Source organism: Capra hircus, chromosome 21, assembly GCF_001704415.2.
Source record: "Capra hircus breed San Clemente chromosome 21, ASM170441v1, whole genome shotgun sequence".
NCBI classification, from domain to species: Eukaryota; Metazoa; Chordata; class Mammalia; order Artiodactyla; family Bovidae; genus Capra; species Capra hircus.
This window is the reverse complement of record NC_030828.1, coordinates 26,874,597-27,162,954: the sequence shown is the minus strand read 5'-3', so window position 1 is coordinate 27,162,954 and position 288,358 is coordinate 26,874,597. Positions and strand designations below refer to the sequence as shown.

The 288,358-nt window shown below is 43.9% G+C and overlaps 5 protein-coding genes, 2 long non-coding RNA genes and 1 other non-coding gene across 9 annotated transcripts; 4 read left to right on the top strand and 4 right to left on the bottom strand.

Moving 5' to 3' along the window:
• LOC108638531 lies at positions 35,357-37,563 on the bottom strand. The gene is made up of 2 exons (XR_001919932.1): positions 37,247-37,563; positions 35,357-35,929 (listed from the first exon to the last, which is right to left on the bottom strand). It is a non-coding gene; the product is annotated as an uncharacterized LOC108638531 (long non-coding RNA).
• On the top strand, positions 45,341-109,115 carry TRPM1 (transient receptor potential cation channel subfamily M member 1). The gene is made up of 25 exons (XM_018065916.1): positions 45,341-45,438; positions 46,651-46,846; positions 49,923-50,136; positions 51,277-51,401; positions 52,049-52,220; positions 55,157-55,331; positions 56,190-56,313; positions 57,457-57,529; positions 58,410-58,510; positions 63,106-63,279; positions 63,448-63,582; positions 64,430-64,480; positions 68,288-68,428; positions 69,495-69,524; positions 73,944-74,236; positions 76,055-76,283; positions 81,675-81,797; positions 82,217-82,348; positions 85,122-85,250; positions 88,668-88,919; positions 90,402-90,576; positions 92,951-93,095; positions 96,352-96,554; positions 97,487-97,619; positions 107,540-109,115. Exons 1-25 carry the CDS (start codon positions 45,341-45,343, stop codon positions 108,795-108,797), a joined length of 4,881 nt encoding a protein of 1,626 aa, XP_017921405.1. The 3' UTR covers positions 108,798-109,115.
• On the top strand, positions 52,842-52,951 carry MIR211 (microRNA 211). The gene has a single exon (NR_129648.1). It is a non-coding gene; the product is annotated as a microRNA 211 (primary transcript).
• Positions 117,432-160,943, top strand: MTMR10 (myotubularin related protein 10). Its single transcript, XM_018065997.1, has 16 exons — positions 117,432-117,701; positions 118,239-118,299; positions 134,992-135,128; positions 137,518-137,590; positions 138,046-138,188; positions 143,864-143,954; positions 149,791-149,950; positions 150,396-150,483; positions 150,564-150,652; positions 151,054-151,184; positions 152,247-152,316; positions 152,920-152,990; positions 154,488-154,657; positions 155,732-155,902; positions 157,013-157,195; positions 157,951-160,943. Exons 1-16 carry the CDS (start codon positions 117,642-117,644, stop codon positions 158,545-158,547), a joined length of 2,295 nt encoding a protein of 764 aa, XP_017921486.1. The 5' UTR covers positions 117,432-117,641; the 3' UTR covers positions 158,548-160,943.
• On the bottom strand, positions 162,129-183,843 carry FAN1 (FANCD2/FANCI-associated nuclease 1). Of its 2 annotated transcripts, XM_018065995.1 has the most exons (14): positions 183,697-183,843; positions 181,676-183,225; positions 179,273-179,413; positions 178,675-178,876; positions 175,576-175,809; positions 173,777-173,908; positions 171,104-171,212; positions 170,039-170,158; positions 168,092-168,256; positions 167,500-167,647; positions 166,486-166,589; positions 165,538-165,732; positions 164,795-164,923; positions 162,129-162,376 (listed from the first exon to the last, which is right to left on the bottom strand). In XM_018065995.1, the coding sequence occupies exons 2-14, from the start codon at positions 182,925-182,927 to the stop codon at positions 162,239-162,241; spliced, it is 3,069 nt and encodes a 1,022-aa protein (XP_017921484.1). In that variant the 5' UTR covers positions 182,928-183,225; positions 183,697-183,843; the 3' UTR covers positions 162,129-162,238. The 2 variants fall into 2 exon arrangements, with proteins under 2 accessions (XP_017921484.1, XP_017921485.1); XM_018065996.1 differs by lacking the exon at positions 173,777-173,908.
• MPHOSPH10 (M-phase phosphoprotein 10) lies at positions 187,076-199,501 on the bottom strand. Its single transcript, XM_005695078.3, has 11 exons — positions 198,995-199,501; positions 196,005-196,701; positions 195,284-195,438; positions 194,648-194,819; positions 192,226-192,367; positions 191,374-191,441; positions 190,410-190,547; positions 189,564-189,674; positions 188,957-189,064; positions 187,704-187,934; positions 187,076-187,321 (listed from the first exon to the last, which is right to left on the bottom strand). The coding sequence occupies exons 1-11, from the start codon at positions 199,111-199,113 to the stop codon at positions 187,172-187,174; spliced, it is 2,091 nt and encodes a 696-aa protein (XP_005695135.2). The 5' UTR covers positions 199,114-199,501; the 3' UTR covers positions 187,076-187,171.
• Positions 199,679-206,797, top strand: MCEE (methylmalonyl-CoA epimerase). Its single transcript, XM_005695172.3, has 3 exons — positions 199,679-199,806; positions 203,768-204,102; positions 206,368-206,797. Exons 1-3 carry the CDS (start codon positions 199,755-199,757, stop codon positions 206,518-206,520), a joined length of 540 nt encoding a protein of 179 aa, XP_005695229.2. The 5' UTR covers positions 199,679-199,754; the 3' UTR covers positions 206,521-206,797.
• LOC108638535 lies at positions 218,503-225,436 on the bottom strand. Its single transcript, XR_001919936.1, has 2 exons — positions 225,321-225,436; positions 218,503-220,324 (listed from the first exon to the last, which is right to left on the bottom strand). It is a non-coding gene; the product is annotated as an uncharacterized LOC108638535 (long non-coding RNA).

Here is a 288,358-nt window from a genome sequence, read left to right as displayed (position 1 = left end):
AATTTTGAGCATTACTTTGCTAGTGTGTGAGATGAGTGCAATAGTGCGGTAGTTTAAACATTCTTTCAAAGAGCACAGTGAAAATGGCCACCAAAGTGTGAAAATTGCAAAAATATCATTGCACATGTAATTAAAGAGAATTGCACAATTATGTTGATTGACAGGGTGAAGATGTCAGAACAATCTGGATAAGTGAAGAAAGCTGGCTTCACCTGGGAGCTCTTAATCCTGTCCAGGCAGCTCTACAAACAAGAAGCTTGCATAAGCGGCAAACATTCCCCGAAGGATTCACACACAGATGGACACAGTGGGTGCCTCGAGGGAGGGGTCCTTTCCAATTTAAATCCTTCCTTGATGTTTGATGGTTTATCATGTTTATGAGTTGTTCTTACTTTAAAAACACACACACATTTATTGTAAACATTTAGAAGCATGCGTGCATGTGTGCTAAGTCACCTCAGTTGTGTCCAACTCTTTGGGACTCATGGACTGTAGCCCACCAGGCTCCTCTGTCCAAGGGATTCTCCAGGAAAGAAAACTGAAGTGGGATGCCATGCCCTCTTCCGGGGTATCTTCCCAATCCAGGGATCGAACGGGAGTCTCCTGCACTGCAAGCAGATTCTTTACTGCTGAGCCACCAGGGAAGCCCGTGTAGAAGTATAAGTTCAGTTCAGTTCAGTTGCTCAGTCGTGTCCGACTGTTTGCGACCCCATGAATCGCAGCACGCCAGGCCTCCCTGTCCATCACCAACTCCCAGATTTACCCAAACTCGTGTTCATCGAGTTGGTGACTCCATCCAGTCATCTCATCCTCTGTTGTCCCCTTCCCCTCCTGCCCCCAATCCCTCCCAGCATCAGGGTCTTTTCCAATGAGTCAGCTCTTCACATAAGGTGGCCAAAGCATATCAAGATACAAAAGAGAAAGTTCTACCAGCAACTCCACCTCCCAGAAATAAGTCCAATGATCATCTTTGAATTTGTCAGTTAAGGAATTCATACAGACCTTGAACTCTGGATGTCTCTCCAGGCTGCTCAGCCTTTTCCCACAACCCTAAATTCGGCCATAGCAGATTTTTCTAGTTCCTGGATGATCATTTGACAGGTTGGGCCACCCCTCCCCTGCCCCACCCCGCCCCCCTCCCCTGGCTTGTAACTGAGGCCATCCAGGGGCCTCATCTGTTAGTTCTGCACCAATGGTCCCTTGGGCAGCATCTTCTTCCCAACAGAAAGATACATCACAGTAACCCCATGGGCCCAACAGAGGACAAGGACCCCAACGCAGAGTTCTGTCTGCAGCTTCACCTCTGCTGCTCCCAGGGGTCCCTCCAGACCCCTTGACTGGTCCTTTCCTGTCTTGTTCATAAACGTCAGCCCTGTCCACACTATACTGTCATTGGCTTTGGGGACACTTTTAAATTCACCTTGTTCTTCCCCTCTGCTTTCTACTCATTACCAGCAAATGGCAAATGTGCAATCCTTTGCAGATTTCAGATGCCCAACAAACAGATGTTGAAAACAGCAGAGTGAAGGAGGCTGTGTTTATGGGTGATTGTGGTCCCCACTCGTCACACTAAAAACCCCATCGCAGCAGCCAGAACTCAGGCCCTACATGGTGGAGCATTCTGCCATTTACAAGGGACTGGGAACTGAGGGGGCTTTTCCTGCTGTGGGAAATAAACATTCCCAAAGGCTCACAGCTGCCAGGTCTCCTGTCAAGAAGCAGCCAGGCTTTGGCAGAGGGCAGGATCACCTGTCTTTCCTGTGACACATGGGCAGGAGGATGGCCAGATGGGCCACAGGGAGGACAAAAGTCACCCCACTGTCCTGGGCTGCACTCTCAATACAGGTGATCATCTGGGCTTCTGTTTAGGGTCTCAGCTTTGCCTGGCCCTGCACTCTTGCCTTTAATCCTGATTTAGGATGCACCCCAATGCAGGATGCTTAAGCCTGGTGAATGGGGCAGGATTAATAACATTTGGGCTTAGAGGGAAGTTAATTCTCTCCACTCTTTGGGGTCTGGAGATCTCGGAAAGCACAGGTATCTCCAGGCACATGTAAGGACACGGGCTCTCCCAGGCTCTGTGTTAGCAGCAGGTTTCCCGGCCATTCTCAGGCTGCTCCCACCTGGAAAGAACTGTCTTGCTAAACTCGCAGCCTTGACCATCCTTTGGGCGCTGCCATGAGAAGACATTTTCCTTCATTGGCCCCAAGCCAGCGAAGACTTTCTGAGTCCTGACAAGCCAAGGAATACACTGCTGGCTTAAAAAATATTCAAAACCTAAAAGTTGGGACTTATGTTTCATTCAGCAGGAAGTTTTAAGACTTCAAACCCGGAAGGCAGCATTTCAAGTAACCCTGAGAGAACTGCTCTGAGAATCTTACTCAGACCTTTGTGTCCATGTGGACAAATGTGCCTTGAGGGTAGATGGCCAAGAAGCAGATTTTGAATATTCATAGAAGCAGTCATTGGCTTTCTGTACCAAACAAATTTCTTTGCCTATGTAAATTTTTTCCCCTCCAAAAATCTTTGAAAAAGAAAATAAATAGCACCTGAAATCTCAAGAATCTGAGATAATGAGTATTATCATTTTTTACCCATACACACAGACACACATGTTTACATTAGTGGCGTCTCTTCAGCATTCATTATTATAAAAAACTTAGGTATCCTTTAAGTGTTTCCTTCCGACTTTCTCTTTTCCAATTCCCCACCTCCCTAATCTTTTTTAATCTAATATGGACCTCTGGTTAAACATGCTGAATTGAAAGTTGCATTAACCTCTGTTCCCTCCCCAAACTCAGCTAAAATGACAGTAAATGGATGACAAAGGCATTATCCCTAAATGACAAAGAGCTCAGCAGAATATTGGACAGCCCTTGAGAAATGCCCGGGACATTTGGGAAGCAGGGAAACAGCTGGGTTGACTGCTGACCTTGATTCAGCAGGGCTGGGGAAGCTGAAACCTAGCTGCCTTCAGTTGGAAGCACACAGGCTGATTTGCCCCCAATGACCCTGGGAATGTCAGTATTGGGGGGCATCTGAGATCCTTTGGGAAAATATGAAATCAGCAGCAGTTGCAAGTCAGCCTAAGAAGCAACTGCATCTCCAGGTTGTCTCCTTCACCCCTCAAGTGACTTCCCGTCCCTCTCCTAATAGTAAAACAGGAGGGAAGGGGGACAGGGTACAACCTTTAAAACAATGACATAGCCCAAGGACACAACATAAACTGATTAGAAACAAACATCACCAACTCAGTGGATATGAGTTTGAGCAAACTCCAGGAGAGAGTGAAGGATAGGGAAACCTGGTGTGCTATAGTCCATGGGGTCGCAAAGAGTTGGACGTGTCCTAAGAGACTGAACAAGAACAAGGTCAAAGATGGCAAATGGGTCAACTCTACTAGACCTTAAGCCTCAGTATATGCTCACTGTAACACGTTAGCTAAATGATACATGCACAGATGCTGTGGCATTCCCAAGGCCAACCATTAAGGTAAAAAAATGGGCAGTGGACCAATTTCTGGAAATCCCCACCCCTTCCTCCAAATAGCTGGAATAGTCCTCCCATTCATTAGCCTGTGAAATTAACCACTCCTATAAAAACTGACAACCCAGTACCCAAGGGCTGTTCTCCTCTTCAGAGATGGCCCACACTCTTTCTGTGGAGTGTGTTTCTCTCTAAATAAATGCACTTCTTACCTACCACTGCGTCTCTCATTGAATTCTGCAGAGACATCAAGGACCTGAGTTCCATTATGTCTTGAGGCCAGGTGTGTGATCTCAGTTAAGAGACCAATTTGGGTTGCATGGTTTCAGCAGGAGGTGAAGTTGCTGTCTGGAGAGGTTGAAACCATGAGCCCCATAGATGTGGGAACCCCAGGCACAGTCCAGGGTACAAGATCCATTCTGGACCCAGGACACAGGGGATGTGAAGTACTCCAGACCTCTCCTCGCATGGCTCAGGGAAGCTTAGGGGTCAAGCTCATCCACCCAAGTCAGAGGCTAAAGGGCTTCTCTTTGCAAGATTTACTTTATAGGAAAGATACACAGACGCTGGTGTTACCAGAATCATACCCCAGCCCCTCCCTTGAATTGAAACTAATTACTCTTAGCTAAGAGTCAGAATGAAGCTGCAAAAAAACCCCCCAGATGAAAATAAAAGCTGGTTGGAACCAACTAGGTCCAAGATGGCAACTTGCAGTAGATCTTGAACCTCATCATAGGCTCACTGTGACACATTCCCTAAAGGACACACCCACCAGCCCAAGGCAGTTGACAGTTGCCATAACAACAACCAGAAAAGCCCATACAAAGGTTATTTTAATGATGGTATGCATATTGTACCATGATTTACTTATTTCTCCTTTGAATGACACTGATTTTGTTTCCAGTTTTTTTGCTACTACCAAAAATGCTGTAGTTAACATCTTTAAATATATATATATATACATTTATATACACATGAAAGTGAAAGCGAAGTAGCTCAGTCATGTCCAACTCTTTGCGACCCCGTGGACTGTAGCCCACCAGGCTCCTCGCTCCATGGGATTCTCCAGGCAAGAATACTGGGGTGGGTTGCCATTTCCTTCCCCAAGGGATCTTCCTGACTCAGGGATTGAACCCGGGTCTCCTGCATTGCAGGCAGATGCTTTAACCTCTGAGCCACCAGGGAAGCCCCTTATATACACATATATGTGTATTTAATATGCATACAGATATATATATATATATATACTATGTATACATATGTGTGTATATATATATATATATATATATATATATATATATATATATAAGAAAGTGTCATTTGCTCAGTTGTGTCTGACTCTTTGCAACCCCATGGACTATAGCCCTCCAGGCTCCTCTGTCCATGGAGTTCTCCAGGCAAGAATACTGGAGTGGGTTGCCAAGCCCTCCCGACACAGGGATTGAACAAGGGTCTCCTGCATTGCAGGCAGATTCTTTACTGTCTGAGCCACCAGGGAAGCCCATACATATACATGTAGAAAAGATACACAGATGCTGGTGTTACCAGAATCACACCCTTGCCCCTCCCTTGAATGGAAACTGATTATTCTTAGCTAAGAGTCAGAATGAAGCTGCAAAAAAAAGAGATATATATATGTGTATATATATATGTATATCTTTACATTACATAGAGCTTCAATTTCTGTGAGATAGAGCCTATAGAGGAGTTACTAGTCAACAAGTAAGTGTACTTTTAAAATAATATATTAAATGTATTTTATTTATTTATTTGAATAGTATAGCTAGTTTGACTTCCAAAAAGTACTGCAGCAATGAATGAGAATATACATTTCATCAAGATCTCCTTTCACGTTCTTCAGTAAAATTCTATCGTTTCCTCACGTTGAACTTACAGACTTGTTGCTAGGTTTATTGATGAGTGTTTTGTTATTTCTTTAGCAATTTGATGGGGATTTTTTTTCTCACTGTGGCTTCCTACTTGGTGCTAGTGGCAAAGAACCCACCTGCCAATGCTGGAGACATAAGGGATGTGGGTTCGATCCTTGGGTTGGGAAGATCCCCTGGAGAAATAAATGGCAATCTACTCCAGTATTCTTGCCTGGAGAATCCCATGGACAGAGGAGTCTGGTGGGCTGCAGTCCATAGGGTTGAAAAGAGTTGGACATGACTGAGCGACTTAGCACGCATGCACGAGGCGGAACTCTTGGGCAATACAGGGATGTGGCACCCAATGCTTCTGCAAGACTAGGGAGAATTAGGACTGAAAATGCTACTGGGGGACTTCCCTGGTAGGTCCAGTGGTTAAGACTCTGTGCTTCCAATGCAGGGGGTCTGGATTTTATCCGTGGTCAGAGAACTAAGATCCCACATGATGCAAGGCACAGCTGAAGGGAAAAAAAAGGGCTAGGGCTTAGCAACACCAAGTCCTGGATTGTCTCTCCAAAACCATTTCACCCACAGGCTTCTCTGTGTCACCCAGGGCAACTCCATCCTTCCAATAGCTGTGGTCCTGAGCCTGCTGCGCACTGACTTTTCTCTACCCCTTCCCCGCCCTGTCATCCCCAGGCCTGGTCCTTCACACAGCCCCTCAGTTCTGCTGTCACTGTATCTTCAGGGTCAGACCACCACTCACCACCCTGCTCCTGCCTTCTCAATGACTGGGCTCCCCTTCTGCCCTGGCCCATCCAGCTAGCCCTCCCAGGGACCACAGGGGTCCTTTTCAACTGCAAATCAGGCCACATGGCTCAGCGAACTCTATGGCTCCTTAGGACAGCTTGCAGGGCCTCCATGATCCCCACTGCACATTGACCCCACTTCCAGCAACCTGTGCTTTCTGGCTCTTCCTCTTTCCAGACATCCCCCCACATACACCTCCTTCCCCCCTCCACCCCCTCTTCCCGACTGCTCCCTTGGCCTGGAGCCTTCTCCCACATTCCTGTACGGCTTAGACCATCCCTTTCCTGGGAGCTTTGTCCACACTGAGAGAGTGGGGAGTGTGTTGAAGAGATGGCAGAGTTGGGCCTCTCCAAGCTCCTAAGCCCCCTAAGAGGAAGAGGTCCTGTCTCCGAGGTCAAGCAACCTCCTGGGGCAAGAAGGAGTGTGTGACCCCCCAGGAGTCTGACTCAACACACTAGCCTGTTCCTCATTCTCTCTACCCATCCCCTTTTTTCCTGCAGCCCCCCTCCTTATCTCCCTTCTATCCTCTGGTATTTGGGGTGGTCCTGCTCCAGGATTCCTTCTCAAGGGGAATCCAGAGAAGGGTTAGGATGAGTGAATCTCAGATTTCAGCAGTGATTGCAGCAGCTCACAGTTCACTAAAAGTTAACAAGGTTAGGGCTTCCCTGGTGGCTCAGATGGTAAAGAATCCGCCCGTAATGCAGGAGACACGGTTTGATCCATGGGTCAGGAAGATCCCCTGGAGAAGGGAATGACTACCTGTTTCAGTAGTCTTGCCTGGAGAATCCAATGGACAGAGGAGCCCGGCAGGCTATAGTCCATGGGGTAGCAAAGAATGGGACATGACTGAGTGACTAAGACACACATGTTGAGGTTAATAGGAAAAGGAAATGCCAAAGCAGAGAGTCCAGCTTAGAGTGCTATGCAGGCTCCAGCAGCTACCATTTATTTATTGAGCTAAAGCCTGTCTGTCCTTAAAAAATTCACCTATGACCTTGGGAATACGTCACTGTCCTCTGAGGTGCAGTCTCTGGGTTCAAGAGGACAGACTGTCCACGTCTGCAGGGAGTGATGACACCTGTGCCCACAGAGGCGAGAGCCGGGTGGGTAATGATGCTGACACAGAGCACCCCATGGGGGACACCCACCACATGCCCACCTGGAGCCCTAGGCCAGAACCTACAGCCCCACCTCCCTTAAGAAACTGAGCCCTTTTGTGTGGGGCCAGACCGGCACCCCTGAAATAGCCATGACAGAGAGGGACTCACAGAACACTGTGAGCCCCAACCCAGACTAGATAGACCATCAACAAGGATGTCTGTAACAGGCCATGACAGCAGGTTAACAGTGGAGAGAGAGTGTGCCTTAGGCTGGGGGAAGGAGCTGTGACCCAAGGGGCCAGGCCTTGGTGCTGGTCTTACTTCCAGACTGGGGAATCTGGGTGCCGCCCTTGGTGGGGGTGGCCCACCCTGTAGCTGTGGGCTGTCTGCCCCCATCTGCGCCTTTCCGCTCTGCACGCTCAAATCCCTCCCGTGTGACCACCCTTTGCAGCCACCACTTTCTCAAAGTGGATTTAATTTCAATCGCCATTTGCTAAATCTGCCCCCTCTAAACCTTGAGGGGATGGAGGGATTAAGCCTGATTACAGATGTTATAGAAGCACCCCGGAGCCCCAAGGCGGGAGTCTGGAAAGAGGGCAGCTGGAACCTGCACCTGCTCTTCCTGGGCTGATCAGGCTCTGGACCCCTTTGACCAGCCCTTCGGAGGCCCCCACAGGGACTGTGTCTCCACCCATCCCAGGACACGAAAAGCAGGCTCATGGGCTCCGTGAGGAAGATGAGCAGCTCCTTCAAGAGGGGTTCACTCAAGAGCTCCACGTCAGGGTCACAGAAGGTGAGTGGGCAGGCAGAGGGCCTGCGGGGAAGGGGATGCTGGTCTCCCGCTGCCCTCTTTCAGAGTGCCTGGGTGGTGGAGGTGGGCGTCCGAGACTAGAGCTCCTGTGTCAGGACTGCTCCTCACCCTTCATGCCAGTATATCTAACGCCCACCCCTCCCAGCTGCCCCCACCATGCACATATCCCCTACAGCTCTCGAGAAGGCTACTAGGGGTGTGAGCCGTGCAGATAGTGTGAGTCTCACATTCCATTCCTCCACTGTAATGTCACCCCCTTAGCTCTCCGGATCTTGCCTCAAAGTTCACCTTTGTTCCTCATCACATGTCTGCAGGACAACTGTGAGGACTTTGGGGAACCCTCAGTGAAGATCAGAGATGCCTCAGAGGGTCCCGGGAGGGCCAGGGGGCTCCTGGGACTCAAAGCAGACTGATGGAAAGAGGTTGTAATGCCCCTGCCCCTGGGCCCCGTACAGCGCCTTGCAAAGAGGTGTGCTGACTTGAACCCTACCTGTGCTTTTCCCAGGTGACTGGACTTGGGGGTCTGAGCACCTAGGGCCTTAAATGATTCTCTGAACTCAGGGGACCTGGACAGGCCAGCACTTAACCCTTACCATTCAGAGGGTGGTGAGATCCAGCCAGGAACCCAGCCTGGGCCACTCTGGGGGCCTCTGGACATCTCAACCCAGAGGCTCAGGGAGGGGGAATCTCTGTTTTCCCTGGGGATGCCCACTGAGGGAAGGGAGTAGGGGAGGCAGCAGAGGTGCCACAGTGCACAAACAGGGGCCTGCCCTGTGTGGGCGGCGAGGACACCCCTCTCCCACAAGCCCTCGCTAGCACCCACATGCAGGCGGACTCCAGGGCCTGGGACTTGAGCCAGGAAAGGCCTTTCCCCTGGGCTGGAAGCAGAGGGGTCATCTTGGGGCTCCCCAGGCTTCAGGCTCCCAGCTGCAAACTGGGTGGGCAGGTATGGACCAGTTTCTCACATCCCATGAGCCTGAAGATTCAGATGGAACAAATGAAAGTCTTTTTCTTCTAAATAAAGAGTTAAAATTCACCTGTCTCAGAAATAGAAAAGATCCATCCTTTGGGGGCTCTGTGGGGGCATCTCTCTGCTTTTATGCGTGTATGAGTCAGTGTTCTTTGCGGGGACAGTACGCACCCATGTCTTGTGCAAAATCAACATCCAAAAACCCACCACAGCATTTGGCAGGAATGAGACCCATGTGCAGCCTGGGACCACGTGATCCCTTCTTCCCAAACCAAGCGTCCACTCTGTTCTCACTGATAAACTCTGAAAAGGAACAGGCTCTTGTTGTTTTTGAACATGATATTTCCTCTTGACCTGTGCCTGACACTGGAGAGGGAATGGGAGCAGGGGAAGTCCCAAATGGTGCCAGATGGGGTCTGGACTCAGGGAACTGGGCAAGAGGGGAGGAGGGGGAAGTGCTCATCTTTTGTTCAAGATTGAAAAACACCTCACTAATATAGACATACTCACAACCTTCGCTGTAGGCGACATGCCATCGGTGACAATTCCAAGAACAAAGGTCTCAGCCCCACTTCTCATTTCTGAGCAGACAGTGCCAAACTCATAGAAAAGCTGCATAAAGTAAAAAGTCTTAATGTCATCGTTTGCCCTATTTACAGCCCTCAGCCCTGGAACTGAGAAGTGCTCTTGCTGATAGAAGAATGAACGACAATACCTCTGGCTTTAAGGAAGCCACTCTTTAAAGCGGTGCTAGGAAACACCCCCCAAATCACACAGGCAGATAGTGGACTGTGCCCATTCTATTTTTTTACATACTTGGCCCTCCTTTGACATCACTAGCTCAAGGCCAGGTCCCTATTTCCTAACCCAAACCCACATTCTTCTGCCTGGTGTTCACTGAAACACACCAGGTGTCCCAAAGGGAAAAAGACTAACACAAGGTATAGCACGCACAACCTCCCTGGGGTCCTCTCATCCGAACCGTACATTGCCAAAGGCAAATTTGGCCTTTAGTCCTTGTCTGGCCAGCTCTTCTCACCTCTAAGGCTCTTCCTATGGTCTTAGACGGACAGGGATGGCCGGCATGCAGTCCTGGGCGATGAACCAAACTCAGTGGACTTTGGGGCCCCTGGAGCTCCATCCTCAGCTGCCTGGCAGAACGGTCTGTCTTCCAGAAAAAGCCTCGAGTGTTCACAAGGGAGATAGAAAATATGTCTGTGTGCGACTCCTTGTCTGTACTTTCGTCTCCGTCTAAATTTTATTTAGCTAAAAGATGCAGAGGACATTTAGAGTCCACAGCCAAGGTCTTAAACACAACTAAATAATAGTCTGGCCCAGTGATTATATCTTAGAGTCAACCTTGAAAAACTGTAGTCCATGTACTCAAGAGAAGCTACACAATGCTTGTGTCAGCGTTGCGTGCTACAGAAAATCAAAAAGAATCAAGCAGTCCCTCTAGGAGGGTAAGGATCAGCTTCTGTTTATTCACACAATGGAATACTCTACAGCACTTGAATAACCAAGCCAGTTATCTCAGCATGGATGCACTGAATAAAAAAGCAAACCCTGAAAGCGCACTCTTTATTGAAATTCTAGAACACAGGAAAATTCCACATAAATACACATATTTCTTTAGTGTGGAGGTGGTTAGCTGTATCTGTAGTGTGCTCTCCAGCCCCCTCCTTCCCTCTTTTTAAAGATAATAAAAAAATACGACCCATATATGGAAATTCGAAACACCTGTAACAGCAGGACTGTGGGTCTGTGCTTATCTGTTGTATTAGCTGTGTCTCTGATATTGAAATCAGAGGCATGTTTTAATGATTTTTTAAAAAATGTGCTGATACTTTGCTTTTTAATGTCACAACTGCTACTGCTGCTGCTGCTAAGTCGCTTCAGTCGTGTCTGACTCTGTGAGACCCCATAGGCGGCAGCCCATCAGGCTTCCCCATCCATGGGATTTTCCAGGCAAGAGTACTGGAGTGGGGTGCCATTGCCTTCTCCGAATGTCACAACATAGGATTTTATTTCATTAATTCGTTCAAATGTTCACTGAAGCTTAGTCCATGCCAGACACTGTGAGAGGCCTTGTGAATAGACAAAGACTTAGATTTTGTGAAGCTGATATTTCAGTGGAAGAGATGAAGTATAACAGAATGTGGAAGGAAGAAAACAGGGGTAGGATAGAGAAAGATAGGATTGGGTAGGTGGCCATCCAATTTACAGATAGTGTCTAAATAGCTGGCATTTATACTCATGCCTTCGGTTTCAGAAGGATTCAGCTATTCAAAGAGCTGAGAGAACATTCCAGGCAAAAGGGAACCAAAAAATGTGCTAATACCTTTAAAGTAAGCCACAGAGGCAGTGAGGGTAAACTGTCACTGCCTCACAGGGTGTCCTGACCTGGGGTTGCCCAGTTGTGCGAATGGAGGATGAATTGTGAGTGAGGGCAAAGCACATTACAAAGCGGGCTGAGAAAAGACTCCTGTAAAGCCGCCCCCAGGATTGTCTGAGCCTCCTTCTCGAGGTCAGCATGCAGGCTGGGGTCACCGCCGCCAGTCTCACCTCCTGCAGTCCCACTGCCCCTCCTCTTGCAGCAGCGGTGGCAGGCCTTTGGCACTATGACCAGATTCAGGGCCCCACGGGGTTCTGCCTCCCCTGCTTCTCAGAGGGCATTGCTAGAACCTTGGGTGTCATGCATACCCACATAGCCTGCATTTGGAATCCACTTACAGAATTCCAAGTGTGTGTGTCTTCAGTTGCTCAGTTGTGTTAGACTCTTTGCAACCCCATGGACTGTAGCCCACCAGGCTCCTCTGTCCATGGGATTCTCCAGGCAAGAATACTGGAGTGGGTTGCCATTGGTTGCCATTTCCTCCTCCAGCAGAATTCCATATGTAAATCCAAACCATCCCCGTCCCCAAGCAGGAGGGGCCCAGCTCCCTACTCTGTCACGAAGGCCATAGAGGTAACAGACTCCCACCATGACCTGTCTTTCCACGGTTGCCCCAACATCTGCGGGACAAAACCTGAAATCTGACTGTTGTGAATAGCCAATTGTTGTTACATCTTCAACCCATTATAGACTGATACTTTCATAGAATGCAATACAAATGAATTATTAAAAGATGAAATTTTTAAAAGAGATACAAAATTCAAGCCTTAAGGTTTTAAAAAATTATTAACTGGAACAGACATCCATTGATTCCTTCAAATTGCTGCACTGGCGTGGCCCTCATGGCAGCCCTTACAGTCTACAGCCCCATGCTCAGGGCACACTATGAATACAAGGGGCCAGGAGACTACACGACTCCTTTGCTCCCTGCCACTACCCCAGGGAGCAGGGGCTGTGGTCCCCTTTGAGGCTGAGGAAGATTCTCAGAGCAGAGCTGAGCCAGGGGAGACTAAATCTGGGCCCTGTCTTTCCCCAGGCACTGTGGTGCCTGATTCTCTAGCATCTGAACTGGGCAGGAGAGCTCCCTTTTGTGTGAATATGGAGCTTTGGGGATCCCCAGGCCCAGGAACAGGCCCCAGACTCCATGTTCAAACCTGAGCAGAGTTCCCCAGGCAGCCACCCATGGGAGAAGGGCCTGGGTGATGTGGAAAGAGCCCTTGAGTTTGGGAGAAGGTGCCACAGGGCCCCCCAGCCTGTGGACAGTCCAGTCACCCTTCACCTATGTGACAACAGGTGTTCCCAGGGACAGTGGGTCCAGGCCCTCTCTGGGGTCTGTGGGGTCACCCACTTGCCTGCAGGTCCTAGTTTCTGGTTCACTTGAACTGCTCACACCTTCTGTAGCCCTCACGTTTAGCCCAGGGGCAGAAAGGTCAAGGCCTGCTTCTTCCACTCTGAGAGGCCAGGGTGGGGGAGTTGTTATTCAGTCGCTAAGTAGTGTCTGACTTGACAACACCATGGACTGCAGCATGCCAGGCTTCCCAGAGTTTGCCCAAATTCATGTCCATTGAGTCGGTGATGCCATCCAACCCTGGGGGCGGGAGAGAGCAGGGAATGGACTCGGAGTCACTTGCTCAAAGGATATTGCCCCCTCTTCCCCCTGCCTCTCTTCCTCCCCACATTATCGGAGAAAGGGCCCCGGAAAGAAGCTGCCAGGGTGACAGGAGCCAAAGGGAGTGGGTTGGGCTGCAGGGTCTGTGTTTGAGGAAGTTGGAGGGGGAGTACGGGAGGGGCGAGCAGATCTAACATTGCCCAATAACTCACAGGCCCCCAGGGCTGATGTTGGGTCCAGGCTGGGCTGAGGGGCACCCCTGGGCTGAGACCTGGCCAGAGCCCACCACGACTGCTGTGTTGTCCAACCAGCCTGCTGCCCTTGCTTTGGGCAAATACTCAGGGGGAGGTATGACCCTGGCAGGCCAACCCCCACCCCAGTGTAAAGGGGATGCCAAACAAAAGACTCTTGGAAGGCATTCCAAGGAAGGCACCCCTGTACAATTCCAGGAGTTTGGCTGGGCCAGAGAGGAAACATTTGGTTGCTTTGTTGAGTTGGCCTGAGAACGAAGGAAAGCCATCACAAGGTTGAGTCAAAATCTCTGATGGGTTGGGAAGGGCTGTAGGCAACCAAGATGTCTTGTTGCTTCAGGACCCCCAAGAGGACCCTGTGAAGCCTAACATCAAGAACAGCCTGGAGACAGGAGCCCCCAAACCAGAGGGACCAAGGAGTCCCTTGTTAGAGATTCACAGTGCACACCACCATATTAAAGGTTCTGATAAGTCTTGCATGAAAGAAACTTCTGTTTAACTCAGAGCACCCCACCAAAACCCTTTTCATGTCACCATTTTTGGAGCAGTTCAAGGGGAAGGCTGGGGATGCAAAGGCAGCCCTGTGACCTCTGACCTCACCTTACCCTTTGGCCTGTGCTTCACTGCACACAGCAGATCAAGCCACAAACCAAGCCCTTCATCAGAACCCCCATCCCTAGAAGGCAGCTCAGGTGACCCCCACCTCCTGGAACCAAGGCCCCTCTCCCCTGGCCCCTTTCAAAATATCCTCCCCAAGAGATTTTCAGCTGCTAAGAAAAGTCATACTTTTCCCCACATCAGCCCCTCTGTGTCTTGGGACACATTTCCTCTTTTGAATGCAAGTAAGTGTCTGGAAAAGGTGCACGTGACCCTGAGCAGTAGGTATCACATGGTATAACCGTGGGCCTCGCTGGCAGGCTTGACTTTCAGCTCTAGAGAAGCCTAGAATGCTAGAAAAGAGCCTGGAGCTGGGAAGGCCTCAGTGCAAATCCTAGTTCTGCTGTGTGGCCACAGAGAAGCCACTTAACCTCTCTGGGCCTTGGTTTCCTCATCAGTAAGATGAGCTGGTTTTGCATGGGACTTTTCTAGAAAATTTCTTACTTTCTATGTGTTTTATGCCATTAACAACAACAACAACAACAATTTGTAACATGTCACAGGTTTAATTTTTGGAACACTGGCTGAAAGGCAAACAAAACCCCATTATGATCAGCTAGGAAGTTGCTGGTGCAAGTATGTCATGATTCTTTGTTCTCTGCAAACCCACTGTGGTGTTTTAGTAAAGCCAGGTGCATGCCATCCTTCCCTAGCAAGCACATCTTAGCCCTGCTGCATGCTGCCGGGACCTCTTGGAGCTCAGGAACCAGTGATGGCAAATCAGAAAACAACACTGCCAACAGGGTCACCTGGATAAGGTGCCAGCTAATGAAAGCATGACAGCAGCAGGAGGGGCAGAGCCTCAGGGCAGGGGCTCCAATTCTATGTTGGCCCCAGGGAAGGAGGCACTGAGCAAGGCCTGAAGGACAGGTGGCTCAGACGGTAAAGAATCTGCCTGCAATGCAGGAAATCTGAGTTCTATCCCTGGGAAGAAACAGCAACCTACTCCAGTATTCTTGCCTGAGAAATCCTATGGACAGAGGAACCTGGTGGGCTACAGTCCATGGGGTCGCAAAGAGTCGGAAACGACTGAGTGACCAAGCGCACATACATGCACATAACTTTACTGCAGTCAGCTTTGACTTGTTATGAAGGTTTTTGATTCAACAGTAAAAGAAAGATGGTCCAGAAGACTGAGAGTTGGGATTTGGGCAGGGGGGAAGCGGAGGGGGATTGAGTTGCCTCTCACCGGATTAGACTGGATTTCACATTCTTCCATGGGATTGGAAGAACCCCTGGCTTGAACAATGCAGTGCTTCAGTGTCTTCTAATTTTACATGATGCTGTGACATGTATTTCATACTGTCAAGTATGACAGTATGTTCCCCTGGCAGGCTAGGAGAACACATAGGGAAACAGAGCCAGTGTCACAGTCACTGGGGCTGCCTGCTCCCCTGAACATCCTAGAGTCTGTCAGCACCCACAAGCCCCCTGCTGCCCATCCTCCCTCACCCCACATCCGGAGGAAGCAGTGTAAGCCCCCGTTCCCTCCCATCCTCTGGAGATAATTGGCAGGTGGTTGGTACCCCACTGGCTTCTACACATTCAGACTGGAAAGTACACACACACGGAGGGGTTAGTAGATGGCATCATCTTTGTGTGTGTGTGTCTGCTCAGTCGTGTCCAACTCTTTGCTACCCTTTGGACTATAGCCTGTCAGGTTCCCCTGTGCTTGGGATTTTTCAGGGAAGAATACTGGAGTGGGTTGCCATTTCCTTCTCCAGGGGATCTTCCCAACCCAGGAATCAAACCCGGGTCTGCTGCATTGCAGGCAGATTCTTTACCATCTGAGCCACCAGGGAAGCCATTTTTACTCAAACAGAATTCCGTAGTTCTCATCACTCAGACCTTTAGTGGCCCATGTACTCTTTCAGCAGCATCCCTGTAAGCCAGCTGATCTAGAGCTAAGTCTATCAAGCATTTCTGGGTATTTCATCCATACATGTGTACCCGTAATGGGGTCTTTCATTTTTCTCCCCTCTTCTTCCCTGTCTACTTGCTATGTGCGTGTAACACAGCATCATGATCACTGTGCTCCAATGAACAGACAGTAGAGTCTGTGGACACAGAACGAATACATGTATCTTGGGGTTTTGTCAGTGTCTGCTTCTAAAGATGGGATCAAAAAGAACATGTTTCTTTGTCTTTGGGGACGTAGGTGATTTAAAACTCTTGACATCAGCCCAAATAATTTGAGGAAACGTAGGTCCAGAAAAGGTGACCTAGGACTGGACTTGGCTGGGCTTCCCTTGCCCCCTAAGACCCAGCCCCACCCCATCCCCCTCAGCTCTCCAGCCACACATAGTGCTCCTCTCCTCCGGCCCACTGGTCCCGCCACCTGAGGGCTTGGCATTGGCTGTCCACTCCCCTGGGCTGCCCTTCCCAGAAGCCTTACTCATTCATTCCCTCAGACACCCCATCTGTGGCAGCCACGCCTTTAATTTTCCCTCTTTACATGATGAATCTGCTGGTTTATTCACATTCAGTCTGACTAGAGTGACTGCTCCAGAGAGCAGGGCTCCATCCACCTAGGTGTCCTAGCTCCGCAAAACTGCAGCCTGTGTGGTGAGGGGGTCTCCCTGGGCCTGTGGTGGAAGACGAGCCCTTCATGGGGTCTGACTTTACACTGTACTCCTTGGTATTCTTTTCTTTCAGTGCCTTTTTAAAAAAGTTTTCTTTTTTAAAAAATGTGGGCCATTTAAAAAAGTCTTTATTGAATTTGTTACAGTGTTGCTTCTGTTTAATGCTTTGGTTTTTTGGCTGCAAGTCATGTGAGATCTTAGCTCCCCGAGGAGGGATTGAGCCTGCACTCCCAAACTGGAAGGTGAAGTCTTAACTTCTAGACCAGAAAAGTACCCTCCTTGCCTCTTTTTGTAGCCAGATTTCCACCATCAGCCTTTCCAGTCCCTCTGTGGTTAAAAAGACTCTGGGACCAAAAAGGAGCAAAATGTATCCACACTTGAATCCCCTTGGCCACTGGGAGGAACCTGAGGAGCCAGAGATCTCTCCTGGAAAGCTATGCTACAACCAGTCACGCCTCCTTCCCCAGGGTCTCCTATCCCCTCAGGCCCATGGAAGAATATGTGCCTTTTAATACCGCTGGTCGTGGTTAATAGCAAAGGGGGCAGAGGCTGTAGATTTGGGAGTGCTCATTTGCTGCCCAGTGGCCATTCTAATACTGTGTGAAGCCTCATTGGCCATGGGAGGAAGGGTGAGTGCGAAGGAGGCCAGGCAGCTGTGGGTGGTGGGGATCATGGACCCACCTGGGGGGCTGCAGGATCCCAGCAATCCCGAGATGGGGGCGAGGGTACAGTTCAAGGGTAATCCAAGTAATGGCCTGGGAAGCAGGATGGCAGCTGGAGGGCTAATGCTCCTTAGTATCTGCTTTCGTGTGATTAATGGCTGTGGATAAACCCTTGAGCCCAGGAAAGCGGGTGCCACAGCTAAGCCTGGCCGCGAGCATCACTTTGGGTTATGCTGGGAGCAGGGAGTATTCCATCCATTTACATTTTAGCACAACTGTTTGAGGACAGCGGCCAAGTCATCATCTGAGAAATACTAAAAGCTGACTAATAACAGAGGTGGGGCTCTGAACTCATGGAGAGAGCAGAAAGAAGGCCAGGAGGGAGCCTGGTGCTAGGGCCCCAAGTACCCTCTCACTGCCTCCTGCCTGGGCTCACAGGTCTTCTGCCCCACCTGGACGGCTCCTGGCCGCACCAGTGGTAACACCAGGAGCATTCTGCCTCTGAATCATCTACGTGTCTTTCCTCTACATGTGATCCATTTGCACTTCACCAGTACCCTGTAAACAGCAGGATCGGTGCACACAAATCAGGTGCCAGGCAGGGCATTAGGCAGGTCCCCGCGGTCTCAGGTATGCCCAGCATTAACCCTTCAGCTGCTGGGTCATAGAGAAGAGTCCAGGGTCCCAGGGGAGGCACTCGGGTGCCTGGGCAGCTCTGGACAATGGCTATTCCCTAACATGTATAGAGGCATCCTGATGTTTTCCCATCTGAAAGTGCATTCCTGCTGAAGCCCAGCCCTGCCTGTGACTACCTGCCTGTGCAGGAGGCAGGTGCTTGGTTCCTAAAACCACAGGTGAAAACACTCAAGCTCAGAGGGCTCTGGACTTTGGCACCATCCAGTGTTCCCATCAGACCAGGCACTGACTGCATTTGGCATGTCCTTTCCTTTCTGCCAAATTGGCCCGCTGGAACCAAGGCTTGTTGCCCCAAGGCAGCTCTCACTCATCCTCCAATGTTGGTTAACCTCTGGGCCAGGAGAGGCGCCCCACCCAGAAGTTAACTGTTCCCGCCCACCTGTCCTCACAGGAGGAGCCGCTGTTTCTCTCCCGAGAACAGTGAGTTGCCTGTCTTTGCCCAGGGGTGCCTGGCTGCTGCCCTCTCTGAGCACACCCTCCCTCTTCCCCCATCCTGGTCCCCAGGGGAGGGAGGTGAGTGTTGTTCTCGCACCCATTCACTCCCCACAGGCAGTCAGTTTCTATGCCAACGTCTGAACTGCCCCCAGAGCGACCACAGAGAGCTGACAAACTCCCGGCCTCTTCTGAGCAAGTGCTAAAGCTGTACTTCACGATTGTTCTGTTTTTTTTTTTTTTTAGGGGGAGGAAGATGTTCAAGATTTTTGGGGGGTATAGTTGATTTACAACGTTGTGTTCAGTGTACAGCAAAGTGAATCAGTTATACATACACATATACCCACTTTTTTTTAAAAAAGGCTCTTTCCCCATATAGGTCATTATAGAGTATTGAGAAGAGTTCCTAGTGCTGTACAGCAGGTTCTTGTTTGCTATTTATTTTATACATTGTAGTGTGCATATGTCAGTTCTAATCTCTCAATTTATCCCTCCCTCCATCCCCTGTAGGATTGTTCTTTATACCCATGTCTTTTACCCTACCTTTTTACCCATGTCCCTCCATTCCTTTTTGTAAGACCCTGCTAATCCATGGTATGAGGCTGGACCGCTGAAAATCTGCCATTTGTATGGGTCAAAACCAGCCAACTAGCGGCAATTTCATGTTGCTTCAGGGAGTTGGCAATTTAGAGCCGCACAGATCTCCGACTGTGGTCAGATGGGCTGTAGAGGCGGCCAGGAGAGGGCAGCAGAGAGCTGAGCCGGCGCAGCTCTGGTCCACATGCGCGGCTGGGGCTGGTGCACGACGCCAGCCGCCTCTGGCCTCTTCTTGAGCCCTAATCCTGTCCCAAGTGGGGTTTCCGGAGGGGGCAGCTGCCTTCCATATCCATCTCTGCGGTGGCTCCAAGGCTCTGGAAGCAGGGAACCACTGGCTCCGGCAGCCAGCTTTTGGTTTTATTTATTTTCTCTGTTGATTCTGTTTTTCATTTCATTGGTTTCCTTTCAAATTTTTATTATTTCTTTCCTTGCCCTTGTATTAGGCTTAATTTGTTCTTTCACCGGTTTCCAAAGGTGGAAGCTTAGACTATTCATTCTTTATATTTCTTCTTTTTAATTATAAATGCATCAAGGCTATATATTTCCACCTCGGCACTGCTTTTGCTGCATCCCACAGATTTTGCCTTGTTTTGTCGTTGAGTCGTGTTTGAGTCTTTGTGACCCCTTGAACTGCAACATGCCAGGCTTCCTGGTCCTTCACCAAGTCCCAGAGTTTGCTCAAACTCATGTCCATTGAGTCGGTGATGCCATCCAACCATCTCATCCTCTGTGGCCCACTTCTACTCCAGCAGTATACAGTTACCTCTAATCTAGGTCCCCTTGAATAACATGCCAGTTCAGCCCATCTTCTGGGCGCCCACAGAAGCACAAACACCAGGCCTGTGGGATGACTGGAGAAAATGCAAATCACAGGGACCCTACTATGACCACGCAGAATGGATCACAGCTGCCTCTGCCCTGTTTCACATTCCCAAGGGGAAACAGACCAGTGGCCTGGACTCAGGCCATTACTGCAGAACCCACTCTAGACACAGTTCTCCCTTTGTGTGTTCAAGTGTTCTCCTTATCTTGTATTTGTAACTTTAAAAAAGACATTTATTTATTTTTATTTGGCTGCACTGGGTCTTAGTTTCAGCATGAAGGATCTTTAGTTGCTGTATGTGGGAACTTAGTTCCTGACCAGGGATTGAACCCAAAGCCCCTGCAGTGGAACGTTAAGTCCTAGCCACTGGACCGCTGGGGAATTCCCCCCACTGAAAGTTTCCTTTGACATCTCCAAAATCACTGAGTCTCCAGTGTCTAGTCTGCCAGTGAGCCCATCAAAGGCATTGTTCATTGCTATTATAGTGTGTTTGATTTGATTTCCTTTTTATTCTTTTTTAGAGCTTTCATCTCTTTGCAAGTATTTCCCCTCTATTTTTGCTTGTCATCTTTTTTCACATTAGACCCTTTAGTGTAAAATCGTAATTATTTAAAATTCTTGGTCTGATGATTCCAAAATCTCTGCTGAATCTGAGTCTGGTTCTGTTGTTTCTTTTGTCTCTTCAGATTGTTTTTCCTTGTCTTTCAGCACTCCGTGTAATTGTTGAAAGCGAGACATGTTATATTGGATAATGAGAACTGAGGTTCATATGACTTTAGCTGGAGGCTTTATATTTATTTGGCTAGCAGTTACACTGTGTTTGCTCTTTACTGTGGTTGTAGATGTCTGAGGCTTTACATTCATCCAGTGTATTTTTTACTTTCGTCTATTTTTTTTTTTTTGGTCTTTGAGTTCCTTTGAGAGTCCTTAGCATCTGAGCCTTGTGATCCACCCAGCTATAGCCCTTCTATTCCACAGGAGCTCTGTTGTGGTGGGTGGGAAGATATGAGGGCCAGTGGGTGTACAAAAGCATTCTGTTACCCTAAGATCAGGTCTCAGTCTTAGTGTGCCTGTGCCCTGGGCTCCAACCTTCACAAATGCATCTCAGCTTTCTTCTCCCACTTACACAAGACAAGAAGACTGGAGGAGGTTAAAATTATAAATTTTATGTTATATATATATAGTTTAGGGCAGGTAGAGAAGAGGGCAATAGAGGATGAGATGGTTGGATGACATCACCAACTCAATGTGCATGAGTCTGGGCAAACTCTGGGAGATAGTGAAGGACAGGGAAGCCTGACATGCTGCAGTACATGGGGTTGCAGAGTCGGCCATGACTTAGCAACTGAACAACAAATAAAAGGATTTTATGTGTATTCTTTAAAAACAACAGACATTAATTGGATGCCATCAACTCTGTATCTGGGGACTGGTGTCTTCACTTGGTTTGGGTGTTTTTGGCAACACAGATGAGGGGGAGAAGGGGAAACACCCCAGGCCTCCTGCAGCTCCCCAGAGGGGCAGAGATGGGGACCCAGAGGCAGGTGAGGGTAGCCCCCAGTGGAGCAGAGGCAATGGAACCAGGCAGGGGCCTCAGAAGAGCTTTGGCGCAAGGCTGCCAGGTGTGGATAGAGACCCCAAGAGCACAACCAGAGTAGGGCCCTGGGGAGGGAACTCCAGGAGGGGCTGCAGCAGTGCGGGCGCAGCAGAGAAATAGGAGCCCAGAGCACAGCCATGGGCGTAGAGCTGGTAGCCCCTGTGGGGGCCCGCAGGGCATTCAACACTCAGGAGAACTTCTGTCAGGCCCACGGGGACTCCTGCGCTATGATGATGTCCCAGGCCGAGGAGTCATGTCTGGCAGGGAGCACTGGCCTGTGCACAGTCGCTCCTATCCCAGGTGGGATGGAAGGTGCTAGGGAGCCAAGAAGGACACAGAGTCCCCAGGCTGGACCACCCAGGAAGGAGTTTGTCCTGCTGGAGAAGTTGGCCCTTTGCGGAGCTTGGGACAGAAAGTGGGGCCTGTGCTCCACAAATGTGCTGGATAAAATGTCAAGGGCAAGAAAGAGAAGGAGGGAAGGAGGGCAAGATTTAGAGCCCTGCAAAGAGAGGGCAGAGTTGCCTGGTCTAATGGGGTGGGAGCAGGACCACAGAGGCAGGGTTGCACAGAATGCTGAGCGTGACAACTGGCCACAGGACAGTCACCAGACCACCCTCTGCCCCTGACTCTCCAGGTCCTGTCTGGCAGGGGATTCAGGGGGCAGACCCTGGAGTCTGAGAGAGCAGGAGTCTGCCTCCATTTCCAGCTGGTTTAGCTGGGACACTTTCATCAGGTACCATTCTTGTCACCCAGCTGAAGGTGGGTGACAGTGGGAGTGATTCAGACAGAATGCACACTGGGAGATGATCCCATCTCACCAAAGCCAAGGAGGTTTCTATAGGGATCCTTAGCATCCCATCTCCAGACCTTCGGATGGACCTGGGCAGGGGGCAGTTTGCCTCAGAACAATCATCAGCCCCTCAGATGGTTAAGCTCCTGGTACTTGGGGAGGGGGCTTCCCAAACCCTTCCTTGTGACTTTGGATCTGAGATACACTTGGAGGTACTTCAGAAGAAAAAGGGGGATTAAGGGCCAATGAGTTTGGAGAACACTGGGTTATGTAAAATTAAAGACGTTTATTGGTTGTAGGACTTCTCAGAGCCTTTCCACATCCTAACATGTGAATCTCTAAAAGGAAAATACAATCTGCAAAATGGTCTCAGTTAGTTCATATGGGACCATTTTTTGAGAATGTCCAGTCTCGGAGGAGCCCAGTTTAGAAGTTTAGGGAATGTTGTTCCTGGGCAGACTTGATTCTCTAAGGAACAGCATCACTGAATTAGGAACTCCTCACAGCAGAGATATTCCTCTTCATCTCAGGGGCTTAAAAAAAAGTTTAATTGGTACCTTGGGAGGAGGGAACTGGGTGTGATGGGGAGAGAAATCTCAGCTAGCAAATTTTCCCAGCACTAGGGGGAATTCCGGACTCATTGCTAACAATCTCATAGCCAGTGTTGTTTGTTGTTTGCTTTTTTTCTGAATCAACTGGGAGAGAAATGGTAACCTGAGAAAAATAGAGTGATTCAGTCCTGAGAAGAAGGAAATCCCGTGATTTCCCCCCTCTCAACCCCGCCCCCCAGCCCCTGGACCTGGAGGGCATTGCCCTAAGTGAAATAATTGAAATAAGTCAGATAAAGAAAGACTGAGTCACATGCCTGCGTATTGGGAAGAAAATAGACCTTAAGTGGTATTACCACGAAAAAAAAAAAAAAAAGAGAGAAGAGGGTGGAGATGGTAGCTAATACTATTGTGGTAATCATTTTGCAATTTATAAATGTATCAGATCAACACTTACACGATGTTCTGTGTTAATTATTTCAATAAAGTTGGAAAAAATAAACATAACATGAGACCTTGGAACAGAGAAAGGAATTAGATAAAAGAACCTAAGTTTAGTTTTTTAAGGGAACTCCATACTGTTCTCTAATGTTCAGTTCAGTCGCTCAGTCGTGTCCGACTCTTTGCAACCCCATGAACCACAGCACGCCAGGCCTCCCTGTCCATCACCAACTCCCAGAGTCTACCTAAACCCATGTCCATCGAGTCGGTGATGCCATCATCCCTTCATTCTTTCTGGAGTTATTTCTCCACTGATCTCCAATAGCATATTGGGCACCTACTGACCTGGGGAGTTCCTCTTTCAGTGTCCTCATCTTTTTGCCTTTTCATACTGTTCATGGGGTTCTCAAGGCAAGAATACTGAAGTGGTTTGCCATTCCCTTCTCCAGTGGACCACATTCTGTCAGACCTCTCCACCATGATCCAGCCGTCTTGGGTGACCCCACACGGCCTGGCTGTATCAATTTACATTCACACCCCTAGTGTAGGAGGGTTCCCTTTTTTCCACACCCTCTCCAGCATTCATTGTTTGTAGATTTTTTGATAATGACCATTCTGACTGGTGTGAGGTAATACCTCATTGTGGTTTTGATTTGCATCTCTCTAATATTAAGTTATATTGAGCATCTTTTCATGTGCCTCTTGGCCATCTGTATGTCTTCTTTAGAGATATGTCTATTTAGGTCTTCTGCCCATTTTTTGATTGGCTTGTTTGGTATTTTTGCACAGGGGACTCAGCTTGGTACTCTGTGATGACTAGAGGAGTGGGAAGAGGGGGTGGGGTGAGAGGGAGAATCAATAGGGAGGGGATATATGTATACATAAGGCTGATTCACGCTGTTGTACAGCAGAAACTAACACAACATTGTAAAGAAATTATATTCCAATGAAAATAAATTAAAATTAAAAAACTAAGGAAATCTGAATAAAACATAATCTTTAGTTAGTGATAATATGTCGATATTGGCTCATTAACCGTAACAATATACCACAGTATATGGGGCTTTCCCAGGTGGCACAATTTTAAAGAATCCACCTGCCAATGCAGGAGACACAGCTTTGATCACTGGGTTGGGAAGAACCCCTGGAGAAGGAAATGGCAACCCATTTCAGTATTTTTGCCTGGAAAATCTCATGGATAGAGGAACATGGTGGGCTGCAGTTCATGGGGTCACACAGAGTTGGACATAACTGAGTGACTGTTCACACACACACGCACCATAGTATATGTTGTTGTTGTTCAGCCATTAAGTCGTATATATGCTACCAGAATAACGTATTGGAGAAGGAAATGGCAACCCACTCCAGTGTTCTTGCCTGGAGAATCCCAGGGACAGGGGAGCCTGGTGGGCTGCCGTCTACGGGGTCGCACAGAGTCGGACACGACTGAAGTGTCTTAGCAGCAGCATTCTCCCCCAGTCCCCCTCTCATCCAGGGTATGCTGCTGCTGCTGCTAAGTCACTTCAGTCGTGTCCAGGGTATACTGTCTTCTCAATTTTTCTATAAATCTAAAACTGTTTTTAAAATTAAAGTCTACTTAAAATTTTTTTTAAATTTTAAATGGCAACCCACTCTAGTACTCTTGCCTGGAGAATCCCATGGACAGAGGAACTTGGTAGGCTATAGTCCGCAGGGTCACAAAGAGTCGGACACAACTGAGTGACTTCACTTTCACTTTAAAAATTTTTTAAAAAGTAAAATGCCAGAATCTTTCTTGCTGTTTCTAGAACCGAACCTTACAGACCATAAGCTCTGTGCTCTCACACTGGCCACCTTCCTCCAGAGCACCCTGCCTGGGCCTGTTTTTCAGATACTTTTTGGGAGATTTTCATCAAATGATTAAAAATCAAAGAGTCACTGTTAATGGAAACATGATTCAAGTGACATTGAGTACTTGATTCCAAGAATGTTTTGTTTGAAGCCTTACTGAGATTTGCAGGATATGCCTAAATTTTTATTTTGGTGTATTTTTTTTCTTCATTGATTACTGCAACTAAAACTGGTGAAACCCAAATTTTAGTAGCTGTGAAGCATTGCTCAGAAGAGATGAGGCTGGTAGGAGATACGCTGATGAAGACCATTATGAGCACTCCCTTTCCAACGAGGTGTGAGGTAGAAACAACCGAGGTGCCAGGTGGCCAGGGGAAGCCCCGTGTGTAGAATGTGTCTGTGTTCCAAGGCACCTTTCAGGGCCCAGCAGTGAGGAGGCACAGCTGGCTTCCTGAGGCTGAAGTTCCTCCTTTTATCTCCCAGCGAGTCTGTGCTGTTGCAGTCAGCTACTATAAACAAAGCCAGACAGAGGCAAAACAACTTCTTGCATGGTTCCTGCCCAAACGTCTCCTCTGAAACACAGACATCTCAAAGGAAGACAAGGTCATAGTGACTTCCACATAATTGGACCCACATTTTGGGAGATGTGCCACTGTTCCAGAGTGAAGGCTGAAGAAGCATTAACCACCAGTGCTCAGAATTTGTAAGAAGGGCCCTCCTCAGTCCCATGAGAGAGCAGAAGATGACATCGTGGAATTAGATGTCTGGCGGTTCCACCACCAAGACGCGGTGGGTCCTCTTACAGGTGGTTGATTAGTTTGCAGATTAACTAGATGTCAGGAATTTGATGAGAAGAAAAGCCACCTCAGAAAAATGTTCTCTCCTGGGGACTCCCAGAAGCTCCAGCCATGAGCAGGCCAGCCCCCAGAAGGACAACGCACACACTCTCCTGTGCCCAGACTGGCCACCCCAGTTCCTGGAATTTATGGATAGTGACTGCAGCCATGAAATTAGAAGACACTTGCTCCTTGGAAGGAAAGCTATGACAAACCTAGACAGCATATTAAAAAGCAGAGACGTCACTGCCAACAAGGTCCGTATAGTCAAAGCAGTCACGTACAGATGTGAGAATTGGTCCATAAAGAAGGCTGAGTGCAAAGAATTGATGCTTTTGAGAGTGTGCTAAGAAAAGGGAACCCTCTTACACTGTTGGTGGGAATGTAAACTAGTACAGCCACTATGAAGAACAGTGTGGAGATTCCTTAAAAGACTGGAAATAGAACTGCCATACGACCCAGCAATCCCACTGCTGGGCATACACACTGAGAAAACCAGAATTGAAAGAGATATGTGTACCCCAATGTTCATTGCAGCACTGTTTGCAATAGCTAGGACATGGAAGAAACTTAGATGTCCATCAGCAGACGAATGGATAAGAAAGCTGTGGAACATATACACAATGGAATATTACTCAGCTATTAAAAAGAATGCATTTGAATCAGTTCTAATGAGGTGGATGAAACTGGAGCCTATTATACAGAGTGAAGTAAGTCAGAAAGAAAAACACCAATACAGTATATTAATGTATATATATGGAATTTAGAAAGATGGTAACAATGATCCTATACACGAGATAGCAAAATAGACACAGATGTAAAGAGCAGACTTTTGGATTCTGTGGAAGAAGGCAAGGGTGGGATGATTTGAGAGAATAACACTGAAACGTGTATATTACCATATGTAAAATAGATCATCATTTCAGGTTCGATGAATGAGACAGGGTGCTCAGGGCTGGTGTACTGGGATGACCCTGATGGATGGGATAGGGAGGGAGATGGGAGGGGGGTTCAGAATGGGGAACACGTGTACACCCATGGTTGATTCATGTCAATGTATGACAAAAACAACTACAGTATTGTAATTAGCCTCCAATTAAAATTTTTAAAAAAATTGATGCTTTCAAATTGTGGTGCTGGAGAAGACTCTTGAGGGCCCGTTGGGCTGCAAGGAGATCAAACTAGTCAATCCTAAAGGATATCAACCCTGAATAGTCATTGGAAGGACTGATGATGAAGTTGAAGCTCCAATACTTTGGCTACCTGATGCGAAGAGCTGACTCATTGGAAAATATTGAAGGCAAAAGGAGAAGGGGGCGGATGAGGATGAGATGGATTGATAACATCACCAACTCAATGGGCATGAATTTGAGCAAACTCCAGGAGATAGTGAAGGACAGGTAAGCCTGGCGTGCTGCAGTTCATGGGGTTGAAAAGAGTTGGACAGAACTTAGCAACTGAACAACAACAACAACCACACCAGTGTGAGGCTCCTACAAAGCTCTGAGGCAGTTGGTCATTTCCACAATAAAATCACCAGCTTTCTTTTTACTGCAGAGATTATCCTGGAAACTAAAATATAGTCAATGTTTGGTTGTGTTTTCGTTTTTTGCCCATGTGCTTGTGATTCCAGGACATATCATCTGCCACCATTGCAACATAACCCATTGAGAAGCCAAAATAAATTAAGAGAAGAGAAAAAGGAAAAATGAAGAGAAAGCGCCCAGGATTAGATAGGAAGCTGTTGTCCATTTGGACTCTCTTGGCCTGTGTCCTCCACTGAAGAATGACCAGAGCTCTGTCTTCACCAGTCTAGAGCCATGGGGAGAGGGGGAGGGAATGTGAAAAGGCTGCTGCCAATATTCAACTACTGATCGGAGAAGCACCCTTTGGAGAATGACCTATGCATTTTGGTCCATGTGGCCCGTGAGATTCACCAGAAAGACCCTCTGCTTTTCAGATGGAGAGGGGTGAGCTTCCCATGCCTGTGTCCCAGATATTTGAGGATCTTCTTTCCCCAAAGTAGAAAAACCTTCCTTGTTCTTCTGTCAGTCGGTGGAGGATTTCCAGAGCTATGGAGTCAGAGTTTATGGTCATCAAAGGTTTTGATGGACCTGTCAGTCTCTGCCTGATCAAGTTTTCCATTTATTTTTATGACTATCCTTGATCTCAGTATCAAAGGCCTTCAAGTCCACTCTGACCTTCCTCATGTATACAGGCATTGTTTGATGACATGTGAATTTTAATTTGCAAAGCCAATATATTTGTTTGATAAATCTACCATTTCAGCTTTGTTTCAAAGATTCTGCCAAGGGTCATAGGCCATAAGTCAACACTACTTGGTTTTAAAATGTATTTAAATAATTCAGAAATATTGAAAGTGGATGCTCACTCCTGCAGCCATTTCCGGGAGCAGCATAATCTGTCGAGCAGGTACAAGTCCTGAATCAAATGAGACTTTCAGAAGAAGGCCTTTGGGACAGAGCTCTAGGTCAGGATTCACAAATGGCCAGTGCTGGCCCAAGCACTTGGCACTCCCCAGGGCTTTTTCATCCCTCCCTGGACACCTGTACTAATAATGAAAGACCTCAAGTCAATCTAATCTTCAGCCTTGTTGCTGCTGCTGCTGCTGCTGCTAAGTCGCTTCAGTCGTATCCGACTCTGTGCGACCCCATAGATGGCAGCCCACCAGGCTCCTCTGTCCCTGGGATTTTCCAGGCAAGAACACTGGAGTGGGTTGCCGTTTCCTTCTCCAAATCTTCAGCCTTGGAACACTAAAAACAAAACAAAACAAAACAAAAAAAACAAAAAAAAAACGAGCGAGAGTTGGACTGTGAAGAAGGCTGAGGGCCGAAGAATTGATGCGTTTGAACTGTGGTGTTGGAGAAGATTCTTGAGGATCCCTTGGACTGCAAGGAGATCCAACCAGTCCATTCTGAAGGAGATCAACCCTGGGATTTCTTTGGAAGGAATGATGCTAAAGCTGAAGCTCCAGTACTTTGGACACCTAATGCGAAGAGTTGACTCATTGGAAAAGACTCTGAGGCTGGGAGGGATTGGGGGCAGGAGGAGAAGGGGAAGACAGAGGATGAGATGGCTGGATGGCATCACAGACTCGATGGACGTGAGTCTGAGTGAACTCTGGGAGATGCTGATGGACAGGGAGGGCTGGCGTGCTGCAGTTCATGGGGTCGCAAAGAGTCAGACACGACTGAGTGACTGAACTGAACTGAACTGAAACCTGAATCAAGCAGAGGGAAGGAAATAAGACTAGAGTAGAAAGAAATATAATAGAGAATAGGAGAACAATAGAAGAAATCAATGAAACCAAAAGCTGTTTTCTTGGAAAGATAAACACCATTGATAAGTTAGTTAACGAACCAAGAAAAAAAAAAAAGAAGACTCAAGTTAGTAAAATCAAGAGTGAAAGACAGGATACCACCACTGATCTTCTGGAAAAAAAAAGGATAATTTTAAGGGAAAATCATAAGCAACTACATGCCAGTGTACTTGTAGTGTATAACAACTAAAAACCCAGATGTAATGAACAAACTCCTGAAAAGATTCAAATTATTGAGACTGTCTCAAGAAGAAACAAAAAAGTCTGAGTAGATCTATGAAAAGCAAAGAGCTTGAACTATTAACTTTAAAACTTCCCACAAAGAAAACCCCAGGCTCAGATGTTTTCACTTGTAAATTCAATCAAACTTGTAAAGAAGAATTAATACTAACCTTTCACCAACTCTTATAGAAAATAGAAGGTGAAACATTTCCCAGGTCATTCTGTGAAGCCAGGATTATCCTGATTAAAAAACAAGCAAACCAACAATAAAACTGGACAAGAGCATTGCAAGAAGTGAAAACTATACTTATTAAGACATCATTTCTTAATAAGATGGACAAAAAAATCCAAAAGTTTAATACATTCTATAGACACAGCTGCGGGGAAACAATTCTCATAAAATATTGGTGGAAATGCAAGATGGTGCAACCTCTATTGCGGAGAAGGCAATGGCAACCCACTCCAGTGTTCTTGCCTGGAGAATCCCAGGGACAGCGGAGCCTGGTGGGCTGCCATCTATGGGGTCGCACAGATGGAAGGAAAACTTTGCAATGTTAGCAAAATTATGTGTGCATTTACCCTTAATTCCAATAATCTCACTTCTAGGAAACTAGCCTAGAGATGACTGGCAAAATACAAAAGGACACGCGGCAAGGCTTTTTGCTGCTCAGTGATTTGTAAAGACCAAAACTCACCCAAGTGTCTGTCTGGTTGAATGAATTTTCATGCATTCACTCAAGGATTCAGGATACACAGCTACAAAACAGAAATGAGACACGCCTAAGTAACGCCTCCCCAAAGTGGAGAAGGTAAGTACAAAAAGCAAGGTGGGAAAAAGTGTATAAAGTCCTCTATCAGTTCCATGAAAAAAATGCATGTGTCTATATAGACACAGAATTAATATTATATACCAATACCCAAAAGGAGAAAGATTAAAAAATATTTTAAACCTTACACTTTAAAGTAAATAAACTTTAGGAGGAAATAGATATAGTAGCCAGACACTTCTGAAAAAACCTTCTTTGCAGTTTTGAGTTTGCAATAATGTAATCATTTTCAGTTCAGTTCAGTACTCAGTCCTGTCTGACTCTTTGTGACCCCATGAATTGCAGCACACCAGGCCTCCCTGTCCGTCACCAGCTCCTGGAGTTTACCCAAACTCATGTCCATCGAGTCAGCGATGCCATCCAGCCATCTCATTCTCTGTCGTCCCCTTCTCCTCCTGCCCCCAATCCTATCTTATGTAATTATATTAAATTGAGAAGCCAATTTCTAAAAACCTAGGGGAAAATTCCTTATGTGAATCCAACTATGTATCATTTTTGCCAAGTAGCCACACAAGGCAGAATCATTTTTAAGTGATGTGAAAACCCTAAGTCTCTTCAGTTGGGTCCAACTGTTTGTGACCCCATAGACTACAGCCAGCCAGGTTCCTCTGTCCATGAGATTCTCTAGGCAAAATACTGTGTGGAGTGGGTTGCCAGGGCGTCCTCCAAGGGATCTTCTTGACCCAGGATAGATCTGATGTCTCTTCCGTCTCCCACATTGGCAGGTGAGTTCTTTAGCGCTTGAGCCACCTGGGAAGTCCTTGATGGGATATACCTCAGACCAAAAAGAAAAATAAAACAACATTTTAAACTGCTTTCGGCAATTTATGAGTCACAGTAATACTGTTGCTCTGAAACTTTACCCAAGTTTAAGCAAAAGAGAAACTGTGTCAATGACCTGAATATAAGAGAGCATAAAGAAAAAGAGACATAAATATAAAATCAAGGACTTTAAAGAAAATCACTGTTTCTAAATGTGAATGGGAAATCATCAGTACAAACTCATGATGAATTTTCTTTTATGTATATTATATAAATTAATATATGTGATAAAAATCACATTTATTTTTATTAATATAACCTGTTAGCATATCATGTTCCTTTCTGGTCCTTTTTTCTCTAAGTATATTTTTACAGTTGGAATCAAACTGTACATAAAATTTACTCATATTTTCCTCCTAGGATTAATTATATTGAAAATTAAAATACTAAAATAGAATATGTTAAAATATTAATAATATTTTAAAAATAATGTTTTATTCAACTGCAAACATCCAAAATATCATTTTAACATGCAATCAGTAAAAAATATGATCACCAGTCTTGGCCATTTCATGTGTTTTATGCATAGATTTCATCTCAGATTCAACGGGACATGTTTCATGTTCTCAGTCAGCAGGCAGATGGGGCTGGAGCCACCATGTTGCACGTGGCAGTCCCAGGGGACTGGGCTCAGCATGCTGGCCCTGGGGAGGATGGGGCATTGGCTTGCAGAGGTCTGGGTATCCCATTCTCTCCATCTTATCTGACCCTGAGAAGGGCCTAAATGACCAATGACAGTCATGTCCACCGACTGGAGAGCCACTTACTGGCTGGCTGGGATGGGGTTGGTCCTTGGCACTGACCACCAGGCTTCGTGTTCTGCAGCCATGGTGGGGCTGGCCATAGAGGCAGCTGCAGGGAAGGCGGGAGGCCTCCCTCGTTGCTCCAGTCTAATTCCTGATGCCCCAGAAGCACCCAGCACCCATAATTTTCCCTCAAGTCATGCAGTCAGACCTACAGCCACCTGCAGCCTCCCCTCTGCCCAGAAAGACTCCTGCTAAAACCTGTGAGCCCATCAGGGATGTGGTCTACAGGGCATATAACCCTGCGGCCAGGCCAGAGCTGCTTCAGGGTAGGCACTGCCGACTCACTCCAGGCTGTGTGCATGGGCAAAGCTTGGCAGGAGTCACACTTTACCCGACCCCAGCACCCTTGCTGGGACAAAGATGTCAAAGATGTCTCTGCCCTCTAGTGGGCAGAGACCTGAGACAAGCTGCTGAAAGCAAAGGATAGACCTCTCCTCCCCAGGCCCCCTGCACAATCCTGCATCCACCTCCAAACTTCAGAGGCTCCCCAAGCCTCTGGGCATCCCCCAGGTGTAGGTACGTCCTCCTGCAGCTGGCGGTGGGGGCTGGTCCCAGCTTGGCCTGCAGTCCCGGGAGCTCTACAGGGTGGACCTGACAGCCTGGGCCAGTTAGGGTCCTGCCCGCCTCTCACAACGTCTGGGCAAACAGCCTCTTGACTCACATGATCCTAAACTCCCCCAATGCCCCTGGGGTCCAGTCTGCCTGCATCTCTGTTGGTTCCTCTGGATGACAGAGGGAACCCAGGCTGAGGAGAATTGCACCCTCCTCTGCTGGGGAGGCATTCCTTGAGTGGAAGGCCATGGGTGGGAGAATTTCAGGACTCAGGTTTCTTCTTTCCTCATTCATGTCCATTGAATTGGCGATGTTATTTAACCATCTCATCCTTTCCTGCCCCCTTCTCCTTTTGCCCTCAATCTTTCCCCCATCAGGGTCTTTTCCAGTGAGTCAGCTCTTCCCATCAGGTGGCCAAAGTATTGGAGCTTCAGCATCAGTCCTTCCAGTGAATATTCAGGGTTGATTTCCTTTAAGACTGACCTGTTTGATCTCCTTGATCACTGGACTAATCATTACAGCAAACCTCAGAAGCTCTCATCAGGGTAGTTGTGGGGTGACTGTGGACATAGGTCACTCGGGCTGTGGTTGGAGTGGGGACCCGGGGCTCAGGGGCACCAAGACAAGGCTGACAGTCACATGGTACTCACATCCACCTCGACCTCTGGCCCAGCCTCAGATGATATGAAAGGATTAGGGTAATTAGGGCACTGCCTTCAAGCTAAGAGGCTGCTGAAAGAGCCAGTTATGTCCAATTGTCTCAATTATTCAAACAGTGCTGACATTTTTAGCTGGGAAGGGCTGCTGGGGGAAGGGTCACTTCAAAGGGAAAGTTCTCACTCCCCTCCTCCAGCCTCCCCAGACCCCAAGGCTGCTTTTGTGGCATGGACATTGAACAGCCTGGTGGGCTGGGCTTTGGCTTCCTTTTTGGGCCTGGAAGCGAGGTCACAAGCCTCATGGGGATCATGAGAGCTCAGTATGGGGGCTCACGTGCTCCTCATGTGGACACCTCCTCTTAAAGGGTGGGCCCTCCTCGGCCAGCCTCCTGCCTGGCCAGAGGAGGAGGCGGAAAGAGGCCAGCTGCACCCTCTTGGCCCTGTGCTGGGGCAGGTAAGCTCAGGTGTGGGGGAGTGTTGGAGGTAGGACTCAGCTTCCTGGGGCCTCCAGCTCCTCTCCTGTGGAGCCTGGCTGGACAAGGTCATGTGGGAAGGGCCAGTGAATCCATGTTTCCTGAAGGGACAAGCCTATGGAACCGGCCACCACCAGGCTTCATTGTCTAAATGCAGATGCTGGGGTTCTGCTGAGAAGCGCCAGCTCCAGGGCTTGGCCTCCTGGCCTTCACTCCCTAGCATCTTACCTTGGTCCCCTGCTTCCTGCAGAAGGTGCATCTGTGAGTCTTCCTCTTGGCTGGGATGTCCCTGTAAGCCTTTATCAGCTGACTTTTTAGCTGTTAGTTAAAACCTCGGTGGAAAGACTGATTGGCTGTGAAGGAAGATGGAGATTCCTTTTCACTGCTAGGGGGCGGGGGGTGGGAAACGGTAGCTGGCTTCTAGAAGGCAGTTCACCTGCCAGTGCAGGAGATCCAGGAGATGTGGGTTTGATCCCTGGAGAAGGGCATGCCCCCTGGAACAGGTCATGGCAACCCACTCCAGTGTTCTTGCCTGGGAAATCCCATGGACAGAGGAGACTGGCAGGCTACAGTCCATGGGGTCACAAAGAGTTGGACACAACTTGGCATGCACATATGCCCAAGTCCAACAACTGAACAATTAAGGATATGTCCTAAGGAAATAATCCTGATGGATTAATGTAAATATAAGCCAACATTTATAGAGCACTGTTTACTACAGTAAAACACAGGGGACAATCCAAATCCTGAAATAGAGGACTGGACACATAATCGTGGTCTATCTACAAGGTGAAATGTAGTCTTTTTTTTTTTCGATATGGACCATTTTTAAAATCTTTACTTAATTTGTTACAATACTGCTTCTGTTGTATGTTTTGGGTTTTGGGCCTTGAGCCATCAAGGATTTTAGCTCCCTGACCAGGGATAAAACTCTCCTCTCTAGCACAGGAAAGTGAAGTCTTAACCACTGGACCACCAGGGAAGTCTTTGTAGTGTATTAACTTTTTAAACAACAGAGAAGAATGAATAACGACAAAGCAGGATAATCATAGTTTTCATTACACACGAGTGCACACACACACACATCTTATCTATTCATAGGAAAGAGCCAAGGAATACGTTGAAATGCTAGCCATTATTTTAAATGCAGTTAGTTTGTGTGATGTTTATTTATTCCTTTGTACATTTCTTTTTCTTTTACTTTAACAATATTCAATAAGAAATACATTTTCCTTTTGTTACCAGAAAAATTGTAAACTTTAGCAAATATTAGCAAAAATAGTGGGAATGTGGGGAATGTTGAAAATATTCACAGGATTTGTTCTCGGTTGACCAGAGGTAGGAGACGGGAATAAAAGAAGGGAGAGAGGTCGGGAGGAAAAAGACAAGACAGATTTGCTGAGCCTAAAGTAAGTATTTATGGAAGAAATAAGAGGGACAATCGGCCTCTCTGGGAGAGGACCTTATTAATACAGGTCTGATTTTGGGAAAGGGTTGTCTTTGGGAATGTTCACCAAATTACATTTTGCAAACTATTGAGCAACATTAAAAAAATATATATATATATATAATTTGATTTGTTTATTTATGGCTGTGATAGCTCTTCATTGCTGTGCATCACTCTAGCTGTGGCCAGTGGGGGCTGCTCTCTAGTTGTGGTGCTCAGGCTTCTCTTATTGCAGAGCATGGACTCTAGGGCACAGAGACTTCAGTAACTGTGGCTTCCGGGCTCTAGAGCACAGGCTTCGTTGCTCCATAGCATGCGGGATCTTTCCGAATCAGGGATCGAATCCACGTCTTCTGTGTTGCAGGAGGATTCTTTACCACTGAACCCCCAGGGAAGCCCTTCAAGCAGCAGTTTTGATTCATGGCATTTGCAGTGATATTTGTCCCATAAAGTGATCATTCCCTGTCTTGTATTTTAGGCCCCAGAAAATGTAACTGGAAATGTCAACCAGTGCCGAGGGTATTTGCTGTCATGGTTTATGTTTTATTAGTTATTTTTCAGCAGAAGTCAGGGCTTGTGTTGGGTTTGGCTCCTTCGAAACTTCATTTATTTGTTTTGCGAAGTTGATAAGTACAAGGCACAGAAAGATGTGCAGGCATTTAAGTGGTTGGTCTTCATTCCGAACTAAGTGAAAACAAAGCAGACTTTCTATTAACTTACAGTCCTCTTGACTTGGAGCACTAGGTATTCTTAGAAAATTCTCTCTTGCTTTGTTTGAAAATGTTTTAAAGATGTTCTACAATTTTGTGTGTGCGTGTTAAAGTTCTAGATCTAAATAGAAGCCCTCATCCAGAGGACTAATGAGACCCAGTCCCTGACCTAGAGATTAATGGCATTCAGTATTTAAACACCTCCATTAAAAAGACAGTCACCAGGGATGCATTAATATGCAGAGAGATCTGTCCCTAGACATCAATGTACATTGTAGAGTAGCTGTAACCAAACAAAAATAAGTCATGTTAAAAAAGTTAGTGAAATATAAAAATGTATTTAATTCAATATATCCCCAATATGATCATTGCAAAATGTGGTCAACATAAAAAGTGTATTAGTTTTTTAATGCGTTCACACCTATTAGCTCAGTTGTGTCTGACTGTTGCGTCCACAGACACAAGGCTCCTCTGTCCATGGGATTCTCTAGGCAAGAATACTGAAGTGGGTTGCCATTCCCTTCTCTAGGGGATTTTCTCAGGAATCAAACCCACTTCTCCTGCATCTCCTGCATTGGCAAGCAGATTCTTTACCACTGAGCCACCTGGGAAAAATCCTCCCAAACACTTTTTCTTTTCTTTCTTTCTTTCTTTTCTGGGGTGGGAGGAGTGGGGTGACAGTACTTCAAAGCACATAGGATCTTAGCTCCCCAAACAGAGATCAGATCCACATCCCTTCATTGGAAGGTGAAGTTTTAATCACTGGACCTTCAAGGAAGTCCCCACTTTTCTTCCTAAGGTCCAGTGTTAGACATGGCAAATGATAACTTGCTGTTTTACATGTAAATTCACAGCATATCCCAACTCAGACCACCCAGATTTAAGATGCTCCATAAGCTACCTATGGCTGCCATGGTGAACACGACATTTACACCTCAAGGGTGGTTCTTGCACAGCTAGATCGTGCCAGAAAAATCTTATTACAACTTTTTTTTTTTTTAATTCAAAATAGAGATAGTTCTGTTCTCTATCCTCCTTACAGGGAGGACCTCAAAAGCATCTGCCCATTTTGGAGAAAATTTTTTGAATCTGCCAGAGAAGACAGATGTGAGATGAGGGACAGAGCCATGCAGGGGAGTCAGCCCGGCCACCTGGCCATGAGACTGGCCAAGCTTGTGGCTTCACCATGTCACTGCGTCTTATGTCTCGATGCCCCCTAACTTCCCAGTTGTTGTTCAGTCACTCAGTCGTGTCAAACTGTCTGCGACCCCATAAACTGCAGCACGCCAGGCTTCTCTGTCCACCACTATCTCTCAGAGTTTGTTCAAACTCATGTCCATTGAGTCAGTGATGCCATCCAACCATCACCTCCCAGAGCTCCTACCAAAGTCCTAACCCCTCCACTGTCTGTTTCCTCATCTGTGAAACCACAGTGAGGGAGCCCACGGTCTCTGCATGGCCCCCACCCCAAATGCATGCAGGTTTGAGCGGGCATCACTGTGCCCATCGCAGCAGAGAAGGGAGTCCTGGCATTCTTCCCTGTCCTGCTGTCCCCTCTTCAAGAGCACTTTTCTCATTTCTCCTGTGTGGGGGTACTCACAGCTTCAGCCGTGCGGGAGGTCTGTCAGCCCGAGTTCCCACATCCCCAGGGCAGTGCAGGGCAGCCAGAGGTCAAGGTTTTCACATGGGGGCCTCTCTTGCAGTTAATAACAGCAGAGAATTCTCCTGATACAAGGGTCAAACCAGGTCCACGTGTGGGCCCCATGCAGCCCTGGATGAGAGCGCAAGACGTCTGCTCTAAATAGACACATGAGACCAGCGGTTTCTTTTGGCTAAATTCGTCCACAAATCACCATTTCACTGTGGCCTTTGCTGTTAATTTTGGCCCAAGAAGCAGGGCCACTGAGTAAACAGAGACTCACCCAGCAGCAAACCAGCTCTTAGTTCGGAAGCCACTTCCTGAGGCCCAGACCAGGCTGCCCGTTGCCCCAGCCCCACCCTCCCCACCTTCCCTGGGCACCCCCACTTCAGCCCTGCCTTCTCCAGGCTGTGCCCTGCCCTGCTGCTCCCACCCACACCTCCCCAGAGGCCCCTCCCCATCCACATGAACCCATTCCAGAAGGTCCTGATGCCACCCCTATTCTGAACGGGGGTGGGGGTGGGGGGTGAGGCTGGCTGTCTACAGCTCCTCAGGACTTGGCTCTAAATCCACATAAAAGTCCAGCAAATGACATGATCATGAGATCTGGTGGTTACTCCCCAGGTTGTATAAAGGTTACCTGGGGCTTTTTATTGTTAATAGCAGATACTTCTTTTTTTTTTTTCTTTCTTTGAAAATAAAACAAAAAACGAGCTGGCAGGGCCATCAGCCCACTTCACTGTGACCCTCCTCCCACAAACCTGGCTAGTCCATCAAGGACACACGATCCTTAGCAGGCTCCTGAGACACTATGTCTGTCCTCCACCTCCCAGACCTGGTGTCCCCAGCCCTCTCCCTGCTCCTGGGGACTCAGTGCCAGACACCTTCCTCTCTACTTCCTGCCGTCTCTCCATCAGCAATCTCTCTGATTCCCATTATCTAGAGTTATCTAGATATCGCTATACCCTGGGTCTCATTCATGCAACCAGCTGACCCCTTTCCCTCCCTGCAGGTCCAGTGGGTGCCTGGAGCCTGAGGTGTTCACTGCAGGGGGCTGGATTGTCTTCCTCAAGCCTGGGCCTGCGTGGCCCCACCTCCATAAATTGCACCCCCAGCCACCCCAGCTCCACCAGCCAGAAACCTAGGTTCGTGATTAGGCCCCTCCTGTCCCTCCATCCCCATCAACATCAGGTCCTTTCCCAGCCCCAACAGCACCACCAAATATCCCATCTGCTTGCTACTGAACCTTCTTGCCCAAGTAAGAGAAATTGACTAGAGGCCAGACCAGGCAAGGCTTTTTCTTTCATTATTAGGAATTGCTGTTCATTTGTGTTTTTTTATTATTAGTTATTATTCTATTATTAGTTATTGTTAATCTTTTACTGTGCCTAATTTATAAATTAAACTTTATCATAGGTATGTATGTATGAGAGAAGGCATAGTATATCTCGAATTTGGTCCTATCTGGGTTTTGGGCATCAGCTGGGGGGTCCTAGCATGTAACCTCTGTAGATAAGGGAGGGGAGCTGTTGGAATGACCAAGATTTCCATTTAAATGTGTGTGTGTGCCTGCGTAGTTGTGTGGTCGTGTGAGACTATTTTGTGACCCCATGGACTGTAGCCTACCAGGTTCCTCTGTCCATGGAATTCTCCAGGCAAGAATACTATAGTAGGTTGCCATTTCCTTCTCCAGGGGATCTTCCTGAACCAGGGATTGAATCCAGGGATTGAATCCACGTCTCCTGTAGCACTTCCCAAATATGGCACTAGTATCATCTCAGTTGAAGCTCAGAACTATGCAAAGCAGTGTCCCTTTCAGAGACAGGAAAGTTGCAGCTCAGTGTGGTGGGCAGTGCTCCCACATTCCCCTACTCAGCTTCCTGCACTCTTTCAGATGGGAGCCTAATCCCCAGGACAGGGGTCCCATTACCCTGCCCCAAGGCATTTCAAATAACCACTTCTTCCCTGAAAAAAATAAAATGCTTCTCAATTTCTGTTAAAAAAATAAAATAATATAAATATCTGTGGTGGAAGAGACTACTTCAAATGAGTGAGCGGGATTTAGCCTAGGGGCTGGGGGGACTTGGAGGGTTTATGAATGAACCCCAGGAGGCTCTGCTTCCTTTCATCTCAGTCCACATGCCCTTCCTTAATCCCTTGGCCTGACTCAGCCCTGGGGCATCCTCTGGAGGGCTGGGAGGACTGTTTACCAAGGGGCCCTCCACCCATCGCCTCTCACCTGAATTAGCCTCTGAGACTGAGCTCGCCCCACATCAGCTGACTTGGGTGACTTCCTGCTCCGTGTGCCCAGCTGCCCTCAGGGGCCCAGGGGTGGGCTGCTGCCCGCATCCCTGGCCACACTCCACCTGGGCTTCTGAATCACCCCTTAGTCACCAGGGGACAGTGAGCACCACCCTTCCACCAGGCACTTCTACAGGAGACCGAACAGGGCTGTGGCTTCCGAGATTCTTGTGGGAGGAAAAGGGTCAGATGAGAGAGGGAGGGTGTGTAGGAATAGCTTGCCGGAGGGGCTGGGGAGCAGGGAGCCAGAGAGCCTCCCTGCCGGGCCTCTTGACAGAAAATAGACCCTGTGAACCATGACTGCAGGCATAGAGTGAGCGACTTCCGGGACCTCTTGTTCATCCTCAGAAGATTCTAGAGCATTTCTGGAGACTAACCAGTAACATAGTACCACAGACTTGATGGATATGAATCTCCCACAAAAATCACAGGAGCCACAGTCCTGCTCGGTCCCCTGCAGGAGTGCCTGCAGTAAACTCCAGGAGATAGTGAAGGAGAGGGGAGCCTGGAATGCTGCAGTAGTCCATGGGGTGGTAAACAGTTGAATACAACCGAGTGACTGAACAACAACAACAAGCAGTAACTGGAATTTTGGAACTGGATTCTTCCTAACTAAACTAAAAAAAGAATAAGAAAAATTCAGAGTTAGTACTAATGCAAAGCCTTTCTTTCCTCAGGGAAAGTATGGTAATCACATATTAGCTTTTTCATTAGAAAGAGAATGGATTTTTGGTGAAGCAGAGGGAAGTGGGTTGAGCCTGGAGCTGTGTGGATACCAGCTGCTGCCCTTGCCCATGGCTACAAGCAGAGTCAGTGCTGGGCCCCTTGAAAAGCCCCCTCCTGAGTTGGGGGAACAGATGCCAGGTTGATGCCCCTGGAGGCCCACAGATGCCCTGCACCAGCAGGAAGGGTGCCTGAGGGGCGTTTGAATACTGCCTGTGATGGAATAGATGTGACTATGTTTGAGGCATGTTACTGCCGGCCCTGCTCCTTACCCACCTTAGCACTTGAGACCCTGCAGGGCAGATGGCTTGTCCCCCTTGTGATGACAGGGGCCTGAGCCTAGTTTCGCAAGGGGCTAGACCCTGGCTTTCTGATTTCCCACGTGCATGTGTGCCCTGCCGCTAAGTTGTATCCCTCTCTTTGGGACCCCATGGACTGTAGCCCACCAGTCTCCTCTGTCCATGGGATTTCCCAGGCAAGAACACTGGAGTGGGTTGCTGTTTCCTCCTCCAGGGGATCTTCCCGACCCAGGGATCAAACCTGAGTCTTCTGCATTAGCAGGTGGATTCTTTATCACTGTGCCACCTGGGAAGCTCCCCTGATTTCCCACACCTGGTTACTAACAGTTTTCTGTGAGGGGCCCACTTGTTGGTTTCTTATGCAGGGGTGGGGTGGAGGCACTGGGAGGAATGGTCAGTGAGCCATTAGAGGGAGTGGGGCCTGGAGAGGGATTAGAGGGTGGGAGCCGGAAAGGGTGGGCGGGACTGGGGGGCAGGGCCAAAGATGAGGCAAAAAACTGAAGGGTGTTCCAGGGTCAGGTCTCTATAGCTCCTGTGACTGTTACCCAGCCTTTACTTGCTATTCATGGCCTTTGGAGTTTTGAAGGTCAGTGATTTCAGTTATTTTCCAGGATGCTCCTCAATTTGGTTGTCAAAAGTTTCCTCCTTATTAGATTCAGATTTTGCATTTTAGGCAGTTTTTCTTCTCTGCATTTCATCTAGAGGCTCATGGTGAATATTGGTTTCATTGCTGGTGACAGCTCACTTTATTTTAGGTGGTATTCACCAGATTTCTCCAACCTGTCAGGTTCTCATTTCCCCTTTGTGATTAAGAAATATCTGTGGGAGATGCCTTGAGATTATGTAAGTGTACTGTTCCTCTCCAATCCTTTACCTATGGCATGTAGATGTCAACAAAGATTCTTGACGGTTGCCAAATGTTGGTTTTCTTTATTTTTTAAATATTTATTTATGTGGCTGTGCTGGGTCTTAGTTGTGGCATGTGGAATCTAGTTCCCTGACCGGGGTGGAACTTGGGCCTGCTGCATTGGGAGGGTGACTAAAAAATGCAAGAAAGAGCTTTCCCATCTCCCCTATATATTTATTTATGTATAAATTTATGCCACTGTGAGTTCATGGATCCTTATTTCAGCCAAAGTGTTACAGTTCTTTATTGTGAGCATTTAGTTTCATGCTCACATCTCAGATAAAGCCAATGAGAGCCCTTTCAAAGAGGGTTGTGTGTTTTCTGACAAGTTCCCAAGTGGAAAGTAAACACTTCCTTACTTTCTGGCACAAGATGTTCCAAGCTCTTCTTGTACTTTCTCTGCCCCAGATCTGGATTCAGTCATTTGTCCTAGGAGCCCTGGCTTTTTTTAGTGGAGAATGTTGTTTAGAAACAAATATTTGCACACTAAGTATATTCAATTCTGTCAGAGTGTTTTTAGCCCCTTTTGGTGGATGGAGCCAGGAAATAAATATACATACATGTATATGTGTGGTCAGCCGATGATCCCCAGTCTCCTGAGCTTTGTGCTTTGTGTAACCATGTTGGTCTCAGCCTGTGGGAAATGAAGCTCCTGGCTAGGCATGCCCAGGGCATTCACCCAGGCCTCACTGCAGGGAGCCCCACAGACATCACCCCTCTAGGACTGATGTGGCTGCCCTAGCCCTTGTGGTTCTTATTCTGATTGCAAAATACACTTCAGACAAGACCAAGGGAACTTGGAGGAATAAGATTTATTAGTCACAGGTCCTGGAGGGTCTATGGCAAACTTGAGGGATGGCCACACACCAAGGTCATACATTCACATCATTCAGATTTTTAAATGGGAAAATTTACACCCACATGGAAAACCACACACAGATGCTTATGGCATCTTTATTTGGAATTGACACAATTTAGATGCAACCAACTTCAGAGGGTAGATGGGTAAATAATCTGTGGTACATCCAGACCATGGAATATTATTCAGCACTAAAAAAGAGTTATCTGTCAGAAAGGCATGGTAGAAGCTTAAAGGCATACAACCAAGTGAAAGAAGGGGCTTCCAGGTGACACTGCTTGGTAAAGAACCTGCCTGCCAATCCAGGAGACATAAGAGACACAGGTTTGATTCCTGGGTCAGGAAGACCCCCTGGAGGAGGCATGGCAACCTACTCCAGTATTCTTGCCTGGAGAATCCCATGGATACAGGAGCTTGAAGGGCTATAGTCCATAGCATCGCACAGAGTCAGACACAACTGAAGCAACTTAGCACGCTTGCAAGTGAAAGAAGCCAGCCTAAAAGGACTTTAGAGTGGGTGATTCCAACTATACAACATTGTAGAAAAGGCGCAACTATGGAGATATTAAAAATTCAGTGGTTTCCAGAGAGTAGGAAGAGGGAGGGATGAATAGGCGGAGCACAGAAGATTTTGGGGGCAGAAAACACTGTGTATGATACTATAATGGTGGATAGAAGTCATTTTAATTTGTCAAACCATAGACTGTACAATGCCAAGAGTGAAATAACACACACTATCAACTTCGGGTGGTAATGATTTGTCAATGTAGGTTCAACTTTGGTAAAAAATACACTTCCCTGGTGGAGAATGTTGATAAGGATGGAGGGCAGGGAGTTTATGGGAAATCTCTGTACCACCCTTTCAGTTTTGTGGTAAACCTAAAATGGCTCTAAGAAAATAAAGTCTTAATTTAAAAATTTTTTAAAATTGAAGTGTAGTTGATATACAATGTTGTGTTAGTTTCAGGTGTACAGCAGAATGATTCAGTTATCTGTATCTGTATCTACTTCTATGTATCTTTGGCCACATTGTGCAGTGTGTGGGATCTTAGTCCCTGACCAGGAGTTGAACCCAGGTCCCACAGTGACAGCACTAAGTCCTAACCACTGGACCACCAGGAAATTCCCACATATTCTTTTTCAGATTCTTTTCCTTTATAGATTATTACAAGATATTGAGTATAGTTCCATGTGCTATACAGGAGGTCCTTATCATTTATCTGTTTTATATATAGTGGTGTGCATCTGATAATCCCAAGGTCCTAATTTATCCCTCCCCCCCAACCTTTCCCCTTTGGTAACCATAAATTTGTTTTCTGTGTCTGTGAGTCCATTTCTATCTTGTAAATAAGTTTGTTTGTATCACATTTTTAGATTCCACATAAAAGCAATATCATACGATATTTGTCTTTCTTTATGGCTTACTTCACTAAGCTTGACAAAAAATAAAATCTTTAAAAAACTAAGCAGGGCCCCAGGCTATGGGCACCTCCTTTCCACCCAGGTCCCTGAGGCCTCTAGGTCTCCTTTCGAGGGAACCACTGCCAGCTGCTCCTGGGGTATCGTTCCCATACATGGTGTCTATTTTCTAGAAATTATCCTGTGGCTTGCTTTTTCACTTACCATAGCTCAGTGATTTTCCCCTATCGATAGAACAAGAACATCCTATTCTCTTTCAAAAATTTTGTTTGTTTTGTCAAAGAATTGCATCGATGACTAATTCCATGATTTGGGTAACAATCCCCTACTGATAAGCAGTAGGTGACTCCCAGCCTTTTGATATCACAGACAGTGATGCAGTAAATAGCTTTGGGCCTGTGTCAGCTTGTTCAGGCATATTTGTAGAATAAAATCCTAAAAAATGGCAAGTGAAAACATATAAGCTTTGTAACTACAACAAATGATTGCCAAATAACCCCTGATGGTAAATGTACCAATTTCCAGCCCCAGCATCAATGTTACATGAGGCCCCAGTTTTTCACAATCTTCAATATTTTTAATTATTAAAGTAACAGTTGGTGAATCTGAGCACCAGTTAGAAACATTACTTATAAAATGACTATAGTGCAATGGGGCCTGGGAGTCTAGAGAAGACCAGGTTCTTGTCAGCAAATTGGAGACCTGATCAGAATGACTTCCTTGTTGGTCCAGTGGTTAAGCCTTTGCCTCCCAATGCAACAGACATGGGTTCCATCTCTGATCCAGGGGCTAAGATCCCACATGCCTTGTGGCCAAAATAACAAAACATGAATGGAAACAATATTGTAGCAAATTCTGTAAAGACTTTAAAAATGGTCCACACGCACACACACACACACACACACATCTTAAGGAAAAACAAAACAAAACAAAGACCTGATCAGAGACTGACAATTTTGTCAGCTTTTCCAATAACTCAGGTCCACACCAGGCTCCGCAGGGCACTGGCTGTCTCTAGGGGCACCAACATTCCCGTTCTGTAGACTCTGATTTTCATGCAAAGCACAGGTTTCCTAGCCCTACGGAAACCACAAAAGCATATTTCTGAGCCATTTTTCTTAAAAGGAACCAGAGCTAAGATCCTGAAAGGCTTGCATTCACCATTCTTGGAGGTGTTTATTCAGATGTTTTGGGCAGACTCCCTGTTACTATTCATTTTATAAAAGTAAAATAATGAATTCTGAGGTTGGTTTGGGAATATCTCAGTCTAATGTCCACTTTTTTCCTCTTCTAGGGACAGAAAGCTTGGATAGAAAAAACTTTTTGCAAACGAGAATGTATCTTTGTCATTCCCAGCACTAAAGACCCAAACAGGTAAATTGGAAGCCATAATTAAGATGTTATTCAAAATAGCCCTTGTCCACCAGCTGCCAGCAACTATTCTGGTGTTTGAGGGAAAGGGAGGAGGAGTCAAGGATGCCCAGAACTTATTCTCCATGTGAGTCATTAAGCAGAGAGTCACCTGGGCTATAAACTCCTCCATCAGGATGCAGACAGCCAAAATGATCTACAGATTCAATGTAATCCCTATCAGAGTTCTGGGTGACTTCTTTATAGAAATCGACAAGCTGATTGGCATGGAATTGCAAGGGATCCAAAATAAACAAAACAATCTTATAAAAAAGAACAAAGTAGAAGGGCTCATGTTACCTGGTTTCAAAACTTTCTACAGTTCTACACTAATCAAGGTAGTGTAGTACTGGAATAAGGGTAGACATAAAGACCAATGTAATAGAACTGAGAGTCCAGAAAGAAACCCACTTGTCTATGACTTGTCTATGATTTTTTGGCAAGGTTACCTAACCTGATGGGGGAAGATTAGTTTCTTCATCAAATGATGCTGAAACAACTGGACATCAAGGTATAAAGGAATGGCTTTAAGCCCCTACCTCACACCACATATAAAAATTAACTCCAAATCTATCACATATCAGATATAAGGGCTAAATCTATAAAGTTCTTAGACAAAAACATAGAAGTTAATCTTCATGACCTTGGATTTGGCAAATGATTCTTTCAATTGACACCAAAAGTATGAGCGGCAAAACAAATACACTTTCAATGTCAACTTGTGTAGAGAAATGTTTTACTAAAGCAATGGAAGAATTTAGCAATATTGAAAAATCCTTGAGGGTCAACTCTATATGGGGGGTGGGGTGGGTGGAGAGTGAGTGTCCTTTGTCACAGAATTTCAGTGATTGATGGCCATAATCATGTTGTCGAAACACCAAAAAGAATTAAAGAACTTCCCTGGTGGTCCAGTGGTTAAGAATCTGCCTGCCAACTGCAGGGGACACAGGTTCAATCCCTGGTCTGGGAAGATCTCACATCCGTGGGACAACTAAATCCCTGTGCTACAACTACTGAGCCTGCGCTCTGGACCCCTTGCTCTACAACAGGAGAAGTCACTGCAATGAAAAGTCTTCAACTTAACTATAGAGTACCCCCACTCACTGCAACTAGAGAAAGCCCGGAAGCAACAACGAAGACCCAATACAGCCAAAAATAAATACATAAATAAATAAATTTTTAAATAAAAATTTTAAAATAAATACAACAATTCTTGAAAGAAAAAGAATTAAGATGTGTTCAGTAAGGAAGGGCAGTCATCCAATGTGTTTAAAATAGTCTGGTGTGGAAATAGATATGCACTGATTATCTGGAAAAGGACACCATAAGGGGTATTTCTGTCCCCAGTAAAACTGGATGAGGAAAGTGTTAGTCTGCTTCTATTCAGGTTAATGCAGTGTAAGAAGGAGAATGTTCTAGAAAGACCAAGCTCTGTCTTTGTTTTCAGGTGTTGCTGTGGCCAGCTCACCAACCAACACATCCCCCCTCTGCCAAGTGTAACAGCCAGCAAAAACGGAGAGGAAAACAAGCTGGCGGAAGTTCAACCTGAAAAATGGTCTGTTGGCAAACACACCCAGAGCTACCCCACAGACTCCTATGGGATTCTCGAATTTCAGGGCGGCGGATACTCCAACAAAGCCATGGTAAGAGAGGCCTTGGGAAGGGGTGTCACAAAGACACAGCCTCCATCAGAGGCCCAGCCTCCCAGACTCTGAGACCGTAGACACCTGGGTCTTCTTTCAAGGGTGCGATGCAATCTTCCTAGAGTTTTCATTGTAAAGGCAAGAAATATATCTGCACACTCCAATTTTAGCCGTGAGATTTGGAAACTGGGCACTATGATGAAGAGCTCATGCTGTGCTGTGCTCAGTTGTGTTTGACTCTTTGCAATTCCCTAGACTGTAGCCCTCCAGGCTCCTCTTTCCATGGAATTTGCCAGGCAAGAATACTGGAGTGGGTTGTCATTTCCTCCTCCAGGGACTGAACCCAGGTTTCCTGCACTGCAGACAGATTCTTTATTGTCTGAGCCACCAGGGAAGTCCCAAGAATACTGGAGTGGGTTGTCATTTCCTTCTCCAAGGCATCTTTCTGAATCAGGGATCGAACATGCATCTCCTGCATTGCCAGGCAGGTTCTTTATCACTGAGCCACCAGGGAAACACAATAAAATCTATACTAAGAATCACAGTCCAGCCGGACTCTACAAAGATACTGTTCCATCTCCAGGGATAAGAGACGAATTATGTCATTTGGTTTTTAGGGTTGTTTGGGGCTTTGTTTTGTCTTTTCTATTAAATAACTGCGGGCATTGAGCCACCCTTAAAAGGGTGAGGAGCGCCTGGAAATATTTCTCTCTGAAGTCCAAGCCCAGCCTCCCTTGGCAGGCATTCAGCTGGTCCAAGAAGACAAGAAGACGGCGGCCTTTCACATTTGCATGTAAACAGGGAGTGCCCTCTGCCTTTCTGAGGAGCCCTGCCAGAAAGGGGAGGTGGCAGCACTGGGATCCCTTTCAGCCCATTCTAAATAATACTCCCACGGTCCCTGTCAGGCCATTTTTGCTATTTTATTCTATTTCACTGGCCCAACATCATTGTTCAGATAAAATTCACAAGTGTTCCAAGCAAATACCATAGCACCGGGTCTTCCAGAAGGGCCCCCTGCCTACTGGCCAGGACACAAAGAGGCGTTTCACAGGGGCCAGTGCATGGACTCATTAACCTCTTCTTCACCTTAAGGGAAAGGTCCAGCCCCAAGATCAGTTACAACCCCCATTTCCAGCACCCATTCCCTCTAAGACATCCTGTCCAGCATCTGGAGCCACATTCCAGCTGAGCCAGCTTGGGACATTTTTTAAAAAAAATTTTTATTGGACTATAGTTGATTTTCAATGTTGTGTTAGTTTCTGGTGTACAGCAAAGTGAATCAGCTATACATATACATATATCCAATCTTTTATAGTCTTTTCCCATACAGACCATGAGCAAGTTCCCTGTGTTATACAGGAGGTCCTTATTAGTTCTCTATTATATGTATAGTACTGTGTGTAAATGTCAACTGGAATTTCCCAGTTTATCCCTCCTCCACACCTTGGGTTCTATAGGCTTCCCTGGTGACTCAGTGGTAAAGGATCTGCCTGCAATGCAGGAGACTCAAGTTAGATTCCTGGGTTGAGAAGACCTCCTGGAGAAGGAAATGACAACCCACTCCAATATTCTTGCCTAGGAAATCCCATGGACAGAGGAGCCTGGTGGGCTACAGTCCATGGGGTTGCAAAGAGTTGGACATGACTGAGTGACTGAGAACATAAGCATGCACAGAGCTTTACCGCAGTCAGCTTTGACCTGTTATAAATGTTTTTGATTCAATAGTAAAAGAGAGATGTCCAGGAAAACTGAGATTTGGGATTTGGGTGGGTGGAAGGGGGGGGGGGATTGAGTTGACTATCAGTGGATTTGACTGGATTTCGCTTTCTTCCATGGGCTTGGAGGAATCCCTGGCTTGAACAATGCAATTTAGCAACGGATCATGAGCACATGAAATATAGCCCAACAATAACCAATTGTTAAAAAGCTTTACATAAAGTAGATAAATTCCTAAATTGCTCTAAAATTTTTGTAAACCTAACAGGCATATTTCTTAGAAGTTTCCAATGAACAAAAAGTATCCAGAAATAAAATCAATCTGGAGTAATTTCTGTGCTCCTATGAATGCTAGACACAGTGAAGAAGTATTTCAATTGTTGTTTAGAACTATAAATGGTCTTTGCTTTGAAATTTTAGAATGTGTTTCCTTTGAACTTTGGTTTCATTTTCTACAAATTTGTTTCTACAAAATTTCTGACAAATTTGTTAATTTGAAGACATTTGTGCATGTGTGTGACAGTACTTAATTTTGGGGGGATTATTTACTTTAAAAATATTTTTTATTGGAGTATAGTTGCTTTACAATATTGTGTTATTTTCTGCTATAAGTCAGAAACAGAAAAATGAATGTCACATATTAATGCATATATGTGGAATCTAGAAAAATGGTACAGATGAACCTATTTGCAATGCACATAATTTTTAACAAGCTAGTTAAATAATTAAAAATAAATCTTTGCTAACAGTAATATCTTTCAGTATTGGACACTTTCAGGATTCCTTTTACTCTCAGTATTAATTATTGTCATTATAGAAGTTCTGATACTAGGAAAATTGGCTGAGAACTTTGACAAAATAAATCATCCTAAGGCAATGAAAAATGCAACCCACTCCAGTATTCTTGCCTGGAGAATGCCGTGGACAGAGGAGCCTGGTGGGCTACAGTCTAGGGGGCCACAAAGAGTCTGACATGACTAACACTCACACAACACAAGGCAATGAAAAAATAAAAGATAAGGTTTGCCAGGTAAAATACAATACCCCCAATTACATTTGAATTTCAGATCAATAACATGTAATTTTTAAGGATGCCCCAAATATTGCAGGAAGTATACTTATACTAAAACATGTTCCATTGTTCATGTAAAATTCAAGTTTAGCTATGCATTCTATATTTTTACTTGCCGAATCTGGCAACCCTCCAGTGTTCCTTCCCATTGTGTGGCCACGGACTTGCACAGAGGGCCCCAGATCCCTGCCAGAGAGAAAGGCAGGAAACTGTCACTTGAACCGGAGTGACAGTGACACGAGGGTCAGACCCAAGAAAGGGTGCTGAGGGCCACACCCTCTTTTGCAGTATATCCGGGTCTCCTACGACACCAAGCCAGACTCGCTGCTTCATCTCATGGTGAGAGACTGGCAGCTGGAGCTCCCCAAGCTCTTAATATCCGTGCATGGGGGCCTTCAGAACTTTGAGATGCAGCCCAAGCTGAAGCAGGTCTTCGGGAAAGGCCTGATCAAGGCTGCCATGACCACTGGGGCCTGGATCTTCACCGGGGGCGTCAGCACAGGTAAGTGTCGGCCCTCTCCCTGGCTGTGAATGTGGAGACCCTGAGATCACTGTGGTTCCCTAGAAGCTTTGGGATAATTAAGATCAAGAAACAAAACATGCTACATCCTGAGATTGAGACAGGCTGGGTCCTGAGACCTTTCGCTGCAGCGCTGGCACCTGGACACACCTCTCCTTGAAATACAAAATAACTAAAATACAAAGTAACTAAAGAGAGAGTCTCATAAAGTTATTTTTATGGGACTAAAAAATATCTATGCGTATGCACAGTTGGGACAAATTCTGGACCCAAAGTTACAAAGAGACTGAAAACAAAAAAACAACTGCCACTTCTGAAGAGCCTGGAGCAAAAGCAAGGGACCAGGAGCAAAAACAGGGTATTGTGCATGCCCCCTGCACACAGCACCATCTAATAGGTGGGCAAAACACCTAAGCCACCCCTCCAGACTCACCCCTGGACACACTCCTGATCCTCACTCTATGTAAGGAACCAGCTCACCCCACCTTGGGGAGCAAGCAAGAGCACCTGTTGTTTGTTCTCACTACCCCTCCTGCAGCAGCAGGGACCCCAATAAAGTCTTGCCAGAATCTTGTCTGGCCTCTAGGCAATCTCTGTTGATGGGGGAAGGCCAAGAACCCTGGTTGGTAACAATAATATATATGGCAGAAGTGAAATTTTATGTGGTATCTTGGTATTTATTTTGGTATGATCATGATAATGGTCAACATCTCTGGCACCTACTGTATGCTATTCTTTGATGTGAGCACTGGACAAAGCCTCATTTTCACTGAGGCTTCTGACAATTCTTTTTCCATCACTGAGGCCCAGAGAGGTTGAGAAACACACCTGGCCATCTGACTCTCAGCTTTAGCTGAATGCAGACAAAGGGAGACCCTTGCTTCATCCATCCTTAGGTCTTGGAAACTTGTAAAGAAAATTCCTGTACAGTTGCTTTGGTTTTTATTTTCCCTTTCCTAGGAGCTAATGCAGGATGACTAGTTTTTATGAGCTCAGACTTTCAGTGATTCAACCCTGTTCTGCAGGAAGTGGAGCAGCTCAGAGCAGGGATCCCTAAAGTTCCTGAAAAGTGATTTGATGGGAGGTAAAGGGCCTGCAAATGTGACTTATGGCTGCTCACAGGTGTCATCAGCCACGTGGGGGATGCCTTGAAGGACCACTCCTCCAAGTCCAGAGGCCGGGTCTGTGCTATAGGAATTGCTCCCTGGGGCATTGTGGAGAACAAGGAAGACCTGATAGGAAGGGATGTAAGTATTTTCTCCCCAGAGGTGTGCAATTTTTAAAAACTGAAGCCTTTATTTTGATGTCATTGTAGATTTCACCTGCAGTTGTAGGAAATAATAAAGAGAGGTCTCATGTAGCCTTTTCCCTTTCCTTAGCAGTAACATCTTGCAAGATGATGATACAAGACTTCAAGCAGGATACTGACCCCCCCAGTGCCTCAGCAGTAAAGAACCTGCCTGCCAGTGCAGGAGATGAAGGTTCTATCCCTGGGTAGGGAAGATCCCCCGAAGAAGGGCATGATCTGAAATGTTGGGATGTTGGGACTTCCCTGTTGCTTCAGTGGTTAACACTCCATGCTTCCATTGCCGGGGATGTGGGTTCAATCCCCGGTCAGGGAACTAAGATCCCGCATCCCATGAGGTTTGGCCAAAATATGAAAAAAAATGTTTCTAATTGCAAAATTAAGATACTGGGTTGTCATGACAAAAGTATTTTTTCTAATTTAATATAAAACTTAGAAACAAACAAACAAAAAAAAAAAAACTTTCAATAGAGAGGCTAAGGAAGGCAGAGCAGGTTGACGTGCACAATTAGATGAGTGTTTTTGTTTCTCCTGTTAGTCTTACTGTCGAAGTTCTGCAGCTCTGAACTGTGCTGTGCATTTCATCAGGTGACACGGGTGTACCAGACCATGTCCAACCCCCTGAGTAAGCTCTCCGTGCTCAACAACTCTCACACACACTTCATCCTGGCTGACAATGGCACCCTGGGCAAGTATGGGGCTGAGGTGATGCTGAGACGGCAGCTAGAGAAGCACATTTCTTTGCAGAAGATCAACACGAGTAAGTTGTTCCACGGGTCGGGGCTGTCCTACAAAACAGGCTGGAGAAGAGACTGCCCGCAGGCATTTACAGCCTTCCCCCGACTCCTACTCGACCATAGCAAGACCCTTTCCCATGGCCACTGACCAAATCCCACTCCTCGAGCTGCACTAGGATGCTTTTCCCCAAGTTCACAAGGAGTGCAGACCCGAGAAACAGCCCTGCAGCCGTTGTCACAGTGATGGCATTCCCCACCATGTTGACAGTGGTTCTCATTTCTTGTAATGACTGTTGTTACTTTAAAATAATTTTTATTGGAGTATATTTGATTTACAATGCTAAGTTAATTTCTTCTGTACAGCAAAGTGACGGTTCAAACTCCAGTGATTCTTAATGTCAAACAATGGTCAAATGATCTTAAAGGGTATTTTGTTGTAACCATCATTGGTAAGATTGCAAAAGACATTCTAGACCTGGGAAATGGTCATTGTAAATCATAATTAAAGGGTCTGTGGGGCTGCAGTGTAGTTGGAATGAGACAGCGTGCTATGAAAAGTTGTGGATTTCCAAGCAGCAGCTGCCTGGCTGATGGCTCTCACATTTTTGCTGTTCTGGCCACATGCATGTTCACACCGCCCAGCCTCCCCTGGCCGTGTGACCTGTGGGCTTCCCTTTGTCATCCTTTGCCCAGGGTTCTGAGTGGGGCAGGGACAGCAAAGGGGTGCTCAGTCGTCACCTCCCACAGCACGGAGCTTCAGTAGTCCAGCCTGAACCATGAAGAACCAGCTTTCCTCTGTTTTTAGAAAAGAAGGTGATTGGGTCCCTGAAGTCCTGAAGATCTCAAATGTCAAGCCTTGCAGAGGTTGAAAATCTCAAGGGCAAGTCCGCATAGTCTTGGTCCATTTCTTCAGCATCTCTTGGTTGATTCATTTCTCCAGCATCTCTTGGTTGGTCCATTTCTCCAGCATCTCTTGGCTAGAGAGCCTGCCTGGTACATACCAGACCCTCAACACATAGCTTCTGAAAGGAATATTACTGAGATTACTCTGGTAGGAGACTGCAAAGCTGTTCACAATGGGACTTCCATGTCAGTCCAGCAGTTAGGACTCCATGCCTCCATTGCAGGAGACATGGGTTCTAGCCCTGGTCAGGGAAGTAGGATCCTGCATATCTTGAAGTGCAGGCAAAAAAAAAAAAAAAAAATTCAAAATATTTAGAGTTACTGACTATAGAAATGCATTGTGGAAGCAAACCAGAACCTCTCAATTCCCCTGCTTGAAGTTCTTAGACCTTCTCCCAGCTGTGCTGGCAGTTCCTATCCAAAGTCCTTCAGAACCGTGAGACCAAGGACATGTCTTCTATTCACTACCTTATTCACCGAGATCAGATAACTCCCATCACAACAAACAGACACTGGGGAAACATGCTCAGAACATAGTCTGTCCTGGCCAGTTTGAGGGTAAAATTGTGAAGTAGGAAAATGGGTCTCTGCTGCTCCTTCACTCCCACTATCTCCCCTCCCACCCAGAATCCTGGGTTCTTGAGGCACGCCTGTTACCACCTGCTTCCCAGAGCCCACCTTCTGGTTCTGCCACCAGAGTCGGCTTGTCCTGCCATGTTCAGAAGAGTCCTGTCGTCTCATAGAGGCAGAGGGAGGACTCTGGGGGAAGTTATTATTTTTAAAATTGATTTTTATGAGAGTGAAGTTGCTTTACAAGGTTGTGTTAGTTTCTTCTGTACAGCACAGTGAATCAGCTATATGTATACATGTATCCCCTCTGTTTTTGGATTTCCTTCCCATTCAGATCACCACAGAGCACTGAGTAGAGTCCCCTGTGCTGTACAATAGGTTCTTGTTAGTTACTTATTTTATATCTGGTTGTATATATATATCAACCCCAATCTGTCAATTCATCCCATTCCCCCACCTCTTGGTTTTTCTCTACATCTGTGTCTCTATTTCTGCTTTGCAAATAAGATCATCTGTACCAATTTTCTAGATTCCACATGTATATATGATGTTTGTGGAAACACAATTTTAATCAGTACATTTTTATTGAAATATAGCTGATTCACAATGTTGTGTTAATTTCTGCTGTACAACAAAGTGTGTGTATGTGTATATATATATATCATATATATATACACATACACACACACATATATATATATATGATTCTTTATGGGAACAAGTTATTAACTGGCGAGCTAATGATGGTCCATGCCTTTGCCCTCTTAGATAACTCACTGCCTATTCCAGGCACTGGAGGCTAATCAACAGCTACTATACCTACTATAACAACACTGCACATTCATAGCACCGCTTGAGGTAGACAGACCACCTTGTCTTGACAGCCTCACAGTTTCTTATACTTTACATCCATTGCTCCTTCAGGAGGCAGAGGAGGCCCTGGGGTGATTCACCTCTTACTGATGGTCTGCTGCAGTTCAGGGTGGCCTGGTGACTGGCCCCACGTCATAAGGCTAATTCACATGAGGCTGGTATTATAGAACGGAGCTTTCCTAGCCCTGGTCCAGACACCATCTGCAGTGTCATTCTTGAAGGGACAGCCATCCAGAGTGGGAACATCACCCAGGACAGGGCAGCAGGGAAGTATTCTTTTAGCAAGAAGAATCTTCCATGTTTCTCGCATCTCACCTTGAAGCATCTTGTAAGCCATGTGGGTGATACATACAGTTGAACCACATACGTGTTGTCAAGTTCGTCATTTTAAGGCTCTGTTTTTTCCAATAAGGCTATGATGTGGGCTTTGAATAAAAGAACGTGAGCAGCCATCACATCCTGAGGGCCTTCAACTCTCCCAGTGAAAACTAACCCTCTGTAAGCGCACGTCCAGGCCTAAGGGTTTCCTTCTTCCCCATGTTTCAGGAGTCAGAGCAAGGGGTCAGCTGGGGCCTTGACAGTGGTCTGAACTTGGATGTGGTATGTGTTGCAGGGCTGGGGCAGGGCGTGCCCCTCGTGGGCCTTGTGGTGGAAGGGGGCCCTAACGTGGTTTCCATCGTTCTGGAATATCTCCGAGAAGATCCGCCGGTCCCTGTGGTGGTCTGCGATGGCAGCGGCCGGGCCTCAGACATCCTGTCCTTTGCCCACAAGTACTCGGAGGAAGGAGGGTAGGAACTCTGACATGTTAGGAAGGGTGGGGTTTGAATTGCCTCTTGTGAGGCCCAGAAGGAGTCGTGGTATGGCTAGCCAGCCCAAAAACATAAGAGAAGGAAGTTTTTCTAGCTCTACTCTCCCACTTCCCAGGGTCAGTAGGTGAGGGTGCTCTCAGAAGCAATGTTTCTTATGGATTCTTTCTTGGGCAGGGAGAGGGTATACATTCTCTCTCAACTTCATTTTCCCTTCTAAGGTTTTCAACCTAATAGCCTGAAATTTGGAGCTTCCCAGCTGGCTCAGCGGTAAAGAATCTGCCTGCCAATGCAGGAGACTCAGGTTCAATTTCTGGGTCAGGAAGATCCCCTGGAGTAGGAAAAGGCAACCCACTCCGGTATTCTTGCTTGGGAAATCCCATGGACAGAGGAGCCTGGTGGGCTAGAGTCCATGGGGTCACAAAGAGTCAGACACAACTTAGCGACTAAGCACTCACACAGCCTGAAATTTGGGACAAGTGTAAATGCAGCTGTTGACTGTGGTCCCTTTTGGACTCCTATCCTGGTATCCTGGAATATCCTCCAATGGTTAATTTTCAAACCAAAGATACCAGACATTATCACATTCAGCAGTCCTCAACCTTTTTAGCTCCTGAGATCAGTTTTGTGGAAGACAGTTTTCCATGGACAGGGGACAGAGGGATGGTTTTGAGATGATTCAAGCACATCACGTTGATTGTGCCCTTTATTATTACATCAGCTCCACCTCAGATCATCAGGCATTATTAGATCTTGGAAGCTGGGGACCCCTGACTCATATAGATTTATTCATATGGATTTCGCCTGTGTTTTCTTCTTTCTCCCATCTCCTTCAAACAGGATAATCAATGACTCCCTCAGGGATCAGCTTATAGTGACCATCCAAAAAACATTTAATTACAACAAGACACAATCACATCAGCTGTTTGCACTGATCATGGAGTGCATGAAGAAGAAAGAACTGGTAAGTGTCTTGAGTGGGTTCTCTAGGCAGCTCCACAGAGAGAATTGTTTCCTTTCTGATGCTGCCTATGTGTGCAGGATGAAGTTGTTCCTATTTCCATTCAGGCTTTTCCAAGAGGCAGTTTACAGACCCTGACCCAGCTGGCGATTCTGTCCATGTGAGGGAAGCAGGTAAAGCATAGGCAGGTTCTCCTCAGAGTAGGGATACAGGTGCATAGGATCTTCTGTGTGTCAGGGCACCTCAGGCCGCATCCCACCAGTTCTGAGGCTGATGTCATCAATGAGATTTAAAGTGTTGGAGTCACAGGGATTTCCCTTGTGGCCCCTATGCTTAAGACTTTATGCTTCCACTGCAGGGGGCTTGGTTGGATTCGATCCCTAGTCAGGGAACTAAGACCCCACATGCTGTGTAGTGCAGCCAAAAAGTTTAAAAAAAAATTAAATAAATAAAGCACTGAGGAGTGACACACACTGTGCTTTCAGGTGTGCTTAGAAAATTCTACCAAATACCCTCATTATTTTCTACCCTTTGCCTCCTTCAGGGGAAAGTGAAAGTGTTAGTCACTCAGTTGTGTCTGACTCTGCGACCCCTGGACTGTAGCCCTCCAGGCTCCTGTGTCCGTAGGATTCTCCAGGCAAGAATATTGCAGTGGGTTGCCATTCCCTTCTCCAGGGGATCTTCCCATCCCAAGGATAGAACCTGGGTCTCCCACTTTGCAGGCAGATTCTTTACAGCCTGAGCTACCAGGGAAGACTTTTACCTCTTTAATTATACTCATAAGGAAGACGCACTCTTGTTACACAGGCACTCTTCAAAATTCTAAATAGACAAATTTCCTACAAATGTATCAAATCTGAGTAGAGATGCCTTTGTCACTTTCAGTAGCCATTTAGATATTAGCATGCATGTCCTGCATGGGCTCCCTCAGCTCCACGTGGGGTGAAGAATAAAATAAGGTCCCGGTGAGGATACAAAATGCTGTCCCTTCTGGAAATCAGAAGGCCCTGATGGAAAATCCCCTTGCTCTAGGGATGGTTGTATTAACACTGGCCTCTGAGGTCCTTTTTTTAAGCAACACTTTAATTCTCCCTCTCAACTTCCGCTTTGCTTTACTCAGTCTTTTCATGATTAATCTATTTTCAGGTCACTGTGTTTAGGATGGGTTCTGAGGGTCAGCAAGACATCGAGATGGCGATTTTAACTGCCCTGCTGAAAGGTGAGCTCTCGGAAATGGCTCCTCCTGTCCTTTCCATGCTGGCCTCTTCAGGCCCCACTCTTGGCCAGGAAACCCTCCCCCTGCAACCTCCTCCCGCCAGGAAATGTGTCTGCTGGGGATGGAACCCTGAGCTGGCCAGGCTGCCTAGAGTTATTGTAGTCTAAAGCTGTGGTAACATGATGAGGCTCCAAGTGGGTTCTCTGGAGGGGGACTTTTCTAGGAGGAGGGAGCAATGGATCACTGGTTCTTGATGGCTAAGAACCAGTTTCCATTGACAGCTAGCTCATGACAGGTTTCAGCTCAGAGAGGGTAAGCATGAAACGATTTTTCATTTGTGATCCCTGCATCTCACTGCACTTTGTCAATTTTCCCAGACTCTCCTAACAATAGGCTGCCACCTGGCCGCTTGAGGAGTCACCTCCCTCCTCCACTGTGAAGGGGAGGGTGCTGGAGGAGAGAGGCGCAGGGGTCCCCATTGGGCCAGCCTCCTGGTGGTACTGAGCTGGTCTCCCTGCAGTAAGGGCTGGTACCCTGGACTGTGCTCCCCTTTGATCTGGAGGAGCAATGCCCCTTGACCTGGCCTGGCAGGTGTCTGGGTGGCCCCAGGGCTCCTGCCCTCTTGCAGAATAGGAAAATGGGGTCGCTGGCTTCCTCCTCTGTTCCCCCCAGAGACAGAAACCTCTTTCCTGACATGGAAAGAGGTTGCCTCCATCCTCCTCCCAGCCCGCTCTTTGAAAATACTGAGTCACTCAGGGGCCAGAGAAAAGGGTGAGATGCTGAGCCAGTCTGTGGAAGCCCATGCTCCCCACCCAGCCCCTTCCCCCACAACCCGCCACAGTCCAGGCATGAGGTGAGAACTGCCCCATCTCTTGCCTTCCAGGAACAAATGCATCGGCTCCGGACCAGCTGAGCTTGGCCCTGGCTTGGAACCGTGTGGACATAGCTCGGAGTCAGATCTTTGTCTTTGGGCCCCGCTGGCCGGTGAAACTAAGTGTTTTCAATCTATACTGTTTGTCATGACTTTGTACAGAGGGTGTATTAGTACAAGCTCCCTTGTGCTGTGGATCTCAGAAAATCTTCTGGGGTTTCTGATGACCCAATGTCTGGTCGCTTCCCTGGTGGCTCAGATGGTTAAGAATCTGCCTGCGATGCACAAGATGTGATTTGATCCCTGGATCAGGAAGATCCCCTGGAGAAGGGCACAGCAACCCACTCCAGTTTTTCTTGCCTGGAGAATCCCATGAACAGAGGAGCCTGGCAGGCTACAGTCCATGGTGTTTCAGAGTCGGACACGACTAAGCAACTAACACCAACAATGTCTAGTTGTTAGGATTATTAGGAGATGTTGCTGTGTCATTTTAAAGAACCAGCAAGAAATAAGAGCTCCTGGCACTAACTTCAGATTCAAACCAGTGCTCTTGAATAAAGAGCACTAAATATTTTATCATTGCTGGTGAACATGGGTTTTTATACTTTTAAGAAGAAGAAAGAAGATTGCTCATTACAATGAAACACAATGATTGCATTGAAAGCATTGATTTTTAAACTATGTTCTATGAAACCCCAGAGGGCTAGGGGACTATGTGTTTGACCTTTATGTGTAGTCTTTGGGGTGTGGTATGTTTGTATGTGGTTTGGTGTATTGTATACGTGTATCTATGTGCAGTATGTGTGTAGGGTGTGTGAAATGTATGTGTGGATGTGTGGTGTGTGGTTTACCGTGCATGCAGTGTATGTCTGTGGGATCTGTGTATGTGTGTGTGTGGTTGTACATGGGTGTGGTGTGGGGGCATGTGTGTGCAGATATGAGCAGGCGTGATGAATAACTCCCAGCAGCCTCCTGCTCCTTCAATCAAAGCAGTTGGTTACCAAGTGGGAGAGGAGTAGAGGGAGGAGTAGAGGAAGGATGGACTGGGAGTTTGGGATTCGCAGATGCAAACTGCTATATCTAGGATGGATAAACAGCAAGGTCCTACTGTACAGCACAGGGAATTCTATTCAGTCTCCTGGGACAAATCATAATGGAAAAGAATTTTTAAAATGTAATATATGTGTATATTTATAACTGAATCATTTTGCTGTATAGCAGAATCCCAGAGACAGAGGAGCCTGGTGGGCTACCATCTATGGGATTGCACAGAGTCAGACACAACAGAAGCGACTTAGCAGCAGCAGCAGCAGAAATTAGCAGAACATTGTAAATCAACTATACTTCAGTTTTTAAAAAAATTTTTCTTTTTTTTAAAAGCAGCTTCTTTGATAGGTTTTGTGTATTGGGACTTGGGGAAAATTTTTGTTTGCAGAATTAGGGCTCTGCTGCTTCAAAAGGGGGTTTGGAATATCTAGAGGGTTCATGTCAAACTTTAAAAACCTTATTTCTCAAAACAGGCCTGGCATGTACCTTCAAAATACATCTCATTTTCACAGTTATCTTTTATCCAATTAGTGTGAAGAATTTAAGCAATCAGTGTGTGCATGTGTGCTCAGTGGCTTCAGTCATGTCCAACTTTCTGCAACCCCATGGACTGTAACCCATCAGGCTCCTCTGTCCATGGAATTTTTTAGGCCAGAATACTGGAGTGGGTTGTCATTTCTTCCTCCAGGGGTAAGGAACCAGAGAAGTGTATTAAAGGAATAAGATACAAGTTTGGGGAGTGGTTTATGCGTGTTGCTTATTGAACTACACAAGTTAAAAGAACACTACCACACCTTACATATTTTAATTTCGTTTTGAATCTCCCGGTTTGTCTACTCTTGGTAAAGGATTTTCGAGCAAAGTGAACTGGTCCATGAGTGGTGATGAGGCAGAGAAGCTAAGAGCTCCAAGACAGGGCTGGCAGGAAGGGCAGTGTCATGAGCTCTGGAGACCGTCTACTCAGAAAGAGGAATCCCAGACCTTGGTTGGTTTTTCTCTTTGAAGGGCAGCTTTCTGAAGACACAGCTCTGAATCAGCCACACCGAGAGAGCCAGGCTTTCAGGATTACAGAAAGGCCCTGACCTGGGGAACACATCACACACACAGGGTGCCAGGCTGAAGTAATGGCCTGCACCCGCTTTCTTGTTATAGAAGCAATAAGCGGTTTCTAGAAAGTGTGGAAAATACAGGCAAGCAAAACGAAGGAAACAATCACTCGTGACCACCTCCCCCTAGAAAAATTCAGCAATACTGTCAATATTTTATAATTTCATTTTTCACTCTTATGTTGGCGTTAAATTCTCTCTGACTTCCATTTTCATGCTGCTTAGTGTTGTTTGCTTTCTGTTATTCAGTAAATGCATAAATATGGTTTGAAAAGCAGATTACAAATCAGAGCATGCCGTGAAAAGCAGAGCCCTCACGCCCACCTCCGAAAGCCCCTCAATTGTCCCCGTGTTCTGCTTTCCAAGGGAGCTGTAGCATTTTACATTCCTATGAGCAATGTAAGAGGGTTTCTTGGCATTGGCAGGTTTTAAAAGAATTTTAGCTTCTTTAATGATAAGTAGTAGTATCTCAATATGGTATATATTTATTTATGATCGAATATACTTTATATTCTCAATGAAGGAGGGACAAGCTTCAAACAAATTCCTAATGAAATTCTCATTTAAGACATACATATTTTTTTTCCTTTATTGTTTAAATTGAAGTATGGTTGATTTACAATGTTGTGTTGGTTTCATGTGTACAGCAAAGTGATTCAGTTGTACATTTGCATAGATCTGTATTTATTCTTCTTCAGATTCTTTTCCATTAATACTTATTTGTTGCTGTTTAGTCACTCAGTAACGTCTGACTATATGTGACCCCATGGGCCATAGCCCATCAGGCTCCTCTGTCCGTGAGATTTCCCAGGCAAGAATACTGGAGTGGGTTGCCATTTCCTTCTCCAGGGCATTTTCCTGCCCCAGCAACTGAACCCATATCTCCTGCATTGGCAGGCAGGTTCTTTACTGCTGAGCCACCAGGGAAGATTTAATGCATATTACAAGACATTGAATATAGTTCCCTGTGCTGTATATTAGGTCCTTGTTTATATTTTATTTTTAATTGAGATATAATTGACATATGACATATTAGTTTCAGGTATACAATATAACAATTCAATATTTGTATATATTATGAAATCACTACAATGTGTCTAATTACCATCTGTCACCACATACAGTTACAATTTTTTTTCTTGTGATGAGAACTCTTAAGATCTACTGTCTTCGCAACTTTCAAATACACAACACAGAATTATCAACTGTAGTCACCATGTTGTACATAACATCCCATGGCATTTATTTTATAACTGGGGGTTTGTACCTTTCGACAATCTTTATTCATTTCGCCCTCCTCCATCCTTCATACTAGGTCTTTATGTTAATTCTAAAAATGGAAAAACCAGCAGATTTTACTGTGATTCTGTACAGATTGTTCATAGCTGAGCCTAACATTGTAGCTGAACTCAAAGAGAAAGAAAGGTAGCCCTGGGTGAGTCACCGGGGCGGTACAAAGGAAACCACAACAAGCAGGAAGGCTTGTACAGTCCATCCATTGTTCAAATTATGCGATCTTTGAGTTTCCTTCAGATTTGGATCTTGCCTTATTTGAATAGATAGATGTTTGCTTTCCCTTGCATTTCTTTTTTTAAGAATAAGTTTATTTATGTGTGTATTGTTGAGTGTGTTGGGTCTTCTTTGCTGCACGTGGACTTTCTCTAGTTGTAGCGTGTGGGGGCTACTCTCTAGTTGTGGTGCACAGGCTTCTCACTACATTGGTTTCTCTTGTTGTGGAGGACGGGCTATGAGCACAGGCTCAGCAGTTGGGGCATGAGGGATCTTCCTGGACGAGGGATCAAACCTGTATCTCCTACATTGGCAGGCAGATTCTTTACCACAGAGCCACCTGGGAAGCCCCTCCCTTGCATTTCTAATTGATTCTCTCTTTCCTTCTTAGCATATTCCTTACATCATCAAGACTATCTATTCTTTTATTATTGTCCGTTGAGTGGAATTCCCTTTCTTACAGTATCTTTCAAAGGCCCTTGTTTCTCTGGAAACATGTGCCTGTCAGTTACACCCAGGAGACCTCAGCCCAGGCTTCTCTCCACACAAGCATCTGTGGTTTCACTTGTCATCTCCGGCCCCTCACAGCTGTTTTCTCTCGTTTCCATCACTTTCCACAGACACTTCTTTTTGGTGCCTTTGAATTTACCTCTCAGCACCCGTTCCTTTGGACAACAACACACATCAACTGAAACAGCCACTTAAAGTACATGAATGTACTTCAAGCATATAAGTAATAGAGGGTCGCGAGATCAGGGTCTTTGCCAGCAGACAACCTGGCCTGTGACAACTAAGTGTATATGTGTGCGTGTGTGCTCACAAGTATGTGTGCCTGTGTTGCCTGTGTGCATGTCTGTCTGTGTGCTCATGCTTGCACCTGTGTGTGTGTGCCTGTGTATCTGTGCACGCATGTGTGTGCTCCTGTGTATCTGGATGTGTGTGTGTGTGTGTGTGTGTGTGCACATGTGCATGCAGAGGGGAGGCACTGGTCCTGGGACAAGGGGAAGCTTTAATCCCTTTCCCAACCCTGCCTGCTTGAACTGCAGCCCCTGGGAAGCTTGGCGCCCCCGACAGATAGCAAGGCCACGGAGAAGGAGAAGAAGCCACCCACGGCGACCACCAAGGGGGGAAGAGGAAAAGGAAAAGGCAAGAAGAAAGGGAAGGTGAAGGAGGAGGTAGAGGAAGAAACTGACCCCCGGAAGCTTGAGCTGCTGAACTGGGTAGGTGGGACGGCTCTGGTCCCTTTCCTGGGCTCACAGGGACCCCTCGGAGCCAGTCACCCTCCTCGAGGGGAAGGTCCAGTTCTCGCTGCCTCCTCAGGTGCCCTGTGAACTTGCCCCTACCCAGCACCCCCCAGGTACTCAAGCCCCTCTCCTGGGCTCATGCAGGTGAATGCTCTGGAGCAGGCCATGCTGGACGCACTGGTCTTAGACCGTGTGGACTTTGTGAAGCTTCTGATTGAAAATGGAGTCAACATGCAACACTTTCTCACCATCCCGAGGCTGGAAGAGCTTTATAACACAGTGAGTGATCGCGAAGGAGGGAGAGTGGAGGGGAGCTGGCCCCACCAGAACACGGCTTTAGTGGAAGAGAGAGGGAAATGGCAACCCACTCGACTTGCCTGAAGAATCCCAAGGACAGAGGAGCATGGTGGGCTGCAGTCCTAGGGGCTACAAAGAATCGGACATGATGGAGTGTCTAAGCATGCATCATTTAAGGGCCAGTGTTCTCGCCTGACCAGTGGCTCGGCGAGGGTCCCATTCTCACCTACCTCTGCCAGGTTACCCAGCCCCCCACCCCATCTGTGCCATTAACTCAGGGACGGTGCATGAGGACAAGTTTCTTCAAAGGAAGAGTCCAGCTCCTAGAATCATTATCAGAGTGAAAAGTTCCCGGGGTGAGCAGTCATTTGTTCCTGGGGACTACCACTTTTTATGAGGCTTTGATAAAAATGGAAAACTGAGTTTGCACAACAAGGAGCTCCTGATATGAGAATCACAGTGTTTGGATAAAATCTTCTTGGCTTGTATTCTCACCATATGAATTTTGAGATGTACATTCCCTTCCCTGTTCTAAAATTTTAAGCCTTAGAGGTGGTCCTGAGCAGTTGCTTGTAAAACTTGGTGAACTTTTAAAACGATATGGTGCCCTGTGAGATTCTCTTTAAAATAATTTGACAAACGGTATTTAACATATTTTTGAACATGCAGGATACTTCTTACCCATGACCAGTCCTGTGTTGTAAAAGACATAGGCTGATAGTGGATGACATCCCAGCTTTCACAAATTCATTAATTCTATACAGTTGGATTTTGCTCTAAGAGTTGAAGAGAAAAACATATTTAATATGGCTGAATGCTTCTCTTTCAGAGACTGGGTCCACCCAATACACTTCATTTGCTGGTGAGGGATGTAAAAAAGGTCAGTCTTCTCTTTTTGTCTTTGCTTTTGTTTATATATATAATTTTTTTTGAATGAGCTATTTCAAGGTTTTATTTTTTTTTTAATTTAATTTTTGGCTGCATGCCATGCAGCATGTGGGGTCTAGTTCCCTGATGAGGGATTGAACCTGTGCCCTCTGCATCAGGAGTTTGGTGTCTTAACCCTTGGATCAGCAGGCAAGTCCCAGTCTGCTGTTCTCTAGTCCTTTACCTGTTGACTTCTTTCAATAAGACATTTTCTAAAGCAATTTTTAAATTTCCAAATGTGGTATCATTTTATTGGAGGCATAAGAAATCATGAATTCTTCTCTCCATAAAAAGAGTTTACTTTTTTCCAATGTCATCTTCTTCAAGAGTGGTGTTCATCCCACACACAATCGGCTTGCAGTAAGTGACCGTTTGGTGGTAGGTTGTTCCCAGCCAGGGGTGGAAGTGGGGGAGGACAGCAAGTTCCTTTCTGCTGCCCAGGGCCCTCGTGCTCTACAAGTTTCAGATTTGCCCTCTCTCCTTCCCTGTGCCTCTTTCCAGAAGTCCTAGCAGGACAGGCCTCATGTCATTCTGCATGTCCCACGCAACAGTTCTTCCCGGCCCTGTTTCCTCATTAGACAGTGATAGCCACCTCCACTTCACAGCCCCATCACCCTTTCCAGCACTACCGCTCCTTATAGTCTTATAGGATTCCGTCTACTCCCTGTTCTGTCGTGGAGTTTCTGGGGTCCTGTTGGCCACCACAGGCTGGAGGATCAGACCAGGTTAACAGACGATGATTCATGAGGCCAGAATGCAGCCCTGACATGCAGAGTACAGGATGGGTGTTTGTGTTCTGAGCAGGAGGGAACAACTCAAACGGGAGAAAAGGGCCTTCAGTCAGAGTCCCAGAAAGACTGTTCAGACTTCAAACAGATATCTGATTCTACTGATGTGAGAATGTGGCTTTTACTACAAATGTTACCAACCTGGCTTCTTGACCTTCCCCAATCAATAGAGATTGACTAGAGGCCAGACAAGGAATTCAGGTGAGGCTTTATTGGGGTTCTTGCTGCAGCAATGGGGAGTGAGAACAAACAACAGTTTCCCTTGCTTGCTCCCTGAGGAAGGGCAAGCTGATTCCTTAGGCAGTGGAGTGATAGTAGGTGTGTGTCCAGGGTCGGGCTGGAAGGGTGACTTAGGTAGTTTGTTCACCTCTTCCGTTCAGTTCAGTTCAGTCGCTCAGTCGTGTCCGACTCTTTGCAACCCCATGAATCGCGGCACACCAGGCCTCCCTGTCCATCACCCTCTCCTGGAGTTCACTTAGACTCACATTCATCGAGTTGGTGATGCCATTCAGCCATCTCATCCTCTGTCGTCCTCTTTTCCTGCTGCCCCCAATCCCTCCCAGCATCAGAGTCTTTTCCAATGAGTCAGCTCTTCACATGAGGTGGCCAAAGTACTGGAGTTTCAGCTTTAGCATCATTCTTTCCAAAGAACACCCAGGGCTGATCTCCTTTAGAATGGACTGGTTGGATCTCCTTGCAGTCCAAGGGACTCTCAAGAGTCTTCTCCAACATCACAGTTCAAAAGCATCAATTCTTTGGCGCTCAGCTTTCTTCACAGTCCAACTCTCACATCCATACATGACCACTGGAAAAACCATGGTGCTATAGGAAGGGGGCAGTACCCTGCTTTTGCCCCAGGCTTCTCAAAAGAGGCAGTTGCAATGTTTGGTCTCCCTGTATCTTTTGGGTCCAGAATTTGCCCCAACTGCACATGTATGCAATTATTTTTAGTCCCATACAGTTCCTTTGTATTTTGTTGTTCAAGGAGAGATGTGTCCAGGTGCAAGCATTGCAGTGAAGGGTCCCCAGTCCCAGCCTATCTCACAAATGCTCATTGGATCAGAGCAGAATCATTGGGTCTGGGAACCAAGAGGGACCAGGGACTGCCCTGCCCTTGTTTCCCACTTTCCCAGATTTCTCAATTAAGGAAGCACTGAGAGTCAAAAGCCACTGCTACTCAAGTGTAGACCCAACCAACCAGGTCTCACCTAAGTGGCTTCGATCATTCTCCTCCCGCCCTCCCTAGACACAGGATGCCCTCACTTGAAAGCCAAAGCCTCCTACATCTCATGAAGTTGAGGCTCCATCTAAGACACCTGCATCCACTGGGCCCGTCACATGCCCACCATATGGGGTCCACCACACTCTCATGTGTTCTGTCCTGGGGCCAAGAATGATCACATCTGCGGTACTCTCTGCCCTCGGTTGCAGCAGCCCCTGCTCTGCCTCAGTGTCACCCTCCCCAGGAAGCCCTTTCTCACCTGCCCACCCAGGCAGAGTTGGGGTCTGAACATGCTGCTGTGTCGAGATTTGGGTGGCTTGACCCTTAATCCCCTCCCCTGCCACAAACAACAACCTCACCGAGGCAGAGATGTATCTTGTCCCCTCATGCGAAATCCCTGACTTGATCAAGGATCACGATGAGGGCTGAACAAACTTGCAAAGCCTGAGTGAAGGATGAGGTCCCTGTGCACAAGGAGGACATTCAAAAAGTGTAGTCTCCGTGAGTGGAGAAGGAAATGGCAACCACTCCAGTATTCTTGCCTGGAGAATCCTATGGACAGAGAAGCCTGGTGGGCTACAGTCCATGGAGTCACAAAGAGTCAAACATGACTAGTGACTAAATAACAACAGAGTCTCCATGGGATGGACCCCAGGTTTCCGCCATCATTTCAGCTGCAGAAAGTTAACTAAGCCAGAAATAGCACATAGTATAGCATCCTTATAACGGATGGGTCGGCTCTGCCTCCTGGATCAGCCAGCTACCCAGGGGCATGAGTGACTGGCTTACAGGTGCATGGATGCCCTCAGTCCCTCTCCCTTCTGCCCACACCCTGCCTTCATCTTAACACAGCCTCATCCATTCTGCAGCAGAACTCTGCCCCTTCACCAACTCCCAGCCACTTCATGGAGTTTGTGTTCTTACTGAAACCTTCAGGGTCCCTCAGAAAATCCTGGGGCACCATGTGGAGATTTCTCCAGAAAGGTCCCAGTCCCAGGAGTGTCCCGTCCTCCCCCTACCTTCCACAGAGTCCTCCTGCCCATCATGCGCTCACTCCCACCTTCTGTAGAAAATCTGGACACCAGCCCCTGAAGATACCTTCTCCCCTGCAAGCAGCTGTCAAAGCACCTTCTCAACAGGGCAAATCTGCTCACATCAAGGAAGGCTTGTACCAGCTACACCATCTGTTCTCAATGATTTTTTCCCTTAATCAATTTTTTGTTGAAGTATAGTTGATTTACAATGTTGTGTTATTTTCTGCTGTACAGCAGACTGATGCAGTTATACATACATATACATTCTTTATATGTATATATATTCTTTATTTTATTTTTTGGCCTCACTCTGTTGCATGTGGGACCTCAGTTTCCAGATCAGGGAATAAACTGGTGCCTCCTGCAGTAGAAGGCAGAGTCTCAACCTCTGGACCACTGGGAAGGTCCCTCTTTCCTTTATGTTTAAATGCACATTACTGATCATTCTGTCCAAGCCCACAGACGAGCCCAGACCTCTCCCCTATAGCCCTGCGGGTTTCTAACTCATCTCATGGGAAAGTTTAACCCATTTTCTGGAACACGGTTCACCCTCTTATCTCCCTCCATCCTGTGGTAACAGAAGATTGTTCAATGCCCCATTGCTTCTGTTAACACCCACATCACCAGCAGGGATGGCCACGATGCCAAGGTGTGTGATGCAGTCCAGGCTGCAGGAGCTTCTCGCAGGGCCTGATACATGGCTCCTTTCCTTACAGGGCAACCTTCCTCCTGACTACCACATCAGCCTCATAGACATTGGGCTTGTACTGGAGTACCTCATGGGTGGTGCCTACCGCTGCAACTACACGCGCAAGAGCTTCCGGACCCTCTACAACAACCTGTTTGGACCCAAGAGGGTAGAGCTCAGCAGACACGCAGTCTTCTGTGGTTCCCAGGGCCACACATGGTTCTTTGCTCACCTCCACAGTAACTCAGCCTATTCAAAGCCAAGCTCCCACACATCCCATCCCCCCACACATCTTCCAATCCTCCTGCAGTGGCTCTCGGTGTGAAGCATCCTTTCTTCCCTCCACACATTGGGCCCACAGCCCAGCACTTGCACCTGCCCCTTCCTTTGTCCATGACTGTCTTCCTCCTGGGCTCCTTTGTCTCTGTTTTCTTCCATGCATCCTACCACTCGAGCCACCCTGATCCTCCAAAATGAGGAACCTGTTGGGGCATTCCTTGCTCACAAACTCCCAAGGCTCCCCAGTGCCTGAGGAATCACTGTCAAGCTCATGATCAAAGCGTCTAAGGCTCTCCCTCATTATCCACACCCTGTTGTGGGTGACCATGTACCACTTTCAGAACAAACTCTACTAATGTGTCAGCCGCATCCCCCACTTCAAAACCCCATGTGTATCCCATGCCCAGCTCATGTGTGAGACCTCCCATGAAGCCCTCCTCTCGCCCTACTCAGAGCCCCATAGTTCTGTGTCTGCGTTTCTGTGAGTGAACTTCTCTGTTCTCCCTGGGGTGGGGGTCCCATGTCTGCATGTCTCTCTCCTCACTTGACCTGCGCTGACAGAAGCAGAGGAAAGGAAAATAGATTTTAATAGATAAAAGAGTACTTTATATCATTAACTGTGAAGGACAAATGCTTTCCTTAGGTTTGTCCTTCATTGTTAATTATACAAAGTACTTTAAAAATTTTATTTTCAATTGGAGGATAATTACTTTATAATATTGTGTTGTACAGTATTAATTGCTTTACAATATTACAATACAATGTTTCTGCCATATATCAACATGAATCCACCATAGGTATATGTATATGTTCCCTCCCTCTTGAACCTCCCTACCCCAAGTACTTTTTAATCTATTATCAATCTACTAGCGATATCAATAATGTATAACTCATAGTATTGTAACTTCAGTTATCTGATTCCATTGAATTTTTTTCCCTCCCTTTTCATTATGCAGCCGAAAGCTCTCAAACTTCTGGGAATGGAAGTAAGTAGGACTTGTTTCCAGTGGTTTCATGGTATCATGGAGCCTCTTCATTTTGTATTTAACATAAAATTGATTGAATTTGTTTTCCATGAATAAATCCACTTCACCACACACCAAGATTTACTTGGATGATTTAGTCAGATTATATTCAAAGGTCATAGATATTTTTTTAAAAGGTAAAAGCCACCCAACTGACTTTTATTAAAATCAAGAACAAATCAAGCTCACCCATTATTGTTGGCATCATTATCCCCTCTGGTTTTTAAAAGTGTTCTGGAAATTTTACCACATGGAAACATAAATAAGGGAAGAATATATAGAAGGAGGAGGAAATTATTATTGGCAGAAAAATATTTTGTATCTAGAAAGCCCAGGAAAATCAACAAAGTTTCCTCATAATGGGACAAAAATATCCAGAAATAACCTAACAAGTGAACTTAAGAACAAATCACTAGACATGAAAATACATAAACGAGTAGAAGAAGTACCACAACACAACATTAAGACTGAGTATTGTAAAGATTCTTCTCAAATAAATTCATGAGTTAAGTAGCATTCCAATTTCTGTATGGATTCAGGGTAGGAGGTTTTGTTTCTTGTTCACAGTTGACACCGACTTTCAGCATAACTAGAAGGGTTATGAAAGTCAGTGTTGCATAATCCCTTAGTCCCTCAGGTTGGTTGTATCATGTTTATCTGCTGAGTGAAGCCTTGGTGGAACTCTCCTATATAATAGCCTGTCCAGTGTTATTGTTAGAGGCCCATTTTTTCACCACTGTGGTAATAACGTTTATAATAGGAGTTCATCGAAGCTTTCTATTTTCTGGAGTCAGCTTTGGTCAGTTATATTTTCATAGAAAACAATTTACTTTATCTAGACTTTCAGGTTCACTGGTGTAAATCTTTGTTGTTGTTTAGTCTCTCAGTTGTGTCCTACTCTTTGTGATCCCATGGATTGTAGCCTGCCAGGCTCCTCTGTCCATGAGATTTCCCGGACAAGAATACTGGAGTGGGTTGCCATTTTCTTCTCCAGGGGATCTTCCTGACCCAGGGGTTGAAACCATGTCTCCTGCATTGGCAGGGCGATTCTTTACCACTGAGCCACCTGGGAAGCCCCATAAACCTTTACCAAGTATTTTAATTTTTTTTAATCTACTCAGTGTCTTTAGTTGTGTGCCATTTCTTGTTCCAGTTTTTTTTTTTCATATCTTCTCCCTTTCTTCTTAACCATACCTGTCTTTGGATTTCATTGGTATTTTTGTTTAACCCAGCAACTTTCTTTTTTCTATTTTATTAATAAATTTTAATTTGTATTCATTCCTTCCATATACTTTGTATGGAGTTATTGTGTTATTTTTATTGACTCAATTTGAAAGTGTTTGCCCATTTTCAATCTTCTTTGTATTTCAATAAATTCATGAAGAGTATACATTTTTCTCTGAGCATTGTTTTTCATGGTATCCTACAGGTTTCAGTAAGTAGAACTTTTATTGATATTCATTTCTAAACAGTTTATAATTCCCTCCTTAATCCAAGAGTTATTTATAAGCATATTTTAAGTTGCCTAGATACAGACTTTTGTTATTGTGGTTATCTTAGTCTCATTGATCTCTAGTATTACTCTTTGGGTGTAGACTGTATGATTTTCAATATCTAGAACTTGTTGAGATTGAAAATCTCAAAAGAATTGAGGAATAATGCCAGGTGGAATTTTGTTAATGATCTACGTGTGTTGAAACAAATGTATTTTCTCAGTTTGTTGGGCACAATTATATACTTCTCTGCAGGAGACCTGGGCTTGATCCCTGGGTTGGGAAGATCCCCTGGAGAAGGGAAAGGCTGCCCAGAGTTCCCTGGACTATATAGTCCATGGGATCACAAAGAGTTGGACAGGACTGAGCAACTTTCGCTTTCAGCATGCTGTCAGATCAAACTTAGTAATTTTATTATTCAATTTGCTTCTATATGTACTAGTTTTTTCCAATTAATTTCTGACTGAGGCATGTTTAGAGGCTCTTACTGTGATTTGTGATTGTGGATGGATTCATTTCTTAACTTCCAGTTCATATCTTTTGTTATTTTATTGGGTTGCTTCTCTTTTACTTGTTGCTTTGTGTCTGTTCATGCATTTTAGGGAAATGAACCCTTTGTTGGTTATTTTCTGTCTATAGCAATATTAAAATTAGTTTATGAGAAGTTGCATATAATTAATATTTTAGTAACATACTATGGAAAGGTAGGATTAAAGGGGTTTCTGTTTGGGCCTTCCCTGGCAGACTCCATTGGTTAGGACTGCGCTTCCACTGCAGGGATCATAGGTTTGTTCCCTGGTCAGGGAACTAAGGTCCTCCATGTTTTGTAGTGTAGCAAAAAAAAAAAAAGCTTTCTGTTTTACAATAGTTCATTAGTCCTTAGTGGATTTTTATTTGACTTGATATAATCTTGAAAATAAAGCTATATTTCTTTTTTAATTTCAATATTCCCTAAATGACTGAAACTGCAGTCTTACTGGGACAAATTAGAACAAAAACATTTAAATTCAAGGCAAGATATGATACTTTCAATAAAAACATCAGAACACCTCATAATGAACTTATAAAACTTGGTTTAGTCATGACTCAGGCTCCACCCCCTTTCCCGCCCCATGCCCAGCTTCTCCATTCATGTGAACATGGGCAAATTATTCAGCCTTTAAGCCACAACTTCCTCATCTGACTGACTAGAAGACATTAACAACCTCTCAGGATCAGTGTGAGAATAAAAGAAGGTCACTGATGAGAAAGCTATTTGCAAAAGAGCAGAGATCCATTTTTGTTATCCTACTGGGTACCGGATCCTCAGCCTGGAATAGTCTGTTCAGTTCAGTTCAGTCACTCAGTCGTGTCCAACTCTTTGCGACCCCATGGACTGCAGCACACCAGGCTTCCCTGTCCATCACCAACTCCTGGAGGTTACTCAAACTCATGTCCATCAAGTCAGTGATGCCATCCAACCATTTCATTCTCGGTCGTTTTCTTCTCCTCCTGCCCTCGATCTTTTCCATCAGGGTCTTTTCAAATGAGTCAGTTCTTTGCATCAGGTGGCCAAAGTATTGGAGTTTCAGCTTCAGCATCAGTCTTTCCAATGAATATTCAGGACTGATTTCCTTTAAGATTAACTGGTTGGATCTCCTTGCAGTCCAAGGGACTCCCAAGAGTCTTCAACACCACAGTTCAAAATCAATTCTTACGCGCTCAGCTTTCTTTATAGTTCAACTCTCACATCCACACATGACTACTGGAAAAACCATAGCTTTGACTAGATGAACTTTTGTTGGCAAACAAATGTCTCTGCTTTTTAATAGGCTGTCTAGGTTGGTCATAGCTTTTCTTCCAAGGAGTAAGCGTCTTTTAATTTCATGGATGCAGTCACCATCGGCAGTGATTTTGGAGCCCCAAAATAAAGTCTGTCACTGTTTCCATTGTTTCCCCATCTATTTGCCATGAAGTGATGGGACCAGATGCCATGATCTTAGTTTTCTGAATGATTCCATGCCACATGCATGTTTCACCACCAGTTTTCCCAGTCATGAATGCCTTCCTTTAGGATCCTGCTCTATTATTAGAATGACCCCTCATAATCCCTTGGAAGTGGAAAGCATTGGCCTTCCATTTATAACACATCCATGAGAAGACAAATCTCATTCAAAATAGAACCCCTGCCTCCTTAAACTATTGGTAGATGTGTGTGCATGCTCAGTCATGTCTGATTCTTTGAGATCACATGGACTGTAGGCCTTCAGGCTCCTCTGTCCATGGGATTCTCCAGCCAAGAATACTGGAGTGAGCTGCCATCTCCTCCTCCAGGGGATCTTCCCAATCCAAAGATCAAACCCCTGTCTCCTGCATCTCCTGCATTGGCAGGTGGATTCTTTACCGCTGAGCCACCTGGGAAGCCCAAACCACTGGTAGAAAACCAAGATATTTTTCTCCACCTCCTTCTACATTTTTCCTATTTATCTCTGGTTCAGAGTGTTGGTATTTAAAGACATCCCTCAGGAAATGAGTTTTGGGCTTTATCTCTCCCACAGGATGATTTGGATTGAAGTGTTTTTTTTGTTTTCAGTTTTGCAGCTTCTCTTCAATTTTTAGAGGCTTCTGGAAAAAACAAACAAACAAACAAACAAACCTGCCAACCCAGGAATATAAACTTCAAACAGTAGTATGCCTTTTCAGCTCATTTGATTTTCAATGGTTTACTTCCCATAATAAACATGTGCACCTTTTCAAAAGAATTCATAAGATGGGTGGACACACAGATGTACTTAAGAAGTCTCTCTGTTCCCGCAGACAGCGAGGTTTCCCTTCTTCCAGTTGGTCCTGAAACCCTTTACTGCATGTTTATGGCAGAACCACGGTAAGGGTGTTTCTCTCCCCTCAGGATGACGAGCCGCCAGCCAAAGGGAAGAAAAAGAAGAAAAAGAAAAAGGAGGAGGAGTTGGACATTGATGTGGACGACCCGGCCGTGAGTCGATTCCAGTACCCCTTCCACGAGCTGATGGTGTGGGCTGTGCTGATGAAGCGCCAAAAGATGGCAGTCTTCCTCTGGCAGCGGGGGGAGGAGAGCATGGCCAAGGCCCTGGTGGCATGCAAGCTCTACAAGTCCATGGCCCACGAGTCCTCCGAGAGTGAGCTGGTGGACGACATCTCCCAGGACCTGGACAACAACTCAAAGTGAGTGTCTGGAGGGAACGTAGAGCTCAGGGAGACCTGGTTGTTCTGAGAACCACTCCTTTTCCAGGAAGGGTGGCAAATACTTAAGAATCATCACATTTAAAGCTTGTTCATCGAATGCTTTGTCCATTGTGTCAATGTTTTTCCTCTGTCTTTCTGAGGCGTTTCTGGACCGTCATTGTTTTTGTTGACTGTCTTCTTGTGCAAGCTATGGAAATGCAATTTTTCATTAATTAATTTTTATGTGAGTATAGTTGCTTCCGGAGAAGGCAATGACACCCCACTCCAGTACCCATGCCTGGAAAATCCCATGGACGGAGGAGCCTGGTAGGCTGCAGTCCATGGGATCACTAAGAGTCGGGCACGACTGAGCGGCTTCATTTTCGCCTTTCACTTTCATGCATTGGAGAAGGAAATGGCAACCCACTCCAGTATTCTTGCCTGGAGAATCCCAGAGACAGAGGAGCCTAGTGGGCTGCTGTCTATGGGGTCACACAGAGTCGGACATGACTGAAGCGACTTAGCAGCAGCAGCAGCAGCAGCATAGTTGCTTCACAATGTTGTGTTACTTTCTGCTGTATAACAAAGAGAATCAGTTACACTTATACGTGTATCCCCTCCTTTGTGGATTTACTTCCCATTCACATCACCATAGAGCACTGAGCAGAGTTCCCTGTGCTGTACAATAGGCTCTCATTAGTTATCTATTTTATGCCTAGTTGTGTATATATGTCAATCCCAATCTCCTGATTCATCTCACCCTCCCTTCCTCCTTGGCATCCATACATTTTTTCTCTATGTCTGTGTCTCTATTTCTGCTTTGTAAATAAGATCAACCATACCATTTTTCTAGGTTCCACATACATACATTATTACCTGATATTTGTGGAAAAACAATTTTAGACAGTATATCTTTATTGAAATATAGCTGATTTACAATGTGTTAATTTCTGCTGTACAACAGTGTATACACATATATATGATTCTTTTTTATATTCTTTTCTATTATACTTTATCATTGGATACTGAATATAGTTCCCTGTGCTATACAGTAGGACCTTGTTATTTATCTACCCTGTATAAAAAAGCTTATGTTTGCCAACCTCAACTACCCACCCCCTCCCTTCCTCAGTTCCAGTTGGTAATCACTGCTGTGTTCTCTATGTCCTTGATTCTTTTTCTGGGAAACACAATTTAAATGCAAAGACAACAAAACTGATTTTCATAAGGAAACACACATTCAGAGGAGTACAGCCTTAGTGAACCTATGCCCTTGCACTTGATCTTCCCCAGGACCTCTTAGGTAGGACAGGATGGCTACAGGGGGCTGGAGCTAGGTATTTCCCTACCCTCAGCTCAGTTAGGCTCTGATAAAACACCAATGGGTTGAACTCTGGTTAACTAGTTTTCCCCAGGGCAGGCTTTGTTAGGAAGAACAGAGTGCTCTGGGCATAGTTCAGAATGGACCCTCCCCAGGCTGGCAGGATGAGGGGATTCTCCTCCCATCTTCCCTGTGAGAACTCGGTGGGGCACCTGGAGGTAAAACTAATGAAAGCGTGGACACACTTCTTTCTCTAAGGCAAGGCTCCCCAGACTTATTAATCTGCTGACTTGTCCTCAAGGGGCCTCTGGAAGTCAGCCTTCAACATGGCTGAGCACGGACCCTTGCCCCTGGCTGTCCTGGGAGCTCCCTGCTGGGAGAGGACAGGGAGTCAAGGACTCTGTGTCCTGTGGCTCCGTGATGTCCCCATGGACACGGCTCTCTAACAAAGTGTGTGGCTGTCACTGCCTCACCCGCTCCCATCTGTGTCTTGGCAGAGACTTTGGCCAGCTGGCTGTGGAGCTCCTGGACCAGTCCTACAAGCACGATGAGCAGATTGCCATGAAACTACTGACGTACGAGCTGAAAAACTGGAGCAATTCAACCTGCCTCAAACTGGCTGTGGCAGCCAAACACCGGGACTTCATTGCCCACACCTGCAGCCAGATGCTGCTGACGGACATGTGGATGGGGAGGCTGCGGATGAGGAAGAACCCTGGCCTGAAGGTACCTGTGACGTGGCTATGTAGTGTCAAGTGACACCTGTGGGCTCTGACTCTCTGCTCGGCTGAGCTAATCGCTTTCTGTGGATTATTTCATCCATGACTCTGAACAACCCCGGGAGGGAGACCCTGTGGCAATCCTTGCCTTACAGATGGAGAACCTGAACCTTTGAGATGAAGGGATTCGCCTAGGATCCCAGCTGTAAGGTGAAGGGCAGCACCTGAACACGGGTGGTCTAACACCAGAGCCCAACCTGCAGCAAGACTAGCTTGTGGGCATGGAGTCCACTCTAACGAGTTGTGCACCCCTGACCATCCACCCACCACTAAGGCAGGTACCTGAGCTCTGTGTCTATAGATTGCCTTATGACTCTGAAAGTACTTGCTATCATTTTATTATTAATTTTCATTGAAATATAGTTGATTTACAATGTTGTGTTTCAGGTATACAGCGAGTTGAATCAGTTATATATATACATATATATATATTCCTTTTTTACATCCTCTTCCATTATAGGTTTTTGAACATAGTTCCCTGTGCTATACAGTAGGTGCTTGTTGATTATCTATTTTATACATAATATTATGTAATATTACATAAAATTATTATGTAATAATAGTTTTAATATTATATTAAAAGTATTTTAATATAATAATTTGTATCTGTTAATCCCAAACTCCTAATTTATCCCTCCTTGCTTTGGCTTTATTAAATATGTTTGTTTTCTATGTCTGTCAGTCTATTTCTGTTTTGTAAATAAGTTCATTTGTATTCTTTTTCTAGATTCTACATGTGAGTGACCTTGTATGATATCTGTCTGACTAACTTCACTAAGTATGATAATCCCTGTCGTTGTTGTTTAGTGGCTCATTTGCATCTGACTCTTTGTGACCCCATGGGCTGTAGCTCACCAGGTTTCTCTGTCCATAGGATTTCCCAGGCAAGAATACTGGAGTAGGTTGCCATTTCCTTCACCATTGGATTTTCCCAGCTCATGGATAGAACCCACGTTTCCTGTGTTGCAGGCAGATTATTTACTGATGAGACACCAGAGCAGCCCATGTAATCTCTAGGTTCATTCATGTTGCTGTAAATGGCATTATTTCATTCTTTTTTATGGCTGAATAGTATTCCATTGTATATATGTACTACATCTTCTTTATCCATTTTTTTGTTGATGAATATTTATGTTGCTTCCATGTCCTGGCTATTGTTAATAGCGCTGCAATGAACAAACATTGGGGTGCATGTATCTTTTTGAATTATAGTTTTGTTCAGATATATGGTCAGGACTGGGCCTACTGAATCATTTGGCAACTCTATTTTTAGTTTATTGAAGAACCTTTATACTGAACATATCTACGAACCAGAAACAGATTCACAGACATAGAGAACAAACTTGCGGTTGCCAAGGGGGATGGGTTGGTGGGTGAGGGAAGGATTGGGAGTTTGGAATTAGCAGATGCAATCTAGCTTATATAGTATGTCTAAGCAACAAGGTCCCACTGTATAGCTCAGGGAACTATATTCAATATTCTGTAATAAATCATGATGGAAAAGAATATATGTATAACAGTCAATTTGCTGTACAGCAGAAATTAAACACAATATTAATTAATTAATTAATTAATCAACTATACTTCAATAAAATTAAAAAAAAAAAAAACAACCAAGGTCTGGTCCAGCCTCAGCATGCAGCTGCCAAGTGGCAGAAAATAAGAAAGCCAGAGGAGCACCCCCAAGTCCACTCTGTGATCAAGTCTACAGGTCCATATGTTCCAGCTCTTCAACCCATAAACAAACAGGGTACATGTGTACTAAAAGTTCACCAGGACTTCCCTGGTGGTCCAGGGGTTAAGACTTTAGGCTCCCAATGCAGGGGGCACTGGTTCGATCCCCAGTTGGGATCTAAGATCCCACATGCTACCTGGCACAGCTAAAAAAAAAAAAGTAGTTGAATATATATACTAAAAAGTAATTTTTAAACATGCCAGGATTTAAAGAGTGAGATTAAACTGTATTGTCTTCAGCAGCACTGTCCAACAGAAATAAATTACATATGTGCTTTAAACTTTAAATATTCCCATTACAAAAAGATTTTTAATAGCTATGAAAAGTTTTTCAAGTACATTGTAAAAAGTAAGAAAGAAACAGTTGAAGTTAACTTTTAAAACTTATTTGTTTATTTGGCAGCACTGGATCTTAGTTCAGCATGTAGGATCTTCAGTCTTCATTGAGGCATGTGGGACCTTTTAGTTGCAGCATATGGAATCTAGTTCCCTGACCAGGAGACAACATGAGCCTCCTGCATTGGGAGCTCGGAGTCTTAGCCACTGGACCACCTGGGAAGTCCTGAAGTTAATTTTAATAATATATTGATTTAAACAAGTAGGTACAAAACGTTTCCAAAAGGAAAAATATCATTAATGAGATAGTCTATATTCTTTCTTTGTACTAAGTTTTTGAGATTTGGCGGGTGTTTTGCAATCTCTTCCTTTTCTTCTTTTAACCTAATGCTTTTTTGTGATACAATGTCTATCCATAGGTATAAATATTTGTAAGCATCAAATTTCCTTCAAAGCATTTTTAATTTGCAATATAAATATACAATTATTATAAAGCCAGGATTTTTTTTTTAATTTAATTCTTTGACTTGTTCATATCATATGAACATATGAAAAAATTAAAACTGTTTATGGGACTTCCCTGGCAGTCCAGTGGTTAAGACTTCACCTTTCAAGTGTGGGTTCAATCCCTGGTTTCATCCCTGGTTAAAGAGCTAAGATTCCACATGCCTCTGGGCCCAAAAATCAAAACATAATATAGAAGCAACATTGTAACACATTCAATAAAGACTTTGAAAATAGTGCACATGAAAAAAATAAAAATAAAACTGTTTAAAAGTGTGACAGTTCTCTCTGCTAACTCCTGTTCCCCATGTGACCTATTCCACCCAGTGGCAACTACTGATATTTGTTTCTTGTATATATTTCCATATGTAAAGCGAATGTGAATACTCTCTTTTCTTTTCCTGGTGAATTAAATATACTTACTGTTTTTCTTTTTCACAAAGGTTGACATAGTCATTGTTATGTACATTTTTTCCACTTCTCTGGGAACTCTTTCTGTATTACGACATAGAACATTCCTTCATTCTTACCTGCTTCCCCTGTTTTCCTTTACACCAGACTGTCACAGCTCAGGCCAGTCCCCAGTGCAAGTCACTCACCCCTGGGGGTGCTATACTCATGGCCACCAAGGCTGCTCTTGGACACACATTGTGCCTCACATGTCTGCTAGGTGAACATCCAGAAGGGGAGCTGTTGGCCCCATGGGGATATGGACTTTTGATCTTGATAGCCTTTCCTTCTGTGGAAGTATACCCCCTGCCATTGTGCAGAGAGTTTTCCCACAATCCCACCAATATGGTGTGTGAGCACACACTGGAATTTTTACAATCTAATGGTAAAAAATGAAATCTTTGCATAGTTTCTTTGAATGTCTTTCCCCCACCCCACCCCCACCTTTTTAAAGATGCTATCAGTTTCTTTATTGTTGTTTTATTTTTGGCCACACTGCACATGGGATCTTAGTTCCCTGACCAGGGATCAAACCACTGGACTACCTGAAAGTCTCTGAATATCTCTTGTGAGTGAAAATGAACCCATTTGCTGTAAATACAAATGTCCCTAAGTTCACTGCTTTTCCCATTTTTTTGATGAGTTGTTAGAAGTTTCCTTCTTGAAGTCTAGAAGATCTTTCCTAATTAGAAAGATTTGTCCTTTGCCTGTGTCAAGAGCTGCAAGTATATTTTCCCATGAGTTGTTTTTTTTTTTTACTGTGGTTGTGATATGTGTTTTTGCTGTGCAGAAGTTTGTGATTTAAGTATGAAATCTATTGATCTTTGCTTTGATTGTGTCTTGATTTGGGAGCATCATTAGAAAGGCTTTCTCCTCCATTTATGAAAGAATTCTCATGTGATGATTCTTTGTTGTTTAATTGTCTCTCTATGCATCCCTCTCCCCTATTTTCTTTCATGAAATTATTGAGCTAGACAGTTATTCTAGTGATTTTGTGAGATATGGATTCAACTTAATTATTTCATAGATGATCACACAGATTCTCAATACCGTGCATTAAATAGTCACCTTTACTCCTCCCATTGGATGTGGTGTTTGTCTCACAAGTAATGACTTTTGTGTATTTGAATCTTTTTCTGGATCCTTCCATTCTGCTCCATTGTTTGGTCTCTTCATATACCTGTACTACACTGTTTTAATTATTAGTGTTTTATAATATAATTTTTAGTATATGATAGAAATAGCCCCTTTGTGTTGTTCTTAATAATGGATGGCTGAGGGGAAAGTTTTTTTTAAAAATTAGGACTTAACATTGGAAACAGCTCAGTATTGGAGGTACACAGCACAACACTGATAAAAATGGAAAGAGTGGCACTTCCTTGGTAGTCCAGTTGTCAGAACTCCACGGTTCCAATACAGGGGCTGGGGGTTCGATCCCTGGCCAGAGAACTAAAAACCCACATGCTGCCCAGCATGGCTAAAAAATTAAAAAATAAAAACAGAAACGTGTTTCTTTAAAAAAATGACAGAGGTCTCCATCTATAGGTTAGGCCATCCTTTTGCTGTCTAGGCTGAGCCCATGCTAAGTTGTTCTTTCTTGTTTTCCTAGAAGAACAAAACCAATTTATTTATTTTATAGAATCAACACACATCATTGAGTATGAGGACTGGTAAATCAGAATCTGTAATACAGAAATCAGGATTTCTATATTACATTCTTGAGGCAGATTTCCTACTTCTTCAGAAAACCTTTGAGGTTTTTTCTTCTTTTTTTGTTTTTTAATGTTTTTTATTATTGCGATAAAAGTCACATAATATAAAACATACTATTTTAGCCTTATCTAACTATACAGCTCAATGGCACTAAGTACATCCACAAATCCTTCTTTGAGGTATCACATTAGTCTTCCAACTCTTGGCCCATATATTCACATTTACATCTAAGTTATTTCTATTTAAAATATTTTGGTCTAATTAATTAATTTTTATTTACTCTATTTTACTTTAAAAAATTACCTGCTTTGAAACTCAATGTAAGATCTTCACTTTTTAAGTTAGGATTCCACACCATCCTGCTTGCTGTTCATCTTGAACAATGTGGTGGTTGTTCACATTTCTCAGTGTCTGCAATTCTGTCCATGTACAGAACTTACATGTACATGTAAGCCACAGAACGTCAGAGCAGAGACAGACCCACTCCAGGGCTGCTAGCTTACTAGGAATGCTGAAGCTCATCATTTAAAATTTTACCTATACTGGGAAAATTTTCAAGAGTTCTCATAGCTTAAAAATCCACTTTTCTCAACATACCTAGGTTATCATGGGGATTCTTCTCCCCCCAACCATCTTGTTTTTGGACTTTCGTACCTATGATGACTTCTCCTATCAGACATCCAAGGAAAATGAGGACGGCAAAGAAAAAGAAGAGGAGAATATGGTCAGTGATGCCCCCGACCATCAACCCTCATCTTCAAAATGGTTGCTATTTCTCTTGCCGTGAATTTAGACACTGCAGGAACACAGAACATTTGAGGTTGAACATCATTAATGTATTTATTTGTTTTCCTTATACCTTCATTGGTGAAATGTCTATTCAAATCTTTTACTCCTTTTCTTTTTTTTAATTTATTTTTTATTGAAGGATAATTGCTTTACAGAATTTTGTTGTCTTCTGTCATTAGCCATTGGAAAAATTCAGTTGTTAATAAATCACAATAGTATGTCAAAAGAAAAAAAATACAGAACACTTTTATAATCCTTGATTTGGGAAGGTGCCTGTCTGTTGACTGTGAGGCTAGGGTCCCAGGAGTTTCCCATCTGGCAGCCTGCTTGCCATGTGCTCTGCTCTGTTTTCAGGATGCAAATGCAGATGTCAGCTCCAGAAAGGGGGACGAGGAGAACGAACACAAAAAGCAACGAAGTGTCCCCATTGGGACCAAGATCTGTGAATTCTACAACGCCCCCATCGTCAAGTTCTGGTTTTACACAGTAAGGCCTCCCTTAGCATGTTTTAGATGTGTGAGAATCAAGAAGAATGATTCTTCTTCTTCAAAAAAGTGCTTTTAAAAAAAAATCAATGGATTAAGATGAATTATGCAAATAGAAGTGAGACTAACTCAGATCCTCAATTAAATTATATAACATCCCTTAAATGCAGAATCTAAAAAGAAATGATACAAATGAGCTTACTGACAAAACAGAAAGAGATCCACAGACTTAAAAAACTGACTTATGGTTACCAGAGGGGGAGGATGGGGGTAAGGGATAGTTTGGGATGGACATATACACACTGCTATATTTAAAATGAATAACCAACAAAGACGTACTGTATAGCACAGGGAAAATTCTGCTCAATTTTACGTGGCAGCCTGGATGGAAGGGGAGTTTGGAGGAGCATGGATACATGTATATATATGGCCAAGTCCCTTTGATGTCTACCTGAAACTATTACAACATTATTAATCAGCTACACTCCAATGTAAAATAAAAAGTTTAAAAAATCAGTGGATTAAAATGAATTATGCACATGAAGTAGGACTAACTCAGATCTTCAACTAAAATTGGACCTAGATAGATAATATTTATATACAGGAATGTGATCATTCTAGACTAAATATACCATTTCATAAAGCCAAATAATCATATCCTATTTCCTTAAGAAGAAGGATTTTCAAATGTCTTATAGTAATACACACTTAGGAAAATACAGTTCTAGCCCAACAATGAACAAAGATGACTCATATTGAGACAGCAAGTTCACAAATGCTATTTTTCAGAAGACTGATGGGATCACTCAGAGTAGAGTTGAATCCGAAGCATGAAGTCCTGTATTTGAGGAATGAATCAAGACCTCCAAACTGTGGCCACATACTCTCATACAGCCCTATCTGTGGCCACTGTCTGGATTGCTCTAGGAGGGCACTGCACCTGAAGTAAGAATTGTCCAGTCTTACACATGCAGATGGGCAGGAGAAGTGGGGCAAAGAGACTGGAGCAGTTTGGAAGGTTCTGAAGGAAACGGCTGGTTGGGGGTGGTCCCAGCAGGGGTGGTGGGCACACTGTGCCTCCTGAAATCACTGCAGTCTTCAGGAGGGTTGTGAAGCCCCAGGTACCAGGGCACAGCCCATCTCAGGCAGATCCTGGCCATTAGTGGTTCCATTAGTGACTGGGCATCAGCAGGTGATGGAAAGTGAGGAGCCAGGTCCAAGGCCATGGACAGGGCGATGGATGTGGGTAGGCAGAAGGTGGAGGCGGAGCTCCAGGGCACAGCACCCTCAGCGCTACATGGGGACCCAGGCCAGTGAGAGCCTGGACACCCGACCTCTTGGCAGCCACACCTGAAGCCACAGCTGTCCATCTGTTCTGGTCAGAACCAGCTGAGGCCCAGGTGGTTCTGAGCCCAGGCCCAGAACCTGAGCTCAAGTGGATAAAGAGGGTGGAGCCAAGAGGCTGACAAGCCTTGGGTGTCTCCCCAGGGCCTCTAAATGCAGCCTGCAGATATAGGGGAGGGGGGTCGCATGCTTTTACAGCTCAGGAGACGCAGGTTCAATTCCTGGGCTGGGAAGAGCCCCTGGAAAAGGAAATGGCAACCCACTCTAGTATTCTTCTCCTGGAGAATCTCATGGGCAGAAGAGCCTGCAAGGCTAGAGTCCATGAGGTTGCAAAGAGTTGAACACAACTGACATGACTGAGCACAAGGGGTTCCCAATGCAACCCAACTTTGAGAACTCTCGCTCTAACCTCCTGCAAAGACTAGACGTGGGATGCTGCCTGTATCCTGATTAAAAAAAAACAATCAGGAAGGGGCCATTAAAAAAAAAAAGACTGGGAATCACAAATGATCAGTTGCTAGCACACACCTTACCCACACCACCAAAACTTTAGAAGGGGCCTGGACCAGAGGGGTAGGGGCTAGAGCTGAAGATTCTTCATCTTTGGAGTGAATTAACCTCACTCATCTTCAGATCACCTTCCTCAACCTCATACCTCACTCCTGTATCACTCAGCTCTACATGCCTCAAAGATAGGGACCCTGTTGTGGGTGCAGCAAACCACAGACATATGGATGCTAATTAAGGGGCCTCAGGACTGCTGGGAGGGCTGGGCAGATTCCCCATTGTTACCCTCCCCACTTTTGAAACTCCCCTGTCCATCAGCAGTGGGAAGATTGAAAAAGGAAATTAGCAATGCAGGGAGGAGTCAGTAACATTTTCCAATTTCCAGGAATGTAGAAGGCATACCAGTATACTATTCAGTGTTTCTCTATTTATCATAATTTTGTGCAACTTCATAATTTCCCCATGAAGCTGATGTGCATGCATGCGTACATGTATGACTCTTTGTGACCCTTTGGACTGTAGCCCACCAGGCTCCTCTGTCCATTTCCTCTTCCAGCGGATCTTCCCGACCCAGGGATCAAACATGAGTCTCCTGCATCTCTTGCATTGGCAAGCAGATTTTTTACTGCTGAGCCATAAGGGAAGTCCCATGAAGCTGACACTAGCAACAGATATACTTTCATTTAGAGAATGGACTTTCAGTGTGCATATTATGCTAAAGTACAAAATGCCTCCCAATCTGCCTCAAGGTTCTTACTGCACCTGTGATGTGAGTAGAAGGTTTCCTCTAATAGACTCAGTGCACCTAAAAATGAAAATTTGTTTTAGAAGATTTGTCCCCCTGTAAACAGAGTTTCAGAGCTTTTCCGGGCTCTGATTCCCACCCCCTACCCCAGACACTGCTGTCGATCTCTGTCTTTCAGATATCCTATCTGGGGTACCTACTGCTGTTCAACTACGTCATCCTGGTGCGTATGGAGCGCTGGCCCTGCCTCCAGGAGTGGATCGTCATCTCCTACATCCTGAGCCTGGCCTTGGAGAAGATTCGGGAGGTGATGCTCTGAAGACCTGTCCCAGCCCCACCCACCAATGACTTCAATTCAGATGTAGCTTCTTTATTTATTTATTTAAATTCTTTTTGGCCACAAGGCATGCAGGATCTTAGTTACCCAGCAGGAATTGAACCTGTGCCCCCTACAATGAAAATACAGTGTCCTAATCGCTGGATCACCAGAGAAGTCCTCATAAGTTGCTTCTTATTGCAAAAATGAGTCATGTAAATCCCAAGTGCCCTGGATGTTTTCTTTCCAGGTGTCACAATCCCAAATTGATTCTGTTCCCTTGCAGATTTATATGCCTTCTGTTTCAAACTGAAACTGAACTTGGAAATCAGAACACAAAGTAGAGTAGATCGTGTTTAGTGATAAAAAAAACAAGTCTCAGGGCCTGTAAAAGCAGCAGGAATTCTGCCAGGTACCTAAGATAAACCCGTGACTCCAACTGGGTACAAATTGGGGCTCCATTTTCTGGGAGTTGAACGTAGACAGGGAGATGTAGGAGACGACATGTTTCTTGTAACTTAGGACTTTGAACCACCCTGTACTAGCTGGGTCTTCCTCCATCTGAGGTGGGGATTTTTGTGCAAGTGGTTTATTAAAGGAGAGCTTCCAGGAGAGCGGGGAGAAGGAGCAGGGTGGTCAGGCTGGAGAGGGGACAGGGCTGAGGGAGGTGTGGCTTCAGTGCAATCTGTCCCTGGCCTCATTGGCAGGGGACTCTGAGTGTATTCAGTACTGTAGAGTCTGTTCCATCTTGACCAAAGGGACCTGAGTTTCATACCCACATGAGTCAACCAGTGGGGCTTCTGGGTAAGGGCTCCCATTGCCCAAGGGGGCAAGTGGGAGGGAACAGTGGCCCTTGCAGCAGGTGGGGGCTGGGCACTCCCACCCAGAGGAAGCCTCCAGCACCTCTGGGTAGGCTTCCAGCACATCTGCTGCAAACACAGGAAACAAGGTTTTCAATGAAGTGTTGAAAAAGGACACCAGTTCATGCACGGCTCATATCACGGGGACTTGAAACTCACATATCTGAGAGGGCAGTCTTTGCAGGTGGCAGAAAAAGTGTGGGCCAGGTCCTTTTCTTTCTAATATCACCTATATAATGAGGTTTCAGCTCATTATATCAGCTTATAAAGGGAAAGCTTACATCCAAGGAAATGGCAATCCACTCCAGTATTCTTGCCTGGGAAATTCCATGGACAGAGGAGCCTGGCAGGCTACAGTCCATGGGGTCGCAAAGAGTTGGGCACAACTGCAAGACTAAACGGCAACAGGTCCGCCTAGTCAAGGCTATGGTTTTTCCAGTGGTCATGTATGGATGTGAGAGTTGGACTGTGAAGAAAGGGGAGCGCCAAAGAATTGATACTTTTGAACTGCGGCATTGGAGAAGACTCTTGAGAGTCCCTTGGACTGCAAGGAGATCCAACTAGTCCATTCTAAAGGAGATCAGGCCTGGGTATTCTTTGGAAAGAATGATGTTAAAGCTGAAACTCCAGTACTTTGGCCACCTCATGCAAAGAGTTGATTCATGGGAAAAGACTCTGATGCTGGGAGGGATTGGGGGCAGGAGGAGAAGGGGACGAGAGGATGAGATGGCTGGATGGCATCACTGACTCGATGGACATGAGTTTGAGTGAACTCCGGGAGTTGGTGATGGATAGGGAGGCCTGGCGTGCTGCGATTCATGGGGTCACAAAGAGTCGGACGCGACTGAACTGAACTGAACCCAAGAAGAAATGAACTTGAGATAACACACAGCAGAATTTCGTATTCTTTCTCCCACTGAAAGAGAAGCAGTATTATTTATTTTGCAATATATTTTTTGTATTGACCCTTTCACTGAACTGAAAAATTATTACTGGCAACTTCTTCCCAGGAGAGCTAATTACATGCTGTCAGTCTGATGACAGCCCCAAATGAAAAGTGCCAGGTCTAAAATGTTACAACCCATCTCCTACACTTCTTTCTTTTCTACCTGGGCTTCATTCAAACTCTGTGCATGCTACAACAGGGACTTCCCAAGTGGCCTGCGTGCCATCTCTAGTGCTACTGTGAGCTCACTGAGCACCAGCCCTATGCTAAGACATTGTTCTTTACTGCAAAGAGCCCATTGTCCTTGTCCCCCACCCTCAGTTATAGGAAAGAGAGCAGCAGGCATAAGTCAGAGTGCATGAGTTTTCAAACTAGTGAATGCCTTCTGAGTTGGCTTATGAATAGCTACCATCCCATTCCACCCCTGGGGTCCCCAGGACCTATCAAGAAACTCCATAGCTAAAGGGGCACCACCTTTAAAGACCCCACCCTGCTGCACACCATAGCTGCATCTATGTTTGCTTTGTGTGTGCCCCTGCATGCTGCTTGTTAAATATTTTCAGTTCTACTCTGAGGAGAGACATCACTTTGCCAACAAAGATGTGTGTGTGTGTTAGTCACTCAGTCATGTCCAACTCCTTATGACCCCATGGACTGTAGCCTACCAGGCTCCCCTGTCCATGGAATTCTCCAGGCAAGCGTCCTAGAGTGGGTTGCCATTCCTTTCTCCAAGAGATCTTCCCAACCCAGGGATTGAACCTGGGTCTCCTGCATTGCAGGCATATTCTTTACCCTTTGGGCCACTAGGAAAGCCTCTGAGAAAGTGTTCTTTTAAGCTGTGGTAACTTTGAAAGGGTAAGATCTCAAGCAGGAGAAAATGAAGCTCAGCTTTCCCCTGACTTCTCATCTCCGAGTTACAAAGGAATTTGGGCTGATTTACCCGTCCTATCCCAGTCCCTCCATTTCCTGTGGGTGGATGCCCCTCTGTGGGAACACATAGGTTTATCTCTGCTCTGGGGTTTTTTTCCTGGACCAACTCTGGAACATGGGCTCACCGGCACGTGTCCAGAAAATTGGAAAAGGGGTCAAAAGGCAGCTGCTTTCATTATGGCCAGAGGGACATAACTCAGAAGGCATTTCCTGAGAGTTTGTGAAACTAGGAATCTAAAGGCGTCTTGTGGAATTTCCCTTTCTAGATATTTTATCTGCCTAAGAAGATGAGTACTTAGAAATCTCGAGCAGGAAGGGGGACCAGATGCCCTGGAATGCTGCTGTGCTGTGCTTAGGTGCTCAGTCATGTCTGACTCTTTGTGACCCCATGGACTGTAGCCCACCAGGTTCTTCTGTCTGTTGGATTCTCCAGGCAAGAATACTGGAGCAGATTGCCATGCCTTCCTCCAGGGGATCTTCCCAACCCAGGGATTGAACCCAGTTTGGCCACATTGCAGGCAGATTCTTTACTGTCTGAGCCACTGCGGTTCAGGGGAAGCCCCTGGAATGCTGCTCCAGCCCTCCATACCCAGGATTCTAAGGTTAAGCTTCCAAAACCACTCTCCCTGTTGTCTTCTTCTTTTGTTGTTGTTGTTTGGCATTTCTTTTCAGATCCTCATGTCAGAACCGGGTAAACTAAGCCAGAAAATAAAAGTTTGGCTGCAGGAGTATTGGAATATCACAGACCTCGTGGCCATTTCCATGTTCATGATTGGAGCCATCCTTCGCCTCCAGAAGCAGCCTTACATGGGCTACGGCCGCGTGATCTACTGTGTGGACATCATCTTCTGGTACATCCGTGTCCTGGACATCTTTGGTGTCAACAAGTACCTGGGACCCTACGTGATGATGATCGGAAAGATGGTTAGTGCTGCTGGCCCATGAGGAACTGCAAGCACAAGGCTGTTGGTTAGGACCTGGGGTCAGGCCTCCGGCGTGACTCTGTGACGTTTCATTTGATCTTTCCCCAGCAATTGGTTTCTTACAGGAAATGTTCTTTGCTTTAAGCTCTTCTACATATTGATCACTTAATTAAATCCAGTTGACAAACAAGAGTTAAGGGCCTACTGTATGTATATGTATTTCTGTCGATAACCCAATGGTTAATCTCCTAACATGTTGTAGAAGCCAGAGACAAACAGGTGGGTGCAGTCACTCCTCCACCGCAACTCCAGACAGTTTTCAGATCACACACTCTAGACTGGAGTAACATATAACTTGCTCAGTGCTCAGTCAGTCCTGGTTGACTGCAATCCCATGGACTGTAGCCCGCCAGGCTCCTCTGTCTGTGGAATTTTCCAGACAAGAATACTGGAGTGGATGGCCATTTCCTTCTCCAGGGTATCTTCTTAACCCAGGGATTGAATCTGCGTCTCCTGCATTCCACATCTCCTGCGTTGTAGGCAGATTCCTCACTGAGTGGACATAGGCAATGCAGGGGATGAAGTCAAGACAAATCCATGGCAACATTTATCCAGAAGAGGCTATAGAATATGCAACTAAGAATGAACCATCCTTACATCACTTAAAATAGTCTCAGGGTTAGGACTGGTCCTAAAAGACAGGACATCTTTCAAGCTTAGGAATAACTCTTTGTATGGCAAGTGGTTTTGAGGGAAGGAACATATAGTCTAGGTGATCCCAGTCAGGGCTCTCATCTTCAGGGATGTTCAAAATTAAGAATTACACAAGGCCAGTATCCATAGCAACCAGAGCATTACTCACTGTAATGACTCACTGTTTGTATAATGAACGAACATTAGTATACACTCTCAACTCACCATCTTATACCCCCTTAGACATCTCCTCTTCTTACCCCTGAGTTTCCCTTACAAATTCCTGTTTTCCCATAATGGTTCTCTTTCTCTACTTGCAGTCGTAGTTACTAGAGGAATTTGTTATCGGTAACAAGAGAGGAGGGGCTTCACTGGTGGCTCAGATGGTAGAGAAGCCACCTGCAATGCTAGAGACATGAGTTTGATCCCTGTGTGTTGGGAAGATCCCCTGGAGAAGGGAATGACTACCCATTCAAGTATTCTTGCCTGGAGGATTCCAAGAACAGAGAAGCCTGGTGGGGTACAGTCTATGGGGTTGCAAAGAGTCAGACATGACTGAGCAACTAACACATACACAAGAGAGGAGAAGAAAGATTGAGAGCAGGAGATGGGAGTGGCAATGTTCTAGAATAAGGTGTATGTGTTGCATGGAATATAAGAACTAGTAGCCCATGGATGGCAGGGAGAGAGGAAAGAAGCTTCCTCCATCCTAATTAAGCACTCATGAAGTCTCTGAGGGAAGCACACAGTAATGAACCAGGTGGACTTGGCCCATTTCCTCTCTCCTCAGATGATTGACATGCTGTATTTCGTGGTCATCATGCTAGTGGTGCTGATGAGTTTTGGAGTAGCCCGTCAAGCCATCTTGCATCCAGATGAGGAGCCTTCTTGGAAACTGGCCCGGAACATCTTCTACATGCCCTACTGGATGATCTACGGGGAGGTGTTTGCAGACCAGATAGACCGTAAGAATAGAATTCATAGTAAGATTCTCTTCCCTGCTTCCTGAGGCAGATGATCAGTTCCAAATTAATGGAAGAACCTGTGTTAATTTGGGAGTAAAGTATTTTTTATTCTGTCATAGGCGTCCAATTATTTTATGAAGAAATCAGTACAGATTATGAAATACAGATTTTTTGAGACGCCAATCTTCTACTCTGAGAACCATTCCCTGGAATTCTGAGTCTCACATCCCTTGAGAACATTCTACACATGAATGTGGTCCCAATGCCAACATCCTAATTTTTCTTCAACCTAAATCTCTTTCTGCCCCAAGATAGAGCTCATGGTGTTATTTCAGCCAAATGAGACAGTGAGCATGAAGGTGACTAGTGCCTTGTGTCATCCTGTTCAGGCTTCACAGTTCCTTTTCCATGTAGCTGTGCATCTCCTCCTCACTCCTGAGGTGCTATTTTTGTAATATCTACAGTAATATGGATGTTAGCAGAGGAGATGAGCTGCAATCTTACATGGATATCTGGGGAATGCAGGCCCCAGCTCTGCCCAAGCTGGATTGGTAGGTCACAGTGTCTCTTGTGTTATAGGGAAGTGAAGTTCAAATGAGCTTACATGATTTCACCTGGACAGTTACTGCATTATCAGTGAACAAGTAGCTTCAGACCCATATTCATATTCACACTGCATATTTCGATTTGCATATTGTGTTCTGTCAAAAAGCGCCAGGTACAGTACCATGGCTACTACTTCCAGTAGAAGCAGAAGCTTCTTTAGACTAGAAGGTTTTGAATATCCTTGCGTTGTAGGAGATGCAGGGTTGTTCAGTGTATCTTCACTAGGTGAGACTGATAACCAGTTCACACAAATGCCTTCCACCTACTGCATCTTGTCATGTGATTCAGACCACATTTTTATCATGATTATCTCAGAGTCAATAGTGGATGTGTTTGTAGCTTGGTAAACCAGAACATAAAAATCTAATTTGGTTTCAAAAGAATATTAGCTTCAGTAAACATACATAAATGTGGAAAAAGTCCCTGGATCTAGACATAAGTTGTAATATTTTTTAATTAAATTGGGTAAAAACAGAAAATGAAGAGGCAACTTGAGGCTATTTTCAGTAACAGTGGGAAATGTAGATTTTCAATTCTTGATCTGATTACTTCATAGTAATTTTGCATTTATTTGTGCTGATGAGGTATTTGGGTTGGCATACAGGGGATGTTTGATTGGTCAACCTACACATTAAAATGATCATCTGTCAGTAGCCTCACGTCTTTTTCACAGTCTTTTTAACTAGTGAGCTTTAGCTATTGCTTATGACATCATAAAATAAATATTCATGTAATATATATACATATATTTCCTAGAACTAATAATGTGCATAATTCTCCTAAGTAGATCACTGTTTCCAAGTGCAAATGTGTAATTCCCTTGAATACTTTGCATTTCTCAACAGCAAAACAGTTCTTATATTACTCATCATTTGTTTGACATTTCTCTCAACTGTCTTATTTTCTTTTCTTCCTTCCTGTCAAAACTAAAAAAAATAAAATGCTGCTATCCAATCACTCTATAGTCTACGCCATGGAAATTAATCGTAAGTTTACACATAATTGATGACTCTAGTCTATGGAATGTGTGTATTAATTAAAGTCTCTTCCTCAGCTAATTACCCAGAGTTGTATGCTGGTTTCAAATACTTGTTTTCTGGTATCAGTGCTTTTTTAAAATAGGAAGTGAAAAATAAGTAGACTGTGAATTCATGGATATTACTTCATTAATGACTCTTAGGATCATCCTTTCTTTTTCTTCAGAAAATAAGTCCCATAGGATCAAAGTAGCATTTCATATAAGCAGAGAGAAAAAAGATTCTTTTTCAGAGCACAGAATAGTCAATTAATGAATTTGAGCCTAGAGAGGATACTTACCTCCTACCTCATAATAAAATCATTTTCAAAGTTAATGATCAAGAAGACAACGTAAGTTAATATTACATAATTAGAAGACCCAATCACTTTCTAATGGTTAACAGTAAAAAAAAAAAGAAAAGAAAAAAACCCATAAAGACAGATGTGTCTGCTTCAAGATGAAGAACACATTTTTTCATTATATATTTTCACTGTAGATTGAAAAACATAATGCAGAAATGAGAAAATATTTATAAATATGACAAGTTAAGAATGACTAACTCTGAGTGCAGAAATGAGTTTCTTATCTCCTTTGTATGAGTCGATATCTTTCACATGGAAAATTACTGATTAGGAAATCAGAAAAAAAATCACAGTAAAAAAGAAATAGGTCCTTTAATAGCATAGGTCAGTTATTAATCTTTCCATTCTATGTGAAAATCAAGCACAAAAAGACAAACTCTCATTTCAGCTCCTTGTGGTGACAACCAGTACGATGAGGAAGGCAAGCGGCTCCCCCCTTGCATCCCGGGTGCCTGGCTCACGCCTGCCATCATGGCCTGCTACCTGCTAGTGGCCAACATCCTGCTTGTGAACCTGCTCATCGCCGTTTTCAAGTGCGTGTCACAGCTGATGACCGTGTGCTTACTATTTACTACTTTACAGATTTTCAGTCTAATCTCAGAAACCTCTGAGGCTGCCTGGCGTTTACATGGAATCCACTAGGGCTTTCAAATGCATACAAATTTTTTTTTGCAGTCTTTTTTGTTCAACCACAATCAGACTTCATACATTCCTAAATAAAGAGTTGACACCTAAATATATTTACATTCAATCTTAGTTTGTATTTTAACACTTTGGTATGAATTTTAATCTAATGAAAGTATTTCTTCAGATGAAAGTCTCTTGAGATAGAAAGATTTATCAAGTTGAGTCTTGAATTTATGATCAGAGGCACAAAAGCAAAGCTAATTTTATAGGCTGTGGCAAACACTGGATACTAACCTGAGCAAACTCCAGAAGATAGTGGAGAACAGGGAAGCCTGGCATGCTGCAGTCCATGGAGTCACAAAGAGTCAGACATGACTTAGCCAATGAAAAACCATGACAATTACTGTACTATTTATTACATGAAATATTTTTCTTATAATTTACTGAACAGAAGATAAAGTGACCTAGGCTCAAAATTCACAGTCCAGTTTCTTGTAAAACTTGCCCCTCTTGGCATGATGCATTGAGGATGTGACCATGTTTAATAAATGTTGAAAAAACTATTTTAGCTTCTAAGATGAAAAATATGAGAGAAAAATCCCTCACAGAAATAGAGACTCTCAGAGCTGACCAAGGCACTGGAGAGAATATGGTTACACTCCTGACTTAACAGATGAGAAAATGAAGGTTGACAGAGGTTAGCTGGCTTTTCTAAGGACCCCGTGTAGACCACACACTTGATCAGGATTCCAACAATTCTAGGCTTAGTGCCTTCTGCTGGAAGCTAAAAGAAGACAAAGATTGTACCAACATAATATCCAAAATTTGATTTAGGTCATACCTGAAAGGTCTAGTGGTTTTCTCTACTTTCTTCAATTTAACTCTGAATTTGGCAATAAGGAGTTCATGATCTGAGCCACAGTCAGCTCCCGGTCTTGTTTTTGTTGACTGTATAGAGCTTCTCCATCTTTGGTTGCAGAGAATATAATCAATCTGATTTCAGTGTTGACCATCTGGTGATGTCCATGTGTAGAGTCTTCTCTTGTGTTGTTGGAAGAGGGTGTTTGCTATGACCAGTGCATTTTCTTGGCAAAACTCTATTAGTCTTTGCCCTGCTTCATTCCGCATTCCAAGGCCAAATTTGCCTGTTACTCCAGGTGTTTCTTGACTTCCTACTTTTGCATTGCAGTCCCCTAGAATGAAAAGGACATCTTTTCTGGGTGTTAGTTCTAAAAGGTCTTGTAGGTCTTCATAAAACCGTTCAACTTCAGCTTCTTCAGCATTACTGGTTGGGGCATAGACTTGGATAACTGTGATATTGAATGGTTTGCCTTGGAGACGAACAGAGATCATTCTGTCATTTTTGAGATTGCATCCAAGTACTGCATTTCGGACTCTTTTGTTAACCATGATGGCTACTCCATTTCTTCTGAGGGATTCCTGCCCACAGTAGTAGATATAATGGTCATCTGAGTTAAATTCACCCATTCCAGTCCATTTTAGTTTGCTGATTCCTAGAATGTCGACGTTCACCCTTGCCATCTCTTGTTTGACCACTTCCAATTTGCCTTGATTCATGGACCTGACATTCCAGGTTCCTATGCAATATTGCTCTTTACAGCATCGGATCTTGCTTCTATCACCAGTCACATCCACAACTGGGTATTGTTTTTGCTTTGGCTCCATCCCTTCGTTCTTTCTGTAGTTATTTCTCCTCTGATCTCCAGCAGCATATTGGGCACCTAATGACCTGGGGAGTTCCTCTTTTGGTATCCTATCATATTGCCTTTTCATACTGTTCATGGGGTTTTCAAGGCAAGAACACTGAAGTGGCTTGCCATTCCCTTCTCCAGTGGACCAGGTTCTGTCCCTAGATAGCATATTAAAAAGCAGAGACATTACTTTGCCGACTAAGGTCTGTCTAGTCAAGGCTATGGTTTTTCCTGTGGTCATGTATGGATGTGAGAGTTGGACTGTAAAGAAGGCTGAGTGCCAAAGAATTGATGCTTTTGAACTGTGGTGTTGGAGAAGACTCTTGAGAGTCCCCTGGACTGCAAGGAGATCCAACCAGTCCATTCTGAAGATCAACCCTGGGATTTCTTTGGAAGGAATGATGCTAAAGCTGAAACTCCAGTACTTTGGCCACCTCATGCGAAGAGTTGACTCATTGGAAAAAACTCTGATGCTGGGAGGGATTGGGGGCAGGAGGAAAAGGGGAAGACTGAGGATAAGATGGCTGGATGGCATCACAGACTCGATGGACGTGAGTCTGAGTGAAGGGAGATGGTGATGAACAGGGAGGCCTGGCGTGCTGCGATTCATGGGGTTGCAAAGAGTCGGACACGACTGAGTGACTGAACTGAACTGAATATCCAAAATAATGCACCTTCAATAAAAAATGTTCAATAATTACTGAACTCAGTTCCAAAAAACTGTAGTCAACTAGTTTTATGACTGAATTGAAAGTTCAAATACTTCAAAATGCTTAGTTGAATGGCTCATATCTTTAACTATATGAAATAAAATATCCGGAGCAGTCTGTAGACTATGGTGTGGTTTTTCAAGAAAGTAGGGGATAACAATCTCAATACCCTTCATTCTTAATTATTTATACAAGTAAAATGCCCTTCAATGTAGACAAGCCACACTGATAGACAAACCAAAAGACAAGTCATCTAGAAGTCAGCCCTAATTCCTAGAATGGAACCAAAAGGCCATTTTATTGCATATTTTCAATTCAGCGTGAGTAACTCTGATTGTTCAGGGAAATCACAATCAAAAGTAATACAGTTGCTTTACAACTTTGTGTTATTTTCTGCTGTACAGCAATGTGAATCAGCTACATGTATACATAACATTGTAAAGCAATTATACTCCAATTTTAAAAATTAAAATACTTATTCTAGTGCTAAAAAAAGTAATACAACTTTGCAAATAGGTTCCTCTGTACCATTTTTCTAGATTCTACATATATGCATAAATACACAGTGTTTGTTTTTCTTCTTGACTTATTTAATTCTGTATGACACACTAGGTCCAATATGATTATATTACATGACTTTTGTTTACTATATGACCATATGGTTATATTATGTGACTTTTGTCACGATAAAAAAATTTTTTTAAGTAATCTAGCTAACTAAACCTGTAATCTTTTTAAAGCAATACCTTCTTTGAAGTGAAGTCAATATCTAACCAAGTGTGGAAATTCCAGCGTTATCAGCTAATCATGACATTTCATGACCGGCCTGTCCTGCCTCCACCAATGATCATTTTAAGCCACATCTACATTATCATCATGCGTCTCAGCCGTCGCTGCAGGAAGAAACGAGAAGGGGACCAAGATGAACAGGATCGTGGATTGAGTATGTGCTATCCTGGGCGAGTTTCTAAAGAGTTACAATTGGATACCCGTTAGTTTATTACTAATTAATATCACTGAAAGTCCACTCCTGAGGGGATGAAAAATTGAGAGAGTTCTTGAAAATAACTTTTCTCTATAAACCCATTGTTCCTTCCAAATGTTTTACTGTGTTACACTTAAGGAGAATGGGAAAATATTCCTGCCACCTTGCCTCTATCCATAAGATATATGGAAAATATTTTCCAGAAAATGCTTGGTTTCACGTTCCAAATAGCAGCAATTTGAGTTGTGTTAAAAAGTGAGCTGTTTAGGTGTCATGCAACCCAGCAGACGCAGCCAGACGCTCTGTGCTTGAAATTTGAACTTTCAGTGAAAGGAACCAGTTGGGAGCTTGGGATTAGCAGATGCAAACTGGTATATATAGGATAGAAAAACAATAAGATCCTACGGTAGAGCACAGGAAACTACATTTAATACTCTGTGATAAACCATAATAGAAAAGAATATGAAAAAAAATGTGTGTATAACTGAGTCACTCTGCTGTACAGCAGAAATTAACACAGTATTATAAATCAATTATACCTCAATACTCTGGAGGAGTGGCAACCCACTCCAATATTCTTGCTAGGAGAATTCCCTGGACAGAGGAACCTGGCAGGTTACAGTCCATAGGATCGCAAAGAGTCAGACACGACTAGAGTGACTTAGCATGCATACCTCAATAAAAATTTTTATTAAAAGTGAGCTGTTCATCTCCAATGGAAAGATGATCACTGATATTACAGAGTCTTTGTGTGATAACCAGTCCAGGAGGCAGGGTGCTGCCTGCAAGGGATAGGGAAATGAGCTTGATTAAAGGCGGCCTGTGAAAATCACTAGGACGCATCTACCTGGCTGATGTCTCACGTGGTAACCTCTTCTGCTTATGCATAGAGCTGTTTCTCAGCGACGAGGAGCTGAAGAGGCTGCACGAGTTTGAGGAGCAGTGCGTCCGGGAGCACTTCCAGGAGAAGGAGGATGAGCAGCAGTCTTCCAGCGAGGAACGCATCCGTGTAACCTGCGAGAGGTGCACTTGGGGCATGGCCACCGGGGGAGCGGGGCATCAGGGCCGAGGGGGACATCGAGCTCGATTTAACATTCACTTGCAGTTCTCCTGTTGACCCAACTTTGGCTTTTTAATGCATTTCCCTCCCTGAAATAGTGTGAATGTTCCAAATGATGCTTATACATTGTATAAAGAAGTGAATGATGACATTTATCGCAAATATCCCAGGCCAAAACCAAACCAAAACAAACAAAACTGTGACAGTTCTTCTCCAGCCCCAAAATGGGCACCCTTACAATTCAATACATGGGGAGAACCATCGGCTGCAGGGCCGTGTAACTGCTGGGGACGTTTCTCCCCGCTCTTGACAAATGCTGTTGCCTTAGCCAAGGGTGGTCTGTCCCCAGCTTGACTTCCTCATCCTGACTGTGCCCTCCTTGCTCCTTCCCATCACCTTTCCACCCTCAGGGAACAGAGGTACAGGAAGGGCAGTCATCTGTCCTGGCTACCCATCAAGATCAGCATCATCGCTTACAAGCTACATGAACTGTAGCTTGGGAGTCAGTCAATTAGAGGAAGGCAGGTCTGGGAGGGACAGAGAGGGACTTGTTCTATGCTTTGTAGTATTGCACTTCCTGCAGCTGCACACCACAGAGCAACTAGCAAAGGTGGACAAGAACAATCAACCCACACTATGGACATTTTTTTTCCTCGCATTTTATAGTCTTTAAGAACCTTGATCACTTCATAAAAGCAACTGAAGCTTGTTAAAGTGCATGAGAATTGATAAGACATCGTTCCAAAGACTTGAAGGATGAGCATAGCGAGGGAGCCATGCCTAAGGGGATTCTGGAGCATCATTCTTTTTAAATTTTATTTATTTTATTTTGGCTGTAACAGGTCTTAGTTGTGGCACTGGGGAGCTTCGATCTTCATTGCAGCATGCAGGATCTTTAGTTGCAGCATGAGAACTCTTAGTCAAGGCACATAGGATCTAGTTCCCTGACGATGGATCAAACCTGGGCCCCTTCCATTGGGAGAGCAGAGTTTTAGCCACTGGACCACTGGGGAAGTCCCCTTCTACCCTGGAGTCTTGAGCATTAAAGTTTTCTGAAACCATGTATTTCATGTCTGATATACCTGTGTATACCGAGAAACTTAAAAACATGGTACAATGTCAAAAGAATATGTCAGCACATAGTTCCCAATCAGGGGCCCCAGCAATTACAAGAGAATACATGATACACAATGAAGTCTTCCTGGTGTGTGTTTAGGCCACCGACTCTGCCCCAGGCCACAGGAGGGACGGTGCCTCAGGCAGCTGCAGGGCTCTGTCCCCTCCCCACTCATACACCTAGTCACCTTGTATTAATAATTCTACCAGCCAAACTCAAGGGTTATCTACACCAACTTTTGGCCTTAATATTTTTCAATAAAACTTTGAGACACTTCTTTGCTATTTTACTAGTAATTACTAACCTTTCAAGATGATAAAAAATGGTTTCTGTATGAGAAGGATAAGGTGCCTCATCTTATAACCTAAACTCCACGTTTTAGTTATACGTTAACTTGACTGTAATCACAGGCAGTGATTTACCATGGGAACAGTGCTCTTTCACCCTGCCTGGCCCCCTCTCCCTTTCCCAGCATTGTTTGGATTTTTACCATTCTTGGATCAAGGCTCCAGGAATGCGATTATCAGGTTGCTGCCAAATTGCATTTTCCTCTTGGGGCTCCTTGCACACGTAAGAGGAATGAAAGTGCGCTGGGGCTGGTGGCAGCGGGTGGGAAGGTAGTAAAAACACAATGCTTTCCATTTCCCTTGGCTGTGTTCTCAGGGTGACGGGAGCACATTCCTGCCCCTCCACTTCCCTTTGTTGACGCTTTCTTGGCTGAATCACAGGTAGATTCCAGAGACAGAAAGAGGAGGGGGTCCAGGAGAAAGTGGCTTTCCTTTACCCTTAACCAGGACTGGGGAGCAACGTGGGAGGAGGATCTTGTGAAGGTCTTGGGTTCCCTGTCGGCTTAATGAAAAATCAGCAATTGATCTTTTGGTGATCTTTGGTATCCTCTTCCCAAGTACCAGGAAGAGAAGATGCTGGTAAGAAAGATGCTTCTAACAAAGACATAATGAAGAGAAACAAGACAGTAACTGCAAAAAGACCTGAAAGAATGATCAGTCTTAGAAAGGAGGTGGTGATTCCTATGATGGAGAGAATGCCGTCCACATAGGAGCTTACCTGAAAGTCTTAATTTTATAAATTCATAAGAGTCGAGGATGCTTAGATGATAGAAGAGGAGTGGGATGAAGTGGTGGAGTTTCAGTGTGTCTGGTAAATGACAATCTCGCTCCTTATGTGACTTTGAAAGCCAAATCGGAGATCATTGCAGGCGTTGGACTGAGATTAAAAACATCAGCTTTATTAGTAATACATTTTGTGCTAGAGGATGTGGATCAGGTCTTGCCAAATACACACTCCTGTCCTCACCCAGGCACAGGCAGCTCCAGGAGCCCACAGCCCACGCCGTCTTCTCCCCTGCTAAGCTTACTCCATGACTCTGACAAAATGAGAACCCACACTCCCTGCAAGCAGCAGGCTCCCAGAGAGAGAGAGTGAGAGAAGTACACTCATGTCCTGGTCCCCACTCCAGAAAATCAGTTTTTGTCAAGAGTAAATGAAAAGCTAGAGAGAGGCCAAGAGTTTTATACGAATGGAAAATTCGAATTGTAAGAAGAAGCAGTAGGAATGGGGAGAAAGAATGACCCAGCAACGTTACAGACTTGAAGCCAGAAGGAGGATCTGAGTTCACCTTGAGGGGAAATACAGTAGGAACGTCATTAACCAAGAGGTTGCCTGGTGGCAGTAATGACAACCCAGTTGTGACGCTGTATTGTGTCAAGTCAATGTGGATCCATGCCTCTCAACCTGATGGCAAGGATGCAGAAAGTGAATGATGCTTGGGGTACAGCAAAAGGGAGGCTGATGGTGGCCTGGGCTGCTGAGAACCAGTCAGTGCAGGTTCCATGGTGATGTCAGGGTTCACAAATGGCAGCAAAACATATTACATCACCTCCAGCCCTGTTTATCCCTGTCCAGCCCTGTAGTCCTGGTCATGATGGATGAAGGCTTAGGGACTGTCACTACTATGTTGGAAGTAAGGGAGAGACAACCTAGGGTATCAATAAGCTTCTCTGAGGGCCTGAGCAGAGTCTGGCCAGAGCAGAGAACAGAGTCAGAAAAGGTTAATGATTTAGATGACCTGAATTCTAGAATCCAAGGTTTGAGGTGTGCCTGGCCAAGCTGCTGTGTATAAATGATGTGGCATGGAGACAGAATCCCAGAGAACTTAATATTCTTCAGTGATTACTAAGTCTTTTGCTGACTGAAAAGAATGAGTACAGAAGATTGAAGACTCAAGTATTGTTCTTTGTTTAGTCTTTCACATATAAAAACTCCATAAGTAAGCACAACCAGGTGCCACCCTGGGTGTTCTCCCTACAATTACTAAACTTAAAAGGCAGCCCCATACGAAGAAGCAGATGGGAATTAAAATAGCTGAATTTTGGCTGGATGAGACAACTCTATGATCTATAGACCTGGAATGAAATGACAGGGTAGGAATAGTCTTAGAACTCAACATAGATGACCACGCAATCTTGAAACATGGGTCTTGTCAAGTAGGAACCGGACCTGGTTGCTCCACTAACATTATGTTTTTATGTTACCTTTTAACTCTATCATTAAGGAAACGTTACCATATAATTTGTGAGATGCCTTGCAGGTAAAGGGTGATTGTTTCACATAAAACAATGACTGTACAAAAAATGAGTTTTAATAACTGGCTTACTACAGAGCTCCCAATGTCTGTGTTCTGTCCTTTGCAAAGACACACAGGACTCTTACCATGAGAATGTGAATTTGGACCTCATATTTTTTTTTTGTTTATTTATTTTTATGTTTAATTGGAGGATAATTGTTTTATAGTGTTGCGCTGGTTTCTGCTGTAGAACAAAGTGAATCAGTTATAAGTATACAGATATCCCCTCCCTCTTAAGCCTCCCTCCCACCTCCTGTCCCACCCCACTAGGCCATCACAGAGCACCAGGCTGAACTCCCTGTGCTACACAGCTACTTCTCACTAGCCTGGACGTTATATTTAATAGATAAGAGTCTATGAAAGTCAATAGAGTTATGCCCTACTTAGGCATATATTCTCTTGGTGCATGCTAAGTCGTTTCAGTCAAGTCCGACTCTTTTCAACCTCATGGTCTGTAGCCCTCCAGGCTCCTCTGTCCATGGGATTCTCCAGGCATGAATACTGGAATGGGTTGCCGTTTCCTTCTCCAGGGGATCTTCTCAACCCAGGGAGTGAACCTGCATCTCTTGTCTCTTGCATTGGCAGGTGGATCCTTTACCACTAGTGCCACCTGGGAAGCCCAAGTTACTACAAAAGTTCCAGTGATTTATAAATTGTTGTATCTATTATGTGAATGGAATGGAAAACATTATTCATAGAACCTTAACAAAAATGCATTTTGGTTAAACTACTTTCAGGTTTAGTGGTATAAGATTCAAATTTAAATCCTCTAGGTATTAGATATACTGAGATACGGACAAAAATATTTGAAGATCTGCAACCATTATGACCAACCTAAATAGCATATTTAAAAGCAGAGACACTACTTTGCCAACAATGGTCCGTCTAGTCAAGGCTATGGTTTTTCCAGTAGTCATGTATGGATGTGAGAGTTGGATGGTGAAGAAAGCTAGGTGCCAAAGAATTGATGCTTTTGAACTGTGGTGTTGGAGAAGACTCTTGAGAGTCCCTTGGACTGCAAGGAGATCCAACCAGTCCATCCTAAAGGAGATCAGTCCTGGGTGTTCACTGGAAGGACTGATGTTGAAGCTGAAATTCCAATACTTTGGCCACCTCATGTGAAGAGCTGACTCTTTGGAAAAGACTCTAATGCTGGGAAGGATTGGGGGCAGGTGGATAAGGGGATGCCAGAGGATGAGATGGCTGGATGGCATCACCAACTCGATGGACATGGGTCTGGGTAGACTCCAGGAGTTGGTGATGGATAAGGAGGCCTGAAGTGCTGCAGTTCATGGGGCCACAAAGAGTCGGACACAACTGAGCAACTGAACTGAACTGAACTGAACCGAACCACCTCTACCCGTATGGTCATGTCATTCTATACCTGTTCAGCAACTAGAGTTCAGGGAATCCTTTCACTGAAAGTTTTTAAAACTAAACTGAAACTGCAAGTACAACCCACAGAAAGCATCTATAAAAGAAAAGAAAAAGTGATAGACTGGATTTCATCAAAAGAAAAAACTTTTGCTCTACAAAAGACACTGCTATGACAATGAAAAATGAGGCACAGACTGGGAGGAAACACATGCAAATCACATATCTGCTGTAGGGCTAGTGTACAGTATATCTAAAGAACTCTCAAAACTCAATAATAAGGGGGAAATGATCCAATGAAAAATGGGTCAGCAACTTCCCTGGTAGTCCAGTGGTTAAGAAATCGCAATTCTAATGCAGGGGGTGCAGGGATATTGCATGCCATAAACAAGACCTGGTGCAGCCAAATAAATAAACAAACATTAAAAAAAAAAAAAGAACCATACACCAAAAGAAAAAGTAGTCAACTAACTGTATGATAGCTTTAAAGAGAAAACATGACCTTAGGATTACGACATTATTGGAAATATGTCTTCGAGAGGAAATCGAATTTATTTCATGGGTAAGCTGTGGACCTAGAACAGTTTTTTGTTCTGTGCTGAAAAGAAAACAGAATTAAGATGCCAAAAGTCAGGAAAGTCCGTACCTCACTGTGAGTTTGAGTTCTGTTGTAAACGATGGATTTCTCTTATATGCTCTCCTGCCATTCAGTGTGTAGAGATGGGACCCTTTCCCAACGGTTTCCTCCGTCCCTTCTCTTTCCCCTCCTGAAATGGAAACCCCCCCTTTGATTTCCATATATGGATGTCAAGATTTGTGAAACACACTTAAGTCATCATGTTATAAAAGTTACAAGTCAAGGCTGGAAGGGGAAATAGTTTTCCAAGTGTCCTTTCTGTTAAATCATTTCAGAGAGAAGTGAATGGCACCTGGTTCTCTCTTCCTTCTTTCACACATGCTCTAAAAACTCAATACAACTTTCCTTGATTTGGCATAAAATATTCTGTCTCCATGCTGTAGCTATTTAAAAATGAGCTTGAAATAACATTCTATTTAGCTACTTTTTTATTGGAGTATAGTTGCTATACAACGTTGTATTTATTTCTGCTGTACAGCAAAGCACATCAGCTATATGTATACACATATCACCTCTTTTCTGGATTTCCTTCCCATTTAGGTCACTGCAGAGCCTGAGTAGAGTGCCCTGAGCTGTACAGTAGGTTCTTGACAGTTATCGATTTTGAAATAATATTCTTAACTTAAACCACATCTTGAAGCTTTATTTCCTCCACAGCTTCAGTTAAGGGAGTGGCTACAGTAGGGATGGGGCATTTCTGAGACACCTAAAGAGGCTTCTTACGCACAGTGGGGTTATCTAGTCATCACAGGGGAGGAGGGATGGTTAGGGAGATGTCAGGGTGACAGAATCAGATGAGTCTGAGGTCTCCCTTTTCTGAGTGGCTGGTGATGCTGTCTTCTGGATTAGGTCACACAAGGGATAAGTCAGGCAGAGAATTAGAAAAGATTTGAGAAGATACTTATCTCTATTTTACCAGCTTATTTATTTTTAAAAAAGTTTGCACAGCTGCTTCATCTCAAAATTCTGTGTTTGTTCAAGGATCTCAAGTCTGTTCCAGAGGCAATGTGATTTCTAATACAAAAAGAATGAATCCTCGTGGCAATGGATTTGAAGGGCGTGAGAAGACATGACATTTAACAGAGAAAATTTTAAGTTGGACTTGAAGTCATGGAAAATTAGGAGTGAAAAGTTCTTCTGTTGGTCCCTGAAATGCAGGAGGAGAAAGAACCCTTAGAAACTGTAGTCGGGCTCCCTATGGTTGTTGTAGTTGTTTAGTCGCTAAGTTGTGTCCAACTCTTTGCCACCTCATGGACTGTATCCTACCAGGCTCCTCTGTCCATGGGGTTTCCTAGGCAAGAATACTGGAGTGAGTAGCCATTTTCTTCTCTAGGGGATCTTCCTGACCCAGGGATGGAACCCACATCTCCTGCTTGGCAGGTGGGTTCTTCACCACTGAGTCACCAGGGAAGCCCAATGGTAGGGAAGCTTGCTTTTTTTTTTTTAATATTTATTTATTGAAGCATAGTTGATTCACAATGTTGTGTTAGTTTCAAGTGTACAGCAAAATGATTCAGTTTTATATATATATATATATATATATATATTTCAGATTCTTTTCCTATAGAGATCATTGTAAAATATTGAGTAGAGTTCCTGGTGTTACACAGTAGGTTTATCTTGATCATCTATTTCATATATACTAGTGTGTGTGTTAATCCCCGTAGGGAAGCTTCTAAAGGAGGAAGTCACATCTCCTCATACATGGTGAATTTGGTGAAATCGGTCCTCCTGGTGGCAAACTTCCAGGAAGCCAGATCCTTCCTGCTCAAATGATGTGGTTTCCTAAGGGGCATAAAAATAGTTCTCTCCTCACGAAAAAAATTAAGAATAGAATCCAAGGACCCTCCCACACATCAGAGCACAGCTGTTCAATGCGGCCAACAGTAGAACCTTAGCAGGTTTTAGTTCAGGCAACATTATGATTTCACAGGCTGTTGCCTGATCATCTAAGAATTAGAAGAAAATCCAAAAGCAGGTATTTATAATCTGCCATGATCTTCCTTACAATCCCATAAGGGAATACCAATTATTAAATATAGTTAACAATTTAAGTTCATTGGTATTTCTCAGATAGCTAAATGACTACTTGTCCCTGAAGTAAAATATCTGATAATCTGAACTTAATTATTTTTGCATCAAAAATTATTTCATTGAAGTATAATTGATGTATAATATTGTATTAATTTCTGCTTCAAAGTGATTTAGTTACATACATATATATATTATTTTTCATATTCTTTTCCATTATGGCTTACCCAGGATATTGAATATAATTCTCTGTGCTATACAGTAGGACCTTAATTGTTCATACATCCTACGTATACTAGTTTGCATCTGTTAATCAGAAACTCCCAAACCTTCCCTCCCCACTCTCTCTCCCCCTTGGTAACCACAAGATCTGTTCTCTAAATCTATGAGTCTGTTTCCATTTCATAGATAGGTTCATTTGTGTCGTATTTTAGATTACACATATAAGTGATATCATTTGGTATTTGTCTTTCTCCACATGACTTAGTTCACTTAGTCTGATATTCTCTAAGTCCATCCATGTCGCTGCAAATGCCATTATTTCATTCTCTTTTATGGCTGAGTAATATTTCTTTGTCTATACATACCACATCTTCTTTATCCATTCATCTGTTGATGGACACTTAGGTTGCTTTCATGTCCTGGCTATTTTAGTGCTGTTATAAACACAGAAGTTCATGTATATTTTTGAATTATGGTTTTCTCTGAATATATGCCCAGGAGTGGGATTGCTGGGTTATATTGCAACTCTATTTTTAGTTTCTTAAGTAACCTCCATACTCTTCTCCATAGTGGCTGCACCAACTTACATTCCCATTGACAGTGTAGGAAGTTTCCTTTTCTCCACACCCCTCTACAGCATTTGTTATTTGTATACTTTTTGATGAGGGATATATTGTCTGGTGTAAAGTGATAGCTCATTGTAGTTTTGATTTGCATTCCTCCAATAATTTGTGATAAACCTAAACTTAACTATTAACAATGTATTTTCTGAATCCCCTGAATTTCAAATAAGGATTTGAATGTATTTATTTTGTCATTGTAACCATTCCTTGCTGACAGCTATACTCAAATCTCTCAAACCTAAGTGCTAGTGTCTTCCTTTATCATCAGAGGCAGTGTGATGGGCCAGCTAAGACAGCAGAGCTGGAGCTCATGTTGGAGCCCCAGTGCCTGCCAGCTGTGCATCCTGAGGCAGATTACTTGCCCTCTCCTTGACTCTATTTCTTCATGGGTAAAATGTTGTTGTTCTTCAGTCACTAACACTTCAGCAATCCGATGGACTGCAGCTGCTAGACTCCTCTGTCCACGGGATTTCCCAGATAAGAATACTGGTGTGGGTTGCCATTTCCTTCTCCAGGGAATCTTCCTAACACAGGGATCAAATCTGCGTCTTTCTACATTGGCAGGCAGTTTCTTTATCACTGAGCCACTTGGGAAGCCCCATCAATAAAACGGGGGTGTTGGAAAGACTGCCTGCCTCATAGGGCTGCTGTGAGATTAAACAACCCTAGAATAGGAACTCGGTGAGTACGTATTAATACATATATAAGGTACTTAGTGTGATGAACAGAGAAGGCAATGGCACCCCACGCCAGTACTCTTGCCTGGAAAATCCCCTGGACGGAGGAGCCTGGTAGGCTGCAGTCTATGGGGTCACTAAGAGTCGGACACGACTGAGTGACTTCACTTTCACTTTTCACTATCATGCATTGGAGAAGGCAATGGCAACCCACTCCAGTGTTCTTGCCTGGAGAATCCCTGGGATGGGGGAGCCTGGTGGGCTGCCGTCTGTGGGGTCACACAGAGTTGGACCCGACTGAAGTGACTTAGCAGCAGCAGCAGCAGTGTGATGAATGGTAAAGAGCACCGTATGTGTTAACTGTACTTCTGTTGTTTCCTGATGTTCCTCAGGGTAATTTTCAGTGGTTATATTAGGAGTGTGTGACGTTTAAAAATATGTCCGAGTCCCACGATTCCCCAAAGCCTGAAAAAATCATACAACAACAGTAACATTAATTTTTGGTTTTAAGCTTTAGTTCATCTCGGGGTAATACACCTGTCCCTTTGTATTTACTAGAGTTGAAAACATGTCCATGAGGTTGGAGGAAATCAACGAAAGAGAAAACTTTATGAAAACTTCCCTACAGACTGTGGACCTTCGCCTCTCCCAACTGGAAGAACTATCTAACAGAATGGTGAACGCGCTGGAAAACCTGGCGGGAATCGACAAGTCTGACCTGATACAGACGCGGTCCCGGGCCTCCTCGGAATGTGATGCCACGTTCCTTCTCAGGCGGAGCAGCATCAGCAGCGCCGATGGCTACAGCCTGTACAGGTACCATTTCAATGGGGACGAGCTGTTGTATGAGGATACCTCCTTCTGTATGCCCCCGGGGGCAGCGAACAGGAAAAAAGCCGGTTCCTTCCGTGGGAAGGAAGAGAAGGACCAAAGGACGTACCTGGCCCCAGAGCGCCAGGGCAGCCTTCGCCTGCCATCCAGTACCGGCGCGCCAGCATCCCCAGACCGAGGTCAGCTTGCCTCCGACAACGGCAAGAGCAGCTCGGAACCGAAGTCAGGTTCAGATACTGGGATTTCCGCTGAAAATGATGAAAGGCAGGTAGTCTCTAAAAAAGAAGAAATGACTTCCCCACGTTTAAGTCAAACAGATGCTATACATGGAGAAAACAAGTCGGATTTTCAAAAAAGCACTCAGCTGACAGTGGAAACCACAAAGATAGAAGGCACCATTTCTTATCCCCTGGAAGAAACAAAGCCAAGCCGCTATTACCCTGATGAGACGTTCAGCGCTTGTAAAACGCTTAAGTCCAGAAGCTTTGTGTATTCCCGGGGAAGAAAGGTGGTTGGCGGGGCTAACAATTGGGGTGCAGCCGGGGACCCAACATGCCCCTCGACAGTTCAGCAGTGGACCACGGAATGGAAGTATGAAGTTCAAAAGATTATGCGTTCTCGGAGCACAGAAATACCTTCCTTTTCGTCCGAAGCTGCACTGCGGGCTGAGCATTGTGGACATTTCACAGACAAGGAAGATGAAAACTGTGTTTTTAAAACAGCCCCTCAGATCTCTTGCTTGTCTTTTACTGACAGAACTGACAAGGAAAACTTACTGTCTGTGAAAACACACCAAACTTTGGGATTCCCATCTTCAAGGTCAAAAAGTTTACACAGCCGTCCTAGGAGTGTGAAAGCCCTCCAGGGCAACTTACACAGACCTGGACATGCCAGCAGTGTAAGTAACTTAGTAGTTGTGTCTGGAATTACAATGGAAGACCCCAAGGTTCAGCAAGAGAAGACTTCCTCAGAAACAGAGTGCTAGTGTGTTTTGTTTCTTTGGTTTTTACATCAGAACCACAGATGAGCTCCATCTTGGTCATCTAGACATCATCAGTTTCTGAAAACATTTTCATTAGAGATCTTTGACCATTAATTTAATTTACATTTTGATTAATTTAAAATGTAAAGGCACTAAACTTTAACTAATAGTTTGGTAGCATATGTTAGTAAACTTAGTTTTTTTTTTTAGATGGAATAGGATCAAGAAAAGTGAAGACCCCAATTGCTTAATCAATAGGCAAGAGCCTATGAGCTCTTTGGGGCTTCCCAGGTGGCTCAGAGGTAAAGAATCCACATGCCACTAAAGGGAGACCCAGGTTCAATCCATGGGCCGCGAAGATCCCCTGGAGAAGAAAATGACAACCCACTCCTGTATTCCTGCCTGGGAAATCCCACGGACAGAGGAGCCAGGGGGCTGCAGTCCTTGGGGGTCACAAAAGAGTCCATCATGACATAGCATCTAAACAACAATTACAACAATCTCTATTTCTGAGGGCAACCAAAAACAGACAAAGACATGCTTTTGGGTGTCACCAATAGTTTATTTAAGGGAGTAAGCAGCTATGTGAGAAAGAGAAATGAAAGAAAAAGCAAACATGAGAAAAGGAGGGGTGGAAGAGAAAACAACCTAAGAGGTGCAAGAAGGGAGGACTGGAAAGGGGACTTAAGTATCATATCTTCTTTATGGGTTTTTGTTTTATGTTTTCATGTTTTAAAATTACACAATAAGAAGAAAAGGCCACGATTATATCAGAGGTCACACTGTAATAGGGTAAGGTGACCAATAGTTTTGTTAATGTGTAAAAATACTGTCCCATATGAATCTTCTTGTTGTCATATAGTCCTGGATGCCAAATACAAATTAATTGTACTTCTGTCTATTGCAATGGTCTGTGTAAAGCTGTGGCTAAAATCTAAAGGATCCATGTTCGAGGTGAGAGTTCTCAAGAGTGTCAAAGATGAGTCACAGCTAAAAACAAAAGGTAAGGCTCAATTTGGAATTTCAGACATAACATTGCCGTAAAGTGGCAAAGAGTTGGGGAGAGAGGTAGAGAGAGAGACACAGTGCCGTTGTGCCAAAGGTACTGATCAGAGAGACTCTGGAGGCTGAAGAAGTTCATGCACAGATCAGAATCCCTGAACTGGGCTGGATTTACCAGAAAGCACTGCTACACCATTGCATGGATGATGGGACTTTGACATTTAATAAATGATAACATTTATTTAATAAAGAAAACAATTGCTTATCTATTGCTACATTGAGATTGTTCAATCAATCCTGCTCCCTGTGTTATTTGACCCAAGGATAAACCCATTTTATTTGGCCTCATTCCTAATTCTTTGCGTTGGATGCCCAGAAAATTTTCAGCCCTTTTAGTTCAGTTCAGTTCAGTTCAGTCTCCAGTGTTGGAGTTTCAGCTTCAGCATCAGTCCTTCAAATGAATATTCAGGACTGATTTCCTTTAGGGTGGACTGGTTGGCTCTCCTTGCAGTCCAAGGGACTCTCAAGAGTCTTCTCCAACACATAGTTCAAAAGCATCAATTCTTAGGCCCTTTGCCACACCCTAAAATAAAAAGTGTTTCTCAGAATAAGCTGGAGAACGTCTGACAGCCCTAGAGAACAGGTTTGAAGAAGGCAAAGCTTCTCATCAGAATTCTCCACCTGTCCACTCATTACACCTGTCGCCTTTCTAGGTCCCTCCTACCTTGCCTCAGGTGTGGGGCCTGAATCTATCCCCAGGAGTCTCACTGAGTCTCCTGTTGACATACTGGAAAGGGTAGCTATTCCCTTCTCTAGGGATCTTCCTGACCCAGGGATTGAATCCAGGTCTCCCACATTACACGTGGATTCTTTACCATCTGAGCCACCTGGGAAGCAATATTTCTAATTCTGGTTTACCTAATTTATTCATGTTTCCTATCATTTTCTTTGTGTCTTTAGCTCCATGAAATGCTGGGTGTTTTTTGATCTGTATGAAGGGTATGTCTTCCTGATGTGCTTTTACCGTCTGTAGGAATGCTATTCTGATCTTCTTTTTTATTACAATACTTGTCTATGGGATTTGACTTCCATGCTTTCCCTTGATTAGTGTTATGTGAAATAGGTTTTCTCAAACTTTTTGAAGACGGCAGTTGTCAGGATAGCTTTTCTAACTTCACAAGAGAACCTTCTTTATTTTCACAGTCTGGCATTAAAATTTTGTAAAAGCCAGGGGACTTCCCTCGTGGGCCAGTGGTTAAGAGTCCATGCTTCCACTGCACAGGGCACAGGTTCAGTCCTTGGTCAGGGAACTAAGATGCCCTGCAAACAACAAAAAAAATTGTAAAGTCAGCTTATTTTCAGAGATTCCTGGTCCTCCATCTTTATTTGGACCTTCCCTTTCCTTTGTCTTGACTTGGCTCATTTTGCTTCCATGCTCAGCAGTCTGTTCTTGGTGTGGCTCCCTTTCTTTAAAGGAAGCACAGGTAGGTCAGTTTCAAGAGTTCCTCTAGCAGCTTCCAAAGTTCTACCCCTCAGACCTCACCAGGAGCCCCTGCGCTCCCAAAACCATTCTCTACTTCACTTGCTCTTCTCCACTTGACTGGCCAGGCCAGTAAATACCTTCTGGCTATTTGGGAATTCTCCAGATGCCTCACTGATTCCCTTTGCTGATATCACAAAAATCTTCTAAGTGCTGTGGTTTGCTCCTACTTACCTATATTTTGGAAATCTTGGGGAAACTAGTTCACTTAGATTTGTGGTGAATGTTGTCCATGGGGCTTCGGTTTTGCTTTATAGTTCCTCTGTCTGTTTTCCAGGGGAAACTGAAAAATTATTCTGCTGTTGTCATCTTCCCAGAATTCCCCCTCAGGAAAAAGATGTTTTAAATGTCTTAATAGTTATCTTCAAGGGCTATATACTCAGGTAATGGCATAGTTTTGTAGATGTTGTTGTTGTTTAGTTGCTCAGTCATGTTCTGACTCTTTGCGACCCCATGGACGATAGCCCACCAGGCTCCTCTGCCCATGGGATTTCCCAGGCAAAAATAATGGGTGTGTTGCCATTTCCTTGTACATAACCATCATAAAACTACCTCTCCCCGACTGCTTCCACCATCACTTTCTGTTATCTGGACTCTTCTAATAGTCCCCAACTAGCATTGTTACGGAAAGTGGGGTCTGGCTGCTGGCTGCTCTAAAGTCAGTAAAGGGGCAAGGTTGGTGGGAAGTTTGCTTTATTTCAGAAGCTGGCAATGTTGCAGGGGGTCAGGGGGAGAGGAGACTCCTGTTCAAAGGCTGACTCCCACCACTGACAATTAGTGGACAAGGGCTTTTCTAGGCAGGAGGGGGCTTCATGCAGAAACAGTACAGGCAGCTCTGACAGTCATCTTGAAATCGGTCATGAGTGGTCTGACCAGTGTCATCTTGATAATTTTGAGTACAATTAATCTTCAGTCCTGGAGTTGGTTTGTTCCCATTTCTTTGAGGACAGTTCTCAGAATTGTGGCAGCTTAGGTCATGAATACAGTCTGGTTGTCATGTATTGATAGTTAACCTCTTCTGCCTGGTGGGGGTTTCAGTACCTGTAAGACAGTTCATGGGTTTGAGCAAGCTCCAGGAGTTAGTGATGGACAGGGAAGCCTGGCATGCTGCAGTCCATGGGGGTCACAAAGAGTCGGACACGACTGAGTGACTGAACTGACTAACTGAAGACAGTTCACGGGATATGGCTCAGAGTATCATCTATAGCCCCTGAGGAGGAACTAAAGGTCCTTGACTGTGCTTAATGACTAAACTGTTATTATTTTGTCCTGTTTGACTGTTTTCCTTTGCTTCTGAATTTTCTCACCTCTCTGATTAAATATATTCTTTGACTCAAGTTTTTTGACAGGCAGGAGGCAGGTTTAGGGCATGGGAGGTGGGGGAGAAGCAATGTAGGGTCCTGTTCTATTCAGTCTCACAGCTTCTACCATTATGTACCTCTACAGTGGTGTGTGTGTGTGTGTGTGTGTGTGTATTTTTAAATGTCAGATCAAGTCATTCTCAACTCAAAGCATCACAAAAGCACCTGAACTTTCAGAACCTATGTGATCTGGCTTGTTGATTTTCTCTGACCTCTTCTCCCACTGGATTAGGCTGCTCTGAACACACCAGACAAGATCTCAACCCCGGGCATTTGCATGACTCTCTCCTCTTCCTCCTGATTTCCACCTGGGTTGCTCCTTCACTCCCTTCAGTTTCTGTCTGCTCAAATGTCATCTGATCAGAAAGACTTCCCTGATCACACTCTATCTCCCACTGAAAAAAAGCCCTCATCCTCTTCCCATATTTTTCAATTCATGGCACTTGTTATACATTAATTTTATGTATCTTTCCACCTGTAATGAAAGTGCCAGGAAAGTAGAAACTGTCTTCTTAGTGACCCAAGTAGTTTTTAACACAGAGTTAGCAATCAATAGGGCTTCCCTGGTAGCTCAGATGATAGAGAATCTGCCAGCCAATGCAGGAGACCCAGGTTTGATCCCTGGGTCGGGAAGATCCCCTGGAGAAGGGAATGGCACCCCACTTGCCTGGGAAATCCCACAGACAGAGGAGTCTGGCAGACTACAGCCCATGGGGTCAAAAGAGTCAGACATGACTGAGTGACTAAAGTGCATCCATATGTAGCAATCAATACAAATTTGGTAACTGACTGAATGAATATATACATTACCTAGCACATAATAGGTATTCAAAAAGTGTTAGTGCTTTTTCTTCCCCTCTTCACAGGGAAAAGGAAATGGTCTGCAGGGAATACCACTATCCCCCACCATTTTTGTTCAGTCACTCAGTCATATTCAACTCTTTGTGACCCCATAGACTGCAGCATGCCAGGCTTCCCTGTCTTTCATTATCTTCTGGAATTTGCTCAAATTCAAGTCCATTGAGTCAATGATGCCATCCAACCTTCTCATCCACTGTCACCCTCTTTTCTTGCCCTCTATCCTCCTATCCTGCACAATAGAAGAACCAATACAAGAAACAGAGTCAGAAAAACAGGAGGACAAAAGAGTGACATTAGAGACAAAGAAGGAGATAGGCAGCTATTTCAAAGGTACAGAGTATCAAGGAGACCAAGACTAGTGCTTGGAATTGCACTGATTCTCCCAAAATTCAGACACTAAAGCTGAAGATCAGTGAGTGTATTTGAAGATAGGAGATACCTCTTTGCGAGGTAATTAATGTTAAATGAGTTCATAAAGGCTGGGATCCTAATCCAACAGGATTAATGAATGCCCCTATAAGATGAGGCACCAGGAACAAAATTAGGTCATTTGCAGATGTGGACGGACCTAGGGTCTGTTATAGAGTGAAGTAAGTCAGAAAAACCAACATTGTATATTAATGCATATATGTGGAATATAGAAAGATGGTACAGATGAACCCATTGCAGGGCAGGAATAGAGATGCAGACATAGAAAATGGACATGTGGACACAATGGAGGGGTGGCTGCATTGGGAGGGTAGCACTGACACATATATACTGCTGCTGCTGCTGCTGCTGCGTCGCTTCAGTCGTGTCTGACTCTGTGCGACCCCACAGATGGCAGCCCGCATATATACTACAATGTGTAAAGCAGATAGCTAGTGGGGAGCTGTTTTGTAGCACAGGGAGCTCAGCTCAGTGCTCTGTGATGACTTAGGGGGTAGGATGGGGAAGGTGGGCAGGAGGCAACAGGGAGGGGATATACGTAAACATATGGCTGATTTGATTCATGTGCAGCGTAAACCAACACATTGTAAAGCAACTATACCCCCCAATAAAAAATTAACTTGAATAAAGAAGAGGCACCAGAGTGAGTTCTGACACCCTGCACCCACCCACCACCCATCTCCCACTGCTCAGCTCTCTTCATTGTCTGCAAGCCCAGAGTGCTCTCACCAGAATTCTATCTTTCCTACTTGATCTTGGGCTTCCCAGCCTCCAGAACTGTGAGAAATAAACTGCTGTTTAAGCTGCCCAGTCTGTGATGTTTTCTTATGGCAACCCAAGCACACTAACACAATTAGGTATCTGAAAAAGTCCTAACATTTAGGGTAGGTCAAGACAAATCTGGAAATCAGTTTTTCAGTTTTTAACTTGTATGGTCACTTAATAGAGTTGTAGATCCTAAAACTTGTATGGCAAAGCCCAAGTCACAGTAAGCCATTTCAGCATAAAGATCCATACATTCCTTGCAAAGCCTGTGTGGGAAAACAATCCATTTTGTCCAGTTTTATTAAAGTATAATTGACATATATCACTGCACAAGTTTAAGGTGTACAGTTTAATGATTTGACTTGCATATATTGTAGAATGATTACTGCAGTGAATTTAACTGGCATTCATCATCTTATATAAATACAGTAAAGAAAGAGAAAAAAACAGTTTTTCCCGTTGTGATGAGAATTCTTAGGATTTACTCCCTTAACTTTCCCATATAACATATAGCAGTATTACATTATTTCCCTAGTACTTACTTTTCTTATAACTGGAAGTTTGTAGCTTTTAACCACTTCTCTCCAGTTCCTCTCTCCCACCTCCTGCCTCTGGGAACCGCAAATATGATCTCTTTTTTCTGAGTTTAGTGTTTTTTTAAAATCTATTTAATGCGGACGAATCACAGACAATTCATAAAAAGGTGTTAAATGTATGTGTACAGCAGTATATGTAATACCTATAACTCAATGGACTTGATATTTTAAAGTACAGTTGTAGAACCCGAGAAAAATGGAATCATATGTCACTCAAACAAGTTAACCAGAAAGATCATTGGGGTTCTGGATCCAAGATAAAATTTTTTTTAAAAAAAGGTAAATTTTGAAGTCTTATTGAAATTTTGTTGTTTAGTCAATAAGTCTGTCAAGTTCTTTTCGACTCCATGGACTGTGGCCCACCAGGCTCCTCTCTCCATGGGATTTCCCAGCTAAGAATATCAGAGTAGGTAGCACTTTCTTCTCCAGGGGATCGTCCCGACCCAGGGACTGAACCCACATTTCCTGCATCACAGATGGATTCTTTACTACTGACCCACCAGGTTGTTGTTCAGTTGCTAAGTCGCGCCCAACTATTTGCCATACCAGGCTTCCCTGTTCTGCATTATCTCCCCGAGTTTGCTCAAACTAATGTCCATGAAGTCAGTGATGCCATCCAACCATCACATCCTGTCACCACCACCTCCTCTTGCCCTCAATCTTTTCCAGCATCAGGGTCTTTTCCAATGAGTTGTCTTTTCCCATCAGGGAGCCAAAGTATTAGAACTTCAGCTTCAGCATCAGTCCCTCCAGTGAATATTCTGGGTTGGTTGATTTCCTTTAGGATTGACTGATTTGCTCTTCAAGTGACTCTCAAGAGTCTTCTCCCGCACCAAAACTTGAAAACATCAGTTCTTCACACTCAGCCTTTTTTATGGTCCAACTTTCACATCCAGTGCATGACTATTGTAAAAACCATAGCTTTTACTATACAGACATTCGAGCCACAAGGGAAGCCCCTTAAATTTTTCAGTGTTTCCATTAGGGACACTTGTCAGAAAGATTGTGACTCAGATGGCCTCACTGGAGCTTCCCTATGGCATTAATTATAAAATGCTAGATTAGAGATTTATTCTTTAAAACATAAGAAAAACCTAGTTTCAATTAATAATTTACCAAAATCTAACATCACCAGTCTCCTTCCACCCAAGGCGGCTCCAGTTCGGAAACATGCTTGAGTTCAGAAATGCCCTGGGCTTCATAAGCTGAAGGTAGCTGATTCTTTGCAATTATTGCGTCCATAGCCTATTTGGTCCAAACAGTTAAGGTCTGCCTCTCGCTGGGCTTTTTGATCATTTATCTGCTCACTGGTATTTTTACACGTGAGGATAGCCAAGAAAAGAAAGGAAGATAACTTGCTTAATATGGAGTTTAATAAAGAGGGTAGAAGTTAAAGTAAACGGAGGCGTTCAGGTTGCCTGGCAACGTTCTCTGTCAACAGCCTCAGTATCCCACGCAATTCAGCAGGACACCCGAGTCTCATGGCTCCGTGCACGGACAGACACACTGGGTGATGGAAGGCACCGCGCTGACCGTCTGATCCCGGTCACTGCCCGCTGCCCCGGGCCGCTTCCCCGGTGCCCGATCCTCACAGGCTGGCCGCAGACTGCGTGACCGGTCCATCTCGGGCTACAGGATCCCCTTTCCCCGCTCTGGGCTCCTCCTGACTACGGAAAACACCGATCGCGCGAGCTAGGGAAGTAGCGAGCGGCGTCCAGGGACCTGTCGTGACCCCCGCCGGCCTCCGTACGTCCCCATGACCCCCACGGATGGCCTCTGTGACACACGCCGGCCGCCGTACGTCCCCGCGAGCCGCAGTGACCCTCGCGGGTAGCCCCCGTGACCCCAGGCGGCCGCCGTACGTCCTCTTGACCGCCGTGGACCCTGCCGGCCGCCGTAGGAGCGCCCCCACTCCCGCCCGGGCCGCGCTCTCAAGATGGCTCCCGGGCCTCACTGCCCCCCGGCCCACTCACTGAGGGCAGGGCAGCGGCGCTCGGCACAAGCCTCGCGTTCCGACGCCGGCGCAGCCTAGAGGCTAGGAGCGGCCGGCCGCCGGCCCTGCGCGCGCCGTTTCGCGGGGCGGGGCGGGGCGGGGCGCCGGGCTCCTTCCGGGGATGGGCCCGGGCTCCTCCCCGCTCGGGCGGGCGCTCCGCCGTGTCCCCGCCCGTCAGCCCGCCCGGTCCGGCTGGCTGCAGACCGAACCCGGGCAGTCGCACCGGGAGCTCTCAGCCCGCGGGCGTCGGGAGGCGGGTCCCGGGCTGCGACCGGGCCGGGCCGAGCAGCCGGCCGCATCATGTTCTCGCTCAAGCCGCCCAGACCCACCTTCAGGTCCTACCTCCTGCCGCCGCCCCAGGTAAACAGTCGTCTCCCCGCTGCGCCCTCTTATCGCGCTTCCGGGGAGCCGCGCGCGGGCCGGCCCGGGAGGCTGTCCCGGACTCCAGACCCCGGCCCCGGATTCCGTTGCGGGGAAGCCACGCTCCAGCGATCCCCACCATCTCGGGGGAAACTTGCAAAACTCCGCCGCAGCCGTTGTCGGCTCGGAGACGGAACCCCAGGGAGCGATCGAACCTGGATTTATTTAGCCCTTTGCCCAGCGGCTGTCCACGCTGTGACCGCCGGCGGGATTGCATCGCCTGCGGGCTTCTGGAGGGAGGGGTCACCTACCTGTCGTAAATGTGAACACCTTGAGGCACCTCAGGCGGTTGTAAAATATTGTTTTTTAGGTCCGACTCCCAATACCTTCACGAACAGGACTTTAGTAAAAATGTGAAAGAATTTAAGTGGGGGGATACGTGCCTGTCGCGTGTGATCACTTAGGAAAAAAATTTGCCTTCTCTCACGGAGTAGGGGGGGAATTTTTATTTTGATTTGTTTTGCTAATGTGTTTCAGACTGACGATAAGATTAATTCGGAACCGAAAATTAAAAAACTGGAGCCCGTTCTTTTGCCAGGTAAGCATGAGATTTCTGGCGGATATTTTATTTGACAGATACTGGCCTAAGATTATTTTACCAACTAGTATCATGTGGTTAACTTTACTCATTTACTTTAAACTTCAGCGAGTTAAACACCTAACAACTGTGGAGGGGGGAAAAGTTGGTTAGAACTAAAGGACAGCAACAAAAGGTAATGATTAATTGATGTTTGTCCTTGAAAATTGAAGCATCATAGAAAACTGTCAAGAATGTCATTACCTCATTTTCTTTTTGTCTCCTGAAATGTTCTTTTTTTAAGCACTCATGAATTGCTTAGGTAGTGAGAGGACACTGTCCTTCATACCCATCTGCAACTTCATGCGTTTGTGGTTAATAGATCATTTCAATAGTATGAAAAGCAAATTTTATTATGTCTGAGTCTCTGTACTAATAACAAAACTTAGTGCACTTTGAATCACTTACTTGGCAATTGTTTTTTTGAAGGTGTCAGCTGGCTGTGTTTGCAGATCTCCTTGTTTCAGTTTAGAATGGAGTTTCCCAACCGAGACACTCCAGACATTTTGGGCCTGGTCATTCTTTGTTTTAGGGTTGTCTTGTGTATTGCGTGCTATTCAGCATCATTCCTGGCCTTTACCCCCAGATGCTAGGAGCACCCCCTCCTCTACCTTTTGTGAGAACCAGAATGTCTTGCCAAACTGTTTTGTCAGGGGAGCTCTTAGTGCAAAACTTTCTCTCTGTGGAGAAGCACTGGTTTAGAACAAAATTGACCTTAAATGACCTTAGAGGTATCAGTAAGAATTGATGGTAAATTGTTATATGCTTTAGTTTTAATGCATATAAGATATTTGTTTGACTGGTAGTTTGAATTGTATAGTAATTATATGATAGTTAGGAAAAGTCAGTTGTTTAACTCGATTATTGGGGAAAGTAACCAGAAAAGCCCATTTTAAACCTGAAATGCAATCAAATACCAGTCTGTGTGGCTACTATCAACATTTTAAAATCTCAGTCATTACTTAATGCTAAATCTGGTAAAATGACTAGAGCTCTATAAGTAGTAACTGAACAAATATGGAAACTTTAAATTTTGTGTTGTAAAATTTTAAATGTTAAGTGAGAAGTGAAAGTGAACGTTGCTCAGTCGTGTCCGACTCTTTGCGACCCCATGGACTATACAGTCCAGGGAATTCTCCAGGCCAGAATACTGGAGTGGGTTGCCTTTCCCTTCTCCAGGTGATCTTCCCAACTCAGGGATCGAACCCAGATCTCCCACATTGCAGGCGGATTCTTTACCAGCTGAGCCGCAATGTTAAGTAGAACAAACAAATTTAAAACATCAACCTTTGGTTCCATGTTACAGATGTTAACTTTTAAAATTGTTTCAGCTTAATTATTGAAGTTAGTTATAAATGTTTTCTCTTTATTTTGTTAATGCTTTTTAGCCAAACTGCATGTACTAAATAATCCTTTGCACTTGTCCCCAGAGTGAAGAATAGAATTAATAAGTAACCTTTGCTCCTTGTGCGTGATCTGTTTTGGCTTTAGTCACTCTGGTCTTTTAAATGTCCCTGCGGCAAGCAGTGCTCATCCTGAATGAGAGCCTGTGAGCTACTGAACTTTGGCTCCTTTTGCTCTGACTGAGCAGGCCCTGTTCTTTGATTCCCTGCTTCCAATACTTGATTTGATTTGACACTAATAAACCACATGGTCTTAGCCACAAATGATACAGCTTGATTTTCAGTAATTAACTTCTGTGTTTAAGATACGCTTGTGAAAGTGTTGATACATATCACTAAGCTCTAAGAACTTTGTGTGCTTAGTCACTCAGTTGTGTGCAACTCTTTTGTGACCCCATGGACTGTAGCCTGCCAGGCTTCTCTGTCCATGGGCATTTTCCAGGCAAGAATATTGGAGTGGGTTGCCATGCCCTCCTCCAGGAAATCTTCCCAACCCAGGCATCAAACCCAGGTCTCCTGCATTTCAGGCAGATTCTTTACTGTCTGAACTACCAGAGAAGCCCAAGAACACTGGAGTGGGTAGCCTATCCCTTCTCCAGGGGAACTTCCCAACCCAGGAATCGAACTGGGGTCTCCTGCATTGCAGGAGGATTCTTTACCAGCTGAGTTCAACTAAAAACTGGTTCAGTTGCTAAGTCTTGTCCAGCTCTTTACGACTCTATGGATTGCAGCACACCAGGCTTCCCTGTCCATCACCAATTCCTGGAGCTTGCTCAAACTCATGTCCGTTGAGTTGGTGATGCCATCCAACCATCTCATCCTCTGTTGTCCCCTTCTCCTCCTGCCCTCAATCTTTCCCAGAATCAGAGTTTTTTCCAGTGAGTTGGCTCTTCGCATCAGGTGGCCATAGTATTGGAGCTTCAGCCAGCATCAGTCCTTCCAGTGAATATTCAGGGTTGATTTCCTTTAGGATTGAGTGATTTAATCTCCTTGTAGTCCAAGAGACTTACCTTTCTGTTAAAAAGTCAGAGTTTTCTGGGGAAGATGGAAACCTGTTTCCTAACTGTCAGTGGTTTACTTGTCTTAGAGATCGCAGCTCAATCTGGATCCTCTTAGCCATGGTAGCATTTTTTCTTTGGCTCTGTGTGTGCACACATGATGGCTTGACACCCAGCATTCTGTCTGCACCTAACCTGTTCCTCACAGAACACTTAGTCCTAAATTAGCATGTCTTTCGCCCTCCTTCCCCCTCCTGTTCATACCTTCTCCTGGCCTTCCACCTCTCAGATTGCATCTCTGACTCCCACTAGAACCTCTGCGGCTCTGTTTCTGGCCTGCAGCCCCCTGCCTTCCACCTGTGAATCGTGGGAGAGACATGGAAAGTAACTGCAGCATTGGTGATCTAAAGACCTGGGCTATCTTAGGGCTTTTACTGAGAGAGCTTAATAATACAGTTCTAGCCTTCATTATAGTTTAAAAAAGGAAACTTGGCCAAGTCACCTGTGGCTTTGCATAGGCACACGAAACAAGGAAGTAATTGTTCAGAGATGTAGTATTAGACATTACGCTTTGGCGTGGTGCCTTGGGTTCAAGGATATCCTACTTCAGCTGCCCAAAGTTTGAACTTTTAATTCAATAAGCAGATGAAAATAGGAACACACAATCAATTGTTTATTTGTGTGTAGTTACCGAGTGCTCTGTTGAACTTAATGAGGCTATACTAAAATGATCTTGCTTTTATTAAGCATAAGAAACAGAAGAAACTGACTAGAAATTTAATTTAGATGGTGGTTTATATCAGCAATTCCCAGCTTGCCCAGTTTATGAAACTCCTTGAGGTGAAGATTGTATACCTAACTCAGCTTTGTGGCCCCGATGTCCAGATTCACATTACCTGAATCTCATCCTTAATGCGGAGAAGGCAGTGGCAACACACTCTAGTGTTCTTGCTTGGAGAATCCCAGGGACGGGGGAGCCTGGTTGGTTGCCATCTATGGCGTCTCACAGAGTTGGACACGACTGAAGTGACTTAGCAGCAGCAGCAGCATCCTTAATGACTGTATTGTGTGTGTAAAATTACCCCAATCTTTTGAAAACAGGGAATACATTTTAAATTGCATGTGTGCTTGTGTGTGTGTGTATGTTCCAGCATATATAAGGTTGTGTCTGTTTCGTAGCTGCTGGTAGATGCCCTCTCTGAGCTCTTCTTGGGAGCCAGGCACCCAGGCTGCAGTGATGGGGGAGGAGTGGGCATGAATTGCCGCAGGGCTGGGGTGAGTTCCACACAGCCTGTGGACAAGGCCGAAGATGACCTGGGCCAGTGGTTCCCAGATTCTCATCAAGGCCTGACTGGCATCACATCTGGATGGAGTTTTTATCCACCCTTGGTCAAACTGAGACGATGAGGGAAAATGGGGCTTTTTTCCATAAAGGTAAATTGATGTGATTAAAAGGATTGTCCTTTATTCTGAGATTATGTCTTTCCAGCTTCTTTGGTGTAGATATGTTCTTCTGTTAGCAGCTGTCACTTTAATTTTTTTGAGTGTTTAAGTTAGCTCTTGTGTCACTTCCCCAAATTATTTTTGTAGTGTACCTGTTTTGTGGAATCTGAACTGGAGATCATTCTGTAAAATTACTGTTATGTTAAAGGTACAGTTTAATGAGCACTCACCCAAAGGCAATGGCACCCCACTCCAGTACTCTTGCCTGGAAAATCCCATGGACGGAGGAGCCTGGTAGGCTGCAGTCCATGGGGTACGAAGAGTTGGACACGACTGAGTGACTTCCCTTTCACCCAAAGGACATCTCTTACTTTGTCTGCCTGGAGTCTTTCCACCATCTTCTGAAAAACATACCTCTTCTCTTTTGACAAATTCTCCTTCCTCAACTCTACCCAGCCCAGCGTTCTTGTGTGGCCAGTGAGGGTGATACTCCAACCCTAGACTGGCTGGCAGGAGCACAGGTTTGCCTCTGGGTATCTTCAGATGGGCACTTAGGGAAGACCTCCCTTTTGGTCGTGCTGCCTGTAGCCGAGGCTACAGAGGACCTGCATGAAAGAGTGATGTCACATCGAGAACTGCAGAGGCAGAGCACCAAGGTGGGGGAGAGGGGCAGTCTGGTGGTTCCCTTCTCCTTGAAGTCCAGCCGACACCAGAGACAGAATTCTTCTTCTTGCCAAGCCAGTTCCAGGCTTGTTTCTGACAGTTTCGATTAAGATCCTTAACTGATACATAATGTAGCCTGCAGGTTGCTCCTCAGAGCCACCCCGTCAGAAAGGCACCAACTTCTCTTCCTGCGACCGATGAGAAAACTCCGCAAGTTGTGGAGGTTAAGTAACTTGCCCAGTGATGCCAGCAAGAATAAGGTCAGGGTGACGAGCCGGACTCCAGGCTGTGCCATAACCACTAAGCAGCGGGACCTGTCCGACTGAGCTGCTAACACCAAGTTCCAGATTTATGCTCTAGGCTTGGATGTTGTCCTAGGGGGAATGCTCTGATGAGGTATAAAGAGCTCTGTCCTCAGCTCTGCCCTTGCTGGCGTGACTGATTTTGAGCCACCTTGACAAGCATCTTTCACATGGTTTCAGCTGCCAGTAAAGGGGATGCTTGGGGAGTCAGTGGGCTTCCTGTTGCTGGACGAGTTGAGCTGAGGCTGGTGAAGCACCATCGGTTTCATTGTGGGGGGTGATTGAAAGGAGTGGTTCTTGGTGAGTTTTCTCTTCTCTGTGTCTGAGACGTGGTCTTTCTAAGGATCTGCAGACTGGGAATGAGGAAAGCCTGAAGTGTGTGGCCCTCAGCAGGGAGTGGACTGTGGAGCCGGTACTGCATGTGTGCTCCCTACAGGGGAGGACCAAGCAGAGAGGGTCCTGCCCTAAGCCTCAGTCCACTGAGGAGGGGCTTCAGTGGAGGGAGTGGAGGTGGTGGGGGCTCAGAGGAAGGGCACCTGAGCTGGACTGGGGAGGCCTGGGGTTGGGAGAGCACGTGCTCTGTGCATAGGCCGGGGATCAGCTCCACTACGCCTTCTCTCTGCAGTGCCAGCAGCACTTCCACTAGAAGATTAACCAGTAGATCGATAATGAATGCATGGATTGTCAGAGTCCTTTATAATCAGATCAGAAAAGGGTACAACCTTAGGCCATCCGGAAATGAAAATAGCCATTTTTGGACAGCTGTCTGGTTTACTTGCATTTTTTTTTAAACATATTCACTGCTTGGACTGTTCATGTATTGCCTCACTGTAGGTATTATTTTCTCTATCGAATTGTGAATCCCTTAAAGCAAAGACTGTCTGTTTCAGGTGTCGTTTGTTTTGTTTTGTTGTAGTAGCTAGGATTTAGAGGTCATTATAGACTGAATAGTATTTTAATTTTTAGATACCCTACTTTTGAGAGACAAAGGCCTTTAATTGTTCTTGGAACCATGAGCAGCGTAATGAGCTGCAGTGTCTTGTTGGGTCTGTTGCTCACTGGGACAGCCTCCTGAGGATTTGGACCCGGCCACTCCTCGGCTCCTGCTGCAGGACCTCAGGCCACCTTGGCACTCCTGACCCTGCAGCTCCTGCTTAGAAACTCTTCATGAACTTCCACAAGAAAAGTCCTGCTCAAGCAGGAGACCATCCCAAGTCTTTAATCTCTGTAATTTGCTGACCGCTGCTCTGCTTCCCAATGTTGATACCTGTCTCTCTCCAACCCAGATGACTTTTTCCTTATCCAGGCCTTGGTTACTGTGATCACGTGTTCTCTCTGTCTTGACTGTCATCTGCTGTCAAGATTTGCCTCTTCCTGAGGCCTGCCCTGCTGCCCTTCTCCAACCCCCATCATGGGCAGCGCTTGCTTGGCCTGGAGCTTGATTCTGTGCTTGTTTGTGTCATGTGTGACCCTGTGAGAACCAGGGGCAGCCTCAGATGGCTGGTGCAGAGTTTCAGCTTTCCTTTGTAACTGGTGGGCCACTTTAATTCCAGGACCTGAATTTCTCTGCAACTCAGGACCTGAGGGTCCTGGCTTTAGTGTTGAAAGTCCCACACCCGGGGATCCTCAGCCCCAGGCCATCTGGAACAGTCACTCACCAGATGTAAGGCCACGACTGAATTATGCTTTGGGCCTCTGCACATTCCATAGGTTAATTAGCTTCTGTGTATAGTGAGGCTTTGTCTTAAGCTATTTTTCAAACTAAAATTTATGGGAAAATTATTTTAATTCATCAAATATGTATTGACTTTCTAAACATGTAAGATATTATGAAAGATAATGTGACACGATTTTTTGGTTCTCGGAGTTAAAAGCTTTCCTAGCTGTACCATTTGGAGACTTACTAATTTTAATTATATTTCCTTATTTATCTTTACAGATGAAAACGTCTTGAGAAAACAAACTTTGATGATTTCTTGATCTCTTACCAGGTTGCAGTAGAACGTCTTGGCGTGTCATCTTCTAGTTCAGATTTTTCTCTGGTGCTTTTGCATACCCTGCACCGAAGCTCATTTCCTACTTTTTCTTTGCTGCGGCCCCTGTAGCTTCCTGCCCGTGGTGTGCTGGCAAGTGCCTGAGGCCGAGGATCCTCCCACATGGCTGGCAGCACTCAGGCCTCGCTCCTCAGGGAAAGCCCAGGAGGACAGTCTCTGGGAAACCATGGAGGTTCTCAGGAGCTTTGAAGCTTTTGTTGTGAGTTTCCTCTTCAAGGTCACTAATTTAAAATGTAGTGAGAATAGTCTCGTGGCTCTTGTGTGTCTGTATCTATCCCCTCTGGGAAGAGGACTTTGTGTCCCCTATTTCTCTCCCGTCTGTGAGCTGGTTTCCTGGCCTACAGCTGCAGGACGTGGCTGGCAGCCACTGAGGATAGCTCCTACCCAGGGTCCCCTCTTGTTTATAAAGTGTGAGCAGAAGACTATTCTGCGAGCAGAGAGCTGGCTGTGTGATCCTTGTACTATAAAGCCTGGTTCTATGTGAACAGAACTTGGTGTTATCAGCTAAGCCTCTAGCCAGGTTAACTTGGTGCTTATTTGTGACGTTCTCACAAGAAGAAGCTCCTACTCTGCATCTCCCCGTGAAAGTGCCCTCCTGTTCTTCTACCTCCCTCCAGCCCTCCTGCCTTTTCTGCCAGGGGCTCATTTCCACTCCACGCTTGAAAAGTTGTGCGACAGTTTTCCTTGAAAGACCACAGCCCAGCAGATCCCTGTTTATTTTTTTTTTGTTTTTTTTTGGTTTGTATTGTATATTTCTTGTCTATTTTCTTTTCTTTGGTAGTTTTATTTTAAAGTAAACGTTGTTGTAAAAGAGTACAGGTAGTTAACACATAGTCTTCACTCAGCATCCCCTAATGTTACTATCTTATAACCTCAATAAATTTAGCTGAACTAAGAAATTAAGCTAATTAGTCAGCCAGGTAGCTCAGTGGTAAAGAATGTGCCTGCAATGCGAGAGATGCAGGTTTGATCCCTGGGTCAGGAAGATAACCTTGGAGAAGGAAATGGCAACCCACTCCATTATTCTGCCCTGGGAAATCCCATGGACAGAGGAGCCTTGCAGGCTGCAGTCCATGGGATTGCAAAGAGTTGGACATGACTTAGCAACTAACCAAGAAATTAACAGCACTATTAACTAAGCTGCAAGTTTTATTCACATTTCCCTAGGGTTTTTTTTTTTTTTTCCCCACTAATGGCTATTATCTGTTTTAGAGTTCTAGTCAGGACACCATAGTGGACTTAGTTATCCTGGCTCCCTAACTTCAGTCTGTGACCATTTCTCCATCTTTACTGATGGATCATGAATTCTTTCATCTTGGCTCCTGTGTCCTTTTGAAATATCCTCTCTCTCCTTCCTCTCCCTCTCTCTCCCCCTCTTTCTCTCCCTCCCTCTGTTCCCTGCCCACCCCACACCCCCACCCCCAGCTGTGGTAGACACATCCAAGGGAAGTTGTGGATCTTCAGCCCTGCTTAGTGGGCCTCCTGAGCCCCCTGAGGTCACTGCACCATTGCAGGTTGAAAGTGCCTGTCTTCTGACGGGACGTGCCCAAGTGCTTTTTTCAAGCCTCATTTCACTATCGTTAAGAGTTGTCACTTTAGTGACTATCTCTAGCACAGAGCTGGGCAAGCATCTTCTGTGAGATTTCAGTGTTTGAGACTTTGTAAGCCATGAGGTCTGAGATTTTGCAAGCCATGAGGTCTCTGGTTGCAAGTACTTAGCTCTGCCTTTGTCCTGTGGAAGCAGTCCTGATAGTACACACATGAATGAACATGGCTACATTTCAGTAAAACTTTATTTACAAAAACAGGGGGCTGCCTTCTGGGTTGGCCCACCTTGAACCCATTAAAGGCCTTCTGCTCCCTTCATGTTTGTCTCATTTTTGGTGCCTTGGTGGACTGCATCTGTTGTATTTGTGCCCATGGTAGGAGAGTGCAGCTGGTGGGGGAGGGCTGCCCGCATGCAGATGTCATCAGCACGGCTGGCTAGCAGCACTACTGTGGTCGCATGTCCTGTCCCACAGGCCCACCATCCCTTCCTTTCCGTGATCATCCCTGCTCCGCTTCCCAGGATCTTGAAATCCTGTGGTGAGGCTTTTTTTAAAAAGCATACTTTTATCTAAGTATAACATACCCCCCAAATGTGTATGAATTATGTGTGTTAACCAGGTGTTTTTGAAGCATTGTTTTGACACTCTGGGTAAATTGGCTCCTTGAGGAAAGTGGTAGAGCATGAAGTGGTGTGGGCTCTGCTTAGTGAGCCAGGAGTTTGTGTAAAGAGCTCAATGTTACAGGAGTGCCACCTCAAACTGTCTGAGCTGGAAATGACTCTTGTAGTTTGGGGTTTTTTTTCCCCTCCAAGTTAATTGCCCTCTTAAGATTGGTAGCTATGATTTTCTAGTGGAGAGAAAAGGTTGAGTGTTCCATTGCCAGATTCTGATATGGCATTTGGTAAACATTGTGTCCAGAGGGTTATGGAAGATTTAAATTTTATGTATTTGAGTTATTTGGTGAGAATCAATGTGTATTGATGGCTAGCACTTTGAATCTGTAGTTCTGTTTGGTGCCTCCTGCTGTGTCTCGATACAGAGCATTTAATTCTGTGTCAGACAGTAAAGCAAGGCAATGGCAACCCATTCCAGTACTCTTCCCTGGAAAATCCCATGGATGGAGGAGCCTGGTAGGCTGCAGTCATGGGGTCGCTAAGTCAGACTCGACTGAGAGACGTCACTTTCACTTTTCGCTTTCATGCATTGGAGAAGGAAGTGGCAACCCACTCCAGTGTTCTTGCCTGGAGAATCCCAGGGACAAAGGAGCCTAGTGGGCTGCCGTCTATGGGGTCACACAGAGTTGGACATGACTGAAGCAACTTAGCAGCAGCAGCAGCAGCAGCAGCAGACAGTAACGAATCAGCCTGCAATGCAGGAGACCTGGGTTTGATCCCTGGGTTGGGGAGATCTTCCTAGAGAAGGGAACAGCTACCTACTCCAGTATTCTTACCTGGAGAATTCTGTGGACAGAGGAGCGTGGCAGGCTGTAGTCCATGGGGTTGCAAAGAGTCAGACATGAATGATCGACTAATACTTTTCATAAAGAAACAAGTTGAAATCAGAACACTTGCTTGTAAGTTCCAAGTATACTGCTTACTTAAGATCTTGGTCTCTCTCTCAGTCCAGGTCCCTCATCTGACTCTCTCAGCTGATGAGTTGCTGAGAGAACCACATAGGAAAACATTGTGAACCTCCCACCAGAGGATTTTGCAGCTCTCTGTGGTGTGGCAGGCGAGCAGGACGGCCTGGGGCGGTTTTCCGAATTTGTGGTTACTGCTAGCACTTATCTCCTGACCCTCTTGGTGCATGGCCCGATTACATCACTGGTTTCTGTCTGGCTGGAACCATGCCTACCCCATTGGTGGTGCTGGTCTGGTGAACCCAGAGCAGTGAAATGGTTCATTGACTTGTGTATTAGCACTCATTGACTGGGCCCCAGCCCCGTGCTCAGTCTTCACCTCACAACTACACTGTCAGCAGTGGAGAAAAATCAATCTGTGCTCTACCTCCAGGAGCATGTGGTCCTGAGGGTGGGACAGGCACTGACTGACTTTATGTAGAGTGTACGTCATTGTGCAGTAGCTGTGATCAGAGCTGAGAATTACAAGTAGATGATGCTGTGATTGAGGGAGTTAATCTCTATAGAGGTTTTTCTCAGGCATTCCTGAGAAAGCGATTGGACTGATGGAGAAGGAAAGAGTATGGGCACAGGGTACGAAGACCCCATGGATGAAAGTAGTCCAGCCCCTGAGAGTGGCTAGAAGCTCACTGAGGCTGGAGAGGAGGGAGGGTGTGAGGACAACGTGGGGGCACGAGGGACCTGGCAGGCCACATGGAAGAGGTTTGTCTGCTTAGAAGGAACAGTTACTCCACTGGTCCAAGCCAAGAATTGGACATGAGCACATTTAAATTTAATCCTCAAGTAAATGTTAGGGTTATGTTCTTAAAACTGGTCTTGCACATTTTAAGAATTTTGAAAGTTGTCTTTGCAATTCAAATTTATTTAAGAGAGAAGATTGTTTTAGACACGTTGTGCTCTGTGAATTGGTGGGTGTTTGGGTCTTGTCAGCAAACGCTGCTGTCCATCACTGTTAGAGGGTTTATCAGGCAAAGTGGATCAGCACCCCAACCCTTCCACCAAGGACTCTAGACACGGATTACTTAAAGATATCCCTGGGTCTGATTGTATTTTAGAACTTGAAGGATTAATGATGACCATGGTTTAAATCAGTTACAGAAAATCACTCTTTTCAAAGAACGTTTTAACTTTTGTTTTGGTTTCTTAATTTCTTTTAACTCTTTTAATTCAAAAGCTATATTTTATTTTTTATTTTTTTCAGATTTTATTTTTTTTTTTTACTTTACAATATTGTATTGGTTTTGCCATACATCAGCATGAATCTGCCACGGGTGTACACGTGTTCCCAATCCTGAATCCCTCTCCCACCTCCCTCCCCATACCATCCCTCTGGGTCATCCCAGTGCCCCAGCCCCAAGCATCCTGTATCCTGCATCGAACCTAGACTGGTGATTTGTTTCTTATATGATATTATACATGTTTCAATGCCATTCTCCCAAATCATCCCACCCTCTCTTCCACAGAGTCCAAAAGACTGTTGGATACATCTGTGTCTCTTTTGCTGTCTCGCATACAGGGTTACTGTTACTATCTTTCTAAATTCCATATATATGCGATAGTATACTGTATTGGTGTTTTTCTTTCTGGCTTACTTCACTCTGTATAATCGGCTCCAGTTTCATCCACCTCATTAGAACTGATTCAAATGTATTCTTTTTAACGGCTGAGTAATACTCCATTGTGTATATGTACCACAGCTTTCTTATCCATTCATCTGCTGGTGGACATCTAGGTTGCTTCCATGTCCTGGCTATTATAAACAGTGCTGCAGTGAACATTGGGGTACAGGTGTCTCTTTCAATTCTGGTTTCCTCAATGTGTACACCCAGCAGTGGGATTGCTGGGTCATAAGGCAGTTCTATTTCCAGTTTTTTAAGGAATCTCCACACTCTTCTCCATAGTGGCTGTACTAGTTTGCATTGCCACCAACAGTGTAAGAGAGTTCCCTTTTGGATCTCAGCCATTCTAACTGGCGTGAAATGGTACCTCATTGTGGTCTTGATTTGCGTTTCTCTGATAATGAGTGATGTTGAGCATCTTTTCATGTGTTTGTTAGCCATCTGTATGTCTTCTTTGGAGAAATGTCTATTTAGTTCTTTGGCCCATTTTTGATTGGGTCGTTTATTTTTCTGGAATTGAGCTGCAGGAGTTGCTTGTATATTTTTGAGATTAGTTGTCAGTTGCTTCATTTGCTATAATTTTCTCCCATTCTGAAGGCTATCTTTTCACTTTGCTTATAGTTTCCTTTGTTGTGCAGAAGTTTTTAATTTTAATTAGGTCCCATTTGTTTATTTTTGCTTTTATTTCCAGTATTCTGGGAGGTGGGTCATAGAGGATCCTGCTGCGATTTATGTCAGAGAGTGTTTTGCTTATGTTCTCCTCTAGGAGTTTTATAGTTTCTGATCTTACATTTAGATCTCTAATCCATTTTGAGTTTATTTTTGTGTATGGTGTTAGAAAGTGTTCTAGTTTCATTCTTTGACAAGAGGTTGACCAGTTTTCCCAGCACCACTTGTTAAAGAGATTGTCTTTAATCCATTGTATATTCTTGCCTCCTTTGTCGAAGATGAGGTGTCCATAGGTGTGTGGATTTATCTCTGGGCTTTCTGTTTTGTTCCATTGATCTGTATTTCTGTCTTTGTGCCAGTACCATACTGTCTTGTTGACTGTGGCTTTGTAGTAGAGCCTGAAGTCAGGCAGGTTGATTCCTCCAGTTCCAGTCTTCTTTCTCAAGATTGCTTTGGCTATTCAAGATTTTTTGTATTTCCATACAAATTGTGAAATTATTTGTTCTAGCTCTGTGAAAAATACCACTGGTAGCTTGATAGGGATTGCATTGAATCTATAGATTGCTTTGGGTAGTATACTCACTTTCACTATATTGATTCTTCTGATCCATGAACATGGTATATTTCTCCATCTATTAGTGTCCTCTTTGATTTCTTTCACCAGTGTTTTATAGTTTTCTATATATAGGTCTTTACTTTCTTTGGTAGATATATTCCTAAATATTTTATCTTTTTTGTTGCAATGGTGAATGGAATTGTTTCCTTAATTTCTTTTTCTGTTTTCTCACTATTAGCGTATAGGAATGCAAGGGATTTCTGTGTGTTGATTTTATATCCTACAACTTTACTATATTCATTGATTAGCTCTAGTAATTTTCTGGGAGTCTTTAGGGTTTTCTATGTAGAGGATCATGTCATCTGCAAACAGTGAGAGTTTTACTTCTTTTCCAGTTTGGATTCCTTGTATTTCTTTTTCTGCTCTGATTGCTGTGGCCAAAACTTCCAGAGCTATGTTGAATAGTAGTGGTAAAAGTGGGCACCCTTGTCTTGTCCTGACTTTAGGGGAAATGCTTTCAATTTTTCACCATTGAGGATAATGTTTGCTGTGGGTTTGTCATATATAGCTTTTATTATGTTGAGGTATGTTCCTTCTATTCCTGCTTTCTGGAGAGTTTTTATCATAAATGGATGTTGAATTTTGTCAAAGGCCTTCTCTGCATCTATGGAGATAATCATATGGTTTTTATTTTTCAATTTGTTAATATTGATTGATTTGCAGATATTGAAGAATCCTTGCATCCCTGGGATAAAGCCCACTTGGTCATGATGTATGATCTTTTTAATGTGTTGTTGGATTCTGATTGCTAGAATTTTGTTAAGGATTTTTTCCTCTATGTTCGTCAGTGATATTGGCCTGTAGTTTTCTGTTTTTGCGGCATCTTTGTCAGGTTTTGGTATTAGGGTGATGGTGGCCTCATAGAATGAGTTTGGAAGTTTACCTTCCTCTGCAATTTTTTGCAAGAGTTTGAGTAGGATAGGTGTTAGCTCTTCTGTAAATTTTTGGTAGAATTCAGCTGTGAAGCCGTCTGGACCTGGGCTTTTGTTTGCTGGAAGATTTCTAATTACAGTTTCAATTTCTGTGCTTGTGATGGGTCTGTTAAGATTTTCTATTTCTTCCTAGTTCAGTTTTGGAAAGTTGTACTTTTCTAAGAATTTGTCCATTTCTTCCACATTGTCCATTTTATTGGCATATAATTGCTGATAGTAGTCTTTTATGATCCTTTGTATTTCTGTGTTGTCTGTTGTGATCTCTCCATTTTCATTTCTAATTTTATTGATTTGATTTTTCTCCCTTTGTTTCTTGATGAGTCTGGCTAATGGTTTGTCAATTTTATTTATCCTTTCAAAGAACCAGCTTTTGGCTTTGTTGATTTTTGCTATGGTCTCTTTTCTTTTGCATTTATTTCTGCCCTAATTTTTAAGATTTCTTTCCTTCTACTAAACCTGGGGTTCTCCATTTCTTCCTTTTCTAGTTGCTTTAGGTGTAGAGTTAGGTTATTTATTTGACTTTTTTCTTGTTTCTTGAGGTATGCCTCTATTGCTATGAACTTTCACCTTAGCACTGCTTTTACAGTGTCCCACAGGTTTTGGGTTGTTGTGTTTTCATTTTCATTCGTTTCCATGCATATTTTGATTTCTTTTTTGATTTCTTCTGTGATTTGTTGGTTATTCAGAAGCGTGTTGTTCATCCTCCATATGTTGGAATTTTTAATAGTTTTTCTCCTGTAATTGAGATCTAATTTTACTGCATTATGGTCAGAAAAGATGCTTGGAATGATTTCAGTTTTTTTGAATTTACCAAGGCTAGATTTATGGCCCAGGATGTGATCTGTCCTGGAGAAGGTTCCGTGAGCACTTGAGAAAAAGGTGAAATTCATTGTTTTGGGGTGAAATGTCCTATAGATATCAATTAGGTCTAACTGGTCTATTGTATCATTTAAAATTTGTGTTTGTTAATTTTCTGTTTAGTTGATCTATCCATAGGTGTAAGTGGGGTATTAGTCTCCCATTATTATTGTGTTATTGTTAATTTCCCCTTTCATACTTGTTAGCATTTGTCTTACATATTGCAGTGCTCCTATGTTGGGTACATATATATTTATAATTGTTATATCTGCTTCTTGGATTGATCCTTTGATCGTTACGTAGTGTCCTTCTTTGTCTCTTTTCACAGCCTTTGTTTTAAAGTCTATTTTACCTGACACGAGTATTGCTACTCCTGCTTTCTTTTGGTCTCTATTTGCATGGAATATCTTTTTCCAGCCCTTCACTTTCAGTCTGTATGTGTCCCTTGTTTTGAGGTGGGTCTCTTGTAGACATCATATATAGGGGTCTTGTTTTTGTATCCATTCAGCCAGTCTTTGTCTTTTGGGGGCATTCAACCCATTTTCGTTTAAGGTAATTATTGATAAGTATGATCCCATTGCCATTTACTTTGTTGTTTTCGGTTTGGGTTTATACACCCTTTTTGTGTTTCCTGTCTAGAGAATATCCTTTAGCATTTGTTGGAGAGCTGGTTTGGTGGTGCTGAATTCTCTCAGCTTTTGCTTGTCTGTAAAGCTTTTGATTTCTCCTTCATATTTGAATGAGATCCTTGCTGGGTACAGTAATCTGGGCTGTAGGTTATTTTCTTTCATTACTTTAAGTATGTCTTGCCATTTCCTCCTGGCCTGAAGTGTTTCTATTGAAAGATCAGCTGTTATCCTTTATGGGAATACCCTTGTGTGTTATTTGTTGTTTTTCCCTTGCTGCTTTTAATATTTGTTCTTTGTGTTTGATCTTTGTTAATTTGATTAATGTGTGTCTTGGGGTGTTTCGCCTTGGGTTTATCCTGTTTGGGACTCTCTTGGGTTTCTTGGACTTAGGTGATTATTTCCTTCCCCATTTTAGGGAAGTTTTCAACTGTTATCTCCTCATATATTTTCTCATGGTCTTTCTTTTTGTCTTCTGGGACTCCTATGATTCGAATGTTGGAGCGTTTAATATTGTCCTGGAGGTCTCTGAGGTTTTAAAGTTTTGTTGTCAACTAAGTTATTATGTGAGTGCAAAGGGAAACTCGATTTGGCTTTGTGGGTTTATTTTAGGTTAAATGGGCTTCCCTGCTGGCTCAGGCAGTAGAGAATCTGCCTGCCATGCAGGAGACCCAGGTTCGATCCCTGGGTCTAGAAGATCCCCTGGAGAAGGAAGTGGCAACCCACTCCATTATTTCTTGTCTGGAGAAACCTATGGACAGAGGAGCTTGGCAGGCTACAGCCCATGAGGTCGCAGAGAGTTGAACACGACTGAGCGACTAACATTTTAGGATAAATAGATTGCATTCTTAATCTTGAGATTAACACTGAACTGTTTCTCATCCCTTATGAAAGGAATCGAAGACATGGGCTTTGGAGATCAAGTCACGTGTTAATAGAACACAACTATCCCATCAAGTAATACTCTGCAGGAGACAGGGCAGGTCATTTCTTCTCTGGGATGCCTTTTGGTAAATAATGAGAGGCAGTGTAGCACAGTAGACAGTGCAGACTCCAGCTCAGCCCCTCTGGTGGAACATCTCAGACCCCAAGGTCTTTGTGCCTCAGGTTCTGTATCTCACAAATGGAGCACAGCACCCCACTGCGGCTGTTACTGTTGTGAAGTCCTGGCTCAGTGTTTCTTCTTACTGTCATCAGGAAATTTTCCTTCTAGGTCACAAAGCAACTGTTGACATTTTATGGTGTGTTTGTAGTTTGCACAATGATATGTTTCTTTTTGTAAAGGAGAAATTGTTGTAAATGAAGTCAATTTTGTGAGAAAATGCATCGCATCGGACACAAGCCAGTATGATTTGTGGGGAAAACTGATATGCAGTAACTTCAAAATTTCCTTCATTACGGATGATCCAATGCCATTACAGGTGCGTTTGATATGTATGCTGTTTAATTGTATCAAGGCTTTATACTCTTATACCTTATACCTGGAGAAGGATACGGCAACCCACTCCAATACTCTTGCCTGGAAAATCCTGTGGATGGAGGAACCTGGTAGGCTACAGTCCATGGAGTCACAAAGAGTCAGACATGACTGAGTGACTTCACTTTTGGATCTTCTTGCAGTCCAAGGGACTTTCAAGAGTCTTCTCCAACACCACAGTTCAAAAGGATCAATTCTTCATTGCTCAGCTTTCTTTAGAGTCCAACTCTCACATCCATAAAGGAAAGCTGAGCACCAAAGAATTGATCCTTTTGAACTGTGGTGTTGGAGACTCTGACTCTTGAGAGTCCCTTGGACTACAAGGAGATCCAGCCAGTCCATTCAAAGAAAATCAGTCTTGAATATTCATTGGAAGGACTAATGCTGAAGCTGAAACTCCAATACTTTGGCCACATGATGTGAAGAACCAAATCATTGGAAAAGACCCTGATTCTGGGAAAGATTGAAGGCAGGAGGAGAAGGGGATGACAGAGGATGAGATGGTTGGATGGTGTCACCAACTCACTCAATGGACATGAGTTTGAGCAAGGTCCAGGGGTTGGTGATAGACAGGGAAGCCTTGTGTGCTGCAGTCCATGGAGTTGCAAAGAGTCAGACACAATTGAATGAATGAACTGAACTGAACTGAATGTAAGGTTAGGAATGTATTACATTAAAATCCAAAGTAAAGTTTATGGAGAATGTTGAGGCGGGTATAGTTGGTGAGATGGTTTTAAGTCACATTGCTATATTTATCCTCTGTGATCTTTGCTTATGTAACCTTTTTAATAAGGGAGCTATTATTTCCTTCTAAATCTTTTAACCTACATATAAAAACAAAGAGATCCTTTTTGACTGGTGATAAAGAGAAAAAAGTATACAGCAAATAATCTCATAAATGCTGCATGTTTTATGTATTTCATAGTATCTTTAACTGGCATTTTTCAAAAAAAGTCAAATTCTTATTTCAAATTTCTAGTAAGAATGAAGAAAAATATTGATAAAGTTTTTCCTTAATAACCTCTTGCTATTTTATTTTCTAACTGGATAAGAGTAGCTCCATATAATTTGAGTTCTCAAAAGTTAAGTCATTTGACTAACTTAATAATTCTGGACTTTTCCTTAATTCTCATTTTCTATTTTGATTTGCAAAGTGTTATATACTTTACCCCCTAGACCTTTATTTGTGATAGTTATATTTGGATGTAATTCTAAACTTTTGACTGAAGTGTGTGACTATGGATAAGTATATTTCAATCTATTGCAGTGTGTAGGTATATTTAAATTTAAGGCATTTAGATATACCTACTACGTAGAGACACTAGCTTACTAGACTGTAAACTTGGGTTTTTCCTTTTGTTTTTAGCTTTATTTCTATCTTTGGCCCCAGATTTCACTGTAAATGAGACCAATATACCTGGAAGAGCTTAAATCCAGTACCACTCATAGAACAAAATTAGCCAGTGCCCCACCAACAAAAGGTTAATAGCATCAGCTATGTCCTTAGTCTGAAAGTGTGTTTAAAAAGTGAGTTTAACAAACAAGCAGTAGTTTGACTAAAGATGTGTATTTCTGGTAGACTTTCTGCTCTAAAATCTCCATTGTGAAAATCAGGCCATGACTTTACCCATTGAAATCTGATGACTTTGAAGGCCCATTTCTTTACTATTTTAGTGACAGTTTTACCTGAACTAGACATGCACGTGTTTGCTGTAAAGTGATTGACAGGATACTGTAACATATCCTGTAAGTTATAGTGACACTGTAGTGTGTAATCTGCCCTAATTTTATTGTTTAAAGTGTGGGAGAAAGGTGGAGAGAATGTGATCGAAGCAGGCATGTCATGTCTCTCTTCCTCCCCTGATTTCCTACTGGAATGCATTCTGTGCTGCCACAGTGCCAGCACTGTCATAGCTGCTGCTGCTAAGTCGCGTCAGTCATGTCCGACTCTGTGCGACCCCATAGACGGCAGCCCACCAGGCTCCCCCGTCCCTGGGATTCTCCAGGCAAGAATACTGGAGTGGGTTGCTATTTCCTTCTGCAATGCATGAAAGTGAAAAGTGAAAGTGAAGTCACTCAGTCGTGTCCGACTCCTACCGACCCCATGGACTGCAGCCTATCAGGCTCCTCTGTCCATGGGATTTTCCAGGCAAGAGTACTGGAGTGGGGTGCCATTGCCTTCTCAAATGTCATAGCTACACACAGGCAGGAGCTTTCTGTTCTTTTCAGAGAGCGTCCTTGCAGCTTCTCATCACACCTAACAGTAAGGCTTGTTATTACCATTGGGAAGTGATTGCTAACAGAATTAATATGAACGTCCTTTTTTATTTCAGAAATTCCATTACAGAAACCTTCTACTTGGCGAACATGATGTGCCTTTAACGTGTATTGAGCAAATAGTCACACGTATGTATTATTCTTCACTCAGTTGCTAAATTCTCACTTGAAGAATTATATCCCTCAAGTACTTTGGTTGGAATTTTATTTCTGTAGGTTTTTTCCTTTTTTATTTTTATATTTTGGGTCCCAGGAAAATTAATTAAAAAGTAATCAGTAAATTATTTTAAAATAGAGATATAAAATATATGGCTTTTTATATTTTCTGGTATTTGTCCTCTTTTTAATTAAAACTTTAATCATTAAGTATAGATGGTAGTGATTTTGTGTAAAGAGATCTCTTTGCTATCATCAGAAGCAGGGTTAAAACTGACTCCCCAAAGTTCTCAGAATCATATTTGAACAGGAAAGATTCCAGAGAAGCAGTACCCAGGTGGTGGGCGATCTTCCAGTTGTTCTCAGCAAGAGTTTGTTAAAGTATACTAAAGAGTAAGTATCAAGAAAGAAATGTTTTTCCTTTGCAGTAAATGACCACAAGAGGAAGCAGAAAGTCCTGGGTCCAAACCAGAAGCTGAAATTTAATCCAACAGAGTTAATTATTTACTGTAAAGATTTCAGAATTGTCAGATTTCGCTTTGATGAATCCGGTCCTGAAAGTGCCAAAAAGGTAATCCTGTTAAGTTCTGTCACAACTTTAGCACTGTGTTCACCAGTTACAGTTCCTTACGGAAATTCTCATTTCTCAGCTGCTCAGGTTTTTTTTTTTTTTTTTTTAGGGGAAGTTATTAGATGTCTCCCTATGTAAAGTTAAAGTCAGGAATGTTTCTAGAACTCTTTCCTTGGACTAGTTTATGGCTACTTTCAGCTATTCTACATAATTTTTTTTATCAACTTCTAAAATACAAAAAACTGTCGTGTACCTTTTACATTAAGATCATTACCAGCTGGTTTTTTTCTCGTTAAAAAGATTGAAAAGATGATGCTATATTGTAATTGAGGTTTGGTAAGACTTTTAATTCAGAACCTCAGAGCTTTATTATCAAACTAAAAGCTTGATTGAGGTTACATAAGGTTAGGTAAATATGTAGTTGTAAGAGGGGTCTAATAAATATTAGTACAATAAAGAAATTTTAATGAATTAATTTAAATGATATTCCACAGGGGCAAATAAAAGCTAAGGGCTTTTTAATTGCCTTGTTTTTCCCCTGCCTTCCAGGAAATGTTTACTGCAAAATCATGGAGTGAGATTCAAGGGCAGAAATTCCTTCTTTGAGTCCATATTTTGGCTTTAGTAGAGGAGTAAAGCTGGTCTTAAGCAACCTCCCACCCTGGCTAGTCTGTGGTGCAGCAAGTGCAGAGTCTACTAACAGAATCTCCAGGGGAGCCTTGCTCTCTTGTATTGAGAATAGAGGAGTGATGAGGGAGTTTTGGGCCACGAGAAATGGGTGCATTTGTTCTCCATGGTCAGTAAACTTACTGCAGTTAAGTTTCTGTTGATATCAGTAAGGCTATAGGAAAAATCTTATGGCAGCTGTCTTCATGTACTTTGGTGGGGAGGTGATCAGTTTATTTTTAGAACCAGAGTCAATAGTTTCTTTACAGGAGGGCAAACATGAGTTGAATATCTGAAGATGCCTGGCCATTGCAGCTGATTAGGTAGCAGAAGTGGTGGTGGGTCTGTAGCTGACCAGTTTTCAGAGAGAGTGTGTTAAGACCATCTTTCTGCATGCTGCAGGATGGGAAATTCAGCCAGAGAACTTTTATGGCTGCTGTTAGCCATTCAGTTCTGCAGTTTGTGATTTTGGCATTTTACTAGTTTGAGGTACCTGTTCTTATGTAGAAAGACTTCAGAATTGATTAGGTGGTAGATTGCATATAAAATAATTGAACCAAGTTAATTTTCAAAATTCCACTATAGTTGTTGTTTAATCAAAGCACCGGGAATCTGCTTATGGAAACATTACCTTCAGTATGTATAGCATGTCAAGAGCAGGGACACCATTGGAACTGAGGGAATGGAGTTAAAACAGGATTTTTTTTTTTTAAATTTTAAGTAAGAAATTGATACAGTGGCCCAACAGTCTTCCAGGAAGTTTACCTTTCTCCCATCCTCTATTCTGTGTTTCGGATGACACTGTGTCAGTCATTGAAAATCATAATTATCTGACTCCTTCTTGCACCATCTAGGATACTTGTTGCTAAGTATAATTGAGGCAATACAGCGTGAACAAATGAAAATTAAATTTAAAAGTGCAAAGTAGAAGCGTGAAAGATATTTCCACATAAATGATTAGTTTCCAAATGAATGAAACAGAAATTCAGAATATCCCTTACCTGTTGTTGCTGCTTGCAAGTGCTTCAGGGGCCTCACTGAACCATCTACACAAAACTGACCAGGCGGCTCCAGTTTTTTATGCCCTTTCTGCAGACCAGATTGCTGGCAAAAATCCTTTCCACACTGTCTTAAAATATAAAAAGCAGTTACCTCACACCCAAAAGAAATACTGTTTTTGTCTTTGTATAATCATAAGAGGGGAAATACAGGAAAGAAACATAGGCATTAAGAATATAAATGGAGGGACTTCCCCAGCAGTCCAGCAGTTAAGACTCCGTGCTTTCACTGCAGGGGACTCAGGTTCATCCCTGGTCAGGGACTCACATGCTATGTGGTATGGCCAGAGAAAAAGAATACAAGTGGAGAATTTTTTCCCTGATTTACATATCTTCAAACACAGGTTAAATCATGTATGGCTGCCAAAGCTTAATGTCTTCATGAATTTAAAACAAAAATTCTAGTATACTCTTTTATTTCATGTGAAAATTTTCGTTTGAAACTAGGGCACAGTTGGGAAGTTACAGCTTGATTCTACCTCTGGAAACTTTGAATACTGTTTTCTCTGGAAGTACTCTGATTTTTGTAAATTGTTTTAAAATGACCAGATGTGTGTTCACAGTTCTCTGATGTGTGAACCATTGATAATTTTTGGAAATACAGCAGTTATATTCCTATTTGAATTACAAAATCTTGAAATGTTAAATTGGTTTACATATTGTTAAATATTGCTCCAAAGCCTTCTGGTAGTCTATTTTGTTATTGCCTAAATATCAATCAATAGTATTACAAAAAATTACAATTTCCTACAATAGCCAGGGCAAATGAACTATTTCAGAAGCAGTTTTCAAAGGTGTAGAGTTTTTCTGAACATTTTTTAATGCTTAGGGAATACATTACAAGATTGGAATAAGTGTACATGAAAATGAGACCTACTTTTTTAAGTCTCTTATTACACTCTTAGTGATAGAACCTAGGAATGTGGACATAGTCTTTTTAGGTAGTGTGTGTGGAAAGGCTGAAGGAAGAGGACTCCTGGCTTTCCTGCTCTTCTGAGTGTCCTGCAGTGACAGTGGGAGTGTGACACAGTTGTGTGTGCCTTTGTCTGGGTTTCCAAAGGTAGCCCGGACTGAGGTTACCTGAGCAGAGTCATGTGCACTTGTGGTTACAGTGCTGACCAACAGCTTAGATCCGACTGTTTCCTTCCCCCAGAATCAACTGTAGTGCAGGAGATTAAACTGAGTCAGTGTCACAAGATTATTTTTGTAGTCTTCTTTAAATGTGAATGCTTTTAAAGGCTTGTTTCCTAACCTTTGTAAATGTGATGTGCTATTTTTAAGGGCATTTTAGAAATGGGCTGTGCTGGGTTTTGCCTAGCCAGATAGGCTTGGTGGCCATAAAAAACATATTCCATCATCAGTGGTCTGTGGATTTCTTTTGTGTAAACACGGCCCCTGACTGCTTTCTGAAGTTCTCAGACAAAGTGATAACTAGTATGATGGGCTTGGATTACTTCCTGACTACATTAGGAACTCATTCTGTAAACTAGTATTTTCAGTGCAGCTGTTCTGAAGTGCAGAGCGCCCCCAGAAAGTACTAAGGAGATGGCAGAAGTGCAGAGTCTCCTGGGCTTCCTCAGATGTGCGCAGAGGCCTTGCCTGGTCTTGTCTTCTAAAGAACTAACGTGCTCTCTCCTTCCCTCACTCTATCACCTCACATCCTCTTCCCTGCTCGTTTTACTTTCCCTTTTAGCACTCACACTTGTCTCTTACTATAGACTTTCCTGTTGATCTGGTTCAGTGTCTTTCTTCCCCACTAGAATGTAAGCTCAGGGTGAGCACAGGGTTTGTGTTTGTTTTGTTCATTCTGAGTGCCTGGGGCTTAGGACAGGTGGCTGCTCTGAAAGTACCTGTTGAAGGGAGGAGACCTGGTATCTGCCCTGGAGGAATTGAACTTCATAGTAGAAGTAAAACAGAGAACCCGGTATCCTCCTCCTTATTCATGCTCATGACTAGTATGTGAAGCCCTGGAAAGGACCGCTCCTTTAACTACAGAGCAAGCTCAGTTAACTATAGAGCACTGACCAGAAATGACAGCTTCAGAGAAAGAATGGTTGGTTGATCAGTGGGGAAGGGCTTTTTGAACAGAGTGTGGAGAAGGAGGTGGCTGGGACTGAGTCAGATGGACCATATTCAGACAGGTGCATCCAGATCAGAGACTGCTGAGGGATGGGGTCAGGGGTGGGGGTAGGTACGGGAGGGCTGGTAGAGCTTGCCTGATGGAGGAGATTTAATTCAGCATGCAAGTATCTGGTAATTGCAGCAGATAATCCAGAGAACAGAGTCGTTGCTCAAAAGTTCATCTTTAGAAGAGAATCCTTAAGTGTTATTAATTTTTTTAGAATATAGGGAAGCCCACAGAGATGCCATAAGGCAGGTATGGCTTAAGATTGTGGCTCTGGTAGTGCTGAAAAATGGGACAAAAATGAAAAAAGAACCTTGAGAAAAGTGCAACAAAGCTTATAAACTAAACATGGTGCCCAGAGGAGTAGGAAGTGAGAAGGACTTTTTCAAGGTGTAGATTCTGTAGTTTGCTCCTAGAAGAAGTGCTCTAAGCACTGGTGAGCAGGCAGGGGATGGACATGCAGGTCACTGTCTCCTAAACTTCCCAAGTGGGATGGACTCTCAGAGAAGGCTCTCTCCCACAGGCATTAAGAATAGCAAGGTATTTTGTAAGTTTCAAGGAGCCATTATTATTGTCATTGTTTTTTGTCAAAACTGAAACTAATGATAACCATTCTCCTAGTTTTATGTTTTAATTTAGTAAGACAGGAAGCATTTATTCTGTAGAAGGCTTCTAAAATATATTTCTAACAACTGACACGTACTTACCAGTGAATAGAATCTGCATCAGCCCACTGCAGACATGGCTAATTTGACAAGGACTAACAATTAACTAAACTTCTTGCTTGCTCACTGTCAAAAGCATATCATTCTGGCTTAATGCTTTTTCTTCTAAAGGATAACTTTTTAAGTAAAAAGTTGGTCTGTTGTTCTCTTCTTGCGTCTGTCTTCATTTTCCTCTGTCTGCTTGTGTGAGATTGTTTTCTCCCATCTCCCGTCACTAGTCCGGGGCTCTGTAAGCTGGAATACCATCCTTCAGTCCAGCAGCAGTTGAAGTTGATCGCAGCCATATCCCCCTGTGTGCAGCTGCTCTCGAGGCTGGTGTGTGGTTGAGTTGCCCATCCTTAGTGCAGCCTCGATTTCATCTTCATGATTCACATGCCCAGACTGAGGCTCCAGGCAATGAGTTGACTTCACACAGGTTCCTGGCAGGTGCTTGGTGGGGCTGGGTGATCCAATGATCCAAGCCCTGATCATTGGATTACAAAGACCATGCTTTTCCCAGCACAGGCAGAGTCTCAACCATTTTACTTAAACAGTTTTTTTTTTTTTTTTTAATGTATCTCTTTTAACCACCCATGGACTTTTGGGTTTCTTACTAATTTTTATTTTTTGTAAGAAAAGAATTGTAGCTCTTCTGTTTTTAGATTTTTCTGAAATCTAAAATGAGTTATGAACATTAAAAGAGCATCCCTTATACTGAGCCTTCTGAATTGCTGGTATTAAATAATTACCGTCCTTAAAAAATGAAAATTTCTCCTTTTTTTTAGGAGTGGATATGTCACTGCCTTTTTTGAGAATGCTTCATTTACTTTCCAAGTTTTGTTTATCTGAGTAAAATTATTTCCCTGTTAAAATTCAGCTCAGCAAACATGTACTGAACACTTAGCGTGTAGTCACTAAAGATTGAACAGTGTCTGGGGGCACAGCAGTGAATGAGATCCCTGGCCTGAGAGAGCCCATTCCAGCTCTAGGTCAGCAGAAAAACATGGAAACAAGTGTCCATAGACCTTGCCCCAGATGATGCTCCCCACACCCAAGGCCTCGTTGTACGTTTCATTTAACCACGTGTGTTGAAATCAATTCTAAATGTAGAATTTTTCCTAGGTATGCCTTGCAATAGCTCATTATTCCCAGCCAACAGACCTCCAGCTACTCTTTGCATTTGAATATGTTGGGAAAAAATACCACAATTCAGGTAAATATGAAAATATTAACTACTGTGACTAACTTTACATTGTCTTAAATTTTATTATGTTTTATGAGAAGCCTCCAAGTACCTGAGCCTTAATGATTGTTGAATTATTACCTTCATAACTATTAGAGAATTAAGCACTCTGTGCTAAAAGAGATAATATTTGTCAGATTATTTCCTTTAAAAGTGAAGAACCTATAAGCAACTGTAACGAAAGGCTTATGGGAAGCGTGTCAAGTATTTTACCTGCAGTCAGTGGCTTGTATTTTATGATGAAGGAAGATAACTCTCCCTCTCCACCATTAATTGGTAGCTTGAGTTAAAGTAATCTTACCTTTTAAGAAAACTGGAGGAAATTAAACAACATCTGAAATTCGTAATCTTTTTTGGAAAGGTGTGATTTCATGCAAAAGCTGAAGTGGCTGAACTCTTTAATGGACTTCATTAAGTCAAAATATTGACTTTATAATTATGAATAAGATTCATGAAAGGAAGATGAGCATTCATCTGAAAGACAAAAACCAATGTATTTTAAACCGTTTTTACAAAAGTGAATAGTTCGGTTCACATAGATGTCAGTGATGACACCACCAAAGAAAATTGCAAGTGATCATATAATTCTGAGTTCTTTTATATACAAATGTAATTTTGATCAACCGGTTTCCTTTTTTTAACCTCATAAAAGGCTAGAGGAAAATCAGTGAGGTCATTTGTCACTTCCCCCCCTCATAGGTTAGTGAACACCTGTCTGTTGCTTGCTGAATCTCATGCTTGCCCTGTCTTCAAGGGAGCAGGATGAATCAGCTGCATGTTTGTAGTGAAAGGTCCCTTCACCTAGCCAGCATGGTCCTAATGGGGAGCTTGTAAGTTACTAATTTTACTGGCCTTTTATATTTTGTTAGAACATGTATAGTAATCTAAGTAACGTGTGTAATAAAAGTGTATTCCAGTATCATTATGTTGTAAGTGCATTAAGATGCAGGAGCAGCATATAGCACCACAGATGCATGTCGTGTCACTGTACTTCACTGCTTTAGACGATGCTCCTAAACACTGCAGATATGACAGGTGGAAGTCATAGTTTTTGTCTCATGGTACTATACTTGAAGAAATTGGATAACAAAATGTTTGTAATTTAATTTTTCGTATCAAAATATAACTGTTTGTAACTTAGGCTTGAACAGTACAAATAATTTTTTCATTTCTTAACATAAAGCAAATCCACTTATTGTCTGAAGATGAGGTGCTGTAAGTCTGCACTAGGAGGTGGACAGATGGCCCTCTGGCACATCATCAGGCTGCAGATGCGATCCTCAATCACACTCTCACCTCTCCTAGGAGGGCCTTTGATTCCCACTGTTCATGATACAGACCAGCTGCCTTTTTTCTGGTAGGAACGAGTCCATTGTAGAGACCTGCAAGTTCTGCACAGTGTGATGCCTGGAACTCAGCCAGGACAGTGAACTGTCTGATGCATTTGGTGACCCGAGGCCTGATTCCCTGACTGCTCACGGTTGTCTCCATCAACTGTGGCATCTCTGGGATGTTAATATTTTAAATAGTTTATTCAGTCCATAGCCCTTCTACCACTGGGTTTCCTTATTCCCATCCATCTCTTCTGTATCTTCTCATGTGTAGCTTGTTGAGAAAGTAATGATTGACGATTAACATGTAAAATATCTAGGAGCACTTTATATTGCATCCTTCAGACTCCTCCTCCTCGGCAGGCACTTCGTACATGTAGTGCTCAGCCAGAGTTCTAGGAAGGTTCCTCGTAGGGTAACATCCTTTCATACCCTCCCTGAAGGTACACTGCATTTGTAAGATCAAAGGAGGCCTGAAATTTCCACACACTGCAGTCAGAATCCATTAAACTGATTCTGAAACTGATTGGAAGACCCAGTAACCCACCCTTGACCTTCAGGATGACACCTTGATTCAGCGGCTGGATTAAAGAAGCTCTTACTACAGGCAGGCAGGCGACAAAGCTGTTTTCACAGCCGGGACAAGCAGCAGGAGGATGTGGCCAGCAGTTATCTAAGAGCCTTTTAGCTGGCCTTAGTCGTTCTGAGGTTTTCTCTTGTGTTCAGCATCACTTGAATACTTCTGGGAGGATCCTGATATTTGGGAAGATGCCTGGTACCCGCGGGGTGGGACAACCCCCACGCTGACACCTCGGCAGGCATAGGCACAAACAGAAACAATAGTTCTGTTTTTCCTCTTTTAACCTGAAGGCAGCCATGAAGATGCTGTTTTCACCAGTCAGTGTATTACTGGACAAATAACGTCCAAAAGATATAGGTCCATCTTTGTTATGAAATTGACAAGAGGTCAGATTGTGCTTCTGGACTAAAGAGTGAAAACCTCGGGTTCCTGACAGGCCCAGGATCAGCAGCTCCACCCTGTGATAGACCCCTGCTTACAGATGGGGCAACAAGATCTCGGGGTGCAGTGTAAACTCTGTAAGAAAGTCAAGTCAGTGACGTCATTTTGTTTTGCAGTCTTATCCTCCTTTTGTAAGCATTGGATGTTCCTTTAGGTACTTATTGGAAAACCACTTGCTGAGAACGAACTCCATTCAAAACTGTAGAAAGTTTTAGTTTATTGTTTGTCAGTTCTTCTAACATTCTCATGTAGCTGTGAATGGTTGTGACTGGTGCTCTGTCTCTGCAGTAGGAGTGCGTCAGCCTATATACCAGAATCCCTGTTGGGAGAGCTTTTAAAAGACAGTAACAGTGGCACCACCCAGCCCATGAGGTCTGAATGTTGCATCTAAACCACTTTGTTGACTCAGCTCTCTGGAACGTCTTCATGATCACAGTTCTATTCTTCCCTTCCTTGCCCTCTGTGTGACTCTGATTTCTGCAGTGTCATTGAAGTGATGGGCTTTGTGTTCCTGTGTTGACTGCTTTGTGGTCTTTACTGTTGCTTGAGGCCATTCTGACTATGGAGGGGCTGGTTACATGGAAACTCTGTAGGGCTGGAGTCTGGGATAAGACCTGTGAACTGTGTCACAGGAACTAGTGAAGGTCAGGATTGCTCCCTGTCCTGTCCCTGTCAGCTGGCTGAGGACGGCTATCCTGAGACCTAAGTCAGCAACGTCAGGGTGGCTGGCTCTTCTAGAGGACCAGCCCAGCCAGCCTTCCCTGGGTACCCGTATACAGGCATGGGCTTCGGGCCTTAGGACTTCCTGGAAAGCATAAAAATTGCCAGACTCGCTAGTGACAGACTGAGTACCTGCTGCACATACCATAATAAGCTCTCGCTGGAGAAGATGTTGAGTGTTCAAGATCCCTGATCCTGGCGGCTGAGACATGGATGGGTTCTGAACAGGCAGAACCTGTGGAATAGCACACAGTGCAAGACCCTGTTAGGTGCCTTCGCTTCATGTTCAGAAAAAGCCATCTCTTCATCCTCTGATTTTGAGATTTTTATATATTTTTGCCAGAAGAGCAGTCTCATAAACAGTGAGTGTGTTCTCAGCCCAGCTTCCTAGTCTTCGACCTCAGGACACTGAGAAGCATGCAGTCCTGGCTACCCACTAGGGCAGAGCTGCCAGAGTGTTTACAAGCTTCTGGCGAAAGTCCGTGGTGTTCTTTCAGCTTCTCTCTGGTGGTGGTCTCAGTGCGTGGCAGGCACCTCTGTGCGGTGGTGGTAAAGGCAGCGTTTCTTTTCTTGGTTTGAATGTGGATGATGTTTGGTGTTTGTTTCTGACAAATAGCCTTTATCGAGTTAAGGAAATCCCCTTTTATTCCTAATTTGCTAAAATTTGCTATTTTTTACATCACGAGCACGTGTTGAACTCTGTCAAATGTTTTTCTGTTCTTGAAAGGGTTTTTCCCCCTTTAATTTGGTCATAAGATGAAATTCTTAGGTTTTCTAATACTGGCTAGCTTGCTGTGGATTTCGGTGTTTTGGAACACTGGGTAAAGCGGGAATTGCCTGGGAGTTCCATGTGGGTTCTGAGTTCTAGAGCAATCACGGGTCCCAGGTTTCCCAGAATGTTCCTGTGGCTGTCACTCTAAGAGCAGGTGCTGAGACGGAGCACCATGCCAGAATGTGGGCTTAGAAGGAGCATTTTAACTTTTAACAGGCTCTGTTAGAATCATGATCATCATAATTTTGATGCCACTTAAAGGAGAAAATCCTAAATTCCTAGCCTGGCACCTGAGACCCTTCCCGATCTAGAGTCATGAGTGCTGTCCAGTGGTGGCGTGTCGTGTGCCCTGCATTGTCTAGTAGAGAAGTCGCTGGCCGTATGTGGCTGTTGAGCACTGGAATGTGCCTGATGCAGCTGAGGAACTGAATTTAAAATCTCAGTTAAACTTAAATTTCATTTGAAATATAAAGAACACGTGTGGCTGGTGCTTGCTCTTTGGTACAGCACACCTGTGCGTCTGGGCATTCCCCAACCTCCCTGCCGCCATCTCTGGCACCCTTACTGCACTTAAGGTAGTTCACTACTCAATGGTGTACAAATCGGCCACATTTCTTAAGTCCGGCTCTGCCCAGCACGCCCTTCTCCTTCTCATTAGCCACTGGGCAGCGCTTGCTTTGGCTGGTTCCTTAGGACTCTGCTCAGAGCATCTCGGGTCAGAAGCCTTCCCCTCCCACCCAGCCTGTGGCCCCAGCAACAGTGCAGGGCTTCCTGCTCCTCATCACTCACGTCCACCCAGTGCACTGACAAGCACCTTGAAGTAGGGGTGAAATCTTACTCGTTTGTCCATTTTCAGGCCTTAGCCTGTGGTCACGTCTCAGTAAATACCTGTTTTACAGCAGGTTTAGTAAGTAGTCCATGGGAACGGGCGCGTCATGTTCACTGGACGGAGAAGGGTCTTCACAACTATTGGAGGATGGAAGTTGGAGAGCGCTGGGCAACAAGGGTCAGGGCAGGCTTGCGAGGGTACTTCAAGAGAATGCAGTTGGAGATGTTGGGGCAAGGGCAGCATCGTGAAAGCCTGTTTCTCAGGTAGGGTGTCTTGTGGCAGCAATTGGCTGGGCTGAGTGCAGCTCAAGTAGGGAGAGCCCAGGCTGAGAGGGGTACCCTCTGTCACCCAGAGTGGACCCTTCTTTCCCTCTGGTCCCTTTGAGGCCCTCCTGAGGCTGTGCACATGCTCCCAGCAGGTTGCAGCACTTCTCAAGTGGAAAGCTTCCTTGCTTGGGAAGGTCAGGTCCTGGCCTCTGTAACCCTCCATTGCACCAGCCCTCTAGTGGAGTGTGAGGAGTCCACGTGAGCTTATCATCAGAGGAAAGCTGAGTAGAGACCAAGAGTGTCACAGTAAGTCACAGTAGGAAAGGGCTGAGAAGTCAGTAGCGGAGAGATGAAAGGTCCAGACGGCTCAGGAGTGCAGGCGCTGGTGGATGCATTCTCTCTCTAGGCAAAACCAGCAGTGACCTGGGTTCATGCTTCAGCTTGGGGCAAGGGGTTAAGAGTGACCACAAACAGTTGAAAGTTGAGGAGGAGATGACTGGAGAGGAAATGTGGGAGCAGCATCGTTCATGCCCTGAGAAGGTAGTCAGTGAATGTGACAGGCAGTGTGTGATGTAGAGTGAGAGTGGTCCAGGTGGCCATGTGAGAGCCTTCTCTAGTGCCAGAAGGTGCTGCAGGCAGAGCTAGTGGTTGGACAGGGCATGGAGGTGCTGCAGGAGTGGACGCGGGGCATGTCCTGAGAGAGGAGGGGGCTGCCTCTTGGCCAGGACAGGTGGGGACAGGCCAGGACAGGTGAGGTGGTCTTGGAGAGACCGGAGACAAACAGGGATGCTACATTGCAGTGTGTTGGCAACAGGAGGCAGGAGAGGGGATTCAGAGCTGGCTTAATACTGTTGCTTTTTCTTGTAGCCAGCAAAGCTAATGGAGCACCCTTGGGAGCTGGGGGCAGCAGCAGCCAGAAGACGCCACTGTTCGAGACGTACTCAGACTGGGACAGGGAGGTGAAGAGGACGGGTGCCTTGGGCTGGAGGGTCTGCTCCATCAACGAGGGCTACATGATCTCCACGTGGTGAGTTCGCTCTGGCAGGGTGCTCACTGCCGGGGTGCTTTTAGGGGTAGTCGTCAGACTCTGCCGTCATTGGTAACTGGATGGGAAACAGACAAGAGGGAGAGAGAAGGATTCGATGCTTCTCGGTAGACTTGAGGGTCAGGTTGGGTTGGTGTGACTGGGGACCAGGGTAGATTTTGTTTTTTTTTTAGAAATTGCATACATGTTTGATTAATAGTCATTCTAGACAGTATTTCAAATGCTTCCTTTGGATTCTTCCTCTGCTATAATACAGCTTTTGGGATAACTGACCATGTCACATCTGTTTTCAACTGTGTCTAGGCTCCTCAGTGTACCCACAGTGCTCACCAGGTGGGGTGCACATTAGTTAAAGTGGGGTCTGCAGAGCATGCTTGTCCCACTGGAAGCCAAGCTCTCACGTCATGATTTGTGTTTTCATCTGCAGCCTTCCAGAGTACTTCGTGGTGCCGAGCTCGCTAGCAGATCAAGACCTGAAGGTCTTCTCCCATTCTTTTGTTGGAAGACGGATGCCAGTAAGTGAGGCCTGCTGGGTCTCTCCAATACTGTGTTCCACTTTCCAGCCGGTTAAGTAATGACCTTGCTTCTCTCCTAGTTCTGGTGCTGGAGCCACTCGAACGGCAGTGCCCTCGTGCGCACAGCCCTCATAAGAGACGTGCTGCAGCAGAGGAAGATCGAGCAGAGGTGAGTGGGCCACCACCCTCAGAGCTTGGGGTATCTTTGTTGTTCTAGCTAGAGTCAGAAGGCACCATGTACTTCATACAAGCATTACCACTGTGGAGAGGATGTGAACGTATTAAAGTTAACTCTCAGGTTATACTAAACGTAGTTTAGTTCTTTGGCATACAAGGATCTTATGTTGCTGACATCTTGCTGTAGTGTTGCTTCTAAAGAACTTTCAGAGTGCAGTGATTCCTGGTCAAGACACTGCAGAATGAATCAGGTTTTTCTTATAGTTCAGTGCGTCCTAGGTTTATCAAGTCACACCAACTAAGACGGTGGCATAGTTAGCTCATAGTAGGTGCTCAAAACGTATATGTTGAATAAAAGAATGAATAGTGACTCAAAGGTTTTGTCTTTATTAGGATTTGTAATGCAATAACTAAAAGTCATCCACAGAGAAGTGATGTCTACAAGTCAGATTTGGACAAGACCTTACCCAACATCCAAGATATTCAGGTGGCTTTTGTAAAACTTAAACAACTTTGTGTTAATGGTAATTTTATTTTTATTATATATATATATACATATGTAAACAATGACTGGGTGATTCTATGAGGCATTGTACGAGGCATGTCAGGAAAAATGACATTACTTAAAAATTTAGAAATAGTTAATAAGTAGAGGCTCATTAATATACCTGTACAAATTATTATTATATGAGAATGTCAGAAGCTCTTAGAAAATGAAGTTTAAGCTGCGTTTAGTTTTGGAGGAAAAGTGTCTGCTAGTAGAACAGTGTGCGACCTCACAGACAAACAGAGACCATAATGTGCTGAGTTATGTCTTGAGTCACATGAAAATGTGTGCAGCCTCAGAGTTCGCGTATGTTTGCTGGAGCACACGCTCACGGGGTGCTTCGATGTGCCCCTGGGTGGCTGACTCACAGGAAAGGGCCCTTGGTGTGAAGGATGCGCAGAGAGCCCCTTGTCACTGGGCGGTGGAGAGGCAGCAGGACTGGAAAGCAAGCTGGGTGGAGCCGGGGATGTGTGTTTGTGAACATGGCAACTGTATCTTTCAGCCGTCCGGTACTCGGGGTGGCAGGGATGGGGTTTGTGAGGCGAGGGGCACCTTGAGACGAGCCAGGACAGGCCCTGCCAGGAAGCTGCCCCCTTCCCTGCAGGGGTTGCCACCAAGGCCATGTCAGCCAGGCACTGGCAGAAGGGAGGGGTGGGAAGCAGGGAGGGGTGGGAGGCAGGGAGGGCTAGGCCGGTGGTGGGGAGGCTGGGGAGGGAAGGCCAGAGTCCAGGAAGGCCAGGTCAGCAGCTCTAGGAGGCAGAGGTGGTTGGAGTCTCCGAGATTGCCTCGGAAGAGCCAGAGAGGAGACGGAGGCCTGGGGAGTGCTTGGTTCCATTCCTTATAGAACTGTAGTGCGACTTCTTAAATGTTTTTATTATTAAATGCAAATGTATTGCACTTCTTGAAGCCAACTTTTAAGTATTAGAAACTGTGATGTTTCATCTAACTCTCAATTTGATCATGTTAAGAAGCCCAGAAGTGTTATATTGAATATATATACGAGTGTATAGAATTACATATGTTATTATATTAATTGCAGAACCGTTTGAAGAAACTGAAGAGAAATGGCTATCTTCACTGGAGAATACACGGTGGTTGGAATACGTAAGGTTTGTACAACTGTTTTCTTTTTCTCCTAACTCTTTATTTTGAAATTATATATCTGCAGGAGGTGCAAAAATATTACAGAGCCAAGCACTCCTCACCTGCTTCCCAGTGGTAACAGCTCACACAACTGGATGATGGCTGTGGAGCTGAGAAGCTGACAGTGGTATAAGCTAGGCCCTGTTCAGCATTTATAATCAGGTGTTCTCATGTGTTTCTGTGTGGTTTCATCACATTTGTAGACCCACGTGACCACCAACAGAGTCAGGATGCAGACTGCCCCATCACTACATCTCCCTCCTGCCACCCCTGGAGGGCTGCGCCCCCATCCCCTACAGCTCCACCCCTGCCCCCTGGGAGCCACTCATCTCTTCTTCATCTCTGTAGTTGGGTGATTTCAAAGTCATGTAAATCAGCAAAGGTTAATGAATTTCCCTGAAACAAAAACCAAACTGTGTTCATATAAATACTGAAGAAACTCCGAAAGGTTACAGAGACTACAAATGGGTATGGTGAGAGATTAGATTTGCTTGACTTCAAGTACTTTAAACAGTATATCTGTAGTGGAAGTTTAGTTTTTAACATTGTGTTTCCCTTTCTGTTTCCAGGGCATTTCTTAAACATGCAGCAGAACTCGTGTACGTGCTAGAGAGCAAACGTCTGTCTGTAGTGCTGCAAGGTAACCACTCCTGACCACCGTGGTCCCTGGGCCACAGTATCTTGAGTGCTGTAGCTTTAGGGTACACTTTGAAATTAAGACATGTAAGTCCTCCAACCTTGTTACCAAAATTGTCTTGGTTATTCTAGGTCCTTTGCATTTCTCTGTAACTTTTAGGATCAGCAAAAAGCCTACTGGGTTTTGGAAAGGACTATGTTGAACTGGAGACTGGGGAGAATACTGTCTTAACGTGGAATCTACCGATCCATGAAATGAATGTCTCTCCATTTATTTGGGTTTTCTCTCATGTCATGTCAGCTTTATAGTTTTTAGTGTAGAACCCTTGCACTTATTTTGTTAAATCTTTGTTTTATTTTTGATGCTGTTGTGAATAGTTGCTTTTTAAATTTCATTTTCAGATGTATTGTGTACTCATTGTGTATAAAATTCCTGCAACCTTACTAAACTCATTCATTAGTTTTAGTAGTTGTTTATGGATTCTGCAGGGGTTTTATTTTACATATGGACACTCATTGTCTGCAAATATAGTTATTGCTTGTTCCTCTCCAGTTTGAAATGCCTTGGATTTCTCTCTCTTGCCTGACTTCTTGTGTAGAGCTTCCCGGACACAATTCAGTAGAAGTGACAGAACAGACATCCTTGTCCTGTTGCCCATCTTAGGAGGAAAGTGTCCAGGATTTCACTGGCAAGAGTGATGTTAGTTGTAGGTTTTTGTGGATTCCACTTGTCAGGTTGAAATTCCCTTCTCTTCTTAGATTGCTGAGGGTTTTTATCCAGAATAAATGTTGGATTTTAATCAGACAGATGCTTTCTATATATCTAATGAGATGATCATGTAATTTTTGTCCTTTTATTTTTTATTATGGTGTGTTACTTTGTCAGATGTTAAACCAACCTTGCATTTCTAGGATAAATTCTTGCATTCCTGAGATAATTTGGTTTGTTTATACTTTGTTGATGACATTACATAAAATGGATACTATATGATAGTTTTCTTCTGATTTTTGTGGCTGGCTTTGCTATCAGAGTATTCCTGGTCTTATTATTAAAGGACATCAGATATGAAAGATGGGAGGGAAGCATTTGCCACCTTGTCAGATGATGGTGGATAGTTCCCTTTCTCTCGTTCACCTCTGAGTCACCCTGTAGAGCTATCAGTGGAAAGACTGTGGGATATTTAATACTGTTGCCAAAACAGGAATAGAATGGACTCCTGGGAGATTTTTACCACAGATCGTTGAAAAGTAAAAAGAGTGAGGGCTACACTTCTGATACCTAGAAAACATTCATATGTAAATGTCCATCTCTCCATTAAACATGAGTGTAAATGATCTGTAGGTAATATTTAGAGTTGCTAGCCTGAATGAAATGTCCTAACACAGATGATCTCAAAGGCCACCGCACACAGAACACTGAAGTGTATGCTCTATCTCCCCTTCCGTCCTTTTCTGAGCATTCTGCTGTGTACTGAGCGTTGTCTTTCCATTTCACTGACAGAGGAGGAGGGAAGAGACCTGAGCTGCATCATAGCTTCTCTGGTCCAAGTGATGCTGGACCCCTATTTCAGGACCATTACTGGGTTTCAGAGTCTGATACAGAAAGAGTGGGTCATGGCTGGATATCCGTTCCTGGACAGATGCAACCACCTGAAGAGATCGGAGAAGGAGGTAACAAAACCTTCATGCTTATCATCAGCCCTTCAGCATGGACAGGGTAAAACCCATCATCATGGGGAGAGATATTCTGTGCAGAAGGGGACAAGGAGGCTTTTAAAACATTGCCTTCACTACATCCTGTCTTCTTAGTCCAAGACTGACCCATGGATAGAGTTCAAGTTGAGGTGTTTATGAAGACTATCATAACTGTATGATAGGCGACACTCTAAAAAGTAATCTGTTGAGTTTCTCTTAGTTGAAAACTGCTTGAAGAAATGCCATTAATACGGCAGGTCTTCTGTAAGCAGACAATAGGCACGTTAGGTATTTTGGAAAACCAGCTTTGGAGTATCATAGTTTCTTAAAATGGGGTACGTGTGTTGAGGGAGGCTGGGGGGCACACGTAAGAGCTGCGACGCTGGCACGGCCTTGGGTCCTTGTGGGGCTGTGAGAGCCCTGCAGTGTCCCATGTCAGGGAGGCTCTTAAGAGCACTGCTGACTCGCTGTCCCGTGTAACAGTCCCTGCCATCTGAGGAAGCCCCAGCAGTGAATGCTTCCCGTGTTGACTCTGACTCATCAAGACACACTGGGTGGATGCAGGGGCTGCTGCCAGCTGCTGCATTGAGGGTGTGCCCCGGGACCCCAAGGCCACACCAGCCAGTCTCTGAAACCCAGGAACGTCTCTGGATGCTGACTGCAGGGTCAGCCAAAAGTTGTTACAGAAGCTTCTTTTTGGTTTGGAGGTTTTTTGTTTTAAATGTCCTGAAGAACTGTTTCCAGGTTTGGCTTAAACACTTATTTCCCTGTTCCCCCTTCACAGGGCGATTCCCTGCCTGTCTGTCTAGTTTGCCACTTCACCGTGGTGGACTTGGGCAGAGAGGTGCTGAGACACGTCCCAGGGCAGCCTCGGTCTGAGGGTGCCATGGCCGTCTAGTCTACTCATGTACGCTGAGCTCAGCTTCGGGGCCACGCACACAGGCTTCACTGTCCACTAATCTCTTCCTTCATGTCAGTGAGAAGTTTGGGGGTAGACGTGAGCCCTGCGGACCAGCACTGAGTAATCTCATTTCCTCGTGTGTCTGCCAGGCTCCCGTGTTCCTGCTCTTCCTGGACACTACGTGGCAGCTGCTGGAGCAGTGCCCAGCGGCCTTCGAGTTCTCTGAGACTTACCTGGCGGTGCTGCACGACAGCACCCGTGTGGCCCTGTTCGGCACCTTCCTGTTCAACTCTCCGCACCAGCGTGTGCAACAGAGCACGGTGAGCACCCACTATGGCAGCGTGCAGTAGCTGTGTTCCTGTTAAACTGTCTCAGTTATGAATACCTTTTTAAGCTGTAGTTTCAGATGGATAACAGTCCAGGAACTTGAACCTGTTGCATTTGTATGAGTGAGCATTCTAGGTCTTTCTCTCTGACATTTATTGAAAGATGCAGCTTATTTTAACCACCATAAATGTTGTCCTTTTGTATTTATATGTTCACCTTTGAGCTGTCTGAATGGGTAATTGCTAAGATCCCGTTTGAAAACATTTATTTCCTAGGACAGTAGAATAAAAGGGGTATAAAGCAAATGACTTTTCTTCGAGAATTCTATGGGGAAGGAATTTGAGAGGAAACACAGGCATGATGCAAGACTGGAACTCTTGCTGGGCACTGCTTCCCAGGTGTCCTCAGACCCTGATGCCATGGGGCAAGTCACTTTTACGTCGGCCTGTTAGATTCCAGGCCCAACTCTTAACCCAGAGGAATAACCATGACTAGGGAGGGTCTCAAGCCAGACTTGAAACCAGCTTCTGGTTGCCCTGGTGGAGCCTTCTGGAACCACGAGTTCTGTCTTATCCATATCTGGAGAAGTGGGTGTAGCCACAGAGGCTGCAGTGCCCAGAAGGACGCTCTCATGGGCCTTCAGGAAGACTGCAGGAGGGGCTGCCTTCACGGTGAGCTGTGGTCCTAGCCAGGGCTGGGACTCTGCTGAGTCTGAGTTCCTCATCTGTGAAGCTGCTGCCTCAAACCAGTAGCTGAGCGTCCTGAAGACACATGCTGTTCAAGACTGTGGGTGTGAGCATGTAAGGAGAGGGTTTGTTCAGGCCACTGTGCTAGGGTGAGCTCCCTCCATGAGTTCACACTCAAGAACATGCTCACTGCCCAGGGCCCCCCTCCTCCTCACGCAAGGGCCATGCCCTCCTCGTGCCGGGTGCCAGCAACGTCTGTTCTGGGGAGCAGAGTATGTTGCTCCAGAGGGGTTGGAATCGCCCTCATTCAGAACATTTCACTTGTATAATGATGAACAACTCATCAAAAAGGAAGTTATCATGAGAAAATCTTGAGTTTGGCATTTTTCACAAATGTTCAAATATTTTATTTTGCAGGAATTTGCTATAAGCAAAAATATCCAGCTGGGTGATGAGAAGGGTTTAAAATTCCCCTCCGTTTGGGACTGGTCTCTCCAGTTTACACCAAAGGATCGCACTCTTTTCCACAACCCCTTCTACATTGGAAAGAGCACGCCTTGTGTACAAAACGGTTCTGTGAAGTCCTTTAAAAGGACAAAGGTAAACTATAAAAACACACTAATGGTGGAAACCTGGTGTTTGCACACACATAACCAAAAACATCTTTTTCAGAACAGAGTATTGAAAGTCCAGGCACGTCCCATGACAGCATTGCTAATGCAAGTTTGAGGGGTCATTTGCTTTGTTTCTTTCTTTTATGGCTGTGCCGTGCAGCTCAAGAGATCTTAGTTCCCTAACCAGGGACTGAACCTGTACCCTTGGCAATGAGTGGGAGGAGTCTTAGTCACACAAAGTTTTTTTCATTATCATTATATTTGTGATGGTGATCTGTGATCTCTGATGTCACTATTGCAGAAAGATTACAGCTTGCTTAGGCCTTAGACGAGGGTTAGCATTTTTAGCAGTAAACTATTTAAGGTGTGCACATTGTCTTTTTAGACATAATTCTGTTGCACACTTGAGAAATTACCGTATACTGGAAACATAACTTATATGTGCCGGGTAACTAAAAACCTGGTGTGACTTTCTTCATCACGAATCCACTGTCTCCCAGAGGTCTGCCTATGATGGATAGAATATATCAGCTCCACCCTCATATAGGCCACAGCCTGTCAAAGTCAAGGCCCAAGTGTCCAACTTGCAGTGGAGGAGGATTGGAGCAAGTATTACCAAGGGAGGGACAAAATGTCCTTTAAGGTTGAAATTCTACCTGAGTGTATGTTCACCATCACACTTTTACCATCTCTCTGAAAGGGGAAGCTCCAGGAGAATAATGCTAGAATCTCTCTGTACAGAAAAGCTACAGCTCCACACTGAGAGGAATGCCAGCCTCCTTAAAGAACGGCATCATCAGTGAGGAGGAGTTACGGCCAAGGAGAAACTCACTAATCCTGCAGGTGAAGCCAGCATCTCTGGAGCCGAGGGACAGCCAGGACTGGGACGCGGAGCGGTTCTTCCGAGAATGGGCCTCCAGGCCGGCTGACCTGCACGGGACCATCCTGCCACATCTCTCAGGGGCGCACATCAAGCTGTGGAAACTCTGCTACTTCCGCTGGGTCCCCGAGGCCCAGATCCAGCATGGGGGCTTTATTACGGTCTTCCACAAGCTCTCGCTGCTGGCTGACGAGGTGGACGTTTTGAGCAGGGCACTGCGACAGCCCCGGGGTGGCCCCATGCCAGCCTCCGGCCCCGAGCTGGCCCCAAGCAGGCTGTACTTCCGTGCCGGCGGCCCACACGACGCCCCAGGCACTCCGGACTTCCTCTCGTCCTCCTTCCCCTTCTCCCCAGTGGGCAATCTGTGCAGGCGGAGCATTTCGGGGACACCGCTGAGCAAGTTTCTCAGTGGGGCCAAGATATGGCTGTCCACTGAGACCCTCGCCAATGAAGACTGACCATCCTAAGGGACGAGCAGGACTGCTGACCCACGTGGGGCCAAGATACGGCTATCCACTGAGACCCTCACACGTGGAGACCAAAGGGGTCTTCCTGCACGTCCTGAGGGGTGAGCAGAACTGCTGCCCTAGACGTCAGACACACTCATCATTTATCTGTAACAACTGAAATTTGCACTAATTCTTAAAAACATGTTGAATTGTTTCCTTCACGGTTTTTTAAAAGACAGGCCTAACCTTTGTTATTTATGTTCTCTTTCTGTCATGCTGGATCTGGCTCATTTTTAGGTCATTTGCAGGCAGACATTCCCATGATTTTATTACTGTGATCAGACTAATCAGGTTTTGTGTGTGGTTTGTCTTTCTAACCACCTACTAAAGCTTCCCTGATCCTTGGTTGGATTAGCAGCCTGAGCACCAACCATCAGGGGAGTCAAGAACTAGTGTCTGGTGTATTTTCAAGAAGCATCCAGCAGACCCCAGTGGGTATTCAGGGGTATTTGTGCATTTTTCTGGTCACTTTCATTATCTCTAGTTGAACTCACCTGAGAGTTGTGTGTTCCCACACTGTAATTTATTATAGATTGCTGTCTGGGACCGTAGATCACTGTGTTTTAAAATCATGAGTTTGCTTAGGGCTAACTTCAAAATGGTGTGCACTGTTGACTTCAAAAGCATTTGCTGTAGATAATATAATTAAACTTAGAAGTGCCTTTGATTATTAACTATTAAGATATGAATAACTCAGAGTAAAACAATTTGAGTTAGGATATCAGAGTCCTACCACACATCAGAAGGAGGCTAGTCACGAAGCCTCCAGCTGAGAGTCACCTGGACACCCCAGGTCTGAGGAGGGGCGGGGAGCGGAGCCAGCATTGGCAGTATTACCAAGACCCAGCCACTCTGGGCACCTGCCCATGAAAAGGGGTGGTGAGCTCAGGAGTCAGGTCACCTGCAGGGAAGGACAGAGTGCCTGGCACTTGGGGAGGGAGGACAGGTGAGTAGAGGTGGACTTCTCTCAGGATATTGCCATTTTAACCAAGAGCACCTGCCCCGCCCTGCCTGTGACAGCAGCGCTGAGGAGACGAAGACAGGTGTGCTCTTGTCTGAGCTCCTGATGGCGCGTGTGTCATGGGAGCTGCACCAAAGCTGTGCCGGTCAGAGTCATCACACACTTCACTTTTGGGAAAGGATGGATGTTTGAAATGTGACTGTCATGTCGTCTTAAACTGCCATCTTATGCTTTTCAAAACATGTTTAAAGTGTGCAGTTAGATTATGTCTTTTTCTAAAACAAGTTTTTTTCAAAACAGTGCTTTACCTTCATATGTAACAAATAGGTATTTCTGTTTGAATTACTTGCCTTTAAAAATTGTTGGATAATGTCTCTGGATTTAAAAGGATGGAAACTCCTATGCAGTGTCTAAGGAAATCCATCTTGTGGTAAACTCAGTGTTTTCTCCCAACCTGCCTAGAAAATAAGGGCTTTTTTAGTTTATATAAGTTTATATAAGTAGCACTGTTGCCACAAGGACTTTTATAGTCCTTGACTGGAACCAGTTCCAGCCCCCTGAAAACCCCAAATCCCATCTTGCCACTGAAAATTTAACAGTTCTTCCCCATTTTCCATTAGGCTGCTTTTTAATTATTACAAATTGTCTTAATTTGTTACTGTTTTTTCGGGTTGAGCATTCATTTCTCTATAACTTTCTTCCCTATCACATTTATTTCAACCGTTTTAGTAAATGTTTTTAACTTGCGAGTTTTAAAATGATTAGGTACTGTTAAATGCTGTTTTAAAGTAGAAAATGTGCATATTTTTGTATGATAATCAAATGTAAATGTAATACAGTGTTTTATTTTTGCTGAACAGTTGTTTTATCATGATTATTGTGCCACAGTTTATCGTGCATAATATGAACAACAACTATCCCAGCATTAAGTTCTGGTCCCTGCACAGCCACCGGCCCTGTTGCTGGCCGAGGATGTGGGGACAGGGTCCGAGGGCAGCACCAGACATGGATGCCCAGCTTCTGCTGACAGGGCCACGCGGGCAGACTCTCGGATCGGACTTCAAGGTGTAAAGCGTCTTACTGTTGTTCGTGATGGAAACCAACTTTAAAACCAAAAGTGTCTAACTTTATTTAAGAAAGTATATTAATTTGTGCTAACAGAGGGTGAAAACTGTTCAACACATACTTCAACAAACTTTTCTTGCTATAGCAGTAACCTCGAGTAGCTGAAACTTGATTTTGAAAGAAAATGAAAACCTTTGTGCCTAAAATTGATTGTGACTTGCATTAAAGTAGGATGGGTAGGAAGGTGAGAGATTCTGTTTTCCAGAGTGATGAATGTGAAGGAAGTGCTGAGTGCTAATAAAATGTCCTAGAAATGGTTGCCTTTGTTATTGATGTGAGAGGTGGGATGTTTTCTTCTAGCTATGCTTGTGTCTCATCCCTGCTGCTCTGCCTGCTCTAAACCTCAGTTCACAACTGGCTGTCATCACAGCCATGGGGGTTCATGGACCAGGCCCTAACTCGGCCTTGCACTGTATACATTAAAAAGCTGGGGAGTGATGTTTCCTTAAGATCAGGGAGCAGGTCTGTGGGAGCAGGATCCTGGCCGAGCTGCCCAGGCCTCCCATCCTGATCAGTCCCCTCCTGTGTCCAAACCCTCCCCACCCTGCCCAGGGCTCTGCACACCTTGGAGACACTGCAGGTTGGTTCCACATAACCACAGTAAAGTGAGTGTCATCACAGTCTGCAAGTCATGTGAATTTTCTGGTTTCTGAGTACATGTAGAAGTGATGCTTCTGGTACACTATAGTCTATTAAATGTGCATTATATCTAAAAGAAGTGTACACACCTTTTAAGTATTTTAAAATACTTTGCTGCTGAAATATACTAACCATCATCTGAACCTTCTGCAAGTCAAACCATAACAAATATAACAACAGAGAAGTCTGAAATCTGTGAGAATCACTGGAATGTGACCAAGACCCAAAGTGAGCACTGCTGGAAGGATGGTGCTGACAGACCTGCCCGACCCGGGGCTGCCCCAGACCTTGGATCTACACAGTAGTGCTAAAGCGAGTTCTGCCAGCGTGTTCTTGCACTAAAGCGAGTTCTGCCAGTGTGGGAGACTGCCTCAGTCATCGGGGACATCCCCAAGGGTCAAGACGGAAAGGGACAGCTAAATGCCTTTGGTAGAGAGTGTCCCTCCCCATGGTGATACAGGCCCAACTGGAGCAAGTGTTGACAGAAATAACAAGGCACTTGATGACAATGTGTTTCTTAATTCCTAAAGAAACAGAGAAATCAGAAAACAAATTCAAGAATCTGTTTCTATTTTTTAGAAAGAAACATTGTGTATGCTACTTTCATAAAAGACTGAAAGCTGTGAATCATCTCGTTCTGCAGTATTCCAGTTTTCTGTAAATATACCTTAATAACATAATGCATCCAGCTCCTGAAATAGCCACCAAGGTTCTGATCTTTTTGGAAGTTCTTTACTAATGTGTGGGATCAGTAAGTGTCCTGAAGCCAATCACTGAGGTTCGTGATACAGACACTGTACGATGATGAGTTCTTAAGGTGCCAGGTTTATTGTGACAACAACAAGACCAAAATTAAATAGGACGTAGTGACATTCTATGCTCTGATGGTCTTAGATGCTTCCGAGCCCTCAGCTCTCAGTCGGGACCCTTGCTCCTGGCCCCGACTGCAGCCACGTGGCAAACCTCCACGTCCGCCCCCAGCTGGCGCAGCTCGTCCAGCCAGATCATCTGCTTCTGCGACAGCCGGTCGTGGGGTCCCTTCACTTCCACCAGCTGGGAGACAGAAGGGCTATTCAGGTGGGCTGTGGCAGTTCCCAATAACGACCATTTATTTAGAAGGCTTGTCCAGCTGCACTGCTGTACTTAGATGTCTATAACAACTAAACATGTACATATGAATTCAGTGAGAAAGTCCCCTATTCTGTAGAAATCAGACTGTCCTCCACAGAGAATTAGGAAATGGATTCATACGTAATATGGCAGCTGAAATAGTTTTCCACCACACATAGCACTGTTACTCTCCTGCTCAACACCCCGCAATCACTTTTTTGTGTCTGCAATTCAACCCAAGCTCCTTGCCAGGACCCACAAAACTGTGTGGCCTGGTGTCTTCCCTGCGCAAGCAGGGCCCTTGACCATGCTTGCCAGTCCCACTGCCTAGGACATGTCTCCCTGCTCTTCACATGTCTGACACCTTCCCCCTCAAAGCTCAGCTCAGATTCATTTCTAGGAGGGTCCTTCTCCTGCCTGTGTACTTGTTTACGGTATGTATCGTAAGATAAAACTGCTCATCACACATCAGCTCCATGGAACCAGAACTGTGTCAGTGTTGTCTACTACAGAGCACCAAAATTCAAAACAGCGATGGAGACTACCAACATGAACTACAAAAGTTTTTTTAATTAATAAAGCATTTACACAGCCTAACAGGAGTTAGAGAGATCTTAACAGAGATCCCAAAAGGCAGAACAGAGAGAAAAAAATATTTGGATAATGGCTAAAAAAATTTTCAAAGTTGATGGAAATTATAAACCCAAAGATCCAAGAAGCTTGGTGAACTCCAAAAGAAGTTGGTGAACCAAAAGAAGCTTGGTGAACCCCTAAAGAACACGACTCTAAGAAACAAATTACATATAAGTTTGAAAAAAAAAAAAAGGCAGGGCGGGGGGGATCTGCCAGAATTGTCAAAAGCCAGAGGGGAGACACTACAGACTTTCACCAGAAACAATACAAGCTAGATGACAGTGGACAAATATTTTAAGGCACTGAAAAAGTTCTTTGCTTAGGAAAAGCTATCTTTCAAAAAAGAAGACTAAAAGTCTTAAAATATATAAAACCTAAATAATTCATTATTAGCACACTGCCATTGCAAGAAATGTGAAAGGAAGTTCTGTCAGGAAGAGAAAGATAGTACATGGAAAACTGAATCTATATAAAGGACTAACCATTAGAATTTGTATCTATATGAATAACTATAAAGGCTCATTAGTCCACTGTAGAAAGCAAAATAATGTGTTACAGGGTTTATAACATGTTGAGGCATAATGTGTGAACACAGCACAAGGGCTGAGAGAGGAGATATACTGTTGTAGGGTTCTTTATATTCTATGTGGACTGGTACAACATCACTTGAAAGTAGATAAGTTTAAGTACATACTGTAAACACCACTCCAACCACTTAAAACACATGAAGAGTGAGAGCTAACAAGCCAACAGAGGATAAAATGCGACCTCAGACAAAATGAAGAACTGAGAAAAAAAACAGATAGAAGGTGTAAAGCGAAACATGAATAATCACATTAGATGTAATATTCCAAATACTAGAGCACACATTGTCAGATTAGATTAAAAGTAAGACCTATATATATGCTGCCTACAGAATGTAAGAAACTCAAATATAAAAACAAAAGCAAGTTTAGAGACATGAAAATCCTAAGTTTATATGTTGAATAATAAAGCTTCACAATATATATAAAGCAGACATTGATAAAACTGAAAGGAAAAATACCCAAATCCACAACTGTAGTCAGAGGTGTCACATGACACCAGAAGCATGACCCAGAGAGAACAGATGAGCTGGACTTTATCAAAACTTAATACTTCAACTGTTCAATACAATATTTAGACAATGAAAAGTCAAGTCACACACTGAATGAAATGTATCTGATAACCTGTACCATAATTTTTCTTTTCATCTCAAAATTCAGTAGTTTAAGAAAACCACCAGCCTGTGACAGGCAGGATGAGACCAGGTGAGGAAAGGGTGGTGGCCAGCCTACAGCACGTGAGCAGGCGCTCACTCTCAGAGCTTAGAAAAATCACCCCCAGCCATCCCAGGCTGTTGGTGCTCACACCTGCTGAGTCCCTGCCCTTGACCTGCTTCCAACAGTGGACACAGCACAAGCAATGGTTTGTCGCTGCCAAGCTATAAAAAGAGACTGACTTCCGTCCTGCTTACAGCCTGGCCCTTCTCCCTCACTTGCTCGGATGAAATAGGCTGCCGCGTGGGGAGAGGCCCAGGTGTCAGCACCGTGGATGCCTCTACCAGCAGCCACCGAACAATCCTAGCCCTCAGTCCAGCAACTCTTGAGGGATTCAATCTTGTCAATCACCAAGCAAGAAATGCCTGGATTGTGGCCTTCAGTTGATCATAAAATTACAAACATGACTTTCTGCTCTAGCTCAACTGACCTTGACATGATGACTCTGGGAGCTCCACACAACCAGGTCAGGGAGGCCCCCTCGGCAGTGCCGGAAGTCCACGGCCAGGCGCCGGCACACGCCACTGAGGATGGAACCCCCCAGGCAGGACACAAGATCCTGGACAGGAGACAGAGATGGTCAGCCCTCCCCTGGGATGGAGACCCTGGAGCCCCCAGTAATGGTGAGACGGGGGAGATCCCAAGTGTCACTCAGCAAAGATGGGGTCCTAGGACACCAAGCACCCTTCTGCCCCTGGTGCTGGCACCTTGGCCTCTGGGGATGCGTTCTCCTTGGTCAGTTATTTTCACCCGTTCGGGAACATCCAGGGAGCAGCTAAGAAGAGAGGATTTGGGGTGAGCACTTAGGATGCGACAGTGGACCATGGAGGCCACTGGTCACAGGACAGGGAGAGTGTCTTCCCTCCAGGGGCCACAGGCCAGGCCAAGGAGGCTGCCAACCAAATGGGCAGAAGGCATAACGGGCTTGTTCACACTTGGGACTGTCCCTTCAGGAGGCCTGTGGGCAGGGGTACGACAAGCACATGCACATGCACATGTGTATGTGTGTGCTTGCATATATACATGAACAGGTACACACAGGTACATGGGTGTGTGCATACACACATGCACATATATATGTGAATGTGTGCACACGTGTCTTCTGTTACAATTGCCAAAAGGAAACCCACATTGGAGGCACTTCCTGAGCAAACCCTGCCTGCAGACTCTCACCTGGGCTTGCTGCAGAGAAGAGAAGCGATCCCAGCTGACCAGGGAGGACACCCTGCCTTCCTGGGCCTGCCACGCGGCTGCCACCCAGGCCCGCAGGCTCTCCTTGGGGGCGCTGTGGATCTGCTGCAGCCGGGCTTCCATGGCCGGTGCCCTGCTCTCGAAGAAACTGTCTGTGCAGAGGTCCAGTGGGGCCGCCTGTGTGCAGGGAGAATAAGCTCACACTAAGCCTGGGAGGCTGGGGTCATCAGAGGAGCCAATGCCCATCAAATCTGGAAACTGGCCACTCTGATGAAGTGGACTCAGGCTTTTTCTCAAAAGATATATAAAAATCACCCAAGTAATCTGATATAAAAGCAATTTATGACACTGGTTTTTTAGAGAACTAATTTGCAAAGACAAGCACAATTTGCTAAAAGAGTTCTTAGGTTAAACTGGTGGAGCTCTTGGACTTTCCAGGTGGTGCCGTAGTAAAGAATCCACCTGCCAATGTAGGAAACAGGTTCGATCCCTGGGTCAGGAAGATCCCCTGAAGGAAAGAATGGCAACAGACGCCAGTATTCTTGCCTGGAAAATTCCATGGCAGGCTACCGTCCATGGGGACACAGAGAGTTGGACAGGACTGAGCGACTGAACATGCACCACACAGTGGAGCTGTTAGCAGACATGTATGGCTAGGCACAGGAATGTACATGGGCCCCACCAGGGTGAAGCCGTTTTAGACACTGACACTAAAGGTTTCAAGAGGAATGATTCCAGTAAAGAAGCTTGCATTTTAAATTCTATGAATCAGATTTAAAAATTAAAAGCCATTCTTACAGTGAAATTAGCACTAGGATCCAGAAGAGTATAACTGGGGGCAGGTTTCTGGGGCAGCAACCTCAGGGTCCCAGGGTAGGAGTGACTCACGTGTGTGTGCAATCTCTGCAGCCTGAACGCGGCCAGGGTTACCTGATAGGCATTTCTGAAGGCGTCTGGCACCCCGTCCATGAAGATGATGTCCCACAGCAGAAGGCCAAACAGGGTGCTGAAGGTGGACCCCTCCCCATGGATCCCTGAGACAAGGCACACACGAGAAAAATCCATCTCTTCTGTTCTCCAAAGACACCACCATATCCTACTGCCAGCTCAAATGGAAGAAACTAGCAAAAATATTTTAGATTCAAAGGCAAAGGCTGTTTTTGTGCCATCTCCTGCTCATTTTCTTAACATCAGATTGCTTATATACAGAAGCCTTGCTTAAGGATGAAAGTCTTAGTAATTATGACAAAATTCAAATGCATGTTTCAGAGTGGAAAAACATAAGGGACATGTTTAAAAACAAATAGGAGTCTGACGGGGGAGGGTGAACGCCCAGGAGCCTTTGCCTTCTGACCCCATTCGCCTCCTTCCACAGCACTCCTCTCTCTCGACCTGGACACCACATAGTGCCGGGGTTTTTAAGACTCGGGGTTTTACAGAAAACTTCCACATCAGAGACCACCCAGTCCAGACCCCCTATCCCCACCCCACATCCAGACCACAAGATGGGGTGGTGACCTCAGAGAGGCCCAGCCCAGTTCCAGGCCGTGTGAACAGTGAAGCAGGGTCCCCAGGGCTGGGGCCTCTCTGAGTGGGCCCCTCCTGGCCCTTTGGCACACCTGATGCCCCGACTCGAGACCCCGGCGCTCCTCCACACACTGCAGTACCTCTGAGCAGCTGGCTATGGGCAGCATCTTGTGGTCCTCTCCAATCCTGTCCACCTGCCTGACCCAAGATCTCTAAGAGCGATCCAGCCACCCTTGCTCCTCATGTCCCTACCAGAACATGCCACTCTCATGGTGGCAGGTGTGAACACTGGCCACGAGGAAGCACACGGCCCTGATGAACTGGAGTGATAAAATTCTCTCCTGTGCCCTCTAGGGCCTCCCACAGGGACAGGATAGAGTGACAACACCCCCTAGTGTGGCCACATGGCCAAGTTACCCTGGTCAAAGCCACAGTGTCTATAATGGGCCAGCGCCAGCTCCTCCACAGAGCACAGGACAGTGGTGGGGGTGGCCCCCCCAGCCTCCAGCACGAAGACAGACTTCCCTGATCCACGCTGTGGGCACAGCCGGCCTGTGACGGTCACCTGGGTGGGTGGGTGGGGAGAGGAACAGCCCATTAGCCCCACTCCTGCTCTAGCCCTGAAGCCCCAGACAAACTCTCCTCTGCCCTCGAAAGGCCACCTGTCCTTAGCGTAGCACCGGGCTGGTCTGTGAGGATGTGGGCAGGTCATCGCCTGGCCCCCAGGAGCGCTGTTCCAAGCTGCTCTCCAGGGTCCTGACTGGGCTGCGGGCAGGAGGCCTGGCAGGGTTGTGAGCTGCTGACTCGGGGTAGAGTCACAGCCCCTGCTGACCAGGTCTCTTTGACACCTCGATGCCAGGCTGAGGTCGGAGTAAAGGTGGGTCACTGCCCACAGCAAACCAGAGGGCTTTCTGAGTCTATGAGAAATGTGTGCTGGAAACTGCTCTTAGGCTGCGTTCAGGAAAAACCCTTGAAAGGCACCCACAGTGCCCCCAGAATATTCACGCACATGTCTGACGTCCTCCACGGTGAACTCTGGGAGCTGGCGGAGAATGTGCATGTACTTCTGGCCGCTGGGAGAGGCCCGCAGGCGCGCGGCTCTTTGGTACAGTGCCAAGCGGTGGCCTGTCCGGACGTGAGGATCCGCCAGCCCTGCAGCGATGCACTGGACAGCCTGTGGAGAGCATGGCACTGTCAGTGTCAGTAAGGCCCAGACAGCGGCACCCCCATTTCATGGGATGGGAAACCCCATCATTAATTAATCATTCCTTTTGCTAATCAGCGGTGGGCAAAGCTGCCCTCCAGGGACAAGGACATTATTCCTGTACATCTCAGGCAGACACATTCAACGCATAGATGAAGCACAGACCCTGAGGCAAAGGTGTGGGGCAGAAGCAGTCATGTTCCCAACACCACGTCCTGGTCACATGTGTGGACACACTGCCTCAGGAGACAGAGGAGACTGGGGATAGGGACCTGGAGTAGGGCGCTCGGGGCCCCAAGGGGTGCTCAGGCCAACTGCAAAATTATATGTGGATTTTTGACCATGTCGGGGTGAGGGGATGGTCAGAACCCCTAACCTCTGAGTTAGTCTAGGGTCAGCTATATAATTAATGCCACTGAACTAGAGATGGTTAAAATGGCAAAGTTTTTTTTTGTTGTTATATATAATTACTACAATAAATAAAAAGTAACAACAACAACAAAAAAGCCCAGAAGTCAGTGAAGATCAGACCATCAGAGTGTAGCGGCCCAGAGGAATCCAGCAGAGAGAATGAGGCCCTGCTGGCCACTCTGCAGCCCTAATGGAGCCAGGCCAGCTGTAGGGAGGGGTAGTCCTGGGCTCGGCCTGGCCAGACTGGCTGCTGGGCAACTGTGGACATGAGCCTCTGCTAGGCTGGCCGTTGCCTGCTCTAGAAACTGACATACAGAGGGAAGGAATGTTGATAAAGTCACAGGTTATGAGTGGCCAGGAAGACCTCTAGGAAAAGGCTAAAAAAAACCAGGACGCTCCATCAAAAATAACCTCTGAGCATTAAAGAACACTCCTCTCAGCAGACCCAAATGATGGGAAAGTCTATAAACTCCTCTGAAGTTTTATTTCAGGGAGAGAGAGAGGCAGTGTGCACACGCCCTCTGTCCACACTGGGTGGGGGCCAGCGGGGGCCTCTCCTGATGCTGGGCAGGGAGCGCCATGCTCACCTCCAGGAGAACAGTTTTCCCTGGCTCGAAACACTTGAGGTGACAAGGCGCCTTTTAGTTTCAGGCAGTAAATGGAGTGTGTCATTGTCCAGGCCCAGAGTCAATTTTTCCAACCCTCCATCACCGGATTCATGTGACCTGCCACTGGAAGAATAAAAGCTCCCAGGGCACCAGTGCCCTCTGCTGGATGCAGACATGGGGTTGGCAGGGACGGGGACCACAGGCAGCCACACAGAGGGCCACTGTTGCTGCCTTGCGAGGCCCTGCCCTGCTGGCCACAGTGGCTGGCAGCTGACAGTGTTCTCAGACTCAAAGTCCCTGACAGACAGGGCAGTGTCCAGATGGGATGGTGGCCACCCTGTGGAGCCAGGTGCCACGTCTTCACCCATCTTCCTACCAGGAGGCCCTGGGCAGTGAGTGAATAAAATCACCGTTTCCCAACCAGAGAGCGCACCTGTGTGAAGGTGGGGGACACCTAACCCTCCAGCTCCCGACATGATCCACCTGCTGACCCACAGTCACCCTGTGCTCACACCCCTCCTATTTGTGTGGTTGGCAGAACACAGAGAAAGAGGGATGTTTAAGAAATCAATGCTTTAAATCAACTATAGTCCAATATAAAATATAAACTTAAAAAGAAAGAAAGAAATCAACATCCTAACGACAGTTAGACTCTTAAGGTATTAACAGTTTGCTTTACTGTTTAAATGTACATGAAGCTGAAGAAAGGTTGGTGGCCCTAGAAGCTACGTACTGGCTCCAGGCGCTTCAGGTGCTGGTGTAAGTTAAGGGCCAGCCGGTCCCACCACCGGCCCCTGCTGTCGGGACAGTACACGTCCTGGGACAAGAGGTTTTCAAGCTCCTTCACAGCTTCCTGCAGCAGCAACAAGAAAGAACATGCATTAGACTCTTGCACACTAAGGCTGCTGTTACACTGAGTTGTCAGCAAAACTGGCAAAGGGTATCAGCTTCCTTGCCACTCAAAAATAAGGCCCAGGACCCGGGAAAGCCAGGAGGGGGCCCTGGGACATCCCCTGAGAGTGGCCTGAGCTCCAGAGGCACCCCCACTTCTCAGCAGGGCCCCTGCCACCTCATGTGGATGCAGCTGTGACACCACATGGCACTCTCTGTGCACCAGGTCAGCAGCACTGGCCACACGGGGCCAGGCTCTGGGCAGGAGCAGCAGCTGGGCTGCAGGTCCACATGCTTCTGGGAACCCAGCTGGCCACACGGCCAAGGGTGCGAGGAACTGGGGAGGGGGCTGGACAGGTATAAGGCAGTGTCTCCACTCAAAGGCCCCACCTCAACAGGCGGACTTTGTGGTCCACATTCATGGCTCATGTCTCATGCTCATCTTTTGTGGTCCCTGAATCTTTTTGAAGAATCTAATGATTCTCCTGAGAAAAATGCACAAATCCCAGAGATGCACTTGCAGGTCCACAGACTCTGTTGAAGCCAGTCCCACGGAGCTGCCCAGGGTCCATGGACCCAGGTGAGGAAGCCCTGCTCTAGCATAGCCTCTTTGTAAGATACCGAGTTTCAATCCAGAACTGTCTGCACAGCAGAAGCTGAGCCTGGCAACCTCACAGCTCTGAGTATGAGCAGGAGCATGACCAGAGCCCTCACTCCTGATTGTAGGTTAATTCCAGACTGTCCGTGACTGCTGTCCTGGGAACTTGAGCAGAGGCGAGGCTTCCACCTCAGGGATGTGGGGAGACGCTCCCCATCACACGGGGTTTCTGAGAGAAGCTCAGGTCTGGCTGCAGACCACGTTGGTGGGAGAAGTCAAGAACCAGGGGCAGAGGGCTGGTGCACTCACCTCATACAGGTGAAGTCTCTGCAGTATTTCAACGTTTCGGGACAAAATCCTCGTGTAAACCCACCCAACAGTAAAACAACGGAGGAAGAGTGGTAAATTCTCGTGGTACCTAAAACGAAGACATCCACCAGCAGTTTACTGGTTCGGTGTGTTTACTATAAGACAATCCTAAGAGGTGATTTAGAAAAGGCAGAGGAACCAGAGATCAAATTGCCAACATCTGTTGGACCATAGAAAAAGCAAGAGAATTTCAGAAAAATATCTACTTTTGCTTCATTGACTACACTAAAGCCTTTGACTGTGTGGATCACAACAAACTGTGGAAAATTCTTAAGAGATGGGAATACCAGACTACCTTACCTGCCTCTTGAGAAATCTGTATGCAGGTCAAGAAGTAACATTTAGAACTGAATGTGGAACAACAGACTGGTTCCGAATTGTGAAAGGTGTACGCCAAGCCTGTACATTGTCACCCTGCTTATTTAACTTATATGCAGAGTACATCACACAAAATGCAGGGCTGGATGAAGCACAAGTTGGAATCAAGATTGCCAGGAGAAATATCAATAACCTCAGATACACAGATGACATTAGCCTTATGGCAGAAAGTGAAAAAGAACTAAAGAACCCCTTGATGAAACTGAAAGAGGAGAGTGAAAAAGTTGGCTTAAAGCTCAACATTCAAAGAATGAAGATCATGGCATCCTGTTCCATCACTTCATGGCAAATAGATGGGGAAACAATGAAAAACAGTGAGAGACTATTTTCTTGGATTCCGAAACCACTGCTGATGGTGACTGCAGCCATGAAATTAAAGGACACCTGCTCTTTGGAAGAAAAGCTATGACCAACCTAGGCAGCATATTAAAAAGTGGAGACAATACTTTCCCAACAAAGGTCTGTCTAGTCAAAGCTATGGTTTTTCTAGCAGTCATGTGTGGGTGTGAGAGTTGGATCATAAAGAAAGCTGAGCACTGAAGATTCAATGCTTTTGAACTGTGGTGTTGGAGAAGACTCTTGAGAGTCCCTTGGACTGCAAGGAGATCCAACCAGTCAATCTTAAAGAAAATAAGTCCTGAATATTCATTGGAAGGACTGATGCTGAAGCTGAAGCTCCAATACTTTGGCCACCTGATAGGAAGAACTGACTCAGTGGAAAAGACCCTGATGCTGGGCAAGATTGAAGGCAGAAGGAGAAAGGGACAACAGAGAATGAGATGGTTGGATGGCATCGCTGACTCAATGGACATGAGTTTGAGCAAGCTCCTGGAGTTGGTGATGGACAGGGAAGCCTGGAGTGCTGCAGTCCATGGGGTTGCAAAGAGTCAGACACGGCTGAGCGACTGAACTGAACTGAAGAGGTGACAAAGCAGACTGAATTTCTTTCTCCTAAGAAGATACATTCTGAACACTGCCTGTCATGTGCAGTTTTTTACACCACAAATCTATGTTCTCATGGCCACCTGCTTAAAGTCACCAGAAGGCAATGTGAAATGAGAGCCAGAGGTCAGCAGACGCCAGCCCCCAGGCCGGACTCAGGACCTCCACCTGATTCTAATATGAGTCCAGTGTGGTTTACATGTTTATAAATGGCTAAAAGAAGTCAAAAGGAGAAAAACTGTATGGCACATGAAAATTACAAGAAACATACATTTTGGTGTCAGAGAACACGCCTACACTGGGACAGTCCCACCCATTCGCTGGCAGAGCCTGACTGCTGCCCTACTGGGCCTCCACCCAAGAGGCTACTGATCTCTGTCCTATAGGAACCCAACTTCCCAGCCATGAGGTCTTATCTTTTTTTTTAACCAAGAAAATTATCCATTAACTTGTTTTAACCATTTGTTTTCCTGTCTAGTCTGAGAAATGTTTACAAATTTGCCCAATTACTTAAGACAATCCTCAAGGGTCCATGCACATCACGGGCTAACGCTCATTGTAAACACTGGTTGTCTCCTTCCTACAAAGGCCCGTAAGTAAATGCCTCACTCTGTCTACTCCCAAACAAAACACGGAGAAAATATTCAGTTGTTTTTCTTAACAGTAAAGGCTATTTTTCTGGCTACGGTTTTTAAGTTTGTATTATTTCTGTGTAGACTTTTGTCCTAAATGTTTTTCTGAAAGATATATCCAATACTACTAATTTTTTTCATCACTTTGTACTAAGGAAGGAAAAAGTTTCTTAACCCTGTGGAACACGCTGAACATTTATTAAACCAAAAATAATGAAGGATCATGTGCTGTGTACTTGAACTCTTGAAGTAAATGTTCAATTTAATTTTCTTTTTTTTTTTAAGGTATGATTCATTTTCTTGTTCAAAACAACAGCTCCTAGAATTTCCACCGGAAGACAGCTTCTGTCCTGCGGCCAGGCTTCTCCCATGGTTGTAATTCAACTGACCAAACCCCAGAGGGGCCAGCCCCCCTGCAGGTGGCAAGCCACTGTCTGCCACAGACAGACCAGTGGTATAAAAATCACTCCAAACTTTAAGATACTCCCTGCTACTCACCCGGTACTTTTGACTCCATGCAAAGCGAGGAGGAATTTCAACTATACACGATGACCTCACCACAGAACCAAAGGAGCATGTTCCTCATGAAAAAGATGATCTTACGCAGTTAGAACAACTAGGTCAGTCGGTAACCCTCACAGGCACCAGAGAACCACCTCACCTCAAGGACGGGTGGTCTTTCAGTCCATCCCAGTCCTGCTTTGCACACCGAGCGAGCTCCCTAGCCTGCTCCCAGGCCCCACTGGCCATCGCCGTGGAGATGTCATTCAGCGTGTGCGCAGCCACTGCGTACCTGGCGGGGGGGGGGGGAGGGGACAGGCGGGAAACCACAACATTCAGGTTTCAGTGGGGGATGAGCACTGACGTACAGAACCTCACATCCTCACATCCCACCCAACACATTCAGATCTGTTTTTGAAAATACAAGGGTTATGTTTTATCTCAGTAATCATTTGACTATTACTCCATGAATGGCCTAGAAGTAAGTATTCATACAGGCCTCCCAGCAAGATGAAGATACACACACCTTACCATCATATCACACGTCACATTACATGATGCAACACTGACCAACTCTTCCTCCCTGACCTCCGGTGCCCAGTCACTCATTCATCCATTCAACAATCTTGGAGCAACTATGACAACATGTAACCAATCTCAGGATTATATGGAAGTGTAGGTTTGGTCATTTAATCACTAAGTCAGAGATGGCCAGAGGGATACTACCCAAGGTAAGAGAATTATTTGGGATTTTCAAAAACAACTTCAGGGACAGTATCTGGGAGACGGTGATGCTAAAATGTTCTGAACCCATGTAACTGAAGAGAGACAGCTTCTCAGCATGTCTTTAGATACCAAAACAAAGACATGGGCCCATAGTTCTGTAACACTGAGTGCTGTAAGTGTTCTGTAACACTGTGCTCTGGACTCACCCTTGAGAGAAGAGCACACACTGGCACTGTGTGCAGAAACTGTCAAATAAGCGAAAAACAGAGCCCCCTAAGTGTAAAAATTTTCTCATACATGCTTCCATCTAGCTCTCTTTTAATACTCAATTGGACAGCTCTAAGGCAATGAAAAATGGAATTGGAGAAAACATTCTAATTAGAAGATCTGACTGAAAAAGTTATTCCTACTGAATACAAATAAGATATTGACCTTCCTAATAACTAAGGCTGCTGCTACTGCTGCTAAGTCGCTTCAGTTGTGTCTGACTCTGTGCGACCCCATAGACGGCAGCCCACCGGGCTCTGCCATCCCTGGGCTAGAGTACTGGAGTGGGTTGCCATTGGCAAAATGGGCTAAAATCAGTTTATACTGACTCTGTTTTGATCCAATCATTTCAATAGCTTATTTTTTAAAGCACATACTAGACAACACTTAAACATCTTTTCTAAAATCAAATATCAGAAGCCATTTCAGCTAACTTTGAAACATAAACCTGCAACATCTATGCAATTTTTAAAAAATCAAAATCCACTTTTGCTAAACACTGGCTAAATCCATGCATCAATATAGATTCATGAAAACTTCTATTGGCTTCATGATTCTGGTATATGGTCCACAAATTAGTTACTAGCTTTATTTAAAGCATCATTACCAGGAAGATATTCAGCCTTGTTCATGCCAACAACATACTCACAAGGCAGGTTTGTTCAAATGTCTATATTTTTAAAATGCTCCCCCTGCCAAAGCTATTTGGGAATAGAAACCAGGGGAAAACTGTGTAGCTCTAACTCAAAACTAGTGGGTTTTGGCAACCTTAATCAAACTGCATTTCTACATTCTCCTCACAGTCCTGGAAAAGTATACAAGTGAGCAAAAAACTAAACAGGAAGCAAAAACTTAAAAAATGGTTTTGAGCAGATGTTTCTCTTGTGGATGGCAAAAAACAATAATGGATCCTTCTGCATAAATTTAAAAATACACAGATGTTATAGTGAGCAATCACTCTCTTACCTAATGAGATCATCCCTGTCCTGGAAGATCGGGGTCTTTCGATTGATGGTGTACCTGGGGAACTCCAAGCGGCCCAGGTTGACCAGCAGCACAGTGGAGAGCTGACCCTGGCCCCCACAGGCGGCCTCCTCATCTTCCACCATGTCGCTCAATGAGAAGAGCAGCAGGGCCCGGGAAAATACTGCCCGAGGGCCTCGAGAGACCCTCAGGGAACATCCCGCCACGTCTTTAGCTCTGAAAAATACACACTATGGATGAGACTTGCTGGTCTGTAAGCATTTGGACATCAGATTTCATAGATTATTTCAAGCTAAACAGCATTCATTATTCCAAGCCTGAAGCAAACCTCTGGCCTCTAGCTGTGTGATGTTAAAGCATTTGTTAACCTCTCTGGAGCTCAGAGCCCCACTTTGGAACACTGTGAAGATTCGATGAAATTAAACCTGCAGACGATTTCACATAGTGTTTGCCTCAGTAAAAGAGCAGGATAAGGTTTATGCTGGTCCCGAACACGTGAAATACCAGAGAAACTCAAAGTGTTATCTGTTTGACATTAGAAACTCTCAATTCTTGACTCCAGTGACAATTTAGATTAACTAACAGATATTTATTTATTTAAAATAACTTTATTTATTTATTTATTTATTTATTTATGGCGGTGCTGGGTCTTTGTTGCTGTGTGCAGGCTTTTCTCTAGTTGCAGCAAGTGGGTGCTATTCTCTAGTTGTGGTGCACAGGCTTCTTATTACAGTGGCTTCTCTTGTTGGGGGGCACAGGCTCTAGGGTGAGTGGGCTCAGTAGTTGCAGCTCCTGGGCTCTACAGCACAGGCTCCACAGTTGTGGCACACGGGCTTAGTTGCTGGCAGCATGTGGGATCCTCCCAGAGCAGGGATTGAAACCACATCTCCTACATTGGCAGATGGATTCTTTACCACTGAGCCACCAGGGAAGCCCCACAGGTATTTATTTAGAATGTCATTATCAAAGGCTCTTGGTCAGGCAGCAGGTCACAACCAGGGCTTTCTGGCTCTAACAACCTGGGCACCAAGCACGACAGGGTTTCTCTATTGACATCTGGGCCGTGATTTCTTTTCTGGGGGCTGGGGTAGGGGCAAGGTGCCCATTCTGTGCATTAGACGATGCTCAGCTGTGTCCCTAGCCTCCACTCACTAAATGTCAGTGGCACCCACTACCCACCTCAGTCACAACAAGAATACCTCCAGACGATGCCAGGCATGCCTGGAGGTCAAGGTCCCCCAGGGAGAGCTGGAGTCCAGTGGAGGACCTCACCCTTCCTACCAGCCCAGAAGCTATGAAACCAAAAGCAGAGCTGGCTCCCTGGGGAGTCCAGAGATCAATGCCCCCAGTACAGTCTCGAAGACACAGGAGTAGGGTTCCCACCTCACCACCATCCACATGAGGACCACTTTTCACTTTCATGCATTGGAGAAGAAAATGGCAACCCACTCCAGTGTCCTTGCCTGGAGAATCCCAGGGACGGCAGAGCCTGGTGGGCTGCCGTCTTATGGGGTCGCACAGAGTCGGACACGACTGAAGCAACTTAGCAGCAGCAGCAGCAGCTCACCACAACTGGAGAGAAGTCTGCACAGCAACAAAGACCCAGCATAGCCAAAAATAAATAAATAAATAAAATTATATATATATATAAATAGTCTTAAGATTCTCATTTTTCTATAATTCTCATGTCAGTGATAAAAAATGTTCATCTTAATTCTTCCATTTCTGTTCCTACATGCTCACTGCTTACACTAAGAAACAGCTAATTTAGTGTTCACTTACTTTTAAAATATTACACACATGAATACCATGAAATAGTTAAGAAATAAAATTAAAGACTTAGAAGACATTTAACCACAGGGATGAGGATCTTATACTCCTAAATCAATTAACTATAAATACATAATCTAGTTAAATACTTTTGGAAAATCTACAGTATAAACTTTTTGAAGTGTTGACAGTGACATTTTTCTTAATAATGTATGCCTTATTTATTCCTGTGTTTTACTAAGATTAATATTTGTAGTATCTTCTCAATAAGGATGGGCTCTTGGCACATTAACAGCTCAAAGTTACACACACACACACACACACACAAACACACACATTATATAAAATAACAATGATGTTGCTTTAAACTGTTTGCCAAAAGCATTATCTCATCTCATTTTCAATAACTCTAGAAAGTGGATTCCCAGACTAAGGCTGATATAGTTATACTTTAGATATAACATAGGCAGAAGAAATAAATTCTGAGATTTTTATGATCTTTCCCAACCTGAAACTGTTCAGGAACTTTTATAAGGACAAAAGAAACTATCCACAGCTTTTGGTAAATTTTTATGTTTCAACTCAAGAGAAATTGCATATTATTGCTGACAGATTATGTTTCAATAAAAAGTCTACTGAAATAAAAATTTGGTTGGATAGCTCATGTTTAACTCTTGTTAAGGAGAGTAGTTAAAACTGCATTTTTCTTGAGTAATAAAATACTAGAATATGCCAAGGGCCCAGTGCCCCTAACCTCTTGCCTCTTGGTTTTTCTTGTCCTAGAAATCAGTGTGGTATGACAAGAATTATGAAAGCTAACCCAAGAAAGAATCCAGACCTGATCATTAAGGTTCTCTGCCTTTTCAGTCTGGCAGCAATTACAAGAACAATCACAACCTGGAAACACGTACCATTCATTTTAAGACTTTAGTATGTGCTGTGTGTGTGTGTGTGTGTTAGTCCTTCAGTCATGTCCAGTTCTTTGTGACCCCCAAGGACTGCAGCCTGCCAGGCTCCTCTATCTATGGAGTTCTCCAGGTATGAATACTGGAGTGATTTGCCATTTCCTTCTCCAGAGGATCTTCCTGACCCAGGGATGGAACCCAGGTCTCTTGCATTGTAGGCAGATTCTTTACCACTGAGCCACCACGGAAGCCCAACCAACAACTCAAATGTTCTTACTGTAACAAGTTCCTTCTCTGTTCACCTGAAACTATCATAACATTGTTAACTGACCACACCCCAATGCAAAATGTTTTTGGTGTTGATAAATACATAAATAAAATGATTGAAAAAAAAGATCCACAAAACCTTTTCAGGATCACTGCGCCAATGCCAGGCTGGTTCCGGCCCCATGTACAGACTGAAGGCTGCTTGGCCAATTTGAGGAACGCATCCACCAGCTGCTGCTTCTGCCCATGGGCACTCGCCAGGTGGAAGGTCTTTGCCAGGGCTTTCAGTTCCGGAGCAGAAAGGAGATCCAGCACCTCAGGGAGCTCCTGCAACTCAGATTCTGAAATATTAAAAAATTTAAAAAAAGTACTTTAAACAAGTTTATTATTTTCCAGTTTGATTGATACTTTAAGAAGAAAGTTTATTTGTTGTCCTAAGATTAAGAACTCAATTTAGGGATTTTCCTGGTGGTTCAGTGGTTAACTCTGAGCTCCCAGTGCAGGTGGCCTGGGTTTGATCCCTCATCAGGGAACAAAGACCTTACATGCCACAACAAAGACCCAACACAGCCAAATAAATTAAAAACAAAAACAAAAACAAAACAATTTAAAAGATGCACACACAATCACTATTTCTCAGGCACCAATCAGGAGATGACACGAAACGAGCACCACCCTCATTTTGCAGAAACTCCCTTCAACCTGTTTCCACTTTGGTTCCCCTGGATGAACCGTACCTGTCTGCAAGAAGCCTGCCTGTGTCAGCTCTCCAACCACGGGGGTTAAGTCAGCAGAGATCTCTTCATAGTCCAGCTTGTTCACCTTAATCCAGCTGAATTTACGTTGAAAAAGTCTTACATACAACTTTTGACCATTGGCTGTGACAAAATTTAGATATCAGTGAAAAACATTCTATTTCTTCTCGAAAACCACATATGCTATCACTTCCTTTGTAAACCAAAGGGAGTAAAACATGCTGTGTTACAAATACACACAGGCTGACTCAACTGATCTTCCAAGAATATCATTTTCTTCCTTTGGAAGACAGAACTTATTTCAAATACAAAGTCCCATAGGAATGTCTCCTTGGCCTGTGTGCAGGACAGGAGGAGCAAGAGGACACAAAGCCTTTGTGACAGGCTTTGGAACTAAGCCTCCCTCTTCTCTTCTGTTATGAAAAGTGGGAGTGGGGGCCAGTAACACCATCCTCCCAAAACCTGTGAAAAGATTAAATGAGATGAGTGTATAAACCGTTCCAAAATTGGTAATGATTATTAGCCATTTAAAAACCTAAAGGACTTTCTTTCTTGGTGGTCCAGTGGTTATGAATCTGCCCATCCACTGCAGGGTCCCTAGTCAGAGAACTAAGATCCCACATGCTTGTGTGGTGCAGCCAAAATTAAATAAATAAACAGAGAAATAACACCATCTATTTAAATATATATGTATGTATATATATATATATATATATATATATATATACATCTTTAAAAAATAATAAAAAATAAAAGTGTAAGATCCAGATTCCCCACTTTCTAACCAACATTTCTAGTCCCTCAATAGAGACACATCCCACCCCTTCACCGAGAGTTCCAGTTATTCTGTTCTCTGCTTTTGGTTTCATATGCAATATTCTATTTTAGGCTGAAAATCATCTGAAAAGGATTTTTCAAAAAAAGTCTGGCTTTGGTAGAATGGCCATCTCTAACTCAGTGATCTCCACCAAGCTATTTAAATAACCTGGTCTCAAGTTTTCCTATTACCCAAATTATCTTTCAATTTCCAATTCTAGAGTGGTCTCGGGACTTCCCTGGCCATCCAGTGGTTAGGACTCTGCTCTCCCAATGCAGGAGGCACTGATTCCATCTTTAGTCAGGGATCTGAGATCTTGTATGCTGCATGGTATGGCCAAAAATTTAGAAAAATAAAATGATATGACCTTATTTATTAAATTTTCTACAGTTATTTCCCTTTTCTCTTGAAAGAGGCAAAATCGATTCACAGTAGCTATTTTCACAACAGACACTAAAGATGATTCTCTGTGGAGGGCAGCCCGCAAGAATCTGCAGAGCTTACACTAGGAGACTGTTCCTACTTCTCAATCACACCACAGCCCAGGGTTACTAACTCCTTTAATAAACGCTCGTACACCAACCAAAGATCTGGGACCACCCTGGATACAAGAGTCGATGGGGTGTCACTCACACAGGCAGGGCCATAAGTTACACTGTGTGAACGTAAAACTGAATTCCTTCTCTTACCCATTATTGGTAATGTTCAGGGTTTCTTTTTTGTAACTGGACCAGGAGTCAGACCTGCTACTATTACTAGTGGTCAGCATGGCTCCCAAGGAAGCTTTTCCTGCTTGAGAGGGACTCATGTGCACATAGCCATCAGGGTCCTTTGGATGAGCAGCTGATGGCAGGTGGAGATGGGGTGGGCGGGGGAGTGCGCAGCTCTTGCTCTAAACCTGTGCTATTTGCTTTGGGCCACACAGCTGGCTGCCAAGGAATTTAGGTATGCTTTTAAATGTACCAATTCACAAACTTAAAAAAGAAAAAAATTAATGTACCCATTTAGCTTGAAAGCTTCCATTTCCTGCACACCTTTACTTTAAAAGGCAGAGCTCAGGCAACTAAAATGTTATTGGAGAAAAAAAATATGCCTCAGTACCCCTTGGTTTGTTTATTTGCTTGTATTTTATTTTCATTTTTGAGGAAATGGCCCGCAAAAACAACAAATCCACCAAATACAACAGCAAGCTTGATTACATGCCTGAAATGCAAGGTACACTTTTCTAAGTCACACTATTTTTTTCCCCTAATCTGGGAAAGGCTGTTTTACAACCATCAAATAAACATAAAAAGGACAAACAACTGCTTCCATTACAAGCAAAGTACAGTTTATAAGGATGACAGTGCAGAAGCAGGCATCACCTGGCCCCAAATCTTATCTCTTTTTAAAGGCACATCATTGTTGAGCTGAACACCATCACTGGCTCTGATTCCCCTGAGTACTCCCAGGGGGCTCCCCAAACCACTGACTCCTCTGGGTCATCAGGTTTCTGCCCATCACATCCCAGACCAACTCAGGGCAGCAAATGGCAAACAAAGCCTCGAAAGCAAACAGGCTCAAAATACCTGATAACTGATGAAACTTAGTTACAATGCCCTTCTCGTGTTCATCAAAGAGCATCCTGTCTTCTTCATTCTCGAACACAGCTTTCAGCACCACCAGGAAACTCCGAAGGTAGTAAGGATGGTCCGACAGTTCTGGACTTGTGGCCCAGGACACATCACAGCTTGACCTCTTCTCCAAAGGCGTCTGATGAGTGATTTCATCCTCTAAGCCACTGTCAGGTTCTGGAGGAAGTGTTTGGCTGTTGGTCTGTATAGAAGCACCAAGTGTAGAACTTGGAGGTTTTGCCTCCCCATGTGAGCCCTGATTTGTCACTTCTGAAACAAGAGTCATCTTTACTTCTTCACAATGACTTGTCTCACATTTTTCAGTAACTTCACCATCTACTCCTTTGACACTCTCCTGCTTTGCAACATGGTCCCCAGAAGCAGACTTTCTTTGCCCGAGAATTAAATCTGATGAAAACAACACAGGTGCATCACCTGTGAAGGCAGGGGTTAGGGTTGATTGCTCACATTCCTGGGCAGCTGTCTGGCCTTCAGCTTCTTCCACCTTAGTGCCTTCCACTGTATGTGCTGGGGTGCTCAGCTCCTCCTGAGAATCACCAGTAAACACGTTCTCCTTTTGAGAGCTGTTCTCCAAAAGTGGATCCTGGCCCTCCACCTCCAAATGATCAACCAGGCTCTTAACCCTTGTGTATGAGGACCTCTGTAGACTCTGGTAAGTGAACCCCTCATTCTGATTCAGGGATCTTTTAGCTTTTATGTATCTTCTGGACAATTTAGAGGACAGGCTTCCCAGAGAAATGACTTTTACATTATGATGTCTCAGCTCGTCTTGATTTCTGCACACCGAGTCACCTTTACTTTTAAAGTAGGGGCTGGTCTGCTTTTTTTTGCCCATTTTTGCTGAATCACTTTGGCCAGGGGTTAAATTTATCGTTGATGGTGATGACCTCTCTGGAGTTATATCTTCTAAGGCAATACTGGTCAAATCTATGGTGGGCACGTTTGAACTTAAGCCAACGTGCCCGGGGCCACCGGGAGTCATGTCATCATGGTCAGCACACATTTCATCAAGATGCCGGTTCAGGTCATATCTTGGCACCATCTTACTACAAATTGGGCAGGCAAGTTTAGCAGGGGGTGCATTGTTAAAAAACGAAATAATAGAGTTAGATTCATTTTTCTTAGTTTTGCTACTTGATAAACTTGTACGAGGCCTTTTTTTTGAGGATTTGCCTACAGACATCATGAGTATTATTAGGAAAGCTGGGTGGGGACTTCCCTGGTGTCCAGTGGTTGAGATTCTGTACTTCCACTGCAAGGGGCCCAAGTTTGATCCCTGGTCTGGGAACTGTGAGCCCCTGCATGCCCCAATGGGCAGCCAAGAAGAAAAAAAAAAAAAATGCAAAATTGGGTGTTGTTTTAAGTAGCAAAACACAGGGTAAGACCTGGGAAAGATACCAGTGGTTTACTTTTACTTCCCTGGTTCGAAATCATAAAAAATGGGATCCTATTGGACTTCATGTTATTCATTTAGTTTCTTCTTCCTATGAAACAAAACGTGGATTAGGAACTTATTTATGAATTCAACGACAGAGGCGGGAAACGATCAACGATAGTATCTCACGGGATGGGGCCCTGAATAGACCCTGGCCTTGGAAAGAAAAGCCCAAGGCCATCCTCCGGCTGTCCACGCGCGATCCCAGGGTGTCCCCCAGCCGCGGGGATAAGTTCTAAGACTCTTCTGTAAGATCTAAATCAGCCACCCTAAAAAGGGACATCTGACTACGCGAGGTCTTCGTTTAAAACCGCTGCACGAGGAACTTCTCCCGGGCAGAGAACGCCCATTGCGCCCGCACAGGCCTTTACTGAGAAGCGCCTCCGGGAGTCGCGGACATCTGTCCACTCCCCGCCCCGCCTCCCCGCGATCCCGCAGCTCTGGCCGCCGAACCTCCTGAGGCTAAAGCTCTGCCAGGCCAGCCCTCCCCTGGGAATGTGTGCACACCTGGGATACGCACCTGGGAGGTGCACCTGGGGCTGCGCCGTCACCCAGGCCGCCCTTCTCCCTCCCTTCCTTCTGTCCCCCCAACTCGCTCTTCTGGCCCTGCCGGAGCCAGCAGCCAGCTCTCCTCTCATAGCCCACGACCCCACGCCTCCTACGGGCTACGCGCGCCAGGCATTCCCAGCCGATTCCCGAGGGCTCGGCCGTCACAGACTAGGCCAGAGGAGGTTCGAGCAATCAATCGGTCTTCCCTCTCACCTTAAAGGCATCCAGCGGTTCTGAGGGGCTGAGCCAGAGGAGGTCTGCCCAGATTCCCCACCTCCTGCCTTTCACAACCTGGTGGAGGCGGCGGGCGGGAAGGTGGGCAAGTTGCTGTTCTCGGAGCATTCGTTGACCAAGGAAGCCGCCTCCTGGGAGGAGACGGGCGAAGACTCCACTTGGCCAGCAAGCGTGTGCTGAGGTTCCTGGAAGAGATGCTGTTTGCTGCCGGATGCAAGAGATGCCAAAACCTCAGGAGCACAGGAGTCCAGGGCCATACCACCTTGAACTGAACGCACCCCATCTCATCAAGAGCAAAAGAATAGTAGATCAACAAGGACCTACTTTGTAGCACAGGGAACTATATTCAATATCTTGAGATACCCTACAATAGACAAGAATCTGAAAAAGTATATATATATACACGCACACACATATATCTGTATAAATCACTTTGCTGTTCACCTGAAATATTGTAAATCAACTATACTTCAATTAAAAAAGGTAAAAGAATAAATGTATTGATAGGTAATAGGGAATGGTGAGTTTGCATATTTTTTACATTAAAATGTAGTTTGTAAATGTAGTTTTTCTTTGTGCTAATAGTTTAATATAATGAGATTACATAATTTAACATAATGGCTATGTGTAACAACAACACAATTACTGAAAGTTTATCAGCCAGCCCTTGAGTGCAGATATCCTTATAGCAGAAAGTGAAGAACTAAAGAGCCTCTCGATGAAAGTGAAAGAGGAGAGTGAAAAAGTTGGCTTAAAGCTCAACATTCAGAAAGCTAAGATCATGGCATCCGGTCCCATCAATTCATGGGAAATAGATGGGGAAACAGTGGCTGACTTTATTTTTTGGGGCTCCAAAATCACTACAGATGGTGATTGCAGCCATGAAATTAAAAGACGCTTACTCCTTGGAAGGAAAGTTATGACCAACCTAGATAGCATATTAAAAAGCAGAGAGAGTACTTTGCCAACAAAGGTGTGTCTAGTCAAGGTTATGGTTTTTTCAGTAGTCATGTATGGATGTGAGAGTTGGACTATAAAGAAAGCTAAGCACGGAAGAATTGATGTTTTTGAACTGTGATATTGGAGAAGACTCTTGAGAGTCCCTTGGACTGCAAGGAGATCCAACCAGTCCATCCTAAAGAAGATCAGTCTTGGGTGTTCATTGGAAGGACTGATATTGAAGCTGAAGCTCCAGTATTTTGGCCATCTGATGCAAAGAGCTGACTCATTTGAAAAGACCCTGATGCTGGCAAAGATTGAGGGCAGGAAGAGAAGGGAATGACAGAGGATGAGATGGTTGGATGAGGTCACTGATTCAACTGACATGGGTTTGGGTAGACTGGCAGTTGGTGATGGACAGGGAGGCCTGGCGTGCTGCGATTCATGGATTCAATGAGTTGGACACGACTGAGCAACTGAACTGAACTGAACTGAGTGCTGATATCAGCTGGTTCTAACACCCCAAGAGAACCAAACGGAAACTTTCTGAGAATGGGGCGCCTGTCTGTGGTCCCTTACCATTGCCTACAGCAGCAGCCAGCACTGTGTGATTACTCCATAAAAGTGTGCAGAATTAATGCATGAATAAATAAAGAGAAAAGGGACGTGAACAGGGAATTCACTGACAAATTGAATGGCACTGAGTGCCTCATGCCTGGTAAAGCCCTTGATGCTGTGAACAGAACAAATGCAGAAATGAGGGGGAAAAAATCCTGCCTCTGTGGCAAATACATTCTGATGAAGGAAGATAGAGGAAAAAACAAAAATATACATAAATTATAGAGAGTTTAAAAGGCAAGTACAGATTAAATGAAATTCCTGTTTTATGGCAAGATGAGAAAAGTTTAAACATGTCTTTCCCAGTTTGGGCTTCTGCATTAGTGTTGTGTGTTCTGTATCAGCATTAATCAGACCTTTTTTCTCAAGTCCTTAGGAGATAAGCTTCCTTCTCAATCATGATGGTCCATGACCCACTTCCCTCTCATGCATAAATCTAGATGTGTAAACTGTCAATAATACAGCATTTAATGTACAGATCTGTGTCTCAAAACCATATGTAATTGTGCCTTGACCTCTAACAGGCGACAGTTGTCAGAGGGGAAGAAGGCTGCCAGGAATTCCCTCTTTGGGGCAGCTTTTCCTACCAGGAAGGAGACCAAGAGTAAACCTCCCATAAATTCCCTCTCGGGGGGCATTTTATGGCTATGAAGATGGAAAGACCCCTGGTACCTGAATTTGCAAACATTATCACAAACTTATCTCCCATTTGTTCTTCTAGACCCCTACCTGCTTTTCTTTTCCCTGACAAGTTAGGTGTATAAATCTCTAACCATTTACCCAGCTGCTTCTTTTGTAATACTACAATACATGAATACTTTCTCCTGTTAATCTGTCTTCTATTGTCAGTTTAATTCACAGCCCTCAGGGACTAAACCTAAAAACCTGGACGGCTCTTTCAAGAGGTTTAGTTGTGAAGAGCAGAGAGATGAGGCAGAACTGAGGGGTTAAGTGGGGTTAAGAGTGTTGTTACTAAACAATTGCTGGAAAGGGTATGGAGAAAAAGGAACCCTCCTACACTGCTCATTGCTGCTTCAGTGTCAGCTTTGTTCTCATTCTCTACTCCCAAAAGGTAATGTGAGGCCCTAACAGATGAAAGACTGTCTTCCTTGGATGGGAGGTCAAGACAGGGAGCACCATAGTGGTCATGGAAGGCTCTGAGGGCCACCAGTCTGCCCTCCCGACACACTCACTTCTTCTCTCCTAGCCATATCACCCGCCTCCTCCCACCTGAATGGGGATGGGACTCCCCAGCCTTCATAAGCCTCTGCTCACGCAACACGAGATCACTTCCCAAGGAGAAGGATGTAAGATACATGCATGGAAACCCCATTGTCCTGTGGAAGGATGGCAGGGCTGTGGGAGAAAACCAAGGCCCTCTGAAGACAAGCGAGGACCTCTGCTGTGGGTAGCTGGCTGTGACAGGGAAGGGGGGAGGGGTCCAAGCCTGCAGACTGGCCCCTTCCCTGGCCAGGCCTACTGTGCGGGGTCGCTGGGAAGAGAGGTCCCCTCACACACCCAGAGGAAGGCTTGCTATTCTCAAACATCTGTAGTCTGTGTGAAGAAAAGTTCTCAAACATTTTATTACAAAACTGAACCATTACAGAATATAAGCTTACACATGTAAATAGTATTTACATTATATGCAAAATATATTACAGCTTTAATTTATGAGCCGATATATCCTGGTTTTTCTTCTTTTTCTTGTCTGTTTTCTTTGCATTGCTGATTTGCATTTTCACTTGATCTTGTAGTTTAGAAAAGAATGCCTGAGATGATTTTAAGGCTTTGTCTTTACCTTCATCCTGCAATTAGAAATAACACAAAGTCATGCTGTAAGGTATTATGCTTAAAGATGAACAAAACCAAATGACTACAACAGGGCATCACAGTGTAAATGTGGAAAAGAACTAGACAGAATTATGACAGCTTGCACCAATTAGAGCAGAAGTATTATACACATTTTATACGACTACACTGGTCTCACAATGTCAGGTGACCATGAGCCCCTGCACTTGAAACCCAAGGTTTAGGCTGTAACACAGCCAGTGCCCACGGCCTCTCCTCTCCCCTCCCCTCCCCTCCCTTTCCCTTTGTGGGTAAGCTTGGTCACTAGACACCCAGGTCACCTAAAGTGCCATCGGCCCTGTATTCAAGCCTCCTGACAGCTCTCCTCCCCATCCTCACCTTTAGCAGAGAGGCTTTGCCAGTCTTGGTCAGCTGTTTCAGCTTCTCAGAGGCTGCTGCTTTGGTGTATCTCCCTGCCTGGTCTGGGTTATTCTTTTCAAGAAGTCTTCTCCGCTTTTCTTTCTCCTTTATTTTCAAATGCTTTTGATATTTCTTTTTCCTCCTTTCTCGTTTCTTGTCTGTAGCTGTTTTCTCAGCAGCTGTTTTTATATCTCCAGCTTTATTTTTCTCCTATTGAAAAACCACCACCAACACACTCATTAATCTAACCTAATGACTTCGGAAACTGTAAGAGAAGCAACTGCATGGACTGTGGCCCAAGTGTGAAAAGCAGCCCGAGCACACGTGGGCTCTGAGGGGCTCTGGCCACTCAGCAATGTAAGACCTGGGAAGCGGTATAAGACCCGGGATACACTATAAGACCTGTGACGTGTGCTCTGACGGTAACAGTTCGGTCTGCATACTCCTTCACGAAGGTGGCCTGGAAAGCATGGGTGTGAGGCTTCCCCTCTTGGAGAGGCAGGCAGACCCCATCCTAGGCTCCAGGGACCTGCCTACGGCTGCCCAGCTCTGAGCCGCTGAGGGCAGGAAATCTAGCTGATGAAGGTCCACTTTCTCTTTTCTCCTTCACTCCAGCCCAGCCTAGGGTAGGAGGAAGAGGCTCTGAAGGGGGGGTATGGGTGGAGCAAAGCAAGTGAGCACAAAAATGGAGGGCTCTGCTGCCAGGCTGCCGGAGGGATGAGGCCCTGGCAGAAACCACCACCCCTGTGCCAGGCGAGGTTTCCCAAGTACACAAGGCAGGGGTGTCCTGTGTGCCCAGCTCTTCCTAGACCCACACACTCTGTTCTAGACCATGGTTCCAGGACTGATAAGCCTCACGTGGATACAGCAAAAGGGAAAAATGCTAATATCAAAGCACTGCTAAATAATATGCAATTTGTTTCAAGTCTAACATCTTAGCAAACATCTAACAACCTCAAACTTCTAATATTCAACCTGAATTATAACAAGATACTGATGCTAGATATTTGTAATCAGCATTTACAATATTTCTCAAACCTACATCTCATAATAATACCTGATTATAGCAAACTTGTATTTGAATATTCTATAATATTATTAATTTGATTATAGGTGGGAACTGCTCAGATATGTTAGAATAAACACTATAAGCTCAAAGAAAATGATGTTAAATAGAGATCTGACTATAAACGACCAATTTATAAACAGACACTTTGACACTGGCTTCTCACCTTGACCTCCTCTGGGGCCAGGAGGGCTGCGTCACTGACACTCACGGGGGCAACCTCCTCCATGGTGACAGCGGGCAGATTTGATACCACTTTAATCTCTGGAACAGGCTAGGAAAGAGACAACACATTTGACAGGAAGTAAGAAGTGGTCCTCATGTAAAACACTTAAATTGTGAACCTAAAGAAGTATAACATACTTTACGGAGATTATTTAAGATGTGAGATGCGAAGTCTGTTGGCTGAGCTAGTGCACATGAAGGATCTAACCCGACAGGTAGCAGGCAGTGATGCATGCCAGGTACAGACACCACCCACATCCCCAAGTCCATCACACAGTGAAAACACAACCAGAGACCAGACAGAGAGAAGGGTGGGAAAGGAGGAGAGCCTGTGGCTAAGACTGAGGGTCTGGCAGGGACCGCCAAGGAGATGGAAGTCAGGCTGGACCAGCTGGGGGGTGCAGATCCGTCCTGGGACCAGACACGAGCCTTCCCCATGGGAGGCCCAATGTGTGGTTCATGGTAAACCCTGCAGGTGTGCATTCTGAACCCAAACAAACAGTGAGTCTCTCATCTGTCATCTACTCCCCGAGATGTCACACACTTACTGGCTTGGGGATAAAGTGGAAGTTTGAGAGCGCATCCAACTTTAAGAAGAGGGAGTCCATCATCTTCTGGATTTCTACATGCTCTGGATTTTCTTCCTCTGCTGTTTTTTGCTGAGAAAATCAGTTCAACATCATCAGACTAAAGCGGTGACACAGGACAAAACACTCAAGGCCCATGAGGGCATCACCAGTTTCTCGTCGTCAGGCTTCAGCTAAAAGACACTTCCCAAGGTAAGGTCACTGTCACAACCGAACTGCTAACATTTAGAACTTACAATTTAGTGCCCTTAATAGTTAGGCATTGTTGGCGGGAATGTAAAATGGTGCAGTCACAGTAGGAACATGTCTGCCTGTGCCTCCAGAAGTTAAACAGAGTATCACCACAGGACCTGGCAGCTCCACTTTTACGTATATGCCCAAGAGAATTAAAGGAGGTACTCACTCATACACTTATTTAAGTACATATACATGTATGTCCACGGACACACTATTCACAAAAGGCAGAAACAGCCCAAATACTCATCAACTGTTGAAACTGGATCCATAAATTGTGGCACACATACAACAGAGTATTATTCAGCTGTAATAATTGCTGGAAAGTTAATAATTAGTTGTGAGAGTACCAGGGGACCAAGAGTGACTGCAAACCACCCCTAGCCAGTGATACTCCGTGGGAGCACTACAGCCCCTCTGCTCCTATAGCCACGCTGACTCACACTACACAATGTGACCCCAGCTCAGGACTTCTGTCTCTCTCACCTCTCGAGCAGTAGGTAGAACCCACAGAACTCGTTCTCTACATCTCCTCCCTGAATGGCAATGGCTTTGCCATACTGGCCTCCTCACCTGGTTGAGTTTGATGTACTCCTGTTCGTAAATTTCAGCAAGGCTCAGTTTACTCTTTTCGTGGTCCAGTGTTAAACGCTTTTTATACTCAAATGCATCCTCTTTAGGCTTTTCTTTGCGTACGACATCATCCCAAGCCTGAAACAGGAAAGGCACATGGAACATAAATTGACAGACAAAATCTGTAAATTCTTTCTAGGGTCCCTTAGGCCTCTTCCTCTGGAATACCGATTATCATCACAGAGTAAGCAAACTGCAGCCAAAAGGAAGGCATTTTCTCAAAGCAGAGAAGGCATCACTCAAGTGTCCTTTTTTGTTTTAAATGCTGGTTACCAATTTGAATTCCACAGCTCCCCATGGTGGTTTGTCCAATAGTCAAGACAAGAGTTTGCTTCATTTCAAAGGAAAAGATCCTCTGTGTATCATACCCATCCCTCAAACCCTTCCTATTTTAAACATACACATCTTACAAAGTCATCTCTTGCTATACATGCCCCATACTCAAGTTTTACTCTAAGTTTACAAAATAAGATCAGTTTTTAAACAAAAACTCTTTGGTAGGTTTTACACACTTGAAAACTAGACCCTTCATATGTCACACTAGACACGGTGCCTAGACCAAGGGTCCTGGGTGTGAGCATGTCGAACCAGACCCCAGTCGCCCTCCAGAGCTTCATCCCACACCACACGAAAGGTTAGCAAGGCTGGGGGTTGCGGGGGATGGCAGGGGCTCTGGCTACTTTGCTCTCCTCAGGAAGGACACCCTTCTTTCTGGGGTGCTAGCAAGGACAGTACCTCACACAACAAAGGTCAAGGATACCTTTGGGGTAGACTTAGGGCTTTTAAACAAAAACTTGATAGGAACAAATATTCTAGGAAAACAGTGCTATTCCTACTCCCAAAATATTCTATTTCTAAAAATGCCAGTGAACTCTGAATTAAGTTAAATTTCATTCTTACTGACCTGATCTCTTATCCTCTGCTTAATGATATCCTCTAGTTGGAGAGTGGTTTCCTCTGTGATCACAGGTGCTAAAGGATACAGAACGTGTATTGTTAGGTAGATAGAAATGAACCCGTGGTTTTGTGAATTCTTGGGCCACCCCACACCTCCCATATCAGAAATGGGGGGAAAGGGACACTAATGTGTGTGTTAGCTAACTTTTCTGATGCTCCCTGCAATTTGAGAACCACAAAGCTACAAAGTACACACAGTGATAAATGCTAACACTTTTAACCTGTGCACCTGGGGATGCACTCCTTTTTGCACTAAATACAATGAAAATTCATTCTGATGTAATGGGTACAAGAAAGAATTCAATGAGATGGTCAGCGATTTTGGCTGAAGTCACAATTTAATCACTGGACAGTAACAGCAGGCACTATAAACACATCGGCAGCAGGACTCTAATTATGGGTGACACATTAGGCATCACCAGTACAGTAGTAACTCTCTGATGGATCAGTGGCATTGTGGCTGTACGGGAGAATGTTCTAGTTCTCAAAAAATAGTAAAAGTACTCGAGACCAAAGTGTCATGATCCTGGGTACTTACTTTCAAATGATTCAGGGGGAAACAAGCACACACACACAGCCACACGTGAACAGGGGGAGAAAGCAAACATGGCCAAAGGTTAACAATCGGCAAACCCAGGAGAATGGCACACATTTGTCCACTGTACTAGTTTTCAACTTTTCTGTATGTTTGCAAGTTTTTAAAATAAAAAGTTTGGGGGAAAGAAATATTACTCCAAATCTATGAAGACCACTGAAAAGGGTACGTGAACACCCATGGAAGCCCAGTGGGCACACGCACCCATGCGCACGGCGTGGTCAAAGTGCAGGGTCTCTTCCAGGAGGCTGTTCTCGGGCCGCTTCTGCGCTGTCACTTCTCCTTGAAGCTGCCAAGGTTTCTTCTCCAACAACTCTTTTTCCAAAGATGCAATTTTTTCATTCATCTGAGAAAGAGACAGGAAGAGTTACCACACATTTGGAAACAGAATTAGACATACAGGTGAGTAAAAGCAACTAAAATTTTTACTAGCGGGAGAGCAAGAAATGCATTGTTTCTGAAAAAATCCCGCGTTGTCTTTGCATTTTTTAAGGATGGCAATAGTGACTTCTACACCTATCTGGAGGTAGGATAAGGAGCTGTAAATGACCTCTTTTCCGCACTCATTTGAAATGTTTTGTTTACTATTTACTCACTTCTTCCAGAAGCATCTGGGTGTATTTCTGGGCTCTATTCTAGTGAAACTGACCTATTTTATTTATTCACAAGCCACTATCAACTTAATTATTAGGGCATTCCAAGACTAAGTAATTTTTTATTAGAGCAACAGTATCTGATGGAGCCTGAACCTTCTGACTCCAGGCTTTCCAGGTGGCTCAGTGGTAAAGAATCCACCTGTCAGTTTCTGGGTTGAGAAGATCCCCTGGAGGAGGAAATGGTAACCCACTCCAGCATTCTTGCCTGGGAAATGCCATGAACAGAGGAGCCTGGCGGGCTGCAGTCCAGGGGGTGGCAAAAGAGTCACACATGACTGAGCACGTATATACTACCCCCTTGATCCACACCCACAATCCAAATTGTCTCTAATGTCTAAAGAGGTGGCATCTATAATGACTTAATGGTGTATAAGAAGACAGCATTTTCAGTAACCATACCAAATTATTTTTCCTAATAGCTTTCTAGTTCACCTGCTTGGTTTTTCTAGTTCTCTCTCCAAATATGAAAGCTTTCATTTCGGTTTTCTCATCTCTTATTAGTGTTTTCTTTCATAGTTGCCCTGGCTGAGTAACACTTCTATAAGAATCTTAAGTAACAGTGGAAATAGTAACAGTGGTAATGGAAGTAAGTCTTACTCTTGATTTTAAAGGGACGTTTCTAGAATTCTACCAGTAAGCAGGATGGCAGATTTTGGCTAGATACGCTTATGTTTCACTAAAAGTAAAAAAAAAATTAGGAATGAATACTGAATTTTACTAAATGTCTTTTTTTTGACACATATGGAGGTGACTATATGATTTTTCTCCTTAACCCACTGTAACAAGTATTAAGTTACATTAATAGATTTCCTAATCCTGAATCAAGAGGATGAGGCCCACATAGCTGTGGTAACGTTACTCCTTCACTGCACTATTTTGCATTTCTACATCACTATTCACAAATGAGACTGTGCGTGTTACAAGGTTACCTGTCAGGTTTGGGTATTCATGTAATCATAGCTTCACAAGAAGACAATTTGGAAGCTTCACTCTTCATATGAGGGAAATGATCAAACAGTACTAAATTATCCACTTCTTGAAGGCCAGATACAATTCCCCCGTAAACTAAAGCCACTTTTTTTTTTTTTTTTTTTTTGTGGCAGTGTAAGAAGGGAAGGTCACTAATTCAAGGACAAGTTTCTCATTTTCTTTCACTTTTTTCCCCTTAAAGACTTTCTCTTCAGGGAACAATCTGATAATCATAGGTTTAACTCAGATTCTCTTTTTAAAATACTGCTCTTGATATCCTTGATATCTTTGGTTATTTACTTATTCTCATTTCAAGCTGTGTGATATAATTTTAAGACAGTTAAATGATAAAGCACAATGTCTGGAGCCAGGCTATATCTATTATTTTCAAACAACATTTTGTTTGTCTGACAGCATGTCATAAGGAAATAATTTTTATCAACTTTGGAAAATGTGTTTGAGATGTTATTAATTAGAATTCTGGCTGCACGGCACCTCACTGCTGCTGCTAAGTCCCGTCAGTCATGTCCGACTCTGTGCGACCATATGGACTGCAGCCTACCAGGCTCCTCCATCCATGGGATTTTTCAGGCAAGAGTACTGGAGTGGTTGCCATTGCCTTCTCCGACGGCACCTCACAGATACAAGCAATTGAAGCGGTTACCAGGAGAGGCTCATAGGACAGCCAGTTAGGAAAAAACCTGTCTCAGGTATAAAGACAGCAAGGCCAGAGAAACAGGTTTTACACATGGGCTCCATACTGAAAGCGACAGGTGGGGAAAGGTAGCACTGAATTTTGTAAATTAGCTGCTTCCCACGTGGAAGCACTGCCACAGAGAGCAACAAGATTTTTTTTAAAGGATAATTAGGTGTACCATCAAAAAAAACAAGCCCCCTGCCATCCACACACACAGAAAACCAGGGCAGATTAGTTGGTAGTCTGAGTTCAACAGTCACTGTTAAACATAGTTTAAAAATCCCTTAAATTTGCTAATTATTACCTTTTCTTGTCTTTTTTCAAAAGAGGATTTGACTTCATCATAGTCTTTCTGTACATTTAAGACATTTGTATCTTCAGTGTCCTCATCATTGGGCAGAGCAAAGGTCACTCTTTTCGAGGTTTCTTTATGTTGTTTACTGTCTCCACTTTCTTCAAGGTCATCATCTTCATCCCTATGAGACCAAAACACTTATGAAAGGAAGCATACCAGGTTTCATTAGAATATCAAAAAGAAACAAACTTAGCAGTTAAATTTCTTTTGTAGACAATGCAATTAAATACTAAGAATTTCCAGTATTTAGGTAAAATAGAACAAAGTGTCCAATATATAGAAAACAAATTATTTATCAATCTATAATACAGACTTATCTCACCTAAGTAACAACAGAGTATTTTTATTGGCACAGAAAACGTATCAGAGCTCCTGGTAAGGAAGGTCTGCCTGCTACTGCCAGTCACACTGATTTGCACTAGGTCGTCTCTGACGTCCCTTCAAATTTGGAGACTTCCTCTGGCTATTCTGAGATTGTCTGACCTTAGAGAATCCCACTTCTAAGGACAATCACATCTGATGACTAGTAGTACGCAGATGACTGGGCAGCTCCAGCTTACAGTGTAAAGGACTCAAAATACTCACGTCTCAGAAATGCTTTCTTCTCCTTCTTCAGCAATCTCTTCCTCTTTATTTGAAGCCAGTTCATTCCCATCATCGTGGACACTTGCTACATCTTCATCACTTTCAACTGGATCAAAGAAATCTTTGTATTTCAGGTTTCTGGAACTTTTACCTGACTGAAACAAAAATACTTTTAAAACCTTTAATCAAGGATAGAAAAATACATTAAATCACGCATAAACGTGGATGCATACTGTATAGGGGAAGTCGGCAACAATAACACTACTACAAAACCCTAAGAACTATTAGACCACAGCAAACTGAACAGAAGCACAGATTCATTTATAACTGGTAAGACAGAGCACCACAATCTTCTCTCAAAATCTTCTAACTACAAGTAATTCCAAAACATCCCTGACTACATAAAGTATACAAATATCTTCTTTCATTCTTATTCTTAGTGCTTGGTGAAAATCCATGTTTGAGGGAAAATTCTGAATCTCCGTAACATGTATGACTGTGATTCTGAAGCTACAAAGGAGTGTTTCATGATAAGGAAATGATGGCTTTGCTTTAATTTCTCCAGTCCCTTTCTTTTTAAAAAAAAAAAAAAAAAACTGATCTAAATATTTCACTGATCCTCTGGTGAATTTTGAAGTCTTTTAACCCTCTTCTGGAGAAACAGAACCCCATCTCATGTGATGAAGCAGAAAGAACACTCTGTCCTCTCCCCAAACTTTACCTTAAGATCCTGGCCTCCAAACAGTCCTCCTTCATCTTCATCGGAATCCACATCTTCAAAAAAATCAATATCATCTTCCTCTTGGTCATCTCTGTGTTCCTCTTCCTTTTCCATGTTTCCTAAAAAGGTCTCCATCTCAGAGAGCTTGAAGAATTTATCATCTACTATGGACTTTTCTGTTGGTTTCCTAGGCACTCTGCTTTGCACCTTGCTCTGACGTTCCAGTTTGCTGATATCAAAATCAAGATCAGAGTCCTCATCGCTGAAATCTGGGCTTTTCCTCAGATCCAATTTGCTTGAGTTTTTGGCTCTCTCATCTGCTTCAGGATCATCAGCACTCAGGTCTGACACTTCCTCTTCCTCTGCTTCCTCCACCTCCTCCTCTAAATCTTGTTCCAGGTCCTCCTGGCCAGCAGCCTCCAGCTCCATCACATCTTCTTCACACTCCTGCTCTTCATTCTCTGGGAGAAGACTGATGTCTTCATCTTCAATGGTTTCACTAACTGTACTCTGGAAGTGCTGTAAAATTGGTTCATTTTGTAGTTCCAATTGTTGCCAAATCTGCTCATCATCGAAATTATTTATCATCAATTTTTCTAAAGGACTCCCATGTTTCCTGTCATTCTCTAGTACTTTATTAAAATCATAAAGTACTTTTGTTAAAGAAGTAAACTTTGATGCCAGTTCACCTTGAATGCTGTTAAGAGGCAGGGAGAAGGAGTTAAATGAGATTTATGAGATTTATAGTTATAGTTAACAAGTTCACAGCACTCAGAAATGAAAGGAAAAAAAAGGCCCAACTCTTGTGCAAAATCAAAATTTTTAAAAGTTGAAGTACTGCTTTAAATATATTAATTTCAGTGATTCAGTATTTTTGATTATACTCCATTAAGTTTTTAGAAGCTAATGGCCAAGAATGTTCCATTGCCATACAATATATCCTTGTTGCTCATCTAGTTTACACATGGTAGTTGGTATCTCTTAATCCCACAGTCCTATTTCATCCTCTGCCCTGGCCCCCCACCCCCAGCAACACTTTTTTGGTTCTGTATATTTGTGAGTCTGTTTCTGTTCTACTATATACATTCATCTATATTTCTTTTAAAATTCCACACGTAAATGATAACATACAGCAATTGTCTTTCTATGACTGACTGCAACAGGCATAATATTCTCTAGGTCCTTCCAGGCTGCGGCACATAGCACGATGAAATCTCCCTTTTAAGTATAGATTCTGGCCCCCAAGAGTGTACTGTCTTGCCCCCAAGAGTTACATTAGTATATAAAAGGTGACAACCCAGTATCTCTGAATCTGCTAGATTTCAGGCAGGGAACCCATTACAAACCTCTTTGCCTAAAGATAAAGAGTGAATCTTCTGGATGAGGAAATGGCAACCCACTCCAGTATTCTTGCCTGGAGTCCCATGGACAGAGAAGCCTGGCGGGTTACAGTCCATAGCGTTACAAAAGAGTCAGGCATGACTGAGCATGGATGGAGTGTATCTTAGCCTTAAATTCTCAACTCTGCTATATCACAGGCCTCTCCATTTAGTCAGTCCACCTGCTGTGGCAAAAGTGGTCATAGAATAGCTGTGATACCTGAGCTGATACCTATCTATAAGATCACAGTCTGACAAAAAATCTGGAGACACATATTTCAGGCAGAAGAAACAGCAAGAACAAAGTTCCTAAGACAGAAATGAGGCTGGCGATTCTGAGGAGCAGAAAGGCCAGCTTGGCTTGAGTGTGGTGAAGGAGGCAGAAGAGAAGGTTAGAGAGCTGGGTGGGAGCCAGATCATGCAGGCCTCAGAGATAAGAGGCTGTCATTTTCATAAGCGAAGGTTTTGGGTACTTCCCTGGTGGTCCACTTGCTAAGACTCCACACTTCCAATGTACATGGCCTGGGTTTGATCCCTGGTCAGGGAATTGATCCCACATGCAGCAACTAGGAATTCACATGTAGCAACTAAAGATCCCGAGTGCTGCAACTAAGACCTGGTGCAGCCAAATAAATCAGTAAATATTAAAAGTAAATAAATGAAACAGTACAAATATTTTAAAATCTTAAAAAAAAATTAAGGCTTTAAAGCAGAGAAGCAAAATGACCTGACTTATGCTTGGAGAGATGGCCTGCCAAGAAGAAGGAATGAAATGAAGGTGATCAGGAGGCTGAAGCAGACAAAGGATGCACAACTGTGCTGGGATCAGAGCTGCAGAAATGGTGACAAATAATCAAATTCAGAATATGGTTTGGAGACGTAACTGACAAGATTTGCTAACGAACTGGATGTAGAATCGAGAAAAAGGAAGACACTGAGGAAGTGGCTTGGTTTGCGTCTGAAAAACTGTAAAGATACAATGTGATATGGAAGGCAGGTGGAAAGGATGGGGAAAGGATCTCAGGGAGGGCAGAGGATAGGAAGCAAACACAGCAACAGTTTATTTTGGACAGACTGAATCTAAGATGCTGAGTGTACGGCTTTAGTTGACTGTGAGCCTGGAGTTCAAGGGAAAGGTCGGGCGTGAAATACAAGATCTCTATACGTCTTCGAACAAAAACACCAAGAGCTTGTGCTGGGAAGAGATTAAAGACAATTCTAATTTTCAAGAGGCTCAATCGTGGGGTGGATAGATAAGCAAGTTAGTACTTTCAATAAAGTCTGATGATGAGTAAGTAAGCACTGGGTGCTGTGGGAACAGATGTGATAAAGAGCACGCCACCAGGTGCGTCTGTGCGAAGGATGAGGGCATGAAGACCTCGAGACTGTAATAACCCAGGTTAGTTTGAGTTCAGCAGCACAGAACTGGGAGACCCACAGAACATAGCTCTTAACTATCTAAAGAAGTGTGACAGGCCAGGACAGCGCAAACTACCGGAAACGTAAGGAAAAGAGCTCTCCCCTTCTCCTAATCTGGAACTTGCCGGGAGCCCGCAGCCCGCGCTCACGCGAGTCCTGCGCCACACCAGAGCCCGAGATCTGGGCACTTACGTGAGGAAGCACTCTGGGCTGTCGGTGGCTTTACCGACCTCCTTCAGGCACCGCTCCAGGGTCCGCCGACGCCAGGCTGGCCGGGCCATGGCTGACTGCCGCTCGGGACAGTGCCGCATGCAAAGGAAGTGAGCAACCGCCCGGAAACCAGGCCTCAAAGATTCGCCCCCGCGCGACCGAAGCCAGGAAACGAAGGTACCGCGGCGCACAGGTTCCGGATCCACCTCCAGCCTCAGCCAATGACGGCCCGAGAACTTTAACCCGTTTTGCGCATGGGGGCGGGGCTGGAAACCGAAAGTTGCCTTTGGTCAGCTCGATGAAACGTCTCCAAACTTTTTGCTTTGTATTCCCGAGGGGCCCACAGGCGGTGTCGAGTCCTCCTAAAGTTTCTGCTTTAGATGCACTCTAGGTGACTTCAGTACGTTGTGCTGTAAAACAGGGGGCCTGCTCACACACACAAACGCTGCACACTCTCCAGACCCCAGCCTCTTCTGCCCCGCCCCTCGGAGTTTTTGTTCGGCTCTTAGCCTCGTCTATCCCGCCCCTCCGGGCTCTTGTCCCGCCCCTAGTCTCGTCTGCTCCGCCCTTTCAGCCTCCCGCCCCGCCCCTAGCCAGGTTGTCCCGCCCCTCCGGGCTCTCACCCCGCCCCTAGCCTCGTTTGCTCCGCCCCTTCGGCCTCTCGCACCGCCCCTAACACGATTGTCCCGCCCCGTGCGGCACAGTCGCCCCTCCCACGGAACTGCAAGTCTGGAAACAGCAGATGCTTCCCAAAATGGCACGAGTGCTGAAGGTGGCGGCCGCGAGCGCCGCAGGTGAATACTCCGGGATCGGGGCTGTCCGAGGGGTGGGACCCGCGGGAAGGGAGGCCGGGGCATGAAGAGGCCGCGTGTGGTCAGCACACTTGGGTCTGCTACGGTCTGCTCCCGAGGCGCATTCCTTGGCTGCTGTCAGAGCCCTTAGAGCTTCCCAGGGACTCCTCGAGTTAGCCTGGGGATTTCCTTCTGTGTTTGCGTCTGACGGTCAGCAATTCTCTGTGTGGCCCTGGAGGCGGGGTCGTCCGGCTAAGGGGCAGCCAGGCCGAGCCAGACCCAAATATGGTAAATGGCAGAGGGACAGTGAGAGACGGGGGAGGAGCCAGAAGAAGCACTGAAAACGCAGGCTGAACTCCGGCCCACTCTGGAAGGTCAGTTGTGTAAAGAATATGGAAGGTGTGTGTCTTCTTCCCACGTACTCTAAGATATTCATGATCTTGTATAAAGCCAGGGAAGAAAGCAGCAGACGGATGTGGAAGGTTTCTTGAGTTCTCTACACCACCATTAAAAAAGAAGCAAAACCCCTCAAGTTCTCTGACATCCCAGTTCATCTACTTTCTCCTCTTTTTTTTTTTTTTCTTCATCCTTCATCAGGGGTAACTATTTCTCTTAATCTGAAATTCCCTGATAAGAACGAGTTGCCAAGTGCTGATATCTCAGAGTTACTCCTGAACATTCGTGACAAATACTTAAGCTGAGCACCTTCAAAAAGTGTTCAAAGGCATGAACCCTAAATAATGTTAGGTTTTTCTCCTAGAAAATGCTGTCTTGAAACTTAGAGTTGAAGTCCTTTAAAGTCCTCTCTCTAACTGAACAAGTACTTTATTGATCACTGTTTTTGGCTCCCAGGTGGCTCAGTGGTGAAGAATCTGCCTGCCAAGCTGGAGTCACAGGTTCCATCCCTGGGTTCAGAAGATCCCTTGGAGCAGGAAAGGGCAACCCACTCCAGTATTCTTGCCTGGAGAATTCCATGGACAGAGGAGCCTGGCGGGCTACAGTCTATGGGGTTGCAAAGAGTCAGACATGACTTACTTAGCGTCTAAACAACAACAACATAGTCTTTCTTACAGTCAGAAAATGCCTTATACATCTATCATTGCAAGTCACCAAATCTAAGTGATGAGCCCTATACAAAGTGCACCGTAATAGTTGTAACTGTCTCAGCCCTGGATCAGTTTAAAGAGGTGATATATACATGAAAAAATACTCACAAAACAGTCATCTCATCTCGTAGAAAGCTATTTCTTAGAAAATAGATATTATTCGTAGGATTTACCCTAAAGATATTAAAAACTGAGAATCAAAGAATGGTAAAGAAGGACTTCCCTGGTGGTCCAGTGGTTAAGTCTTCATGCTCCCAATGCAGGGATCATGAGTTTGAGTCCTAGTTGGGGAACTAGCATCCCACATGCCACACAGCTCAGCTAAAAAAAAAAATGGTACGTAATGTTAGTAGAATGGGAAAATTAAACATCATGGTTGAACAACATCAACTTTGTTGTCAGACAGACCTGGTCTTGAGACCCAGCTTTGCCACTCATTGTGACCTGGAAGAAAATCAGACCAGTTTTTTTTTTCCCCCTCTAAGTGGGAAGATTATTAAAGTACTCCCTTGAACTATGACTATTCTCTCTAATTTATGGCCATCAAAACTAATAGGCAGAGCTGGACCACCTCACGGTGCACTCCCGTTTCAGAATTTGTGATCACAGTTTGCATAAGCAAGATTGTGTGGTAGTATTGTTGCATAACTCTAATGTTAAGATAACTTGTAGGTCTTTATTGGGAGAAAGGTCAAATCAGTGAGGTGTTACACCATGGGATCTGTCCTCCATGGGTGAAAGATCCCAGCGGTGTGGAGAAGGTGTAGAGACTGGGCCGTTTCTGCAGTCTGACCGATGATTTTCTTGGTTGTTAGCATTTTTAAAATTCACTGTGCCCTTCATGTGGCTTCTTGGTCTCCACAGAACCCTGCTTGCCACTGAACCAGCAGTCACTGTGTGTCATTAACAGTAAGAATGGCCAAATTTATTGTTTGCCAGTTATATATGTCTTGCACTGTAGTAGTATATTTTTTTACATCAAATACCTAATTTTTACAAGAAACTAGCAAGGCAGATATTTAGTGGGTAGGACCAGTATTTTTTTTTAATTAAAATAAAATAGAAGAGAAAACATTAGAACACATCCCATCTAGTAAGGATTAGGTATTCTTTTTATGAAATTTGCTTTAAATGGTATATTTATGTGTGTACTGGCTTGGAGCACAATTAAATTTCATGGTGATGCACTGAGTCCAAAGAACTGGAGTCGCCAAGGAGAACACAAGCACCAGTTGGGACAGTGTGTGGAGAAGACACAGCAAGATGACATCAATAGTGGATGTCTGTCCCCCACGGCCAGCAGGTCTATCTCCCTATGGCTAGGGCAGGACACTTTGCCTGTACACGCTCCCCTTTGCCACAGTGCCACAGTGCAAGGAACCTTGTCCCCTCCCTGCAGAGGACAGGTGTGACAGTCACGCTTTAAGCAGGTACAAAGGAGCAGTCATGGATCCTGAGTGAGGGAGAGGCCCCGCAGGTGATAAGAGTGACTCAGGCTGTGGGCTCTGTGTCACTTGGTGAAGCGTTCCAGGCCCAGGCCCCTCCCCCTGCGGCTGAGGAGACTGCCTTCCCGACTAGGAAGACCATACAGTCCTCAATCAAATCAAATGGTGCCACTTTAATTTCCCTGTTAATCAAAAATTTTAGTAAAGGGAAATTATTAATAATTTTAGGTTAGCCGAAGCTCTGTGATACTAGGTACTATTTAAAGTGTTTTTCATTAAAAACTAACAACCCTTTGTTTAAGTTATGTGTTCTTGGGATTTCCCTGGTGGTCCAGTGGCTAAGACTCCAAGCTTCCAATGCAAAGAGCCCAGGTTTGAACCCTGGTCTGAGAACTAGATCCCACATGCTGCAACTACGAAAGGTCCCGCATGCTATAACTAAGACCTGGCTCAGCCTAATAAATAAAAATAAAATATGTGTTCTTCAATTTGCTATTTCATACTAGTTTATTAAGTGATGTAGTTTTGCAAGATTAGACCTCATACTTATATGTGATTTTCATTCTTGGGGGGAGTCCAGTTCTTAAAGTCCAGTGTTTTGGGAAGAACACATTGCAGGCTGCTTCTGTTTCCAGTTGCAAAGTTTCTACACATTTAGAGGCATTTCTGCTTCTAGTCTTTCAAAATTATAAAAAGAACAATTAAACTCAGAGAAAGTTCTCATAGGTTTAAGTACCCTCTTGATCTTTGCCTGTTTTTTCCCCTAATGAGATATTTTCTTTAGTTGATAATCATCCAAATAAAGTACACATTAAAAGGTACTTATAGTTATGACTTTCATTAACTTACTACAGAATATAAGACAAAAAAATTGGTTGTAGGTAGAGAAGGAAATTCCTTGCTCGCATCATTAAATGCATGTCATTTCACTGTCGCATTCAAACTTATGCTTTATGAAATACAGAGAGTAATGAATGATTCTTTGTGATGTGCAGCTTTCCTTTAAGTGTTATTGATAAATATAAGTTAGTATGAGAAATGTCATCCTTTGTCCTGAATCTAAAAAGCACAGAAGGGAATTCCCTGGTGGTCCAGTGGTTAGGACTCTCTGCTTTCACTGCCAAGAGTGTAAGTTCAGTCCCCAGTCAGGGAACTAAGATCCCAAAAGCCGCATGGTGCAGCCAAAAACAAAGCAACAGCAAATAAAAAGTTCAGAATTAGCCTTTTAATTCCAGACAGTTATTTCAGAGCAGGATGAATAATTCTGATGTATGTTTTTCATTTATCTCCTCTGATTTAATTTCCCTAATTAAAAAGAATGAGTAAATAATTTTTACATGTATTTTTTAAAATTAATTTTAGAAAGACATCAGTTCTCAGAAGAGGGATGTCAATGGCAGTTCAATTTTTCAGGGCTTTTCCTCAGACTTCGGACTCCAGTTTCAACAGTAAGAACTTCCGCGTCGCTGTCCTCGCATCCAGGGGCTGGCCCTGTATGGAACCTGGGTCGACTCAACCATGTTGCAATCGCAGTGCCAGACTTGGAAAAGGCCAGAGCATTTTATAAAAATGTTCTGGGGGCCGAGGTGAGTGAGCCAGTCCCTCTTCCAGAGCATGGAGTGTCCGTCGTTTTTGTCAACCTGGGAAACACCAAGATGGAGCTGTTGCATCCACTGGGAAGTGACAGTCCAATTGCAGGATTCCTAAAGAAAAACAAGGCTGGAGGGATGCACCATGTCTGCATTGAGGTATTTAGTTACTTTAATCCTTGGTGTTGTAAGTTTCTCTTTTAAAATATCTTTTATGTTATTTAAATTTCTTCAATTTGGTTTGATCTCCTTGCAGTCCATGGGACTCTCAAGAGTCTTTTCCAGCATCCAAGTTCGAAAGCATCAATTCTTCAGCATTCAGCCTTCTTTATGGTCCAACTCTCATGTCTGTACATGACTACTGGAAAAAATCATAGTAATATTGGTCCTCTTCAAAGATAGATCTATAGATATAGTCTCTTTCCCTCTAGAAAACTGCAAATCATAATGAAAATATGTCTCACTGAAGTTTGGATTTAACTGTCAGTATCCGCTGAAGTTGGCCAAAGCAGATTTGCGTTTTTGGTATGGTATTTACTGATCATGTGCACCTTCTGTGCAGTAGGAATACACTGTTTTCCTTGTCACAAGGCAATTAGAAGAAGCAAGTGACAAGACTTTATAAAGTAAGAATTTCCATATAGATGCTAAGTATTATAATTATTTTCTGTCTTTAAAGTTTTAATAACTTGACCCTTATTACAAAGGCAATACATTTTCAGTTACCGACTGTGATTTCTCACATCTTCTCAGTTGCATCTGCTAACAATTTCTGGGGAAAAAAATGTTAGACAAGAACAGTCTCTTTAGAGAGGCTTTATCCATAAATGTTCATGTTTTGAAAACTTGCTTTTGGAATATCAGCAGTATTAATTATGCTTTGATTTACATTATTTTGATAGGATAGGTCTCTTGATTTTAAAAAAATGACATAATTAATAGCTAGGCTCCACTCTCAGTCCAGGAAAGAGGGGGTTTGGATTCCAGCATGAACACAAGTATTTATTCAGTTCACATTGCAAACATATTAGAGAACCTACTGTGTATCCTCTACTGAGCGCTTGTGTTCAGAAAGAATGTAATCTGTTTAAAGAAATTATAGTTAATTTTTAGTAACATTTGGTATCCTCATTCATGTTCAACCAGTTAAAGGCAGTATGTAATCCTTGGCTCTTTGAAAATAAGTCTGTATAAATGTGAACATTTGTTAAGTCTATATTTGGATACATGGATGTTATCCTCTCTGGGGTTTTGTATTTTTTTTAATTATTTGTGAAGCTATTAGATCATTAAACTCCAGGGTGATAGGACTGCCTCAGAATGTAGGGGTTCTTACTATCCCTTTCTATCCACTTACTGGGTTCCCAGTCTAGGAGGATGACTTTCTAAGACAGGTACGTGTTAAGTTGCTCTATTGTGTCTGACTCTTTGTGACCCTATGGACTGTAGTCCTCCAGGACCCTCTGTCCATGACCTTCTCCAGGCAAGAATGCTGGAGTAGGTTGTCATGTCCTCCTCCAGGGGATCTTCCTGACGCAAGGATCAAACCTGTGTCTCTTATGTCTCCTGCATTGGCAGGTGGGTTCTTTTTACTAAAACCACCTGAAAAGCCCTCAGAAATGAGAAAAATCACTCTTGCATCAAGTATTTAGAGACATATTTGCTCCTTTCTAGACTACCAATAAATATGAAGAAAATAGAAATGGCTTAGAGGAGAGTTGCAAAATTATACATGTCTGGATTTTTCAAGAATGGTGAAAGATATTTTGGTGACAGTTTAATAGTGATTTTCATGTATATGAAGTTCTGATCTCAAAAGTAATAACCAGTGATTTCCTTAGTAGTCCAACGGTTAAGAATCCCCCTTCCAGTGCAAGGGGCGCAGGTTTGATCCCTGGTCGTGGGACTAAGATCCCACATGTCATACTGCATGGCCAAAATAAAAGTAATAACCAGACAGTTAGGCAGATGGGAGGTTTGGAGATCAGGGAGGCACTCATATCTGTTGAGTACCTTTTACAAACTGTGCTCAGAGCTTCTCATCTGTTATCTCATTTGGAATTCTTAGCTATATATATGGTGGACCTCATCTCTCTCTTGTAAATGAGGAAGCCAAGACTCTTGGGAAAAATAACTTGTGAAGAATCATCAATAGTGCTGCAACAAGAATATGCTATGAAGTGAAGCAGACATCATTTAGGTCCTAAGGAGAAATGTTTACTAATGGAGAAAATGCTTAAGCACTGTGGTTGCTCACCTAGGAAAATTTAGCAAACTCTTATTTTTGTGATGGTAAAAGAATGGTTCTGCCCAACGGCAGAGGAGTTAGACACACGTTTGCAAAGTTTCTTCTATGTCTTAAGATACTATAGTTTGGTATTTTTATGATCTCAAATGTGTTCTTGTTTATTTCCTTTTCTCGAGGTGGATAATATAAATGTGGCTGTGATGGATTTGAAAGAAAAGAAGATTCGTATTTTAAGTGAAGAGGCCAAAATAGGAGCACATGGAAAACCAGTGATCTTTCTCCATCCTGGTGACTGTGGTGGAGTCCTTGTGGAATTGGAGCAAGCCTGATGAATAATTCACAAGAAACTGATCATCCTGAAAAAGCCTTATCACAGGGTGCTTCAACATCGAGTCCTTCACTGCTTCTGTCACTTAGAAGTCAGAACTAAATTACGGAAAGAGATTTTTAAAATTATATGTGTGTATATACATGTATACACACACAGAATATTTGCTGATTATGATGGATTCTTTTTTCTTGATTTGCAGAAAACTTTGACTACTGAATACTTATGGAATACTATTAAAGTCATATTCATAGAAATAAATTATTCCTGTTCTGAAATGGGGTTGAGTACAGTGTGTCTGCTGTGTGGAAAGGGGGGCAGGATAGAGGCAGAGAGGACACCTGACAGCCACATGGCTATATATCTGGGACAAAGGGCTTCCTAAGGATGCTATAGAGAATTTTTTTAGAGCAAACTGTTTAAGGAAAAAAGAGTGTTGAGCTCAGAATTTTTGTTCTTCTGTAGCAATGCATGTTCATAAGCTCTTTATTTTGGGGGCTAGTGCTAGATTATAAACAGGAAGTTTTGTGGCAAACTTGGTGCCTAATCTAGTGGGTACATAGATAGGTGATTTTCTTTTAGTCAGTAGACACAGAAAATTGGAAATATCAAAGAAATATTTCATCCAAAGATGGGCACAGTAAAGGACAGAAGTGATAATGACCTAATAGAAGCAGAAGAGATCAAAAGAGATAGAAAGAATACCCTGAAGAACTGTACAAAAAAGATCTTAATGACCCTCGATAACCACAATGGTGTAGTCTCTCACTCAGAGCCAGTCATCCTGGATTGTGAAATCAACAAGTGGGCCTTAGGAAGCACTAAGCACTTTATTTTTAGCCAATAAAGCTTAGTGGAGGGGATGAAATTCCAGCAGAGTTATTTAGAATCCTAAAAGATGCTATTAAAGTACTGCACTCAAAATGTTACCAAGTTTGGAAAACCCAGCAGTGGCCACAGGATTGGAAAAGGTCAATCCTCATCCCAGTCCCCAAGAAGGTCAGTACTAAAGAATGTTCAAAAACCACCCGACAATTGTACTCATCTCCCGGCTTCCCTGGTGGCTCAAAGGATGAAGCATCTGCCTGCAATGCAGGAGACCTGGGTTCGATCCCTGGGTTGGAAAGATCACCTGGATAAGGAAATGGCCACCCACTCCAGTATTCTTGCCTGGAGAATCCCATGGACACAGGAGCCTGGTGGGCTATAGTCCACAGGGTCGCAAAGAGTTGGACACGACTGAACAACTTCACACACACCCATGCTAGTAAGGTTATGCTCAAAACCCTCCAAACTAGGCTTCAGCATTATGTGAAGAACTTCCAGATATTCAAGCTGGATTTAGAAAAGGCAGAGAAACCCGAGATCAAATTGCCAACATTCGCTGGATCATTGAGAAAGCAAGGGAATTCCAGAAAAACGTCTACTTATGTTTCATTGACTATGCTAAAGCCTTTGACTATGTGGATCACAACATACTGTGGAAAACTCTTATTTAAAGAGATGGAAATACCAGACTATCTAACCTGTCTCCACATACAGAGAAACCTGTATGCGGGTTAAGAGCCAACAGTTAAAACCTTGTATGAAACAACTGACTGGTTCAGGACTGAGAAAGGAGTACGGCAAGGCTATTTTTGTTGTCACCCTGTTTATTTAACTTATATGCAGAGCACATCATGAGAAATGCCAGGTTGGATGAGTTATAAGCTGAAATAAAGATTGCCAGGAGAAATTTCAACAACTTCAGATATGTGGATGATACCACTCTAATGGCAGGAAGTGAAGAAGAACTTAAGACCCTCCTGATGAGGGCAAAGGAGGACCGTGAAAAAGCCCGCTTAAAATTTAACATTAAAAACACTAAGACCATGGTATCCAGTCCAATCACGTCATGGCAAGTAGAAGGGGAAAAGGTGGAAGCAGTGACAGATTTCCTCTTGTTGGGCTCTGAAATCTCTGTGGATGGTGACTGCAGCCATGAAATTAGAAAACTGTTGCTTCTTGGCAGGAAAGCGACGACAAACCTAGACTGTGTTAAAAAACAAAGACATCACTTTGCCGGCAAAGGTCTGTATAGTTAAGGCTATGGTCTTTCCAGTAGTCATGTACAGATGTGAGAACTGGATGATAAAGAAGGCAGAGCACTGAAGAACTGATGTTTTTGAATTGTGGTTCTGGAGAAGACTCTTGAGAGTCCCTTGGACAGCAAGGAGATCAAACCTGATCATTTACTGGAAGGACTGTTGCTGAAGCTGAAGCTCCATTACTTTGGCCGCCTGATGCGAAGAGCGACTCATTGGAAAAGACCCTGATGCTGGGAAATATCAAAGGTGAAAGGAGAAGGGGTAACTGTAGAAGAGATGGTTAGATAGCATCACTGGCTCAGTAGACATGTGTCTGAACAAACTCAGTGTCCTTGAAAATTACATTATTTCATTTTCTTCTGGCAGAGTCATATTCCATTGTGTACATGGGTCTCTTTTTCTTTATCCGTTTATCTCCCCGTTGACAATATGTTTATGTCCATTTTTTTGGCTATTGTAAAGTGTAGTCCAGTGCAAACTCAGTTGCATGTGCATTTCAAAATGTTGTCTTCTTCTCAAATATTCCTTGGAGTGCTTCTGCAAGATCTTATAGTAGCTTTATTTTTTTAAGGCAGTTCCATTTTCATCTTTATGCTGTTTTTATCTTTTACCTGCTACAAGCACCATAAATGGATTCCATAGTCTCTGCCTTTTCACTGTTTCTTCTCTGCAGAATGTTCACAATGGCCTTTCACACTGGTGCAGAATGATCCCTCATTATGCTCTTGGCTCACACATCTCTCATAGATCACGATGTTCCGCAACTTGGGTATTTTTTAAAACAGTATGATGAGAATTTACAGTTGAAAGTATTTTTCTTGAAAGTCTGCCAACTTTTAACTTGTTTTGATGGGATTCCCTTGAAAATTTTTTAAGGTCATGTATCATTTAGATCCCAGCACTGCTTGTGAATATGAAGTAACTTAAAGCAGTATTTTTAGGTTGCTGTTTTGAAAAATGGACACAAGGCAGAGGAACACCTTCATGCCCAAGTTTTATTACTATGGGATCCAAGGCCTGAGTTGTAGTCTTAGAGCCCAGTTGTAAACTAGAGTGGAATATGTGAGAAGAAGCCACCCAAAGCTTGGGTCTCTTTAATACTTTTGTTTCCCCTAATAATATGTATTTTTAATTGGACTAAAAATGACTTACAAGGTTATGTTATAGGTGTACAAAATCTTGTTCAGTTATACTTATTTCTGTATATATTCATCTTTTGGGTCATTTTTTTAAAATCATGTAGGTTATTACAGTGTGTTTAGTCCAACACACTTTCTCAAGTAGGCCCATGTTGATCACTGATTTTTTATGTATTTGTGGGTATGAATTATTTTCTCCCTCCTAATTTATGCCTTTTTTCCCACCATTCCCCATGGGTGACCATAAGTTTATTGCCTAAGACTGTTTATTTCACATGTCAATAAGCTCATAGTACTGAAGCACCTTAGCATGCACGCATGCAGTGAGTACCTATTTCCTGTACATGATATCATATAATAATTCCCTCCCTCCATCTAACTGACTTTACCTAATGATATTGCCTCTAGATTTATCTGTGTCCCTGCAGTTGACATTATCTCATTTTTTTAAGTCAGAACCATATTTCTTTGCATGTGTGCATCCCTTTTTCTTTATCCATTCGTCTGTCCGTGTACATTTGCTTACTTCCATATCTGGGCTATTTTGTCAACTGCTGCAGTGTGTGCTTGTGTGCACAAGCTTTCTAAAATCTGGTTTTCTCCACATACACTCTCAGCAGTTGGGCTGCCAGATTATAGGGCCTGTCTGTCTCAGCTGTTAGAAATGCACATCTATATATGTCCTCCAATGAACATTACCAGTAAACATTCACCAGCACTATCTAAGGGTCTTTTTTCTTCACCTGACTCTCACGTTCTTTGTCTCTAGAATTTTTGAGAGTGATCTTTTGGACTTCTCTACGGCCATACATTGTTGTCATTTTGATTGTCCTGTGTCTAATTATTCACCTGAGAACCTTTTTCTGTGCTTTCTTAAGAAAAACTTATAGACTGTATTTACCTCTTGGTATTTTCTTCTGATAGTTTGACCTTTTTTGCATCTTTTATTCTTTAGCTCTGGAGACTTCTTGATATCAAGTGTCATTTAGAGCCCAGCAATTTTTGTGAATATTAAGTATTCAGAAGCAAAACCTTTAAGGTTGCTGCTGTGGGGAATTTCCGGAAGACTGCAGGACATCCTTATGCCCAAAGGTGGTGACCCTGTCAGTGAGAATTTTAGACAGTTTTAATTGGGGTCTGTACAATATTCTGGGCTTCTCTGGTGGCTCAGACGGTAAAGAATATGCCTGGAATGCAGGAGACCTGGGCTTAATCTCTGAGTCTGGAAGATCCCCTGGAGAAGGGAATGGCTACCCACTCCAAGATTCCTGCTTGGAGAATCCCATGGACAGATGAGCCTGGAGGGCTACAGTCCATGGGGGTCACAAAGAGTTGGACACGACTAAGTGACTAACATTTCAGACAATATTCTGGTATGTACTTGAACCAACACCCAAAAGTTTATTTTAACGATGTGGTTTGCTTACCAGTAGCGTAGGAGCGTTCCATTTTCTCCAGTCCCTTTTACCCTGGTATGACATCTCAAAACTGAAAAACTCTTAATTGTTGATAGGTATATCAATTTCATTTTAGCTCAGTTTGAACAGAGAAGCAAAAATATCAGGGGTGAGATGTATGAAGAGAGTAACATGGAACCTTGCAATACCATATGTAAAACAGATAGCCAATGGGAATTTGCTGTATGATTCAGGGAACTCAAACAGGGTCTTTGTAACAACCTAGAGAGGTAGGGGAGGGGGGTAGGAGGGAGGTTCAAGAGGGAGGGGACATATGAATATCTATGGCTGATTAATGTTGATAGTTGACAGAAAACAACGAAATTCTGTAAAGCAGTCATCCTTCAATTAAAAAATAAATAAATTTTAACAAAATCAGGAGGGCTATTTGTTCAGGTTTCTTCAGGGAGGAAAATGAAACTATTAGAAGGCAAAGTACATGCAGCTTATGGGCTCATTGAGTCAGTACTTTTTGCAGAAAAATTCTAATTTTTTTTTTCAAATTTGACCTTTCATTCATATAACAACAAATAACAGAATAAGAAGAAACTAATTTGAAATGATGGCTTGTTTCTACCCGGAAAATCTGAATACAAAGGAACCAATGAGAACTGCGATGATTAGGGTGCCAAGCTCTTAACAATATTTTAGGTTTGCAAATAATAATTAGTATGCTTGCAATTTCAACAATATGTTTTTATTCTGATAAAGAATATACTTTTTCAGAGGCTTCTAGTGTCGTCGCCTCCTGCTGGAAGCCTGGGATGCTGGAATCAGGTCACTTCCTGTCTGTCTTTACAGGACACTGGGCTGCACTCTAAGAAATTCCTGGATCTCCCCTGGATCCTGACCATCATATGTCTAGAGAAATTGGTAATGTTGTTTTGCCTGTTGAGATGTTTAATGACAAGATTCTTTCTTTCCTGGTGTGGGTGAAGTGTGGAGCCTAGTGATGATTTCTTCTTCAAGAAATGTACATCCTAGTTCCCACAAGAAGGTAAGCCCCCTGTCCAATGATGAGAGACCCTGCATGTGTGTGACCTGTGCCTCCTGGGAGACCAGCCCTAAACTAGTTTGAACCTGACCAAGTTCCATCTACATGGTAGGTTTGCTACTGCTAAGCCGCTTCAGTTGTGTCCGACTCTGTGTGACCCCATAGACGGCGGCCCACCAGGCTCACCCATCCCTGGGATTCTCCAGGCAAGAATACTGGAGTGGGTTGCCATTTCCTTCTCTATGGTAGGTTTAGACCTCTCTAAGTCTACACTGATGATGTTGAGACTTGACCATGCACTTTTTACAATGAGAACATTTAGGCCTGACTGTTCTGTGTGCACTGGGACGTGGAGACCCGGGTGCAGGCCTAGCCTCTGTCTGGGAAACTCCGTGCCTGCGTCTGAGCATCAGTGCTCAGATGTCTGGGCTCTGGGGCTGGGTGGGCTTCTCTGGAAACCGTGCCCTCCTCAGTGGGCTTCCCTGGCCCTCCCGAGGGTCAGTGCTGCAGTCGGGCTCCTAGTCTGTCCCCTGCAGGGTTCACCTCCTGGAGACCCCTCAGGTGGGCTACCTGGTAATCATTCCAATGTTCCAGCACGTTCAGGTTGAGTAGGGAGGCAGGTTCACCTGGTGAATTGATCCCAGGGCACACGGATCAGGCAAAAAGTCAATGGGCAGCAGGTGAGGTTGCTGCTGTGATCTGCTTTCAATCGGCCATCCCTATTCAGCAGAGACCAGACTTACCCCTCGTCTTCCAGCCCTGCACCTCGTGTTTTGTCTTCTCAACACCTCAGTAGAACAAGAAAGGACTGAGCCTGCCAGAAACAAAGCAGTGTGTTCAACGTTATCATGACAGCCATAAAAACAGTGAATATCATATAGAACCAAAAGGAAAAGAGGAGGTCTTCCCTGGGACAAGCGTGGGGAGAGGAGATTGACTCTACACTACTTTACGTCTTCCCAGGAGGTTACAGGAGCCCGCTTGTTTTCACCTTAGGGGCCCAACCAGCAGAGAGCTGGTGTCCTAACCAAGGGTCGTGGGACACCAGGTGCAGAGTCTGGGGATTGTGTGGTCTCACCCCCTCCACATGGGACAAGATCCTGTACCTGAGACCACATATCTGGTCTTTATCTGCAGTGTGTCCTGTCCCCTCTGAGATTCCAAACATCTGAATTGAGGGTGTTGCCCTGATTAACCTGTGGTCCTTTTTCTTCATCTTGTTGCATTCATGAGGTCAGGCACCTTAGTGGGTTGCTGCTGTGTGTTCTGCTGAGTGAAAACCTTTGGAGGTGTCATATTAATATCATAGCATATCACATGTCTAATTCATAGTGTCACTACTATCTGATTTCCCCTTCACCAAGCTCAGATAATTTCTTTGTAATTTAGTTTTTATTTTATAGTGGACTAGAGTTGATTTCCATTGTTTCATTGGTTTTATGTGTATAGGAACTTGATTCGATTTTATATAGAAGTATATCTATTCTTTTTTCCATTTTTTTCCTCATATAGGCCATTACAGTTTTTTCAATAGAGTTCCCTTCTCTATTCAGTAGGTCCTATTAGATTCTCAATTTGATAAATATTAGTGTTTATATATTAATCAAAACTCTTCATTTATCCCTCCCTTTTAACTTTCTTTTGATAATCAGAATTTGGTCTTCATAATCTGTGAATCCATTTCTGTTTTGTACATTAGTTCATTGGTATGAATTTATAGATTCCACCTGTACATAACAGGATATTTTTCCTTTTCTCTGACTTACCCCACTTGGTATGAAAATTTCTCAGTCCCTCCATGGGGCTGCCAATATCATTATTTCATCCTGTTTCATGACTGAGTAGTATTCCAGTGTATAGATATACCACATGGTCTTCATTTTTCTGTCAGTGGACATTTCAGTGGATTCTATGTCTTGGCTGTTGTAAATAGTGCTAGCCTGAAAATTGGGGTGCACATGTCATTTTGAGTGATGAACTTCTCCAGAACTAAACCTGGGAGTGGGATTGCAGGATCATATGATACCTGTATGTTTAGCGTTCAAGGAAATTCTTGCTGTTTTCAATAGTATCTTCATTCACCATTTACATTCCCACCAAGATGGTGGGAGGATTCCCTTTTTTGTACTTTCTCTGCAGTATTTATTCTTTGCAGATCTTTTCCATGATGGCCATTGTGACCAGTGTGAGGTGATACTTCATTGTAGTTTTGATTGACATTGATTTAATAATTGCTGATGTGAAGTATGTTTCCATGTACTTTTGTTGTTTTACACCTTGTGAGTACAATTTACCTCTTGAATCTGCTTTCCTGAAAGTTGGCCCTGTTTGGAATTCTTTTCCGATGATTTACCCCAAGACATTTCTTGAGTGTGGGTGTCCGTTTACAGCCCTGTCAGACTTGTGACTATTAAGATCTGTCAGCACATTTTTTATGATATATATATTTATCTGAACCAGCTAATTTCTCTCTGCCCCCTTCAACTTTCTTCTTTGGTAACCATAAGTTTCTTTTTTAAATCTCTGAGGCTGATTCTCTTGTAAAAAGTTCATTTGTATCCATTTTTCAGTTCAGTGGAGTCTCTCAGTCGTGTCCAACTCTTTGCAACCCCGTGAATCGCAGCATGCCAGGCCTCCCTGTCCATCACCAACTCCGGAGTTCACTCAGATTCACGTCCATTGAGTCAGTGATGCCATCCAGCCATCTCATCCTCGGTCGTCCCCTTCTCCTCCTGCCCCCAATCCCTCCCAGCATCAGAGTCTTTCCAGTGAGTCAACTCTTCACATGAGGTGGCCAAAGTACTGGAGTTTCAGCTTTAGCATCATTCCTCCCAAAGAAATCCCGGGGCTAATTGCCTTCAGAATGGACTGGTTGGATCCCCTTGCAGTCCAAGGGACTCTCAAGAGTCTTCTCCAACACTACATTTCAAAAGCATCAATCTTCGGCACTCAGCCTTCTTCACAGTCCAACTCTCACATCCATACATGACTCCTGGAAAAACCATAGCCTTGACTAGACGGACCTTAGTTGGCAAAGCAATGTCTCTGCTTTTGGATATGCTATCTAGGTTGGTCATAACTTTTCTTCCAAGGAGGAAGCGTCTTTTAATTTCATGGCTGCAGTCACCGTCTGCAGTGATTTTGGAGCCCCCCAAAATAAAGTCTGACATTGTTTCCACTCTTTCCCCATCTATTTCCCATGAAGTAATGGGACTGAATGCCATGATCTTCGTTTTCTGAATGTTGAGCTTTAAGCCAACTTTTTCACTCTCCTCTTTCACTTTCTTCAAGAGGTTTTTAGTTCCTCTTCACTTTCTGCCATAAGGGTAGTGTCATCTGCATATCTGAGGTTATTGATATTTCTCCCGACAATCTTGATTCCAGCTTGTGTTTCTTCCAGCCCAGTGTTTCTCATGATGTACTCTGCATATAAGTTAAATAAGCAGGGTGACATTATACAGCCTTGACGTATCCATTTTTAGGTTCCACCGGAAACGATATCCTATAATACCTGTCTTTCCCTGTCTCAGTTCACATAGTATGCTCATCTCTAGTTTCTTCCCTGTAACTGGAAATGGAGTCATCTCATCCATCCCTCTTTATTTCTAAGTAATATTGCATTGTGTGTATCCACATCTTCTGTATCCATTCATCTGTCCTTGTACATTTAAGTTGCTTCCTGGTCTTTGCTATTGAACCTAGTGTTGCTGTAATCGTTGAGGGGCAGGTATCTTTTAAAACTTTTGTCTTCTCTGGTCTATGCCTAGGTATGAATTGCTGGGTTACTTGGTACTTTTGTGCTTAGGTTTTTTTATGTTAAGTTTTTTAGAGAACTTCCATAGTGTTTTCCCTAGTGGATGTACCCATTTATATTCCCACCCATGGTGGGAGGGTTTTCTTCTCTCTGCAGAATTTATTGTTGTAGAGTTTTTGAAACAATCATTCTGATTCATTGGACAACGGATTTGCCTTTCTCTAAGAACTAGTGATGCTGAAAATCTTTTCTTGTGCTTTATAGCCATCTCTATGCCTTCTGTGGAGAAATGTGCATTTAGATCTTGGGCCAATTTTTTACTGGATTTTATTGAGCTTTATGAGTCGTTTGTATGTGTAGAGATAATTTTCCTGTGGCTATTCTCTTTTGCATGAATTTTTTTCTATTCTGATCATCTTTTTCTTTCACTGATAGTTTCCTTTGTTGTGAAAATGTTTTTAATATCTATTATGTCCCATTTGTTTATTTTTGTTTTATTTGTACTGATTCTTAGAGGTGGATCAAAAAAGATCTTGCTGCATTTTATGTCAACATGTGTTCTGCTTTTTTTACTCAAGGGTTCCATTGTATCTGTCCTGTGTTTAGACCTTTCATCTACTTGCTGCCTATTTTTGTGTTTGGTGTTAGGGAGTAGTCTAATTTCATTCTCATTTTCATGCTAAGGAACCTGCCCAATGTCCTCCAAGTGGCTGCTCCCAATTTCCATTCCCAGCATCAGTGTAGGAAGGTTCCCTTTTCTGTATACCCTTTCCAGCATTTATTGTTTGTAGCATTTCTGTCTATGGCCTTTCTGACTGGTGTGAGGTGATACCTTGTTGAAGCTTTGATTTGCATTTCTCTCATATTTAGTGATGTTGACATCCTTGCATGTGATTTTTTAAAACAATGTGAGTTAAACTTACTTATTCAAATTGGCTTATTGAATGACTTCTCTGTTTTAATATTTTTCCGATGACCTCCCCTAGGACATTTCTTGAGGGCAGGTGTTTTTTCACTTAAGCCCCTCAGGCCTTGTGAATGTTAAGTGCCCAGGAGCATCTATTTTAAAGTGGTTGTTATGGGAAATGGCCACAAGGTGGCAGCATGTCTTTATGCCCAACTCCTTACTGAGGAAATAGAGCCTTGGGGAAAGTCGTGTTCCTGGATTGTCAATTAGAGTGGAAAGTGCCAGAAGAAACACTTAAGGCTTATGTCCCATTCCTTCTTTCTTCTTTACCCCTATCCCTTGGCCAAATCCCATTTCCTGAAACACCACTCTGTGGAGAGTGATGCTGGGAAAGATTGAAGGCTGAAGAAGAAGGGGATGACAGAGGATGAGATGGTTGGATGACATCACTGACTCAATGGACATGAGTTTGAGTAAGCTCCGGGAGGTGGTGATGGACAGGGAGGCCTGGAGTGCTGCAATCCATGGGGTTGCAAAGAGTTGGATATGACTGAGCGACTGAACTGATATGATATTTATATTTCTCTTTCTGACTTACTCTGTATAATAAGCTCTAGGTTTGTCCACCTCATTAGAACTGACTCAAATGTGTTCCTTTTTATGGCTGAGTAATATTCCATTGTGTGTGTGTGTGTGTGTGTGTGTGTGTGTGTGTATACACACACATATACATACATACCACAGCTTCTTTATCCATTCATCTGTTGATGGACATCTAGGTTGCTTCCATGCTCTAGCTATTGTAAATGCTGCTACAGTGAACATTGAGGTACATGCATCTTTTTCAATTTTGGTTTCCTCAGAGTATATGTCTATTGCTGGCGACGGAATGAAACACCAACACTGCAGAGTGGTTTGAATCTTTGTATTTTAACACTTGCTTCTTACAGCTGCTTTATTTTATATCCCTTGCACAACAACCTACAGGGCAAGTTGCCAAGCACTATGATTCAGAGACTATACAGTGTGTAGGCGCAGGGCGAGATAACCTTTACCTTGACTTATTTACTGCAGCTAACACTTTGTTTTGGGGAACTTCCTTATCAACTTAGAATCCGTTTTGTCCCTGGGTCTGTTCGTTTTGAGGAATCAGAGAAACATCCTTGTGTGCAAGAAATGTTCTTTTCCCACGGGAACAAACAGAGGATTCTTAGCTGAACATCTCGTTTGCAAGAATGTTCAGCCCTGGTTGAGAGTCTCGTTTGCAAGCACTTCTCAACCTTCCTTATACCTAGTTCCCTACACTGGGCAGAACATCTCCTTTGCAAGAATGTTCAGCCCTGGTTGAGAGTCTTGTTTGCAAGCACTTCTCAACCTTCCTTATACCTAGTTCCCTACACTGGGCAGAACATCTCCTTTGCAAGAATGTTCAGCCCTGGTTGAGAGTCTCGTTTGCAAGCACTTCTCAACCTTCCTTATACCTTGTTCCCTACATCTCCCCCTTTCTTTTCTTGCAGGTGCTGAATACGCACTTGAATACACAAAGCTTCTTCTTTCAATTGTTTCCCTTTTTGCCAGCACCGGTAGACTATAAAAGCAATAAAACATAAAGCAACAATTAACAAAGTATTTACAAAGGATGTTGTTAACAATGTAGATACATGCCCTAAAGGATTAAGGTTATCTAATCCTTCTTGAAGACTCTTCAGTATATCAGAACCAAGAATATCAGGCAGCGTCTTACTAAAAGTTGACAATATAGTTTGTTTCAATTCCATAATTTCAGCAGTTAAATTCTGGTGTCCCACTAAAGACCTTTTCACCTTTTCTTAACCCTCACTCATATTAAAGGGAACAGGGGTTACACATAGGTGAGATGAGTTCCAATCACATTTTAACACACTCTTTGTAGCTAACACAGTCACTTGATCTCCTAACCAGGAAACAGTGAGTTGTAAATTCAATACATCAGTAGCCAATTGAGCGTCCAAATCATGCTGTTGTTGCCACAATAAATGAGCATCCTTATGCCACTCCCTGACAAAATCAGCAGTCTGGATGCCCTGATGCAAAGCAAGAGCTGCTACAGTTGCTGTTGCTGTTACTGAAGCCACGGCGAGAATTGATGCGATGACGATGCCAAGCATTCTTCGGGATCGATGGAGAAGCGTTTGCACAGCATTCACAAGAGGAGCGACAGCAAAAGAGCCCGACTGCGGCCGAGTGAGATTAGCAGGCAACCAGAGTTCAGCCCGTGCTTTCGCAATGACCAAAGAGTGATTACTGGAATGGACCATCTTGTTTTCAACATTTTCCCACCAGGAATGATTTATACATTGAGTCAAGTTACAATCAGAACATGATATAACTCCCAAAATTTCATTCCAAATCCACTGCCCATACAGTAAAGAATAAGGAAATTTTACACATGCTATAGCAGAGTAAGATTTATTAATATGCAAATGAACTTGAAATGGCCCCTTAGGATCGTTAATATTTAAAGTTTCCCGTCCATATAGTAAGGTCACCTGACACTGCCCATAATTTCCGTATATCTCCTTGTAATTGAGGGTGCCCATCCATTTGTAATGGAGGTGGAACCAATGCAAAATGTTGCCATTTTACAGTTTCCTTTCCTTGATCATTCAAGGTACCATTTATGCGATGCCATTTTAAAGATCGATTAGACCATTTTTCTAAAAATTCTCCATGAGTAGGACTCCAATCTATAATTACATGATTTCAAAAATTCATAACTAGACGAGGGTCATGATCCCTGCAATGTTCCCACTCCAGACGTGATAAAGATGCTTCAAAAAATGAAGCAGGGCAGAGGGACATATGTATCCTCTTACTCTTATTTAAATAAGACTGTGAAGTATTAAAGCCACGAGAAGAAATGAGCACAGTAAAAACAGCGAAGTGTTGTCCCCTATAATTAACTCCCCAAGTATTACAAGAATGATGTGAGTGTGTTTTTGTAGACAGACAAAAAGAATGCCCTCCTATACATAAAGGAATACCTTCAGCTGCTATAGTAAGATTAGTAAAGTTATAATTCTGTACATGCTGGGATAATTGCTCAATCCCTCCACAATCAGGTGGAGGGAAAAAATTAGTTTCGTTAGTACAAACTTGGACTTCTACTTCACCCCAGGACACCGCCCGCACCAAAGGAGGATTAGGGATATAGGCCCAATGGGTATAGTTTGTGGCTTCCACATACATTACCTGACAAGTTACCACCGCCATCATGGCCAACAAAAGATTAGTAGGATTCAATGGTTGTCCTGCTTTCTGCAATGTTTTCTCAGCTTCTTGAGTCAGTTTCTTCAACTGTCCCCATGTCGGTGGACCTGCCTCTCTTGTCGCAAAGGTGAAAGTCCTCTGCATTGACAGTTCCTGAAACTGGCGCACGAACCGGTCGCTCATCCTGCAACTTCACCAATCTCAATGGAACCCAGATCCTGGAATTATTCACAGAAATAAAAGCATACCCTCGCCCCAAGAAGTGAAGTACTGCCGGAATCCATCCCTTTATCTCATCCTTATACCATACCTGGGAATGTTCAAAGCTTTTTTGTCTTCTTTTCTGAATTGCCAAAATGCTGTTCTGCTGGAGTCATCTTACTTTTTCCCCAGACATTCAAAAAGTTAAGAGTTAATAGTGTTTTATTTAATACATCCCTTGGTGATATCACACCCTTTTCCCCCTTTCTTATTTTTTCAATGTATTCTCGAAGAGTCCGATTAGCTCTTTCAATTATAGCTTGTCCTTGACTACTATAAGGAATACCAAAAATGTGCTTAATATGATATTGTTCTAAAAATTGAGATAATTTAGAGGATTGATATACAGGAGCATTATCAGTTTTTAATTCTATAGGTATGCCCATAATAGCAAAACAAAATAGTAAATGAGTAATAACAGAATCTGCCTTTTCTGAACTTAAAGCTGTAGCCCATTGAAAATGAGAATAAGTATCTATAGTATGATGAACATATTTCTGTTTACCGAATAAAGAAATAAAAACAACATCCATTTGCCAGATTTGGTTAGATTGTAATCCTCTGGGATTTACTCCAGGAGGGGCAAAGGGCAAAATAAATGGTGCACATATGGAACAAGAACGAACAATGCGTTGAGCTTGTTTTCGTGTTAACGAATAAGTTTTTTGTAACCCTTTAGAATTAGTATGATGTAAGCAATGTTCTTGTGTTGCAGACTGTAAAAGATAAAGTAAGGCATCTATATTTGCATTTCCTTGAGATAATGGTCCGGGGAGAGAAGAATGAGCTCGAATATGAGTAAAAAAGACAGGGTTAGTTCGCCTAATTAATAATTGTTGAACCTGAAAAAATAATTTATCAATATTAGTTTTTAAACTAATAGCCGGTAGAGTGGCTTCAGGAAGATAAATACATGAAAAGACTGCATATTTAGAATCAGAAACAATATTAATAGGAATATAAAAAAAAATCCTGTAATGCCAAACAAATGGCCCAAAGTTCAGCAGGCTGCATGGAAGAAAAGGAATGTGGAACAACTTTAGAAATAGTATCAGTCCAATAGCCAGCAGTATTTTTATTGGCATCTGTAAAAATAGTTTTTCCTTCAACTGGAGTATTAGATATAGGAGATTTACAAACCATTGATGTATGTCAAAGAAAATCTATCATTTTAGATTGAGGATATTGATTAGAAAAAGTCCCTGAATAAGATGCAAGAGCTATCTGCCAATTTTCATTAAACTGTAAGCAATTAGAAATTTGGGTGGAAGTAAGTTGAGTAATAATTGTTTGAGGGTCACTTCCAATTAACTGAGTAATACGGCCTCGACCTTTCAAAATAAGGAAAGCAATTCTATCCATATAAGTAGTAAGCTTTTTTGTATAGTTATTGGGTAAAAATACCCACTCAATCAACCCTGCAGATTGAGCAATAACTCCAGTAGGAGAATAGGGAGTATGGAACACTATGAAATATATAGGTTGATCCTGTTGTAGATAAGTAAGAAACCATTCAACCGTTGCTCTACAAAGGATAATTCCTCTTTTGCTTGAGAAGTAAGAGATCGAGGACTGTTAAGAGCAGCATCACCCTCCAAAGTAGAAAATAAATGACGCAGTTAATGTGTAGGGATCCCTAATATGGGACATAACCAGTTAATATCACCCAAAAGCTTCTGGAAATCATGAAGAGTTTTCAAATTATCTCGTCTAATTTGGACCTTTTGAGGTTTTATTCTTTGTCGTTCCAAAATAGCACCTAAATATGAAATAGGAAATTCAGTTTGAATTTTTTCAGGAGCAATTTGAAGATTCAAATCACTTAAAGCTTTCTTCACATGAATAAAAAATTTATCTCGTTCCTCTTTACTAGGAGCTGCCAATAGAAGATCATCCATATAATGATAGAGAAGACAATTAGAAAACTGTTGCCTCACAGTAATAAGAGCACGATCAACAAACTCCTGACAAAGTGTAGGGCTATTAATCATTCTTTGAGGCAACACTGTCCATTGATAACGTTTTACGGGCTGCCCATGATTATACACTGGAATAGTAAAAGCAAATTTATTTCTATCTTTTATTTGCAAAGGAATATTAAAAAAAACAATCCTTCAAATCTAAAACCATCAAAGACCAATTTTGTGGAATCAAAGCAGGAGAAGGGAGACCTAATTGCAAAGCTCCCATAGGTTCTATACATTGGTTAACTTCCCTTAAATCAGTCAACATTCTCCATTTACCAGATTTTTTCTTAATGACAAAAACAGGGGAATTCCAAGGAGACGTGGAAGGTTTGATATGGCCAGACTGAAGCTGTTCTACTAATTGTTCTAAAGCCTCGAGCTTCACTTTTGGAAGCGGCCACTGCTCAACCCATTTAGGGACATCAGTTAACCATTTCAATGGGAGAGCTTGAGGAATCTGAGCAGTGGCTACAAGTTTTCTGATGAGATGGTGAGCATTGTTCCTAAAGAAAATAAAAGATCCCTTCCCCAGATATTAATAGGTATATTAACAATGTAAAAATAAATAAATACTTTCTTTCCATTAGACAATTGGCATGACAAAGGTTGAGCGCTTCTCCACACATCTGCTATTGATCCTAAGCCTGTTAAAACAAGAGGAATTTTTTCTTTTTTCCAGTCATTAGGCCACTGCTGGAGAGAAATAACCGAAACATCTGCTCCTGTATCCACTAATCCTTCAAACTGTTTACCTTCAATAATCAGTGACATTAAAGGATGAGAGTCATTAATGAGCATTTCCCAAAGCATACTTTTTCCCGTACTTCCAAAACCACTGACTCTCTCATTTGAATATGAAGAAAACGGGTGATAAGGTAACAAGAGAAGTTGTGCAATCTGTTCCCCTGCTAGTAAAGAAAGAGTTTGTGATGTAGAAACCATAATTAAAATTTCCCCGGCATAGTCAGAATCAATTACTCCTGGGTATACAGTCAGTCCTCTTAATGTTGCACTACTTCGTCCCAAAATTAACCTAAAAGTTCCTCTTGGTAATGGGCCAAAAACATTAGTCCGTAATTTATAAACACCTCCTCCTGGGGATAAAATAACATTTTCAGCTAATGGAAGATCTGCAGCTGCACTACCTAATGTAGCAGCCTTCAAATCTGAAATCATCATTTGAGCACCATTCGAGGAAACTGGCTGTCGAGATTGGCATTGACCTGTGCAGGAAACTGGCAAGGAGCTCCCGGTACTGTTCCTGGGCCCCAGGAGCTCAGGCCCACTGGGAAGTTTCCCAACAAAGGGGCACTTAAGGGATTCCCTTCCCGATCTGTTTTGGATTTACACTCCTGAGTCCAGTGCTTCCCCTTGCCACATCTCCTACAAAGACCTGAGGGCTGTCGCTTTTCTGGCAATCGTTCATTTTTTGGCTCATCTTTTTGTCTCTTGCAATCTTTTCGAAAATGTCCTGGCTTCCCGCAATTAAAACAGTTTCTTCCCCTCTGAGGTTTCACAACCTTTGCCAAAGCTGCTGCAAAAACAGAGGCTTGATGTTTAGCTCTTCCAACTCCAGAGCATGCTGTTATGAACTCAGCCACAGAAGTCCCTTGTCCTTTTAAAGGTCCCAAAATCCTTTTACATTCTGGATTAGCATTTTCATATGCCAATGTATCAAGTAAAATTTTTGAGATCTCATCTTGACCGACTGTCCGTTCAATAGCCACCCGAAGGCGGGCCAAAAAATCTGTATAAGGCTCATTAGGACCTTGTATAGTTTTCACAAAAGATGGTTGAGCCTGTCCAGTAGGTACCACTCTATGCCACGCCCTTAAGAAAACCTGATGCACCTGTTGTAATTCCTGATCTTTGTACTGAGCTTGTTCCCTCAAAGCTCGATACTGCCCTTCTCCCATCAACTTATCTTCTAAAGGACCTTGTGGATTTTGTCCCTCATTAATCCTAGCTTGTTTTCGGGCTTCTTCTTCTCACTAACTACGAAGCTGTAACCATTGAGATCCTTCTAAAACAGCTTGAGCTATAGATTCCCAATCAAGAGGAAGAATTAATTTAGAAGTTCCCAGATTCTCCAACATTGATAACACAGAAGGAGATTGGGGACCATATTGAGAAACAGCGGCCTTAAGATCTTTAAAAAATTCATACTCCAAAGGCATATATTGAACATTAATCATTCCCGCCCGTGCATCATGCTGACGTATAATGGGAAAGAGGCGAGGTGGATCCACAAAACCTCCAGGGGGCGCTGAAAGATCATCATCATAGAACTTAGTAGCAGGAAATGTAAACCGCTGACTCTCTCTCCCTACCTCAGCCTTGTCGGCAGCTGCTGGAAATAGGGATGCGTAGAGTGGTACAGAAGATTTAACAGCCTTGGAAGTTCGCTTTTTATTTGATAAAACCTTCCGAAAGGCAGTAGTCATTGCCTCTACAGAATCTGAATCCTCCCCAGAACTCACATCTCTATCTGGCTCAGTGGATGAATCTTTACTATCATCTGCGGGTTTGAGCGGAGGCAGAGATGAAGCCCCCCTTTCACCTTCATCTTCCTTCTCCTCACTCATAGGCACATCCTCATACAGGGGATCTTCCTTCTTAAGAGAACATGAGGCGGCCTCACTATCAGCAGCCATTAATTCTAAAGCCAGCGTTATAGCGCTGCATAGAGTCCACAGCCTTAGAGGAATCACATTTCCTTTTTGATGCTGCCTTCTTAACTCTTTCTGCACCACTTTCCATTCCTTCAAATTCAGCTGTACTTCTGTTTGATATTGAAACCAATAGCAATGCTGCTCTATAAGACAGAACAACTCACTCAAGCGGCGAGTAGACGTTTTAATTCCTATAGAATGCAGGAGCCCCTTAACCAGCTCTATATATTGTGACTTTAAAGACGGGGAATTCCCCATAATTTTTTCTTTTTCTTGAAAGTCCCCCTTTCAGCGTTTCGCCCCGGGGTGCTTACCCTTTCGGTTCTGTCGTGCCCCGGGCTGGGCGCCAGATGCTGGCGACGGAATGAAACACCAACACTGCAGAGTGGTTTGAATCTTTGTATTTTAACACTTGCTTCTTACAGCTGCTTTATTTTATATCCCTTGCACAACAACCTACAGGGCAAGTTGCCAAGCACTATGATTCAGAGACTATACAGTGCGCAGGCGCAGGGCGAGATAACCTTTACCTTGACTTATTTACTGCAGCCAAGACTTTGTTTTGGGGAACTTCCTTATCAACTTAGAATCCATTCTGTCCCTGGGTCTGTTCCTTTTGAGGAATCAGAGAAACATCCTTGTGTGCAAGAAATGTTCTTTTCCCACGGGAACAAACAGAGGATTCTTAGCTGAATATCTCGTTTGCAAGAATGTTCAGCCCTGGTTGAGAGTCTCGTTTGCAAGCACTTCTCAACCTTCCTTATACCTTGTTCCCTACAGTCTATATACCCTGTGGGATTGCTAGTCATATGGTAGCTAGTCATATCATATGCTGGTCATATGGTAGTCATATTCCTAGCTTTTTAAGAAGTCTCCATACTGTCTTCCATAGTGGCTGTATCAATTTACATTCCCACCAGCAGTGCAAGAGTGTTCCCTTTTCTCCACACCCTCTCCAGCATTAATTGTTTGTAGACTTCTTGATGATGGCCATTCTGACTAGTGTGAAGTGGTATCTCATCATAGTTTGGATTTGCATTTCTCTAATAACGAGTGATATTGAGCATCTTTTCATGTGTGTGTTAGCCATCTGTATGTCTTCTTTGGAGAAATGTCTTTTTCCCACTTTTTGATTGAGTTGTTTGTTTTTCTGGTATTGAGTTATATAAGCTGCTTGTATATTTTAGAAATTAATCCTTTGTCAGTTGTTTTATTTGCTATGATTTTCTCCCATTCTGAGCGTTGTCTTTTCATCTTGTTTGTAGTTTCTGTTATTATGCAAAAGCTTTTAAATTTAACGAGGTCCCACTTGTTTATTCTTGTTTTTATTTCCATTGCTCTAGGAGGTAGGCCATAGAAGATCTTGCTTTGATTTATGTCACTGAGTGTTCTGCCTATGCTTTCCTCTAAGAGTTTTATAGTTTCTGGTCTTATATTTAGGTCTTTAATCCATTTTGAGTTTATCTTTGTGTATGGCATTATGAAGTGAAATAATTCCATTCTTTTGCATGTAACTGTCCAGTTTTCCCAGCACCACTTATTGAAGATGCTGTCTTTGCCCCATTGTGTATTCTTGGCTCCTTTATCAAAAACAAGGTACCCATAGGTGAGTGGGTTTATCCCTGTGCTCTCTATCTTGTTTCATTGGTCTGTATTTCTGTTTTTGTCCCAGAAATCTTTGTTTCACCTTGTGCTTTATCCAGCCTGGTATTTCACACCCTGATGCTGTGAAAGATTGAAGGCGGGAGGAAAAGGGGACGACAGAGGATGAGATGGTTGGATGGCATCACTGACTCAATGGACATGAGTTTGAGTAATCTCTGGGAGTTGGTGATGGACAGGGAAGCCTGGCGTGCTGCAGTCCATGGGGTCGCAAAGAATAGGACATGACCGAGCGACTGAATTGAACTGAACTGAAGCACAGTGACAATATACAGCCTGACATACTCCTTTCCCAGTTTGGAACCAGTCTGTTGTTCCATGTCTGGTTCTAACTGTTGCTTCTTGCCCTGCATTCAGGTTTCTCAGGAGGCAAGTAAGTTGGTCTGGTATTCCCATCACTTTAAGAATTTTCCACAGTTTCTTGTGATCCACACAGTCAAAGGCTTTAGCATAGTCAATAAAGCAGAAGTAGATGGTTTTCTGGAATTCTCTTTCTTTTCCTATGATCCAACAGATGTTAACAATTTGATCTCTGGTTCCTCTGCCTTTTCTCAATCTAGCTAGTACATCTGGAAGTTCTTGGTTCACGTATCATTGAAGCCTAGCTTGAAGGATTTGGACCTTACCTTGCTAGCGTGTGAGATGAGTGCAATTGTGTGGTAGTTTGAACATTTTTGGCATTGCCCTTCTTTGGGATTGGAAAGAAACCTGACCTTTTCCAGTCCTATGGCAACTGCTGAGTTTTCCAAATTTGCTAGCATATTGTGTGCAGCACTTTCACAACATTATTTTTTAGGATTTGAAATAGCTCAGCTGGAATTCCATCACCTCCACTAGCTTTGTTCGTAGTGATGCTTCCTAAAGCCCACTTGACTTTGCAGTCCAGGATGTCTGGCTCTAGGTGAGTGATCACACCATCATGGTTATCTGGTTCATTAAGACCATCTTTGTATAGTTTTTCTGTGTATTCTTACCACCTCTTCTTAATGCCTTCTGCCTCTGTCAGGTCTATACCATTTCTGTCCTTTATTGAGCCCATCTTTGCATGAAATGTTCCCTTGGTATCTCTGATTTTCTTGCAGAGATCTCTAGTTTTTCCTATTCTATTGTTTTCCTCTATTTATTAATCCTTGTTTACTTAAGGCTTAGTCCTTGTGGATTATTTGTTACAGCAACAAACTTCTATGTATATGTTAGAAATAAGTATTTCTGTGTACTTGTGCTGGAAGAAAGGAAGGGAGGCAAGAGATAGTCCTTGTGGATTACCTAATACAAATACAGATTTCTGTGAGTATGTTAGAGATACAGATTTCAGTGCATATCTGGAAGGAAGGAGGGAGATAATAATCTTGGATTATCTATTATAGATAGAGATTTCTCTGTACATTTAGAGATACAAATTTCTGTGTATATTTGATAGAAGGAAGAAAAGAAAGAAAGATAATCCTTCTGAATTATCTATTACAGATCCAGATTTCTGTGTCTCTGTTGGCTCTGATGTCGCAATTCATCCTTGTTCTTTCGCTTTTTCTTAAAAACTTCTGTTTGTATTTGAATTCTCAGAGTCATTTTTTGTGTTGTAAATTTGCTCCTTTGTATCTATTTTTAAATTTTGTCTACAAGGGACATCATGTGCTCTTTTCTTTCTCTGCCTGGCTGACTTCACTTAGTCTGTAATATGCCAAGTTCCATCCTTGTGACTTTTAGTGGCATAATTTCATAGTTTCAGTAGCTTTTTCCATGGCTGAATGAGAGTCCATGGTATATATGTACTACATCTTCTTTAACCTTCAGTGTGTCAAAAGACATCTTGATCTGTGTCTTAGCTCCTGTAACTAGTGCTGCAGTGAATGCTGGGGTGCACGTGTCTTTTTGAATGATGGCTTTCTTTAATATAGGCCCAGTTGGGGGTATGTGAGATTCTAGGCTTAGTTTATTGGAAAATTTTTTTTTTCTAGCATGTAGAGGCTGTACTTTCTAGGGCTTTGGCAAGCTCCATTCCCACTGACTATATCAGTAGGTTCCATCACTACCCAGCTCTCTCCCGCATTTATTGTTTGCAGACTTGTGAGAATGGCCATTCTGATAGGTTGGATTTGATTTCTTGTTGTCATTTTGATTGACATTTCTCCTGTAATAATTAGGGATGCTGAGCATCTTGTCCTGTGACCGTTTGGGTTCTGTTTTTCTTTCTTTAGAGGATGTGAGGAAAATTGACCTTTGAAATTGGCTTCTTGAAAATCGGTTGTGTTTGGAATTTATTTCTGCAATACCTGCCGCAGGACATTTCCTGAGGGCAGCTGTCATTTACAGCCCCACAGGCCTTTTGAATTGGAGGTGCCAGTAAGCACTGGTGGGCAAGTTGTAGTTCTTGTAAATGACCACAAGGTGGCAGCACTTCTCCATGCCCAACTCTGGTTCCACCTGCAACCAGAGCCTAGGGAAAGATGGCTTCCTGGGCTGTGAATTAGAGTGGAATGTGTCTGAACAAACACCAGAGGGCTTGTCTCTTACTACTTATGACCCCTAAATCTCCACTCATCCCCTCCAGACTCCTCCTATCCTGGGGCACTGCTCCCTGTTGAGCTGCCTAGGAGGCTGCACTCTCAAGAAGGAGGCTTGAACTGGGGATACCAGTACCACAATACCTGAAGGCTAGGTTACTTTTCCAAGGTTTGAGGCTAGAGGGTCTACCCACCATCCTCTGGGTACATTTGGGACTCTGGTCCCACTCAGAGTAAACCAGACAGTACAGGTTTAAGAGGGGGCTCAATGAAAGACATCCTACCCAGCTCTCTCAACCTGATTCCAGGCCAGTCATTGAACCCAAGCCTGCTCAGGCTCCAGGAATGGGGGAGCGGCCTAAGTCAGGGACATCAGAGGGAGTAAACTAGTCGTTGAATTTTTTCTTTTCTTTTCTTTAATCTCATGCCAGGGCTATGTTGGAGTATAGTTGACTTGAAGTTTTTTGCTTCTCATTAGATTACTGCTGCCTGATTTAGTATGGCACGCACATACAGCATATCCCTTTCTTTGGATTCTTTCACCACAGAGTAATTGCTGAAGGTCTAGCAAAGTTCACCATGCTGAACATCAGGTCTTTGTGAAGTATCTATTAGAGATACAGATTTTGGTATATATGTTAGACATACAGATTTTTGTTTATATGTGTAGGAATGAAGCCAAGAAGGAGATAATCCTTGGAGATTATCTATTACAGATATAGATTTCTATGTATATGTTAGTGATGTAGATTTCTGTATATTCTTCAGAGATTCCAAGATTTCTGTATTTGTGGGAGGAAAGTTTTTTTTTTTTTTAAAGGTGAAAGTATTATTTGCTCAGTCATGTCCGACTCTCTGCCACCCCATGGACTATAGCTCAGCAAGGCTCCTCTGTCCATGGAATTCTCCAGGCAAGAATACTGGAGTGAGTAGCCATTTCCTCCTCCGGGGATCTTCCTGATCCAGGGATTGAACCCAGGTCCCCTGTATTGCAGGCAGATTTACTGTTTACTGTTTAAACCACAAGGGAAACCCATTTGTGGGAGGAAGGGGCAAGGAAAGAAGAGAAGAGGGAATCCTTTCGGATTATCTATTTTAGACACTGATTTCTGTGTATATGTTAGTCCCATCCTTCTAATTCATCCTTGCTTTTTCAACTTTTTTAGAACCCTCTGTTTGTGTTTTGAGTTCTCAGAGTCTCTTTTTGTGTTCTTCTATTTCTTCTTTTAATTTTGCCTGGAATTCACAGCATATGCTATTTTCTTACTTTGTCTGCCTGACTTTATTTAGTGTACGATCCTCCAAGGTCCATCCTTGTGGTGACCAATGGAATAATTTCATAACTTCAGTGGCGGTTTTTCAAGGCTGAGCAATGGTCCACTGTGTATGTGTACCACATCTTCTTTAAGCTTTAATGTGTCAGTAGACATTTTCCTGGGCCTGTGTTTTGGCTACTACAAGTAGTGCTGCAGTGAACATTGGGGTGTATGTGTGTTTTGGAATGATGGTTTTTCTTGGGCCCACATGTGGGAACGTCAGATCCTAGGCTAAGTTGTCTAGAAAGGTTTTTTTTTTTTTCTCCTGGCATGGGGAGGCTGTCCTTTCTAGTGGCTGTTGCTGATCTCCATTCCCATGTACTGTGCAGGGGGTTCTCTCTCCTCCTGACTCACTCCAGCATTATTTTTTGTGACATGAGAATGGCTATTCTGAGTGGTGGGATTTGATTTGTCATTTTGATTTGCATCCTCCTGTAAAGATTAGGGGTGTTGAGCATCTTATCCTGTTGCAGGGTGGGAGTTTTTGTTTTTCCTTTATTCTTTTCTTTAAAGGATGTCAGGAAAATTTACCTGTTGTAACTGGCTTCTTGAAAACTGCTTGTGTTTGGAATTTACTTCTGCAGTTCCAGCCCCAGATCCTTTCCTGAGGGCAGCTTTCGTTAACAGCCCCACAGACCTTGTGAACCGGAGGTGTGAGTAAGCACTGCTGGTTGACTTGTAGCTTCATGCTCAGCTCTGGTTTCTTGAATGTCTGCTTAATGAATGCCTTAGTGAATGTCAGCTTCCTGGGCTGAGACTTAGAGTGGAAGGTGCCTGAGTAAACACCCAACAGCTTGTGTCCCACTACTTCTTCCCCCAAAGCTTCACTCTTCACCTCTCAACTCATCCCTGCCTTGCCCACAGAACCCTGCTGAGGTGCCTAGGAGGCTACACTCTCAGTAAAGAGGACTGATTTGGGGACTAAGTTACTTTTCAAAGCTCAAGGCCGGAGGGTTGGGCAACCATCCCTTGGTTGAGCTAGGATGTCTGGTTGCAGCCAGAGCAAACCAGACAGTATGGGTTAAAGAGGGGACTCAGTTAAGGATACTGTGCCCAGCTGTTCATTCCCACTCCAGGCCAGTCATAGGATCCAAGGCTGCTCAGACTCCAGGGATGGGATAGAAGCCCAAGTCAGGGAGGTGGGAGTTAATTAACTAGGCTTTGATTTTCTTTAATCTAATGGTGATGCTATACGGGAATATGGCTGGTCTGCCATTTGGTTCTTGTCATCAGTATACAGCCACCTGGTTCAAAATGACATATATTAACATCCTCCAGGAAGATCCCCGAGAGGAAGCAATGGCAACCCACTCCAGTATTCTTGCCTGGAGAATCCCATGGACAGAGGAACCTGGTGGGCTACAGTCCATGGGGTTGCAGAGAGTCAGACATGACTGAAGCGACTTAGCATGTATTAACATACTGTTCTTTCTTTGGGTTGTTTTGCCCTAGAGGTTATTGCAGGATTTCAAACAAAGTTCTCTGTGCTGAATATTGGGTATCTGTGCAATATCTGTTAGACATACAGATTTCTGTGTAAATGTGGAAGAATGAAGAAAGGAGATAATCCTGTGGACTATCTATTACAGATACAGACAGCTTTTTGGGTATATGTTAGTGTTATGTGTTAGTCGCTCATTCTGTCCGATTCTTTGCGACCCCATGGACTGTAGCCCAGCACTTGCTGCCCATGGAATTCTCCAGGCAAGAATACTGGAGTGGGTTGCATTCCCTTCTTGAGCTCCTAATTCATTGGCTTTTTTATTTTTTTCCCTTTGGAATTCTTTGTGTTTCAATTCTCAGACTGAATTGTAAAATTCGTGTTGTAAATTACTTCCCCTTATTTCTTTTTTAAATTTTGCCTACAGGGAACATCTTCTGCTGGTATCTCCCTCTGTTACTGACCTCACTTAGTGTATGATCCTCCAAAGTCCATCCTTGTGGGGACTATTGGCAGAATTTCATAATTTCAGTGGCAGTTTTTCATGTCTGATTAAAGCCCATTATATATATGTACCACATTTCTTTAAGATTTAATCTGGTGAGGGACATTTTCTTGGGTCTGTGGTGAACATTGGGGCGCATGTGTTATTTTGAATGACTGTTTTTCATAATATAGGCCCAGGTGTGGGTATTAAAATTCTAGGCTTACCTCTATTGAAATTTACTTTCTGGTCTGTGGAGGCTGTCCTTTCTAGGGGCTGTTGTCAAGGTCCATTCCCACAGAATATGAAGGAGGGTTCGCTCATCTCCAGGGTCTCTCTAATATTTATTGTTTGCTAATAGTCAGGATGGCCATTCAGTCAGATGGGAATTGATTTCTTGCTGTTTTGATTGGCATTCCTCCTGTAATAAGTAGGGAGGTGGAGTATCTTGTCCTTGGACTGATTGGGTCTTATTTTTTCCTTAAGGGGCCTGAGGAAATTTTACCTGTTACAGTTGGCTTCTTGAAAGTTGGTTTTGTTTGGAATTGATTTCTGCAATACCCACCACATGACCTTTCCTGAGAGCAGCTGTCATTAACTGCCCCCCTTGTGAATTGGAGGTGCCAGTAAGCGCTGGTTGGCCAGTGTAGTTCCAAGAAATGTCCACAAGGTGGCAGCACTTCTTCATACCCAACTCTGGTTCCATCTGCAACCAGAGCCTTAGGGAATGTCGACTTCCTGGACTGTGAATTAGAGTGGAAGGTGCCTGGGAAAACACCCAAGGACTTGTATCTCACTTCTTCCGCACTGAAGCTTCATCCTCCCCTTTAGCTTCATGCCTACCTGGGGCACTGCTCCCTGCTGAGGTACCAAGGAGTCTGCACTCTCAGGAAGGAGTCTTGAGCTGGGGACCCCAGCACCAGGAGCTCGGGGGTCTGGGCAATTTTCTGTATTCCTCCAAGTCAGAGGGTCGGGCCATTAGGATTTCAGTTCACCAGGGATTCTGGCCCCAGTTAGGGCAACCCAGACAGTACAGGTTGAAGAGGGCTCTCTATGAAAGACACCCTGCTCGGCTGTCTCGACACCACCCCCATCCAGCCTTGGCTTAAACCTACTCAGCTACCAAGATTCAGATAGCATCCTAAGCCAAGGAGGTTGGAAGGAATAAACTAAACATTACTTTTCTTTCCTTTATTTCATGCCAGTGCTATGTTGAATTCTAGTCTATCTGCAGTTTTGTCATTGTCCACTGACTGATTCAGCTGCAACAAATGCATATGGGCTTTAGTGCTTTTTATTGATCATTTTGCCATACAGTTTATTGAACAAGGTGGAGTAAAGTTCTCTGTGCTGAGCATCAGGTCCCTGTGGAACATTTATTAGAGGTACAGTTTTCTTCTATGTGTGCAAGAAATGAAGGAAGGAGATAGTCCTTGTGGGTGTTCTATCACAGCTACAGATTTCTTTGTATATGTTAGAGATAAATATTTCTCTGGATACATGCATGGAAGGAAGGAAGGATGGAAGGTGGCAAATAATCCTTGTATTGGTTAATACCAATACATATTTCTGGGGGTGTATTAGAGATCCTGGAGGAGGAAATGGCATCCTATTCCAGTATCCTTGCCCGGGAAATGCCATGGGCAGAGGAACCTGGCGGGCTACTGTCCATGGTGTTTGCAATTTTTCTGACATGACTTAGAGACCAAACAACAAGAACAATGTTAGAGATAGACATTTCAGTGCATATGTGGAAGGAGAATGAGGGAAGGATATAATCCTGTATAATCTATTACAGATACAGATTTCAGTGTATAGGGTAGTAACAACCTCCTAATTCATCCCTGGGACTTTCTCTTTTTTTAAAAAAAATCTTTGCGTTTGAATCTCAAAATCTCTTTTTATGCTGTAAATTATTTCCTCTGTATCTTTTTTTTTTTTCGGTTTTGCCCTCTAGGACATCACCTGCTATTTTCTTCTTCTGTGGCTGACTTCACTTAGCGTATTTTCCTCCAAGGTACATCCTTGTGGGGACCACTGGTATCACTTCATAATTTCAGTGGCGATATTTGAAGTCTGAGTAATAGCTCCTTGTATATATGTACAACATTTCCTTAAGATTTAATCTGTCAGTGGAGCTTTTCTTGAGTCTGTTTCTTGGAAGTTGGAGGAACCACTGCATTGAAGGTTGGGTCATTTTGAATGATGTGTCATTTTGAACGACGGTTTTTTGTAATGTAGGCCCAGGTGTGGGTATTAGAATCTTTGGTTTAGTTCTCTTGACCTTTTTGTTCTGGCCTGTGCAGGCTGTCCCTTCAAGAGGCTGTTGCCAATGCTTGTTCCCAGGGAACATGAAGGGGGTTTCCGTCATCTCCCGGCTCTCTTCTCCATGTACTGTTTGCAGACTGTTAGGATAGCCATTCCGTCAAATGGGATTTGATTTCTCGTTGTCGTTTTGATCATCATCACTCCTGTAATAATTTGGGATGCTGAGCATCTTGTCCTGTGGCTGTTTGGGTTCTTTTTTCCTCTTTTCCTTTTTTCTTTCCTTAAAGGGTGTGAGGAAAACTGACCTTTTGAAATTGGCTTCTCGAATTTAGGTGTGTTTGGTGCTCACTTCTGCAATGCCTGATGCAGGACCTTTCCTGAGGGCAGCTGTCATTACCTGCCTTACAGGCCTTTTGAATCGGAGGTGCCAGTCAGCACTGGCGGGCAAGTGTAGTTCCAGGAAGTGTCCACAAGGAGGCAGCACTTCTCCACGCCCAACTCTGGTTCCACCTGCACCCAGAGCCTTAGGGAAAGTCGGCTTCCTGGACTGTGAGTTAGAGTGGAAGGTGCCAAGCGCTTGAGTCTCACTGCTGCTTCCCCCTAAAGCTTTACCCCTCCCCTTCAGACTCATGTCTACCTGGGGCACCGCTCCCTGCTGAGGTGCCTAGGAAGCTGCACCCTCAGGAAGGAGGCTTTGGCTGGGGACCCCAGCGCCAGATCCCTGGATACTTGGTTACTTTATTCTGATCCTTGAGGCCAGAGGGTCAGGCCACCATCGTTCGGGTTCACTAGGGATTCTCTTCCCAGCCAGAGAAAGCAGACAGTGCAGGTTTAAGAGGAGTCTCTATGGAGGGCACCCTGCCTGGCTGTTTCAACTCCACCACAGTCCAGCCCCTGGGACTCTAGTCTACTCAGAGTCCAGGGATGGAACAGCAGCACAAGTCGCAGAGGTCGGACGGTGTAAACTAACATTATATTTCTTTCTTTTGTCTCATGCCACTGCTATGTTGAAGTCTAGTCGATTCAGTTTTGTGCTTGTCTTCAGTGAACGACAGACTGCTTCACTTATGACAGATACATACAGCATATTTGTACTTTAAAAAAAAAGTTTTTTGCCATACACTTTATTAAACAAGGTTCATAAACTTCTCTGTGCTGAATATCAGGTCCCTGTGGACTCCTTATTAGAAATACAGATTTTTTTGTACATGTGCAAAGAACCAAAGAAGGAGATAGTCCTTGTGGATTGTCTATTACAGCCACAGATTCCTATGTATATGTTAGAGATAAATATTTCTCTGTAAATGAGCATGGAAGAAAGAAAGTAAAAAGGAGATAATCCTTGTGGATTAGCTAACATAGATACAGATTTCTGTGTATATTTCAGTACCGACTTCCCAATTCATCCCTGGCCCTTTCCATTTTTTTCCCCTGTAATTCTTTGTTTGTGTATGAATCTCTGAGTCTCCTTTTGTGTTGTAAATTACCTCCACTATATATCTCTCTGTTTTCTTTTACTTTGCCTAGAAGGGACATCATCTGCTATTTTCTTCCTCTGCTGCTGAATCCACTTACTGTATGACCCTCCAAGGTCCATCCTTGTGGTGACCAGTGGCTTAATTTCATAATTTCAGTGGCAATTTTTATATCTGAGTAACAGCCTATTGTATATATGTACCACATTTTTTTTAAGATTTAATCTGTCAGTGATGTTTTATTGAGTCTGTGTCTTGGCTATTGGAAGTAGCATTGCGGTGAACATTGGGGTGCGTGTGTCTTTTTGAATGACGATTTTCTCAGGATTTAGATCCATGTGTGGGAAATCAATATCCTAGGCTTAGTTTTCTGGAAAGTTTTTTTTTTTTTTTTCCTGGCATGGGGAAGCTGTCCTTTCTAGTGATTGTTGCCAATGTCCATTCCCACTGGCCATGCAGGGAGGTTCCCTCTTTTCCCAGCTCTCTCCCACGTTTATTATTTGTCAACTTGTGAGGATGGCCATTCTGACAGGTGGGACTTGATTTCTTGTCGTTTTGGTCGGCATTCCTCCTGTAATATTTAGGGATGTGGAGCAGCTTGTCCTGTGGCCATTTGTTTGTTTGTTTGTTTGTTTTCTTTTCCTAAAAGGTGTGAGGACATTTTACCTGTTGCAAGCTGCTTCTTGAAAGTCCGTTATGTTCAGGATTGATTTCTGCAATACCCACCCCAGGACCTTTCCAGCGGGCAGCGGTCATTAACAGCCACACTGGTGCCAGCAAACACCGGTGGGCAAGTTGTAGTTACAGGAAATGTCCAAATGGTGGCAGCACTTCGTCATGCCCAACTCTGGTTCCGCCTGCAACCAGAGCCTTAAGGAAGGTCAACTTCCTGGGCCATAAATTTGAGTGGAATGTGATTGAGCAGACCCCCAAGGCCTTCGGTCTCACTGCTTCTCCCCCCTAAAGCTTCACCCCTCCCTTCCAGGCTCATGCCTACTTGGGGCACCGCTCTCTGCTGAGGTGCCTAGGAGGCTGCATTCTCAGGAAGGAGGCTTCAGCTGGGAACCTAGCGCCAGGGCCCTGGATACTTGGTGACTTTACTCTTGCCCTCAAGCCCAGAGGGTCAGGCCACCATCAGTGGGTTGCACTAGGGATTCTGGTCTCAGCCAGAGAATACCAGAGACAGTACTGGATTGAAACAGATCTCAATGAAGAGCATCCTGCCTGGCTGTCTAGACCCCACACTAGCCCAGCCCTGGAATTCAAGCCTAATCATGTTCCTGGAATCAAATAGCATCCTGAGTCCAGCAGGTGGGAGGGAATAAACTAGGCATTACTTTTCTTTTTTTTTCTTTAATCTCATGCCAATGCCATGTTGAAGTCTAGTCAATTTGCAGTTTTGTGCTTGTCCTCAGTGTGTTGCTGGCCAAAAGCTTGGCCTCTCTGTCCACTGAAGCTGAAAAAAAAATATGGAGACAGAGTTTGGGGGAAATAGAAAGGTGGCTTTAATTCTCAGCTGGCAGAGACCGGAAGACAGTAGTCTCATGCCTCAAGAACTGTACCCCCGCTCCATGAGGAGTCTAGGGGCTTATATAAGATGAGGGACAAAGGCGACAGGATCTCGATTTCTTCTTTGTGCATTGTTTTGTCGACTGAAAAATAAAGTCACAACCTGAAAGTAGAGAGTTATTTTATTTGGTGCGAATGTTTAGGACCCCAAGCTCTGGAGACAGCATTTCAGTAGCTCTGAGAAAACTGCTCCAAGAAGGCAGAGAGTAAGTCAGGCTATATACAGGTTTGCAACAAAGAGAGCATGCAGTCTGCACATCAGAGATCAGCTATCAGGTTAAGGAATCCAGCATTCTGTGTGGGGAGGTGCAGCCTTGGGGTCGCTGCCTCCACTCCTTTCCCACGACCTCAGCCATCGGGGTCAGTTCTGTCTCCTTGCTCACCTTGCTTCCTGCACCCCCAGCCCCTCAGCAGTCACCATGGGAGGGGGATGGCAACACCCCCTGGATCACAGTTTGGGGATCATTCATTCACATTTGGAGGCCAGAAATCACTGATGGTGGTGATGTTTCTTGTTTATTAATATGGCAGGAGAAGTTTTCATTTAACAGTTTTAAAGACAGTCACAGGCTGGCGTCAGTAACTCAGTAATTCTGTCTGGCAGTTCAGTGGCTCTGTGGCCTACTTTCTGATGTATAACTACAAGGGGAAGGGTGTTGTAAGCAGATAGGAGATATCATAGAGCCAAAAGAAAAAATGTGAATTGTAGCTCTTGTAGAGTTAGGGAGGAGGAAAGTGCTGCACTCAATATGCCAGCAAATTTGGAAAACTCAGCAGTGGCCACAGGACTGGAAAAGGTCAGTTTTCATTCCAATCCCAAAGAAAGACAATGCCAAGGAATGCTCAAACTACCGCACAATTGCACTCAGCTCACACGCTAGTAAGGTAATGCTCAAAATTCTCCAAGCCAGGCTTCAGCAATATGTGAACCGTGAACTTCCAGATGTTCAAGCTGGTTTTAGAAAAGGCAGAGGAACCAGAGATCAAATTGCCAACATCTGCTGGATCATGGAAAAAGCAAGAGAGTTCCAAAAAAACATCTATTTCTGCTTTATTGACTATGCCAAAGCCTTTGACTGTGTGGATCACAATAAACTGTGGAAAATTCTGAAAGAGATGGGAATACCAGACCACTGGACCTGCCTCTTGAGAAACCTATATGCAGGTCAGGAAGCAACAGTTAGAACTGTGCATGGAACAACAGACTGGTTCCAAAAAGGAAAAGGAGGACGTCAAGGCTGTATATTGTCACCCTGCTTATTTAACTTATATGCAGAGTACATCATGAGAAATGCTGGCCTGGAAGAAACACAAGTTGGAATCAAGATTGCCGGGAGAAATATCAATAACCTCAGATATGCAGATGACACCACCCTTAGGGCAGAAAGTGAAGAGGAACTAAAAAGCCTCTTGATGAAAGTGAAAGAGGAGAGTGAAAAAGTTGGCTTAAAGCTCAACATTCAGAAAACGAAGATCATGGCATCCGGTCCCATCACTTCATGGGGAATAGATGGGGAAACAGTGAAAACAGTGTCAGACTTTATTTTTGGGGGCTCCAAAATCACTGCAGATGGTGATTGCAGCCATGAAATTAAAAAACGCTTCCTCCTTGGAAGAATAGTTATGACCAACCTAGATAGTATATTCAAAAGCAGAGACATTACTTTGCCGACTAAGGTCTGTCTAGTGAAGGCTATGGTTTTTCCAGTGGTCATGTATGGAGGTGAGAGTTGGACTGTGAAGAAAGCTGAGTGCCGAAGATTGATGCTTTTGAACTGTGGTGTTGGAGAAGACTCTTGAGAGTCCCTTGGACTGCAAGGAGATCCAACCAGTCCATTCTGAAGGAGATCAGCCCTGGGATTTCTTTGGAAGGAATGATGCTAAAGCTGAAACTCCAGTACTTTGGCCACCTCAGGTGAAGAGTTGACTCATTGGAGAAGACTGATGCTGGGAGGGATTGGGGGCAGGAGGAGAAGGGGACGACCGAGGATGAGATGGCTGGATGGCATCACCAACTTGATGGACGTGAGTTTGAGTGAACTCCGGGAGTTGGCGATGGACAGGGAGGCCTGGCGTGCTGCAATTCATGGGGTCGCAAAGAGTCAGACATGACTGAGCTGAACTGATAAAGGTGAGTTAAAATCTTGTCGTTTTTTTTTTTTTTTTCTTTTCAATGTGCTGCAACTGGTTCACTTCCACGTAGATGTATACATGTTTTTTGGGCGGTTCTTTTTCTATATAGGTGCTTACATAGTGTGGTATAAGATTCCTTGTGTTACACAGTGGGTCTTGGAGTCTTACTTTAGATATGGTTGTGTGCATATGTTAGTCTGAAGCAGCTCATTTCTCCCTGCCCCACATCTTACTTTCTTGGTGACTGGAAGTTTCCCTTCTAAGTCTTTGAGGCTGTGTCTCTTTTTGAAAGACGTTCATTTGTATGCATTTTTAGATCACACCTGAAGTGACATCATGTGACCCTGGCATCTCCCTGCCTCCCTCACTTCTCTTGGAGTGACCATGTCCCCTTCCTTTTCTGTGGCTGGACTGTGCATCATATCCTGCTTCCTGTGGTTGAGGTTGCTGCAATTGTGTACGTGTACCCCACCCCCTGTCTCCATTCATGTTGCTCCTGTAATTAGCCTGCTTCCCTGTCTTGGCTGTTAGCATTGACTACGAAGACCTTTGTCTGCAAAGCGATGTCTCTGTTTTTAAAAAACTGTCTAGATTGGTCATAGCTTTCCTCACAAGGAGCAAGTGTAGTCCACCAGGCTCCTCTGTCCATGGAATTCTCCAGGCAAGAATACTGGAGTGGGTAACCATCCCCTTCTCCAGAAAAACTTCCTCACCCAGAGATCAAACCTAGGTCTATATTTCTGTATTTCATGTATGAACATATAGGTGCATATTTCATATATGAAAGTAGAATTTTCCATATTTCACATATGAAAATATGTGTATTTCAGTATGAAAATTGAGTTTTCCATATTTCATATAGAAAATATAGGTGCATATTTCACATGTGAAAATTGAATTTTCTATATTTCATATATAAAAATACAACTACATATTTCACATATGAAAATAGAATTTTATATATTTTATGTATGAAAATATAGGTATTTACATCTGTAGAGTGAACACATTTGCTATTATTCTTTGACCAAAAAAATCAAAAATTTACTGTGATTTATAATGATACTAAGTCTTACAACTTGGGCTTGGTAAAATTTGAGTTTTGCCTGGATTTCTAGGGCAATAGTTCTCAAACTTCAGTGTGCTCCAGTGCTTCAGAATCACCTGGAGGGCTTCTGAACTCAAATTGTCAGACGGCAGTTCCAGAGCTTTTGCTTTAGTAGATTTGCAAATACCAGTCCAGCGACCAGAATGAAAATCATTGTGCCTTTTGAGTAGTGCTTTTAAAGAGTTAAAATAACTCTTCTAAATCAAGTGTACTGTCTTACATCTTAATACATATGAAAGTCTTAATTTGGAACCAGAAGATTGCTAAGTTACTTTTATTTACATGGCATTGTGAACTGAAATCAATATGTAGGCATCAAAAATAACATTAAATAAAGTGTTTGTTAGAGAACACTGAAAAAAAGCAACTTTCAAAAAACCGTATTTATTCTGTAGTTAATTGGCTTGACTTGACTAATTAGTTCTTTGTGAAGCAAATTTTAAAAGACTAAACTACTTTATATGATTATTTTAAATCTCACCAAAATTAACTTCTTGATGAATGGAATCTTCTATTTTTAAAAATACCCATTTTATTTTGCTAACGTTTTTGTTGTTGATTATTTTTTGTGTTTGTAGCTAGCCAGTAAGTATATTTTTAAACTGAAGTACAGCTGATTTACATTCCTGTATTTGTTTTGGGTGTACAGCATAGTGATTCAATATTTTTATGGAATGTATTTAAAGGTATCGGAAAATGATGGCTCCATCTCCCTCTGCTGTGTGCTGCGTCACGGTAGCTTATTCACCTCACAGACAGCAGTGCGCGTCTCTTATTCCCCTACCCTGTCCTGCCCCTCCCACCTCCCTCTCTGCACTGGTGACCGACCGTTAGTTCTCTACATCAGTGAGTCGGTTTCTATTTCATAGTTAAATTCATTTGCATATTAGATTCCACATATAAGTGAAATCATATGGTATTTATTATTGTCTTTCTGACTTAGTAGAATAATCTCTAGGTCCATGTTGCTGAAAATGGCAATATAATAATATTTTATATATTTCATTTATGAAATTATGTGTGCATATTTTGTCTCTGAAAAGGGAATTTTCTATATTTCATATGAAAATAGAGGTCCATATATCATATATGAAAGTTAAAAGTGAAAGTGAAGTCGCTCAGTTGTGTCCGACTCTTTGCAATATGTCCATGGGGTTCTCCAGGCAAGAGTACTGGAGTGGGTTGCCATTTCCTTCTCCAGAGTATCTTCCTGACACAGGGATCGAACCCAGGTCTCCCGCACTGCAGGCAGACTCTTTACTGTCTGAGTCACCAAGGGCTCAAAGTTACTCAGTCATGTTTGGAATTCTCCGGGCCAGAATACTAGAGTGGGTAGCCTTTCCCTTCTGCAGGGGATATTTCATATATGAAAACAGAGGCACATATTGCAAAGTGGTAAAATTTTCTATATTTTGTATATGAAAGAGCTGCATAATTCATCTATGAAAATGGTAAAGTTTCCTGAATTTCATATATGAATATGGACGTGCATATTTCATATATGAAGTGGTAGGATTTCCTTTATTTCATATATGAAAATAGAGCAACTGAAAAAAGTCCTGTCTACACTGATGATGTTTAATGAGACTGTGCGCTTTCTGCAGTGAGGACATTTACCCCTGACTGTTCCGCGTGCGCTGGGACGTGGAGACCCGGGTGCAGGCCTGGCCTGGCCTCTGTCTGGAAACTCCGTGCCTGCGTCTGAGCGTCAGTGCTCAGATGTCTGGGCTCTGGGGCTGGGTGGCCTTCTCTGGGAACCGTGCTCTCCTCTGAGTGGGCTTCCCTGGCCCTCCCGGGGGTCAGTGCTGCGGTCGGGCTCCTAGTCTCTCCCCTGCCGGGTTCACCTCCCTGGGCTCCTGGAGACGCCTCAGGTGGGCCACCTGGTAATCATTCCAATGTTCCAGCACGTTCAGGTTCACCTGAATGTGAAGTAGGGAGGCAGGTTCACCTGGCGAATTGGTTCCAGGGCACAGGGGTAGGGCATAAAGTCACTGGGCAGCAGGTGAGTTTGCTGCTGTGGTCTCCTTCCAGTCAACTCTCTCCTCCAAAGAGAGCAGAGCTGCCCCTTGTCTTTCAGCCCAGCTCTCCCGTGTTTTCTCAGCACCTCAGCAGGACAAGAAAGACAGAGCCTGCCAGAACCAAGGTAGTGTGTTCACCTCTGGCATGAGCTTTCAAACCAGCAGAAAATCACACAGAACCAAAGGGAAAAGAGGAGGACTTCTCTAAGACAAGTGTGGGGAGAGGAGACAGACCCTACACTTCTTTCTACCATCCCGGGAGTTTACAGGAACCCACTCGTTTCCAGCTTAGGGCCCCAACCAGCAGAGACCTGGTGTCCTAACCAAGGGTCATGCAACCCCAGGTGCAAGGTCTAGGAAGATGGTGTCAATCTGAAGAGTGTGGAAGTGTGTCCCCAGGTGCAGGCTCTGGGGATTGTGCGGCTCTCACCCCATCCTAGTGGGTCAGGATCCTGTGTACACGGAGACCACATGTCTGCTCTTTACCTGCAGTGTGTCCTGTCCCCTAGATTCCCAGCATCTGAATTGAGGGTGTTGCCCTGATTAGCCTGTGGTCCTTTTTCTTCTTGTCACCTTGTCACATTCACATGAGGTCAGGCACCTTTGAGTGGGTTGCTGCTCTGTTCTGCTGAGTGAAAACCTTTGCTGGTGTCATATTAATATCATAGCATATCACATGCTAATTCACGGGGTCACAATGGTCTGGTTTCCTGTAGACCAAGCTAAGGTAATTTAGTTTGTAATTGAATTGTTGTTTTATACTGGAGTACAGTTGATTTCCAATGTTTAGTTTTAGGTGTACATGAACTTGATTCGGTTATATGTAGATGTATATATATTCTTTTTGTTTTTCTCATATAGCTTATTACAGTATGTTCAGGAGAGTTCCATGTTCTATTCAGTAGGGACTTTTTCATTATCAACTTGACATATATTCATGTGTATATTTTCATCCCAAACTCTTAATTTATCCCTCCCTTCTAACTTTCTTTTGATAATCAGAATTTGGTTTTCTCAGGCTGTTTCTGTTTTGTAGTTCATTGGTATGAATTTATATATTCTAACTGTACGTGATATCTTAAGATGTTTGCCTTTTTGTCTTTGACTTACCTCACATAGAATTATAATTTCTAGGTTCATTCATTGCTGCTGCCAATATGATTATTTCATTCTGTTTTGTGGCTGAGTAGTATTTGAGTGTACAAATGTATGATGTCTTCATATGTGTCAGTGGTCATTTTGGTGGGTTTTGTTTGGGCTATTGTAAATAGTGCTGCCCTGAATATCAAGGTGCACGTGTCATTTTGAATGATGATTTTCTTTGGATCGAAGCCCAGGAATGGGATTGCAGGGTCATGTGATACCTCTATGTTTAATGTTTCAAGGAACCTCCATGCTGTTTTCCATCATGGCTTCAGCAGTTACATTCCCAACAAGACTGTAGGAAGATTCCATTTTCTGTACGTTCTCTACAGCATTTATTCTCTGTAGATCTTGTCGATGATGGCCGTTGTGACTAGAGTAAGGTGATAGCTTATTGAAGTTTTGGTTGCCATTGATTTAATAATTATTGATATGGAGTATCTTCCCATATGCTTATATTATTTTACACCTCGTGAGTACGATTTACCTCTTGAAAGTGGCTTCTTGAAACTTGGCCCTCTTAGGAATTCTTTTGCAATGATTTTCCCAGGACATTTCTTGAGGGCAGGTGTCATTTAAAGCCCTCTTGGACTTGTGACTATTAAGAGCCCCTCAGCACCTGTGTTACGGCTTCCCTGCTGGCTCAGTGGTAAAGAATCGACCTGCAGTGTGGGAGACATGGGTTCAATCCCTGGGTCAGAAAGCTCCCCGATGGAGGAAATGGCAACCCACTGCAGTATTCTTGCCTAGGAAACCCCATGGACAGAGGGGCCTGCTGGGCTACAGTCCACGGGGTCACACAGAGCCAGACGTGACTGAGTGACGAAACAACAGCAGCTCACGTTCTAATGTGTATATATCGACCTGAACCAGGTAATTACTGCCTGCTCCGCCACATTTCTTTCTTAGTAACCGTAGGTTTCTTAGATTCTAAGTTTGTGAATCTGTTTCTCTTTTGTAAAGAAGTTCATTTGCATCCATTTTTAGATTACAGCTAGGAGTGATGTATGATACTTGTCTGTCCCTGTCTCCCTTACTTCACTTGAAATGATCGCCTTGACCTTTTCTGTGGCTGGACTTAGAATTATTTCCTACTTCTTTACGGTAAGGAAATATTGCATTGTGTATATGTACCCCATTGTGTATCCATTCATCTGTAATTTCATCAATTAGCTTGCTTCCCAGACTTGGCTGTTGTACCTTGTGGGGCCAAGATTGCAGGGGTTCCTGTAACTTTAAAATTTTTTATTTTCTTCAGATTTATGCCCAGACATGGGATTGCTGGGTCCTGAAGTACTTCTATGTTATTTTTTAAATGAACCTCCATGTATTCTCCCTACTGGATGAACCTATGTACATTGCAATCAATGGTGCAGGAGGGTTCCCTTGTCTTCATACCCCCTCTAGCATTTATTCTTTTAAAAATAATTTTATTTATTCATTTATCTTTGGTTGCACTGAGTCTTGGCTGCTGAGCATAGGCTTTCTCTATCTGCGGCAAGCGGGGGCTACTCTCTGGTTTCAGTGTGCAGCTTCTCATTGTGGTGGCTTCTGGTTGCAGAATGTGGGCTCTAGAGCGCCGGGCTTCAGGAGCTGCATTGCGAGGGCTCAGCAGTTGTGGTTCCAGGGCTCTAGAGCACACGCTCAGCAGTTTTGGTCCATGGGCTTAGTTGTCCCACATATGTGGAATCTTCTCAGACCAGGGATCAAACCCGTGTCTCCTGCATTTGCAGGCTGATTCTTAATCACTATACCACCAGGGAAGTCCTAGTATTTATTCTTTAAGATGTTTTGAAACAGCCATTCTGACCAATGTGAGTGCTTAGCTCATTGGACTTTTGATTTGTGTCTCTCTAATAAAATCTCAGTTGGTAAAGAATCCACCTGCAATGCAGGAGACCCTGGTTTGGTTCCTGGGTTGGGAAGATCTGCTGGAGAAGGGAAGATCTGCTGGATCTACCCATTCCAGTGTTCTTGGGCTTCCCTTGTGGCTCAGCTGGTAAAGAATCCACCTGCAATGCAGGAGACCTGGATTCGATCCCTGGGTTTGGAAGATCCCCTGCTGCTGCTGCTAAGTCACTTCAGTCGTGTCCGACTTTGTGCAACCCCAGAGACGGCAGCCCACCAGGCTCCCTCGTCCCTGGGATTCTCCAGGCAAGAACACTGGAGTGGGTTGCCATTTCCTTCTCCAATGTGTGAAAGTGAAAAGTGAAAGTGAAGTCGCTCAGTCGTATCCGACCCTTAGCGACCCCATGGACTGCAGCCTACCAGGCTCCTCCGTCCATGGGATTTTCCAGGCAAGAGTACTGGAGTGGGTTGCCATTGCCTTCTCCGGGAAGATCCCCTGGAGAAGGGAAAAGCTACCCATTCCAGTATTCTGGCCTGGAGAATTCCATGGACTGTGTAGTCCAAGGGGTCGCAAAGAGTTAGACACGAGTGAGCAACTTTCACTTTAGGGCTTCCCTTGTTAGCTCAGTTGGTAAAATATTTGTCTGTGGTGCAGGAGACCAGGGTTTGATCCCTGGGTCAGAAAGATCCCCTAGAGAAGGAAATGGAAACCCACTCCAGTATTCTTGCCTGGAGAATCCCATGGACACAGGAGACATGATTTAGCGACTAAAGAGCGAGAGAGAGAGAGAGAGAGAGCGAGAGAGAGAGAGAGAGAGAGAGAGAGAGAGAGAGAGAGAGAGGGAATAATTAGTGATGCTGAGTATCTTTTCATGTGCATAACTGCAATCTGTAGGCTTTCCTTAGAGAAATATCCATTTCAATCTTTGGCCCATTTTGTTCTTGGGTTGTATTTATTTTTGATATTGAGTTGCATGAGCTGTTTGTATGTTTTGGAGATGAATTCCTTGTGGGTGTCTTTGTTTGCAAATGTTTCTTCCTGTTCTGAGGGTTGTGCTTGTCTCTCATTTAGGGTTTCCTTTGGTAGGCAAATGGTTTTCAGGTTAATGAGGTCCCATTTTCTGATCTGTGGTTTATTTTTCATTATTCTGAGAGGAAGAGCCACAGCAGACTGGCTGCATTTTATCTCAAATCATGTCCTATTTATATTTTTCTCAAGAATTTCATAGTATCCATCATTTTCTTCAGACATTTATACTAGTTGGAGCTGATTTTGTGTGTGGTCTTAGGAAGTTTTCTAATTTCATTCTCATTTTCATGTCTGAAGGAACCCTCACTGTGGCTGTTACAATTTACATCCCAAACATCAGCAGAGGAGGGTTCCCTTGTCTGCACACCCTCTCTAGCACTTACTGTTTTTAGAGTGTCTGGCAATGGCCATTCTGACCAGTGTGATGTGATGCCTTGCTATAGTTTAGATTTGCACTTCTCTAAAGTTTAGTGATGTTGACATCATTTCATGTGATTTTTTTAAAGGGTATGAGTTAAACTTACATCTTGACATTGGCTTCTTTAATGCCTACCTAGTTTTGAATTCTTTTCTTCATGACCACCCATAAGACATTTCTTGAGGGCATGTGTTTAATTTTTTATAGCCCCTAGATCCTTGTGAATATTAAATGTCCAGCAGCACAGCTCTTCATGGTGTTATTATGGGAAATGGCCATGAAGAGGCAGCACTGTTTCATGTCCAACTCTGGTTCTTTATGCACCCTGAGCCTTTGGGAAAGTTGGCTTCCAGGGCTGTGAATAAGAATAGAATGCGCCTGAGCAAACACCCAAGAACTTGTCTCACTACTTCTTCCCCTTAAGGCTTCACCCCTCCCTTTGAGACTCATCCCAACCTGGGGCACTGCTCCCTGCTGAGGTGCCTAGAAGGCTGCACTCTCAGGAAGGAGGCTTCAGCTGGGGACCCCAGCACCAGGGGACCTTAGGTGACTTTACCAAGGTCCTTGCGGCAAGAGGGTCGAGCCACCATCCTTTGGGGGCACTAGGGTCTGTGGTCCCAGCCAGGGCAAAACCTGTAACTACAACTTGTAGATGTAGTTACTTAAGAGCAGGCTCAGTTAAGGGCACCCAGTCTGACTGTCTCAACCCTTCTCCTGCCCAGTCATGGGACTCAAGCCTAGTCAGGTTCCAGATATGGCAAGAGGCCCAAGTTAGGGAGATCAGAGGGAATAAGATAGACCTTACTTCTTTAATCTCATGCCTACACAATGTTGACCTGTGTTTGATTTGCAGTTTTGTGCTTGCCAGGGTAAGGGCTCCTGATTCTGTTATGACATAAACATACAGCACATCTGTTCTTTTTCACTTCTTTGCCATGGAGGTTATTGAATAAAGTTGCTGGGATCTCCAATTCAAGGCCCTTTGAAGGGAGTGCAGTCTTCTAGGCCCCTCACCAGGGGCTGTGGCCAGGGTTGGGATGAGTCTGCAGGGGAGGGGAGAAGCTTAGAAGGGGTGAGACACAAGCCTTTGAGTGTTTGCTCAGGCACATTCCACTGTAAATCACAGGCCAGGAGAGGGGCTCTCCTTGTCTCTGGTTGCCTGAGGACCAGAGTTGGGTATGAAGAAGTGCTGCCGCCTTGTGGACATTTCCTGTAACTACAGCTTGTACACCTGTGCTTACTGGTACCTCCATTCACAAGGCCTATGGGGCTGCTAATGACAGGGGCCCTCAGGAAAGGTCCTGGGCGGGTATTGCAGAAATAAATTCCAAACACAACCGACTCAAGAAGCCAAGTGCGACAGGTAACTTTCCTCAAATTCTTCAAGGAAAACAAGAAAAAATGGCCACAGGACAAGCCCTTCAGCATCTAATTATTACAGGAGGAATGACAATACTAGGTTTAGCTTGTCCGAAAGGGTTTTTTTCCTTTGGCATGTGAAGACTGTCTGTTCTAAGGGCTGCTGGCAATGTCCATTCTCACCAACCGTCTAGTGGGGTTCAACCATCTCCTGGCTCTCTCCTGCATTTACTGTTTGTAGACATGAGACGATGCCCATCCTGACTGATGGGATTTGATTTCTTGCTGTTTTGATTGTCATTCCCGTCACTGATGATCATGTCCTGTGGTTGTTCGGGGTTTTTTTCCGTAAAGAATTTAGGATCTTTACCTGTCTTAGTGGCTGATTGAATGTTGATCCTGTTTGGAATATATTTCTGCAACACCTGCCCAAGATCTTTCCTGAGGGCAACTTGTCATTAACAGCCCGGCAAGAATTGTGAATTGGAGGTGCAAGTGTGCACTGCTGGTCAAGTTGTAATTACAGGAAATGTCCACAAGGCAATAGCAGTTCTGCCTGCCCAACTCTTGCTCCCCTTGCAAGGAGGTCCTTAGGGGAAATCAGCCTCCTGGGCTGTGAATTACAGTGGAAAGTGCCTGAGGAAGCACTCAAGGGCTTGGCCTCAGTACTTCTCCCCCTAAAGCTTCACCCCTCCCCTCAAAACTCCTCCCAACCTGAGCCACAGCACCCTGCTGAGGGGCCAAGGAGGCTCTGCTGTCAGGAAGGCAGCTTGAATTGGACACCAGAGCACCAGGAGACCTAGAGTTAGGTGATTTTCCAAGGTCCTGGAGGTCAGATGGTTGGGCCACCATCCTTTATGTGCCCCGGGACTCTGTTCCCAGCCAAGCAAACCAGACAGTACAGGTTTGGGGGGGCTCTATTACCAGCACCCTGCCTGCTGTCTGTACCCCATCCAGTCCAGTGTGGGCACCCACGCCTGCTCAGGGGCCAGGGATGGGATAGAGCCCAAGTCAGGGAGGCTGGAGGGAACAAATGGGCATTTCTTTTCCTTCTTTCAGTTCAGTCACTCAGTCGTGTCCAACTCTTTGTGACTCCAGGGACTGCAGCACACCAGGCTTCCCTGTCCTTCACCAACACCTGGAGTCCACCCAAACCCATGTCCATTGAGTCGGTGATACCATCCAACCATCTCATCCTCTGTCATCCCCTTCTCCTCCTGCCTTCAATCTTTCCCAGCATCGGAGTCTTTTCCAATGAGTCAGTTCTTCCCATCAGGTGGCCAAAGTATTGGAGTTTCAGCTTCAGTATTAGTCCTTCCAATGAATATTCAGGACTGATTTCCTTTTGGATGGACTGGTTGGATCTCCTTGCAGTCCAAGGGACTCTTAAGAGTCTTCTCCAACACCACAGTTCAAAGCATCAATTTTTCAGCACTCAGCTTTTTTTATAGTCCAACTTTCACATCTATACATGACTACTGGAAAAACCATAGCTTTGTTGGCAAAGTAATGTCTCTGCTTTTTAATATGCTGTCTAGGTTGGTCATAAGTTTTCTTCCAAGGAGCAAGCATCTTTTAATTTCATGGCTGCAGTCACCATCTGCAGAGATTTTGGAGCAGCCCCCCCCCCCAAATAAAGTCACTGTTTCCATTGCTTCCCCATCTATTTGCCATGAAGTGATGGGACCAGATGCCATGATCTTAGTTTTATGAATGTTGAGTTTTAAGCCAACTGTTTCACTCTCCACTTTCACTTTCATCAAGAGGCTCTTTAGTTCTTCTTCACTTCCTGCCATAAGGGTGGTGTCATCTGCAAATCTGAGGTTATTGATATTTCTCCCGGCAATCTTGATGCCAGGTTGTGCTTCTTCAGCCCAGCATTTCTCATGATGTACTCTGCATATAAGTTAAAAAAGCAGGGTGACAATATACAGCCTTGACGTACTCCTGTCCCGATTTGGAACCAGTCTGTTGTTCCATGTCCAGTTCTAACTTGCTTCCTGACCTGCATACAGATTTCTCAGGAGGCAGGTCAGGTGATCTGGTATTCCCATCTCTAAGAATTTTCCACAGTTTGTTGTGATCCACAGTCAAAGGCTTTGGCATAGTCAATGAAGCAGAAGTAGATATTTTTCTGGAACTCTCTTGCTTTTTCAATGCTGTTTTACTTTTCTTTAATTTCCAGTTTTGCGCTTCTTGTCAGTAACAGCTGCCTGATTCAATGATGACACATACATACAGCCTATCACTTTTTTGGGGGATTATTCTGCCATAAGTTATTTCAGAAGGTTGAGCAAAGTTCGCTCTGCTGAAAATTGTGTCCTTCCGGATTATCTATTAGATATACAGATTTTTTTGTGATTGTGGAAGAAAAGAAGGCAGGAGATAATCTTTGTGAATTATCTATAACAGATAGTTATAACACTGACAGAGATAGATTTATTTATATATGTTAGAGATACAGATGTCTGTCTATATTTGAAAGGAATAGAGTAAGGAGAGGATAATCCTTGTGATATCATTGTTGTTCAGTTGCCCAGTCATGGCCAACTCTGTGTGTGTGTGTTTGTGTGTGAAGATGACAATTCTTGTTTTTTTTTTTTGTAAATTTATTTATTTTAATTGGAGGCTAATTACTTTACAATATTGTAGTGGTTTTGCCATACATTCACATGAATCAGCCATGAGTGTACATGTGTCCCCCCTCCTGAACCCCCTTCCTACCTTCCTCCTCACCCCATCCCCCAGAATCGTCCCAGTGCACCAGCCCTGAGAGCCCTGTCTCATGCACTGAACCTGGAATGATGATCTATTTCACATATGATAATATACATGTTTCAATGCTATTCTCTCAAATGATCCCACCCTCGCCTTCTCCCACAGAGTCCAAAGTCTGTTCTTTACATCTGTGTCTCTTTTGCTGTCTCACATATAGGGTCATCATTACCATCTTTCTAAGTTCCACATATATGCATTAATATACTGTATTGGTGTTTTTCTTTCTGACTTACTTCACTCTGTATAGTAGGCTCCAGTTTCATCCACCTCATTAGAACTGATTCAAATGCATTCTTTTTAATAGCTGAGTAATATTCCATTGTGTATATGTACCACAGCTTTCTTATCCATTCGTCTGCCAATGGACATCTAGGTTGCTTCCGTGTCCTGGCTATTGTAAATAGTGTTGCGATGAACATTGGGGTACATGCGTCTCTTTCAATTCTGGTTTCCTTGCTGTGCAGTGGGATTGCTGGGCTACATGGCAGTTCTATTTCCAGTTTTTTAAGGAATCTCCACACTGTTCTCCATGGTGGCTGTACTAGTTTGCGTTCCCAGCAACAGTGTAAGAGCGTTCTCTTTTCTCCACACCCTCTCCAGCATTTATTGTTGTAGACTTTTTGATAGCAGCCATTCTGACCAGTGTGAGATGGTACCTCACTGTGGTTTTGATTTGCATTTCTCTGATAATGAGTGATGTTGAGCATCTTTTCATGTGTTTGTTAGCCATCTATATGTCTTCTTTGAAGAGATGTCTATTTAGTTCTTTCAAGGCAGACTCTTTGCAACCCCATGGACCTCAGCACGCCAGGCATCCTTGGCCCTGACCATCGCCCAAAATTTGCCCAAGTTCATGTCCATTGCACTGGTGATTCCATCCAACCATCTCATCCTCTGAAACCCTCTTCTGCTCTCAATCTTTCCCAGCATCAGGGACTTTTCCAGTGAGTCGGCTGTTTCTGTAAGATGACCAAAATTCTGGAGCTTTAGCATCACTCCTTCCAGTAAGTATTCAGGGTTGATTTCCCTTAAGATTGGTGTGATCTCCTTGTTGTTCAAGGGACTTTCAGGAGTATTCTCCAGGACCACAGTTTGAAGGCATCATTTCTTTGGCATTCTGCCTTCTTCACGGTCCAGCTCTCACAACCGTATGTGACCAATGGGAAGACAATAGCCTTGACTATTTGGACCTTTGTCAGCATAGTAACATCTCTGCTTTTCAACACACTTTCTAGGTCTGTCATAGCTTCCCTGCCAAGAAATGATCATCTTCTCACTTCATGACTGCAGTCACCATCCACAGTGATTTTGGAGCCAAGGAGAGGAAATCTGTCACCACTTCCACCTTGTCCCCTTCTATTTGCCATTAAGTAACGGGGCCAGAGGGATTGGGGGCAGGAGGAGAAGGGGACGACTGAGGATGAGATGGCTGGATGGCATCACGGACTTGATGGACGTGAGTCTGAGTGAACTCCGGGAGTTGGTGATGGACAGGGAGGCCTGGCATGCTGCGATTCATGGGGTCGCAGAGTCGGACACGACTGAGCGACTGAACTGAACCCTAGGATTTGACATTACAACACCTGGGCCTATATCCTGAGAAAACCATGTAGTTATGTTAAACAACTGTACTTCAACTAGAAAAGATACACTTGATGTATAGCTATAAACACAATAGAAAATCAAGAAGTAAAAACTAGTAAAATGAAAATGGGATATTTCTTACAATAGATCTGACTGAGAAACTTCCTTTGCATGAGATTATTTTAACAAAACAAACTAGATTTATTGCTTTAAAATATATTTCAAAATTAACTAATTAGTTAAATGAGGCCAATTAATCTACCAAGAAGATAAATATGGCCTAGAAAGCAGGTAAAGACACATTTTACCAGACACATTTTATCACATTGTGATGATTAGTACCACTAAAAAATGCAGAACATTTTTGCTGATTTTCTTTGAAAAGTGAAAGTGAAGTTGCTCAGCCGTGTCTGATTCTTTGCGACCCCAGGCTCCTCAGTCCATGGAATTTTCCAGGCAAGAGTACTTGAGTGAAAAAAAAGAGTACTGAAGTGGGTTGCTATCTCCTTCTCCAGGGGATCTTCCCAACCCAAGGATCAAACCTGGGTCTCCTGCATTGCAGGCAGACGCTTTACCATACAAGCCACCAGGGAAGTGGGATTTTCTTTAAAGAATGAGTCCAAAGGAGTTCACTCTGAAGATGTATTTTCCATATTTTATATGTACGAATATTTTCTTGCATGAAATATGGAAAATTTCATACTTAATACAGGAAAATCTACAGCCACATTTTCCTGTACAAAATTTGGTAAATATCATACTTCATGCAGGAAAATCTGTGTCCATAATTTCCTCCAAGAAATATGGCAAATTTCATGTTTCATGCATGAAAATCTGTGCCCATAATTTCCTGTATGAAACATGGAAAATTCTGATTGAAGTTATAAATATTTTCAGGAAAATTAATCTACATATTCTCATACTAAGGCAAGGTTGTCAGAAACACACAGAAAACGGCCATAAGAAATCATATTTGTGTAGAATCTAAAAAAAGACACAAATGAACCCACCTATGAAACAGAAAGAGACTCACAAATCCAGAAACTGGCGGATGCCTGAGGGATTTGGTTGTAGGCGTTGCCAGACTGCAGTAGAGGTTAACAGATAAAAATCACTATATGTAATGTAAGAAAAATAATAGGATATTGTATGCAGCAGAGAGAAATAAAGCCATGATTTTGTAATATCTTTAAATGGAGTATATTCCATTAAAATACTAGATCAGAAGCTACAGTTAGAACTGTACATGGAACAACGGACTGGTTCCAAATGGGAAAAGGAGTACATCAAGGCTGTGTATTGTCACCCTGCTTATTTAACTTCTATGCAGAGTACATCATGAGAAATGCTGAACTGGAAGAAGCACAAGCTGGAATCAAGATTGCCGGGAGAAATATCAATAACCTCAGATATGCAGATGACACCACCCTTATGGCAGAAAGTGAAGAGGAGCTTAAAAGCCTCTTGATGAAAGTGAAAGAGGAGAGTGAAAGAGTTGGCCTAAAGCTCAACATTCAGAAAACGAAGATCATGGCATCCGGTCCCATCACTCCATGGGAAATAGATGGGGAAACAGTGGAAACAGTGTCGGGTTTTATTTCTTTGGGGCTCCAAAATCACTGCAGATGGTGACTGAAGCCATGAAATTAAAAGATGCTTACTCCTTGGAAGGAAAGTTATGACCAACCTAGATAGCATATTGAAAAGCAGAGACATCATTTTGCCAACAAATGTCTGGCTAGTCAAGGCTATGGTTTTTCCATGGTCATGTATGGACGTGAGAGTTGGACTATGAAGAAAGCTGAGTGCCGAAGAATTGATGCTTTTGAACTGTGGTGTTGAAGAAGACTCTTGAGAGTCCCTTGGACTACAAGGAGATCCAACCAGTCCATCCTAAAGGAGACCAGTCCTGGGTGTTCTTTGGAAGGAATGATGCTGAAGCTGAAACTCCAGTACTTCAGACACCTCATGAGAAGAGCTGACTCATTGGAAAAGAGTCTGATGCTGGGAGGGATTGGGGGCAGGAGGAGAAGGGGATAACAGAGGATGAGATGGCTGGATGGCATCACTGACTCGATGGATGTCCCTTTGGGTGGACTCCAGCTGTTGCTGATGGACAGGGAGGCCTGGCGTGCTGCGACTCATGGGGTTGCAAAGAGTCGACACGATTGAGCGACTGAACTGAACTGAAACTAGTTATTTGCAAACCTAAAATATTCGTAAAAGCTTGGAAACCTGATTTTACGGTTTCCATTGGTTCCTTTGGTTTAGATTTTCTAGGTAGAAGCAAGCCATCATTTCAAATTATTTTCTCCTAATTCTGTTGTTATTATATGAATAAAAGGTCACATTTGAAAATAAAATTCCTGCAAAAGATTAATGACTCAAAGGGCACATGAGCTGCAGGTACTTTTTCTTCTGATTCATTTTTCTCCATAAAAAAAACAGAAAACATAGGCCCACTGATTTTTTTTGCTTCTCTATTCAGACTGAGCTAGAATGAAATCGATATTCACATCAACAGTTTTTGAGGTCTGAAATGTCACTTTAGGGAAATAGGACTTGGAGAGAGGGGAATGTTCCTACACTGCTGGAGAGAAGCCACATCGTAAAAATAAGGCTAAATTCAAATTGGATTTTATTATGACAGTATGTGGTTACATGGAGTATGAACCAAGAGTCTAAATATAGCAGACAATATGTGAAAACAAATTTGATATCACAGATGTGAGAATAAGGTTTTTTGTCAGATCTGCAGCTCGTATGCACATAACTTCATGTATCTTTTTGAATTATAGCTGTTTCTGGATGTTTGGCTAGAAGTGGGGTTACTGGATCATATGGTAACTCTATTTTTAGTTTTTTTTTGTGGAACTGCCATACTGTTCTCTACAGTGACTGCACCAATTTACATTCCCACCAATGGTGTAGGAGGGTTCCCTTTTCTCCACACCCTCTGCAACACTTGTTCTTTGGAGATTTTTAAGTGATGGCCTTTCTGATCAGTTTGAGGTGGTACCTCATTGAAGTTTTGATTTGAATTTCTCAAATAATTAACAATGAGGAGAATTATAGGATGATTCTTTAATTTTCAGATGTGTAAAATAAATGTTTTGACATGTCTACTTGACAATTTTTTCACAGATAAGGATTTATGAAATATTTATTCCCTTTCTTCTTAGTGTAACTATAGAGACATGCGTTATCATGTTACTCAAGGCGATGGGCTCAGTTTTGCATCTTTGAGCAGTTTTAAAGATGTGCACTGCTCCCTTCAAAGGGAAGGCTTGTGGTAGGACCAAGTTCCACCATCCACTAAAAGCTGTTCCTTGAGCAAATACAGTCACAGCCTAGGGGGCACATGGTGAGACCACCATGTCTATTGACACTTCCCACATCTCAGGCCTCAGTGTGACCATTCCATTTGAGGTTTAACAGTTTGCTCTGGTGATACAGCTTAGCCTCTTCCTGTATGACTAGGTGAGTTGTTAATTACTTTTTTTGGGGCAACAATTTCCTTAGGATTTATTGACTTAGTATTGCTTGTCCTGACACTCAATACCCAATCTGCCACTCTTTGGGGTATTTAAATTTTTAAGACTATACTTTCAGGGATCATTTCTATAGTTTGTTAATAACTTTTAAAAATTCTACTGAGGCTTCCCAGGTGGTGCTGCTGCTAAGTCGGTTCAGCCGTGTCCGACTCTGTGCGACCCCACAGACGGCAGCCCACCAGGCTCCCCCGTCCCTGGGATTGTCCAGGCAAGAACGCTGGAGCGGCTGCCGTTTCCAGTGGTAAAGAGCTGCCTGCCAGTGCGGGAGGCATAAAGACGCTGGTCCAGTCCCCGGGTCGGGAAGATCCCCTGGAGGAGGGCATGGCAGCCCACCCCAGGATCCTTGCCTGGAGATTCCCATGGGCAGAATAGTCTGGTGGGCTATGGTTCATAGGGTCACAAAGAGTTGGACGCAACTGAAGCAGCTTAGCACACAGACACACTCACCCTCAGGAAAGGTCCTGAAGCAGATACTGCAGAAATAAATTACAAACACAACCAACTTTCAAGAAGCTAATGGCAAAAGGTAAATTCTCTTCACACCCTTAAGAAAAAAAAAACCCCAAACTGCCACAGGACAATATGCTCAGCATCCCTAATTATTACAGGAGAAATGCCAATCAAAATGACAACAAGAAATTAAATCCAACCTATCAGAATGGCCATCCTCACAAGTCTGCAACAATACATGTGGGAGAGAGCTGGCTAGTGATGGAACCTACCTGACACAATCAGTGGGAATGGAGATTGCCAACAGCCCTAGAAAGTACAGCCTCTGCATGCTAGAAAAAGATCTTCAGAAAAACTAAGCCTAGAATCCGACATACCCCGACATGGGCTTATATCTTAAAAACCACCATTCAAAAAGACACATGCACCCCAACGTTCACTGCAGCCCTACTTATAACAGCAAAACACAGACCCAGGGAAATGTCCACTGACAGATTAAAGCTAAAGATGCAGTACATGGATAAAATGGACCATGAAGAACTGTCGCTGAAGTTATGAAACAATGCCCCTGGATGCCACAGGGATGGACCTTGAAGAATCTTACATTAACAAGTCAGCCAGTCAGGGAAAGATAATAGTATACTATCTCCCTTCCATGCAAGATGAAAAAAAGAGTTGCAAAGGAACTAACTCACAACACAAAGGGACTCTGAGAACTCAAAGTCCCCCTCCCCCAAAACAGTGAAGGGCCAGGGATGAATTAGAAATTCGGGGCTAACATATACACAAGAAAATATATCTGTAATAAATAACCCACAATGAGTATTTCCTACCTTCCTTCCTTTCACATATACAAAGAAATCTGTATCTCTTATGTATATACAGAAATCTGTATCTGTAATAGAAAATCCACGAGGATTATTTCCTTCCTTCCTCATATGCAAATAAACCAGTATCTTCAATTGATAATCCATAAGGAGTATCTCCTTCCTTGCTCCTCCCTCCCACATAAACACAAAATCTGCATCTCTTACAGAGAAATCTATATCTGTTAATAGACAGTGTGCAAGGGTTATCTCCTTCCTTCATTCTTCCCACATTTACACAGAATTTTGTATATCTAACAGATACTCCACAAACATCTGATGTGCAGCACAGGGAACTTTGCTTGAAATTCTGCAATAACTTCTAGGGCAAAACAATCCCCCAAAGAACAGATATGCTGTATATAATCATATGTCATAACAGAATCAGGTGGTTGTATACTGATGACAACCAAAAATGGCAAATCAACTATATTCCCATATAGCACTGGCATTAAAGAAAAGAAAATACCTAGTTAATTTCCCACCATCTCCCTGACTTGGGCTGCTATCCCATCCCTGGAGTCTGAGCAGCCTTGGAACTCATGACTTCTCTGGAATGGGGTCGAACAGTTGGTCAGGGTGTCCTTAACTGAGTACTGTCTGGTTTTCTCTGACTGGGACAAGAGTCCCTAGTACAACAAAAGGATGGTCAACCATCTGGCCTCAAACCCTGGAAAAGTAACCTAGACTCCAGGTCTACTGGTGCTGGTGCTGGGGTCCCCACTTCAAACCTCCTTCCTGAGAGTGCAGCCTCCTAGGCACCTCAGCAGGTAGGTAGGTAGCCCTAGGTAGGCATGAGTCTGAAGGGGATGGAAGAAGCTTCAGGGGGAAGAAGCAATGAGACACAGGCCCTTGGGTGTTTGCTCAGGCGCCTTCCACTCTAATTCACTGTCCAGGAAGCCGTCTCTCCTGAAGGCTCTGGTCGCATATGGAACCAGTGTCGGGCATGAAGAATTACTGCCGCCTTGTGGACATTTTCTATAACTACAACTTGATCACAGGTGCTTACTGGCATCTCCAATTCACAAAGCTGGAGGGACTGTTAATGATAGCTGCCGTCAGAAAAGGTACTACAGTAGGTTTGGAGACATAAATTTCAAACACAACTGACGTTCAAGAACCCCAATTGTGACAGGTAAATTTTCCTCACACCCTTTAAGCAAAAAAAAAAAAAATAATAATAATAAAGGAAAAAACACCAAATGGTCATGAAACAAGATACTCAACATCCCTATTTATTACAGGAGGGATACCAATCAAAATGACAACAAGTAATCAAACTCCATCTGAGAGAAGGGTTTTCCTAACTGTATGCAAACTGTAAATAGGGGAGAGAGCTGAGAAATGATGGAATGGCAACAGGTTCTAGAAGGGACAGCTTCCACAGGCAACAATGAAAAATTTCAAGAGAGCTAAGCCTAGGATTTTAATATCCACACCTGGGCCTATATTACGAAAAACCATCATTCAAATGACACATGCGCCCCAACATTCACTGCAGGGCTACTTCCAGTAGCCAAGACACAGACCAAAGATACGTTCCATCGACAGATTAAATCTTGAAGAAATATGGTACATATATACAGTGGGCTATTACTCAGACTTGAAAAACCCCATGAAATTATGCCAGTGGTTCCCACAAGGAGGAACCTTGAAGGATCATAAACTAAGCATAAAGTCAGCAGCAAAGAAAGAAAATAGCAGATGATGTCCTTTCGAGGTAAAATTAAAAAAAAAAGATCTGCAGGAAACATTTTACAATATAAAAAGAGACTCTGAGATTCTAACACAAACAAATAATTCCAAAATAAGGAAAAAGAAAAGGGCCAGGGATGAATCAGGCAGTCAGGAATCGGTAGTTGTAATAGATAATCTGAAAAAATTATCTCCTTCCTTCTTTCCTTCTACATAGGCACTAAATTCTGTATCTCTAAAATACCCACAGAAATATGTATTTGTATTAGGTAATCTACAAGGTTTATTTCCTTCTTTCCTTCCTGCCATACACATACATGCAGAAACATTTCTAACACATACATAGACATCTGTAGCTGTAACAGATAATCCACACGGACTCTTTCCTTCCTTGGTTCCTTGCACATGTAAAAGACATCTGTAACTCTAGTAAATGTCCCACAGGGATCTGATGTTCAGCACAGAGAACTTTACTCAACCTTGTTCAATAACCTCTATGGCAGAAGAATCCAAAAGAGTACAAATATGCTGTATGTATATGTCATAACTGAATCAGTCCATTGGACACTGAGGACAAGCACAAAAGGCAAATCAGCTATACTTCAAAATAGCGTCAGCATGAGAGTAAAGAAAAGAACAGGAATGAAAAGTAAAGCCTAGTTTATGCCCACTGACCTCTATAATTTGGGATAGTATCCGATCCCTGGAACCTGGGTAGTATTGAGTCCCATGGCTGGACTGGGGCCAGCAGAGTGCCCTTCATTGAGACACCTCTTATTAATGTTTTGCCTGGTTTTCCCTGGCTGTGACCAGAATCCAGAGTGCACCCAAAAGATGGTGGCCTGACCCTCAGGCCTAGAGGACCAAGTGAAATCACCAAGTATTCAGGTCCCCTGGTGCTGGCATCCCCAGCTGAAGCCTCCTTCCTGAGAGTGCAGCCTCTTAGGCCCCTCAGCAGGAAGCAGTGCCCCAGGGTGGGATGAGTCTGGGTGGAGGGTGGAGCTTTGGGGGAAGAAACAGTGAAACCTAAACCCTTGGGAGTTTGCTCAAGCACAGTTCGGAGCCCAGGAAACGACTTTCCCCAAGGCTCTGGTTGCATGTGGAATAACAGCTGAGCATGAGTGAGTGCTGCCTCCTTGTGGACAGTTCCTGTAACTACATGTTGGCCACGATTGCTCCTTGCTGCTGCTGCTGCTGCTGCTAAGTTGCTTCAGTCATGTCTGCTTCCTAGCACCTCCAATTCACAAGACCCATGGGGCTCTTAATGACAGATACCCTCAGGAAAAGCCCTGCACCCAGTATTGTAGAAATAAATTCCAAACACAGCCGACTGTCAAGAAACCAATTGGAACAGATAAAATTTTCCTCACGCCCTTTAAGGAAAAAAATATAAAATAAAAGACCCCAAATAGCCCAGGACAAGAGGCTCATCATCCCTAATGATTACCATAGGAATCCCAATCAAAACAACAAGTAATCAAATACCGTCTGACAGAATGGCCACCCTGATTGTATGCAAACAGTAAATGGGAGAGGATAGGACTCTCCTGCCTGCTCCATGAGAATGGATATTGGCAACAGCCCCTAGAAAGTTCAGCCTCCACAGGCAACAACGAAAAATTTCAAGAGAGCTAAGTCTAGGATTCTAATACCCACACTTGAGCCTATATTACAACAAAAACCATCATTCAAATGACACACGCACCCCAGCGTTCATTGCAGGGCTACTTCCAACAGCCAAGACACAGACCAAAGAAACATTCCATTGAAACATTAAACTGTAAAGAAATGTGGTACACACATGCATTAGGCTTTCACTCATACATGAAGAAACCACCATAAAATTATGAACTTATGCCATTGGTCCAGACATGGATGGATGTTAGAGGATCATATATTTAGTGTACTCAGCAACATAGAAAAAACACAGCAGATGATGTCCCTCCTCCACAAAAAGAAGGCATACAGGGGAAGTAATTTACCACACAAGAGACCTTAAGATTCAAACACAAAGATTAAAAAAAAAAAAAAAGGAAAGGGCCAGGTATGAATTAGGAGGTTGGTATAATGTATACACAGAAATCTGTATCTGTCATACATAATCCACAAGAGTTCTCTTTCCTTCCTTCCTTCCACATGCGCACTGAAATCTGTATCTCTAACATACCCACAGAAATCTTTACTAGGTGATTCAAAGGATTATCTCCTGCCTTCCTCCTTGTCTTTCTTTTTTCCCGCCTTGCACATATACAAAGAAGTCTTTATCCCTATCATATACATAGAAATCTGTAGCTGTAATAGATAATCCACAAGGACTATCTCCTTCCTTCGTTTCTTGCATATATACAAAAAATCTGTATCTCTAATAGATACTCCTCAAGGATTTGATTTGCAGCACTGAGAAATTTACTCTGCCTTGTTCAGCTTCCCCTGGTGCTGGGGATCCCAGCCCAAGCCTCCTTCCTGAGAGTGCTGCATCGTAGCATCTAAGCACCCTCAGCAGTGTAGTGTGGACCTTGAAGGGATTAGTCTGGACACAGTGCCTGTGTGATGCTTTAGGGGGAAAAAGTAGTGAGACTCAAGCCCTTTTCTGTTTGCTCAGGCACATTCCACTCCATCTCACAGCCCTGGAAGCCAATTTTGCCCAAAGGCTCTGGTTGCCCCCAGGAACTAAGGTGGGCCTGAAAAAGTGCTGCCGCCTTGTGGACATTTTCTGGAACTTCAACTTGATCGCTCTTGCTCACAGGCACCTCAATTCGGAAGGAAGGCCTGGGGTTCTGCGAACGACAGCCACCTACAGGAAACGTCCTGCGGCCGGCACCAGAGAAATGAATTCCAATAACAGCCGACTTTCAGGAAGCCAATGCCCAAAGCTAAATTGTCCTCATACACTCTAAGGAAAAATAAAAAAAGACAGAAAACATAAACCCAAACCTCCCCCACCAAACAAGATGCTCAGCATTCCTAATTGCTGCAGAAATGCCAATCGAAAAGACGATGGGAAATCAAATCCCACCACTCACAATGGCCAACGTCACACATCTGCAACAATAAATATGGCATTGAGTCTGGGGGACAAAGAATCGCCCTGAGCTCTCGGTGGGAATATACATCCGCAACAGCCAGTACCGTGGCCAGTCTCTGGATGCCTGAAAAAAAGTGATCAAGTCCTGCTGAGCTGAGGATCCAACGTTCCCCCACTTTGGCCTGAGGAAGCCATAGATCAAAAGGCACAAGCGCCCCAACAGACCTCCAGCATGACTTCCAGTAGCCGAGACGCAAACCACAAAATCCCCAACGAGAAGTTAAAGCTTAAACAAGAAGTGCACATATATACAGCAGACTATTTCTCACTCATTACAAATCACCACTGAAATTAGGGAACTAGTGCCGCGGCCAGCACAAGCAAGGAGTCGCACCTGCACAGGGAGAGAACGGAGCGTCCCCGCTAAGAAAAATAAGAGAGAGACAAAGGATGGGGTTGAGAGGATCAGACCAAAATGGCTGATGCCTTCCTTTATTGTGCTGCAGTATATATAGGATAAAGTACGTGACTTCTGACATTCACAAGATTGTATATTAATCTCCAGATACAATCACAAGACCCTTACCATTGTGTGCAGATCACAAATAGATAATCTATCTTCTATCAATAAGCTAATCTATCTTCTATGAAATGTTGCAAGACCGAGACGTCCCGGAGCCTTAAGGGTAGTAAATTCTTCAGGGGGGCAGGACAGGGAGCTTAGGGACGTGCCTAAGGCTCTGCATAACGCCGAGCAGCTCCCAAGACTTAACCCTTCACGGGCAGTCCCCCGCAGCTCCCCTCTCTTTATTTTTTTAAAAGCTCCATAAGATGTCGGTGTTGCAACATGTTTTTATGTATCAGAACTCTCATATGTAAAAATTCTTTAACAATGCTACGAATAAGGCAAGGAGCTAAACAAATCAATATAAGCACAACAGTCAGAACCGCGCCCACAGCAATTATGCTACGCCACAGTGAATGAAGGCTAGGGAAGTTAGAAAATAAATTTTGTAAAAAATTATCAACAGTATCAGCTATGTTCAAAGTAGCTTTTGGAGAATTTTCAATATTAAGAATTTCATTATGCAACTGCAATAGATCTAGAGACACGTTAGTATTAAACCATATTCCTTGTAGATGTTTTTTCACCTTATCCCACGGAAAATCAGATGCATTATAAGCCTTTTTTGTAACACAAATCCACTTATAATTAGCATGACATTGGATTTTCATGCGGAAACTAATGCTCTGAACTTGTTCTCCTAGAACTCTAACCACATCATATAAAGCTGATAGTCTATCTTCTATTTTTCTATCTATATCTTCTTGTGTTCCCATTACTTTAGTAACATTATATGACAAGGAATCTACAGTATGAGCAGCTTGAATGGATTGTGCTAAAGATACAGAAGCGGTGACAGCATTTGCTATAAGGGTGATTAAAGATACTATACCCAGAACAATCAGGCTCACACTTCTTTCAGGGCGGCTAAGAGCTGTGTTAATGCATTGTAGCAATTCTAAAGCAGTCTCGTCATACCAAGCTTCAGTTATTTCAACAGGTAACGTTACAAAAGCAGGTTGTTTTACTATTATAACTTGTTCTCCTTTAGCAACACCTCTTATGCAATTGGTAAGTATGCAATTAGAACAATTTAAATGATAAATATTCAATGACAGTGTTATTTCCACATGGCCTTGTATCAGCATGAATGGATAAGGGACTCAAGCTCTGGGATATAAAAACCCTGTAACTCCTACATTACCATATTTACTCCCACTAATATTGGGTTGTAAATATAGACTATTGCCATGACCAAAAGCAGCCAAAAGTTTCCACAGTTCTGTTTGATATACTTGAGCAGTGTTTACAGAGAAAATGGGTGGATGCTGTCCTCGATTTTCAGGGAAATCAGGTGTTCCCCCAGGTGCCCAATCCCATAAAAGGGTGGCATCGGCGTTGTTGATGTTGTACACTGACGCAACCCGGGCTCGACATAAAGTCCAAGGAGTGTCTATTCCTATGCCGATGCTTAGATGTTTGTCGCAAAACGGAATGTCGAGAGGTCCGGTTCCGTCACGGTACGATCTTTTTCCGGTTTTTTCATCAATGCCAGAAATAGTCACTCGAGGATAAGATATATCAGCTGACACCTGTATACAGTGGGGATGTTGTGATTGATAAGAAAAGCACATAGGATATTGTGTAGTAAGACCATAAAAAGAGATATTAGCTTGCTGGGGAGAAATATGAATATCTGATTTTCCTCCCAAAAGACTTTTATCATTGACATAGACAGGTACTACTTCTTTATCCCATCCTAATGATTGAATCGTAGGTGGATCGGGAATGTATGCCCAAAAAGCCGCAGCCGCCCCGTTTTGTATCCGCTGTAACAATAATAATAACATGATCAGTATATTGGTAGGCGTCACCGGAGGTTGTACATGAGCCTCATTCTGAGCATATCGCATCAACGCCTCAATCTGCCTTTGGGTAGGCAGCTCACTCGTGGGCTCGCTCAGTGTCATGTGGTGCATTTGATGTGTCAGGGAGTTCCTCCGCCGCGCGTACCAGCCTCTCCGGGATCCAGCGCGGCGCTTCGGCATCCTGTGGTAAAACACAAACATGCCCGCGTTCCCATATTGATACAGGGTCTGGCCCATACCACAGATTGGTAAGTGGATCTTTCCATCGTACGAGTGGTTTTTTGCATGAGGACTGTTCTCCCCAAAAACGTTGGGCTGCTGAATTGCCTTCTGCATCTAAAGTTAAAAAATTTAGAACATAAAGAGCATGATTCAAGGCATTATGCGGTGAGGGGCTATACAAGTCATTCCCCTTTTTTTGTTTTAATAGTTGATGTTTGAGACGCTGATGGGCTCGTTCCACAATACCTTGTCCCTGCGGGTTGTAGGGAATTCCTGTTTTATGATGGATTTGGAAGGAAAGACAAAAACGTTGAAAAGAGCGGCTAGTATAACCGGGTCCATTGTCTGTTTTAAGGGTGTGTGGAATTCCTGAAATAGAGAAGCAAAAGAGCAAATGTTGAATACAATGACGAGTTGATTCTCCAGTATGAAGGGAGGCCATGAGAAAATGAGAAAAGGTGTCAATAGAGACATGAACATATTTAAGACGCCCAAATTGAGGAATGTGAGTGACATCTGTTTGCCAGAGATGATTAGGGCGTAAACCTCGAGGGTTAATACCATATTGAGGGAGAACAAAGAATTGAGGACAGGTAGAGCAAGATTTTACGATTTGTCATGCAGCTTCGCGGGAAATCTTAAATTGTAACTGTAAAGAATGACTATTTTGATGATGTAAGTTGTGAGATTTTTGGGCTGCATCAATAGCTGATTGAAAAAACACTTGTTTAGTAAGAACGTCCGCGGTGTGATTGCCTTGTACTAAGGCACCAGGAAGGGTGGAATGCGCACGAATATGCCCAAAGAAACACGGGTATTGACGACGGTGGAGGGCCTGTTGAATTAATTTAAATAAGTTAAGAACTTCAGGAGAGGTTGTGCCGATAATTGGAACAGTTTCAATCATCTGTAGGGCACCGACCACATAGGAGCTGTCTGTAAATAAATTGAAGGAAGTGGATACAGTTAGCAATGCTTGATGGACTGCAAATAATTCCACAACCAGGGCAGAAGAGAAACTGGTATGTGCATAATAAGTTTGATGGTTAATAATTAAAGCTGCAGTACCATTAGAAGATCCATCTGTAAATATAAGTGTCGCTTCAGGAATGGGTTGTCGGCGAACTATTTTTGGAAAAATAAAGGCATGAAAGCTAGCAAATTGTAACAATTTATCAGAAGGATAATGATGAGTAATCCGTCCTGGGTAGTTTGCAAAAGCTATAGACCAATTATCTGAAAATTGAAAAAGCCAATCTTGTTGTTCTAAAGCATAAGGAATACAAATGAAAGGGGGTTCTATACCAAAATATTGGAATGCCGCTGCCATAGCAATACCTTGCATGTAGGAGGGTCCAATGTCAGCACAAATGCGAATAAAATCAGACAGATCTCCCTTTTTTCTATAAGGTCATAAAGCAGCTTGACAGGCAGAATTAGCATTTTCAAAAGCCAATTGTTTTGCAAATACCATCCCAGCCTTTTCATCTGACATTATCTTACCTATAGCATCTAAGAGCCGTGCCACGAAGTCCTGATAAGGCTCATCAGGTCCCTGTCGGACTTTTGAGAGATCTTCTGTCTTAATACTAGAGTTAGGAAGTTTTTTCCATGCCTGTCGAGCCGCATTTGATATTTGTGGATATGCACCAGGTAAAAAGTTAAGTTGAGTATTAGTAGCCTGGAAAGCACCTTCACCAGCCAACATTTCTTAGGAAGTCTGTATACCTTGTTGCTGATTGACATCGGCTATAGGAGCACACTGTTCAGCATATTCAGATTTCCATAGTAAATAATCTCCCCCCGAAAGACAGGCCCTAGCTATTTGTTTCCAATCATTTGGGGGTAGATTTTGAGTACCCAAACTTTCTATCATAGCAATAGTGAATGGAGCGGTAGGACCGTATTGTGAGCAAGCAATCTTTAACTCTTTTAATTGTTTAAAAGGCAGAGCTTCATAAAAACGCTGGTTGTTATTTTCAAAGACAGGAAAAGCAAAAGAAAAGTCGGAGACGACCTCACCAAGTCGTTGTGCTTGTTTCAATGCCTTTTGCAGCGGAGACACAATCTCAGATGGAGGAGGAGGAGGAGGAGGAGCCCCCGGAGGGGGATCGAGACCTGCTATAATGGAAGGAGCATAGGCAGGGGGCAGAGGCGGAGCAGAGGAGATTTAGAGTTGCTAATGGGAAGCTTAATTCCTGAACTCTGTAAAGCAACAGTGAGGTTTTTTAAACATTCAATCAAATCATCTTTAGATGTTGATGCCCCCTTTTCTTGTGCTAAAAAACCCCAATCTTCTTGATGGTATTTAGCAGCTTCTTCGTCTAATTCCGCCTCATCTGTGGATGAAAGTGAATCATCATTATCTGAAGGACGCGATAATTTAGAAAACGGAGGGTCGCCTTCAACTCCCTTGGGAACAGCATACCTGGGTTCCGGATCAGGAACATGTAGAGGATTTTCTTCCTGTTTCAATAAATTTTCTAAACGTTTTAATTCATCGTTATCAAAGTCCAGACAATCACGAATTAGTGTCCAAAAGGATAAAGTTTCAACAGGCACCTTTTCAGGGCCATGTAGAGTATAATGAGCCCGAATTTGTTCCCCTACCTTTTTCCATGTTTCTAAATTTACTGTGCCTTCTCTGGGGAACCAAGGGCAAACTTCCTCAATAAATGAAAGAAAATTGATTAATTTAGGTTTGGAAACAGTAATTCCCCGATGTTTCAATATTACAGATAACATATGTACAAACAATTGACGACTATGCGTCTGTCCCATATTTATACTCTCAACTATATACCTTACTACTCCTCCTCAATTTAAATTCACTTGTATACGTATATACTCACTCTTTTTAGCTAATAAGAGTAGTGGCGAGGAAAACTGTCGAAATCGAGCCCCACGTTGGGCGCCACCTGCCGCGGCCAGCACAAGCAAGGAGTCGCACCTGCACAGGGAGAGAACGGAGCGTCCCCGCTAAGAAAAATAAGAGAGAGACAAAGGATGGGGTTGAGAGGATCAGACCAAAATGGCTGATGCCTTCCTTTATTGTGCTGCAGTATATATAGGATAAAGTATGTGACTTCTGACATTCACAAGATTGTATATTAATCTCCAGATACAATCACAAGACCCTTACCATTGTGTGCAGATCACAAATAGATAATCTATCTTCTATCAATAAGCTAATCTATCTTCTATGAAATGTTGCAAGACCGAGACGTCCCGGAGCCTTAAGGGTAGTAAATTCTTCAGGGGGGCGGGACAGGGAGCTTAGGGACGTGCCTAAGGCTCTGCATAACGCTGAGCAGCTCCCAAGACTTAACCCTTCACGGGCAGTCCCCCGCAAACTAGGACCCTGGGAGCCACAGGGAGGGACCTTGAAGGATCATACACTAAGGGGAGTCAGTCAGGCAGAGGAAGACTACAGTATACAAGGTACATTCCAGGCAAAATGAAAATACACATGCAAGTCAACAAATTTGCAACCCAAAGAGAGACTCTGAGGATTCAAAGTCAAACATAGGGTTCCAGGAAAAAAAAAACAACTGAAGGGTCATGAATGAAATGGGAGGTCTGTACCTACACAGACAGGAAAAGTATATCTGGAGTAGATAATCCAGAAGGATGATCCTCTTCCTTCCTTCTTCCTTCCACGTATACACAGAAATATGTATCTTGAACCTATACACAGAAATCTCTTTCTCAAAGAGATACACCACAAAAATTAACTATCTTCCTTCTTTGTAGCCACAGAAAAGTGTATCTGAGATAGATAATTTTGAAGGCCCCTATGCTCAGCACTCTGCTCACCATTCTGTGGCAAAAGTCCAAACAACCATAGACAAACCCCATAGAAATGTGATACCTGAACCCCGTGATGTCCACTGACAACGGTCACAACGCGGCAAATCGGCAGTGCTGTGCTGTAGCATCGACGCGATGTTAAAGAAAGGCAAGTAAATCAGTGCCTTTCCCATGATCTCCAGCCTCCCTGGCAGGGGATGCTATCCCATCCCTGGAGGCTGAGCAGGCTTGGGTCCCACTTTGAGACTGGGGGTGGTCGACACAGCCTGGCCTGGTGCTCTTTGTTGAACCCTATTGAAAGGTCTACTGTCTCGTACATTCTAGATGGGGTCAGAGTTGTGAGTGGCATCAAGGCCTCAAGGAATTTGCAGGCAAGGCTCAGAAAGCCTAGTCTTCTCATGATGCTGGGGTTCCCAGCTCAAGGCTTGTTCCTGACAGTGCAGCCTCCTAGCACCCAAGCACCCTCAGCAGTGTGCTGTGAACCTTGAAGGGATGAGCCTGGACCGGCTGTTTGTGTGATGCTTTAGAGGAAAAAGACCTGACACTCGAGGTCTTTTGTGTTTACTCAGGCACATTCCACTGTGTTCCACTGCCCAGGAAGCAAACTTTCCCTAAGGCTCTGGTCATCCCCAAGAATCAAAGGTGGGCATTAAAAAGTGCTGCCGTCTTCTGGATATTTTCTGTAAATAAAATTTGACCACAGGTTCTAAAGGAACCTCGGTTCACTAGGCCTGGGATTCTGATAGTGGTAACTGCCCTGAGGAAATATCTAGGATGGATATTGGAGAAAAATTCAAAACACAGCTGACTTTCAGGAACCAATTGTCAAAGGTAAATTGTGATCATACCCTTTAAGGAGAAAAAAAAAAAGACAAAACAAATGGAAAACTCCACCACAGGACGTGTTGCTATGATTCCCTAAATGCTAGAGGAATGTCAATCACAATGACAATGGAAAATCAAATTTCATCACCCACAATGGCCATCATCACAAGTCTACGAAAAATAAATGCGGGAGAGAGCCTGGAGGAAAAACAATTGCCCTAAGCTGTTGGTGGGCAAATACAACGGGATCAGCCAGTATAGTGCACAGGCTTCAAATGACTGAAAAAATACTATCCAGGGGGCTAAGCCTAGGATTTGACATTACAACACTTGGGCCTATATCCTGAGAAACATATACTTATGTTTATAGCTACAACCACAACAGAAAATCAAGAAGAAAAAACTAGCAAAATGAAAATGGGATAGTTCTTACACCAGGAGACACAACAGAGAAATTTCCTTGCATGAGATTATTTAAAGAAAAAAAAAAACACAGAGACTAGTTTACCTCTTTAATCTATACTTCAAAAAGAACTAATTAGCCAAATAAGGCCAATTAATCTACCAACAAGATAAATATGGCCTAGAAAGCAGGTGAAAGACATTTTACCAGACACATTTTATCACATTGTGATAATTGGTACAATTAAAAAATACAGAAAATTTTGATGATTTTCTTTAAAGAATGAATCAAAAGGAGTTCAGTCTGAAGATGTAACTTTCATATTTTATATATGCCAATATTTTCCTGCATGAAATATGGAAAGTTTCATATTTCCTGCAGGAGAATTTCATACTTCATGCAGGAAAATCTGTGTCTATAATTTCCTCCATGAAATATGGCAAATTTCATATTCCATGCAGGAAAACTTGTGCCCATAATTTCCTGTATGAAATATGGAAAATTCCAGTGGAAATTATACTATTTTCAGGAAAATGAATCTATATATTCTCATACTAAGGCATTATTGTCAGAAACAGAAAACGGCCATAAGAAGTCACATTTGTGTAGAATCTAAAACACGACACAAAGGAGCCCATCTGTGAAGCAGAAAGGGACTCACAGATCCAGAAACTAATGGACGACTGTGGAGATTTGGTTGTAGATATTGCCAGACTGGGGTAGAGGTTAAGAGATAAACATCACTATATGTAATGCAAGGAAAATAATAGGAGATAGTATGCAGCAGGAAGAAATATAGCCATGATTTTGTAATATCTCTAAGTGGAGAATATGCCATTAAAATACTGAATCACTATGTTGTATCCTGTACTACAGTAGAAAAAGAAATAATGGATTCATAACTATAAACAAAAAACCAATCAAGAATGAAGGTTAGCAAAATAAAAATGGGAAAATTTTAGGAATAGAAATTCCCATGAAATTAATTTGGATGAGATTATTAAAAATGTTCACTGGTTTATCCACTAGAATGAACAATATGGAGGATCTTGAAAAAATGAAACACAGAAGTGCCTTAGGAAACAGCAGTCACATGCCTGGGCATAGAGTCAGGGAGAAGCAACATTTTCAAAGACAAGGGTACCCATGCCATCCCTGCCAGACCGGTTTCCATAGCAAGGACACTGCTGCAACCTAAGTGTGGAAGGACACAGAGATGAATAAAGAAAATGGGATATACACACACAATGGTTTATTAATCAGAAGGAAGAAGGAAACAATGGCATGTTCAGGCACAGGGAAGAAGGTAGAGATGATCATAGCAAGTGAAGTGAGAGAGACAGGGAGTGACAGATACGACACAGATGATCTCAGCAAGCATCCTAGTGGTGGTCATCGGAAAAGGACTCAAAACAGGGCCAAGTTACCAGAAGCCAACCTTGAGAGGTGAGCTGGACTCACCTGAAAGCAAATCACCTGAAAAGAGGTCAAAGTCGCTAAATATTAGAGAAACAAATTGAAACCCCAGGAAGGTATCACCTCACAGAAGGCAGAATGGCATTGTCGGAAACTCAACAAACAATCAATGCTGATGAAGGTGTGGAGAAAAGGGAATGTTCCTCCCCTGATGCCGGGAATATAAACTGGTAACAGACACTGTGAAGGGTAGAGTGAAGGTTATTAAAATGAGAATGAGGTTAGAATACTTCTCTATAACACAACACATGAAATTAACTTCAAATAATAGAGATCTAGAGTTCAGGAGAGATTCTATGAGAATCTTAAAGAAAACATAGGCAGGACATGCAATGATAAAAACCGTAAGGTCTTTTTTAATCCATCTCACAGAGCAATGAAAAAGACACTGAAAATAGGAAAACATGACCTACTTCAATTTAAAAGCAGGTGCCCAGCAAAGGAAACCTTAAGGAAAGACAAAAGCAATCCAGAATGGGAAGAAATATGTGCAAACCCAGACACCCACAAGGAATTCATCTCTGCAACCAACAAACAGCTCATAATTTTGCAATATTTAAATAGAGTTTAGGACTTGCCAGCTGGTATTAATGGTAAAGGACCCACCTGCCAATGCAGGAGACGTAAGAGATGTGGTTTTGATCCCTTGGTCGGGACGATCCCATGGAGGAGGGCATGGCAACCCACTCTAGCATTCTTGCCTGGAGAATCCCAGGGACAGAAGGGCCTGGCGGGCTACAGTCCGTAGCGTCACAAAGAGTTGGATATGACTGAACGACTAAAAGACACTATATGTATACACACGTTTCCAGGCACACACACATGCACAAATGAATATTGTTCATTTGAACAATAAAATAACTGAATATTCAAAATAATTGAATATTCAATAAAATATTGACTCATTATGTTGTATCAAAAAACAAATAGAGTTATGTTAACTGACTGTATTTCAATAAAAAAAATACTTGATGGATAGCTACAAACATGAAAGAAAATCAAGAAGAAAAAAGTAGCAAAATGACAGTGGAAAATTCTTAACAGAAATCCAATCAAGAAATTAATTTAAATGAGATTACTAAAAATCACAGAAGCTAGACTGACCATTTTAATTGTTGCTTCAGAAAGAACTAATTATTCAAAGCAATCCAATTAATTTACCAACAAGATAAAGATGGCCCAGACGGCAAGGATAAACCCACATTTTACCAAGCCCACATTGTGATAATTAGAACCATTATAAGATATAAAATTTTTTGACTATTTTCTTTAGAGAATGAATCAAAAGAAGTTCATTCTAAAAATGTATTTCCCATATTTTCATATGTGCCCAGATTTTCCTGTAGGAAATATGGAAAACTCCACTCATGTTTTCCTTAATGAGGCATGCAACTTTCATATTTTCTGAGGGAAAATCTGTGACCATATTTTCTTGTATGAAATACTGGCAACTTGTATATATCCTTCAGGAAAATCTGTGTCCATATTTCCTGTATGGAATATGGAAAATTCCGATTGAAATAAAATCACTATTTTGAGGAATATGAAACTACATATTCTAAGCCATATACTAAGCCAAGTTTCTCAGAAAGACACAGGCAACTACCATATGAAATAATATTTATGTTGAATCTAAATTATGACACAGATGCACTTATCTATGAAACAGAAAGAGACTCACAAATATAGAAACTAATGGATGCTTGTGGAGATTTGTCTGCGAGAGTTACCAGACTGGGGTAGAGATTAAGAGATAAAAGCACAATAACAATGTAAGTAAACTAATAGCATATAGTATGCAGCAGAGGGAAATATAGCCATGACTTTGCAATATCTTTAAATGGAGTATATTCCATTAAAATACTGAATCACTATGCTGTAACCCAAAGCAAATAGAGTAGTATTAATCAACTGCTGTTCAATTTGAAAAGAAATAATGGATGGATAGCTTCAAACACAAAACTATTCAAGAAGAAACATTAGCAAAATTCAAATGGGAAAGTTTTAAAAATAAAGATCCCATCTAGAAATTAATCTGGAGATTATTAAAAATGTCCACGGTTCATCCACTAGAAATAAACAACATGGAGGTTCCTTGAAACTAAAAATAGAAGTGCATTCAGAAACAGCAGTCACGTGCCTGGGCATAGTCAGGGAGAAGCGACGTTTTCAGAGACATGGGTACCCATGCCATCCCGGCTGGATTGGTTTCCATAGCAAAGACACTGCGGCAACCTAAGTGTGGAAGGACACAGAAATGAACAAAGAAAATGGGATATACACACACAATGCTATATGACTCAGCCAATAAAAATCAATGAAACAACGGCATCTTCAGGCACAGGGAAGAAGGTAGAGATGATCACAGCAGCTGAAGTAAGAGAGACAGTGAGCAACAAACGTAATATGATATCACTTCTAGGTGGAATCTAACAATGGATATGTGTGAGCTCCCTGAGCAAAGATACACAGTTCACAGATTTAGAAAAAAGAACTTATTGTTAGCAGAGAAGAAAGGTATCGGGCCCATAGAAAAGAGCTATTTGAATTAACACATGCAGACTACTATTTGGAAAATAAATCACAAGGACCCACTGGGTAACGAAAGGAATGGTACTCCACTCTCTGTAATATCTATACAGGCACAGAACCCCCAATACAACTATACACATCTGTATATGAGTCAATCACTAACAGTCCCTGGTAGCTCGGTCAGTAAAGAATCTGCCTGCAATGCAGGAGACTGGGGTTTGGTTCCTGGGTGGGGAAGGTCCTATGGAGAAGGAAATGTCAATCCACTCCAGTATTCTTGCCTGGGAAATCCCAACGAAGGACAGAGGGGCTTGGTGGGATACAGCTGAGTTATTTCAAATCCTAAAAGATGATGGTGTTAAAGTGCTGTACTCAATGTGACAGCAAATTTGGAAAACTCAGCCATGGCTACAGGACTGGAAAAGGTCAGTTATCATTCCAATTCCAAAGAAGGGCAACGCCAAAGAATGTTCAAAATACCACACAACTGCACTTATTTCACACACTAGCGAAAGTAATGCTCAAAAGTTCCTAAGACACACTTCAACAGTACATGAATGGAGAACTTCCAGATGTTCAAGCAGGATTTAGAAAAGGCAGATAAACCAGAAATCAAATTGCAACATCTGTTGGATCAAGGAAAAGCAAGAGAATTCCACAGAAACATCTACTTGTGCTTCAATGACTATGCCAACCTTTAACTGTGTGGATCACAACTAACTGTGGAAAATTCTTAAAAGAGATGGGAATACCAAACCACCTTACCTGCATCCTGAGAAACCTGTATGCAGGTCAAGAAGCAACAGTTAGAACCAGACATGGAACAACAGACTGGTTCAAAATTGAGAAAGGAGTATGTCAAAGCTGTATATTGTCACCCTGCTTATTTAACTCATATGCAGAATACATCATGTGAAATGCAGGGCTGGAAGAAGTATGAGCTAGAATCAGTTTGCCAGGAGAAATATCAATAACAAATATGCAGATGACACCACCTTAATGGCAGAAAGCGAAGAGGAACTACAGAGACTCTTGATGAAAGTGAAAGAGGACAGTGATAAAGCTGGTTTAAAACTCAACATTCAAATGACTAAGATCATAGCATCTAATTCCATCACTTCATGGCAAATAGATGGGGAAACAATGGAAATAGTGACAGAGTTTATTTTCTTGGGCCCCAAAATCACTGCATGATTTTGGAAGGTGACGCAGCCATGAAATTAAAAGTCTCTTGCTCCTTGGAAGAAAAGCTGTGACAAACCTAGACAGCATACTAAAAAGCAGAGACATTACTAACAAAGGTCCACATGGTCAAAGCTACAGTTTTTCTAAAGGTCACGTATGGATGTGAGAGTTGGACCATAAAGAAGGCTGAGTGACAAAATATTGATGCTTTCAAATTGTGGTGTTGGAGAGGACTTTTGAGAGTCCCTTGGACTGGAAGGAGATCAAACCAGTCAATCCTAAAGGAAATGAATCCTGAATATTCATTGGAAGGACTGATGCTGAAGCTCCAAAACTTTGATGTGAAGAGCCAGCTCATTAGAAAAGACCCTGTTGCTGGGAAATATGGAAGGCTGGAGAAGGGGATGACAGAGGACGAGATGGTTGGATGGCATCACCAACTCAATGGACGTGAGTTTGAGCAAACTCTGGGAGACGGTGAAGGGCAGGGAAGCCTGGTGTGCTGCAGCCCACAGAGTCACAAAGAGCTGGACATGATTTCGTGTTTGTTTGTCGAGTTTCTGACAATGGCCATTAAGCCTTTTGTGAGATGATACCTTCCACAACTGAACAACAAGGAGTGAAACAAGTTGCTATGAATTAAAAAAAAAAACCCAATACATTGTAATTCACCTATATTCTTAAGTTCAAATAGCTGGATAAACACTATAAAGATAGAAACGTATTCTGACTCTATTCCCCTCATCCCGCGGTTACCTTGGCTTGTATCACATCTCTGAAGACTGGGCAGGCTTGGGTCCCAAGGTTGGATTGTGGTGGAGCTCAAGGACCTGGGAGGATGTGGCAGGCAGTGCGCCCCCCATGATGTTCCTGGAGTGCCTCTTGCCCTCTCTGCAGGAGCCCTCAATCTCTAGATATAGGTGAAGTAAATTAAGAGCTTTGAATTAACATAGACACACATATGTACCAAATAGATGACCGAAAATGGCCTACTGACTGGCAGATGGATGTTTACTGAACACACTCTAAGCACCTAGATGGGAACAAGAAGTTGAAAGAGAAGAGATAAACACTATACATGAATGAATCAAGTTCTTATGTACCTGAAACAGATATAAATTCAGAAATCATCTTTATTAAAAATAAAATAACATGGAAATTACAGTGGGAAAAAATGTGTGGGGCTGAATAAAGCTGCCGCCTTGAGGCCATTTTCCATAACAACAACTTGAAAAGCTGTGCTGTTGAGCACTGAGTATTCTCAAGGTCAGAGGGTCTGGAAGTAAAACACAGCTGATCTCCACAAATGTTCTAGTGGTGGTTATCAGAAAAAATTTAAAATGGGACGAGTTCAAAGGAACCAATCTGGAGAGGTGAGCTGAACTCACCCTTGGAAAGAAATCACAGGAAAAGAGGTCATCATCACTAAACATTAGAAATGCAAATCAAAACCCCAGGAAGGCATCATCTCACAGAGGCTTAATGGCTGTTGTCTGCTGACGAAGGTGCAGGGAAAAGGCAATACGGAGACTTCCGTATTTCATGCAGGAGAACCTGCACCCATGTTTTTGCTGCAGGAAATGGGTATTCACAAAGACCTGATGCTAAGCACTCCACTCAACTTGCTATTGCACAAAGTCCAAACACACAATAGAGATTTCCCATAGATATGAAATACCTGAATCAAGTGGGTGTACACCGACAACAATCACGATATTGCAACTCGACTGTGCTGCAATGTAGTATTGGCAAGATGGTAATGGAGAGGAAAGGAAAGCAGGGCCTCCTCTTTTATAAATAGCCTCCCTGACTTGGCCTGCTATCCCATCCCTGGAGGCTGAGCAAGCTTGGGTCCCGCTCCTGGATTGGGGAGGGACGGTTACAGCCTGGCATGGTGCCCTTCATTGAACACTTTTTAAAGGTTTGTAATCTACAGCTCTCTGGCATCAAGGGCCTGAGGAATTTGAAGGCAAGATTCAGCTAGCCTCGACCTCTCCTGGAGCTGGGGTTCACAGCAAAAGCCTCCTTCCTGAGGGGGCAGCCTCTGTGGCACTGCGTGCTGTGGACCTGGAAGGGATCAGTCGGGATGGTGGGTTTGTGTGATGCCATAGGGGCAACAAGTACTGAGACTCAAGCCCATTTATGTTTGTCCAGGCACAGTCCACTCTACTTCACACCCATGAAAGCCAGCTTTCTCTAAGGCTCCGGTTGCCCCAGGAACCAAGTGTGGGCATGCAAAAGTGCTGCCGCCTTTTGGACATTTTCTATAACTACAACTAAAAAGCCTCTTGAAAGTGAAAGAGGAGAGTGAAAAAGTTGGCTTAAAGCTTAACATTCAGAAAACTAAGATCATGGCATCTGGTCCCATCACTTCATGGCAAATAGATGGGGAAACAGTGTCAGACTTTATTTTTTGAGGCTCCAAAATCACTGCAGATGGTGATTGCAGCCGTGAAATGAAAAGACGCTTACTCCTTGGAAGGAAAGTTATGACCAACCTAGACAGCATATTGAAAAGCAGAGACATTACTTTGCCAACAAAGGTCCATCTAGTCAAGGCTATGGTTTTTCCAGTCATGTATGGATATGAGAGCTGGACTGTGAAGAAAGCTGAGCACCGAAGAATTGATGCTTTTGAACTGTGGTGTTGGAGAAGACTCTTGAGAGTCCCTTGGACTGCAAGGAGATCCAACCAGTCCATCCTAAAGGAGATCAGTCCTGGGTGTTCTTTGGAAGGACTGATGCTGAAGCTGAAACTCCAATACTTTGGCCACCTCATGCAAAGAGTTGACTCATTGGAAAAGACCCTGATGCTGGGAGGGATTGGGGGCAGGAGGAGAAGGGAACGACAGAGGATGAGATGGCTGGATGGCATCACTGACTCGATGGACATGAGTTTGAGTGAACTCTGAGTGTTGGTGATGGACAGGGAGGCCTGGCGTGCTGGGATTCATGGGGTCACAAAGAGTCGGACACGACTGACCGACTGAACTGAACAACTTAATCACCAGTTCTCACAGGCACCTCAATTTACAAGGCCTGGGGTTCTGTAATGATAGCTGTCCTCAGGAAATGTCATGGTGTGGATACTGGAGAAGTAAATTCGAAACACAGTCGACTTTCAGGAAGCCAGCTACCAAACAAATCCAAACCTTCACCGCAGGACAAGATGCTCAGCATCCATAATTGCTGCAGGAATGCCAATCAAAATGACAATGGAAAATCAAATTCCACCAGTCACAATGGTCATCCTCACAAGTCTACAAACAATAAATGTGGGAAGGAGCCTGGAAGTAAAAGAATCTCCCTAAGCTGTCAGTGGGAAGATACATTGGCTACAGCCAGTATATGAACAGTCTCTGGATGCCTCAAAACAAAACAAAACAAAAAGAAAACAACCAGCTATCAAGATGGGTAAAACTGGGATCCTCCGTTCCCACTCTTGGGCCTATATGCTGAGCAAACCATCGATCAGAATGCACATGAACCCCAAAGAACACAGCAGGACTGCTTCAATAGCCGAGACGCACAACCAGGAAAGTCTCCACCAAGATCGAAGCTTAAGCCAGACGCCGTGCATACATACGGCAGACTATTTCTCACTCCTGAAAAACTGCTGCTGAAATTAGAGAATTATGACGCTGGGAGTGACAGGGATGGGCCTGGAAGAATCGTGCTCTCAGGGAAGTCAGTCAGGCAGAGGAAGGTGATGGGATATGAGATACCTTCCAGGGAAAATAAAGATAGACAAACAAGGAGACAAATTTACAACCCAAAGAGGGACTTGGAGAATTCAAAGTCAAACAAAGGGTTCCAGAAACAACAAAAAAAATTGAAGGGTCTGGAATGAGTTAGGCGGTAGAATCCTACATGGACAAGAAATCTGTATCTGTAATAGATAACCCACAAGGATTATCCTCTTCCTTCCTTCCTTCCACATATACACAGAAATCTGTATCTCTAACCTATACCAAGAACTCTATATCTCTAAGAAATAATTCACAAAAATGATCATCTGAGAGAGATATTCCACAAGGACCTGCTACTCAGCACTTCGCTCGAACTTCTATGGCAAAAGTCCAACAAAACCACAATAAAGATACCCCATAGACACGTAATACTGAGTCAGGCAGCTGTACACTGACAACAATCACAACACTGCAAATCAACTATTCTGCAAAGTAGCATCGGCAAGAGATTAAAGAAAAGGAAAAGAGTGCCTGCTCTCTCATCTGCCTCCCTGACTTGGGATGCAATCCCATCCCTGGAGGCTGAGCAGGCTGGGGTCCCACTGCTTGACTGGGGTGGGGTTAACACAGCCTGGCACAGTGCCCTTCGTTGAACACTTTTTAAAGGACTACTATCTGCTATGTTCTGGGACCAGAGTCCCATGTGGCATGAAGGCCTCCAGGAATTTGAAGGCAAGATTCAGCTAGCCTCAACCTCTCCTGGCGCTGGGGTTCCCAGCTCAATCCTCTTTCCTGAGAGGACAGCCTCCTAGACACCTAAGCGCCCTCAGCAGTGTGCCCTGGATCTGGAAGGCATTAGTCTGGACAGGATGTTTGTGTGAGGCTTTAGGGGGTTAAAGTAATGAGTCTCAAGCCCTTTCCTTGTTGCTCAGGCATACTCCACTCTATTTCACAGCCCAGGAAGCCAACTGGCCCTAAGGATCTGGTTGCCTCAGGAACCGATGTTGGGCAGGCAAAAGTGCAGCCGCCTTGTGGACATTTTCGGTAACTACAACTTGATCATGGGCGCACACACGCACCTCAATCCACAAAGGCTGTGGTTCTGTTAATGACAGCTGCGCTCAGGAAATGCCATGGGGCGGGTATTGGAGAAATATATCTCAAAACTAGCCAACTGTCAGGAAGCCAACTGCCAAAGGTAAATTGTCCTCACACCCTTTAAAGGAAAAAAACTAAACAGCAAAACAAGTGTCCTCCACAAGACAATATGCTCAGCATCCCTAACGGCTGCAGGAATGCCAATCAAAACGAAAACAGGAAATCAAATCCCATCACACACAATGGCCGTTGTCAAAATTCAACAAACTATAAATACGGGAGACAATGTGTAAGGAAAATAATCCCCTAAGCTGTCTGTGGAAATGTACATTGGCTACAGACAATAATATATGGATAGTCTCCGAATGTACAAACAACAAAAAAAAGCTATCAAGAAGGTCTACGGTGAAAAAAGTGATGCTATCAAGAAGGGTGTGTATGTGATGCTTTAAGAGGAAAAAGTAGTGAGACACAAGCCCTTGGGGTTTTGCTCAGGCACGTTCTACTATATTTCACAGCCCAGAAGCCGACTTTCCCGAAGCCTCTGCTTGCCCCGGGAACCAGAGGTGGGCATCAAAAAGTGCTGCCGCCTTGTGGACATTTCCTGTAACTACAACTGACCACCAGGGCTTACCCGCACCTCTAATTCACAAGGGCTGGGCGGCTGCTCATGACCTCTGCCCTCAGGAAGTGTCCCGTGGCGGGCACTGTAAGATAAATTCCAAACACAAACAAATTTCAGGAAGCCAACGGCCACAGGTCTATTTTCCTCACACCCTTAAAGGGTAAAAAACAAGAACAAAAACAACAACAATAACAAACCCCACACCTCCACCTAGGACAGAATGCTCAGCATCCCCAATCATTACAGGAGGAATGCCAATCAAAATGACAAGGAGAAATCAAACCCCACCAGTCAGAATGGCCATACTCACGTCTACAAACAATAAATGCAGGAGTGAGTCTGGAGTAAGGGGAAGCCTCCTACACGGTCAGTGGGAACGTACATTGGCAACAACCACAGTAAATGACAATGTCTGCGTGCCCGAATAAAAGCTGTCAAGACACTAAGCCTAGGATCTGACATTACCACAGCGAGGGCTTATGTTATCCTATATGAAATACAGAAAATTCTATTTTTATATATGAAATATGCAACTACATTTTCAACTGTGACATATAGAAAATTCTATTTTCATATATATGAAATTTGCACATGTCTTTTCATTTATGAAATACAGAAAATTCTTTTACTTATGAAATATGTTCCTATATTTACACCTGTGAAATATAGAAAATTCTATTTTCATATATGAAATGTGTACATATATTTTCACCTGTGAAATACAGAAAATTCTCTTTTCATATGTGAAATATACAAATATATTTTGCTCTGTAAAATGTGAAATAATGTTTTCATATATGAAATATGCATCTATATTGTAATCTATGAAATATAGAAAATTATTTCTATGTATGACACACATTCATATTTTCATATGATAAATATGTAAAACTTATGTTCATATATGAAATATGCACCCATTATGTCATATATGAAATATAAAAAATTCTATTTTCATATAAAATTCACCCATAGCTTCACATATGAATTATCAAAAATTCTATTTTCATATATGAAACACGTACCCATGTTTTCATACATGTAACACAGAAAATTCTATGTTCATCTATGAAATATACATCCATGTTTTCATATATGAAATATTAAAAATCCATTTTCATCCATGAAATATGCACTCATGCTTTCATATATGACATAGAAAGTTCTATTTTCATCGTTGAAATATGCACCCATGATTTATATATGAAATACAGAAAATTCTATTTTCATATATGAAATATACACCCATATTTTCATATATAAAATGTTGACAATTCCATCTTGATCCACAAAATATGCACCTGTTTTCATATATGAATTATAGAAAACTATATTTTCATTCACAAAATATGTACCCATCTCTTCATATATGAAATATTGAAAATCCTATTTTTCATCCATGAAATATGCACACATCTTTTAATATATGAAAATTCAGACATACTTTCATGTAATATAGAAAATCTAGTTTTAGACATGATGTATGCACACATTTTCATATATGAAATATAGAAAATTATATTTTCATTCATTAAATTTGCACTCATGTGTTCATATAGGATATATTGGTGTTCAGTCACTCAGCCATGTCCGACTCTTTGTAATCCCATGGACTGCAGCACGCTAGGCTTCCCCGTTCTTTACCATCTATACAGAGCTTGCTCAAACTCATGTCCATTGAATCGGTGATGCCATCCAACCATCTCGTCCTCAGATATGAAACATTCACCTGACTTGGGCTTCCATCCCATTCCTGGAGCCTCAGCAGGCTGTTTTCATGGCTGGACTGTGGTGGAGTTGAATTGACCGGGCTGGTTGCTCTTCATTAAGGCCCCTCGTAAATCTGTACTTTCTGGTTTGATCTGGCTGGAACCACAGTCCCTAGGGCACACAATCGATGGTGTCCTGACACTCTGGCCTCAATAACCTTGGAGAAGTCACCTAGCTTCCACATCTTCTGGTGCTGGGGTCCCCAGGTCAATCCTTCCTCCTGAGAGTACAGCCTCCTAGGCACCTCATCAGGGTGCTGTGGTCCAGGTTGGGATTAGTCTGCAGGAAGGGAGTGAAGCTTTAGGGAGAAGTAGTATTGAGATTAAGTCCCTGGGTGTTTGCTCAGGCAACTCCACTCTACTTCACAGCCTAGGAAGCCAGCTCTTCTTTAGGCTCTGGTTGCCTGAGGAATCAGAGTTGGGTGTGGGGAAAGTGCTGCCGCCGTGTGGACATTTTCTGTAACTACAACTTGACCACCTGCCCTTACTGGTACCTCCAATTCAACAGACCCTGGGGACTGTTAACAACAGCTACATTCAGGAAAGGTCCTAGGGAGAATACTGCATAAAAAAAATACAAACACAACTGACTTTCAAAAAATGAACTACAACTGCTAAATTTTTCTCACAACCATGAAGGAGAAAAGAAAAAGAAAAAAACTTACTACCACAAGATGCTGAGCATTCCTAATTATTACAGGAAGAATGCCAACCAAAATGACAATGAGAAATCAGATCTCACCAGGTTGGCTACCCTCACAATCTACAAACAATAAATGCAAGCTAAGCCTACCATCGGGCTGGAAGAAGCACAAACTGGAATCAAGATTGCCGGGAGAAATATCAATAACCTCAGATATGCAGATGACACCACCCTTATGACAGAAAGTGAAGAGGAACTAAAGAGCCTCTTGATGAAAGTGAAAGAGGAGAGTGAAAAAGTTGGCTTAAAATTCAACATTCAAAAAACTAAGATCATGGCATCTGGTCCCATCACTTCATGGGAAATACATGGGGAAACAGTGGAAACAGTGTCAGACTTTATTTTTGGGGGCTCCAAAATCACTGCAGATGGTGATTGCAGCCATGAAATTAAAAGATGCTTACTCCTTGGAAAGTTATGACCAACCTAGACAGCATATTAAAAAGTAGAGACATTACTTTGTCAACAAAGGTCTGTCTAGTCAAGGCTATGGTTTTTCAGTGGTCATGTATGGATGAGAGTTGGACTGTGAAGAAAGCTGAGTGCTGAAGAATTGATGCTTTTGAACTGTGATGTCGGAGAAGACTCTTGATAGTCCCTTGGATTGCAAGGAGATCCAACCAGTCAATCCTAAAGGAGATCAGGCCTGGGTGTTCTTTGGAAGAACTGATGTTGAAGCTGAAACTCCAATACCTTGACCACCTGATGCGAAGAGCTGACTCATTTGAAAAGACCCTGATGCTGGGAGGGATTGAGGGCAGGAGAAGAAGGGGACAACAGAGGATGAGATGGTTGGATGGCATCACCCACTCAATGGACATGAGTTTGGGTGAACTCTGGGAGTTGGTGATGGACAGGGAGGCCTGGAATGCTGTGGTTAATGGGGTCGCAAAGAGCTGGACATGACTGAGCGACTGAACTGAACCCAGAGCAGTATTACTCAGACATGTATAAGGATGAATCAATGCCACTTCCAGTTACAGGGAAGAAACCAGAGATGATCATACTAAGTGAAGTGGGTGAGACAGGGAAGACAGGATATCATAGAATATCCCTTCTGGTAGAATCAAAAAATGGATTCAAATGAACTTCATCACAAAACAGAAACAGATACACAGACTTAGGAAAGAAAGTTACGGCTGCCAAAAGGGAGAGGTGAGGGGCAGGAGGAATTAGCTGGTTCGGATCATACACACACCTTAAAACAGGTGCTTCTGTTGTCACTCAGTTGTGTCCTGTTGTTTGGGACCCCATGGTCTGCAGCCCATCAGGCTCCTCTGTCCATGGGATTTCCCAGGCAAGAATCCTGGAGTGGGTTGCCACTTCCTGCTCCAGGGGGTCTTCCTGACCCAGGGACTGAACCCGTGTCTCCTGCATTGCAGGCGCATTCTTTACCACTGAGCCACCTGGGAAGCCATAAGCAGGTGCTGTAGGGCCCTTAATAGTCACACGTCAGACAGGCTGGAAATGACACCTCTCAGGAAATGTCCTGGGGAAAGTTAGAAAAGAATTCCAGACAGCGCCAAGTTTCAAGAGGTAAATTGTACTCATAAGGCATAAAATAATCAAAGCACATGGAAAGATACTCCACATCAGCAATTATTAAGTCAATGCCAATCAAACTACAGTGAGGTATCACCTCACACTGGTCACAATGGCCATCATCGAAAAGATCTACAAAGAATAAACACTGTAGAGGCTGTGCAGAAAAGGGAAGCCTCCTACAGTCTCGGTGGGAATGTAAATGGTGAAGCCACTCCGGAAAACAGCCCGGAGGTTCCCTGAAAAACTAAACATAGAGGTATCATATGATCCTGCAGTCCCTTCCCAGGCTTAGATCTGGAGAAATTCATCATTTGAAATGACATGTGCACCCTAGTTTTCTGGGTAGTACTATTCACAACAGCCAAGACATGGAACCACCAAAATGTCCAGTGACAGAAAAATGAAGACTACGTGGTACATCTACAAACTGGAACACTACTCAGTCAAAAAACAGAAAAAGTAATGATATTGGCAGCAGCACAGATGTACCAAGAAATTATCATCCTAAGTAAGGTAAGTCAGGGAGAAAGGCTACTACCCTAAGATATCATGTATACACAGGATCTATAAATTCATACCAATAAACTAGTATACAAAACAGAAACAGACTCAGACTGAGAAAACCAAATTATGATTATCAAAACAAAGTTAGAAGGGAGGAATAAATTAAGAGTTTGGAATGAACATATACACTTTAATATATATCAAGTTGATAATGAAAAAGGACCGATGGAATAGAACAGGCAACTCGACTGAAAAAGACGGTGATATCTTATATGAGGGAAAGAACAGTAAAAGGATAGATATGTGTCTATGTATAACTGAATGAAGTTCATATATACCTAAAACAAACAAAACACCAGAAATCAACTCTGCTCCAATATAAGATAACAAATTAAATTACCTGAGCTTGGTCCAGGGGACACCAGACAGTGGTGACCCCTATGATTAGGTACGGGCTATGCTGATATTAATATGACACCACCAGAGGTTTTCACTCAGCAGAACCCAGAGCAGCAGCCCGCCTGACCTCATGTGAATGCGACAAGATGAAGAGAAGGAACAGGACCACAGGTTAATCAGGGAAACACCCTCAGTTCAGATGCTGGGAATCTCCAAGGGCACAGGACACACTGCAGGTAAAGAGCAGACACGTGGTCTCCGTGTGCACAGGATCCTGACCCACGTGGATGGGGTGAGACCCACACAATCCCCAGACCCTGCACCTGGGGACACACTTCCACAGTCTCCAAGGTGACACCACCTCCCCAGACCCTGCACCTGGGGTCGCATGACCCTTGGTTAGGACACCAGGTCTCTGCTGGGCCCCTAAGGTGTAAACAAGTGGGTTCCTATAACCCCCGGGATGGTAGAAAGAAGTGTTGAGTTGGTCTCCTCTCCCCACACTGTCCCATTAGAAGTCTTCCTCTCTTCCTTTTGGCTCTCTGTGATATTAACTGTTTTTACAGCTGTCATGATAATGTTGAACACACTACCTTGGTTCTGACAGGCTCAGTCCTTTCTTATTCCACTGAGGTGTTGAGAAAATATGCCAGGAGCAGGGCTGGGAGATGAGGGGCAGGTCTGGTCTCTGCTGAGTAGGGAGGGTCAACTGGAAGGAGATCACAGCAGCAACCTCACCTGCTGCCCACTGGCTTTTTGCTTGATCCATGTGCCCTGCAATCAACTCACCAGGTGAAGCTGCCTCACTACTAAACCTCAAGGTACTGGAAAAATAGAATAGTTACCAGGTAGCCACCTGAGGCGGAGAAGGCGATGGCACCCCACTCCAGTACTCTTGCCTGGAAAATCCCATGGATGGAGGAGCCTGGTAGGCTGCAGTCCATGGGGTCGTGAAAAGTCAGACACGACTGAGCGACTTCACTTTCACGCACTGGAGAAGGAAATGGCAACCCACTCCAGTGTTCTTGCCTGGAGAATCCGAGGAACGGGGGAGCCTGGTGGGCTGCCGTCTATGGGGTCGCACAGAGTCGGACACGACTGAAGCGACTTAGCAGCAGTAGCCACCTGAGGGGTCTCCAGGAGCCCCAGGGAGGGTGAACCTTGCAGGGGTAAAGAGGCAGCACCTGCTGCCCATTGACTTTATGCCCGATCCCTGTGCCCTGGAACCAACTCACCAGGTGAACCTGCCTCCCTACTCAACTTGAATGTGCTGGAACATTGGAATGATTACCAGGTAGCCCACCTGAGGGGTCTCCAGGAACCCCAGGGAGATGAACCTGGCAGGGGACAGACTAGGAACCTGACCGTAGCACTGACCCCCAGGAGGGCCAGGGAAGCCCACTCAGAGGAGAGCATGGTTCCCAGAGAAGCCCACCCAGCCCCAGAGCCCAGACATCTGAGCACTGACACTCAGACGCAGGCACGGAGTTTCCCAGACAGAGGCCAGGCCTGTACCCTGGTCCCCATGTCCCAGCGCACACAGAACAGTCAGGCCTAAATGTCCTTACTGCAGAAAGTGCACGGTCTCATTAAACATCATCAGTGCAGACAGGACTTGAACAGTAAAATGTAAGTGTTATCATGTCTGACACTTGTGACCCCATGGACTGTAGCCTGTCAGGCTCCTTTCTGCATGGAATACCCCAGGCAAGAATATTGGTAGTGGGTAGCCATTCACTTCTTCAGGGGATCCTCCCAACCCAGGGATCGAACCCAGGTCTCCTGCATTGCAGGCAGATTCTTTTCCATCTGAGCTACAAGGGAACCCCTAGACAAGATTTAGAGAGGCCTGAATCTACAGAACTTGGTTGGGTTTAGACTAGCGTAAAGCTGCTCTCTAGGAGGCACTGGCCACACACAAGCAGGGTCTCATTGTTGGACGTGGGGCTCACCCTCCTGTGGGAACTAGGATGTACATCTCTTAAAGAAATCATCACTGAACTCCACACTTCACCCACATCAGGAATTGAAAGAACCTTGGTCATCAAACATTTCAACAGGCAAAACAAAACTGTTACCAGTTTCTGTGGCCCCCTGATGGTCTGGATCCTCTGGAGAGCCAAGATATTCTTAGAGTGCAGCCCAGTGTCTTGTAAAGACAGACAGGGAGTGGCCTAATTCCAGCATCCTAGGCTTCTAGCAGGAGGTGGCCACACTGACAGCCTTCTGGAAAAGCTTATTATTTATCAGAGTAAAAATATACTCTTGAAAACACAAGCATACTAGTTATTATTTGCAAACCTAAAATATTCTTAAAAGCTTGGCACCCTGATCTTTGTGGTTCACACTGGTTCCTTTGTGTTCAGATTTTCTGAGTAGAAGCAAGCCATCATTTCATATTAGTTT

Coding starts and splice junctions, on each gene's coding strand:
- TRPM1 (XM_018065916.1), top strand. CDS start 45,341: ATGCAGACAGCCAAAATGATCTACAGATTCAATGTAATCCCTATCAGA. Junction 74,237..76,054: donor GACCTGGACAACAACTCAAA/GTGAGTGTCTGG, acceptor GTGTCTTGGCAG/AGACTTTGGCCAGCTGGCTG. Junction 90,577..92,950: donor GTTTGCAGACCAGATAGACC/GTAAGAATAGAA, acceptor CTCTCATTTCAG/CTCCTTGTGGTGACAACCAG.
- MTMR10 (XM_018065997.1), top strand. CDS start 117,642: ATGTTCTCGCTCAAGCCGCCCAGACCCACCTTCAGGTCCTACCTCCTG. Junction 135,129..137,517: donor ATGATCCAATGCCATTACAG/GTGCGTTTGATA, acceptor TTTTTATTTCAG/AAATTCCATTACAGAAACCT. Junction 155,903..157,012: donor AGCGTGTGCAACAGAGCACG/GTGAGCACCCAC, acceptor TTTATTTTGCAG/GAATTTGCTATAAGCAAAAA.
- MPHOSPH10 (XM_005695078.3), bottom strand. CDS start 199,113: ATGCGGCACTGTCCCGAGCGGCAGTCAGCCATGGCCCGGCCAGCCTGG. Junction 192,368..194,647: donor TTGAAAAAAGACAAGAAAAG/GTAATAATTAGC, acceptor TCTCTTTCTCAG/ATGAATGAAAAAATTGCATC. Junction 187,322..187,703: donor GCAAAGCCTCTCTGCTAAAG/GTGAGGATGGGG, acceptor TTCTAATTGCAG/GATGAAGGTAAAGACAAAGC.
- FAN1 (XM_018065995.1), bottom strand. CDS start 182,927: ATGATGTCTGTAGGCAAATCCTCAAAAAAAAGGCCTCGTACAAGTTTA. Junction 178,877..179,272: donor GGCAGGCTTCTTGCAGACAG/GTACGGTTCATC, acceptor TTAATATTTCAG/AATCTGAGTTGCAGGAGCTC. Junction 173,909..175,575: donor GACAGGGATGATCTCATTAG/GTAAGAGAGTGA, acceptor CCCCCCCGCCAG/GTACGCAGTGGCTGCGCACA.
- MCEE (XM_005695172.3), top strand. CDS start 199,755: ATGCTTCCCAAAATGGCACGAGTGCTGAAGGTGGCGGCCGCGAGCGCC. Junction 199,807..203,767: donor GGCGGCCGCGAGCGCCGCAG/GTGAATACTCCG, acceptor TCAATTTTTCAG/GGCTTTTCCTCAGACTTCGG. Junction 204,103..206,367: donor TGCACCATGTCTGCATTGAG/GTATTTAGTTAC, acceptor CCTTTTCTCGAG/GTGGATAATATAAATGTGGC.